The 284,449-nt window shown below is 43.2% G+C and overlaps 20 protein-coding genes across 44 annotated transcripts; 11 read left to right on the forward strand and 9 right to left on the reverse strand.

The window, feature by feature from the left end:
- Positions 1-7,730: 7,730 nt before the first annotated feature.
- Positions 7,731-23,669, forward strand: LOC143357935 (uncharacterized). Its single transcript, XM_076794661.1, has 3 exons — positions 7,731-7,768; positions 14,656-14,725; positions 22,443-23,669. Exons 2-3 carry the CDS (start codon positions 14,680-14,682, stop codon positions 22,994-22,996), a joined length of 600 nt encoding a protein of 199 aa, XP_076650776.1. The 5' UTR covers positions 7,731-7,768; positions 14,656-14,679; the 3' UTR covers positions 22,997-23,669.
- Positions 23,670-27,731: 4,062 nt separating this feature from the next.
- On the reverse strand, positions 27,732-34,345 carry LOC143358448 (catenin alpha-like). Of its 2 annotated transcripts, XM_076795614.1 has the most exons (8): positions 34,041-34,345; positions 33,150-33,485; positions 32,334-33,066; positions 31,854-31,880; positions 30,919-31,152; positions 30,201-30,803; positions 29,126-29,803; positions 27,732-28,836 (listed from the first exon to the last, which is right to left on the reverse strand). In XM_076795614.1, exons 2-8 carry the CDS (start codon positions 33,464-33,466, stop codon positions 28,672-28,674), a joined length of 2,757 nt encoding a protein of 918 aa, XP_076651729.1. In that variant the 5' UTR covers positions 33,467-33,485; positions 34,041-34,345; the 3' UTR covers positions 27,732-28,671. The 2 variants fall into 2 exon arrangements, with proteins under 2 accessions (XP_076651729.1, XP_076651730.1); XM_076795615.1 differs by lacking the exon at positions 31,854-31,880 and having other exon boundaries at positions 34,041-34,340.
- Positions 34,346-36,539: 2,194 nt separating this feature from the next.
- On the forward strand, positions 36,540-39,899 carry Rnrs (ribonucleoside-diphosphate reductase subunit M2). 3 transcript variants are annotated; one of them, XM_076794784.1, is made up of 7 exons: positions 36,540-36,784; positions 37,725-37,787; positions 37,858-38,046; positions 38,125-38,360; positions 38,424-38,652; positions 38,731-38,949; positions 39,118-39,899. In XM_076794784.1, the coding sequence occupies exons 1-7, from the start codon at positions 36,716-36,718 to the stop codon at positions 39,268-39,270; spliced, it is 1,158 nt and encodes a 385-aa protein (XP_076650899.1). In that variant the 5' UTR covers positions 36,540-36,715; the 3' UTR covers positions 39,271-39,899. The 3 variants fall into 3 exon arrangements, with proteins under 3 accessions (XP_076650899.1, XP_076650902.1, XP_076650901.1); XM_076794787.1 differs by lacking the exon at positions 36,540-36,784 and adding an exon at positions 37,083-37,105; XM_076794786.1 differs by lacking the exon at positions 36,540-36,784 and adding an exon at positions 37,159-37,555.
- A 137-nt stretch (positions 39,900-40,036) lies between these two features.
- Adi1 (acireductone dioxygenase 1) lies at positions 40,037-41,199 on the reverse strand. The gene is made up of 4 exons (XM_076794801.1): positions 40,941-41,199; positions 40,630-40,749; positions 40,379-40,558; positions 40,037-40,315 (listed from the first exon to the last, which is right to left on the reverse strand). Exons 1-4 carry the CDS (start codon positions 41,061-41,063, stop codon positions 40,175-40,177), a joined length of 564 nt encoding a protein of 187 aa, XP_076650916.1. The 5' UTR covers positions 41,064-41,199; the 3' UTR covers positions 40,037-40,174.
- LOC143357985 (uncharacterized) lies at positions 41,113-45,509 on the forward strand. Its single transcript, XM_076794759.1, has 2 exons — positions 41,113-41,222; positions 41,382-45,509. Exon 2 carries the CDS (start codon positions 41,486-41,488, stop codon positions 44,324-44,326), a length of 2,841 nt encoding a protein of 946 aa, XP_076650874.1. The 5' UTR covers positions 41,113-41,222; positions 41,382-41,485; the 3' UTR covers positions 44,327-45,509.
- A 1,348-nt stretch (positions 45,510-46,857) lies between these two features.
- On the reverse strand, positions 46,858-51,181 carry Rap2l (Ras-associated protein 2-like). Its single transcript, XM_076794802.1, has one exon. It carries the CDS (start codon positions 50,410-50,412, stop codon positions 49,867-49,869), a length of 546 nt encoding a protein of 181 aa, XP_076650917.1. The 5' UTR covers positions 50,413-51,181; the 3' UTR covers positions 46,858-49,866.
- Positions 51,182-51,350: 169 nt separating this feature from the next.
- On the forward strand, positions 51,351-64,195 carry LOC143357999 (phospholipid scramblase 2). Of its 5 annotated transcripts, none has more exons than XM_076794795.1 (7): positions 51,351-51,495; positions 54,084-54,273; positions 58,330-58,428; positions 59,032-59,249; positions 61,016-61,171; positions 61,528-61,689; positions 61,762-64,195. In XM_076794795.1, exons 2-7 carry the CDS (start codon positions 54,090-54,092, stop codon positions 61,795-61,797), a joined length of 855 nt encoding a protein of 284 aa, XP_076650910.1. In that variant the 5' UTR covers positions 51,351-51,495; positions 54,084-54,089; the 3' UTR covers positions 61,798-64,195. The 5 variants fall into 5 exon arrangements, with proteins under 5 accessions (XP_076650910.1, XP_076650911.1, XP_076650912.1 ...); XM_076794796.1 differs by lacking the exon at positions 51,351-51,495 and adding an exon at positions 53,677-53,728; XM_076794797.1 differs by lacking the exon at positions 51,351-51,495 and adding an exon at positions 53,709-53,741.
- Positions 64,196-65,788: 1,593 nt separating this feature from the next.
- Positions 65,789-92,690, forward strand: Scgalpha (sarcoglycan alpha). 3 transcript variants are annotated; one of them, XM_076794778.1, is made up of 9 exons: positions 65,789-66,317; positions 78,955-79,094; positions 79,535-79,710; positions 79,799-79,900; positions 86,704-86,878; positions 86,945-87,183; positions 91,120-91,263; positions 91,347-91,415; positions 91,490-92,690. In XM_076794778.1, the coding sequence occupies exons 1-9, from the start codon at positions 66,110-66,112 to the stop codon at positions 91,512-91,514; spliced, it is 1,278 nt and encodes a 425-aa protein (XP_076650893.1). In that variant the 5' UTR covers positions 65,789-66,109; the 3' UTR covers positions 91,515-92,690. The 3 variants fall into 3 exon arrangements, with proteins under 3 accessions (XP_076650893.1, XP_076650895.1, XP_076650894.1); XM_076794780.1 differs by lacking the exon at positions 65,789-66,317 and adding an exon at positions 73,970-73,994; XM_076794779.1 differs by lacking the exon at positions 65,789-66,317 and adding an exon at positions 76,677-78,110.
- 5ptasei (inositol polyphosphate-5-phosphatase A) lies at positions 66,250-84,160 on the reverse strand. Of its 3 annotated transcripts, XM_076794763.1 has the most exons (13): positions 81,912-84,160; positions 74,491-75,044; positions 73,207-73,248; positions 73,024-73,124; positions 72,467-72,554; positions 72,320-72,383; positions 71,901-72,121; positions 71,683-71,823; positions 71,439-71,600; positions 71,150-71,335; positions 70,994-71,059; positions 67,328-70,232; positions 66,250-67,283 (listed from the first exon to the last, which is right to left on the reverse strand). In XM_076794763.1, exons 2-12 carry the CDS (start codon positions 74,551-74,553, stop codon positions 68,889-68,891), a joined length of 2,478 nt encoding a protein of 825 aa, XP_076650878.1. In that variant the 5' UTR covers positions 74,554-75,044; positions 81,912-84,160; the 3' UTR covers positions 66,250-67,283; positions 67,328-68,888. The 3 variants fall into 3 exon arrangements, with proteins under 3 accessions (XP_076650878.1, XP_076650879.1, XP_076650877.1); XM_076794762.1 differs by lacking the exon at positions 81,912-84,160 and having other exon boundaries at positions 66,545-67,283; positions 74,491-75,102; XM_076794764.1 differs by lacking the exons at positions 73,024-73,124; positions 73,207-73,248; positions 74,491-75,044; positions 81,912-84,160 and having other exon boundaries at positions 71,901-72,135.
- Positions 92,691-92,761: 71 nt separating the features above from the next.
- On the forward strand, positions 92,762-97,846 carry Wfs1 (wolframin ER transmembrane glycoprotein wfs1). 2 transcript variants are annotated; one of them, XM_076794760.1, is made up of 6 exons: positions 92,762-93,209; positions 93,441-93,545; positions 93,619-93,835; positions 93,902-94,125; positions 94,196-95,400; positions 95,468-97,846. In XM_076794760.1, exons 1-6 carry the CDS (start codon positions 93,152-93,154, stop codon positions 96,251-96,253), a joined length of 2,595 nt encoding a protein of 864 aa, XP_076650875.1. In that variant the 5' UTR covers positions 92,762-93,151; the 3' UTR covers positions 96,254-97,846. The 2 variants fall into 2 exon arrangements, with proteins under 2 accessions (XP_076650875.1, XP_076650876.1); XM_076794761.1 differs by having other exon boundaries at positions 93,625-93,835.
- LOC143357998 (vesicular integral-membrane protein VIP36) lies at positions 97,726-100,856 on the reverse strand. The gene is made up of 7 exons (XM_076794793.1): positions 100,586-100,856; positions 100,159-100,274; positions 99,778-99,975; positions 99,314-99,476; positions 98,870-99,036; positions 98,733-98,796; positions 97,726-98,651 (listed from the first exon to the last, which is right to left on the reverse strand). The coding sequence occupies exons 1-7, from the start codon at positions 100,698-100,700 to the stop codon at positions 98,500-98,502; spliced, it is 975 nt and encodes a 324-aa protein (XP_076650908.1). The 5' UTR covers positions 100,701-100,856; the 3' UTR covers positions 97,726-98,499.
- Positions 100,857-103,225: 2,369 nt separating this feature from the next.
- On the forward strand, positions 103,226-104,224 carry Sld5 (DNA replication complex GINS protein SLD5). Its single transcript, XM_076794800.1, has one exon. The coding sequence runs from the start codon at positions 103,499-103,501 to the stop codon at positions 104,141-104,143; it is 645 nt and encodes a 214-aa protein (XP_076650915.1). The 5' UTR covers positions 103,226-103,498; the 3' UTR covers positions 104,144-104,224.
- Positions 104,225-104,248: 24 nt separating this feature from the next.
- On the reverse strand, positions 104,249-110,975 carry LOC143357983 (ATP-binding cassette sub-family C member 4). Of its 2 annotated transcripts, XM_076794752.1 has the most exons (18): positions 110,710-110,975; positions 110,533-110,643; positions 110,291-110,425; positions 110,010-110,214; positions 109,719-109,944; positions 109,493-109,649; positions 109,153-109,402; positions 108,878-109,069; positions 108,506-108,792; positions 108,245-108,428; positions 107,829-108,172; positions 107,538-107,745; positions 107,241-107,460; positions 106,927-107,157; positions 106,530-106,760; positions 106,165-106,466; positions 105,445-106,092; positions 104,249-104,997 (listed from the first exon to the last, which is right to left on the reverse strand). In XM_076794752.1, exons 1-18 carry the CDS (start codon positions 110,781-110,783, stop codon positions 104,911-104,913), a joined length of 4,092 nt encoding a protein of 1,363 aa, XP_076650867.1. In that variant the 5' UTR covers positions 110,784-110,975; the 3' UTR covers positions 104,249-104,910. The 2 variants fall into 2 exon arrangements, with proteins under 2 accessions (XP_076650867.1, XP_076650866.1); XM_076794751.1 differs by having other exon boundaries at positions 106,165-106,760.
- A 415-nt stretch (positions 110,976-111,390) lies between these two features.
- LOC143357989 (tubulin alpha chain) lies at positions 111,391-114,605 on the forward strand. 2 transcript variants are annotated; one of them, XM_076794768.1, is made up of 4 exons: positions 111,391-112,262; positions 112,345-112,646; positions 113,065-113,646; positions 114,187-114,605. In XM_076794768.1, the coding sequence occupies exons 1-4, from the start codon at positions 111,776-111,778 to the stop codon at positions 114,424-114,426; spliced, it is 1,611 nt and encodes a 536-aa protein (XP_076650883.1). In that variant the 5' UTR covers positions 111,391-111,775; the 3' UTR covers positions 114,427-114,605. The 2 variants fall into 2 exon arrangements, with proteins under 2 accessions (XP_076650883.1, XP_076650884.1); XM_076794769.1 differs by lacking the exon at positions 114,187-114,605 and adding an exon at positions 113,815-113,862 and having other exon boundaries at positions 113,065-113,777.
- Positions 114,606-115,085: 480 nt separating this feature from the next.
- On the reverse strand, positions 115,086-118,600 carry Nipp1 (nuclear inhibitor of protein phosphatase 1). Of its 3 annotated transcripts, none has more exons than XM_076794792.1 (7): positions 118,479-118,600; positions 116,932-117,171; positions 116,740-116,800; positions 116,501-116,654; positions 116,170-116,390; positions 115,905-116,108; positions 115,086-115,812 (listed from the first exon to the last, which is right to left on the reverse strand). In XM_076794792.1, exons 2-7 carry the CDS (start codon positions 116,958-116,960, stop codon positions 115,450-115,452), a joined length of 1,032 nt encoding a protein of 343 aa, XP_076650907.1. In that variant the 5' UTR covers positions 116,961-117,171; positions 118,479-118,600; the 3' UTR covers positions 115,086-115,449. The 3 variants fall into 3 exon arrangements, with proteins under 3 accessions (XP_076650907.1, XP_076650906.1, XP_076650905.1); XM_076794791.1 differs by lacking the exon at positions 118,479-118,600 and adding an exon at positions 117,271-117,414; XM_076794790.1 differs by lacking the exon at positions 118,479-118,600 and adding an exon at positions 117,238-117,414.
- On the forward strand, positions 117,948-125,566 carry Dctn1-p150 (dynactin subunit 1). Of its 5 annotated transcripts, XM_076794753.1 has the most exons (14): positions 117,948-118,419; positions 118,512-118,669; positions 118,816-118,842; positions 119,002-119,061; positions 119,598-119,742; positions 120,231-120,293; positions 121,284-121,421; positions 121,499-121,636; positions 121,710-121,949; positions 122,028-122,279; positions 122,359-122,475; positions 122,540-124,585; positions 124,661-124,822; positions 124,885-125,566. In XM_076794753.1, exons 1-14 carry the CDS (start codon positions 118,252-118,254, stop codon positions 125,098-125,100), a joined length of 3,930 nt encoding a protein of 1,309 aa, XP_076650868.1. In that variant the 5' UTR covers positions 117,948-118,251; the 3' UTR covers positions 125,101-125,566. The 5 variants fall into 5 exon arrangements, with proteins under 5 accessions (XP_076650868.1, XP_076650869.1, XP_076650870.1 ...); XM_076794754.1 differs by lacking the exon at positions 119,002-119,061 and having other exon boundaries at positions 117,949-118,419; XM_076794755.1 differs by lacking the exon at positions 120,231-120,293 and having other exon boundaries at positions 117,950-118,419.
- Positions 125,567-125,778: 212 nt separating this feature from the next.
- Positions 125,779-133,413, reverse strand: LOC143357996 (casein kinase I). 2 transcript variants are annotated; one of them, XM_076794789.1, is made up of 7 exons: positions 133,344-133,413; positions 131,256-131,375; positions 129,668-129,777; positions 129,353-129,575; positions 128,982-129,275; positions 128,605-128,881; positions 125,779-127,968 (listed from the first exon to the last, which is right to left on the reverse strand). In XM_076794789.1, the coding sequence occupies exons 2-7, from the start codon at positions 131,367-131,369 to the stop codon at positions 127,958-127,960; spliced, it is 1,029 nt and encodes a 342-aa protein (XP_076650904.1). In that variant the 5' UTR covers positions 131,370-131,375; positions 133,344-133,413; the 3' UTR covers positions 125,779-127,957. The 2 variants fall into 2 exon arrangements, with proteins under 2 accessions (XP_076650904.1, XP_076650903.1); XM_076794788.1 differs by lacking the exon at positions 133,344-133,413 and having other exon boundaries at positions 131,256-132,002.
- Positions 133,414-133,508: 95 nt separating this feature from the next.
- Metrs-m (Methionyl-tRNA synthetase, mitochondrial) lies at positions 133,509-138,486 on the forward strand. 3 transcript variants are annotated; one of them, XR_013082914.1, is made up of 8 exons: positions 133,509-133,776; positions 134,838-135,002; positions 135,087-135,361; positions 135,440-135,671; positions 135,759-135,988; positions 136,385-136,619; positions 136,842-137,471; positions 137,538-138,486. XR_013082914.1 is itself a non-coding variant. In XM_076794765.1 (7 exons), the coding sequence occupies exons 1-7, from the start codon at positions 133,518-133,520 to the stop codon at positions 137,405-137,407; spliced, it is 1,962 nt and encodes a 653-aa protein (XP_076650880.1). In that variant the 5' UTR covers positions 133,509-133,517; the 3' UTR covers positions 137,408-138,486. The 3 variants fall into 3 exon arrangements, 2 of the variants coding, with proteins under 2 accessions (XP_076650880.1, XP_076650882.1); XM_076794765.1 differs by having other exon boundaries at positions 136,842-138,486; XM_076794767.1 differs by lacking the exon at positions 133,509-133,776 and adding an exon at positions 134,518-134,667 and having other exon boundaries at positions 136,842-138,486.
- A 453-nt stretch (positions 138,487-138,939) lies between these two features.
- On the reverse strand, positions 138,940-211,436 carry Dop1 (dopamine receptor, D1). 2 transcript variants are annotated; one of them, XM_076794782.1, is made up of 8 exons: positions 211,410-211,436; positions 144,066-144,138; positions 142,956-143,265; positions 142,312-142,459; positions 142,085-142,188; positions 141,554-141,836; positions 140,986-141,219; positions 138,940-139,589 (listed from the first exon to the last, which is right to left on the reverse strand). In XM_076794782.1, the coding sequence occupies exons 1-8, from the start codon at positions 211,422-211,424 to the stop codon at positions 139,500-139,502; spliced, it is 1,257 nt and encodes a 418-aa protein (XP_076650897.1). In that variant the 5' UTR covers positions 211,425-211,436; the 3' UTR covers positions 138,940-139,499. The 2 variants fall into 2 exon arrangements, with proteins under 2 accessions (XP_076650897.1, XP_076650896.1); XM_076794781.1 differs by lacking the exon at positions 211,410-211,436 and having other exon boundaries at positions 144,066-144,193.
- A 57,108-nt stretch (positions 211,437-268,544) lies between these two features.
- LOC143357876 (uncharacterized) lies at positions 268,545-282,549 on the forward strand. The gene is made up of 5 exons (XM_076794519.1): positions 268,545-268,847; positions 269,879-270,423; positions 272,093-272,412; positions 276,195-276,509; positions 282,034-282,549. The coding sequence occupies exons 1-5, from the start codon at positions 268,675-268,677 to the stop codon at positions 282,496-282,498; spliced, it is 1,818 nt and encodes a 605-aa protein (XP_076650634.1). The 5' UTR covers positions 268,545-268,674; the 3' UTR covers positions 282,499-282,549.
- Positions 282,550-284,449: the final 1,900 nt, after the last annotated feature.

Genomic DNA, 284,449 nt, shown 5'->3' on the forward strand with positions numbered 1-284,449 from the left:
GTTGAGAACGATTACCTTTTAAAGCAGGCATGAGAACTCTGAAACCAAGACCTGTTAAATGAGATGTAACATCTCGAAAACCTGTGTCGACAATACAAAAGTCTCCCCTCTTCATGATGGTTTTCAATCAAGTAACTATAAACGGAAATACATCCTCATGTACGTTACAATAAAGAGGAATGGCTAAGGCTTATTTGTACCCGATACCTCACTTTAAAAATAGTGGTAGTATGTAGCTCTTTTCTTTCAATTTGACAAAAACCAATACTTTGCTGCGTGTTATTTATTCAGAGTTCTTCTCATTTCCTCCCTAATTTATGAAGACGCAAGGCTTAGAAACCAGATTAATGAATTTTAATATTAAGAATGTTAGAGAGGACCGTAATGAAGATCATATACAATTAGAGAATCGAGGAAGTGATAGATACTCTAAAACTATATTTACATATATTTTACTCAAAAATGTTTCTTAAATATTTTTAAAACATTTAAAAAATATTGTTAAAATCACATGAATAAACCATGTAATAAAAAATTGAAAAAATAAAGATGATGTATGGAAAAAAAAACTTAACCCTCGACGGGATTCGAACCGCACCGCAGCGTTTCCGCACTGTAGTCTGACACCTTGACTGCTCGGCCAACCGGCGATATTGTAAACGTTGCGAACATTCTGGTATATATCGCACGAAATAGAATTTATTTTTCTCTTAAAACATATTTCTGAGGTCAAACACTTACTTGTTTCAATGTAATAACGTTAAAAATGACTTAATATATACTTGCGATAAAATCAACAAGTGTAACTTTCCTCCTAATAGCAGAAACGTCGAAAAAATTCGGTTTTTCTTGTGTTTGACAAAGACTTCCCACAACAAAAAATCTAAAAAAAATTGAGGACACTGCCTGTTATGGTACTTTATTGGGGCACTAAACAGCTCAATAGCATGTTTCCATATTTTTGAGAAACCTGCATTTTTCCGATTTTTTTGAGGTTTTTCATTTTTTACGATCACAGTTTGCATCCAAAAAATCTGAAAAAATTCTCAAAAATCCGCCTTAGGGTCCAAAATATGTCACATTTTTTTCAGAATTTTGGGAAGCATCAGAGTGCGGAAAATGCACGGAAAAGCGCGAAATCTAATTTACCCTGTAACTACCCTCACGGGCAAGATAGAGGGTTGAAATTTTGCTCAGAGGGGTTTTTCTGGGTCAGCTTTCGAATGGTTCATTAATCATTGAAAAATCTCTAAGGGAAGTTTTGACCATCTTAATCCGCTAGGCCCTTTCATATGAGATACCTTAATTTGTAATTTAAAAATGTTTCATGAACAATCATTATTTCCTTACACTTTTTTTATAGATAATTATTCCAAGGATCGATCTGTGGGAACAGAAATATGTTGAAAACCAGAGTAGCGTTTATTTAACGTACTATTCCGAATAGTATAGAGTTTGAGAGAGAATCACATGAATGAATTAATATAATATACAATAATATAATTGTAGAAGCAAAGATGGGCAAATTTTTATTGAAATAGACATTTCAAACAGCGAATAAAAGATAAAAAATGATTTGTTACGCGTCAAATAAAAATAATTATGTTATCTCTATTCCACACGTAATGAATTTATTCGACGAATAAAGATAATTTTTCATTGGGTTGAGCGATTCATATTTAGCGTTGAATAAAGTGTTCATTTTCATCTGTGTCTTTATTCGGCGGTTTATTCGACTTCGAATAATTTTCGGAGCCGTGTAGGAATGCTATAACGAAGGACAGAGCAGTCATAGCCTAGCGCGCGCGTTACAATGTATGTAGAAATTCTCAAATATGAATATCAATAACCGCAATTCGTCAGGTTTTTTCAATTCAATTCAATGGTTTCTTCAATGCAATTAATTGGAAAAAGTTGACCAAAAATCGAATGGCGCAACGGCCATTCAAAAATGTTGAAGGGCATTTTTTACTACCTCGTCCGGCTGGGCTATTTAACGACGAAATATTCCAAATTGTAATATTCCCATATTTCAATATCATTTAAAATATTTCAAGTACTATTTTGACAAATTTTGACAAAAAGTATAAGATTATTGTAAGCTCGCTATTACAGTAAATTATCGTTGACCGACCAACAGCCTACAATGTAAGCAGATGGAGAATCGAGCATTATTGGCAATTTATGCTTTTATGTTTTTAATCAGAACAATATTTTTAATACGAATGAGTTGAAGAGCTTATCCCGATCAAAATGAGTCCAAACACGACATCATTTGGACTGTCTTTAATGAGATTGTAATTTTTATCGTAACATTACGTATCAGTGAAACTTGTTCGATTATACTCGAATTTCACCTCATTTTCATCAGAAAAATCCCCTCCATTCACTCGTCACAATTTTATGAGGATATATTGAAAAATCTAAAAGTTTAAACTTTCATTCGTGCGCGATTCTCCATCCGTTTACATTGTATGCTGTTTGGTAGTTGTTGGGTCTTCGACGTTCGGCGCTCGTCGGCCGTCGTCGCCGTTTATTCGTCGAGCTGGCAAAAGTTATCCGAAGATTTATTCGAAGCCTGTATCTACAATTAAAAATATTAAACACAGTCCAATTTGTACCGCGTTTAGTGTCATTTTAATCAGAAGAATGCCACGAATTAGTTGGCGCAAGTCCCATAAAAAAATAATGAAAAATAAAGAAGTTTTGCAATTGTTTGGTAGTTGTTTCACACCGATATCTCGCGACTCTACGAGCTCGGGACTTCAAAGACCAACGACCGACCAACAGCCTACAATGTAAGCAGATGGAGAATCGAGAATTATTGGCAATTTATGCTTTCATGTTTTTAATCAGAACAATATTGTTGATACGAATTGAAAAATGAGTCCAAACACGACATCATTTGGACTGTCTTTAATGAGATTATAATTTTTATGGTAACATTACGTATCAGTGAAACTTGTTCGATTACACTCGAATTTGACCTCATTTTCATCAGGAAAATCTCCCCCATTCGTTCGTCACAATTTTATGAGGATATATTGAAAAATCTAAAAGTTTAAACTTTCATACGTGCGCGATTCTCCATCCGCTTACATTGTATGCTGTTTGGTAGTTGTTGGGTCTTCGACGTTCGGCGCTCGGCAAAAGCTATTCGAAGATTTATTCGAAGCCTTCGAATAAAAGATACAGATGAAAGATGAAAAAATTTCTCGAAGTTTGAATAAATCCGCTTCGAATAAAAAAAAGTATCTGTATTCGTCGGATAAATTCTCGTCGAATAAAATTATTTATTCAATACTCGTCGAATAAAGATACCTTTTTTATTCGAACCTTCGAATAACGAATAAAGATGGAGTATCTTTTATTCGAATTGTTATTTCAATAATTTTTTATCTAAATAATGCCCAACTCTGGGCACACCAAAATGACTGGTATTCAAACGGAGAGAATATCCGTCTCCGATATAATGTTGCACGGAGAAGCGGACAGCGAAACTCGAGAACAGTTGGCGCCGCGGAGTGGGCCACACATTGTCGGCTATATCGGTGTGAGACCAGAAGACCACTACTAATCCAATTACAAAACTTCTTTATTTTTCGTTATTTTTTTTTAAACTTTTACCAACATATTCGTGACATTTTTCTGATTAAAATGAAACCAAATATGATATAATTCCGATGATAATTACTTGTGTAATGAACGATTGAAGTTTCGGACGCGAAGAAGGACAGCATATGAAAAGAAAGAGACGCGGCGAGTCCTTCCCGTCTCGAGTTCGACAACTTGGTTTTCGCCGCGGACAAATAGCCGAATTTCGGGCAAAAATCTAGATGTGGTTACTAATGCATATGTATTGACAATTACTCACAGAAAATGAAATTTAACAATACAATTAATGATTATACATAAAGTTTATTGCTTTTAAAATATAAGAAATATAAAATGTAAAGAAACAATTCTATAAGGTATAAAAAATAGCAAACAATACAATTATAATTAAAACTTAAAATGACTTGGACACTTTTCAAAACTTTTATCTCTACCTCTATGTTAGTGATACACAAACTGAAAATTTCATCGAAATCGACGGAGAAAAAAACAACGTGCATTGCAAGATATAAGAATCTGTGTATCTGTGTGTTTGTACAAATAGCAATAATACTACCACCAAATAGCTTTATATGGATAAGAGCCGTCGAAAGTTGGTTACTACGGATCACAATAAGAACGATTGAATTTTGTCATTACTTGTATATTGTATTTATTCTTTTTTTTAATTCTATAACTATTACAGAATATATTTTATTGAATAATCATTATTTTATAAATATCGCAATAATTTCCAAATTAATTAATTTCACCTATAAACTATCGATTATAAAATAATGATTACAATGGTGAACAATATGGAAAATAAGAAGGCAATCAGAGTGTAATGAAATTATACAATAAAAGATAATTATTTTCGTTTATTTATTGCCTATGTCACTGACGTTTCTTCCGTAATTCACGAGCAAATGTTCAAATTAGGTAGCGAGCGCGGCATGTTTAGCGATGTTGGTATTTGAGATCAGTGATAGTTCCACGTTGTTAGTTCCACAACCGACGAGAGTATCTCGACATTGGGGCCGTTACCGACCGATCCCAGTACCCACCTGGGACCCACTTTGAGACTCGCAGTTTAACACGGGGGCTGGCAGTCTTTATATATATCTCGTCGGTGACTGATCTCAAATACCAACATCGCTAAACATGCCGCGCTCGCTACCTAAATAGAACATTTGCTTGTGAATTACGGAAAAAACGTCAGTGACAGAGGCAATAAATAAACGTATAATGCGTAGAATGAAAATAATGATTTTGTATTGTATAATTTCATTACACTCTTATTGCCTTCTTATTTTCCATATTGTTCACCATTGTAATCATTATTTTATAATCGATAGTTTATAGGTGTAATTAATTAATTTGGAACTTATTGCAATATTTATAAAATAATGATTATTTAACAAAATATATTCTGTAATAGTTATAGAATAAAAAAAGAATAAATACAATATTCAAGTAATGACAAAATTCAATCGTTCTTATCCGTAGTAAAAAACCGAAAATTAATTTTTTTTCTTATTTAATCGATAATACCACTTCTAATGCTCGACTGCATTGACTGCAATTATTCAAGTAGAGGTAGTAACGAAATAAAATTGTTAAGTAATGAAACTATCTTTCGACGGCTCTTATCCATATAATGGTATTTGGAAGCAGTATTATTGCTATTTGTACAAACGCAAAGATACACAGATTCTTATATCTTGCAATGCACGTTGTTTTTTTCTCCATCAACCGATTTCGATGAAATTTTCAGTTTGTGTATCACTAATATAGAGGAAAAGACACATATTTTAAATTTTTATTGCGAATTTAAATAAAAAAGTTTTGAAAAGTGTCCAAGTCATTTTAAGTTTTAATTATAATTGTATTGTTTGCTATTTTTTATACCTTATAGTAGTGTTTCTTTACATTTTATATTTTTTATATTTTATAAGCAATAAACTTTATGTATAATCAATAATTGTATTGTTAAATTTCATTTTCTGTGAGTAATTGTCAATACATATACATTAGTAACCACATCTAGACTTTTGCCCGAAATTCGGCAATTTGTCCGCACTGTGCAAGGCGGCGAAAAGCGAGCAGTCGAACTCGAGGCGAGGACTCACCGCGTCTCTTTCTTTTCATACGCTGTCCTTCTTCGCGTCCGAAACTTCAATCGTTCATTACACAAGTAAATATCATCGGAATTTTGTCATATTTGGTACCGTTTTCCGTAGAAAAATGCCACGAGTATGTTGGTGAAAGTCCGATAGAAAAATAATTAATAATGAAAAAGTTAATTTTTTTATTGAAAGTCCTGAGCTCACGCAAGTCTTTCATCTTTTCCGAACGCTTCCACTCTCCGCGGCTCTTTCTTTCCCATACACTGTCCTTCTTCGCGTCCGAAACTTCAAACTGTTATATCTCATTATGGAAGTATCTGACAAAAAAATGTTTCAGACAAAATTGACTTGTTTTTTCCGGTAGAATCTAAATATGTAACATTTTATAGGGGGTTCCATTTAAAATTATAAAGGTACCTCCCCTCCCCCGTTAAAGGGGAAGGGAGGCCACTTCACGTTTATGTAGTCAGAAAGGCCCTTCAGTTCCATGCAATTTAAGACTAAGAACTTTAAAATCGATGGCATAGTTTTCGAGATATTGAGCTGTTCAGAGTTATGTGGGCCACCCTGTATATGTGATGTATATATGGCATATTTTCGTTGTTCGAAGTTTCAATAGCAAGCATTTAAATGCTTTCGTGAGCTACTGTACAGAGCAGGGCCCGCTTTAGGGGGGGGGGACAACCCGGGCATTTGCCCGGGGCGCCAAAATTTAGGGGCGCCATTTTGGCATTGACTGTAAGTGTGAGAAAAATATTGATGTTTTAAATATTCAATTAATAGAAAATTTCAGACTATCCTTGCCAGACAATTTTGCTACAAAAAAAAGGTCATTTTGTTCAGCGCGGTGCTTAGTGCTTAAAAAGGGGCGGCAATTTGTTTTTTTGCCCGGGGCGTCGTAACCGCTAGAGCGGGCCCTGTACAGAGATACGCTACTGCGAATGGCCATTTTGAGTGCGCATGCTCAAAAAGCCCGTCCCATATCTCACGTCACTGATAGCGTCAATTGGTTGACGATATTCGTATTATTGAAGTGTGATTCAACAGCGACACCGGTACTTTCCCAGCTGTGCGTATAAATATTTTCATTTCTTAGACTTCTAAGTTAGCCGACGTCGAAAAGTCCCATAAAAAGAAACAATCAACAAAAAAAAGTTTAATTTTTGATTTAGTGACTTGAGCTCACGCCAGTCTTTCATCTTTCCCGAACGTTTCGACTCTCCGCGTCTATTTCTTTCCCATACGCTGTCCTTCTTTGTGTTCGAAATTTTAATCGTTCTTTACACAAGTAACTATCATCGCAATCATACCATATTTGGTTTCATTTTAATCAGAAAAATGCCACGAATATGTTGGTGAAAGTCCCATAAAAAAATAATGAAAAATAACGAATTTTTGGAGCTTCGCTGTCCTTTTCTACATTTGAAACTTAATCAAAGAATAGTGCCCCGAGCACGACAAGACCCGAGCTTCTGACATATAAAGCGGATTCACTGTATTCACAAAAAAATTGCTCCACTTTAATGCGATGCCAGATGATCCTATGTAATGTTTCGCTTCGTTTTTTGTTTTCTTAAATTAAAGCATAGGTTTTTAAATTGAAGACGAGATAAAAAGTCATGTCTTTTATTAGTAATTAATGTAAATACTCTGCTTTAAAAATAATGACGAATGTAGTAAGAAGAATTTGCGAAATTCTTTATATTAAGAGATTATATCTTTTATGTTCCACCGAGTTTCGATTTACAAAAAATTAGAATATTTTCAGTTCATGTTATACATAATCATACAAGAACCATTTACCCCTGCGTTCTACTCTTTAAATTATTAATGTTTAAAGTTGTCAACGGTTAATCCGTCCGTATAGTTTTACATTCACCTACGGTTCGCATCCATCACCCCATTTCTGCGGATAGAAGAAAAGAAACTCTTCGGAGAAATTGTTGCTGATATGATATATAGATATCTCTCGAATAGGCCTTCGATATTCCGGCATTATTCAGTTGATACAGAACCGTTTGAACGTGCATAGTGAATCATCGAGAGTAAGTTTCATAACTTTTTTTATAGATTTTCTTATTAGCTATAGTTTTATATATATACTATTTTTAATTTCTGTTACATAATTTCATTATACTTTTTTCTTTAGTAAGCATGAAAACACTTAAAGGTTTATTTCATGAGTTGTTTACTATATTTAAAATTATCTTGGCTGCTATTCGGATTTCATTTATTTAATGAAAATGGCAGGTTTTCGTACGAATAAAAATTTATTCTTTATACTACGAAATGCTAAAAAAGGTATGAGTGACCACTTATATCTAGAGGAGAAAATATGCGATAGATTTTATATTTCTCCTGAAAAATTAGAAGCATTAAGAATTAGTTTAAAGAACTCTGCTGTAAAGTTAAAGTAAATAATGATTAGTTACAAAAAGGTTTACATAATAATCATAAAACAAAGCTTAGTGAATAAAGGAACTTTAATATCAACAACTTGGAACGATGAACTTGGTATATACTATACCATATGTATACAGGGTGGTTGGTAACTGGTGGTACAAGCGGAGAGGGGGTGATTCTACGCGAAAAAAGAAGTCGAAAATATAGAATAAAAATTTTTCGTTTGAGGCTTTGTTTTCGAGAACATTGAGTTTGAAAATGCAGCCAATGCGCGTGTTATTCGATAGGAATTGTCTGCTGTTTATTATATATATTGTTTAAATTCAATTTTCTTGAAAACAAAGCCTCAAACGAAAAATTTTTATTCTATATTTTCGACTTCTTTTTTCGCGTAGACTCACCCCCTTTCTGCTTGTGTCACCAGTTACCAACCACCCTGTATATGTGTGTGTGTATATACATATATACATTTGTATATATAATATATTATATATATACATATATATAGCATGAAAATAAAATCATGTACAAAATCAAATTAAAAATTTAGATCTCGTAGCTAAGGAGTTAATAATTAATAATTAATAGTGATAGACCCGTCTCTCCAAAACGGCGGAGCCTGGCCCCTCCGGCCATGTCAGTCGCGTTGCCGGCGAAAGAACAAAATCTTCGAATTTAACGACTCACTTCCTGGAAGATCATTCAACTCTCAATCAATTACCCCCTGAACCCAAGAGACAACGTAAGGACACCATGCTGAACTCCAATCCCAACTCCAACTCCAACTCCAACTCCAACCTCAACAACGCGTGGATAAACAGCGCACATATCCCAAACTCCACCAGATTTGACATTTTTTCTTCTGATGCCTTCCAAAACCTTGCCGAGTCCATGGTGATAAACTCCGGTAACGTGAGTAAAAAACCAAAACCTTTACCAAACAATCCCACTGCAAACACAAACAATCCAAACAACTCAACACCCTCATTTCGACCATCGCCGCGCCGATGTATATTCGTATACCTGAAAACGAAGTCTTGAACTTCAGCAATGAGCTTGAAACCCAAATAAGGAAAAATTTCCATCTAAAATATCTGGGTAATCAAGTTAGATTGCATTTCAACGACTCCAAAATCTTCTCTGAGGCCAAACTGGCGTTTCAAAAGGCCGGTTTAAATTTTCATACTTTTGCGCTCCCCACCGAAAAACCATTTACGGCTGTGCTTAAAGGACTCCCCTTTATCGACACTGACTCCTTAGCATCAGAACTCCAGCTCCTAAATTTGAACCCCACTAACATAGTCTCATTTAAAACTTCCCCTAACAACTCGCTCTATAAAGTTACCTTCCCCCCCGGCACAAAATTATCCCACGTAAAGACAGTTGGTTTTATATATCATTGTCGGGTCTACTGGGAACGATTCGTCAAATCCAAAAACTACACGCAATGCTTCAGATGCCAAGCTTTCGGCCATGCTTCTGCAAACTGCTTCAAGGTCCCTAGGTGTGTCAAGTGCGGACTTGATCACCTGACTAAAGATTGTCAAAAATCCCCAGATTCTCCAGCGGAATGCGCGAACTGTAATGGAATCCACACCGCCAATTTCTCCCAATGTCCCAGCTTACTAGCCTACATAAACAAAAAATCAACCCCGCGTCCTTCCCCACGCTCCGCTATAAACCATCGAGCTCCGCCTCTGGAACTTACTCCCTCTCGTCAAGCGTCTGTTCTGGTTGGTGACAGATCTTTTAGTGAAGTGGTAAAGGGGTATTCCCCTCCTCCCAACCAAAACCTGAATCCGGGACCTCTCGGCTCCTCGGAAACCAGCGAGTTATTCAAAGAAGCCATTCACTTCTTTAAAAGAGCTGTTCCCATTCTAAAGGCAATTCGCCCCAAGCTTGCTTCGTGTACAACCACGTTCGACAAGATCGAAATTCTCTTTGATGCTGCTCAGCAATTATTTTCATAACTGTTTTCACCCCATCTCTCCCTGGGACCCTCATGACTTGGAATGCATGTTCCCTGTTTCCAAAAATACCAGAACTAGAACTCTTCATGACCTCTAATAACGTTCTAATAGCCATGATCCAAGAAACCTGGCTTACTCCCTCCATGAATACTCTTCTTACCAACTACAACATAATTAGAGGCGACAGGGCAGATAGGAAGCCCCGTGGAGGGGTGGCTATCCTGGTTCACAAAAATCTTCGTTTTCAACCCTATAACCTTAAGCCAGTTAAAAACCTTGAAGCGATAGCCATAAAGCTCTCTAACCCTTCACTCATAATAATCTCAGCCTACTGCCCTGACCAAAAGCTAGATCCTGAAGCTCTAAATTCCATCACCAACTTCAGACTACCATTCATAGCCGGTGTCGACCTGAATGCAAAGCATACCTCCTGGAGTAGTAACGCGAGATCCAATGCAAATGGTAGGACCCTTGAAGGTCATATGATAAGCAGCCGCTACTCGCTGATGGTACCTCCTACTTGTACCTTTTTTTCGCCTAACTGTATGTATGCCAACAAAAATTGATTTCTTCCTGGCGGACACCTATACTAACCTCCGGTGCGAAGTTTCTGAGGACCTGTCCTCCGACCATCGCCCGCTCCTGCTACTGCCGGAACTCCAACATTCATTCGCCACCTCCTCCCCAGTTACCAACTGGAAAACTTACAAAGCACATGCAACCAAAACGATTATCACTCCGAACATCGCTTCAACCGACGATATTGACCGAAAAGTCTCCCAACTCCAAAGATTCCTCAAATCATGTTTTTACAAGTCTACGTCCTTCGTGAACACTCCTGACAAATTCATCCTTCCTGATGAGAAATTGAAATTTATGATCAGACTGCGTAATAAAGCCAGGAAGAAATGGCAAAGATACGGAAACTTGATCTTCCTCGGGTTCTACAAACAATTAAACGGAGCCATACGGAACAGAGTCAGATTGCTTAAGCACATGCGAGTACAGGAACAGGTTCAAGAAGCAAAGAACTCTCATACCTTCTGGCCAGTCTTCCGTAAAATAATGAAAAAACCAACTAACATCCCTCCCCTTTTGGATGACTCTGGTTCCTATCACGACCAAAATCCCATAAAAGCTCAACTATTAGCCGTACAATTCAGCCGGGTGTTTGAGGATGCTTACAACCAGAAATCCCCCCTCCAACTTCTGATCAACCAAAAGGTTGCAAACTTCCATCTGAAGGAATTCACCTCTCCTTCTCCTTGCGCAGACTTAATCTCTCGTCTCTCCCCGATGGATATCAGCATTCTGGCAGATAGGTTAAAACCCAGGAAAGCTTGCGGCCGGGATGGTTTCGCACCCAACCTAATTAAAAAAGCTCCCAGAAACACCTTCGTACAGCTATACTACATCTTCAAAGCTTGCATCCAACTAGCTTACTTCCCTCTAGCTTGGAAAATAGCCAAGGTCATACCTATCCCCAAGCCCGGAAAAGATCACAGGCTCCCCACAAGCTATAGACCCATTAGCCTTTTGCCCATATTAGGCAAACTCTTTGAGAAGGTGATCTACGGCCTGCTAAAGTCCCACATCGCCGAGAGAAACATTCTCATAGACTCACAGTTTGGATTTCGAAGCAGTGACTCTACGATCCACCAGTTGGTCCGTACAGCTCAATATCACACTCATCATATGAACATAAGACGTTACTCTGGAATGGTCCTACTGGATCTTAATAAAGCCTTTGATTCAGTCTGGCATAATGGTCTTATCGCAAAACTGATTAATCTGGAGTTCCACCCAAGACTGATCAAACTACTCCACTTCTACCTGGAGAAAAGATCTTTCTTCGTTCAGGTCGGCAATGCCAAATCAAGGTCCTTCCTGGCCAGGGCGGGTGTCCCTCAGGGGTCGGTCCTGGCTCCCCTACTTTTTCTGCTGTTCATAAACGACATACCACACTCAAAGGATACTTCTCTGGCCCTCTTCGCTGATGATACAGCTTTAATGGCTGCCTCTCTCTCCCACCTCCGCTTAGTGAAAATCCTTCAAGATCATCTCGACCTCATTGGCAAATTTTTTAACAACTGGAAGCTCACACTGAACAGCTCCAAAACTCAGGTCATACTTTTCACCAGAAGAAGAAAGTATCAAAAGAAAGATCTTCCTAGATTAAGGATCAATCAAGATGAGGTTGACTGGTCCGACAAGGTCAGATACCTGGGAATGGTTTTGGACTCTGAAATGAGGTGAGGACCAGCGGTTCTCGACAGAAAAACGAAAGCGGTGGCAGCCCTTGCTGCGACCAATGTACTAATTGGCAAGAGATCCAAGCTAAAAACTCATCTGAAAATATTAATCTACAAAACTTGTATTCGCACAGTCTTGACTTATGGTGTTCACCTCTGGCATATTGCGGCAAAAACACATCTCATCTCCTTACAGAGAGTTCAAAATAAAGCAATAAAGACTATCCTTAACTTGCCAATGGATCATCCCACTACAGAAATTCACATAAAATCAGACCTTCCCATGCTCGACAAGGTTTTTCATGCCCTGGTCAGTGGGTTTAAACCATATTATATATAATAGCACTGTTTGGGAGAGACCAACTGCCTTATTCTCCTAAGATTCGATTCCCCCTGGACCTATCATCGATACCTGCAGGTCCGTCCACCGTTCCGGCTCCTAGCCCAAATCCGACACCGTCGGTTCCTCCCCCACCCCTTAGACCGGGAGGTCTGCTTCAGCTGCTTGACCGGCTGAACGTTCCCTAAAGCCGTAGTGAGCATTAAGGGATAAACGGATGGGCAAGATGACTCGTCGACTCTCGAACCCGTGGACTCATCCTAGGACACTGTACCGGCTAGCAACCAGCTTCCTTCGGGGAGCGAATTGCTTACCCTGAAGCTGCAAACTCTTTGCAAGCTCTTTCTATAAGTTTTTTGTAAATTTTCTTATAATTCACCCTCACGTTAGCTCACGCTAAACACAACCTATCAATCGACTACCAGATATATCCTTCATGTTTAAAGGTTAGAGAGCCTCTGTTCTAGGTACCTTTAACACCCAAACCCTCAGATTAAATTTCCAGGTTAATCCTGTTAAAAAAAAAAAAAACGGAGCGAGCACTCTTGCTGCACCTGTGGGAGAGGACGAGGTAAGACCACGGCCGCCCACAGGATGGGAGAGTACGAAGCAATGCTATCGGACGCCCAGCAGCCCAGGAGAGGACAGGGGTTGCACCTGGACGCCTCTCTGGATACATGGGAGAGGACGGCCATGAAGGCCGGCCGCCCGCCGAGAGGAAAGAACAGGGTAGCTTCCTGGCCGCCTGAGACTATATATAGGGACGCCTGGTTCCTCTGTACGTTTCGGAGAGGACGGCCATGAAGGCCGGCCGCCGAACGGACGCGAGAAAACCGGCGATACCGCGTCGTCGTCGTATCACCAGAGGGAGAGTACGGTTGAAATAAACCGGACGCCCGATGGTGGTATCGCGTATTATATAAAATCTTTTCCTAAATTAATCGTTGCTAGCTTTGTCTCTCACTCTCTTGAAAGAATCTATTTTATAACAAAACCTATCTCCTCATCCTTTGTACTAACGTGTTTGGAAAATATATCCTATGTCTCGAGATATTCCGACTCCTGTCATTCCACAAACAACCACCGCTATCCTTTACGTTACAGTGTTAAATAAATTTCTTTTCATTTTTTCTTTAACATATTTGTAACTCAACATTAATATAAAAATTGATTCGAAGTTTCGTGTCAATATTACTTACGGTACGAAAGTTATATAAAAATGTCATTACATTTTCCGTCCCAGACCCCTACACCGTGCGGTCTAGTCACACGAGGCGTTTCGTCACTGTCGTGGATATGTCACAATGTAACGTGACTAATCCGGTACTAGCAGAGAGAGGGTAAATTTTTCTCTTCAATTCGAGTCAAGTCCCCTGATTTGGCGATACTGCCCCAAAATAACTGGCTGCCTACGTCTATACGCTACGGTATCCCGAAACTATCCAAATACACATATGTCAGTGTACAGTGTCTACAGGGACAATTATCGGCTACAAGATATTATTCTTTAATCCACTGCCGAACGTAGAAAAGAATAGTGAAGCTCGAGAGGCTCCTAACGGGGTATATGTACCCCGCGGTAGTGGCTAAAGTTCTGGGACAATTATAGGCTAGATATGTAGGACATCTATCGAGTAGAGACTGTATATATAAATTTCCAATTTGCTTTAAATTGGATGTTACTTTGTCTTGTATCAATGGCGTGCCGTTGACTGTCAATTCCTCGGACACATGATTCGTGACTCAAGAGTGCCGCTCTTCATTTTATCTGCTTTGAACATTCATTATTGACAATGACTCAGTCCTCAGTTGACATTGACTCACTTTTTCAGTTGATCTCGTGTGGATAAGGACAATTGCGTACACAATTGTACAATACAAACAGTTAATATTTGACTGATCCTCGTATATTTGTATTAAATATATTTAAAGTAACTGATGTGTCTTTATTATTTACATGGTTCCAGAAGCAGAAAATTGAAATCAATAATATGTCTTTCGAAAGGATGAGTCACGGCCGAAATGGCAGAGCATCTGGTAAGTTTAATACGATATCCTCGTTCAGCAGTGAAAACAAAATGTTTTGATAATGTGGGATTAGAATAACGGTTCACGTTGGAGGAAGATACTGAAAAGAACACTTTTAAAATAAACGTAATATTTATTTGATAAGTAGCAAATCAACTACACGTTGTCGCGATACTTGTCCCGCTCGGATTTTTTTTTTGAAGAATCGATCCCTTGCCGAAGAATCGGTCTGATTCTTACAAGGGAAATTACCAAACCCGCGAATTCAAAAAATTATGAAACTTTGCACGCAAGTACAGTAAGTTACGCCTACTACAAACCTATTTTTTCGTGCTACTTCTGGCATTAAAAGGATAAACTCAGCCCTTAAAAAAATTTCAATATTTTCTATTTGGTGAAATATCTGAAGAACAACAAATGATATTAAGAAAAGTTGAAACGAAAATTGCATGGTATTATTGTGTCTACCAAACTGTGCAAAAAATTGTTTAAAATGCAGTTCTTTTGAAAACCGCTTTCTCTTCCCCCTCACCTCTTAAAAAAGTGGTTAAACTATACGTGCTGAAATACCTCCGGGCACCCTCTTTCCATACCTGTTAACGATTTTTGTAATACAATTTTTTTTATGTATACAAGGTGTTCGACTACAAGTGGGAGAAAATTTAAGGAGTGGGTCTCCATGACAATATAAGACGAAAATGAAGAATAAAAAATCGCGATTGCGGCTTCATTTTTTAGTTATTAATAATTAAAAATCCGCCTAAAATGCGGCAACTCGGCCAACAGAGGTGTATGTTTTATACGTCATAGAAGCGTACGGCAGTCACGTATCAAATTACAGATACATTCTTACCTTGGTTCTCATTTGGGGCCCCAGCGAGGTGAAAATGCTTTGAAGATTGACCTTAGCTATACTTGGTGACATTTTTTTTGCGTGATTTTTTCACGTCTATCCCCAAAATTGTGCCATTGGGTAAGAAAAGAATTCCTGCAAAAGATGAAATTGATCGGATAAGGGGAAGACGTAGCACATTGACGTTGTAGTTACGATAAACATGAAGAATGGGAATATTTGAAGGAAAGACTTTTGATTATGACTAAACGTTCGTCTTGTGTAAAAATATAGATTATATAGTACCAAAATGTAATGTTTACAATATAACAATTAACTAATTATCATATTTTTGTCAATATATATATATTACTTTTAGTTGTATGCTTATACTAATTTAAAAAGTAGAGAAATTCACGTTTGACATAAATATGTTATATTTAATCACAGTAATATTAATAAAATTAATATTTAAACATTCGCTTCTTATTTTTTGTAATCGATGCATTTTTTTCTCCTCTACAAGAAAGCATTAAGGGACTTACGCCTTGAAACTATATATTAATATTATTAACAAATATTGTTGCAATGTTATAAATAAATTTGATATTGATCATTTTTATGTATATAAACTGAAAATAAATGTAAATTTCTTAAGTACTGCTGTCGAAATAGACTTTTGAGGTGCTTGTTTGGAATCTGGTTCAATGTACACGGATATTTGTTGTAGAGGATTTATTTTAGAATGGACAACTGACAGAGTGACGTCTAGACTGGTAGCTGAGGACTCACTGCCTAGGTTTCCATCGCCCTGTCTACTTATACTTTTCTCTGCCCTTTGTGGCAGGGAGAAATCTCTTCCAAATAGTGCTGGTGTCCTCCAGACCTTTCGCACGTGGGGCTCTTCCGGTCGCAGACGACCGCTGCCCTCTTGTCGAAGGTCCTTCGGCACTCCACGATTTATGGTACCCGTGTGCAGCTATTGAGACTGTGACTAACTCGAACTAAAATCATGCTAGGGTCTGAAACTAAACAGTTCTCTCAAAAATAGCATTGTCTAGTCACGTATACCATAAATCGTGTGTTCAGCAGTTTTCCAACTTTCTCTAGTCCCTACATTCACCCCCTTACCAGTGTAAACGTTATCTTATTTACATGCGTCGGTAGTGGTCTTAGAATGAATTTTTAAACTAACTTAATATTATTTAACCTACTATTTACATCTTAATCTATTTATTACTAAAGTTACTGCTAACTACCGATTTGTAGACGATCCGGAAACCTAACACACCTACCGGAACGCGTCCGCACCGGTGCTTGCTCTGATTCCGGCTCTACCGCAATTTCGTTTCTAACTGGTAAAAGCTGTGGTTTTAAGTTATCTTTAACTACATCGTTTACTATATAAGCTGGCTTAAGTCTATCGATTGATACAGTTGTATTTTTACCTTTAACAAAAATAACATAAGTCTTATCGCTACGAGAGACTACTGGGAACGGACCTTCATATGGGTTTTGTAATGCATTTTTTGCTGCATCGACACGCAAGAACACGTGTGATGCTGTTTTCAAATCTTTGAATACAAATATTTTTCTATTTCCATGACGTGACCCTGCTGCTGGTTGTAAATTTTCGAAATGCTTTTTAAGATCTCTAATTAATCTTATTGGTTCGCTGTGGTTTTCTGGAGTTTTAACAAAAAATTCCGCAGGTAAACGAAGGTTTCCGCCATAAACTAACTCTGCTACCGATGCGTCTAAATCCGGTCGAAACGCTGCTCGCAACCCTAATAAAACTATTGGTAATACGTCTGTCCAACGTTCATCACCGTGACACTTTATTGCAGCTTTCAATTGTCGATGCATTCGTTCGACTAAACCGTTCGCCGCAGGATGATAGGCCGTGGTTCTAAGATGTTTGGTTCCTAATAGATCGTTTAATTGTTTAAAAAGGTTGCTTTCGAATTGTCGACCTTGATCGGTAGTAATTCGAGCTGGCGTACCGAACCTTGCTACCCAACCCATCATAAATTCTCGCGCGACCGTTTCGGCCTCTATGTTTTCCAAAGGAAAAACCTCAGGCCAACGCGTAAAACGGTCTATACAGGTCAAACAATACCTATAATTTCGCGAAACTGGTAAGGGTCCTATCAGGTCGATATGCACGTGTTCGAACCTTTCCGCAGGTAACGCAAAATTTCCTATGGGACTAGTCACGTGCCTAGTCACTTTCGCACGTTGACATTTAATACAGCCGCGAGCCCACTCGCGACAGTCTTTGTCCATTGCTGGCCATACAAAACGCTCTTTTATTAACTTGACTGTGGTCTTAATGCCGGGATGGGCTAACCCGTGGATAGAGTCAAAGATTTGGCGTCGGTATGGTTTAGTAATAAAAGGTCTAATCCTACCTGTCGCGACGTCGCAATAAACCAAAGTCTCAGATGTCAGACTGAGGCGTTTCAATTGCAACGCGCTGCCTTCGGATTTTAAGAATTCTTTTAATTCCTCGTCGGTTTCCTGTGACTTTGCTAATTCTTGATAATCTACTGCTTCGGTAATTGATTCTATTCGCGACAATGCGTCTGCGACTTCGTTTTCTACCCCTTTAACATGTTTGATATCTGTTGTGAATTGTGCTATGAAATCTAAATAACGAAACTGACGAGGAGTACATTTGTCTAGCTTCTGTTTAAATGCGAAAATGATGGGTTTGTGGTCGGTAAATACTGTAAATGAACGGCCTTCTAACGCGTGGCGGAATCTTTTAATTGCGGAATAGATCGCAAGCAATTCGCGGTCATATGCGCTGTATTTTTGTTGTGCACTCGTCAAGGATTTTGTAAAGAAGGCCAAAGGTCTCCACAAATCTCCTTCACGTTGCTGTAACGTTGCGCCCAACGCGTAATCAGAGGCGTCGACCATGAGAGAAAGGCTTGAACCGTTTACAGGATGCGCTAAAAGAGTTGCGTTACTCAATGCAGTTTTTAGATTTTCAAAAGCCTCTTCAGCTTCTTTGGACCAATTTACGGGAGCATCTCCTTTTAATTTCGCTCCTTTTAATAATTGATTTATAGGTGACTGTAACTCGGCTGCGTTAGATATAAAACGGCGATAAAAATTAATCATTCCTAAAAATCTACGTAATTGTTTTATCTGCTGAGGCTTTGGAAAATCTAATATGGCCTGAACTTTTTCTCTCAATGGACTCGTACCTTGTCCATCTACGGTATATCCTAAAAATTTAACTTCGGTTTTCGCAAAAACGCATTTAGTTGGATTCGTTATTATCCCGTACTTATCCAGACGAGCAAATAACTGACGCAGGTGTTCTATATGTTCTTGTTCGTTAGTGGAGGCTACCAAAATGTCATCTAAATATGCGTAACAAAATTCTAAACCTCTTAAAACTGTATCGATAAACCTTTGGAAAGTTTGCGCTGCATTTCTTAATCCAAAAGGCATCGCAACATATTCAAATAATCCGAATGGCGTAGTTACTGCTGTCTTTGGGATATCGCTCGGGTTAACGGGAATTTGATGATAAGCTCTAATTAAATCTATAGTCGAAAATATTTTCTTTCCCGCTAACATTCGCGAAAAATCTTCTATATAAGGTATGGGATAACGATCCGGCACCGTACGGGCATTGAGAGCTCTATAATCTCCACAAGGTCGCCATTCGTTACCTTTCTTAGGCACCATATGCAGTGGTGTAGCCCATTGGCTCTTTGAAGGACGAATGTAACCTTGATTCAAGAGAATCTCAAATTCCGCTTTAGCTATTTTATATAATTCTGGCGATAATCTGCGCGGTCTACTAAAAGTTGGTTGTCCGAGAGTTGTATTTATGAAGTGAACGACATCGTGCTTTACCTCGCGCGTTGCGGTTGTGGGATTCGTGATACCTGGGAATTCCGCCAGTAGCTGTTCGTAAGGGGAAGTTCCCATTATGGTCTTCACTGATGCGATGGCATCCACTGCAACCCTTCCGCTGGAAGACATCGATGTCCTCTGGTCCCATAGCCTGTGATTTCTTATGTCCACTAGAAGACCGTAATGTCCGAGGAAATCGGCTCCAATTATCGGTTTCGCTACATCAGCGAGGACAAATTTCCACTGGAATGCACGACGTAACCCAAAATCTAAGTTGAACGTACGCACTCCATACGTCGCTATCGTGGACCCGTTGGCCGCAAATAGTTCATACGTTGTTTTTGAAACTCGGTCTTTCACTCGCGTACGCGGATATACGCACAGATCCGAGCCCGTGTCCACTAAAAATTCGTCTCTAGTTGCACGATCGACGATGAAAAGGCGGCTTGTTTTACTCCCGTCACCGATAGCCGCGTTCAGTGGCGTGTGTCGTCGTTTCCCGAATTGTAATTGCAAGGGGGCGTACATTTTTCCGGCCGGCACTTGCTCCCGAACCGCTGATGGTACCAGCAAACCCTTGCTCCGGAAAATGACCTTGCACGCCTTGCACTATTTCGCGATCGAGATCGCGGGCGATATTGTCTCTTGTGGGATCGTCCTCGCGATTTCGATAGCTCAGCTATGTTGAGCATAGCTTCGAGTCTCTTTAGCAACACGTCCATCGCACTTTCCGGCACAACACTTGCGACACTTGGTCGACTCGTCCCTTCGTGGATTTGATCGGCAATTTCTGCTAGTTTATTTAACTGGAGATCAGTCTGTGCCGTAACAATCGCGCGAGTCAAATTCGGAAGTCTACTCGCCCATAAAGTTCGCAAGAAGTCTTCGTTCACTGTCGCGCCCGCCAAATTACGCATATGCCGGAGGAACTGTGAAGGCGTCCTGTCGCCCATTTCTTCTTGCTCGAGGAGCTGTCGTATCCGCTGGCTCTGCGACGCTGACAGTCGAATTATTAATTCGCGTTTCAGCGTTCCATATTTGTCGGTCGTTGGTGGATTCTTGAGGATGTCCTGTACCTCAATCGCGTATTTTGGTTCCAATTGCGATGTGATATAATAGAATTTCGTTGAATCGGCCGTTATACTATTAAGGAGGAATTGTGCTTCCAGCTGGTTAAACCAAAGTTCTGGCTGTTCCGGCCAAAATTTCGGCACTCTGATTGCCACACGATTGACTTCCGGAGCCGGTGTTTGAGTTTCGAGTGTGTTTCCGTCCATTGTGAATGGTAGTGTTGTACTTCACGTTAACACGCTTTCCAAAAAAAAAGAATAATCACTCACAACAAAGCTCGTGATCACGTCGGGGTCACCAATTTGAGGTGCTTGTTTGGAATCTGGTTCAATGTACACGGATATTTGTTGTAGAGGATTTATTTTAGAATGGACAACTGACAGAGTGACGTCTAGACTGGTAGCTGAGGACTCACTGCCTAGGTTTCCATCGCCCTGTCTACTTATACTTTTCTCTGCCCTTTGTGGCAGGGAGAAATCTCTTCCAAATAGTGCTGGTGTCCTCCAGACCTTTCGCACGTGGGGCTCTTCCGGTCGCAGACGACCGCTGCCCTCTTGTCGAAGGTCCTTCGGCACTCCACGATTTATGGTACCCGTGTGCAGCTATTGAGACTGTGACTAACTCGAACTAAAATCATGCTAGGGTCTGAAACTAAACAGTTCTCTCAAAAATAGCATTGTCTAGTCACGTATACCATAAATCGTGTGTTCAGCAGTTTTCCAACTTTCTCTAGTCCCTACACTTTCAATCTGATAATTATAGTTATCTACATAAAAAAAAATTGTATTACAGATGTCTTGTATAGTCTTGTTACGTATGGAGAAGTTCTCTCCACGTTCATTTCGATTACAAGTTCTAATCTCTTTTCTGAGAACGGAAAGCGTCCGAACAGGCCCCCTTTTATTAATGGAAGATACTTAACTGACTTATTTATATGAAAAGTCTTGAGAACATTCCCTTCTGGCTCGTAACAGTCTTAGCGGCTCCCTGATTTTGTATCACATTTGACCGCGCACAAAACTAATGAAATCGAACCATATTATCAGGATAATAACTAGTTCCGGTACCCAACATTTCGGGTTCGGATCGGGTCGGGAAATTTGCTTGGAATCGGGTCGGGATCCCGAAAGTTTGTAATGTTCGAGTGGTAGTCGGGTCAGGTCGAGTCGAGTCGGGGTCCCAAGCGAACGATTATTTTCCGACGTTGGAAATATTGTTACAGCAACGAGGACAAGACTTGTATCGGAGAAAGTAGAGCAATTATGTTTCCTGCACGCAAATTTAAAATAGAACACTACAATTTCACACAATATATTAAAAAAATTTTTTCTTGTGGAGTTTGATAACTGATTATACTAAAGATATGAAAATCATTCTGAACCTGCCAGTTAAAATACAAAATTCGACTAAAAAATCATGAATCAATGTCATACTTATGTGAATACAAACTTTCGGGATTCAGACTTGTTGCAACTGTAGCTTCGGATACCCGAACATTACAAACTTTCAGGAGCCCGACTCGACCCGACTCCACCACTACTTCAGGTACCTACCCAAAATCGCAGGGAACCCGAACTTTGCAAACTTTCGAGATTCCGCCCCGACCCGACCCGTTGGCTGCCCGATCCGACCCGAGGCAAAATTTCGGGTACCCGCACACCTCTAGTAGTAACCCTTCCTCCGGCTTCTCACGTTGCTCACGGTCCTGGCTCGTAACCCAACCAAAATAGTAATAATAGGCTCTACTGTGTTTCATAAAATCGAGTTCCATCTTCGACGTGTTCTGGAATTTAAAAATATCCATTCGGGGATATGTTGTTTATATTTCTGATTATCAGAATATATTGGAAAAATATTTTATACACTTGCGAAACGAGGATACTTTTTTATGTAAGAATAAAATATATACTTTTAATATTACATACGTAATTAATAATCATTTTTCAGGTCTACGTGCAAGATTGCTTAACCCTACTGTTTCGAAGTACTTACGTACAGGAGGAAAAGTAGGCAGTCTAATTTACGATAGTTGGCTAATGATAAAAGCTGTGAAAGAGGATATGGACATAAACCCGAGTAATGCTGACGATATAATTGAAGAGTTGGAAGATGAAATTGAAGAGCTGGAAGAGAAACTTCGAAAGAGCAAGAGTTCAAAGAGGAGACAAGATATAAGAGAGCGTATAGAATTTGCGGAAGCTCTGATAATAGATGTGAAGCGAATAAAAAGGGGTGTGCCAGTGAAGACGATTAGAACATCTTCGAAGGTATTTGGTAAAGTTGTTGTTGGTGCAGCGTCAGGCTACGTAGGGGCATGGGCTGGAGCACAAACAGGCGCTGCAGTTGGCCTTTGCTTTGGTCCAGCTGGTGCAGCTGCGGGCGCTGTTATTGGTGGTGTAGTTGGCGGACTTGCAGGGGGAGCGGCCGGTGAAAAGATCGGAGATTGGGCTGGAGAAACAATTAGTGACGATATGATGAATCGTTGCTGTGATAGCGACTGAGAAATTTTCGACATACAGTGTCTACTCGATATATGTTCAAAACACGGGTCTGGCGAGGAACATATATCGGCTAAAAGATACTATTCTTTGATACACGTAGAAAAGGACAGCGAGGCTCGAGTGGTCTCGGTCGCCATGGAGTGGCGTATGGGTCCGGTGTATCGGCGTGAGACCACTACTAATCCAATAAGAAAACTTCTTTATTTTTCATTATTTTATGGAAATTTCACCAACGTGGCATTTTTCGAATGAAAATATGTAAGAAAGTACTAAGAAGATAGATAACGCGATATCGTTAAATTAAATAAATGTGGGGGTATTACAAAATACTATGAATCTTTATTCGCGACAACCGTACACGACGACAGTCAGAATAAGAATGTCCTGCTGTCCCAAAAATCCTCAGCCGTGAGAACGCCTTCGACAGTATGCCTCTTTGTTTATGACACCCCCAAGCTAAAGGACTTTCCCTTAGGGAGGGGCAACGCGCTGACAAAAACCATATGGCCTGCCTCGACCGTTTGCTTACTTCGATTTTTCTAACAGAAAATGATACCAAATATGATATAATTCCGATGATATTTACATATGTAATGAACGATGAAAGTTTCGGAAGCAAAGAAATTTTCTACCTATGCCGTCTATCTTTTAGACAGCATTTGTCGCTGCCAGACTGTGTTGTGACGTCGCCCTAATCGAAACAGGCGCCATCTCGGTAATAACTAGACATGATACCGCGCGTATTCGAACAGACACGTATTCTATAAGGATAATTTTTAAGAAAGCGCAGTTAGAAAATGTTATGTTAAGTTAAGAGGTCACTCGAGTAGGGAAAGCGAGACGCAAGGAATGCCAGCTGCAAGCGATAACGGAGCGGAACCACTTCTACTAGGACCAGGCCCGCTTAAGGCGGTGGGCACGGCTCAAGATTGTCGTGACGATCATTATTGTGTCGGGGCATTTGGAGCTTGCCCTGGTCAGGTTCGGTTCCCTCCCCTTAAGCGAAGGACAACGAGGAAAAACAGACCCGAGAGAAGACAGCTCTACAGCCTCCCTCAAGGACCTGGAAGACATAAATTAGTCACCCCCGAACAAGAGGCCACCTACGAAGACATCGAACGGCAATCGAAACGCACGTGGCATGCTACACGCGAGTAACCCCTCAGATTACGTCCCCTTGGGCCACTCCTTCGAGGCCTTACGCATTCTAGGCCCACGCAACTTAGGGGAGGAGACTACCCTTCTGATTGGACCTCACGACGCCCCACTATCAACGCATCCTGGAACCGGAGGTCCGATAAAAGGAACAGAGCAAAGGCCCGCGACACTCGTTTTTGATCTCGAAAATCACTTTGTCGACCCATCAACATTATTAGAAATACAGTAAAGTTTTCCGACCAAGTTACGTTTATAACATTTTATATCCATTTTCCCTTCCCAGATAAAGCCGCGTTCGGGAGTTTAGTACCTTAGTACTTTGAGGCGTTTGAACTCATGCCGCGAAATTGATAGATTAACCGGTTGTGCCATCTGCAGACAAGTATCGTAATTTCGGGTCCCTAATACGTACATAACAGTGTCTTTGACATGTAGGGTATAGGACGAATATGTTTACAATCCTCTGCGACGAAGGCCTCGGAGGCGAGCATCGCTGTCCTTTTCTACATTCGGCGCGAATTAAAGAGTAGTGTCCTTGAACGATAAACGACATCGAGACCAATTTTGCTGAGATATATCGAGAAATCACTATAGTTGTACAGTAGCGTAGTTGTAGTAACACTGTAGTTGTAGTCAACACTGTAGTAACACTGTAATAACTTGTAGTAACACTGTAGTAACTTGAAGTAACACTGTAGTCATCGCATACGTCTTGAAAAAAATGTAATTTCGTTTTTTTTTTCCTATTATTGTACACAGTGTTCAAAATTCGTTCATATATGTAAATCTAATAAAGATCGTACAAAATTGTGCCACATAAACTGCCAATATAAACATGTCTCATACAAAAAATAAAATCATGGTCCGTTTAACAAATTCGAGTAAATTAGAAATTCGAAATTATTTTCTAAAGGACGGGTTGCTATTTGTGTTCGGTCGTATGCTATATGTATATTGCAAAGTATTACTTCTATTACGTTAGATCGGCATGAAGAAATGTTTTCCCTGCCCTGTTTTTATAATTTACAATTGCTGGTCTTGAATCGTGCGGCAACTATAGTTGCATTGAAACTGTACAAACACTTGTAGTTATTTAAACATCACTTTCCTTCCTCGAAAGTTGGTTTCCTCTCGGCTACATCGAACATTATTGGCAATTTATGCTTGTATGTTTTTAATCAGAACAACATTGTTAATACGAATGAGTTGTAGAGCTCATCCCGATCAAAATGAGTCCAAACACGACATCATTTGGACTGTCTTTAATGAGATAGTAATTTTTATCGTAACATTAGGTATCAGTGAAACTTGGTCGATTACACTCGAATTTGACCACATTTTCATCAGAAAAATTCCCTCCATTCGCTCGTCACAATTTTATGAGGATATATTGATAAATCTAAAAGTTTAAACTTTCATTCGTGCGCGATTCTCCATCCGCTTACATTGTATGTCGTTTGTCGTCGCTGGGTCTTTGAATCTCGGCGCTCGGTAAAAGTAATTCGAAGATTTATTAGAAGCCTTCGAATAGAAAATACAGATAAAAGATGACAAAATTATTGGAAGTTCGAATAAATCCACTTCGAATAAAAAAAATTATCTTTTTTCGTCGAATAAAATTATTTATTCGATACTCGTCGAATAAAGATACTTTTTTTATTCGAACCTCCGAATAAGGAAATAAAAATTTTGTTATCTTTTATTCGTTATTCGAAATTTTTATTTAGATAAATATTTTGCCCAACTCTGGTCGGAGAATGTAACATTTGATAATCGATATGGGCCCGTGATGATTCACCTTCTCACTGATGAGAATTTCCTTAGTGGTCTTCTGCACCGACGAAATACCCTCTGTATTATCAGAGACGAAATGAGAGTGCTCACGCTCGGGGTTTTAGTGTCCCCACTTTTCTGCGTCATCTTTTTAGCCTGTATTAGAACCTGCATCATCTTTGAGGCTAAATCAGAGCCTACATAGAAGAGCCTCATAAAAGTAGCATCCACTCTGGCATTATTAGGAATTCGCTGCTAATGATGCAGGCAAATGATGCAGGTTCTGGTCCAGGCTAAAAAGATGATGCAGGTTCTGGTCCTGGCTAAAAATTAGACTAGAGGACAGCACTATACCGGGGACACTAAAATCCCGGGCGTGAGCACTCTCATTTCCTCTCTGATATTATTTTTAATTCGAGTATGAATGATTCTTGCCGTTTTTGCCATAAGATACAATGCAAATCCCGGCAAGATTATTTTATGCACGATAGTAGCGCTGTTTGCGGCTAATCCTGGAAGCTCCTTTCAGGGGTCCGTACCGATGTTGTTTCCATTTGTTGCCACTAGAGGGAGGCACAGTCTACTGCAGAAAACAATGTTATCGACAGTCACACGGTCTGGAATACCGACGTCGCAAAAATTAGTGTGTTTCTAGCGCCCTCTACCCAAATTACAGGCGATGCCTGCATCCGTAGCTTCGTGCTGTGTGTAACTACATACACAGAAGAAACCCATATATGTGTATGTATACGAAACTTACAAGGGTAAATTGGGGCTAAACTAACGCTTCGATATCGCAATGAGTAGATCAGAAGTGGTTAATTGTGTTTCCTAAAAGTCTAATCTAGGATTGTGCGGTCTCCAAAATGCCTATTTTTACGTTATCGTGGAGTATTTTGCAGCATACTGCCTGACGTCACACTTGTTTCGGATGCCTCGTGATAGGCAGTATGCTGTCGAATATTACAAACTACGATCACGTAAAAATAGACATTTTGGAGACCGTACAGTCCTAGATTGGATTTTGAAGAAATAAAATTGACCACTCCCGAATTGCTCATTACGATATTGAAGCGTCCGTTGCAGTTTGTAGTTTGCGTATTTTGCGGAGTTTGTGGTGTCTACTTTGATTGAATTACGACGTACTAATTAGTTTTTTTATTTATTATATATTGTTTTCAAATGTAACTTAAAATATGGGTTACTAAATTAGCATTTTATATGTAATCAAAATTTATGAAGCTGCTGAAACAGTATTTAAAGTATTATGTTGATAGTTTTCAGTGTTCTTAGATTATAATATACATTTTGGCTTGACTTTTCGTCATCGTAGAACCCAGGAAGAGAAAGTAACATGGACACTTGAGGGTGTCAAAAATTAGCTCTCCCTTGATACTGTCCCGTTGAAGACGAAAGACTGTCCTGCGACCTTAGTGCAGAACACGGGCATTCTATAAAATCTAAAATCTAAAACATTGTCGCTTCGGTTGTCATTACTTGAAGTAACAATCTTTATTCTCAAAGGTTTAGACATTTAAATACTTCAAAAGATAGTCACTTTGTCGCTAAGAAGTGTTAGTCTCTCGGATATGTATAATAAAGTGTATTAATGGTTAAATAGTTGAAAAAGACAACGAGAAAAAGTCAAATTTGTTTGCAACATTTCCGTTCGTGTATGCATAAGTATTCTTCAATATCGCAACATAAAAAACTATGAGGCCTTTGATAAGCTGTCGTGCACATATATTTAAATATACATACGTCACCCATCATTCAATATTATTTAATAAAAGTCCAATAAAAATTGATGTATATAATAAAAAATTTATATTTGTATATCAATTGTACACATGATAATGAAAAAATTGGCATCCCTTCGATACTTAATTGCTATTGTCGATTATTAATTAATATATTAGAGTCACATTTTGCATTGAAGTCTTCACTTGCAAAAAAATATATTCGTAATCATTATCGATATTTACGTGTAGTAAAACATTGTAAACGTCTTATTTAAGTAATGTATAATTTACTTAAATACCCATACGTACTTCATAGTGATTAAAACGCGTTCTAATCAATATGAATATTATCAAATATCATCAAATCATAAAACACTCTTATATCTTATGAAATATAGTTGACACTTATTAGTTTGTATGTATAATAATTCAAATCTAAATGTCATATATATTCTACAAAAAGAGATTAATTTTTTGAGATCTAATTAAGTTCCATCTGAAAATTGACATGATCATTATAGTGTTCTTCTTGCTTTTCCAAACGTTTATCGATCAATAATTACAAAGAATATTAACATTTACTTTACGCAAGATATTTTATTTTCAAATAGTTTCATTATATTTCTGTTCGGAATGTTTTCCATCTCTATCACAATTTCAAACGTGAAATGAATTTTTCTTTATATTTTACCATTTAAAATCTTTCTCAATTGCTCCTTTACTACCAGATATTACAAGTATATCAATACGCTATAATATGATTGTACACTGATGATATTTAAAATATGTTAGTAACATTTAATTCCGTATTTTAACTTTCTACGAGATATCATTTTGCAGAGAGTGTCTACATTTCGTGATACACAGGAAATCGTTAATAAATGCAGATTAAGTCTTTGAACGTTGTATTCAGTAGAAAATAAAACATCTTGCTCGAATCGCTCTCCAAAGGTGATGCTGTCTATAGATTTTACTTTTATTAAATTACTTACACATGAGCGTTCAAACGCTTTCCGTAGGACTCTGAAACTCTGAGAGTGCATGTATCGGATTCTGCACTTTTTTCTGCGAACCCTTACGTACTTTGGCTCTAACTTCTTCTGGTCTCTCAGGTCGTACCAGCGGTTTCTTCTCCGGTGCTTTCATTTTCCACACAACGATCGGTGACTAAACGAACAGAAAAACAATCAATACTTAGCGGAAAATGCAAACGATCGATGACCAGCATAGCTACATAAATACTCACATACTGTGTAATCCAATTGTTAGTTAGTAAACAGGTTTGAATATTAATGTTACTTGTATGCGAAAATATACCATGTATATTAATACAATGTTACTGATTGCAATATCTTTAGTGGACGAGCCAAAGAGTACTTAAGATTTACATTTTGATCACCAAAATTTGCGTTAGACTCTTTTGTCCGCCCATTACAGATATATCAACGATACTCACAGTTACTGTAGATTGTCGAGGATACTTTGTTGACGCAACATACGAAGCCTTAACAGTAAGAACCACCGCGTTCATCAAGTTCTTTGCCGCCTGGATGAGAGAAGTCGCGCTATCCAGCCCGGAAACGATCAATTCCCCGCTAATATTTTGTACATCCGCTTTAACTTTACTAGTTATATTCATTTGATGACAATACAATGCTATACGCTGCAAATACGCCAGGAGGTCCTTCTTGGTAGAACTCTCCGGGCATTGATCCGCAATTTGCCTAGTTAATTTATCTAATTTCGTTCCGGCTTCGGAAATCTTTTTAGCCGCGTTGATCACGTCCATAGTAGTCTTCAGAGGTCCACGACCTCTAGTAAAGTCTGTCATCTCCATCATGATCATGCACATGTGCTTCGCCAGAACGATGATATCGTTTCCAGCATCGTCCCATTTGGCAACTTCTTTATCGAACTTCAACTTCTCGCTCTTAAAGAACTCCACCTGTTGCAAGATTTTCTGCTTATCTTCCTCTGGCATCTTGCGCATGGCTTCGCGTGCAGTTGTTATGCCACTGATTTCTGGATACTCGTCGACGCCGTGCTCACCGGTTTGAGCGCTCGATTTGCTACGGGTTTCTAATGTATAGTGTTCGTCGAGCTCGACGTCCTCGGGATCTAAATCTTCGTCCGCCTGAAAAAAAATTATATCAGACCGACGCGACGAACGAGTCTCTGTTTAAAACTTAAAGCTAGGGTTACACGGGCGAGTGAAACTGCTGAACAGCTGCCTACCCTCCGATTTCAATGACTTTAGAAATTAAATAGAATGCAGACTTTATGCATTGATAGAAAAATTGAAGAAATAATATACAAAACTGAAAAGAGATTAGAAGAATTTGAGGACATTGTTCCATTACTATCGACTTTTTAATATGTTCGAAATGCGAAGGCGTATGGTCCAATATTAAATAATTTATCATCTTTTTAAGACCGTCCAAATATGATTGCCAGTATAGCTGTTCTGCAGCAGGATTTCACTCGCAGGCGTGTTAGTCCGAGCCTCGGTCTGAAACTTGAGGTGTTCTTACTCTATTCATCAATACAGCGCGTCTAATTTCACGGACTCCGTCGTAAACTAATCTTGAAGCGTCTATAAAGTCATTCTCATCCACCTCTTTAGCAGGATTACTACCCAAAGCATCTACCGCGACTTCTACTCGCTGCGCGAATTTCGGCATTACTTGTTCCCTCAGAACTTTCACAGCTTCTAAAACCCGTTTGGTATAGATACAGGGCTCGTAGTTATCCATCTCAGCCTGGACAACGTTACAGACCCTGGCCGATCGGCCGCGGATCGCGCCCGCAGTTCTATCTAAGGTGTCAGCATCGCCTTCTTGCAATGCCAGCACGCATTTGTTCACGTCCTCTAGGATATGATTCTCGGACACGGCCAAGAAATCGTCGATGGTGGTAATATCATCGACCGCTTCCGTTAATACTCTCACTTGATTCTCCCACGCCTGCCGGAATACTTCCATGTTGTCCAGAGCTACTTTTGACCTGTTACGAGCCGCCAATACCCTGGCCGCGTTAATTACTTGAGGGCACAAGTTACCAATTTGTGCTGCGGCATAGCGAACCATCTTTACGCCGTCCTCATTACCGGACATACTGCACACTAGATTGGCGACCTGATTGCATGAATGAAAAATTAATCAATTACATCAGAAGTTGATTATGCAGGTTCACATAATGTGTAATATTTAGAAATGCGCAAGAATATCGATTGCCGAACAAAACGTTTACCTCTACTAATTTATTCGCATGTTCTGTGAAGACAAGCGCGTATTCCTCGACTTCTTTGTCACGACCGTTCCTCGCAGCTTCGATCAGAACCAGCAAGGGCACGCTTGTTTCCAAAAAGCTGTCCGATACGTGGTCTACTACGGCCTTTCTTAATTGTCTACGAAGATCCCGTGTTTTCCTGCACATATGATCAATTGCCCTCTCCAAACCTTCGGATTGTTCCTTGACGCCCATCTGTTAAATTATAGTTGAATTATAATGAACGATGCACAGAGATTAGCGTAATGCGGGCATCCAAATAAAATCTATGCTATTGTTTTACTAGTAAATTATTAGAATGAACATATGGAAATATTTTAATTAATATGATTATCAGAGATTACATTATTTAGTATGTTTAATCGAAAGTAGTTCTCAATTCGTTTAATATCAAATCATTAAGAAAAAAAGCTATGTACACAAGCAAATCTAAAAAAGAATGCGTGAAATCATATAGTTGATGCAAACTCTCACACAATAAAATAATATCGTTATGTTAGAAAATAAGTAAATATATTTGGAATTTATGATCGACTTGAAATCAGTTCAAACTACATGTTTACTTCGATTGCAATGGCTAGCTACAGTCTGTCTAAATTCAATAAGTCTCAAGTTACATCTGCAATATGCACTATGTATCTACTCTATTATACTTCTTCATTTCTATCAACTGGAAGTATGTTATGTTTACAGTTGTGCAAACAAGAGGTCATTTATAAAATTTATAGACACTCCACTGTTAAGAACGATCAAATTAGTGCTTGTTGTAAGACATTGCAGGAGAGCAGGAGCATTATTGTATGTGAGAGCTAGTAGTGTTCAGCAATTAATGTATTTTACTTGATTTATAGATTGTACGCAAAGAGAGTGCCAGAACACAAAGTTTTTATATTTACCCGTTTCCCACCCCGAGCGAGCTGTAACTGTGGTCATCAAAATAAAAAACAAATGAGTAGAATGAACATATTAAAATACAAGTTTGTAAATACAACTGCGAAATGTAGACTATACAAGAATGTATCTTACGAATGACAAATCAAGACAAATCAAGAGAAATCATAGAGAAATTAAAATAAACGACCAGTCTGTTTTACGTGTGGATAGCTTGTACACGTATGGTCAGTAGAGCTGCGCCAGAACCCGAAAACGTGGGATCCGGTAATGAAGAAATTATTCAGGATCGGGATGGGTTCTCAAAAATTTCGGAATTCTCAAATATTTGAGTAGCAGTTCCAATCCTAAATAAAATTCTCGACCGAATTAATTATCCCAAATAATGTCTTCATTACCAGTCCCGATATTTTCGGGTTCTCGCACACCTCTAACAATCATTTTATTTTCGTATGAGTTATTAAAAGAATTCCCGGAATACTTACATTATTCATATATTCACTGAGCAAATCTTGCAAGGCTTGCCTAACCGCATTGCATTCGGCAACGATGCGTTCTCTACGTTCGTCTCTGGTACACGAGGAGTCTGCCATCAGTGCAGCACCGCTGATAATGCTCTCCAGTCTTTCCTCGAGACTAGGTCTTGTGCGTACTTCGTTGTACGCTAGCGGAGACATGACCATTCTCTCGTCAAAGTCATCTAACGCGGCAGCCAGTTCGCCGGGTCCTTCGTAAGGATGTTGACTATCAAGAGGAGTCTTGCCTTGTGCAACATCGTTGATGGTATTCACGGCTTCGCATACTTGTTTCAGAACGTAATCGCGATTCGCTTTCGCCGCGGCTAGCTCGGGATGTCGAACGTAAACTTTGGAGGCAGTAAGAAGCATAGTGGAGTGTTTCTTAAGCACAGCTCTGGCTGCAGCCAAGTCATCTCTCAACTGAGGATCTTTCAGCTCTTGCTGACGCTTAGCTGCTTGGTTCATTAGCTCCGATGCGTTTCTTCCGAATTGTTTGATGTTCTCTAACAATTCTCCTTGTGAAGACGCGTTCTTCAGCTTCTGTAAATCGTCCTCCACCACGTGCAAGGACTTCAGTAACAAATGCACGTCCACCATATCCGCTAGAATAAGTAAACGGGTCACTGCGGATAAAAGATTCCTCGCAGCACGGACCATGTTGCCTCTCTTCAACGAGGAGCAAGGATCTTCGGAGAATTCCCTGTTCAGATTTATAACAATATGAATATATATTTAAAAATGTGTACATGCTATAAGATTGAAAAGAAAAAATGAAAATGATACCTAGCAGCAATGCTCATTGCTGCACCAGTCTTCTTGACTTCTTCGACAGCACTTAACATCTCGGCAGTAATATCTGGATTCTCATAAGCGATTTGTTCACCTTTCTCGATAAAATTACTAGTCGCCTTCTCCACAGTTCCTACGAGAGCACTAGCTCTCTTTGACTTTCCTTTCTTCTTCTTGCTGGGGCCCTTTGTGTTCACAAGCGTGGTAACTTGTAGAACCAAGGGCTCTAACGTCTTCTCTACAGACATTGTACGAATTTCCAAATTCTTGGGATCCCATTTTAATGTGATTGGGCCAAAATGATCTGACATCTTTGTTGCTTTATCAACTCTGAAAACGCAATGAATTTACAGAATATGTAGATGCTTTCAACAGTTGTGAAATTACCTGTGCCTTTAAATGTAATACAGATAATTAAATTTATTTTTTCGATGCCTTTTTTATATACATTATTTCGTTAATAGTTGTTTGCCAAGACATAGAATACAGATTAGAATTTCGTAACTAGACGGGGGATTTATTCATTTATAGTGAATATTCTGATATAATAAAAAATGCAATGGGGCTGGACAAGACTCTTATCTAGTTCCAACTGTGATAAAAGCCTCGGTGCGGCGAGCTCGTTTCTGTTCGATTGGTTTCCGCGCTTGCATAAACAGCCGCAGTCCGCTAATAACATTACGATCATTTATTCTTTATGGAATTAAAAGTATTTATCGTTCGCTCGCGAAACTCACTAAAAAGGTGTGATCCCAAGATCGTCCGCAGTGCATGCGTTCAGGGAACATAAAATTTCGGGGAATGCTCCGTTGAGTTTCTTGAGTTTTGACTTTGACACTTGCATACGGGGAAACTTATCGGCAGAAGGAAACAACAGATTCTTACCTTCATAAGACCACGGCTTCGAACCTATAGATTCGCGACGAAAACCCAAGTGCAGCTATCTCTAGAATGCTTTCCCACGGAATCAGTCACATTGAAAAGCAAACACTTTAGCGTGTACACAATCCCGTATCATTTCGATGTATCATCCGTTTGTCATCGACACTTGATTCATGACGTCATGATTTCCGCCACAGTTGAAAAGTTAACGATAGCCAAGCGAAACCGGTCTACGCCCGAAACTCGGAGCACGAATGTTAGAGTGATGCTCGCTGAACGATTCCAGCACGGTGTACACCAGTGGTGGGCACGGTAGGGGCCCCTGAGCTGCCTGCTTCCCCCACCAACGTCTCTCTCGTGCAGCGCGCATCTTCGCTGCGCAGCGGTGCCTCGTGCCTTCCAGTGCCTTCGTCTCTCCTCTCGTACGTCCCGCCGTGGATGTGGCTGTCCTACATATCTGTGTGTAATCGAATTTTTTGAATTTCTATCACCCGATTTCATCAAATTTCTTCAACTTTGTTACACTGATAATAATGTTTTTGCAACATTGACATTAATAGGGATAAATTCGTTCCTTTATCTCCGGAATAAAAATCATTGTGTATGCGACATAAGGATTTGACTCTATAAATTCTATTCTCTATGCATTACAATTTCGAAGATGGATGCTTTTGATTCAAATAAGAATGTTTTGTTTACAATGTCTGGTCGGATGAATACGGCCAGTAACCTTAATGTGACTAAAGTATTTTCAAAAATCTGTTCTCTTTTACGTGAATGAGATTACTTCGAGCTATTGTCGTTCTATCACTTTCTTTTACTTTGCGAAATTAGTCAATTCTTCGACATGATTTCGATCTTTCTTTAAAACCTTCATGGTTCTATTTCCTAGTTAACAAATTTTATCGAGTCAATATTGTTTGAGATGACGACAGGATTCTATTGATTTTTCCATGTACTCTTATGTACCCATGTACCTAAGGCCTAAGCAGGCCTAAGTGCCTCTATGACAAAGAACCACCCTCTACCCTTAATTTGAGTCACAGACTACATAGTGTTGCATGCATAGTCTGTATGTTCTATTTGGGTAGAGGGCGCTAGAAAACCACTGATTTTTTGCTATGTCGGTATTTCAGCACAGACGAGGTATAGGCACAGAGGAAATGAGAGTGCTCACTAGGGCTGTGCGAGTACTCGAAAATGCAAGCCGAGCTTAGCTCGGCTCGATTGTGCGAGTCGAGTCGAGTACCCGCACGAAGCGAGCGGCTCGCATGAAGAGATCGACTCGAAATAAATTCAGGCGTAAAATGACATGATGCGAGTTACAGCGGGAAGATCAACACATCGATATTATCAAGCATTTTAGTATATTGAGAATGCTAAATGTTTGGGATGTTTTATTATAATAATTCTAGTTATAACTAGATGTGATCTGTAAAGAACGTTATTTTATATATTCTGAAGCCGCGACCTTCGGGTCACCGATTGTGTTGAAACTTCGCACACTTATAGATCTCGTTCTCGTGTTCACGAATATATACCATTATAGGGGCAGATACTCAATGGTTTTCGAGATATTGAAAATTAAAGTTTCATTATTTCCTATGTAACGCCGTATTTTTTTAGGCTACAAGAGTCGTTGTGCCGCGACGGTAGCGTGTCAAGTTTTTAGCCGGACAACCAGTGTTCAAATCTTGCCGACTAATGCGTTTTTTTTTAAATTTTATTATGTTTTATCATTGTACGTTTATATTATGAATTTCAATCGATTAAACTTCATGCACAAAAGTGCATTTTGAAATATAAATAACATGACGAGAACTCGGCTCGCATATGCGAGCTTGGCTGCAGGCCTACTCTAGAGCCCCCCGACCTTGGGACAGAAAAATACATTGGGTGATTGGTCTCTACTCCCACACCTCGTCTGTGGTGGTAGAGTATACAATGTGCGACTGTCGGTAACATTTGAGTAACTGTTTGAGCGATTTGCCACTCCGTTTAGTGGCGCTGTACGGGCCCCTTAACTGAGCTTCCAGCCGAAAACGGCGCCACTGTTGTGCACAAAATAATCTTACCGGCGTTTGCATTCTATCTCATGGCGAAAACGGGAAGAATCATTTACACCCAAATTAAAAATAATATTACAACGCTTTCCCGTTTAAATGTTTTAATTTTTTAGGGCCTTGATTAAAGCTAGAAGGGCGCACTTTGCAATAAGTTAAATTTATTTTATCTTCGCCGCTGGTATACTTTGAGACTAACTATTAATGTCGATTATGTTTAGTACGTGTGCGTGTCGCAGTGACTTTTCCATTGCAACGCGCAGGCTCTTTAAACGCGCGGGAAGGAAAATATTTTCATTTTATACTTTTTAGGTCTGAATTCAATTGCATAACAATGTAAATTATTCTAAAAGATTGTTGAATCACTTCTGTGTATGGATATTAGTTTGTTTTGTCGTCGCGAATTTTTGGCGCCAAAAGACGAACCAGCTGATTGGTCAATACCAATTTGGCGCGAACAGGAGAAAACTGACGTCGGGAGAGGGTATACGACTAGCTCTCTGGCACCGCTTTTTGGACATTCAAGCAACTGACTTGCAAGAGATCATTCTTTTGTAAAGAAGACTCTTTACTAGTATCAATTTATCATCATTTCAAGCAATCTAAAAATTTACCATGCCACTTCAAGTTTCAACGAAGGAAAATATTCTTAAACACTTCGAGGATGTTTCACTCAGAGAAAAGGTAAGTTTAGTTTTATTCCCTTGTTTCATATTGTTTCGATAAATGTCCCACCCTGATTACTAAATACCTGGAAAGACGCCGTTAATTGCATTTAATTATATAAATTTATTACATCGTTAAGAAGGTCGTGCATCCAGGAAAATAAATTAAAAATTTTGTTTTCTATTTTCATAATTACGTTCAGTAAAAAACATTTAATTCTAATCCAGGATTAGGAATCAACTTAGCGCTTGTTATTAATTGAACTTTCAGTAACTTTTCTTTTTTTTTCGTAGACAAATTTAAAATTCTCAATTTTTTCAATAAAATGGAAATGTAATGGTATATACATTATGATTCAAAGTAAATGTCGCGTTTTATATTGTTCACAATTGCTTGCTGTGCTCATGACTGTAAGAACAAATGTATATGCTGAAACATGTGCTTGCTGTATCATACGTGATCACAAAATTTTATCTTTATAATTATTCATAAAATGATTGTATACAGTTATGATAAGAAACGATTATATATTTACAAATTGAGTGAAAATAGAAACGTTTTTGGCTGATATGGTATGTTCTGTACAAGGTTAAGTTCAACAAAAATAGATGTGCATAACACTGATATTTAATTTCTATGTTTGTGAAATGAAAGGAAAATGAAGATGTTTTTAAATACGGCATGCTGTTAATTCATGTACTAGAATATTAGACTTAATCACTTGGGATGATATAGGATTTCATTGTTAGGTATTGAGTCTCCTTGTACACATCATAGATCTTGATAATGGTGTGATAATATTGCATGCAGTTGTGCAAGTATGATGCCTCTGTAATTATTATTATACTACATATTATTCTTTTTTTATAAACCCATGTAAACGTGTTGAGTGCTATAACTAAAAAAAGGAAAAATTTTAGCATTTTCAACTATGCAATTTTAATTCATTCTTTTTTAGACATCCCCTAAGAAGTTCTGTGTTTCACCAACTATCTCTCAGGATAATGGAGTAAAGAATGGGGTAACTAGTGTACTATATTATTAGTTAATCAACTATATCTTGTATTAATAGTACTTTTTTATTGTGTTAGGTGACTAAAACAAAAGCAGTCAGGAAAGTACAACTTAAAGATAGCGAGTTCAACAAAGAACTGGAACCACTGCTTAAAGAGAATCCTCGTAGATTTGTTGTGTTCCCCATCCAGTGGCCTGACATTTGGCACATGTACAAGAAAGCGGAAGCTTCTTTCTGGACTGCGGAGGAAGTGGATCTCTCTAAGGTATAGCGTTAATATATTTCTAAAATTCTAAAGAAATGTTTCAAGTATCTTCATTAACCGTATTCGCACTCTTTGCAGGATATGCTTGACTGGAACCTTTTAACTCCTAGCGAAAAGCATTTTATATCTCACGTGTTAGCATTCTTTGCTGCCTCTGATGGAATTGTCAATGAGAATCTTGTAGAAAGGTTCAGTCAAGAGGTGCAAGTTACAGAGGCACGCTGCTTTTATGGCTTCCAGGTTGCTATGGAAAATGTACACTCAGAAATGTATTCTTTGTTGATCGATACATATATCGCGGACGCTAAAGAAAGGTAAATTTCGTGTAATTATGTTCGTTAAGAAATCCTTTATGATTCACGCAATTTCTTTCGCAGGGACTTTTTATTTAACGCAATCGAAAATCTGCCGTGCATCGCTAAGAAAGCTAACTGGGCATTGAATTGGATAAACCACGAGTCTGCCACTTTTCCCGAACGTGTAGTAGCATTTGCTGCGGTAGAAGGCATCTTTTTCAGCGGTAGTTTCGCCGCTATCTTTTGGTTGAAGAAAAGAGGTCTCATGCCTGGCCTTACATTCAGCAACGAACTCATTTCTAGAGACGAGGTTGGCACAATAAAGAAATTTTTTGCACACACTATATTCCGTTAAAAGACATCGGTACAAATTTGTTCTATTTTTCAGGGCTTACATTGTGACTTTGCATGCCTAATGTTTAAACATGTGGTGCAGAAACCATCGAAGGAACGGGTCACATCAATTATCAAAGATGCTGTCGCAATTGAACAAGAATTCTTAACAGACGCGTTGCCTGTTGAAATGATAGGCATGAACTGTAAGCTCATGTGTCAGTACATCGAGTTTGTTGCGGACAGACTGCTTCTTGAGCTGGGTTGTGAAAAGGTGCGTGAAAATGTTGGTAATTAGTAGTAATTTTAAGTCTAGCTAGGCTCGTTCAAAAGGTACATTGGTGCTGATAATAATCGCTCTAGAATCGACTAATGCTCAATACGTTATTTTATGTACACTATGAGTTATCAATGTATTATTGTTTGATTATTTAATATGCAGGTTTATCTGTCCGAAAATCCATTTGACTTTATGGAACATATTTCCTTGGAGGGTAAAACGAACTTCTTCGAGAAAAAGGTTGGAGAATATCAGAAATGGGGAGTGATGCAGGACAAACTCGAAACCAATTTCACAGTGAACGCTGATTTTTAGTTTAGTAGAGAAAAATATTAGAGAAGACATTTTTTGTTCTAAAACGAACACGGCAGGGTATATACCCAATATCGTATTTATATATTTAGTAGAGACACTTCGTTTATGCGTGTATATTTGTGTGGACTAAGGCACTAGCTTTTCTTTTTATTAGCGATTGATTTACTATAATCCGTTTCTAATGAAAAATAATTGTAGTATTTATTTTATTTTTGATTTGATCTTTTTACATCTTGACGATGAAATTTATAATTGATTAACGTTTAGATGTATTTTTCACGTGTGCTTCTTTTGAAGTCACGTCAGGTTAATTATATGTACATATATATATATATTAATTGCGACACTCTCTCGCGTGACGTTACTCGCTAGACAGAGAAACGTCGAATGTAATTAGTATTCGAGTAATAACTAATGGACTTAGAATGAATGGAAGTTTAAAACTTCGAAACGCGAATATAGGTATAAATTGAATCTTGTATAAAAAGTCACAAGAATCCGTATGGAAAACTAGTGATCTACAATCAGAACTTTATATACAAAACACTCAGTATTCGCCTAAATAAGGCTTTTGTATGTATGTACATAATTTAATCAAAATAAACCGTAGGTGATTATCTGAATGAATACAAGTTTTTCTGATACTGGAGCAACTTTTATTCTAAAACTGTACATATAACAAATTCGAATTACAAAAATATATGTATCCCTATAATATTCATTTATGTACGCTATAAAAGCTGGATATGCAAAAGACGTCCGTCAGTTGGTTTCATTATACAATATATTAATTAAGCGTATGTATAAGTAATTGCTATTTTGCTGAATTTAATATGCAGTATTTTAATGTGTACAACACGTGATCCGTCATCATTAGATACTCTTATACCTATTGATCATTTTCTTAATAGAGAGCAGTTTGAGCTTTGAAACCTTCGTTCAAACGATTGATATAATTTTTTCGGCACTCCATATTATCAGCTGGTCTATTGTGTGGTAACCAGACGGGCTCTCCCACAAAGTAGCGCTTTGCTTTTATGTAATTCTGTAAAATGAACCAATGACACACAGAAAGTTGTTTGACTTACTATAGAAATAAAATACTTACGTTAATGTCCAAAGTGAATCTATGGTATATACCACTGGGAATAATTATTAAATCTCCAGCTACAACTTCGATACGTATCCATTCGTCATCCTTGTCTCTTACATCAAAATATCCCGATCCATCTAGAACCAATCTTATTTCTTCATCGGTATGAAGATGTTCAGTAAAGAAGTTCTTCAACTAAAAATTGAAACTGATTGTTAATCATTTATTTATGCTATTATACCGCGTGGTTTACCCGAATCTCTTACTTTCTCCTCATAATTTGGCAAACACTCTTTCGAACATGTAATTTCATCTTCATACGTGTACCTACGTTTCTCTCTCAATTCTGTCAGTGTGTTATCATTTTGGTAGTTCTCGTGATTGACCTATGTACATACGTTAATAATACATACGGAAGCATTTCTAAATAATTTGTTTTGAAATTTATTTGCAATAGCTACGTAGAAATATAATGATCAAGCATGAAACGTATCAGTTATCTATGAAATGATCGACGACTGTTACGCGAGAATAGTTACGAAATACATATTTAACAGATATTGAACTTTAACCTAACCTTGAAATATTCGACACCTGTCTTTTCAAACAGGTGATCAAGGGAGACGAATTCTGGTGGTACTTTATGGTGTTCTAGCCGTTGATCGGCGTCCCTCTTGTCCATGTACCACGCACGAACCATTTTCACTTTATGAAGAGATGTAATCGAATCGCACGTAATTTTTCTGACTGTTATTGGCCAGTGACGTAACCTCCATGATAAGGTTACCACGCAGTACCGGCATATTTTTTCCGTTGACCATAGAGACGCACGATAATAATAAAATTGCCGACATTCATGGTAACGATATTTCTCTCTAATGCGTGTTTACCGTATTTCACATAATGTACTTACTCATTTTTATAATGTGTAGCATTCTGGTTAGCAGCATGTAATTGTTAACACGGAATTTGTATACTTCGCTATATACGTGTATTAACGATCGCAATAAATTTTCAGAGATATAAAAACATAAATTTATATATACAAGAAAACTGACACATGCTCTGCACTAATACAAAGAGTTGTACAAATTTGATTGTAGTTTAATAATTGTAGTGACAATGGATGAACTAAATGTATTTTATAAGAAGGTTCAAACATACCTGATGAAGAAGAACCAAGAATGCGAAGGTCTACAATTTCTTACTGTACGGGCAACGTCCGAAAGTATCAGTCACATTGACGAAGTGTGTGAAACAATGTTGAACTTATTTGAATCTTATAGCATACCCACGAAAGAAAAGAGTCTGGTCAATAATGAGAAATGTGCTCTATCTTACTTGTATTTATTACTGAATACTAAGTTCAAGAACCAAGAGCGTTTGGCAGAAGACATTGTCAGTGGCCATCTAGTTGATATGTGCCCACCGATATCTCCGTATTTATTTATACAAATATTGTGGAAGCTAGAATACGAAAAAGTTTTAATACAGTCCTTTTATTATATGCCCTTCGATCTCTTCACAGAAGTACTGGCCGTAATGACAAAGTGTATAGAAGAATTACCTTTTCCAAAGTCGATGAACATCATATACGATACAATATCAATTGCATACACCAAACTTGTCAGACTGAACGAAGTCGGTGTACAGTCTCAGAATTTCGAAGAAAGTATAAAAGACTATGAAAATAATCTTCAGGAGTTCCTACTACTGTTAACAAATCCAGAGATTATACCTCTGGCAACATCGTCGAGTTTAAAAAAAAGCGAGCGGTATGGTATTATGCTGAAAAAATTGGTTTCCACAGTACACAATTGCCTAGAGCATAAGTTCCAAATAATTTCTACTTCTGGAGATTTAAAAAAATTATACAACGTAACGTTTGGAAATGAAACGTACGAAAAATGCGAAGAAAGTCGTATGAAAACCACAGTAGCAACGTTAAACGGACATTTGATAGAATTGTTGTTAATTAAATTTAAAGTAATTGATTGCAATATCTTTTTGAACTGGGCAGAGATAGATGACGAAGACAATAGCATGATCTCGTTGCAACGATCTATTGGAATTGAATGTTACTATTTTCTAGAATTTATAAAGAGCAACGAGGAGCTGTCGCAAAATACTCATCTCATAGAATGTTTACAGGTTTTCTCGTCGAAACCAGATTCCAACGAGTCGAGTTTCGTTTTAAGTTTGCAAGAACTTTGTTGTGCCATATCCGAAGGTAAAAAGGAGCTTATGAAGGAATTGTTATGTCGTCACAAAGAATGGGACAGATCGATACTTGATTTTGTTTTCATAAACAGATCTTTAGTAGGAAAGAAAGACTGCTTTAATCTATTACAATATTTAACTTTCGTTCTTGAACAGTCGACAGACGAAGAATTCAAGAATCTCAGCTATACTTTAGTCATGAAAATATTGTCGCTTCAGGTGATACCAGATATTTACGAAATCGTAATGATGTATCTGACAAAGCACGATGGCAAAAACTACTTAGAATCTCCACACACGGAGGAAGCATTTAACGATTTCATCACACGAAATTCCAATTTGCAGACATCAACGAATTTGAGAATTGTTTTGCTATTCCTATTGAAGAATCTTAGATTAATATTGACTATTATTTTAAAAATAACTATCGGTCACCAAGACTATGGTGGCACAATGATTCCTGCCAACGACACACTTCTTCTATCTCCGTTTATGGGGATTAGAGGGGACAATAATGAAATACTTTTAACTAGTATCCTAAGAACTATTTGCATAGGAGATGCACAATGGGACGGAAGAAAATTCATGAAATTTATAATAGTTCTATTGGAGCATTCTGTAATCGAGGAGGATAATCTGATGAACAATGTCTTCATACCATACTTGGAGAAGGATACTGTCAATCTAACAAACGTAAATTATGTTCTCTACAGTATTCGCAAATTGCAAGCTCAATTTACTAAAAACACAAACTTTAAGAATCTGATTATGGCTCTTGCTAAGAAAATGTCTTTTCTGAGAAAGGATAAGTATAACTCGAAATACGCGAGCAATGAAACTTTTAATCAAATAACAAAAGTATTGACGTATTTCTTGGAAACCAAGGGCCACAGAATTTCTGATTCTACGAAGAGGGAGATATTCGACCAGGTTCAAGCTGTGATCGAACCAATAGACAAATTACATTTCACGCCTCTTTGGCTCCTAATGCGGAGGAGCTCAAGCGCGATTTCTATAATAGAAGATTACGAAAGACGTTGTTTTAATGTGATAAACCGATTGAAAGAGGATCCTACAACCCCGGAGAAGCTGCGGGACTATTTGTCGAACTTGAGTTTGTTAAGGGAAGACATTTTGCGGTACTTAATTACTTGGTCGACCGATGAAGACTATTGCAGGCTAAGCAAAGAAGTTATCGATGTATACTATTATGGTTTTGGATGGAAGAATGACTTCGAAGGATACGATTACTTCTCTCGCTTGATGATAGAAGCCTGTTGTTTGTCTCTAGAGTATCCGATCATTGGTGGAACCGATCTATTTCCGTCTTTATTCAAGTCTTTCACAAACTTCGCGAAAAAGTTTCTAAGAGAATGTCCGCAAAATCGAAGAAAGGTATACGAATCGTTGATGAAAAAGCTTCGTCAACTCGAAAGGATCATATGCCAGACTCATTACGCGGATTTGTATAACAGTTGCTTTACAAACTTGGACAGAGTCACGCAGGACGATTATAATAATTCCATGGAGCTGGTGAACAACTGTAGCCGGTTTTCTGATCAGTGTCTCAACTTTGAGTGGGATTATAATGATATGTATAAAGAACTTCCTATGAGATCTCACGATCCAAAAATTTCTAATTTCTATGTAACTCATGAAATCATTTCTGCCTGTATGAAAGTACCTGCGACAGAAGCGTACGAGTGTATCAAACGAATGAATGAATTATTTGTTTCAAGTTAATCTATCTATGTTTTAAGAAACAGTTATGTTACTAAATGAATTCTGATTTTTTTTTAGTCTTAATTTATAAGTCATTTTTATGGGCCGTTGCGACTGATTTTATTTCTAGACATACGCGTCCGTTTTTGTAATGGTTAGTAGATCAACATTAAATCGAATTCTGGTTTTCATGTTTTGTTTATGAGGATTAATTGATACCACAAATGTTGTTCATTTTTGTTCTATATTATATTTGTGCGATATTGCCAAAATGCCAGTACAATGGTTAGTAATAAAAAAAATGTGAAAAAATTGCGTACAAAGAAAAAATGTGCACCAGTTTTTCAGACAAGATAAAATCATTTGGGTAGCTATCGCTGAACAAGCTCAATGCTTCCATGGAAAAATTGACTTCGCAGATAGAAAGCGGAAAAGTTCGGTTGCGTATTCACCTATCATTTCTGGAATCCAATCGTAGTCTCTCAATGCCGGTAACAATAAGAACGATGTACCGTACAAATATCTGATTTCATTCACTAAATTAAAAATAAAAAGAACCACTTTTCAAGGTATTATAATCGTTTAGAACAGAATTTATTTGACGATAGGGTAATACATTTGTAAAAACGTTCCTTTTTTAAGCTTTTTGGCTGGAACTTTCCTTTTTCCATGTCATTGAGTTACAAGAATTCTGTAGTGACTAGATTCTTATGCTGGTAATCGTAGCTAAATGCGCCAATACAATTATGCGACGTAAAACAAATGCACTATAAAGAAAAAGAAGAAACATTGCCACGCGTTGTTGTTGTTGAGTGTTCTATTCTTTCGCGCAAAGAAAATGCGTTTTCGTGATTTCTTATTCGTTTATTTTCACTCGCATTAAATAGAGAAATATACAAATAATACATTCTGGTATACCTTTCTACTTCTTCTCCATTCTTTTCATTTTTATTCTGTCATTACTACATGTAAAAAATAACGCGCGTTGCCTTCATATGTATTTCCCTTTTCGACGCAAGTCAGAATAAACGAACACACGAGAGAGATTAAAATTACCAGCGAACAAAAATTACTCTTCTTTTCGCAGATGGTGTCGTTTGTATAAATGTCTCGAGTATCCGTTCTCCGTCTACCCAAGTGATCATGCGAACGAGTCAACGAAAAAAACAGAAAAAAAAGAAATAATCAAAGAAAACGCTAAAAACTCAGAAAACGTACCGCGTCCCGCGAATATTAAACACAAACCATGGTTTTTTTCTTTCTTAACGGAAATGCACATTTTTTTTTACTGTTAGCCATTCTCATTGTTGTCTTTTCTCGGATGTCAGATAATCATTCATCGGTATATTCCTTCTCGTTATTATTATTAATATTATATATATAATTCGACGCTATAATATTTACAGATTCTTCACATTGTAAAAAATATAACGTATTTCGTACTCAATATCGATACGCAGGTAGTACTGAAAGGCCGATATACATCTAAATCGTGGTGTTTTTCGAATTAATGTGACCCAGTTGCGTAACAAATCTGCATGTATACACACACACATACACACACAATATATATATATATATATTTATTTATTTATATATATATATATTGTATACATATTTTATTTATTTATTCATTTATTTATATCTAATTATAAAATCGTATGCGAATCGTTCTTCTTTTTTTTAGGTGGTGAATTCTTGTGCTTTCTTTTCCTTAAATTATCGTTTTCCAAAATTTATTCTCTTTTTCTGTCTCTTGAAAAATTGGAAGGATTTGCTGGCCAAAAACGCGTAAGTAAGAAAAAAAAACGAACCTGGTCCTTGACACTGATATGCTGACTTGGACATATGTAGCTCGACTTTTCACGTGTTGAATAACCTTCCGAGTAATTGGACAAATTTCATTTCGTCTCGTACAAAAGTCTCAGAAAAACGCGTACCCTTTAGAAAAATATTCTTAAACACGATCTCGTGTCCGGTTTAAACACGCTTGTGTTCTCTGTGTGTATGTATGTGCGTATTCATGTCGACACGCGTATGCGTGTATGTACGCGCGCGTGTGTATTGCGTGTACAGAAGCGATACAAATATAGAAACCTTTTTTTTTATTCCTTATTCGTTTCCGTGGAGGGCTAGCTACTCGGAAGGCTATCCCCAGTCAGTTAATAAGCCCTTTTTCCTCTCCTCTTTTTCTCTCTCTCTCCCATTTTTTTAAAATCCTTTTGCCAATCCATGGTTTTCGCGAAGCACAAAAAACCCAGGAGGGCGGAAAAAACGTAACGATAATAGAGCGAGAGGCGATTACACGTTTCACAAAGAGGCCCTTTGATTCGCCGTTGAATGGCTTTTACACGCGACGGTTTATTATCGTCGGTCGTTTTTAATAGAAAAACTGCGGTTACATCTACGGGATCACAGCGAGACTATGAATTTTTTCCGAGTGATAAAATAGAGGATACGAATAATTATCTGTTGTCCCCCTATACCCTTCCCCCTCTTCCCATTCCCACCCCACCCCCGCCCTCTACCTATTCACTTTTCCTCCTGGCCTGTTTTCCATTTTTCTTTTTTTTTCTTCTTCAGTTGAGTACAGAGTAACGAAATTGGATGGCCGATTCGCTACGTGTCGGTATACATACGCATCGCCAATCTTAAACCGATGAGTGGCGTGTTAAGCACCCTTTGTCGGTCGAATACGCGTGGCTGTCTCCTATTTTCTAGTTTTTATCGATCCACGAACCGGTTATAATTAATAGACTGCGGATCTTTAGATTTTCCGAAGCGATTGCAAGTAATAGACACGTCGAACAGAAATTTTCAAATTCTTGTGAAGTTTCTACTGTTTTAGGTAAGTACATCAAGTCCGCAATCTAGTAATTAGCGTTCGGGCGGTGTTACAATCAAATCTGTTTCAAGTCGATTCTCACCTGGCTTTGGATGTTTTTGTTTTCGCAATAAATTATTAGTTTTGTGCGCTGCGTGGAATTATCTTTTGAAGTCCTATCTGTGTGTGTGTGTGTGTGTGTGTGTGTTTGTGCGTGGCTGCAGAGCCGCGCGTACTCGACACGAGACGACCGTTACGAAAAGTGCACCGACAATTGGAAAAGAAACGAATTAACGTACATCCGATGGCTATTCCCGCGCGGAACGGGTATCGTCGGACTCTCCTCTAACTACCCATGATAGAAATACTGTACATCAGTTCGTTTGAAGCTTTTTCAGTTCGACTTCGGGGTCCTCCGATACTGCGGTTTGCCGGGAAGTAGTATCGTTTAATTCAACATCGCAATGCGATCCGAAAGACAGGTAAAATCTAGACGAACGAGTAGATATTATACAAACTATAAATACACATTTTTTTTTGTTTTTGTTTCATCTCTCTTCAGAAGTCTGTATTAACCCTCGCTGAACGACACATGGATCTGCGCGCACGTGTGTGTGTGGGTGCGTGCGCACGCGTGTATATGTACGTGTATTATGTGCATATGCATGTAAAGCCATCTATACACAGAAGGCGGCTAGCATTTATCAATTTGTCATTCGACGACCATAGGAATTACCGCCTTCAACAGAACTACCGTCCAAGACAAGAGAAATTCGTAAAAAATTCATTGTTTCGACGGCAAAAATGTTTATACAAGTGATAAAGAATTTTACAGGTCCAGAGGTATACCCAGGCACAGTCGTCTGTGTTAATTGTCGAGTGTCTCTCGGTGTATTGGCGAGGGTTAACGTGCTCCGGTTAGACTCGATTTAAAAAAGAAAAAAAAAGATAGTCGAGCGAACAACCCTTATTTTGCTTAACGGTACGTCGTGCGACGATCACACTCACACACACATACACGCGGAGAAATTAATGAGCTCTTGATGGTGGCGTGTTAAATAATAACGTATCAAGCTAATGTAATGACTGTTATGGTATTATAAATATGATTTTTCGGCTGTTTTTTCTTTTTTCGCTTTTTTTCTTTTTTGATCACACGAGAAAAATTACACACGACCTACTGCTACTTATAAGGGAGTCCATTGCTTCTTTTTCTTTTTTTTTACATCCTTCGGTTTACGTTCGCGCTAAACTCAATGGCAATCGGCGTCGCTAAGAAGATTCGAGGAGATTGAAATGAAATCCTTTGTGTTTGGAATAAAGCAATGGATATATCGGATATTCTTACGAGAACCACGTGACGTGTCTTGCAGTTGAAGGGATCAATGTACCAGCAAGCCTTTGCGTAAAAACAGGTGTTTGCAGCCTTGCTTTCTCTTGCTGGCTCGAAAAATTCACTAAAAAACTTATTGGAATTGTACAAAGTCTTTGTATTATCTTTTTGTTACTATCGTACAGACTTTACCATATAAATCCTATAATTACGTTTACGATTGACATTATGTACTAATATTTTTACTGTTAGATTACCACGATTCTCCTTTCTGTCGGTGTTCACTTCTCTTTAGTTTACATCCAATACATTCCCCTCGAATAAAGCACCAGATACCGCGCTTCCAATTCCCAGTCCAATTGATGCGGCCAAAAAACAATATATCAGGTGTACAAAGGAATCGTATTAAAATCAAAACAATCATCCGGGTATAAAATTCGAGACGAGGAGACAATTTTTAGAGACTCTACGCTTTTTCCCTTCATAAAAACATGTATTTTTACTAATAAGAACTGTACACACTCGTTACCGGAAACATTAACAACATACCGTTTCAAAACTCTTTTATACGAAATATTCTTCACCGCAGCCTCTGACGTTTGAGCATAGATAATATATCTTTAATGGATATCATTGCACGACGCGTACACAAGACCGTTTGCCTTCTCTAATAGAGCTTCCGACTATACATACATGGTAATAAGAACGTTTACTCAGTCGTTAGAATTAATCCGCTATGTCGAATGGCTAACCACCACAGTGATTCCTTCAAATATCTGCAAAGTAGTATGCTGGATGCTGTGTTAGTTGACATCGAGCCTGCGAGAGAGCTGGTGCAGGTCTTTTTGTATGGATCAGAAGAAACACACAATGTACGCTTTTGTTGAAATTGAGCAGAAAGCTAGAATTGTATCGAGTTTGGTTTCGCTGTTGACAAGCCTAACAACTGTCGCAGGGCAGTCCTCGATGCCCATTCGAGAGTCCATTCCTAATCCCTTCCTGTCGAGTATTGGTCCTTTGCTGACGGAGTTACCTCGTTCGTTGCCCACTTATCGTCTATCATAATATATTACAATAATATTACATATAATACTATCCATGTATATTAAAATATTTAACAGCGAGCCCCGTGGCAGACTGCGTGATCTTCCGATAGAAAAAGAACCAAGAGACGGCGTTAGTCTTTGACGTAGTTGAATTCACAAGGATCCAAGGTAACACGTTAGTCTTACTGATTGGCGAATTCACAGCACATGCCCAAAAAACTGTTGAGCCGAATAGAAACAGCGAAATCGACTCCGGCGGACTGCGAGCGTGTCCGTCGGCCGGCTACGAAGATTCTATTATATCCTTTACCTAACGTGGCTCGGCTAGCCCGGTGTCAGCCAGGATTTTGATTAATCATTAGAGGACACTGCAACAGCAGTAGCTCTTCTTCTCTTTCTCGGGGCTGAAGTTCATTTCGCGTACGATTTCGGCGAACACGTCGTTGACGTTCGTGCGGTTCTTCGCGGACGCCTCGACGAACGGGCAACCCCAGGCCTGTGCCAGTGCAGTGCCCTCAGCCGTGTCCACCTCGCGCTGGTGCTCCAGGTCGAGTTTGTTCGCGACGAGCAACACCGGCACGCGTTCGGTACCTTTCACGCGGGTGATCAATTCCTTCATGGCTTTGATATCCTGGAAGGTCTGGTGGTTTGTCAAACTGTAAACGACGACGAAACCCTGACCGTTCTTTATGTAGAGGTCCCGCATGCTGGCGAACTGCTCGGTGCCGGCGGTGTCGAGGATCTCGAGCACGCACGGCGAGTTGTCCACCTCGATCTCCTTCCGGTAGAAATCCTCGATCGTTGGGTCGTACTTCTCCATGAAGCATCCCGAGACGAATTGCACGGTGAGCGCGCTCTTGCCTACCCCGCCCGAACCGAGGACGACTACCTTGAACTCGCGCATCTCTTTGCCAGTTCGCCTCCGTCTCTTCCTCCTCCTCCTTCTCCTCCTCAACGTGTCCAGGACCGAGAGGAAGGCTGGCTGCTGCTCTCAGTGCTCTCTGCTCTCTGTTCTCTCCCCCGTGTAGATCGGACCGATTGCACACTGCCACACCGCCGATGCCGATTCTTCTTTCTCGAACCGTATAGCTGTGCGGTCGAGAGCCAACCGTGGCTGCCCGCTACTAACTGCGTTCTCGTATGCTCGAAGCTAACGCGCTCCAACGAGAACAGCTCTTATTGCCGAACAAAGGCATCGATACGACCGTCTACGTACTAAACCACACGACACGATACAATGTGTATATCATCCACGCGTTACGTTTTCACTGCGGCGACGACCACGACGACGATATTAATCGAGACGCAACCGTTCCTCAAGCCCGAACAGGACATGACAGCACCGTAATTCGCACTCTCTGTCACACACCGCAGTCCCCTGGCGACGTTCGCGTTCGCAGTCGCCTGGCCTGCCTGCCTGCCTCTTTCTTCCTGTTCTGTCTTTCCTCTGCCCCTCACTTCTTCCCTGGCTCTGACGTGCGCGACGCCATCTTATCGCGCTTTGGATTTTCTTCGAACCTCTCCGACTGGCACTCGAGCATCGAGCACTATGCCTCTTCTATCTATCTCCTCCGCTTCCTCCTCGCTACTACCTACTGCTTCGTACGAGTACGAGTACAGCCTGGCCAATTGTGTACGATATATCGGGCCCACGACACTTATCTCAACCGAGCCGAAATTGTGGCCCTTAAGTCGCGTTTCCAACCTCGTCGCTCGGTCCTCGGGTTTTCTTTCGATACGGGAACACGATTGGCCGGTTACCGACCGGGACAGCGAACGCGGACGAATAGCGGCGCTGCGCCGACACACAGTCCGTTCTATCTCTATCTTTTCCTCTTTCTCTTTCTCTAGTTCTGCGTGCATATAAAACAGTGCCCGAGGAAAATAGTAAGAGAGGAATCACGGAAACTCCCTTTACCGGATGCAAGTGTCATTCTCTTATCTTCCAGACAGCATTATCCACGACCTCGACGCTCCCGAGCGTTCAGTGAGTTTTATTAATATTACCAAACGTTCCTTTCAGATGTACGAATCAATTTTACAGCTATTCTTCGCATTCGTGTGTACTTGGACACGTTTCCCGGTTATTCGCATCCGATGCTTTTATTAATAACGATGAGTCAATCGTTGTGGACTTATTATTATTATTATTTTTTTTTTTTATTTTTTTTTTATTAATAATTATTAATAGCTTTGCGTGCTACTGTCCCGTTGCCAGAGTAAAAAGACACTTGTAGCGTAAAGATGTGTACGAAATATTTGTAAACAGTTCGCCACGTACCGGATAATGTTAGGAACACGGACGTTCTCGCGAGAGAGTTAATTGAGTCATCGAGCATTGCACAAAACTAACGCGGCTCATCCGTGTTCGTGTCGATGATGTGCAGAAGATTGCTCATCACAAGAGAACACAGCATAAATCGCGTCGCTCCTTAAAATAGATTGGAAGAGAGATATACATATTGAGATGGGCAGAGACATGCGTGCAATAGGAAATTCGATTTTCAACTATATACATATACATACTCATTTTTCCCTCGAAGTGTTCCTTTTCTCTTTTTCGGTATCGCGTTCGCAAACCAAGAAAAGGAAGAAAAAGGATACGACGATAAATGTGACCGATAGGGGATCGTGTGTATAATGTATATGTAAGTAACATATATTCGATAGTGTTCTTTCGTAGGGCGTAACCCTGGTTTTCCGTAAAACAGGAAGCGTGAATCGCTACCGTATCTTGCGGTCTCTAACATTCCGATAATCCGTGTCCTTTCGGTGTCGATGTGTCGCATAGAAATATGTGATTTCAGCTCTCGCTGACGACCTTGTGGTATGCGAACGCAGACACATGTGAGACACGATGACATCATCCGATGAAAGTGTACATAACTGAACAATGCATCACTTTGGTGTTGTGTTCGGTGACGAATTGACGATAATTAGTCAGCTAGGGAGACAATTCTGAATGGACCATCGAACGAGCACGAAAATTCGTTGAAACGTTTACGGCTTCTCTGAACGAAACGAAAATCTAAAGTCCAATGGAATTCGTCACGGGCGAAAAGCTTGATTTTATTTAGCAATTCTAGTTTAGGAATACGCGCGTACATTGTTTTCTTTTAGCGTAGGATGTAGATAGTACATAGACATGTGGCACGTGTAGAGTTGTAGAGGGCAAACGAATCGATTTACACATTGCACTGTACTGAATCAGCTGTCACCGAGCACAATGCATCTGGCACTTGAGATGCACGTGCATTTATCGCTTCGCTTATCAATGATTTTCGATGTCGCTAATTAGAACGTCTCATTGATTAACGGCTAATTCAGACTGATTATCCCGATTGCTTGACGGTTCGTTCACCGTGCAGAGTAATCAGTGCGTGATCGACAGTACGAGGAAAAAAGAATCGCACGAACGAAAAGTTATCGAGGTTGTACACAATAAACGAGGAAACTGTCGATTAGGGTCCATGAAACCTAATTCAAGGCTGTTAAAAAGTAGTGCAACAGCCGTGGCGGAATCTAGTTTAAGGTGTCACCCTGGTCTTTTTCTCCTCTGACAGCTGTGATTCTTGATTTCGATCGATCCATTATCCTGTTCGCATGGACGTATCGATTTGTTTATATTCTATCTCAACGTTTATCCAACTAATTGGTTACTATAACTGCTAGAATAGAAATTTTTCAAGATATATTCACATGACATCACCGAAGGAATAATTCGTTGTATAATAATAGAAATAAACGATACAAGAGAGCAAGTTTTAATTACAGCATCGATAAAAAATACTGAAAATCTAAAAGTGTGTGTTTCTTTAATCTGTTCCGTAGCCCAATTAACGATTTTTAATTATACGTTATATAGTTTCCACGATGCTCAAATTAGTTGGTTTATTTAGCGAAAAAGTTATCGATCATGGACGTGCTCAGGGAGACAAAGGATTGTTATCAATAAAAAAAATGCCGAGTTATCGGGTATAGCTCTCGTGTCCTCATGTAAAGTTACAACGACCTTTACCAGAGGACAATGACCTGACTATACAATAACATTACACTGTCACGATTAGGAATTTCGTGTCATCGTGTGATCCTTCTTGTAACTAATTACTACCGCGACTACTCCGCCCGTAAGGATGCTGTCTGCACGAAGAATGTTACCGACCGAGCAGTTATATAAACATAACCTATATATCAAAACAACGCACAGACAAGGGCAAAGGGTAACAGTTCCAAGTAATCAACTGTCAAGTGTTATCAGGATATTTAACAATTATATCCTTCTACCGCAAGTTCAATTCTTATTCTCGACTGTCATTGTTTTATCCTAGTGTAATACACGCGTCTCAAACATTCGGGACAATTGAATCGTACAATGTCAAATATATCATTCTTGTCAGTAACATTTAGAATTTACCAATGAAGGTCAATTGGTAATTTCGACTGTCTGCTGTTTGAATAATGACAAAATAATCGAAACTATAAAGATAATGTAAAACTGATGTTCTGTATTGGTCGACAGGTAGGTGTTTAGGTATTTGAATGGTTTTTTGAAGTGAAATTTCTTTGAAATTCAAGTGAAATATGGCTTCCCCGTATGCGTCGCAACCACCCCCGCCGTATTCGCCGATGCAACCGATTGCAACTGCACCGGCGCCTGGCGGATTCCCGATGCCTCAACCAGGTATGCCGATGCAGCCACCCAGTATGCCGATGCAGCCACCCGGTATGCCGATACAGCAGCCTGGTATGCCGATGGTACCACCAGGTAAAACATTCATGCAAATTAGATTTCATTAACCTTTCAATGTACGGGATTGGACCTGTGTGATACACGAATTGAAATTGTACGGTTTTCATTTTCTTCAAATTATCTTGAATTTCATTGCTCGACGAATTCTTGCTTTAACAACAGTTTTATGCAATATACGTTAGGAGAATGTTATCTAAAGCACCACGTTTATCGTTTCGAATCACCGTCTCGTAGTTACAGCACGCAATAAAAATCATGTTTACGCCGCGCTTATCGCCTCGTATCAGATTTCGTTTGGATCGTATTTTTAAACAATCGCATCCTTGCCGACTAGACACTGTTTGCGCGCGTCGGACGTGTTAATTACTTAATTTGTTTAAAACAAAAAGGTAACCGCGCGACAAGAGACATAAGGCCGACCTACCCTCGATTCGATCCTTTATACTTTACTCGATGGCCGATGAACCGATTATTACCTGTTCAGTGAACAAGTGGAGGGAAGGGATAACGATACGAACCAATTTATCTCGCGGCGAACAACATTATAAAACAGTCTTTATGCGTATTAATAGATCCGAAGCTTCGAAATTGACATTCTCTCGACCACAAGAACAGCAAATCAAAATCGATTAAAAAGAGAAATAGACGTAGTTGCGCTAATCGAATTATACTGCGATTTAGTTGTGCGGGTATTATCAATTTATGAATGACATTGTATTTGTCACTGATAATTAGACTGCAGATTTTTAGGCAAAATAAAAATTGTCTGCAGTAATTGGAAGAGATGATGGTAGCCAGATACACATTTAATTCTTTCTCGAATAATTTTAATACGTCGACAATAGTAGTCTACTGATAATAATGTTTTGTCTTTGAAATCTTTACATGGCTTCTTCCTCCTCTTATCACCTGGAAAATTGGTTATCTTCCGATTCATTTGCATTGTATTTTGTATTAGGTGTATAAATTCATTTATAGCCCTCACAATGAATCATTGTATTAGATTGAAATTTGTTAGTAATTTTATCAGTTGTAAAATGAAGGAAATGTTTAGAAAATAATGGGAATTATTCCCAAGATTTCAACGTATCTTGCTTGTTTGTAAGCGAAGTGATTTGTACACCTACTAATTGCAATTTAATTGACGGAATTACAAATGAACACGCTGTAATTGGATTACCCTGAAATTATAATCCTTTGAGTAAATCAACTGTAATCCTAAATAGCAACTGTACATAGAAACAGGTAGCTACCGCAATAAATGCTCGAGTTGGCTGAAATGAGGGTTAGTAGGCTAAACGTTCCCGAATATTGGTGGATGTTCCGTACAGTTACCTCAAGTCCGTTTATCAGTCGACTGGCATTATCGAGGGTCCGCAGTTCAAGAGAAAAGAGGCCGTAAACGAGCTACGATACAGTCTCGCTGTTTGCCAAGTGACGATCAGTAAGTAGATAATAGTCGTCTTCGTTGATGGAAGCGTCACGTATGCGGGATAAGTGACATCCAGTTTCGTGTTCCCGTTGGCTCAGCTCGCCCTCTTATCGGCAGTAAATACATCCGCGCCATTCCGTGCGAACGGTGGGCCCCTTTAACCGAGGGCGCGCAGTCTTCTTTCCTTGGGGATTTTAGTGCAAGGAACAATTAGCATTAACCGATCGGCTAATTTATTTACCTTTCTCTGTGATCTCGATCCCACCGTGTCGATCACCGTGCCACGTGAACTTCTCGATCCATGGACCAATGAAAACGGATCGAATTCTTCTTCAACGATGCAGAATCGTCGTTGACATCGCGGTCGGGCTCGAAATTTTTTGGAACGTGGGAACTCCACCGGAAGAAATAAACTGAAGGGATGATTCGACTCTCCAGATGATGAACAGGACCAAATTAAAAAGAATCGACCCGCTGCACGAGGAGATGTGCGATTAGAGTGACCATTCAAATGTTTGAGGAGAAACAATTGTATGTTTTTCACAACCGAGTGCACACCTCTCGCGTTAGGAAATAAATGGTGAACCTATCGCAGCCCGTGAATTATGTCCCCAGATAGAGTCTGCCGCTGCATATAACGTGGTCAGGGTCAGAGTTGTTGGACGATTGTCCGGTAATGTTACGTTATTGTCCTGATAAATGAACCCTCCTATACGGAGGTAGATTCTCTTCAGACTTTCTTCTGTAGTTCAATTCCCTCTTGGATCGCTAGAAATCCCATTTCACCGAGGAGAGCAGTGTTGCGTGGATTATAAGCCATGGAACTCTACTTAAAAATAAATAGAAACTCTCTGATAGAATCGCGAATGTGATTAGTATAGTTCACTTTTAACCGATTGCACTTTAGAGGACAACTGAACCGCCCACCGTTAGCGTCGTCTAGTAACGTGGGGCTTAATTGCTCGCGGTGCAAAAGGTTAAATTTGCATGTTGCGTTTACACCTCGTTATCACATAATTTTTTACGTAATATCCTCGGTTGTTTTAAGGCACCGCGCGTCGTAGAAGGTCTAGGCGTTCTAGAGATCGCGTTAATTTCGAGAGAACGTTGGTATAACGGCGGACAGAGATCGAGGGGACGAGACCGGTTGCACGTTGAGGTGATTCATGGTTAATCAACGGTGTACGAAGATTAAATAATATCCCGGCCAATCTGCGAAACGACGCTGCGCGACGCGGTCAGCCGGACGTGCGTCGGCGGATTCGCAATTCGCTGCTGTCGAAGGGCTGCAATCATGTTGCACGACACGACAAACCTTCGTTTTTGCAAACGCACTGTCCACCGCGTATCGTACGTTTGCCACCGTGCTCGCGGCAATTAAAAATTACGCTTCGATCAGAACAACGGTTTCTTCGATCGAATCGGTAATTTTTGCGAGTCGCACATCTAAATTCGTCGGCGTAGATAAGATAATATTTTTATTCGTTCGCCTCGAACGTCGTCGGAGTGTATCTCGTGTGCGAATAATTGTAATTGAACGAACAGCGAATCGCTAATCGGAGGAAAGGTATTTATGTTCCGAAGATACCGCTCTTTTATCGATATCGGGTTTGCGATTGTTTTGATCGGCTAGTTGAACAGATAATCGAGTTCTCGTAGAAGAAAATAAATAATTTTCCATGAATCGTTGCGGCGTATGCACGGTACAGGCGTAACGCAAGAGGAAACGCGAGGACAGCGTGGGTTGCTCTAAATAGTACTCCCTACTGAACAGTTGGAAAATCTTCATCGCGTGGAGAAGTATTTATTGTTTTCTTTATCTACGAAGATAACGTCGTGAAGCGGAGCAGCCCGAGGAAGTAAATGTGTCCCAGGAAAAGTACACGAGTTTTATCGTTTTGCCGAGTCGGAGAATCGCTCGAAAAACAACTGTTTCTTAGTTTAGTGCATCGAGCGCTGTCGATACCAAAGGACACAATCCCGGCGATGCTAATAACTTCGCGAAATACTCGGCAATGCGACACACGCTCGAAAAAAATTTGATACAATATCGCCGATTAATTACAGACGGTCTCGTTAACGAATGAAATTCATAGTAAAATATATTACCTATGAGAAATTTAAGTACAAGAAGTTTGAAACCTCGTGATCGAGTATCGTTGAACGCGAACAGTTTTTTCACAGAAAGATCGCGTCGAAAATAACGAGAAGTCAAGAGTGAAATGATTTGTGCGTGATGGAGTCCGAATATTACGAGACTTCCTGGAAAGTAAAGGTGCAACAAGTACGGAGGCGGCTCCGCACTCTGTTTCGGAACACGCTGGACAGGTACCGCTCGAAACGGAAGAAAGGCTACACAAGGTTCCTCACGGATGAGGAAAAGAGGTGCCACGATAAGCTCCTTATACCCGAAATTTCGTCGATTTCCGATTTTCTCAATTGAAAACAAAACTTTGATCATCTTTACCACACCCTTGCATTCTACATTTTAATCCTTAATTCTCTTATTGAAACATACTTAACCCTTTGCATTGTTAAACATTTTGATAGCGCTCATTCACCGGAATTGTCTTTTTGATGAAAACTGCTCGACTAAGAAGATCATTTGTGTTGAGGAACCACTGTAAATTTGATTTCAGGTGGTTGGTTGCCACCGAATACGAACTGTCCACCCGGCTTGGAATACCTTATGGCCCTTGACCATCTTTTCGTCCACCAAAAAGTCGAGCTGTTGGAAGGTTAGTTGCTCGTGCGTGCCGCTAACGTTATCATCAATTTTCGCCTTCGTGTCGTTCATTCGAATCGAGTGTAACGGGGTCGCAAATGGATCGTTAGAGCACAGTAGCCGGCCGTCCATTAAACCTATAGTACGCAATTCGAAATAGCTTAGCGAGTTAAAAGAGCTTGCCTATCGATCCAAAGATCTAGGGTCTGAAACGCTAGTCGTTTCTCCACCTGTAGATCGTTTCGATTGTCAACATAGCTCTGCTACACATTCCGTAGACCGTTTCCATTTGGTCGAATTATTTCTCGAAAATAGTGCACTGTTTCGAAATAATATTGTCTAAGAAATGTTGACTTTGTTTTGCTCGAGACCCTTGATTCTTAAAATAGAAAAATAACGGTACGATAAAGTCATCGCGCTCTAATTGAAATGCACTGTTGTGTCCGAGAGGGTCTACAGAATCGTTCTGCACAAGTATCGGTTCGCATAGCTTCGACAGTTCAAGCGGGAAAAATTCTCGAAGCTGGCAAACGTGAAATTGACGTTGGAAAAGTATAGTTTTCGGTAGTGCGGGGGCAATGGAAATTGATCGAGCTTCCGTTTATTCGAAAAACAGCATTCGTCGGGTTCGAGACGAAAAACAAGTACAGCGTGGTGAACATCAGGGGCGAGCCGGTGTACTACGTTGCCGAGGAATCCGGGATATGTGCACGTTTATGTTTGGGCACGCATCGGAGCTGCGAATTTCAAGTGATCGACAGTGCCAGAAGGGAAGTCCTTCGAATGGTCCGACCCTACAGGTGTGACAGCTGTTGCTGTCCTTGCTGTTTGCAGGTATATGCATCATCTTTTTGCTCCGTCCGAAGAAACAAAGCCGGGTCCTTGACGCGAACCGATCGTGCCGGAAATGCTAACTACCGACACCAATAAATTCGTGCGTCGAAGTTAACGCCTTAATTGCCGCAATTTATCATCGGCTTTTATCACGGTAACAAAAGCTCTACCCGTTGTAACTAGCTCGCAGACATTTCGAATTTCAAGCTCTAATTCACTCATGCAAAATTACAGTTTACCGTTGCTTCTAATTGTAGAAGATAAGGACCCTTATTTCTTTTTAACGATCCGGTTTTCTCCGATGCTCGTTTTGAAACTGTGAATTTCTGCCTACATCATCTTGAGAAACGTGTGCGTCAGCTTTTCGTGAGTCACTGCATATCCTGCTCGATGCACGAATTTATCGGTTTAGTGGGATACATTCTTACATATCTTTCTATGAAGTATTGAAAGTTGAAAATATACGTTTAAATGTTATAAAAAAATTTATACTCGTACATATTTGGGAGGGTCTGTGGCACTCTTCGGAATCGTTCTACCTAAGAATCAATTATGTAGCTTTGACGGTTGAAGCAGAACAAATTTCGAAAATTGTCAATTGCTGTTTTCCGATTCTTCATAATTATCGAAAATGGCTAATACATTTGATTTCTTTGATGGGTTATCGATTAATCTACAGTAACGAGCAAAACTGAGTCTACACTATTTGAAGCAACATAACTTTTTAAAAATTAGATCAAATGACTTGAATGTTATTGAGAAGTTGGAAGGATTAGTTTATTAGACGAGGTGTAACAAATTTTTGAAAAAAGTTTGAATTGGTCGGAATCGCAAAAGAAATAGAAAAAGTTGCTTTTTTTAGCTTTTTTATCTGAGCCTGTATTGAAAATTTAAAAAATGTGTTTGATTCGCTTGAATAGATTATATCCATGCTGAAAATTTCACCGATATTGGTTAATTCGTTTACGAGTTATAAACGCTTAAAAGTGGAAAAATTGCCATTTTTCACGATTTTCGACTTAAAATCGCACTTTTAATCGTTTAAAATCGCACTTTTAATTTATTCGAGCGTATCAAATACATTCTTTAAATTTTCAATACAGGCTCGGATAAAAAAGTTGAAAAAACTAACTTTTACTATTTCTTTTGCGATTCCGACCAATTCAAAATGTTTTCAAAAATTTTTTACACCTCGTCTAATAAACTAATCCTTCTAACTTCTCAATAACATTCAAGTCAGTTGATCTAATTTTTAAAAAGTTATGTTGCTTCAAATAGTGTAGACTCAGTTTTGCTCGTTACTGTATATCAGAATTTGTTCAAGATACGACACTTGAAAAATTCGATTTTGACCACGAGAAATGGGTTTCCAGTCCACTGTGCATAGGTACGGTCGATCGGTTCACGAAGGACGCTTGGGTACCGTAATTGCCCCCTTATTTATGGCGACCAACGAATATTGCTCTCGCAAAACGCCTCCCGTTAGCGGCTTTGTCGAACATGCGGCGCGCATATGACGCGCGCGAACTTGGTTGCACACGTGCGCACCATCTGCGACGATCACCTTCGACGAAAATGTTAGTCGTCCCATCGGAAAGCCCGGTCACGATCGCTTATTCTTTGAACAGCACCGACCTGGTCACCGGCCACGATTACTTGCGGCCGTATTGTTCGAAACACGTCCAGCCCAGAAACTCGTCTATTTGGACAGTCTGCCTGCCTATTTTCGATTGTTTTCGTGAAATGATAGTGATTTGTTTGTTTAGGAACTGGAGGTCTATTCCGGTGACACATTTTTGGGCTCGGTGTCGCAAGATTGGAGTTTCTGGCGGCCATCGTTTTCGATTCGCAACGCGTCCGGGGACACCGTATTGACCATCAAAGGGCCGTGGTTTCGATGTTTCGTAGAAGTAACGTACAAGGTAATTTGCAAGCAACTTGGGAAACTCTGTTCCCATGGAAGGGATATTGAATGGTTTAACCATCGGTGACCCGCCCTATGTAATTACTTAATCCTCCATGAACACAGTGGTCGTTTATGTCTACAAGAAATTTTCACCTTTGAATCCTTCTAAAGGGAAAGAATGGGAGACTCTTATTCTTAAAGTAGAGTAATATTAAAGTAGAGATTCGAATATGTATCCTAGAATTTTTTCAAACTTTTTAAAAGCCGAAAACAGTAAAAAAGGCTCGTGACATAAACGACCCAATGTGCCTATGGAAAATGCGAAAAATAAGTGTGTCCAACACGAAACGAAACAACGAAATTTGTCTGTAGGTGAAGTCTGCCGATGGCCAACACACGGTTGGTGTCATAAAAAAAGAATGGAGCGGATTCGGCAGGGAATTTTTCACGGATGCCGACAATTTCGGCATCTCTTTCCCCATTGATTTGGATGTGAAGATTAAGGCCGTTTTACTTGGAGCTTGCCTGCTAATTGTAAGCTTCCTTTCATCGTTTCGTCTTTGGTAATCGATTTGTTGATTGGGTACTAATGCAGTTGTGTTTCAGGACTTCATGTACTTTGAGCATTCTCAACAAACGTAATCTGTAGAACGTTATGCGCTGGACAATGCGGGACGTTTGCTGTCAATGTACATACATATTCGAATGCAAAACGCATTGTGCTTTTCGATTCGCTATACTCGTCGACGTCTGCCATTTTATAGTTTCTCATAAGACGTAATACCTTTGTATGTTTGTGAGTAATTTTTTGAGTTCTCCAATGCTGGACAGTTCAAGGAACACTACTATATTAATTGTTAATGATCCCTGTAAAACTTTTAACTACAGGGAATCGCGCTCGAACGTGTATTTGAATCTGATAAATTATTTTTATAAGCGTTTAGAAAGAATCGTTCGTGGAACGATTTCTTATCAATCTGATGTGTAATCGTTGTTGATTATTATTCGGTGTGTTTGCATTTAATTGTCAGAATATGATTTCAGTAGAGGATACGATATACAGATGTATATGTATATTGCGCTGCGCGCCAACATTTAAACTGCATATTGCACAACAATTTCTATTTATGCGTACCGAAACGGGTTATTTTGTAATACTTCGCACAGAGACTGACGGGCCTCCAGTTTCAAGAAAGTATGAAGCAGATTTATACAACAAATTTGGCTATGCGTTGTAACTGAATGTAACTAAATACTTTAAACGCGACCTCTATAGTGATCGTATACATATTAGTTACTTTATATTATATTTACAAATTGCAAAAACACTTTACAACATTTTTATGAAGTCTTATAAATTATATTCGGAATTAAAGTGACAGTTGTTTTCATTGCTGTATCGGTAAGCCGTTGCAACGCATCAAGGTGGGGGTTAGTTAATATAGACCGTGTCTGCGATAGAACATTAACTTTATTTTCTCTTGTATATGCTGTTACATGAAATAAGTGCATCACAATTTATTTTAAATCCGGCCGGAGAAACTTAACGTGAAACACCCTTCAACACTTCCCGTGGACAAAAGTAACAACCCTACCGTAAAACGTTTATTCTTACAACACCGACACTATACATATACATACATATAATCTCATTTTGTCAACAGATCCTGGTCGTGTAAGGTACAGCCTGTACAAAATATAAGTACATCCATATTTATAAAAGTACAACGTTCAGCCGCCATCGGAAGACGGTAGAAATAATGTTTCATTTAAAACGTCGGAGCAAGCAAGGCTTTCGATAGCGGTATTACAATTTCGGAGAAATTAAACATAGAAATTCAGTTATCCGATCGATTTCGATCATGTATCTAATCCAGATAGCGCCCTGGATTGCCCACGTGGGCCAACAACGTCGGCGAAACTGCTCTCGAGGGTCAGGATGGTGGGCCGCGAGGCAATCCGTTGCCAAGACTGATCTAGCTAGCACCAAATTTCGACCTTGTTCGAACTGATTCGTCAATCGATACGAGCCGGGATCATCGTAACCTATAGAAATTCTGAAATTTTGAACAACCGCACGACGATCCCGCCGAGAAAGAAGTTCTTTGAAAAACTTGCCCGCGCGGAAGATATTGGAAACCAGTCTGTTGGGAGCATTAGATCCTTAATTCTACGAATATATCAATACCGTACATCGAGTTCAATTATTAGGTCACAGATAAAGCGTATAGCTCGGATTCTATCTCGATCTTTGCGGCGCCACGCGAAACAATCCACGATTTTCTTTTGTTAACGTCTCTCGTCTCTATCTCCAGGAATTGGCGAGCATTCTCGCGCGACAGTAACGAGGGAGAATCGTGAACTGGTGGCTTATACGAAACGTCTAGAACAAGTTCTGCAAAATAAAATCGATTGTGGCATAGCTCGGCGTTCTTCTCGTACTAATCAGGTACTCCGTCCAAACGTACTTCTAATCGTCGAAGTATACGCTTTAACTCTAACAAATTCTACGGCTACCTTTCAAGGAATGACTCACGATTATCGTCGACACACACGTCGATTGGCTATCTTTCAAGATAAAAACGGAGCGCGGGACGAGTCGTGTGTATGTCGCGAAATGAGCGGCAAGGCTTTCACTTAATTTAGCACTTCGAGAATCAGCGAAGACGTCTTTCTCATGAATTCTCGAACACGAACTTTCAAAAATTTGTGACGGGCAGTCGCGTTCGCTTCCGTCCCTATGGAACGGATCTCATAGCAGTCGTGGGCAAACTTGCCGAGTTTACCGAATTCATTCGAGTAACAGTAAACATTCTTAGAAGATAACGTCGTTCGTCGCACCGAAGATAGTGCTCGGTCGAGTCGTAAACAAATTCCGGCATTGGACATCGAGAATTCGGTAAATCAATTCGAAGGAGACGTGGACGGGATTCATTTCTGACTCGACTGAGAACAGTTGGAAGCATAAATTGCGAGCAAATAATGGTCCGGCGAGTCTTATCCGAATAAGATTACAGAAGCCCTTAAGTAACAGCGGCAAGCGTCCGCAAAGAACTTAACGAACATTCATTTTGGGACGTTGAGAAGAAATACAGATATGTCGTGTGCAAATATCAATGCACTCTCTACGCAAAATCCAGGCCAGGCACGAGCACCGAGCGCTCTTCGTTTCTGGAAGCGACGTCTCGGTGTCAAGTGGGCGTGGCCTCGTTGCCCACGACGGAGCGCCAGGCCGCTCGTACCTAACCAGACTCCGATCTAGATTCTAGAGTGTCTGTTTACTTGCTATAATTATATTGTAGTTTGTTTGATCGGTCTCGAGTTCACCCACCGGTTAGGTACTAATGGAATGTACCAGCGAATTTCGAGTCCACTTGGATCGGATTAAGATACTATCGTGGATCGAACGCCTCGGAGTAAATTGCGTTGAAGGCTGCCAACCGTCTCGTTTTTATTTTATTATGTTTCGAGCGAGAAATACGGCTAATTTTCGCGCAAGCGGAAGGATCGTGAAATATTCGTAAACGTGTCGAGTCGTCGTTGCAAACAAGTTGCATGGATCGGTTCTGGCAGCACGCATAGCGCAATACTCTTCTCACAATTTCAACAACAAAGACTGACAAAGTGAGGTGTGCCACGGTAATATCACATCGAACGATCTTTAATGGAAACATCGTCTACCGTAAAATCCTCTGTTTCGTCTTGGACTTGAAAAAATCTCTTCGAAAAAAATACAGCGTGTAGGAACACCGAACACTTAAAAAATAAGATTGTAGCGATCGCTCGCGGCGATTGTACCGACAGGGGGTACAGTACAATAACCCTTTTTCCGTTTCCTCTCGTCGTCAATAATCGCACCTCGATATAATTTACATCAAACGTTCTATGAAAAAACATTTACAACTTTCCTACTGTAACATTTAAGAGTAACGTGACCAGAGTTGCCGACCATCTTGCCAGATCGCAATTGTCATCCGTTAATCTTGATTCAGAGACCAGATGTATGGGGATTAGATCAATCGCCACGTGGGAATTTGCGTTTAACGATTTGACATACCGACATTGTTAACCGGGTTTCGAAGAATTTAACGACTTCATCAAAAATCGAGTCGTACGGTTAACGCGGAAAATAAACAGTTAACGAGGTATAATGCCGGCAACGTTATCAAATAAGCCGCCGTACAGCAGTCTCAATCGGTGCAGAAATGGGTGTAAAAAAATACATCGGGTGACTGCCCTATTCTAGCATATCATTTGAATCCATTAATTGTTAATTAGCTTCCAATTGTGCTGTCGATCTTACCAGAGGTAAAGTAACCTGGTTAATTACTCAATACGATTGAACATAAGTAGCGACAACCGCAGGTTTCACATTTACATGCGACTGACAGATAGGGGTACCGTTGGTGAATTGTGTTTTTTTTTCTCGTCGGAGGGGGACAAGCAGGTACATTTTAATGGCAGCAGGTACGTAGTTCCGTCAATCTGGTCACATTAATCAAAGTCATCCAGCCAACGATCCACCAACGGTGTATTATTGGATCCCGCGTACACATGTGTAACAATGACGTGAAGGAGGGGTTGTTCCTCGTGTATCGCGTAACAACGATTTGCATCGAAGGTACGATCGACGGTAGTCGATCGCCCGTTGATTCTAAACAGCTCTATCTTCTTCTCGCAATTCGACTCTACTTTGCGCGTATTTACGCAGGAAGAACTGAAAGTCTCCAAAATTGAAAGTCGGTGCGCGACCGACGGAACCGGATTGATAGGTTAGAATCGATAACGGTCGATTCGATTATCGAAGGAGCCGCGGCGACATTGCCGCCGTGCAACCGTGCACCGGCAGCAACCAGTAAATACGCGTTTCGAATCTAACTGGGACTGGTATTGACAGTATCAGACCGTCGTCTCCCGAAATATCTTCACCGACGAGTCCGCATGCTTGATGTGAATGTATCTGGTGATCGTAGACGCGGTGTTGTTGTTGTTGTTACTGCTGCCTCCACCGCCGCCGCTGTGGTTGTTGTTGTTATTGTTGAGCATCTCGCGACTAGTCAAGCCGGACATCACACCCGATTTGGACCCATCGTTCATCGTGTCTGCGGTCAGGAATCAATCATTCGGTGGATCGTCTCTCGACTACAGTAGAGCAGATCAAGGTAGGATCTTATTTCCTAAACGATTTCGACCGTGTTCCTTAAGCATAACGAGCTCCACTAACCCTGGACCTCCAAAATGGGCGTCGAGAATGCAACGTTTCGATCTATGCATTTGACATTGGTCGAATTCGTAAATGAAAATCAATTTTGTCCACCTAACGGCTAATAATGTTGATATGGACTGTGGATATTTATGCAAATTCCTATTTTTAGTCTAGCGTGATCACCGCTCAGTAGCAATAATTCTGTTTTTATTTTAAATGTTGAGGCTTTATATGTGCATAAAGATTCACAGTGCATCGATTATATGTCAGAAAATGATCTAATTTTGATTTTCTATGGATAGTAACGCTGTAAATGTTGATTTGGTTGCGTATTGCTATTCCCGCCAATCTGGATACGTTCGTAACGTGGAATTTTAAATTTGCTTTTACGTCGTGAAGGCATCCGCGCATGCGTGCTGGAACGCGAAGCGCGCACACAGGCCACGCGGGAAACCGTCGCATATTTGAACGTGGTATTAGAGTAGAACCGCGAATTTTCAAATTTACTTCAATCTGCTCTACCGTATGGTTTAGTGTTGACGGGTAAACACGTGTAACACCGAAAGTACACTGCGATGCAACGTGCAGAAAACAGCAACACGTAACATCGAACGGCATACACATCGAGGTTATAAATAAAAAAAAGTTGTATTAAATATAAACGTGTATTTACAAACGGGGGAGGAAACGTAATCGATAGCGTATGGGAGAGGAAAGGGGAACGTAATTGCAGCAGGACGTCGGGGATCAAGCGTAATAACTGAACAGCTCGAATCTGTGATCGTTTATTGGGTTCCGGTTCGGGGATCTTTTGAATCGGCTCGATCGAACGAAATTTACAAAATTAAGATTCGACTAAGTACCTATGGAAACGTGACGTTCTCGATCCTTTGACCGATTGTACCTCGAGTACAAAGTGACTCTTTTTGGCAAGACTCGAAAGTATAGGCTCGTCTACGTACTAACTTTACTTTAACGGCACTGACTATACCGCGAAGACTCGAATGGACACGAGGCCCATTGTTCGTTAAGGCACTGTCGTTGTTGTGGTCCTCGCGTTTGTTCGACGGTGTCTCGAGTTAATAAAAAAAAAAAAAAAAGAAAAAAAAGATAAACGAGGAAAGGCAAATAAGCTACGGAGGAAGCATCGAGAACTGAACGTAACGTCAAAGAAACTATCTCGTAAATAAAATTATTGTTTCTCTCTCAGACACACATATACGCATACATTCTCTCTTACCGCTAGAACGAAACTAACTTTGGCAGTCGAGTCCAAGTACCGGGCTACATGTGCATCACGCTAACATGCTACGGTAGACACAGTGAACTTGGCAAGGATACGATGCACACGGAAGTGCATCTCATTTTCGTGCGATGTCACTCGTGCCAAATCGTGTCGTTGTCAGAATCGCCGATCGATTATTGAATTTAAACTTTCGCGCGGTCAGCGGCTCCGACGACGTCACGACTGATCGAGCGGCCTCGTGCGCGCGGGTTATTTGAAAGTGCAAAGTAAACGAAGAGATACTTCCTAGAAGAATGAAGACGAAAGGGTGCGGAATCTGCGAGGTATGATGCGATCGAGTCTCGAGAAAAAGACTCGACGTGAAGTCTAGAAACAGATAATTGCACAATGTGGGGTCCGGTAAAACGTGAAATTAGGAAAAGTTCCTTACGAGTCCGTCAGATATATTGGTAACGCTAATATAACGTACGTAGTGGTCTGTACCAGGCATGCGCACGGATTGCCTCCGAGCCACGCCTACTCGGCACCCTACTATCTCTTTCTCTGACGTCACTGGCCCTTCGGGGCAATCCGTGTCGCTCCCGGGGCAAAGAGCGTTCGTTGCCCATGCCTGGCCTGTACTGGACACAGTCGTATTCGAGTACCCTGTTTCGTAAACTTTACACAACACAACACGGAAAGACTATGCAACAACGATATACTAATTATTATTCAACTGGTGTCCATGGAACAAGTACATATCTCACAAATGTTAATCTACATTCATTTAAAGTCGTTTGGTATAAAATAGAAAAAATTCTATCAAATTCGACAGAATTTATTCGTGGTTATTCAAAAGATACTGAACTCGAGAGTCTGCATTTGCTCCATCGATGATGCTTGTGTGGAGAGTCGGGCGATTAATCTTTAGACCACGGTGCTTGGGTTCATTCTAACCCGGCGAATGAAAAAACAAACAAACAAACGATCGTTTGCGAGTCTGGGCCAAAATGGACCCAAGTCCCGAGGTTCGGTGCACAACTCTGTCCAGCAAGAGTATCATGCGCATGCAGGGACGACACTGCGGTGGTGAAAACGTCTCGCGACATGCACTTATAACGGAACAAAGCGAAAAGGGGTGTGTCCGAACATGTTTGAATTGACTTCTTCGCCAATAAATTACACGTCCTCGGTCGAACGTCGAGGATGTTCGAAGAAAGTTCGGATGACTACGGCGTGTTAAATAAATAAGGAACATAAAACGCGGTGGAAAAGCGACGTTCACGATGTGGTTATGTCCTCTCACGACACTATGCAACAGCATTTCCGACATCTGCTCTTCTTTCCGACGATGTTGTGCTTACACCGCTCCGTCACTTTGTATGCCTTCGTCCTCAACTTCGCGTTCCCCGCATTATCGTCCTGACTCTGCGGGCGATTGCTCCTCGCGGAAGCGTTCGAGGCCACGATCTCGTGTTTGCTCTCGCACCCGTGGATCTCCGTTTCGTTGAACACCTCTATCTCGCTGCGCTTCACCTCCTCGGCCTCCTCTTTTCCCCTGTCTTCGGCTAATACTAGAATTCCACTTTTAATACTGGACGCACGGTGCTCGCCTCTCTTCTCATCGAAATTCCGCACCTCGTGATCGGGTGGTTCCCTCTCCTCGTTGTAAGCCTCTCGACTCGCTATCAGCTCGTCCAGGTTCTGCAAGAACAGATCCTCCTCGCTCCTCTTCCTCAGTCTGTTGCTCTCATCGTCTAGCTTCTCGCAAAGCTCGTCGGACTTGTCCGAGCTGATCGCCTCTCCGCTCAGACTCTTCGTTCGCCCGTCCGAGTAGGTGCTCAGCTTGTTGTCCGCGTAGCCAACATACTTGTCGTCGTGCAGGTACACGGAGCTCTCGTTCGACTCGAAGTTGCTCGCGTTTATGATGGATATCCTGGGTATGATCAAGTCAGGCGGTAGTCCTTCGACACCGTCGGGAGGAGTGGAGGTCAGGGACGCTCTGTCGACGAATCGGTCACCAAACGAGTGGTACGCCTGCTCTCCTTTGCCCTGGACCCAAGCGTGGGTCAGCAGATGGGATCTCTGCCAGGATACATCGCTGTTCGATCTGTTAGTCCTAGCTGTCCACTGGGGGTCTTCGTTGTTAGGCCAAGAACGGAGGCAACAATCGCTGGGACTCCTCTTGATGTCGATCCCCGGATCCTGATCCGTGTCCCCGACCTCTTGCTTCTTGTTTCGCACGATCAGCTCCAACTTGGACTTGAGCAGAGCCGGCGACACTGCTCTGTCGACGCGTCTCGACGAATTCGATGCCTGGACGGCGTGCAAAGAAGATTCCCGCTCGTTCTCCGCGTCTATGTCCAACGTTTCGGTCGTGGCGATGATAATCGCGTTCGGACTAGGACTGTCCATGCTATCCGGGGTGTAGGGATCATGCTTCAAGGGTGCCGCGTGCAACAAATTGGCCGACCGGTCCGTGTAACCGATCCGGCCCGCTCCGCAACTACTATTGTAATCAGGCAACATGGACAACAACTCCACGTAATCGTCTGGCACTCGAAAGCAAAGCTCAGGTGCGCGCGGCAAGCTGCAGCAGTTTATCATACCTTCGTCCAAGGCGAGATCAGCCCTCAAGTAGACTGGCTGCAAAAGGGGAAGAAAACACATGGACGATCCTTATGTATTATCGTGCATCGGTTTCGGTGAATAAGTGAAGAAGGGCGGCGGGGGCGAGGGCGGGGGCATGGGCAGTGGTAGGAGAGGGACGTTCCTCGTGTGGTAGTTCGGGCTCCAAGTCTCTAGCTAACGGTTTACGTGATTTCAAGGGAACTATGAGTAATACCAACGGATATACTGTTGAACAAGGTGAAACGTATGGTCACGCACGGTACCCGAACGTTAAATCGCCCTTTTCGGCCCCTTTTCTTTTCGGACGGCCTTCTTTTTCTGCTGATCGAAGGGATCAGCGAATGCTTTTGGGAGCTGGTGATCGTATGGAACACACATTATAGTCCGTGATTCCACATAGAATTCGTGAGATCGAGACTCGGCGAGGTCCGAGATGAATCGAAAAATGGTACTACATTGAACCAACTACACCGAGCAAGCCCCTATGTATAATGTAGTTATATGTAGAATAGAAACAAGAGATAGTGGAACGCTAGCAGAAATATAGGATATACGGGAAACCAAGATAAGAACAGGCAGACAGTTCATAGATAGGTACCTTAGTGCTTAAAGATTCATTCGAAACTCCAGAAAAACAGGCTGCACCATAATAATTAAAAGAATGAATCATCAGAATAAGAACTAGGAAGTGTGTAAGTATATGTACCCAGTATAATAAATAGAAAGGAAAGAGTTTCTATTTCGCTTTTTCAAATAGTAAAAAAATATTGTCGCACCTTATGGTCACCCATGCACGTAATCGGACCTACTATCCCGTATTCCACTGCGTCCGGCGACGATATCTGCGCAGACAAAAACAACAGAGTACACATAAGATCGACTGCTCGAAACATGTTCCATGGATTAGAATGTTAAACGATGGGATTTCATACATCTTGGACCAGCATTTTCGCTGTCGTGCTCAGTAAAATTCGGTCGCACCAGGCCGGAACCCGTGTTTGCATGTAATGCGAGCCCTCATTGATATCTTCCTCAAACGGGTAACTGGGCACAAATTTAATTGGAAATTCAAATAATCTTCCGTCAAAGTCTTCCAGCTCTCTGTCATATTCACGTAGCTACATAAATATATCGGTAATTTCATTATGGTCTTCCTAATTGTCGACGCACCACCATAAGCAACATTACAGAATCGATAAGAACCAACGACGAATCGCTTACCCACTCTCCGCTGTTCTGCATGAACACGTTCTGGTGCTCGCAGTGAGAAAACTCCTTTTTTCCTAACGTTAAAATGAGATCATCGTCTTTATTGTGAAACTGCAGCTTCGAAATGTTTCCCTTGTTCGACAGCCTTCTTTCTTGAGTATCTTCCGTCAATTTCTGCGAAAGTGAAACGAAATCTTAGCTTGTTTGAACAATAGGTTCGCACAGTAGATAAGAGCTGTATAATGTTTTTTCTTACTTTTATCACACCGGCTGTGTCTGTTCTAAAATTAAAGTCCCCGAATAAAAAGTATGGTACATTTGGATACTTGTCGTTATGAAACCTATCTAATGTATGCTCCAGCGCTCTTCTGCGCGTTTTACTGTATACGGATGGAAACTGTAAACGAATTATATCGAACGATCAACGAGTCTATCGTGAATTTCATTTTTTAGGTGATGGCTCTATGCTCTTACCGTTTCCATGGCGATGAAGTTACTGGCATCGTGAAACAAGTGTATATTTATGAGATCAAAAACTGTTCCACTGATGTTCCATCGTGTTCTCAGAAATCCTTTTCTGGACCATTTGCATTCTGGAAAGAACTCCTGCGGGAACTTTGCCTTCTCTTTGGTCGTGACTGCCTCTATGTTACCCGAGTGAACCTCCTTCCCACTTACCGGTACAAAAGTGCATTCTGTAAATGCAGTTCTAAATGAATGCATTTATGGATAGTGCGCAGAGGGTCCCACTTAACTTGAGCATTTTGAATACCTCGCTAAATTATCGCTAAAAGGAAAACATAATCAAATTGCAAGAGGCAAACATTAACAAGTAAATGCTCAAGTTAGGTAGGACAATCCAGTATACTTCGAAGAATGAGGGTGTACAGTACCTTGGAAGTCCCATAGTAAAACATCCTTTAAGGATTCGTGCACAAAGTAAAAGTTTCCAAGTGCCTGTGAAGATAATTAATGGTTGAAGAATTTATGTATACTTCTTGACAAGTACAATCATTCATATTTATTCTCTATTTACATACCGTAAAATGTTCAGCTGAGGAGTAATCCTCGTCTAAGAATACTCTGATTTTGTCGAACAGTCTTAATTCTTCGGACGACATAAGCAACCTGTAAAGTCACAGAATTAAACGGTGCTCTGCTGAGATCTTGAACTTTTCCTACTAGCTAGAAGACAAGCTATATTCTCATTCTTTTTTTACATTGCTCCCCCATGAATATCACTCAATAAACTTTTCTTTTGAAGCGGCTCGCTCAACTGTAGAGTCACGCGTGGCCATGCTATTTTTATCCCTTTCTGCCAGGTGTGCGTTAAACCACATTCAATATTGTGACCAAGGAAACCTGTTTGTCTTGGTGTGCAGTTTATAAAAACTTCTACAAAGCCTTCTAATGCATAGATTCTTTAAAATAAGATGTATCTTTTGTAACACAAAGCATTAGTTTCCACCCCATTAATTCAGTTAGGCTCTCAAATAGGTATGTCAATGGAAACCCTTCGACCGAGTCTCTAATAGGATTTCCTAGAGAATCTTTTCCACAGGTCCCAAAGAATGTGTGTTACTAAAGGTTTAATTACCTAACAAAGTCCTCAACGTGCCTCATGCTTTTCTCATAATTTTTCCCACCCACTTCTTGGCAGTGCAGAGCAATAAACTTTGGATCCAGCCTCAGTATAGTCTGTGGAAAGTGATCACACTGTCAATGTAAATATACGTTGTCTGTTTACGGGATGACAGTGCATCTTATCTGCAATACTTACAGATAAAAATTCCTCCGTCCAAATTTTCAACATCACGCTAGGCTGCGAAAATGAAAATAAAACGTTGCTCTTATCAGTCTGATTGCTAGTAGTTACCGACGTATCGACGGTCGGTAAAGGAAGTTTCGCGATTTCGATACCGATCGGGGAAAATCGGGGTTGATAACGACAGCCGATAAATATCGGATAATCAAAAATGCTTCTACCGCTTCTAGTGTCGATTAACAGTGATCGTATGCTTAAACCAAGTTTCATGTAACTAATACCTATTAATTTCTTCAACTAGGTAATCATTTACAAAATCGGCGAAATCGAACAGATTACGAAACGAATCATCACTATTTGGACACCGGAAGGAAATCATTTTATAGAAAATCATTGTTGGATCGTTGGTGATGGAAGCCAAAGGTAATTTTATTATTTATCTATAGTGATGAAGACGGCAAGAACTTTATTTCCACCTAATAATTTCCGTGTCCCGTGCAGAGATTCACGCGGGCCGTTAACCAAGGTGGGATCTGGATGAAGTCAGAGCGTTGCTTTCGTACGCGTAGCATCGTGTCGGACAATAAGGAAAAAGAAAAGGCAAAAGTTGAATGAAGAAGGAAGGAAGGAAGAAAAGAGGAGACTCGTGGTGTAAGTGTGGTTCGCGAGAATAGCATAACGATGTAACTCTCCTAATTTTTCATCATGCTCGACAGATTCCTTCGGACACGTTCCTTAGCAAAGACAGCCACCCCTTTAGGTAAGGTGAAAGTTTCGCGGAATAACTTCCCCAATGGATCACGGTAGAATAAAATAACATTGAAGAAGTGCTAAGTATCGTATAAATTCCCATAGAAGCCATTTAATATCCTGAGAGTCCACGGAAAAACGGAAGAATATCAATTTTAAAAATGGTTTGAAGTGTACAATTGTTGGTGGAATATCTGGTGTAAAACGATGTGTATAGATCAAGAAATAGATTTTCCCCGTGAACTTTCCGATCGCAAAAGTCAGAAATGTTTAGTGTTTCGATTCTTCGGTAGTTCTACCATCGAAATAGATGGATTCATGGGAGAAAAAAACCTAAAGAAAGCTTTTGCATCGTAGATACAAAACTCGCGCCAACCGCGATCATAAAAAGGAAGGTGCAAAGAAGGGGGAGAAAGGAAGAGAGAAAGAAGAAGTAGGTCGTGTCACGTAGGAACGTGTAAATCGTGAGGCGCGATCGATCGTTCAGGGTCGCGTGCAGTCGGCTCGGAAGAAAAACATCGGAAAAATCGCGTGTATTTCTGTACGTACCTCCTCGAAAACGCTGCCCACGTTCGCGGTGACCAGTAGTACCGGAACACTGTCACCCGCCATGCTCTCGGATCCCGTGGGTCTCGAACAGAGGAAGAAACGAAAGAAAGGAAGAGAGAAAGAAAAGAAAAGAAAAGTAAAGAGGGGAAGGTTCCGAGGAGGCTGAGAGAAGAGACGTTCAAACGCGTCCCACGACGACGTAGAAGAGGGACAGGGCGACGCGCGAGGCCTGTCACGAGCACACTGTCCACTGGCAACTGTGTCGAGAGTGGCAGCCAGCTAGCAAGCTAGCGAGCGAGCAAAGCAAAGCAAAGCTAGCGAACGAGCACCGTCACTCGGAGAATTAGGTTCCCGTGGGCGCACTGGCAGCACTCGGCACTCGGCACTCTCAGCACTCCGTTGTGCACGTTCCCAGTAGAGGTTTCCCGAGAAAGAGGCGAAGTCTTCTCACCCCTGGCCGAAGGAAGGTTCGCGCGTCCTTAGGGAGCGATCAAACCCTGTGGCGAGCTGCGGCCACGGTTCCGCGGCGTGCACCGGTCGCATCAAACCTCGCACTGTGAATACGACACATTATTAATCGAATAACGCGAGGCTCGTTCGCGCGCACCAGAGAGAAAAGTTGTGCGGTGCGGTAAATATATCCCTCTATCGGGCAGAGCGAAACCACGCCTACCGCAGACGTCAATAGGCAGTGCCGTGTGCCGCGTTCGAGAGAGGAGATCCCGGGGCCCCGACCTCCGCGCTCACCTCCGCCCAAACGAATCCGACCGCCGCCGCGCCAGATTCTCTCGAGCTTGCAATCTACCCGACAAGCTCCTCGACTATGCCACAATTTTTCGATTCGTCACACTCCTACGACGTACACGAGAAATAGCTATTTTTTTAGACACTTAACACAACATGTAACGATGTAAACAAACCACTTGTGCCACCGTTAAGCCGGTGTAATGTAAAGTAGATACTCGAGAAATGATTAGGACATTCATCCACTACTATCTACGAAAAGATAAAGACCGAACAACAGATTGTTTGGAAAATAGTATTTGGCTAACGGAATCTCTGGCAACAAATATAGTCGACCATTCTATAACGCGATTAAGTCGTACCGCGTTATTAAAAACTTAGAATTAGTACAAATCAGATCAAACTAAATTCAATTTCGTACAAACCAAATGGCAATTTTTGCTCCGGCGTATAGGAGGATACATATTCATATTCATATTTGACCATATAAATTTTTGTCGAATTTTTCATTGGTTTTCTGCCAAACGAATGTCCTAATTATTTAGACCATATCGTGTTACGTATAAGCAAATTTGATATCTCGAAAGCATTAACTTTGTCAGTAATATACAATGAGAATAGTATGAAACATTTTTGAAATACACTAGCGTCTAGGGTCTTTTATGTAGTCTAGCAAACCCAGGCTGAAATGTTTCCTTTTGAACAAACAATTTGAATGAACCGCCACGATACAAGCGCCGAAACAGGCCTTCGTGTCCACCAGGAAGCCACGATGAAAGATACATATCTTGCAGAAACTGTTTCTTGTCCCGAACCAAATGTAATTGTAATGCGATTGTCGATTCGATTACGTTCTATCACTGGCTCGATCATTTTTAATAAAAGTACAGAGAAGCTCGTAATCGAATCAACTTTTAATAACGCGTTTAATAACGTGTAATCGAATTACATTTTGGCCAACGCTGGTCTTTTCTGGGAAACCCCGGGGAACCTGTATTACCAGAGATTTACTGTTCGCCGGTTGGACTCTTTATTTCTGATCGTTCCTGAATCGTGTAATCACTGGAGTACTTCCCGAAGCATGCTGAGGAAAATGTTGAAGCATAACAAGTCCTATATCGACATCGCACACTTTGAAAGCGAAGCTGGTGTATTCCAAGAATGTTTCCCGCGGTACTATAATTATATGTAGTTTAATAGTATGCGACCAACAAAGTCAGCGTCGAGTAAAAAGAGATTGCGAATATCTAGCACGAACGAAATTGCAAAAATATGGGCCGCGGGCGTTGAGGGAATGCAGGACAAAATTCACGTCTCTGTTAATTATACATTATTAACACTAAACCCACCGTCACCGGTCGAATGACCGACTTTATACATTTTTTTTATTCAAGTACGCATTATAATAAAAAACAGTTTCATAAGGCAACGCGTGCTAGTTGCCGTTAGTAGGTTGTAAGTAGGTTTAATGTTAATTATAAACAGAACAGTTTTAGGGGCTTTTGGGGTCGTAGAATCGAATTCCGGTGTTACTCATTTGCTGGAATGACAAATTAATTCCACCTATTTTAGTGAAACGGGCCGCTGTGCATCGACTTGGTCGAATAGGATTTCGCGTTTCCCGCGGGCCCGTTGTTTCGCGATCCATGTAGCCCAGTTATCGGGTATTACTAAAAGCGTCACGATAATGAACAGAACGGAAGTGTTGCGCAGATAAGGGCACAAGCGCGGCTGCGACACGATGCTGCACAATACCCGTCGACAGAAACCTGTAACTCAATAGGTGGAAATCGCTCGAGACGCGCCATGCACAATAAAATTGTCACGGTACATCTCCAATTATCTACAGTTATAATATTTTCGGATATGAAAAACGGAGGAAATTAGGTTCGTCGTCCTCTCGACTGGTACGCTCCTGGGAAGCGTTGTCGGAAACGATGTTCCAGCTGCGCATGAGGAGGGCGAAACGCACGCGCTCTTCTGCTCCGTTTGCCATTACATACACCTTGCATTTGTTTTTTCGGCAAGCTCGAATCTGGTTCGACGGTCGAGCACGACGACGACGCCGACGCGACGGTGTGCGATCGTCGTCGCGACGTCGTAGACGTTCATGATAAACAGAGTCTCGGGAAGCGAGCCCTTTTCGCCGGTTTCTCTTGTGGTCGATCGTCTTCCGATCTAGCCAAAGGCATCGGGAGTGCACGAACCGGTGCGGCTGAGTTTTTCCGGCGTGCACTCGCGTGCATCGCGCGTCGTCTGCTCGCCGCAACCCGGGACCGGTTTGACTCTCTCGTAAACCGATATCGTAAGCTTGTCGGTTTCGCTCGCGGGTGTCGCAGTTGAAACGCGATAGACACCATAAAGCATCGTGCTCAGGCGAAACGCCGGAGCCTTGAGAACAGCGTTCAACTGTTTCCCTTTGTTCCGTTATCCGTGCGTTATCGAATCGATAAGCGTCACCGGTGATCCAGATCCGCGACACCCTCTACAGGGAAAAGCAAATCCGTGTCTCTCTAGCTCCGGATAGCCATCGGCCTAGACGCGCTTGTACCCTTATCTCGGGGAGTCTTGTGATCGAATCGAATTCGTTGAATCGCGTTCGACGTCCTAGAGCAACTTGGTAAATCCGTCAGCGGGGATCGATGACCAGGATTCGCGGTTGCGCGCGATCCTGCTCGGAAAACGCGAACGAAAACGCTCCGGTCGGCTGGTAACAGTCGCACGCGTTGTTTATTGACACGCGGCAACCATGCTCCCGGTCGTGATGCTGTCTCTGTTGGCGGCGATGGTCCTCGCCACCGCCGAGGACATCCTGACCACCGAGGTGTTCGTGATCCCCATCAAACCGGAGACTTTCGAGTGGAGCAGCGGCGACGGTAAGACGAGAAAACGAAGACCACGCCGGATACGAACAATGACCGTGTTGCATCGCGTGGGCGTCGCGTGCAACGGAAATAATCCGAGAACGGGGCGAGACCGTCGCCACGGTCGGACGTTTCTATAAATTAGATGGAATTAATTCGAAAATCTGCGTATCATCGAACAGGTTCAAACGAGGTCTTTCCTACTGCAAATCAGTCTCATAATCTATGTGACACACTTTGAATCAGTATCTAGCAGAGAGCAAGGAAGAAGAAAAAGGAGAAGAATGGAAAAACAATACGAGGATTAAAAAGACTGCAAAGAACCGGCTGAAAACCGTTTCGCAATGCAAATATGTAGTTAACGATGTAGAACAAGGGGCGTGCTTATGAATAATTTATAGTAATGTTATGAATGAAATGGATGGTATTCCGAAGAAATTCGCGATCGTATTTGTCGCGTCGAAATCGAGCAGCGTGGGCTCGCGTCGCGAATAGAAATCGCCCGGGACTGTCGAACGTCGTGTCGGCCTCTCACAGCTGACGATGTCACGTGTATCGATGCTTTCTAGCGCGACGTCATTCGAGAATCGTAAACGACGCGCCTCTTCTCGTTTTTCTCTTTCGGTCTGTCTCTCTTCGTCGCACGATACGATTTCCTCAAACCGTTCATGAATCGTCGTAGTCTCTTTCTCGGAAAGACGCGTGAAATCCTTCCGACTAAGCAAGCTAAGCGACACGCGCCCCTTGATTACGCGGAATTCGATTAATCAGAATTTATCGGTGGGACTTGGTCCTCTGATGGATGCGTCTCGATGATTAATCCCGAGAGTACGTGTCTCTTGGTTTCTTTTTTTAGGACGCGCCGATCAATTTTCCTATCAACCCTCTTTGTTGAACGCGCCCGATCTCCCACCATGGATTCACTACACGTACAGCAAGAGGGACCATCAGGGATTTTTGTACGGCGTTGCGCCTAAGGACCAGAAGTACTTCCAGGTTCGATCGTTTAGTCCCATAAGTGTGCCGAATCTTTTTAACGCCGGTCTCTCTTACCGCCGATTATTCCATAATTTTTAAAAGCCAACGATCCGTAGCTAAACAATTTTTAGTGGATCCGTCAACAGCAACAACAGTTTCAATTGTTAACCATCCAAGAATTTCGTTTCACTGTCAGGTTATAATTTAAAAGAAAACTTCTAAGCTTCCTTTAGGTACAATACAACTAACGAAAATCATATTATTCGGATCCCGGTCGATAAAGCGTTAATTAATCTTTTTCTTCCACCGATAGCTAAAGCGCTAAACCCAGAAAGGCTGAGCCTCGTCCTATAAGATTACTCTATCTATGATATGTCTATCTTAAATAATATCAGAAGGCTGCTTTAATTTTGTGTCGACTAGATGAAGAGTAGACGATTGAAGAAGTATGATTTCAGCTGGGGATCGTGGGCTTGAACAAGCACACGTACGAAACCAGGTACAAAGTTCTGGACATGAACGTGCTGCAGAAAGAGAACCTGACCAAGTACGAGGTCCATCTGAAAATCGATAATTTGAACGTGGAGGACATGTTCGACCGTAACAGAACCGTGGAGCTCCTCGATATATTTAGGTATGTAAGTATATCGATAAAAAAGCAACGTTATAGGTGTGCAACCTTGGGAGATACGAGCCCAACGGCTAATCCCTCGTATTTATAGGAAAAAGCTGTGGAAAGAAGCCACCGATTTGTATGTGACTTTCCTCGCCTCCGCGATCGAGTTGGGCGCCCGTCTACCCTTAAAACCCAGCGAAGGTGAAGGGTGAGTCTTCACGATTCTACAAACCTCACCATGTTCAGGTTTCTTCAAGTTTGCTGCTCGTAAAATACTTTCAGCCACCTTCGGAACGAAATGAAACGAACAAAAGAAAGTTATCGGCTAGGCAAGAAAGCTCGCGTCGCTTGTATGTACGCTCAAAAATGAGTGTGTTTAGTTAACAATTAGCAATCTATTTAACACTAGGTTTACAGAACACTGAAAGCGACTAAATTATCAGCCATTTTTAAATAATATATACTCAAAGAAATAAAAAAACTTGAATAATTCCTCGTGGATGCGTCTCTACAATCTCAACAATCGTAAAGTAAAAATTTTAGAAGCAGTCACGAGCTCGATAAATTCCAACCAATTGAGACCATAAGAGATCAGACTACGAAAAAGTAATGGAAGCCGAAGCGCGATTCCTGGTTAAGGTGTAGTCTAATCCAGTTTGCATATAATTGATCTCCAAGGGCGCAAACTTCCTTGGCTGGGCGATATAAAGGCAAATTAAGGGAGCGTGTTTGCTTTTCCAAGAGTAGCAAGTTCAGCCGATAGAAAAAAGAAAGTCGTTATCGCGGTTCCGTTAGCGTGGTTACGGCAATCGAACGGTTCAATGAGATTCAGTGTTTTCTTCGATATACCATTGACGCATTAGTCGTTCGATCAACGGAAAACAACGCGAGTGACGCGCGTCCCACGCATCCCTCTGTTTCTTTTTTTTTTTTTTTTTTTTCTAAACGAAGCTTCCTGCGCTGGATAGCGATAGTTCTCGCGGTGTCATGAAACCCGGAGCGATCCACGCGCGGTTATTGTAAAGCGTTCGATCCGAGAGATCTCTCGATCTGCTTTGAAGAACGCGCGCGCACGTCATCGGAGATAAATAGTCATCTTTGTTAGCGCTTGAGAGCTGGGCTCGAAGATTGTTGTAACATCGATTTCGGGTACGAAGAATCTTTTACTTTTACAAAGAATCGCTTCGCAACCGAACTGCAGATTGAATGGTGCATATTGCTTTCTGAAAATGACAAGATAAAATTTATTCCGACTCTGTGCCGTCTTTGTTGAGGTATATACTTCATGAAAGAAATCTCTTCAACAATTTCCCATGAAGGCGTCTTTGTAATTTCAGTGATTTTAACCTTTAGCACTCGAATGGCGACTGTAAGGCGCCACTAAAAATTGCTGTATCATTATTCAAAATATTTTTTACATTATTAAATTTGTTTGTATTCAATAAATTACTAAAAACTTCAGTATTGTACGAGTAAATTGCACCATTTTCGTATGTATGACATGAAAAAGATCTATAGAAGGGAAATATTCTAGGTCGGAAGAAATGTTTCGTTTTGGAGTTAAAATAGCTTCGTGTGCAAAGGGTTAAAATAAGGCACCGGTCATTTCACCGTGGCAGGTTTATTATATTTAAGGTTTATTTAACGCTATACCTTGTCCATCGAGACGAGGCAGTAAACGTAAACATAGCCGCTCGACTGCGACAGAGTCAATGTTAGCAAAGGACGCACGCTGGTACTTCACTGTCTCGTCTAGTTGGACAGACCATAGTTTACGGCAGAGTCGTCGCTGAGCGAGCCCCACCATTAGTTTGCCGGTGCTCCCACTCTTCAGTCACTACTTATAGCTTGACTTTATCTCCAGAGCCGGGGAACTGGGTCCTGTGGGTCGCACGCTATGTACCCAAAGAAATAAAGTTGAATAATTTCTCGCGGATGCATCTTTGCAATCTCAATAACCGTGAATTCAAAACATTAGAACGCGTTGTTCTGACGCGATCCCAGCGTTAAGAACTTGTTAACAGATGATATACGTTTCCACTTAACGTCTGCATTTCACAAATGACTCAGAACATTTTTGTTCGGAGAATAAAGGTTCCTCGTAGCTGCTTTAATCAGAGGCTTCAAGTTTCAAGCGTTACTGAAACTTTGTTCGTATTTTCAGTTTTATCGAGCGGTCAAGATCTATTGGATCCACGGTGGATCCACGAGAAACTTACCAACGTAATAGCGATCGGAACTGTCGGAAGCGTGACTGTCCGTCTCGGTTTCCCGCCAAGTCGAGGAGTCGTTCGATGCACTTATCAGTTGCACTCGTCACGAATGAGTAACGGTGTCAGCACTCGTCACGGTACCAAGCGACGGACACCTTCGTTTCCGACGAAATGACTCGTCAACGCGCGACCATCATCGGTTCGTCATTGTGAATAGTAGGCGTCTCGAGACCGTGGCTCGCTGGTTCTCGAGCATTGTCACGCGTCGCGATCGCTTAACGAGAATCGTCCCTCGAATTGTTTCCAGTTAAATCGAATCGTTAGCGAGTTCACTGACGAATCAGTGGTCGCCAGATCAAGCGGGAATGTCGAAATTTAGCCTTTCTCGGGAACACTATCCAATCCGGTACCCCGCGCCGTTTTACGCCGAGGACTTCCATTCAAAACACGTTAAACCCAAAATTTATTACTAGACTGCGGATTCTATGCATATATGGTAAACATGAGTAATTGCAATTCAAAGCAGGAGTTTCAATGTATTGGTCCCGGCTTAGCAAAATTATTAACACGTACGCCACCACCATTTATGCGTGTATATCGTTTCTTACCTGCGCTGTCAAAATATTTTATCAAATGCAACGCTTCTCCTTTATGAAATATTTATATGGAACCTCTGAACATTATGCTGTTCTTTTACGACTTTAACTAGCAAAGAGTGTACAACTAATTTGACTGCATATCTTTAAGTAAATCGCGAGATTGTGAACGTCGCATACGTGTGACGATAACAGCGAACGTGTTGAAGGGAGAACGAAACTCTTGTTTGGTTCCTGTTCGTTGTAATCTTTGTAAACAATGTTCTTTCCACGGATCATTCGGATGCAATCGAAGCAATTCATACGGTAAACGAAACTGTGTATAGTTCGCTTCTGTGACGCGTACCTAAGCGTTTAGATTCATTACAGTTCTGTCTTAAAATATACGAATGAAACATTGCGAATGGTTCGATTCCTCTTCGGATATATTCTAGTAAGAGCATATTCTTTGAGAGCTGGACACATTGATTGCTGAAAAAGCTGTAGAAACTTTTTCAACGTAACGTGTCTTCGCATTGGAAACGACCCGGCGCGAACGTGTTAATTACTGATTCAGCTCTGCGGCGCGGCGTTACGCGGATCTATAGAAAAATAGTTGCTCCACCAGCACAAGCATGACTGTACAAATCTGGACAACACGGCGGTGGACGTGTTAAATCGTAAGAACAACTGTATGTCGTTGGAACGAGCGGAAAATACGAGCTGGTGTTTCGTCGATCGGTATCGCAACGATAGCCGAGACTCGCGAAACAGTTAGCGTCGCGGCGAAACGACGCAGATTAGTCGCGCGCGTAGCCGAATGTTGTATAAGCTACACATACGTATAAGTAAGTTGCTAACGTAAGTGCGACATTGTCAGAGAGCTCTCGTACGAGTCGGCCGACTGAATGGCTTCCGGCTGGCTCGCTCGCACGCACGCACGCACGCACGCACGCACGCACGCACGCGTATCTCCAATATGTATACTCTCCGAAGACGTCACCGCTTCCCGCATTACGCGACGATGCACCGTCGGTGAAAGTTTGTCATTGACATCGTTAACTGTGAACGCGACGAGGAAGCGATCGTTTCGGCGCGCAACCAGACCGATACTGATACTGTTTCTGAGAACCAGACAGTCGCGTCGCGTCGCCGCCAGGCCAAAGCGATACGCAACTCCGATCCACGGTTCCCGAACCGATATAGCCGATCGACCGATAAGATCGTTTTATCTGGCCGCTTTATCTGGATCGCGTCGCAAACAATACTGGAAACCGAACGTTGGCCGGTTTCTATTTCACACAGCGACCAATCCGTTCGAGTGCCGCTCCGCGAAAATCTAGTCGAGAAAATGTTACAAATCAATCGATTCTCCAAATAAGTTACAAAGCCTGTGACAGCATGCATTTCAGTTCGGTGAACATTTTATAAACGGTAACGGAAAATCAGTTTGACTCTACAGACTGATTAGCCGGCACTTATGATGGATTAATTAAACACGAAGACATTTATTAATGTAGGAACCGTTTCGAATTATGGTAACCATTTTTAGCGGTGCTGCTCCTCGATTACACTGAAACAAAATGTTAGATACGTTCGGTTCTTTCTTCGATTTGAATGAAAGAACTGAAGATGCGTCTGATAAGATGAATAGCGCTTGAAACACAAGCATCGATCTAGCTCGCATCTATTAGTTTGGCAAGAAAGTCATTTCGGTTTTCACTAATAGATGGCTTTATGTTTTGTTTGATTGATTTCTGTTAACGTTGCGTTTGTTTTTCTTCTGACATTTTATAACCGGCATCTTTTAGGTTACTTTTGAAGCAAATTACGCGTAATTTTGATTAAAATTGTTAGTTCTGTGTCAATTTGAACATAGAGTGCAAAAACGAACATTATAGACACATGTTGCTTTTTTATTTCCGTAGAGGTAAAAAAGCTGCCGAGGCTTACAAAGATATATGTGAAGTTTATGGTGTGTATTGCTTAACAGAACGCACGTGCCAGAATTGGTTTAAAAAATTCCGTTCTGGAAATTTCTCACTTAAAGACGACCAACGTTCTGGTCGACCATCCGAAGTTGATGATGACCAAATGAAAGCCATTATTGAATCGGATCATCATATAACTGTCCGAGAGATTGCAGACAGGTTAAATGTCTCGCATACAACTATAGAATATCGTTTAAAAAGTCTCGGAATCGTTAAGAAGCTCGATATTTGGGTTCCACACGAATTGAAAGAAATTCATTTAACGCAACGCATCAACATATGCGATATGCATCTCAAACGAAATGAAATCGACCCTTTTCTGAAGCGAATCATCACTGGTGATGAGAAATGGGTTGTTTGCAATAACACAACTCGAAAACGATCATGGTCCAAGCGTGACGAATCAGCCCAAACCACACCGAAAGCTGAATTGCACCAAAAGAAGATCATGTTGTCAATTTGGTGGGATTACAAAGGTATTGTGTATGTTGAGCTGCTCCCAAGGAACCAAACCATCAATTCAGATGTTTATTATCGACAACTATCAAAACTGAACATAGCAATCAAAGAAAAACGGCCAGAATTGGCAAATCGCAAAGGAATCGTGTTCCACCATGATAACGCTAGGTTCCATAGGACTTTGGTTGGGGTGTGATGTCACATCCACCATATAGCCCTGACATTCCACCACCAGATTATCATTTATTCCGAAGTTGACAAAACTCTTTGAATGGTAAAACTTTCACTAATGAGGATGGTCTGAAATCGCACTTGGATCAGTTTTTCACCGAAAAGGATCAGAAGTTTTATGAGCGCGGAATTATGAAGCTACCAGAATCATGGCAAAAGATCGTAGAACAAAATGGAAAATATTTTATTGATTAAAATTCATTGCTTTGATAAAAAAAATTGGATTTTATTTCACCTAAAAATACCGAAATTACTTTCTTGCCAACCTAATAGAACAGCTGGACCATCGGCGGTAGGGAAAGATCGGTATGAAAACGAAGTACAGAACGAAAACGAAACGCTCCAGATGCTGCAGCTTCTGCTCGTTTCGCTAGACCGGAACAAGGCCCGTTATTGTCCCCCGATATCGCGAGGACTCTATAGATGTAGTCTGTCCAACGAGGCGAGGCAATGATGCGCCAGCATGCGTCCTGTGCTAACTATCCGAGTAGGGTAACTTCAGCTCTGTCGCACTCGAGCGACAATGTTTACTGCTTCGTCTCGTTGGTTTCTGGCTTCACCGAAACAGCGATCCTCCAACCAGGGCTAACATCTTCTCGCAGAATCGGTAATCGTTATCGGAACTGCGCGTCGGCGTTTCGCACATGCTACTTTTGACGGCGTCGGATGACGGAAACGAGCGTGGAGTCCCACGATGATTCTAACGAGCAATTATCGAGGCACCCGAGGAATCTCCAGCACCGACGAATCCGTATTGACGCATCTTAGGCTGGTCTGTTCATCATAGTTGCGAAGTGAATCAATGGAACGGCCCGTTGTCGCTGGGAAGAGATCCCTTCCCGATCGTGTTTTATAGTTGTCGTTCGGATGTTGTGCGTACGTTGAACGGATGGTATTCACCGCGGAAAGAGGAAAACGGAAAGCGCACCTCGCCGGGATTGTTCGTAACTTTCGACCGAGATAACGGGAAGCAATAGCACGCAAGCAGGAAAGCCGTGACGCACTTCGGGAACTGAGTCGTACGTGACGCGATCCACGTAGACGGCTCTCGTAGGTGTTTCCCCCGAAAACACCTGCGACATCCTGAAAGCAAACCGCCCCCGAAGCGTCTTGTCGCTCTCCGCGAGTGTTTTGTCTTCAAGCTAAATCACTTTGCGATGTCAGTGCTCTGCAAATGGTTCTCTCCTTCCTTCGTAGCGTCGCTCCGTTTGATTAATTGCTGCCGATAACGTTCCGCTTCGATGTTAATCGATCAATTTCGCTTGTGATGAATAGACTACAGATTTTATGCATTTGTGATAAATGGACTGCGGATCTTTATGCAAAATAAAAATTGTTTCCAATAATTACAGGACACGGGAACCAAACACAAGTTTATTTCTCTCTCTTGTAGTTTTATTAAGCTGCAAAGAATATGTTAATACTCTCAAATGCTTTTAATCCTCCTACTATCAGTAGGAGCAGCCTTTATCGCATGTCCAACGGAAACACACCCTAAAATGTATCCTTTCGAATAGTAAGCGTTCTTTTCTTTCGTATTAGGGTCGTGGTGAGGCTAGGCAGTTCGATGCCCTTCTCGCAGGAGCTGAACGAACTACAAGAGGAAGTAAAGCCTCTGTGGAAACTGCCTTCTTGTCCCCGGGACTTCAAACGCACCAGCGTCGAGAGATTGTTCAGGGAATCGCGATTCGCTCTGGATTGGTGTTCCTTCAGACTGGCACGTACTCTTCTTTCCTTAGCTATATGAAAATATCGTGACCTGACGTTGTTTTCTTTCCCTCAGGTGGAGCAAGAGCAGCAGAGTCTGCAGCACGAGAGCGCCAGGCGAGGACCTAGCATGAACATAATCGGAGCAGACGTGTTCGAACACTCCGAGTGGCGATGGGCCAGGTCAACAAAGGCCAGTATACCAACTAGGAGCTATTTCAAAGAGATCGCCACTACAATCTTCGTGCCCACCGTGCTGCTTCTCGTGCTGGCCGCGTTGCTCAGCACGGTACTGTGCCTGAACCACGAGAAAATGTGAGTGGCTGATCTTGGGGCCCGTTTCGACGATCTACCTCAACACTAGCGCGTTCCCCGCGAACCTAGCGCGCTTAGTTAGAAGGTAGCAGATTGCTGAAACCAATCAGAAGCTGCTAAATTGTGAGCTGAAAAGAAGTCGCTTGGAAGGGCTCGAGTCACACGTCTTTTCGGCTCTAAAGAAAAATTAGCTACAGCGGTCACACATACTACGTAGCGTGTGCCGTCAAAGCCTAAACATCGGGATTACGGGGTACTACATACATCCAGGGTGGAGACTCTTTTCAGCTCCCAATAATACCTCCGGGTTCGACGCGATAGAGTTCCGGGAGAGGGAATAATCTCAGTCCCACACTGACGCGGGTCTAGACTAATTCTAATCAAAGCTATCCGTTTCTTCTTTGCACTGTTCGCTCCCTTTCGTCGATACCCGCGAATGTAAACGGCCAACAGCGCGCGTGTAAATTGTGCTCGTTCAGATCACAGGGGAGACCACATCGTGAAAGACGTTCGGCTGCACAATGGGTCGCAACGTGAAATATTTGTCATTCTACCACGGACCACGTGAGCTCGGGGAGTGAATTCCGAGTGTGATTTCTAGTTGCGTGCAGGAACGAGCACAAGTGGTAGGGGCGCTAAGAACCAGATAGAGGGGGGCTACTACGACGACTGGTTTCATTCATAAACGGCCACGATATCTGGTCAAGCGGTGACGCAACGGCGCCAGCATACACGTATGCACGATTGCAGAATACGATCGTGAGCGCAAGTAGCGAGTCGCGAGCCGCGTTCCATGATAAACGTAATCGATGCGCCGCGTCGTAATTTGCAGGCACGGGCCCGGATCGATCGGAAGCCGGCTTTAGAACCTGTAATTTGCCGCGCGATCGATCACCTTCGCCGAGATCATGCTCTTCGAGACGAGCAGCTTTTTTGAAAAAGAAAAATGTTTAAAACATTCGCGCGAAACCGTCCCCGCTTTCGTGGAGCGAGCGTACAAGGATGTTTGCGCTCCGCTAGTATAATAAATACGATTTACGCAAGCGAACGTAATGATGTTTAGAAGCGGCAATAAATAAGCGATTTTTTCGTTGGACGTGCACGTGTACGTCCATCGCGGGTATTAATAGATGAGGGGTTCGGTATTTCGCGACCCGTGCGCCTCGACGTTGCTTACCGCACAGTGTACTTATCGGCGAAGCGTACCGTTCGCATGTATCGTGTACACGCGACACGGGACCATTCAATGTGACGCGAATAGTATGTAGAACCGGCGAGCCGGAACGTACGCGTGTGTCGTCACGTAATTAGCACTCCCCGATATACACGGACGATTCGAATTTTTATTCAACCCCTTGCACTATGATTTCTATTACAATTTTTTGAAAAATAGTATTAACCCTTTGCACTCAACGCTCTTTTAACTTCAATCCAGACATTTCATTCGATCTATAACATTTTCATTCTATGTCCATACGAAGCTCTGTGTATTTACTCATGTTACACAAAAGTTTTTAGCAATTGACTAAATACAAATAAGTTTAGCAACGTGAAAATTGTATGAAACCATGGTATGGTTATTTTTAGTGGCACCTGAGTCGCCGTTCGATTGCAAAGGGTTCAATATAATAGTTAGTCGATTCCGTTCGAGGTCTTCGCCGCGAGTCAGACTCGATGTTACAAGACGAGAGGTTAACAAACAACGACGCGCCAAAGAGTTGCGTGGGCGTCGAAAAATGTGCGAGAGGTCTGCACCAGTGTCACGCGACGCAGCGGATCAATTGAGCCTCGTCGCGACGGTTGAAGAGCAGATCGGAGTGCTCGTCGTCAGCTTAATCCCTGTTAATTACTCGCGCCGCGTTAACAGAGTGCAATAACGCCTCTGTATCGGCCTGACAGACAGAAGCTGGCGCTCCGAACACGCTGACATTGTCTATTTATAAGCAGACGAGCCTGACGATAGCGTCACCGATTATTCGCGCCTGTTGTCGCAATTGGTTCCGACCTTTTACCAGCTCCGTTTCGAATTTAAGAAATCGCGAGGCGTGGCCGTGACATTCGATGGAGCCGAACACGCGTTTACAGCGGCGCTTGTAGAGGCATAGAGCGGCTTAGAGGAACACGTTGAAGGCCATGGGAATGATAAATTTCCGGTGTTGTTCTTCACAATGTTAATCGACCGTGTATCCGTGCACGCCTCGATTCGTGCGCGAGTTTCATTTACAATTACCCGCATGGAAGCAGCGGAACGGATCGGAGAATAGTTCGTCAGTGACAGTGCTTCTATTTAAACCCTTGTGTAGGCAACCGGATATACGTTTGCAACATTCCGCTAAAAATTATCCATGTTCTTGTCAAGGTATTGCGGAATTGTGTTGCATTTGTTATCCCCTTTGTACTCTTAAGTCGATCCACGTTGTTCGAGCGAATCTTTTTGTAAGAAATTTTGAATAATGAAACTTATTACTTGGTCATACGTCTGGTTGCGTACTCGCAAGGGGTAGACTATAGCAGGACGGAGTGTTGTCGCAAAATTTGATTGTCAGAAATGATACTTTGTCACGCTATGTACGAGATTATACTACCAAAGCTTGTAGACCACAGTTATTTAGGATAAAGCTTGTCCAGACTGCGGATTTCATGAATTTATGGCAAAAATGGGTGGCTGTAACTTCAAAGGAATTTGAGAATAACAACACATTACTTGCAACTTGTTAGGACTATTAAAGAGGATAATAATTACTACTTGTCTTCTGTGAATTGCGATAGACAGAAACCGTGTTTATTTTGCAGACAAATCCGCAGTCTACTCATAACTGTTTGAAACAGAGTCTTTACATAACAGTTTCTAACAGTTATCTGCGGAAACGTTTCAAGCCTTGTCCGATACGAAGTTACCTTGCCGTTCAAGGGTGCCGCGGCTTATGATCTACACGCACGCGATCAAGGTAGTTGCCATCGCGTCGCAGATAATGCGGGTTACGCGAAATAAAAAAGCCATCGGGGATAGGACGTTACCGGATTATGATTCGCGGAAGAAAAAGCGTGAATGATAACGCGAGAGCGGAATCCATTTGAATGGTCTAGCACGGCTAGATCTAGTCCCGCCCTGTTCGATTCTTTAGACAAAAGCAACAATGCGCTTTGCAATTCCATAGGGACGATCCCGAGTCCGAGGATTACTTCGACGAGTTGTTTAACGTTTTCCTCGACGAAACGCGTGGAGCAGCCAGGTACACGCGACCCACACCCATTAACTCGTGTATACTAATTACTTTGACGATCCCTCTCTAACGCGTACGAGCTACTAATCATCCGCGTACGTAAGAATTTTAACGAGCGCGATTTAAAGAGACGATTCGCTTTCCGGTTGTTGCGGTTTCTAACTGTTTTCCTAAACTGAGTTTCTTTCCTGGACAAGAAAAACTTGCGCGGACCGCAAGCTTGGTATCAAATTAATAATAATTGGACAGCGGATTTTATGGATTTATAACAACATTGAATAAGAGAAAATTATAATGATAAAGCGAAAGAACTTTCTATTTGTTTTCTATTTCGTGAAATCGGTGGGAAATAAAAAATGTTGGCATTGATTGCAAAACACAGGAACTAAATCAAAATTTCTTTCTTCTTTTAATTATCTTATGAAACTGAAACTAACACACTGATGCCCTAAAATTTTTTTAATATTTTCACTGCTCTAAATTGTACATCATAAATCCATAAAATCCGCAGATTAATGATAAACAATCACCGCCTACAAGCAGTCGCCGGTTTCGCACGGTTGTCGCGTTGTTGTAAAGTGGTTCGCCTAACTTTTGCCACGCTTCAGCTAATCAGTCCCTAGATTAGCTCAGGATTGAGTAGCTGGAGCGTGTACACTGATTAGAGATTAATCAGCGGTTAGAAAAATCTTTCTTCCTTTTATTCTACTAGCGGAGAGGAGAGGCAGAGCAGATCAGAAGGAATTGGCAGCAACAACATACAAATGGTCCAGTACGCTGCCACCGAAAGGGGTACCTTGAAGTCTCTCGCAGCTCAGCCGCCCAGCCCCAATGATTCTTTAATGAGGAGTCCTAGGTAGACACATTGAAACACTCTACGATTCGTCCTAATTTTGGCTATTACAGGATCCTAAAAGAAATTATAAATTCCTTTTCCAGAATCTCCGACGAACGGTGCAACCCGTACATTCGACCAAACCCGCCGCCCTATACAGGTCCAGGCAATTTGTAAGTTCAGTGTCGTATGGATTTTTTCTGTTAGCTTTATCAGTTTTTGTTGATGCGGTTCGTTTGTTCTTCAGGACCGGAATTCGAGCAGATTTCTGACTACACGAGGAGCCAGCCAAGACGTGGTTCTGTTGAGCGAAAAATTAGCTCCGCTGTTTATCCGCTACGAATCGCAAAACCGTCGAAACTGGCTCCGCATCGTTTGTTCATCTCTTCAGGATTAGCCATCTTTGGTAATTAATTAGTTCTGGCCAGGGCTTGAAAACTGTTATCGTTAGACTGCAGATTTTATGCATTTATGACAAGAATGGGTAGGTTTGATCTGAAGTAGTAAACAAATTAAGATAATTTAGGGACATTGACATATTATTTTCAAGTTATTAAAGTAATTATGAAAAGAAGAACTTTTTACTTGGTTCCTTGTGCCTTGCAATCGACGCAGAAAATCCTTATTTTGCATAAAAATCCGCAGTCTAGTTATCATATCGATTTCTGTTACCGAAACGATTGTGAAGAACGTTCGTTCTGGCTTTATGCATTTATAAGAAAAACGAGTGGACGGAATTTAGAAGAAGTGCAGTAGAAACGTTCAAACAATTTAAGAATGTCAATATGTTGTCTTTGCATTATATTAAGATTGTTAGAGAAGAAAAGTGATATAGACAATTGATATAGACATTTTTTTATTTTGCACAAAGATCCGCAATCTAGTTATAATGAACCGAAATCTCCAACTATTATCTATTTCGTAACAGTTCTTCCGAACAGAGGTTCTTTGAAACTCTTTTAATGAGAATCTTTATATAACAGTTATATTTTTGGAACCGTTCTATACCCTGGTTCTAACAATCGTAAAAAACACGACGCTTAACATTACGTAGTCCTGGAAATAGTGTTTTATATACTACGTCCGGCGCCGGATTATCGCCGGATTAGCATTTAAATGCAACTTTATTCACAACGAATCCGCGTGTACATGTTGTTCAGTGGTTTCTCGATGATATCTCAGGATATAAACGTGACGTCTTCGTTTTTTCTTTCTTTCAGTAGTCATTACACTTAGTTGGAACATACTAAGGTACATACGAGTCGCAGAAATGACAAATGTACATTAATTATACGTAATGATAGTAAAAATAGTAACATTTATGCGCAATAATAAGCGATAAACGATGCATATGTATCTGCGAATTACATAATTGTATATAATTACTGAACGATTCCCAGAATTTTAATAAATGGAAACAAATTGAAAATTGTTTTCACTTTGCATCGTGTCACTCTCTTCATCTTTGGTAATCACCGTTATTATCTATTTTTATTTGCTACTTCTCTGAAAGTTTCTTTTTCTCATCCTGTTTTTCATTTAATTATCTTCGTTGTTATTACTAGACTGTAGATTATTATTTGCATACGCCGTGGGCGTTACACGATAGAACCTGTCGAAGAAAAATTTTGAAACGTGGGAGGGAAAATCATTCGTTTTCAACAAGTTTCTCGACGAACCACCTGGTACGCCTTGACGGTTCCTCAAGAACCTAACCTGTTTACAATCACGCGTGCGCTTTGAGCAAACCATGCTTGAACACGGCGAATTTTTAACGGTGGTACCGTCAAGCGGTCTTGAACTTGTCTTCGGCTAAGAGTTTTCTATGGTGAATGGTTAACTCGTGTGACAAGACTGATAAGAGACACATCGGTCTGGTTCGAAGGCTCTTGTCAAACTTTCCGAAATCATGGCTGGCATTGTACCATTGTCTGGCAGACCTGGTCGAAAACAATGGACACTTCATGGTAACATAATAACAATGTTCGGTGGTCAATGTTTTTCGTGATTCAATTTTCCCCGGTAGCTAATCGAATTGGCCGCGAGGAAATCGTAATATCGCGACGACTGGCGAACTTTCAAAAATTCGCTTGTCGCGGACGAAATGTCAGTCATCTGTTACGTTCTCCTCCCGAAACGGGCGCTCGACAGTTGACAGATCGTAGGCGTAGGAGATTTCAAAATATTGATCATTTCAGATGGACCGCGAGGATCTCTCAGAAGATTGCGATCGCAACTCGCCGAGGACGGTTGCCCGGAATCCCAAGTAGTTTTAGCCAAGCAACTATTAGAAGAAAGATGTGGTAATGTTAATACTTTCATTAAACTCCAAGCACACAGTTCCATTAGAGATTTATAAGTATGCAACATGTTTAGATCTAGACGTCGATAAAGAGGAGAATGCAAAGTTGGGCGTGTATTGGCTCACAAAAGCATCGGAGCAGGGTAATTTGGAAGCGACAGATATTCTCAGAAAATGCCTAGCATCCGGTCGTGGTATCACCGAACACAATTACTACGATGTAAAGAACTGTCTGGATATGACTCAAGATGAGAAACTGGCCAGGAGAGCAGCAAGAGAAATGTTTACTAGGTAAAAGAAAACAAATTTGTTAAAGAAATGACGCAAAATTCTTTTTAATGACTTGGTGTTGTGTAGTCTTTCGAACGGAGAAGATTTTATCACGACAGAGCAGTTGCAGAGACGAATGAGGGACCTATCAAACTTAACCAATAATGCCAGCTGCTCCCGTTCGAATAACATGTCACAGAATAACGCACAGAAGGATGTGACAGATGTTCCGACCGATGATTTCCCAAAAGATGGGTCTCCCGAGGAGTCAGCATCTAGAAAAGAAGAAGAAAAGGATAACGATGTTCATGGTAGGCAAACATTCACAGCCACAATGGTTCATATTCCCTGAAAACTGTTTAATTACTTGTTTCTCCACAGATTGGTTAAATTGTCAAGGAGAGAAGATCACAGAGGCAGCGTTAGTTGCTGCTGCTGCCAGTTATGCGAGAGGAATGCTTCCCATAGTTTCACATGCTCTTTGCATGGTAGACACATCGCAAATGGCTTTGGACACCATACCGCTGCTACAGAGACCTTTGATACATCCCCTCGCGTCTTTAAAGCGACTTTATATTTGGTTGATAGAAACGCTAGGTCAAAGAGGGATGTCGATCAAAAAGTTTCTCTTCACGTCGAACGTTCACGTGTTATTGTTACTTTTGTTATATTCGTTGGTCGGCACGGAGAGCTTGATACTCTTCGTACCGATGGCTCTCTACTATCTGTCTTTCATCGTGATGGTCATAGCCACTTTCCAAATGCTACAGCGGAAACGCGAGTTTAATCATTTCCGCGTTTGGTCGGGTCTGTTCCTCAGTTACTCGGGAGGCAACCTGAACCCCGAAGAGGCCGAGTATCAGCACTGCTGTAACAACTTGAAACCTTACGCTCATTTCTTTCTCGCGTTGCTTCTAAACTTGATGATTTATCCTATTATCGCCCACCAGTGGACGCCTCAGTCGGAATTCACTATCATAGCGGTCGCGTTGACATTGGTAACGCTGTTGAACTTCATGTGGAAGGACTCCTCGAAATTTCCAGACTTCTTAGCGCTGTTTAGCTTTAGCGTTCACGTTCTAGCTAAATATCCATACGAAACTGATATCGTGGTCGCTCAAGGTTGGAGATTCCTGGACATCAGAGTGCCCACATTTGCCTCATACGTTGTGGGCAACGGTATCGAGTTCTGTCTCAATTTCCGCGCAGTTTTCTACCTCTTGATTCCAGCGGTTTTCGCGAAAATGGCTGCTCAGGACAATTGGCGAGGCACGTATCAGACTTTGATACCTCATTGCGTGACACTAAGCTGGTGGCAAATAGCGATTTTCAGTTCTCAAGGTGCAACCTGGTACGGGTTGATTAGAGGTGCTCTTGCGTTAGTTGGTATGGTCCTCTTCCTGCCACTGGCAGGATTAGCGTCCATTGTCTTGCCAATAGTGGCCGCTGCTAAATACTTATCCGAGAGCGACATAGCCATGAGGATAGCGGTGACTACTTTACTCGGAGGCATGCCGTTTTTCGCCTCTTGGTATTTGAGGAAAACCAGAACCCCTAGATTCAACTGGATCATCACCGCTGTCCAAGTAAGTGCTGTAACATGTCGTCCATCAAACATGATTTTCCAAGTTCTGACCGATTTAATAATTATAGCTGTTTCTGGGCATTGGCGCCGGCATGTTTCTGTGCTGGCCGATGGTCATGGAGTACAAAGAGGAACCAGACCGATTCAAGGTGATATCGACGCTCTCTTGGGAACAGTATCAGAATCACTGTCATCAGCCTGCCTGGGAGGAATTATCGTCCAAGGCCCAGGTACAGATACAGTGCGCCGATCTGGAAGGAATAGTGGTCTCGTGGGAAGGCTATGTGACCAATATTAAATTAAGAACGTTGAAGAACAATGTGGCAACGGTCTTCGACAAGTTACCCGACAGTATTAGGAACACGATCGACTGTATGTACGGCGAGCCGTATTCGAACAATTGTAACTCGGTCGATCAGTCGCGACAAAAGAATTGCAGGCATATCGCCAGCATTCAGAAGCGGAAAAGCAAATGTCACTTTCCCGCTTGGAACCGATACGAGTTCGAGATCTCCGTGAAAATGAAAAGCGGCATGTGGGGGAACAACGCGGAGATCCTACTCATAGCCGACCATTCGTTTACGAATTTTAGCTTGAACATTTATCCAGGAGACAAGATCTGGTTCTCCGGTAGCCTGTTGAACTACGGTTTGGAGGAGGAATCGTTGTTAGGAGGCTCTGAACCGCACGTTCAACTGGAAGAGATCGGTTGTCTCGCGTGTCACTCCATCGATCTGAAGTCCTATAAACGCTATAAGTATCACATAACGTTGAGTTCGATTTTAAGCGACCTTTATCTAAGTATAAAGACTGTTTTAAACTTTTTGTTTAACCCCATCGTGATGTTCAAGTAACCGTGCGCCGTGCGATCGTGCAATCTTACGCACACGCAGGGCGTATCGGGTCGCAACGTTTCTAAGAACATTCATTATAATTAGAATCGTCTACCGGAGATCTTCGAACAGTGCATCTACAAACAAGGCAGAATTTAGATCCTAGTTATTCTTTACGGAGAGAGTGTATGTATCAAGGCGCGGAACTGTCGAATGCTCTTTGCTATAATGATTTTCCTGTATTACTGTTTTTTTTTTCTTTTGATAGTAAAGTTGTTATACAATTGATACTAGTTGAATTGGAAATTATTGTTGTTTAGATAACGAATATAGATTAAAGGAGGGAACTTTTTTTAACCGATATACCCCGAGTATATGTATAGAACGATACAAGCATATTTTGATGTTACCAACGCCTCAGGCAGTTAAAAGTCTCGGTCGAGAACTGGGAAAATATCTATGTCACAGAGTGTACACTTATATACATGCATACATGTATCGTATGTATGTATATTTGAAGATCGACATATTTTCGTAAGCATTACTGCCAGTTATAGAGACAAATGTGCTTAATATTTTTCTATTCCGTGTACGGAAATTCAAAGGGGTGGAACCTCTTCTAATCTTGTTTTAATGGGACGGTTACATAGGTTTTGTAATGACAAAATTTCGAAGAGAACATCGTTCGCATCCGAGAAGATTCGATTTGCGTTTTTAAACCGGTGTGTCTACAACGAATGTAATGTGAGTACCTATGCATTGATATTCAGTTTCTTAGAAGTTGACGTTGTATCTTCGAAACGTTCTTGTAGATCTGTGAAATTCAATGGAATTACGAGAAAAATTGTAACTTAGTTGTTGAACTATCTTTACTCATGTAAATGTCATAAATATTACATGTATTTGAAGACATAGGAAAGATATATGTACATGTATGTTGCGTAGGAGTTAAAAGTTACTGTTAAATCGATGTCAAATGTCTAGACTTTGAAAACATAAACAATTAAAGAAGTCTTGCGAACTGTCCAGAGTTACCGACGACGGTTATTTTCATGTCATATCAGGACAATAGTGACAAACAGATGAGTATAGTCAACACAGAAGACAAATATAGATGTGCCTTGATGTTTTCTGTTCGATTAAATGATTTTATTATTTATAATAAAATATATTTTGAAAAGTACGATCACTGTTAGATTGAATGACTCATCGAGATGAACTGTCTCACGATTTCGTGGGAAATGTGTTTTTTTTCGCATTCTTCGTTTCTTTTATTATTTTTTTTATTGCTGTTTGATTTTTTACATAAAATTGTTTATGTTTCTCCAAGAAATTTCGTTTTCTTTATACAATTCAATATATTTTTATTTCGTATTTGGCAACAGATGATGTACATTATTTCCACGGATTATAACATTACGTTCTTTTCTCTTTTTAACAAGACAATCGTTTATTCAGAGATTTTGGTTCCCTTTATTCTTGCTTTTTGTATAAAAAAAAAGGGTCGCACAGTACGAAATCACTCTGCAACCATTTCATACCGACGGTTTCGTTTGTTTTATGTACAAATATAAAATCTACATCAATAAAGTCTTTTCGATCATGTAAAGATAAGTCAGAGCGAGAAAGAGCGATCTCTCATAGAAATCGGCAATTATTCCTAAAAAAAGGAGCTCGTTTCTCCGATCGGATATCCTACCCACGTGTATGTATGTTTCGTTAAAAAATCTTGCAAGTTCCAGACTCACTGCGAATAAATTATCGTATCCCTTAATTTAAACTGATTACATAAAAAAAAACACACATCATTGATGCTTCGGTTTCTACGTGTGTTAGAGAATGTAACAATGTACATTGTACCGAAAACTTAGAGCTATGGGGATTGATTGCAGCAACTTAAGAGCATGAAAACTTTGGCAAAGGAACTGTGTGCAGTACACGCATTAACATTATTAGGACCAGAGTAGCGATAGCATAATTCGACACGCCTTACAACTGCTGCAACAATTTACACGTTATTTTAATTATTGTTTAATCGGTTGTCGCTATGTATAACTTCTCCTGTACGAATATCCATCGAGAGTGACGTGTTTCGGAAACGGGACTATTGGCTAATACAGTAACCGTCGTTCTCTTTACACTAAATATCCAAATAAACAGTCTTATGAACACTTTACAACGACACTTTATCTCATTAGAATGAACATCCGATATAAACGAGAAATTCGAAAATGGAATAGTTCGTGGGCTGTCGCCGTGCGGATGGCTTAATAAAACCGTTTCCTACTGTTCTCTTGATGCTTCTGATACCACATGATGCCTATCACGATGCAAGCGATTATCGCGAGCGCACTCACGAGCGTTAACAGGAAAAACATGACTCTACTTAACGTAGATTGCTTCGGATCGTCTATGTGCTCTGCAACGAGAAACAAATCATTTTCTTAGCGATTAAGAACGCCAATTAGACGTAATCGTTATCCGTTAATTATTACATTACCTCGTGGAGCTTCGTAAAACGCTGCCGAAGGCAATATATTGGACCTATCTTCCTGATCTTTTGGCTAAAAATCAATACACGTAACTGATAGTAATAATATACGAGGAGATTTTATGGTATTCGATGATAATACTTACATCATCTGGTAGATCCAACTCGAACAAACGAATCGATAATATGTCGTGATTGTCAGATAAATCTCCTGTCGTCGCGGAAAGTCCAAAGTAATAACCAGTGGGAAGTTTTATTTCCTTCACCGAGAAACATTCCTTCCACGCAGCTTTATTCGCGAAGTCCGTGGAAACTAAATAAAAGCAGGTCTGTCAGAGAACATCTTACACAGGTTTACATTAACGTGTGTAGTCTGTGTTCTTAATACGTTCTACATTTTTCATGCTACATTAAGTAAGTGAAATGTATACAAATGAATACACACATTTGTAAACACCCTTGCAATTACATAGAACAATGAACATGAACAGGATATTACAGCACTTTTCATTTATCCAATGATAGAACGTTGCAACAACATATTTCTCATGCTCTGAGACTTAGACTAACCCGAGATCGCGATTACTTACCCGTTAATGTATCTCTTTCGTATCTAATAGCGATATGTGTATCATGTTCTAAGTTTCTAAATTTTGCTTCACAGCCTGCAAGTTGCGTATGAGTTCCATCGCGATCGTGATCATAATGCAAGGAGCCATTGTTAACCATGGAAGAGATGTATGGATGTTGGTGCTGAAAAATTCAATAAATTTATCATATATTCTCATTGTTATTCCATATGTTTATCGATTCCTACTGTAATTTAATTACATTGTACGTCAATTGTATAATAATTCGTCCGTATGTGAGTTGCAATACAGTTGTACTTCAATTATTACCTTCTAATTGTGTTACATTTTCATTCAGTTCAATTGCTAATTACAGTGGTCATAAGTGCAATTAAATACAATTTGATGTAATTAAATTACTTTGTAATTATATTAGAAAGAGTAGTTCAATTGTAATTCTACATAACTGGGGTCATGATACATACATTGTGAGGGCCATTGTGGTTGCTGTATGTGTCTAAAATAATAGCCAATCCTTGGAAATAATCTTGATTTCCAAATACTGGACCATGCTGCATCCTTTCTTTGGCATACCAAATAACAAAACCATCTCCAAACAGATCCCTTCCTTTTCCATGAACCTTGAAGTGGACTTGTAATTCCCAATTCCTCGCATGACATGGCTGTGATAACAATACAAAGAACATTAGCTTTGAGCTTTCATAATCCCAACCTTTGTCTCTGAAAAACCTGACTAATCGTTCCTATTTGTGATAATCTCTGTTGCACCAACATGATATTGTAATCTCTGACACATGGTCCATGAATAATTAAACAAACATGGTCAGAAAAAATTAGAAACTTACAACAGAATTCCATATGGCACCTTGTTTACTTTGGAGATCTGGGGTTAATCTAATATAATTATTTGTTACCATTGTACTACCAGAGAAGTCCCAATAAGGTATTGTCATTCCAGCACCTAAACATAAATACATGAGTTTGTACATATTCGCGGGAGAATACGTATACATTTTCTATACGATTTAACAAGCTGATGAGATTGCTTTAACTTTGGTCTAAACAAGTCATTATTGAGTTATAATAAGAGCAATAAAAAAGCTTTTATTATCCATAAAATAACCTTAAAGTCGTATTTATCAGAGCGGAGTTTTTCATTGCAACCGTACGACGTATCATGCATCAATTGAATTTAAATTAGAGCGCATTACACGTCACGGAATTTTACGTTATCCAACGTAATTTCCGTAAACCGATCCAAAATTTACAAACCTTGATACGGCCTGGTCAAAGAATGCTCCCGTTTCATATAGTCTTTTGTGTTCCATTCTGCATTTGCTAACTGCAAAACACTTGCAACAAATAAAAAGCACGATATCACATTCATTTTATGTATCTTACGTCTACGCTAAGTAACTTTGAATATCAACTTTATTGTTCCAGTCACCAAGGGGATTAGAACTCGTAATCCACCAGTAATCCACTGAAGCCACTGCCGGAATTACAATTCTGTTATCCGTCGAGTCGAGCTAAGTTAGTCAGCGAACTAACAATCCGTCCAACATAAAAATGCAAATATTCCAACGTAACATGCTAGGAATTTTAATATTGTATTCCAATAATTATACTTTAATATTGTATCATACAACATTTCATTATTCTACATTAAATAAACATCATATACTATACTTCATTGTCTATTTCTTTTATTTTTGCCTTCAATTAACACATCTATTATTTTATATGTTCATTTAGAGTCATCTGTGATAAAGCGTCTGAACTAAAGTATACGAACGATGTCATCACGGCTGGTGCGATAATGGCGCGACGTTGGCGCCGTCTACGGCGGAGAGTTTACCAATTAATTCTCTCTATCTTCCCCGTGTGTAAGACAAGGACAGGGATAGTGTGCGACAAGGACACAGATCACGACACCCGTGTCACCCACTTTTCCACGACACTTCGAATTCCCTGATATGCATTAGGCAAACACGACGAGCAAGGAGGTATCCCAGAAGGTATCCAAGACGATACTCTCTCTAATCCATCGAATCGATAGAAGATTCATTAATAACTCGTTATCCAGTAATTGTTTATAAACATTTGCAATCGAATATTATTGAATTGACCTTCAGTTACTTTCACATTGCATTTTCGATGGGAGTTTGTGCGTCGTTAAACAATTATCAGCAATTATCGAAACCCTTGTCCTAAATAATTTACAAAAATTTAGCCCCATTCGGACAAAAAAATTAATTGCTAACTTTATAGACATAATTTATGAAGATTTATGATTGCAGAATCTAGAAGGGACCTTTAGTAGTGTTCCTGTAACATTTTTGTGCACAAGGTGGGTCTAATCAATTAGTTATTACCAATTTTTGAAGCACCTGTTCTTTTTCCTAATGCCCGTAACGAGTAAGACAAGGAGAGTCAACTGTGGAACAAGGATATAGAGATATTCAAATTGCGCCACCTACTCCAAATGTGATCTTATGTGTTCCTGATATCTATTCATGCGTGCTTTAGAAAATTTACGAATACAACCTTGTTACTGAACAATAATTTATCAAGATTTGCAGATGGAGAATATAGACTCAACCTTCAGCAACATTCACACATAGTTTTTGATCAGATTTTGTTCTTCGTGAAGTAGTTATGTGGCGCCTCAGCGATGCGTAGATTCTCCCGCGTGCCGTCCTGGCGCTTCGAACGCTCCGAGAAGGAGAAAACAAGTCTTGAAGCCGCGGCCGTTTTTTCTCATTGATCACTCCTGAAGACGCTTACCATTGTTTGCATTTGAGGATGCACCCTAATCGCGGCCTTCTTGCTTCCTCCTTCTCTTTTCTTGTTTAATGTTGTTTGTTTAATGTTGTCTAGGTAATTTAAAAATAGCAATTAATTTAACTTTCATTTTTATTACAATTTGTTTCTCGTTGTTCATTCCATCTGTACATGTCTCATGATTATTACGTACATTTCTCTCTCAAAGTCTTTATTTTACAAATAAACCATTTTTAACATAATTTTACTAGTTAATTAATTTAACTATTGTTACCGCTCAGTTAACGAACACGCGAACTCTAAAGTTATTAATAATTATTCAAAGCCATGTTTTAAGATAACATCAAGTAATTTGTCAGGTGTCCAGTGAATTATTAATTTTTTCTTCTTTGCCGATTTTTTCTTCTTTACTGAACTTTTGCATTTACAGAATTTAGAATGAAATCATAACTACATTCCTGTTACTGTTTTGTCGAGGTTACTAACAATTATCGAAGAGGCGGCACGACGTATATGTCTCTTCTTGTCTCGCAGTAGCACTCTCCTTGTCTTACGCATTACGGGCATTAGGAAAACGAACAGGTGCTTCAAAAATTGGTAATAACTAATTGATTAGACCCAAATTGTGCACAAAAATGTTACAGGAATGCTACTAAAGCTCCCTTCTAGATTCTGCAATCATAAATCTTCATAAATTATGTGTATAAAGTTAGCAATCAATTTTTTTGTCCGAATGGGGCTAAATTTTTGTAAATTATTTAGGACAAGGGTTCCGATAATCGTTAATAATTGTTTAACGATTCACAAACTCCGATCGAAAATGCAATGTGAAATTAGCTGAAGGTCAATTCTACAATATCCGATTACAAATGTTGATAAACAATTACTGGATAATGGGTTATTAATCAATCTTCCATCGATTCCACGGATTAGGGATAGTCCAGTCTTGGATACCTCCTTGCTCGTCATGTTTCCTAATACATATCAGGGAATTCGAAATGTTGCGGAAAGGTAGGTGACACGGGCGTCGCGTTCTCTGTCCTTGTCGCTCAATATCGCTGTCCTTGTCTTACACACGGGGAAGATGGGAAAAATTACTTCGCAAACTCGCCCCCGGTGGATGGCGCCACCGTCGCCACTGTTTGAACGTTTAGCCGCTATGAGTAAGGCCGCTAAATACTGATCTTGCGATGCAAATGATTCTTGCCGTTATTTGCATCACACGATATGGCCCTATGCGGAATGTTTTTATCAAGTTTTTAAAGGGCATTCTTTCCACGACTGTTTGTAATGTTCAAATGGATTACCGATTTACGTGACAATATATAGAAATTGCTAAGGATATTATCAAATACGCTACGAAAAGATTAATATTCAATTAGTTTAAAAGGAACGTGCAACATGGGCGATTCGGATGCGCGATTCGAAGTTGAGCACGAGGAAGAAGAATTAACTGCTCAAAGCGCTTTGATAGCGATCGAAGAAGCTTGGTTGAACGAAAAATTTGCTCCCGAGATACTTCCTCATCAAGCCGACTTGGTTGATTGTATGCTGCAACAGATCACTCACATGGAAGACAACATGAAGAGGTTAGACAAAGGGGATCTAAGGTTAATGGTTCACAGAATGGAGCTGGACAGAATTAAGTTCGTGATATCCAGCTACCTCAGGGCTCGATTAGAGAAAATCGAGAAGTACACTATTCACATACTTTCGCAGGAAGCAAACAGATCTCCAGAAGAGTGTTATCTGACCCCTGCAGAATTGCAATTCGCCAAGGAGTTTCTCGCTAGCATTGAAACTCTCTTCAGAGCAGTTGCTGTGCAGCACATGCCTGGAAATTTTCAGACATTTGAAGTCAATAAACTGGGCGTAAAGCCCAACATGCAGGCATACGTGTTTCTAAGGGCCAATCAAAAAATCGATGGAATCGTATTGCCTGGGTCCTTGGACGAAGAAATAGATTTCGAGCCAGGCTCGCAGCACATTATACAGTACAGCGCTGTCGCGAATTTAGTCAAAAACGGTGCTGTTCAATTAATTTAACATTTAGGATACACTTTATAGAATATCTAAATTTTTAGCTGTATTTTTAATAAAGTTCTGAGAACAATTTTGCGTAAGAAAGGTTTTTATTAGAAAAATTGCATATCTGTTTATACAATTTATTTAGAAAACTTGGAAAGATTTACAGAACAGTATAGATAATACTAATTAATCTCTTCACTACATTGTATAATGTAATTCACAAAAATATCTGTGTAGATATATTTTCTTTGAAGGAACGTATGTATAAATATATATATAGACTGTATATTTGAATTTAAATCTTTAAAAAAATATTCGGACATGTTTATAAAAGTACTGTGCTTGCTTCGTTCTAAATGGTTCATAAATACTTTCTACTAAATTCATAAAATGACAAACTATTTTCAGTTTTGCTTATGCATTTTCAACAAATAGATTTTAAGTACCTTTTAGTAACTGTTGCTAAATACATACTTGAAAAAGTATTTGTATATCGTAAAAGTATTTTGTTACTTGTTGCATACTTTGACAAAACATTACTGCACCACAATATAGAAAAACCCGTATTGTCTGAAGCGTACGAACAATATACGAAGTTATCAAAACAATATAAAAGATACGATTATCTATTGTCATAAGTTTTTCGTACTGTTATTTGTGCATTAGTATGCTGAAATTGTATACTCGTTCCAGCGAGTACTATAAGTACACTAACGAAGATTAACTATAAAAGTAGCTGTTATAGATGCTAAGTACTTTCTTGTATCAAGCGCACATTCATTCTCTCAAGCATCTTTTGCTGTGGCGTTGCCATTGAGAGACTTCGAATGTACTACGTTTGCCTCTGTATGCTCTGGATAGTCTTTGTATGCCTGAAAATGCAACACGAGTTTCTTAGAACATTAATATCTAAAGCTATGTCTACACTGAAGCTACATCGAACAACTTTTTGTCGCCTTTCGCAGGGCTCGCTCTAGCGGTTACGACGCCCCGGGCAAAAAAACAAATTGCCGCCCCTTTTTAAGCACTAAGCACCGCGCTGAACAAAATGACCTTTTTTTGGCAAAATTGTCTGGCAAGGGTAGTCAGAAATTTTCTATTAAGTGAATATTTAAAACATCAATATTTTTCTCACACTTACAGCCAAAGCCAAAATGGTGCCCCTAAATTTTGGCGCCCCGGGCAAATGCCCGGGTTGTCCCCCCCCCTAGAGCGGGCCCTGCCTCTCGTTGCCCTCTTCTTTTTTTTTACCGAATAAAAGAAGAAGGCGACAAAAAGTTAAACAAATCACTTCGTAAACGAATTGAGCAGGCGTCTACCTTTTCAGCCACTTTACTCAGTTGCTCGAACATTAGTTTCCCAGTTTCTTTTAACATACTAGTGAAATGTCCTCGTGCGTTTTGAAGCAGAATATGCGGGTGATCGAACTCGGCCACTTGTCCATGATCCATGACCAATACTTTGTCGCTGTCCATTATCGTGTTCAATCTATGCGCTATAGTTAAAACCGTGCAGTGTTTGAAATTTTGCCTGATGGTAGTCTGGATCAAAGCATCCGTTGTAGGATCTACATTGGCTGTAGCCTCGTCGAGCAGGAGAATCTTATTGTTTCGTAGAATAGCCCGCGCCAAACAAAGCAATTGTCTCTGGCCGACGCTGAAATTTGTTCCTCCTTGCTCGACAACGTAGTCGAGAGACTCGACGCTCGATTTTAATTCTACATCTTCCAGAGCAGCCCAAAGACTGGCGTCATCGTAATTGTGGAATGGGTCCAGATTATCCCGGAGAGTTGCCGAGAACAAGATTGGTTCTTGCGGAATAATAGAGATCTTCTTTCTCAAGTCGTGAAGGCCAATTTGATTAGTGTCCAAGTCGTCTATGCATATTCTACCCTCCAGCTGGGCCAGCCTGAACAGAGCTGAGATCAGAGAAGTTTTTCCAGCACCAGTGCGACCGACTATTCCTACCTAAAATAAGAATTAAATTAATTTTATTGTTCTCATTTCGTTTCTCAATATCTTCAGGCAACGAGAAACTACTTTTTCTCCGGACTTGATAAGAATGTTTAAGTCCTTGAGAACAGAAGGCGAAGATTTATCGTAGCGCAGATACAGGTGATCGAACTGAATCTCCCCCTTAGAAGGCCACTGTGCCGACGGCTTCTTGTTAGGCTCGCTGTCGAACGGTCCCTCCTTATCGAGCTGCGTGAATTGCAAAATTCGCTCCACGCTAGTCATTTGAGCTATCGTTTCCGCGGTTTGACGCATTCCGTGTTGGAGCATGCCGCATAAAATTAGAACTTGTGATATGGCCAAGCCGACGTTCCCAGCGAACGTGTTTCCTGATAAGATTAACGCAAATTGAATTATCAGTAATAACATGAAATTATCAAGCAACAACTTACCATCGTCCAGTATAATGAAGCTATATGTGACGAAGGTGATGAAAAAGATAGACACTATGTCCAATGAGAATCCAAAAGCGGTACTTGCTGCGATAGTCAAGTAATAAGCACTAGTGTGGAGATCTTGATGAACATCGAATTCCTTGCGAACCATATCTTGGGCAGAAGATGATCGAATCGTAGTTAATCCTAATAACGAAGAGCTGACGTGGGAGAAAACGGGGCTTTTCGCTGAAAATTGTCATTGTTAGAATGCTATGTGATAAAATAAAATAATATATTAGGTCAGTGCAAAAGTTCGAACCCGATTTCGTATTAAAATGCAACAAGGAATCGAGCTCGAACTTTCGGACTGACCTAATATATACATATTATTTAAGAGATATATTGCTCTTACTGATTCCTTCGAAACGTTTCATGTCCTGTGCGGTTTTTAGATAAATATTTCGTATTTGCCAGTACAAGAAGCCCACGAGGAGCATTGGAAACACTGTCCACCAATTAATAATAAGTACTTGGGCCAGAATCCCAACCATCACCGCGAATATCTGTATAGATTCTATCATTGTTTTCGGCAACATTTCATCGACTGCTCCAACGTCTTTCGAGAAACGATTTAGAATACGACCTGAAATATTATACTATTTTGTTAATACGGTCTTTACGAATTCGTTAGCAACTGGCAGTCTACAATATTGCAACGATACCTACCGGATGGATGAGTATCAAAAAATAGCATTGGCGCTTTAAGCAGTGACGAGAACATGAGATTGTGAAGATTCTTGCTAGAGTTCATACATATCTTGTAAAATATAATGTTTCTGATAGTAGTCATGACTATACTCGCGATGATGAGAATTCCATAAATCCATAAGGCAGTGTCGCGGTCAAGGAAATATTCCATACGCGGTCCGGTGTTAACGGTCCATATCTGCGATAAGCATAATTATGGTAATTGCTGCTTGTCGAGCAATGTTCGCTGTTAAACAAGCGAAGAATAATACCAACATTATTGTTATCTAAAGTGCTGTTGTCCAAGGTCGTTGGGAATTCCGGGATCGTCTCATTGAAGCTGTCTACGACCGAAGCAACAGTTTCATTTATCATTTCGCTTGCATTTGCCACAAACGAAGAAGGTGTGGTAGGAGCGGATTCTTTCCATATATGTAACGTATGATTAATATTGTTTTTCACGCGCATTTCTTCTTGTTTGGTCCTGAAAAAAAACATGGAAAGTAAAACAAATAACCTCCACAAACGATCCGTGTTACCATCGAAAAAATTTGTCCAAACGCTAACCAGAAAGCAACAAAATAATCGCTACCACTACTTCCTAGTTGTCCTAGAATTAAAGAGAGTATGAAACCTAGAATCATTAGAATCGATCCTCCGGCTCGGAAGTATCTCCAGTATAGCGATTTCGAAATGCTTCCTTTGCCCATTAATTCCTCAGTTTCTTGAGGTTCTGATTCGTCTTCGTCTTTGCTGTTATTGACAGAACTGACAGATATCTCGAGCGTTTGATTTTCATCGATTTTCACGCTCTCTGCATCGGTTTCTTGCTCTTCCGTTGAGAGCATACTTAGAAAATCTAAGTTCTTCACTTGTAACTCTGTAAACGTGCCTTCGAATTCAACTCTACCCTGAAAGAATCATGAACCCTTTTGTATTGACTCAACAGGGTCTAATCAGATTGTTCAATCGCAGTTACTCACGTTATTCAATACAATAATGTAGTCACAATTTTTCAAAAATTGTACTTGATGCGTCACAAGAATTCTTGTTTTATTGTGGAGGTAGTCTTTGATGCATTCTTTGAACAAGTGTTTCCCTACGTGTGTATCCACTGCAGACAACGGATCATCTAGCAAATAAATATCCGTATCTCTGTACACAGCCCTGTTCCAACAAGCGTCCGTGTTAAGTTTTAAATCAATTGTGTATCATTGTAAAATAAAATTCTCGATGTAGAGTACCTAGCCAGATTAATTCTTGCACGCTGTCCTCCGCTAAGCGACGCGCCCCTGTCGCCGACCAAAGTTTTATCGCTATGATTGAACTGTTGGAAATCTTTTTGCAGTGCGCACACTTTAACAACTTCGTTATACTTCTTTTGATCATAAGACTGTCCGAAAAGTATGTTGTTGCGCACTGTGCCGGAAAACAACCATGCTTCCTGACTAGCGTACGATACACTACCGTTTACCTGAATATCGCCACGCGACTGTTCGAGTTCTCTTAAAATTAGTTGCAGGAACGAGCTCTGAACAAAGCGTATAGGAGACATAAGAATAATATTACTTTGATTAATTGTTAAAGCGTTTTCTCTGTTTTTTTTTTGACAATACCTTTCCAGCGCCAACCGAACCAACTATAGCATACAGTTTTCCAGGCTTTATATGAATACTGATATCGTGTAACGTACTTGTAATCGCATTTTCCGCCCAAGATGCTGTAATGCATTTCAATGAGATACTGCCAGATCCGGAAATTGGCTTAACATTGACCGCGGTATTGTTCTCTTTTAACAACAAGAAGTGCTAAAAATAAAACGTTCAAAGCTGAAAATTAAGTAATTGGAGCTAATTATCTATCTGGTAAATACTTGTAAATACTAGTTCACCTCGAGTCTTTTAATGGATACAGAGGCTTCCGCGGCAGACGAAACGGCCATTGGATACAATATGGCCATGGTCAATTGCAGTATATTGAAATATTGAGCCATAGAGAATACTTTGTCAGCAGATATACTATTTCCGAGAAGTGCATATGCCATAATCGTGAAGTACAATGTTGTTCGTTCGGTGAACACAAAGGTAGCTAGTGTGAAGCCTCTTAAGTACGATGAAATAGTAAGTACGTCCACTTCGCGACTGCAAAGATCATTCGATGCATACACACATGCGATAATAGGTACTTTACGTAGTTTCTACAGAAAAAAATAAAAAAAAAGATAGACAAACCTTCTAACAACACTAACAAGTTTTTCAAATGGTATTTCCCAAGTGTACATTTTAATCACTTGGATTCCATTGATGATCTCCGACATTAAACGCACTCTTTCGTCCGTTTTGACCGCAATTTTTAACCGTAGCTTCGAAATCCATTTCCCCATGTATCCTAAACAGAAGAAAATTACATTAGTGATGTTACTAATGTCTTAAAAAGTAAAAGAAAACGGTACTACACCTTGCAATGGTATAGTTTGAACACTTATTAGAAAGACACCAGCTAAAGAAGCGATTTGCACGCTTCCCCACAACATGTAGGTGATTAGAACAGCCTGAATCGGTAGAATCCAAATGTAATGCAATGCTGAGAACAGCTGTTCGAATCTGGCTACATCGTTTGACATTAAGTTTACAATCTGTCCCGGGGTTGTGACATTAGTGGACGACTTTGATAAACGCAAAATCTGAAAATAAACACAGAGTGTATCAAATATTGGTAGTCGTTAATCGTATAAATATAACTGGATACCTTTCTGTACATAACAGAGGAACACGCTATTCTCATTCTCATTCCAACTTCCAACAAGCCTAAGTTTGAATGGTGCACTATTACAGCACCGACTAAAGTTAAAAGTATAACAACAAAGGCATAAATATATGCTTCTGTGACTGTGGATATTGATCTTGGATCGAAATGCCAAATAAGTAGACCCAGCATGAATGGTTGCACAACTCTACAAGATCACAATAGTGTTACACACAAATGAAACTTCTGTTAGCTTTAACATAATAATGCGGCAGCATGTTTACTTTATGACAATAGCTAAGAAGAATTGCCATCCTCCAAAGTAGACAAAAGACCATAAAAATGTTTTCTTTAAAGCTCTAAAGAACTTAGGCTTTCTTCCAGATTGCTCTGCTTCTTTAACTTCCCTCAGCCAATTCCTGAAGAAACAGACAGTACACAATAAATTTGAAATCTGATTACTGTTTGTGCAGCTTGATTGTTTAAATTTAACTTGAGTCCACAACATTGTTTAATATTTACTCACCTCTCGAGTTTATCTCCCAGGCGTTGACTGACATCCTCCGGCAGTACATTGTATATATCTTTGAGTTCAAGATCATGGCTCTTTCCATACAGGAAAAGTGGTTTCAACCACCTTGAATCAAACGCGTGTAAAACTCAGTTAAATCGGTCACAGCAATGGAGAACGTTTGCTACTCACCAGAATATTAATTTACTAAAACAGTTCGCCGATAACTTAGGGTTGGGATTCTCGTACTTTTTACTTGCGTCCATTATCGATTTTATTAAACATACTAAAACCCGACCGTTCTAGAACACAGCACCGCTCGGAAGGAATTCGTAATATGCGACTGGCGAGTGGAACGTGGAACCGAAGCGTCCCGAGTCTCTGGATCGTGTTAACAACTCGGAATCTTTCGAGTCATCATCGAAGTGTCACGAGTAATAACTCGGACTTACTTGGTCGAGAACGAATTGCAAAGCACTTATCAAGCAACGGACGAACTTATCGGAACACCGAGAAACACGTGCACAATCCCGCACATGATCGATTCGAAATGTAATTACATAATACTGTAGGTCCTAAATATGTCACGATGGTCTCAATGAAACAGAACCGTCAGAAAATGTCAAGGTTACTGCCCTACGTCGATCTATTAATAGTAATCCACTTTGCTTTGTCAATAAAGAAATATGAATTTACTCTTACACGCGACAACGTCGACGTAGATAACGGTTTATTTTTATTTGTTCTTTTAATTGAATAAAAAGCGTAATTTTTGCTGTCATTCATGTTTGCTATCGTTTCAGCGCGTTTTTGCAACGTAATGCCCATAGGAACTGCTTTTACCGCACAGTCGGCAATTAAAAGATAACGGGCCATGGTTATCGTTCACGATACAAATCGATAACTCACCATAAAGATTAAAAGCAGGAATTGCATGCTATTGCATCATAAAGGGGCGAGGAAGATACTCATCATTCGCACGCGCGATATTCGACATGGCGCGTGTTCAATTTTTCTTACGTTCAACTTCATTTTACTGACAAACATGTTGTCCAGGCAACTGTTATAAATCGTGACAATTCATTTTTCCCTGGGTAGCGAAGGAAAGCCGTCCAAAATTTTCCGTGATTCAATGAAATATCATTAAATTTCCTTTTGACCCAACAACCTAAGCAAATTCAAAATAATATATTTATCACGAGACGCGTTCTTCGAAAATCTTTAAAAATGGTAAGACATATCTTCCATCTAAAATTCAATGTATGTCGACGCGCAGCGCCTAATAATTAAATTGTTCATCATCATCATTCTCGCCTTGATTGCTTTTAAACTATGCTCTACGAATTGCTATGCTGCGTACAGCGTTGCCTTGGGCGATGCAAGGAAATTCACGTTTTCTGCGGTTAACAATAGTAATAAGACACAGGATGTTTCCACAAAGTCTCGTTGTGGGGACACATGGAAAACGAAACGAAATGAAATGCATAAGATCGGACAACTAATGGTAAGGTATGTTACGCCACAGCGTGAATGTATCTCGATGCACGTGGGCCAAGCTGGCGTCCAAATGGGCAACGCTTGTTGGGAGCTGTATTGTTTGGAGCATGGGATTCAACCGGATGGGACGATGCCATCAGACAAAATGTGCGGAACTAACGATTGCTTCAACACGTTTTTCAACGAAACGAGCTCCGGCAAAATGGTACCTCGCGCGGTAATGGTCGACCTCGAGCCCACGGTCGTCGGTTAGTTTAATTACAACAATACCGAAATCTCTGCATCGTGTGCTGCTTGCGAAACTCTAACAACTTCCGAAACTCTCTTTAGACGAGGTACGGATGGGATTGTACAAGCAACTGTATCACCCGGAGCAACTGATCACCGGGAAAGAGGACGCCGCGAACAATTATGCCCGCGGTCACTATTCCATCGGCAGGGAGGTGATCGACTCCGTGATGGACAGGGTACGAAGACTGACCGATCAGTGCACCGGTCTTCAGGGATTCTTCGTCTTTCACTCGTTCGGAGGCGGCACCGGCTCGGGTTTCACCTCTCTGCTAATGCAGAAATTGTCCGAAGACTATGGAAAGAAGAGCAAACTAGAGTTTGCCGTTTATCCTGCTCCACAAGTACGAAAACACGCATAAAGGGAGCAAAATCGATGATCTTCTATCTCTTTCTCTGACTTCATTAGCCCCCTAGCGTTGAGGACCCTGCCTGATCTAGACTTTAGCTGAAATAAATGAATCCTTATTATTAGACTACGGATTTTCATGCAAAATAAAAATTGTCTGGATTAATGCATGATACAGGATCTAGATAGACATTTATTTCTTTCCTTAATCATTTTGATGAGTCGACAGCATCTTTAAATTTTTTAAATAATTTTAGTTTTGCAGAAAATCCGAAGTCTACTAGTAATAGAAAAGTTCACTATTGTCGTTACGGCCTTCGGCAGCGAAGACCTAGGTTTTTAGAGGGTACAGAGTCTAGGCCGGGCATGGTATCGTAAGAATCGGCCTTGGTTAAAAGCAAACAAACATGTAGGTGTCGACGGCGGTCGTAGAGCCGTACAATGCGATCTTGACGACGCATACAACGATCGAGCATTCGGACTGCGCGTTTATGGTTGACAACGAAGCGATTTACGATATCTGTCGGCGGAAACTCGGCATCGAACGACCTTCTTATGCGAATCTCAATCGCCTTATCAGTCAAGTGGTATCCTCGATAACGGCATCGTTGAGGTTCGACGGCGCCCTGAACGTGGATCTCACCGAGTTCCAGACGAACTTGGTCCCGTACCCTAGAATCCATTTTCCGCTGGCCACCTACGCCCCGGTGGTATCCGCTGATAAAGCATTCCACGAGGGGATGTCCGTCGCGGAGATAACTTCCGAATGCTTCGAGGCGTCCAACCAGATGGTGAAATGCGACCCTCGCGAAGGGAAATACATGGCCTGTTGCTTGCTGTATCGCGGCGACGTCGTCCCGAAGGATGTGAACGCGGCCATCGCGGCCATGAAGGGCAAAAGTTGCATCCGCTTCGTCGACTGGTGCCCGACCGGCTTCAAAGTCGGTATTAATTATCGGCCGCCAACCGTCGTTCCCGGTGGAGACCTCGCCAAGGTATCAATTAGCGCGTGGACATTCCACTGTAACTATGCAACAATCAAGGAACAAAGTGGTCCCATCCTTTGTTCGTTGATCAACTTTCTAGCCTGGCGTAAGAGGTTCTAGTTTTTAACTTCGCTTTTCTAGTTACTTAACCCTTTGCAGTTCAAAATAGTTCCCTAGTAAATATTTGCTACAACTAAAGGACGGTATGTCCTATACTGCCTATTATATAAAGTTGTATTGTATAAAGGGACCTGAGCTGTGGTTGCGCTATCTTATCGGCGGAGATATACTAACCTTCATCTTGAAGCCCAAAGTCAAGTTTCTTTTTAATCAAAAATGATGAAATATACGGTCCGTGTTACCCGTAGACACGGAAAGATCGAGACGGATATTGTTTTTCGGTATTTTTCTTTGATGTCATTTGTCCCGTGGTGTGACTTCGTTTTTCGATAAACGATTGAAAAATGGTTTCATCTCGGGTATTAAGATGAAGGTCGTGATTTCTTTGGAATCCACGAGCCAAAGGGTACAGAGTCGACGATCGTTTAGGTGCAAAGAGCAGTGTCGATGCTGTCGAACACTACAGCTATAGAAGAGGCGTGGGCCAAGTTGAATTACAAATTCGACCTGATGTACAATAAACGAGCGTTTGTCCATTGGTACGTCGGCGAAGGAATGGAGGAAGGCGAATTCGCGGAAGCTCGCGATGATCTAGCTGCTCTCGAGCGTGATTACGAAGAGGTGGCCCTCGAGTCATCGAGTACCCCAGACGCCTCGCTAGAATATTAAAAGAAAACCGCACCCGTACCCTGTTTCTTCGAGCACAGCGGCTATTTCTAGCTACCCGACCAAGGAAAAGAAGTTGAGATGATAAATTGTACCGTGAGAAACAAATATTTTTGATACTTCTTGTTTACATGTTTTATGACGTTTTTATTTTTGTAATAAAATTATTTATTTTCAATACAGCCGTGTATATATATATATATATATTGTAGAAATAAAAAATATGTACCCTCGATCACGCGTCTTTCATAAACATTATGTCGTTAAAACGCTGCGTATTGTGTAACGCTGTTTTCGCAATCAACGTTTATTGACAAATTCAAGAATCTCTTGACGTAGTAAATATTGATGTAGTAAATTCATCAGATCATTACACGACATACACAAATAACAATTATTATCTAAGTTCTTGAAACCGAAATCTTTCAACTCAACCGAGAAATAACTGCATCACGGTACCTTGAATTCCAGCGAATACACCGTGTTTGAGGACATTGTCACTGCGATTTATATGTTCCGATTAAGCCTAACGAAACTCTCTCAAACTATAAAAGCTCCACGTGATCGGCAAAATTAAATAATTGAGAGCAAAAATATATGCATTTTATCACAAAAGAAAGTTCTTGTTATTACCTTCCGTACGAACGTACATAACGCTACAGTAAGATAAAACCTTGTTTATTCGTGTTCATTTATCTTACAAGAATTTTTTACTTACAATTTTTGATCTTTGCGGGAAGATTATGCGCGTAAACGATAACGGTCAGATTCAAACAATCGAATTCGAATCAGATAAAAGAAAAGTTAATTCAATACCTTCTGAAGAACCAATTTTAATATGATTATGATTAAAACCGATTTAGCTGAAAGCTTCAAGGTACGAATATATACTTATGCAACGTTAACTAAACGTGTTTCTCGAAACTTCCATTTCCGGGTGAATTTATACAGAAATTCCTTATACAACTTAATATCTAGAATCTGCGTCATAGAGAAATGTAAGAAAAATATAATCTCCTGAGACTGTTACACCAAAAGCGTAGGTATGGGCTTCTTCCCAGGCCACGCTTCTTTGGCATATTTTTTCTTTTTTGGCTCCAAAGTTCGCGTCTCGGTAGGCCCAGACATTTCCGGTACGTGCGGCGCTTCCGTTTGTATTTGCGTAGGTGTCATCTCCACCTCGGGCGCTGGATTTGGTAAAGCTATACCAAGCCGAGACGTTAGCGAAGACAACGCGCTCGAGAATGGATTCAGTGACAACGACGAGGGAGTAAACTGTTCCGGTGGCAAATCCTGATAGAGCTGGGGCGCGGTCGACGTAGGTTGAAGGTGCTTCAACGGATTGTGGTCTTCCGATAAAGAAATTAATCCTCCTTCCATACGCATTCTCTAAAATATGCAACAACGGAGAATGCATTAAAACGACGCAAATCCATAGAATTAGAATTTGTATTGTATCAGAAATGATTGCAAGTTCGTACTTTACTGGGAACGACGGTTGTCTGTACAAGATTACGAAATCTACCGACAGACGGGTCCACATCTTCTGGATTGATTACTTCTTCATCATCGTTGAAAGTAATCCCCTTCTTCTTTCGTTTCCTCGTTGGTTTATGAATTTCATCATCCGTTATACCCAACATCGATATACGTCTATTATGTGCAGTGTTAAATTCTGTTAAATTCTGTAAGACGTACCACTGTTACTGAATGTCTGATTCGAAGAGCAGATTGCATGATACGTACATCAAGTTCTGTCTCTGTTTCAGGCAAACCCAATAAACCACCAGAGTCTATGTCTTCCGACAGCTTCTCCAACTCCTCTATAATTGGTCTTGTACCTGTTTGAGGTCTTTCTCTGATTATGTAGTATCGAGTCGAAGCTCCAAAATGAAATGTACTATCAATTGGTAACTGTGTGGGTTTGTGAGGCTCTAGTCTTAAATTGCCAATGAACGTTCCATGTGCTGAAGAATTAATTGCATCGAATTAATTGTCTATCGTTTACAGAATGCCCTGTATAAGCATTAATAACTTAATAATCATGTATGCTTAAAAAAAATTGTAAAACACTTACTGCTACCCAAATCAACAAGAAACACACGATTCAGGTGTTTATGATAAACAAGAGCTGCATGTACACGGGAACAAGAGGCATGGTCTATACAAAAATCATTCAATTGTTGATTACGGCCAAACAGGTAACATTTCTTTTCATCAACCATTAGTTTCTGTAACAGAACAACAGTTCTTACATCGCAATCTCCCAAAGGTTACGCTTTATTTATTTTTCAGTGCAATTCAAGGGTGTTGTACCTGGATCAATTTGTCATTTTTTAATACATCTAGATGCAACCCAACTGGTGGTTTTCCTGCCCTAAAAAACATAACCTGTGTTATGCTATTTGATAAACACAAACTTAAAATTTCAATGCATACTATTACGATGTCACAAGCGTGTCGAAACGTTCGTCGAAGAATAAAAAAGGTTTTATTTCTCAAACGTACCAATTAGGCACCTCATAATGATTAGCCATCACCACTTTGTTAGAATTTACTATATCGAGTGGGTATACAGTGTTAAGTAGAAACAAAACACATTTGATGTCAGCGTTTCCAGAGTGTCATCTTAACCAAACGATGACAATGTTTCGCAGCGATCTTTTATAAATGTACAATTATTAATGATCCATTTGCTAATCAGCGTTTACCATTTCAACGGCGCATCCGACGAATGCATATATGCACCTAAAAATGAAATTGTTTCATGAAAAGTGTAACGCAGAATGTTATTTTGATGCCGTGTGCATATACACTCGTCAAAATTATAGATGAATAGCGTTCTACTTCTTTCTTAATTACGAGCCCTAAAAATCGAGACCCTCAAGAATCCAATGATTGCTAATAATTCGATTAAAAACTACTTTTTCCGAGAAAACGAATCAAACATGTTTCTAGTATCGTATAAAATTTAATGTATTTATATTTGATTGAATTGGACAATAAAAATATAGAACCATGCTTTACTACGGCCCTGGCAAAGTATTCCCTCCGTAGCATCGCATTTTTGAGACTTTTCAAACGTAGCATTTACACCCCTACTTTTTCAAGGCGTTACCAATTATGAGGCTACAACGAATCGCCAGCCAATCAGGACGAAGATAAAATCACTTTATTAGCTTTTAAATATTTTGCTACATCTCTCGAGTTGCGGGACGTTATAGAGGAAAAACTATACTGACCATGTTCTTATTTTACATTTTATGTTATACGAATTTTTCTCTTCTTTCTTTATGTATAAACTATCTGGTATGTCTTAGAATAAAGACAAAAGTAATGCGATGAAATACATTAATCATTATGTTCTTACTGTAAATACGAAGAATTTTATGTAAATGTTCACGCTACAGAGAGCAGCGTTCGTTCATTTCAAAATAGTACATATATGACATCTTCAGTAGCGGTCGGAAATATATATATAAAAAATAAAATTATAATTCTGGATAATCTATACTCTAAGAGACTACAAAATATATATAACAGAAATTATTTGACTAAAATATAAGAGTAGTGTTAGTATTGTTATTGTATTTTATATTGAAACGAGATTATGAACCACTGGTTTAGTAATTGTAGATGACGGCACTTTCAGCAAGTCGGTGCTGTAGCGTATGCCGTCAGTGAATTTCGTTGCATTGTATAGAACGTTTTCATAAAAGGAAAGAGATGTGTAACATTTGAGAAAAATTTCATGAAAATTTCCTTAGGATAAACAAGCTGATGGGCGTGTTTGTAAAAAATCGCACATAGTACGCTGTAGCTGGTAAAATGTCGTACAAAATCGGACAACGGGTTGAGGTCCCTGGCAAGGACTGTCAAGGAGTGATTGCTTATATTGGTCATCCAAGTTTCGCTTCGGGAAAATGGATCGGAGTTATACTGGATGAACCGAAAGGGAAAAACAACGGTACTATTAGAGGTCAATCATACTTCAAAGTACGTTTCACACTATTACTTTTAACTGACATTCTACATACAGTTGAAATGTAACTTACAATTTTCCTTTTGCAATATTTATTACACACCAGTGTCCTGAAAACCATGGAATGTTTGTACGGCAATCTCAGCTGGTTCTACTGGATGAAACAGGTAATAGGACAGAACCTGTTAGTCCATCTTCGGCGGGCAGCAGTGCCACAACTCCGGACGAGACCAGTGTTGCAAGAGCTAGAAGCCGGTTGAATAGGTATGCTTTATATTTATAGTTTCTAATCGATATATACACCAAAGTTAAACTGTATCGTGTACAGTACTTTTGTTAAAAAAAGAATTCCTATATTTTCTGTAACCGTTATTAATTTTTCATTGTCATAAATTTCATGCCCTCCTTAGTACACCTCGAAGGAATGAACCCACTGCGTAAGTGTCTACTTTATACGAATATTTTCTTAATGTTATGATTATAACAATGTAATGCTTAATGTTACTATATCCACAATAATCAATTGAAAGAAAGAATAGGTTTAATTAGGCGAGTGAATTAATAGACTGTTAAAATTCATACGCTGGTCATAAAAGAGTACGGAGAAAAACATCTCTTGCGCATGTTACCCGGCAGCAATCTGACAAGCTCTCTGGGTAAGATTTTATGTAAATCGATCGTTGAAAGATGCGTGTCTCGGCATTTTGTTTAAATGCTTCTGTGTATGCAAACAGCAACAATTGTGATCGCTTCTCTGAACTTTAATGGTTTTGTGCAACATCACAACCACGAGCTTTCTTTATTGTAGATTTACAAATAATTAACATAAGAAAAGTGTAAACGTGTACTCGTCATAATATCAAGTAATGTACAAGAAATTTTTTTATTTATGAGATGGTTACAATAAATACAGTTGAAAGTATATACATACACGTCAATGTGTTTTTGTTTATAGACAAATAACGTTAAGTATTAAGAAAAGTACAGTTAATGCATTTAGTGGTAATGTCTAAGTTGTATCATAATTTATTATTATTCTTCTAGCTTTTAAAATTTATGTAATTTAGATGCAACAAGGTGTAACTCTATAACGGCACTGATACAAAATTTTATGCTGTATCGTGTTAATGATTGTTAATGGAAATTGACGATTGCTTCTAGAAATAATTTATAGAGAGTATAATCTTTGCAGCTCACGATTATCACTGGCCGGCAGTAGAACACTTTTAAGCGCTCCGAGTACAGAAAGTTTGTCCGGATCGCAACACGAACGCAAAGATGGTGGGGAGTCACTCATACCGGCACCAACCTCCACTAAAAGAGCATCATTCATCGAGGTATTGTCTTTCTGTTCCAAAAACAATGATTTTCACGTTTGTGATTATAATAAGTTGATGTACGATTTATTTCTGTAAACACAGTCAGTGAATTATTTTGAGGATTCGACAAGGCATGAATATATGGTATAATGTTCTTAATCAAACAAAGAAATATATATACATGTGGAAAATGATTACAGTCGTTTAACAGGAAATCATTGATATATATTTTGTTATCTTCGAATCTCCAGACTGTTGGAAAGTAACTCGTAAAATTGTTATTACTTATATGTGTTCGAAGAATCTTTGATCTGTGACACATGGTAATCGTGTATAACAAGTACCTCCCAGTGCATGTGTTTCATTGCCAGAGAGATTCTTGGAACTTTTCAGCGAGATAACGAAAAAGAAAAAAATAAACTAAACTGTTAAATTTGAGAAGAAGTTAGAGAGAGATCCTTTGGCACAGAATGATTCATATGGGAATATGCACGTACGTGTTTCAGAAGTCCCCTAGCACGAGCTCGCCTCCCGGCAAAAAGCCAAAGGCCCAAGATGATCACAATAATGTAATTAATACTCATTAATTGTAATATCTAAATTTTCTCATCTGACCTTAAAACTCTCTCATACTAGTTGTTTGTCGATCATAAGCATTGTAACACATGACTTCATAACAACTAGCAGCATCATTGCACTTTGATGGGTTTTACCTGTTCTTAATGGATTATCTAATTAATTTATCCTCCACCGTATTCACCGTTGCGTTAAGCATCTGCTTTATTCATTCAGTTCTGTGATGCTTGATAGCCTGAAACTTTTTAAGAGAAAGGGGCATTCAGATACACAGTTCTTTCTCTCTCTTTCTCTCTCTCTTTTTTTTCTTTCCGTTAACAATTAGATGCTGAATTCCCCTTGCAGTTGTACTACCGAGGTGACAATAACAACTTCCACAAGAATAAGCACTTAACAGCATTGTGGTATAAAGGTGTACTACTACTTGAATCTTTTCTTTTTGTTTTTCATCACTGACCAAATATTAGATAGCCCTGGTATAAACGCAGTTAATACTTATATAAACTGTTAGGATACAATAGTTCACTTAGTTGATATTACATGCATACTGCAAATTCCAATATCATATAACACAATTCAACTCATCGACTGAATTTCCTACACTTATTAGAACTAATAGAGTATTCGGTGTAGCTTGTTGGTGTCGTTTATTACAATTAATCTCATTAATCATTTTTGAAATAGACTAATTCTACTGAATGTACATACAAAAACAACATTCTTCTAAAAACATAATATACTTTTTGTACAGGAAACACAGGGTGTTTTTTTCATTACCGCAGATACAAAATTTTGTCTTTTGGTTGCATCATTCATAAAACGTTCTGTTGGAAATACGAAATATTTTAGGATATACCTGGCTATATGCGGAAGGATTTGAAGAAGCTCTTCAACCAAATATGTTTTCTTTCAATGCGATAATTAAAAAAACACCCGGCCCTCGTTCGGCCAGATACTCATGTCTCATATGTTTTGCGATTCAGACAGGTTTTGTGGAGACTTTGAAGCCACAATTCGTACCTGGTCAGGTAATGGCAGGCTCCGCGGCAGCTGCAAATGTGGTAGAAGAGAAACTGACACATTTGCAGCTACAACAAGAGAATGAAAATCTGAAATCTCAAGTAAGATGGTTTTTATAAACGACCAGTCTCATGTTTTAAATAGAGTGGTCTGTTCAACGAATAATGTGTTGTTGAAGGTTCGTGACCTCACCGAGAAAGTGGAAACTTTGCGGGTGAAGAGAATGCAAGATAAGGAGCGAATGAAAGACTTTGAGAAAACGAAGCTCCAACTCGATCAGCTGGTGGAGTTCAAAACGAAAGTTATGGAGAGTCAAGTAGGCGGATCTAAGTATCTATTTTTAATAGATTTTTGTATACGCTTTATTAATTTTTAAAACATGACCTAAGGCCAGTCTTCAAAGAGAACTTCAGCGAGCACGCCAAGAAACGAGGGAAGCGCATGCAGCTCGAGAACAATTCCAAGAAGAAATGGCAGATCTCGCGGAAACCGTAGAAATGGCTACATTGGACAAAGAGATGGCCGAAGAAAAGGCTGAGACGTTGCAAATCGAATTGGAGCAGCTCAAGGAGAAGTTGGAAGAACAAACATTAGACTTGGAAATACTGCGGACAGAAATGTCCGAGAGAGTAAAGTATCTGACATGTATATATGTTCTTTGAAACATAGAGAGGAATATTTTTATTGGTTTGCAATAATAATTATAGGCTGCAGGAGGTGGCGCGACCACAGGAAGTACGAGCTATGAGATCAAACAATTGGAACAACAAAATAATAGATTGCGCGAAACTCTGGTTAGAATGCGTGATCTGTCTGCCCATGAGAAGCACGAGTTCCAGAAACTCCAGAAGGACTTGGATCAGAAAAAGTCCGAGATACTGGAGCTGGGACGCACAAAGGAGAAGTTATCTGCTCGAGTAGAAGAAATGGAACATCAGATAGCGGACTTGCAGGAACAGGTAGGGAATATTCTCTTCGTAATTACTTGCAAAAGATTGTACCGATGATGCAAAACACGAAACCTTTATTATCCATCAGGTGGACGCGGCGTTGGGTGCCGAAGAAATGGTTGAAGTGCTCGGTGAAAAGAAGATGGCGTTGGAAGAGAAAGTTGCGGAATTGGAAGAAGCTGTGGCGGACTTAGAAGCTCTACAGGTATCTGGAGCAACGATATTTCAAAGATCGGTAACAAACAGATTTTTACATAGATTCTTTTCAGGACATGTCCGACCAACTAGCCGAATCGTCGAAAGAATTAGAGTTGGAGCTACGAGAGGAATTGGACATGGCACTTGGATCTGCTCGGGATGCTTACCATCATCGCGACGCAGCTCTGGAGACGCTGGCAGATCGTGAGTTGACAATCACGAAATTCCGCGAGCTGACGCACCAGCTGCAAGAGCAGTGTCTGCAACTGCAACAACGAATGCAATCGACGGAGACCTCGAAGCTCGGAATGGGCGGTGCGGAACAACAATTGGCAGAGATCTTAGATTTCCAAAAGACGTTCGCCGAGACTCGTGCACAAACGAAAGCCGTCGACCTCGAGTTACGAAGACTGGAAGCTGAAGAGGCTAGAAACCACGTCGCCTATCTCTTATCTTTCATGCCACCGGCATTCTTGGCACGCGGGGGAGATCACGACGCTATCCTGACACTTCTGCTGATACCAAGAATAATCTACAAGACGGAAATAATTATATCTCAAGTCCGGGATAAATATCGATCATTGGACAAGATCGACAGAACGGCCGTAGTCAAGGGCCACTCGGTAGCACAATACACGTTCAGATCGCACCTTTGCTCGTACATGTACGCCTTGCAGACGTTCCTCGGCTGTTTCGAGTCGGCGTTGAGCGTTTGTACTCCGGACATGTTGCTCAAGGCCGGAGTAGCTTATCCGGAAATGGCCGCGCAAGAGAAGTCTTTGGACTCGTTGATAGAACTGGCAAAGAGGGATCAGCTGGACGAGAATCTGCCGATGGAGGCGATTGAGAAGTGTTGTGGATACTTCTGCACCATGTTCTCCGTTTTATTCGGCGAGACCATCAATCAAGGTCGCATGGTGGTCAACGGCACAAGAATGCTGGATAGTTGTTGTGAGGCGATCACTACTAACGCGGCAGCCATCAAGACGTTGATCCACGGAGACGGCGGCGACATAGGGCTCCTTTGCCAGCACGCGGAGACAACTTGCGAGGTGATACAGCAGCATCTGAAGTCTGCTAGGAGACGCGTGCTGACCGACCATGCTTCCGCCCTTAATTCTGCTGGGTTCAACTTGGGATTGGATAAGGATGCTAGCGAGCAGATGTTCGGTTGCTATCAGCATGCCGTGAAGATTGTGAAAACGTTCCAAACGTTGTTGAAGAACGCTGTGCAGGCGATTATATCGAACACAGATCTGGACGCAGGGCTCACCGCGGATAAATTGAAGGAGATGGCAGCGTTAGCGTGCGAGAAAGTTTACGATACAGAGGATATAGGACCTGTGGCTACTGTTAAGGCGAGCTTGACGGCAATTCAACAATTGGCGGCGAACCTAGCGCAGAAGATGGCCGAATGCGAGAACGAGTTGGCTATAAGCGGACACCTGCGACAAGCGCAAGACACCGAGAAGGAGCCTCTTATGCCTATAACCATAAGGGCGCACACAGCGCGAAAAGAGGCTGAAGAGACCAAGGTGCTTAGTAGAAAACTAGAAGCCAGAGATAGCGATATTCGCGAAGCGAAATTAGCTTTAAGGGAGAAACAAAATGAACTGTGCGAGATGATTTTGAGAAAGGACGTTGTGGAGAAGAAGCTTGCGACGCAGCAGCACGAACACGAGCTGAACGTGGAGAAGCTGAAGAGGAAGTTGGAGGAAGCTCAAAATCAATTGAAACGGAAAGAGAAAGAGTTCGAGGAGACGATGGATCATCTCCAGACGGATATCGACAGTCTAGAGACCGAGAGAGGTCAGCTTAAAGAAAAATTGAAATCTATCGGAAAGAAATCCATAATGTCTTCGTCTGGTCCCGATAATATCTCTGGAACCGGTGCAGTGACGTCAGGAATCCAATCGATGGATAATAAATTCCTAATACAAGAAATAAGCGCCCTCAAAGAAGCGCTGAACAACGAGAACCGACAGAAGAAGAAGTTCATGTCTGATGCTTTGCGCGAGAAGTTAGAACGTCTGGATCCGATAACGCCTGCACCAAAACCGGGACCTGCGGACACAAAGATACAGGAGCTGAAGAAAAAGACTAACGATCTTACCAAAGTCAGTTTCAAGATCTATAATTTCGCGATTATCTATCATCCGTGTGATTAACTTTCTCCTTTGCTTGATTAACAGGATATTAAGCAAGCTATGACGTTCCCCACTGTTCCGGATTTGAGACGCAAGAAAACGCAGGATCTGGAAGGTCCGACGTTGGAGAAGGCAATGCCAATTTATCAGTTGATGCAGCGTCAGATGATCATGAGAGAACTGAAGCAACGAGTAGATAAACTAGTTGTAAGTAATCGTTGTCCAAATATTCTGGTAGAATCGTCGATAATGTAAATAATTGTTTCCAGGGCGAGATCCGCGAGGAAATGGTAAAAAGGACAACCGGCGGAATGGCTGAAGCGAATTTCGCAGTGTTCCCAAATCGCGAGATGGCTGCGGCGATGCAAGAAAATCAGTTGTTCGCTGCGGAGATATCGATTCCTCACGATGGTCCCGAACAAATTTTCACCGTCAACGTAGGAACACAAGAACTTAGAAAAATTCATTCTTTGTTATGTTATTAATTTTCGTATTTGTATATCGCCGGCGTGTGGCGGAATATACTACCGCAGAGATGATGCTAAGTGTTCATGCGACTGTAGAATATATTGATTTGATAGACACTTTTGTTTTTGATGCTCGTTTGCACACGGACTGTGGCAGAGCAACGTATTCTGATGCACTCGCGTACACTCGGTCTATTTTATATATACGAGAAACAAACGATTGAGAGTCTATTTGTATCCGAAGAAAGGAACAAATTAAATTCTAGCGAAAACGTAACTTTGGAACGTGCAAATTTATTTATTTCCGATTGACTACAGCACGATGACTGGCGCATCGCGGCTGGTAGATTGCAGCGTTTTTTGTGGTATTATAAATTCGAATAGTTTCGTTATTACTAACAATTTGAACAGTAACCGTTAGTCGCCTTTACGGGCTTTTGTATAATATCTTTTACGAATTTGTCAAATACACGGCTTAAAAATATTTACATAAATATCCTTTACATGTACTCCCTCTTCTCGCGTGTCGAGAATACTCGTGTAGCATAGAAACTATATCATCTCTCTGGGAATTGTTATATATATAAATCATTTTGTTCATTTACTTTGAACAATTGTATTACCATCGTGTTGTAGGAAAAATGGTAATAACTTTGCGTATTGCCATTAAAAATCGACACTTAATGAAATAGAGGATATAATACAATGTTTCATTTTTATTTACAGCGATAAAAGGAGCAATAAACTGTTGACGTATTTTTCATTATTTATGAAATAACGTATGCCTTAATTACTGTCACAATTTTATTATAAATACACACATGTATATATGTATATATACACACAGACACATATACATACATGTACATATATATATATAGTATTATCTGTATATATATACATATACACATACCAGATAGTAAGTGCATATATCATTAATTATTCATTAACTTACTCGTTCACTCATTCTCGCTGCATGGTAATACACATTTTTACTCATTCGTTTTTGTGTTTCTTCGTTTCTCTCTTTTGCAATAATATTAATAATAATAATAATAATAATAAAAATAATAATAATTAACCATACATTCACTCGTTAATGATTATATCTCCTTGTTTCGATCACTGTCCAAAAACCTTCATCAAAACGATGTGTTGTCCATTCGAAATACAATATAGTAGTAAACATAAAATCCAGTCGTGCTCATCATCCTTGTATCAATAAATTCCACTAAGGCTGACCGGACGTTTCCTTTAGAATGTCTCCACGAAACAGGACAAGAGATGAGTTAACAATGACTGTGATTATACAACATTTTGGAAGTAGTGCGTGGAACATGGACGCGTGAATCTTGACGTAACTACTAGTAGTATGGTTAATGTGAACGAAAACTTTCAATGACAGAAGCGAGTTTTCATGAACTCCTCCCTAATCGGCGTACGTCACATGTGACTTTCGCATTAGACGATTCATTATACATATTTAACAATCGACCGACCGATCGATTAAGATTTTATCTTTCTTTTTTCTTTAAGTCACGCCTTATTTAACTTAACATCGAAGCAATAGCACTGGAAATACCATTGCACAGTCTCTGCCATTAAAACTATACGGAAGAAGTCTTTTGGCTGGATCCGGTTACAGTATTATTTTTCAATCGAGACACACAACCTCTTCTTATTCTCGTATTTTCTTTTTCATTTTTCACGACGACTCGGTTAGTCGTTTACGAGATAATCCTGCAATCCATCTCCAGTACAAAAAAAGTCTGTTCAATTATTATTATTATTTTGTTTTCACCATAATCGACTAAATACAGCCACAGAAAGAAAGAGAGTGAAGTAATTTATACCAGGACGAAATCATTTCGAAATTTGTTCATTTCCGTGATTGATACAGCGTATCTAAAAGTGAAGTTGCTGCCTTAAATATTAACATAGTTTAATATTAATTGTCAGTATTTATTTCCATGATACTGTAGCTTACTCACATGTACGCATGCATGCGTCTATGTATACGTTATGTATATATATTTATATAAAAAAAAAAGGTTGTTATCAGAGTCAATAATATCAAAGGGAGATCTTTGATAGTGTTGACACGGGTAGCTTATGTAAGAAAAATATTAACATTTCTCTCTCATAGATGCACACACATTCTATTTATACTATCATTGTACTGAGATTGAAACGAAAAATCGGGAAGCAACAAACTATACTTATCACTCTCAGTACAATTATTTATATAATCTCTTTCACACACGCGCATCGTCTCACTCACTCACACGTTCACGCATACTTTCCTTTCTATTTGCAGAATAGATATAAAATTTTATATAATGTACTCAATTGATTACCCCGAATATTGTTGTAGGACCGGTCAGAACAACGTTGTCTCTCTTTCTTTCTATGAAAATTATATATGTCGAATTCTCGATTAAATCACACGTTACACTGTTTATGTGTACTCCTTTACAGAGGTCTTCGGGGCATCAAAACCTTTATTTCGAATATTTTTTCAACGGTGAATTAAATAGATAATAACAAAATAAGAACAAGCCACCTCTGGCTGATCTCACTTGGATTTTTACGCCCAAAGAGGTGGATCAACCAAAACTCTAAGCACTGAGAATTGAGTACACACAAGTTTAGTTTTTCACAGTTCGGAAGTGAATTCAGAAACGTGTATATCCGTGGCATTGTTCTTTATTGTGTACGACACGCTAGTCATCGCAAAACTCCTCCTTTATTATGTATAAACTTAGAGGGTTGATTGATTTAACTCTTTGCATGGCATTTCGTACAAAGTCGTGTACCTGATCTTGGACACTATCGACTGAAAATAGGATTGATGCAACGACATATGATTATAGTCTTAACGTGCTCCTGCAACAAAATATAAATTCCATGTTAACAGAACTCATTGAGCAGATAGATTGCTATTAATATCGGCTGCATTAACTATTAATAATCCGTTAGACTTCAATGGGAACTTGTGATAATCCGTTATGAAATCATTACATAATGTGTATGTAATTTTTTTTTTAATGAGATATAATACGACGATAACTCGACTGCAGATTTTTATGCATTTACAGCACTTATGTATTTGTATCACAAGCAATTCTTTAGTCAGTGAATTAAATTTTCCCATTATTTTAGACTTGCATAAAAATCGAGTATAGCAATGGAAATTCGCATAAAGATCCGCAATCTATTGGTAACACTGTCCAACAAATTTTCACTTTCTTTTACATTTCGATGATCAATAATCGTTATTTACAATCGTTTTTCAAGCTTAAGAATTTTCTTTCCTTTAACAGTAAGGAAATATACCACACTATTTTTACATTTTTTTTTAAATTGAGGCAAAATTTAATCGGATAAAGATTAACAGAGAAAAACAACTTTTGGAATCGTGTTTGATGTATCAGAATCTCCAAGAATGACCAAACGAAACACAAAATTGTAGTTGGAGAGCATAACCAAGATTTAGTAAGCATCAAATGTATGAATAAGCACCTGGTGGATCGTTGGCCTTGGCGGGTGTCTGGCCAAGGGCTTGTCCTTGTCCTTGAGCAACCTGAGGAGCTGCAGCTGCACTTGGTCCAGTAGTGAGACTACTACTAGTTGTTGCTTTTTGTTTCAACATCGTCCAATCAAACGTGTAGTCATATTGATGGTTTAACGTACGGAAAAGTATACGGAAAAGTTGGCGAAGGTACATGTAATCTGGACTTTCTTCGAAGCGCAGACCTCGAGTGTAATTTAAATACATGGCGAACTCGGCAGGGAATCCCTACAAACGAGACATTTGAAAGAGACGATCGACCTCTCGATAGTTCATCTGATTCCAGGACGAAAACGTAAGGCGAGAAGAACGTGGAATAAAAACATACCTTACATAAAACTTCTACAGGCGTGGACATCTTTTTTTCACTGATCTTCTCGTACTTCTGCTTTTTAGTAGCAGCTTTCAGCCCTTGCCACGGCAAAGATCCACGATTGAAATACATAAGAACATAGCCAAGGGATTCCATATCGTCGCGACGGCTCTGCTCTATTCCAAGGTGTGCATTGATCGAAGCATACCTTGCAGTGCCTGTTAAATTTTTGTCTTCCCGATATATTATATGCATTCTTGTGCGACTATCTCTATATTTTTTAGCTAATCCGAAATCGATAAGAAACAGCTGAAACATTGGAATTCCTTGGTATTAGTCCTTCAGAAAGATAGAGGCTGCGACTACTAGCGTATCTTGAACAATACCTTATTACAGTGACGACCGATACCCATTAAAAAATTGTCTGGTTTGATATCTCTGTGGATAAAATGTTTGCAGTGGACATATTCAATCCTACCAATCATCTGGTCTGCCAACATTAAAACCGTTTTAATTGTGAACCTTCTCGAACAGAATGTGAAAAGGTCTTCCAAGGAGGGGCCAAGGAGGTCCATAACAAGTACATTGTATTCACGTTCTTGTCCATACCTACGTTCAACAAAAAAAAACAGCTTTTTAGGAGATCTGTACATGGTAAACGTGTAAGACTAGTCAAAAACAAATATGAAATGGAAGCCTACCAACGTATATGAGGTATTCCTACACCCCCATGTAAAATTTTGTATAACTTCGATTCGTACAGGAGCTGCGGATGTCGAGCACGCATGTTCTCCAACTTAACAGCAACTTCCTAAGAGAACATATAACGAATGTAACTCGATATGTTACAGAAGAAACAAATCATAAGGTTATTTCCATGTATTCAAAGAATTCGAGTTATTTTATTTGCAGTAATATAATATACGGATGAAGATTATATTTTTCTGCCACACATATTTTAAAAAAATGTTAAAATACTTGAATAAAAGTTATGCACACATAACTTACCTACACATAGGCATTGTCCGATATAAATAGTATAAGGAAACTACAATGTTAGCATTTCAAACATTTTTTCATTTATTACTAATCTAGTTACATACTATTATAATGGCTTTAATACTATTTTACTGCAATAAAAACTAACATGTATATGTGTACAGGGTGTTGCATTTAAGCGCGAACGATAGAATACTTCATGAAGGATTAAAGCTATTGAAAAAGTGTTTGTAATGAAGTTGCTTCGTATTAAAAGCCACATTGTATGATGTAAACGATTTTTGTGTGGGTGAACTAGTGCAGGAGATTTGGAGATCAAAATAATTTCATTTAATAGTAATAACCTGCTGTAAGATATTTGATTTGGTGATTTACAAATTAATGCTAATTAACACTTTTTACGAACAACATTCATAAACAAAGATTAACTTTCTTATGTTCATTTATTTCATACTCTTGTAGATACTTTTTCTTGATAACTCCAATTTCTCACAAGCTATCCCACCATTCACGTTTAAATGTAACACCCTGTATATAGGAGCACAAACAATGACATTTAAACAAATAATTATCTCACATCACGGAATTAGTACAATATTGTCCACACAAATCTCAACGAGAAACTTATGAAACCACGCATAAGGTAGCACAATCTCATTGTATGAATTTTTCATGCAAACAATGTCTATATATAACTGTTGCTTACAATAGAAAAATTTTAACTGTATAGACACGAATTTCGATCGCTATATAAAGATCGTTATAAACATTTCGATCGAAATATCACGGAACACGATCCGCTAACGTCTGCTATCTCGCGCGCGCATTAATGTTTAAAACAGTACATTATTTTTTTTCTGCGCAGAGGTTAACAGTATCGCGTAGAGCTCGACAAATACGATTGCACAAAGGAACCATAAAAATAATCGAACGAAATGACCGGGCGAATATTTGCAAGATTATCGGAAAATAAAGGATCTTCGGTATTTGTCGTGCGCTTTTGAACGGAAAGACAACGGATAATCTTTTGCAGGAGAACATCGTGGAAAACATATTTCGGGGGAAAGTTGAATATCATTGTCGGGGAAAAAGAACTTGTTCGTGTCACAGAGACGAACTCGGGTGAGGTGCTGGTTAAAAAGTCCGTTTCAAAGGAGAGAGAGAGAGAGAGAGAGAGAGAGAGAGAGAGAGAGAGAGAGAGAGAGAGAGAGAGAAAACGGGTAAAAACGGGAAGAGGAGGACGTGTGCTGGGACAGCTCGTCTCGGTACGCACGAAACGGTACACCTTACCTCGCCATTAGAGATGTTGATACCGAGGTATATGTCGCCGAAGGATCCCGAGCCGATCTTCCTCACCAGCCTGTACTTGCTGCCCACGATAAAGTCATTCTTTACCACTGACATCGCCAACTGCAACGACATATTACTCTTGGCTTCCTAATATCCGTCCTCCCTGGAACCGACGGCGGACCTCTGCGACTTTGGCTCACGTCGGACTCAAACCTGATTTAAAGTACTGAGCGTACCCGGTGGGACATACACGCCATTTACTGGCAAACACGAGGACGGTGTGCCTTCTCGGAGCCGTACCGATGGCCGGATCGACTTCCCGTTAGAAAATATGCATACGAAACTCCGTAGCCAAAAAGTAGCACTCTCTGGCTGGCACAACAAAACCCCACTAACACGCCGACATTTTCCCTTTCGCTAGAAACACGAGAGCGACTGACGTTGCGGAAACGATGCGTCACGGCGGGCCGCGTTCAAATCAGAGTCTTTATCCAACGATTGCCAATGATTCGCCGAGACAGATTATCGACCGAGCCACCCGGAAATCTACCACTTTAATAATCAGCAAAATTTTTTTCGGTCACGGCGGGGGTTTTTAACGTCATCGCGATATTTCGTACGAATTTAAGTGACTCGCTTGGGTTCACGGTACTAGGTTTTCCTCAGGGCCGTATCAATACTCGTTCGGGTCCGTCTCGGACAAACGATGTTTCACACGACGACGTTCGTGAGGTTCTGTCTCCGCAACGTCTCGCGACTCGGTGAGCACAGCGCCACGCTGCGGAGGGCACGGGGAAAATTGTCTTTGTTCCTGATTGGCTGACTGTTTGCTGTTAAGATGGTACTGCCGTTGCGGACAGACACGAAGACAAATGGCGTCGGGCGAGCAAGAGGACACGAGCTTCGATGGGATCGAATGTATTATAAGTGAATTTTAATCTAATCGGATAGTTTGAAATAATGGCCAAATAATTCGGAAAAGATGAGCGATACTTCACGTTCGAACTCTTTATACATATTTTGAAGTAAATGCGGTACTTTCAAGTATAATTCGTACTTACGTTCGAGCCCTTTTTAAGGATGTACTTCTGTCAGAAGTTTTCTATTCTCTGCAATTGTGTGATTTATATTTATATTACACATCGACCAATTAGCTTACCCATTTATATTTACGACTATTAAGAAATAATATTTGGTCGACAACCGTTGTCTTTAATCTATTTTCTATCTAGGGTTCGAAACCAATTTGTATGAAATGAATACATTGCAAATATAATAATTCAAAACCTACAGTTTTTGAGTGAATGGAATGAATTTGAATTTGATTCTGTTTCCCTCGCTAATCGCTTTCCTCTCTTTCTCTTGCAGGCCTGCGCACAATTGGCTGCGCAGTAAAATGGCGGGAATTAAAAATGTGACGCCAAAGAGTATGCCAAACATGACGTTGGAGAGACAGTGTAATGAAGTTTGTTGTTTCAACCTCATAATTATATAAAAAACAATTTTTGACATCGATGACTGGAATTATTCTTTTTGGAAATTAATGTCGAAGACACGGAAGTATTATTCAGATTACAGGTAAGAATTTGAATTGTTTCTTGGTTAGTTTGCGTAACATTATTATAACAGTTACTGGAAGTGTGAACTCAAATATTTGAAAAATTTAAATTCTTTCTGTGTTTGGTACTATGTAGAGCGTTCACAAATGATTCAAATAGAATATATATTTGAGTTATTCGTGGTTTGTTAGGTTATCTGAATTCGCGATTCTCGGGAGAACGAAATTTAAGTGTACATGCATGCAATGTTTGGGATATTGAAAGAAAATGAATAGAATTTCCATTTTACGCGTATGTAAGTAATTTACACTTAAAAGATATGTATATAGGTCAAACATGTCACCGCGTTTTAAGCCGTTCGTCCTTTTCTATAGATACGGCACTGCTGTACCGGAACCTTGTTCCACTTACATACTAGAAATTGATATGAAATATCTTCTGTGTATGCACGACGATTTTTGATGTTTCAAACGTTCGTTGTTCGAAATAGAGAAGTAAATTCGAATGAGAAGTAGTTTAAATTACTCACCGTTTAGGAGCGACAAGAAAAATTCGTGTATGGCAGTTTACAATTTTCTACAGTCTGCAGCGACATCTGCAATAGTTGTGTATGGCCACTGTGGTGTGGCGAAAAATACACGTTAGTTACCTTTTTTTACGATCATTTTGTAGTCAGTTCGTTCCATTTAATTGTAAATAATCGATGGCAATTCCTTTAAGAAACTTAGTATGGTTATCGTCGCTGTCAACATTTAGAAAACGTATTTGTGTGAATATAAGTAGTGGTAATAAACGATTCATCATGACGAGCTCCAGAAGACTCGAAAAGGTTTTGGAAGATCTTCAAAAGAATCCTTATTTCGACAAGTATGCGGAAAAGATAGCAAAATTTCAGAAGACCAGTCCCGATGAGTTTTTGCAACGAATCGAGAACGAGGAGAAGAAACTGCAAGAGAAGAAAGGTACATAACCTATACTCGTGCATTCAGCGATTAAACAATGATAAATGTTGAATGAAAGTTGAGTCAATTGTTTAATTTTATGGTTGTAAAATGACTACTGTTTTCTTTTATGTAACTGTCACGATGTAGCATGTATTTATTTTTTTCGTTACACATGTGTAGATCATACGTAGGCGTTAGCATTTGATCTCAAACGAAAAAGTATATTAGAATTAAGTTCAAATTAATCATATGCGTTGAATTATTCCATTGAAGCTAAACAAGAACAACAGTATAAGTTTTATCAGAGCCAAGCGAAACCACAATTGGGTCAAAAGAACCAGCCTAAGCAAGTGCAATTGAACAGTATAATGAAGTTGGATATGATTCAGGACAAATCCAAGGAAGAGATCATGGACATATGGAAAGATTATCATAAACAAAAGGATTGTATATCTGGTGTGCTAACGCCAGAGCAATTTGATAAAATGTTTGAACTTGGAAAACAGTATCCCACATTTTTACTACCACTGCCCAGAGAACACGGATATGAATTTATCGTTATGCAGTTTTATGGAACTGAGATCCATATGACGCCGCTGTTATGGTACCAGGCACACAAGGAAAATGCGCCAGAGTGTTTATCCATGGTATATTACACAGAGCTCAAAGAGACTAAAGGCATTGTGCTGATGAGGGGTGAATTCGATACAAAATGTATTGGTGTACAGGAAGCTCAATGCTTGGCGAACGAATTGCAATTGTATTACAGCACAGATAATCCTGACAGACTACGCTTGTTAGATGCATTCACCCGTAAACCTGATGAGTTTAAGCACATGGATCTCATTGCACAGTTGGAGACTATACAATTAGAACTGAAGGCTAACTGAACATTTATGTGTACAAATTGTAATTATGTTTCATTTGGTATAGACACTAAATGGAATCTGTATATAGATAAAAATAAATGACTAAAAAATGAAAAATCTTACTTATTTAAAACTGTGTCTTTCATGCTTCTCGCGCATTATGTACTCGTATTTGAAATAATTCTAATGATAGGTCGATTTGAATTACAGTTTCAGTCCGCTGGGCAAGGTCTCCTAGTCGCCAATATTTAAGGACGTTTTCTCTTTTCGAAACGAAAGCGCAACCATTGTGGATTCATATCAGAAAGAATCATTTTTGCAATGATGCGGCTAGAAACGTGTATATTACTACGCCCATATTTTACGTTAACGCTGGTAGGCAATTTTTAGAATGCAGAGTTAAATGATTTCACGCCGAACTTCTTGTTGATCATACTTTTTTTGTTTCTATATCTTTAGGGCCACACGTCGGACACCTTTACACGGCAGTTTTGGCAGACAGTATAGCTAGATTTAACTCTATGCTAGGACACTCTGTAGTTCTGTGCACAGGTACTGACGAACATGGCACTAAAGTTGAGAAAGCTGCAAACAAGGCAGCCACGCCGACGTCTCTATATTGTACTGACATTTCACAGCAATTCCAAAGAATGTGCGACACGTTCGATGTGAAATATTCACGGTTTATTAGGACAACCGAGCAGCAACACGTGGCAGCCGTTCATCACTTCTGGGTTGTTAAATTAATAGATTCAAACTACTCTTAGGTTTATTGTAAACGCACGTATGGAAACAGCAACAAAAACTTTCAGAATCGTTTAGACGAGAAGGGATACGTTTACATGGATAAATATTCCGGCTGGTACAGCGTGTCGGATGAAGCATTTATCTCGGACACGGATTTGATAGAACAAAAGGATAAAGTTGGAAATGTCGTTCGTTTAACCGCGGACTCGGGGAACTCCGTGGAGTGGACGGAAGAATGCACATATAAATTTCGTCTGACCAGTTTCCAAGACGATTTGCGATATTGGCTGAAAAATGGTATATCCACGTACAACTTGATTGAGTTACTGAATCTGCTTTTTATTGAAGAATACTCGTCGTTTTAATATACAAAACTGTATTCAGAAAATACAGTACAACCGGCGATATACCATAAGATTTTGCTTAACTGGATCGATGAAGGTCTACAAGACTTAAGTATTTCTAGACCTATCGGCAGAGTGCCGTGGGCCATTCCCACGCCTTCGGACAAGACCCACACGGTGTACGTGTGGCTGGACGCGTTGGTCAATTATTTGACTTCGATAGGATACCCGGACAGCTCTTTCCAACAATTTTGGCCGGCGACTGTTCAAGTAAATATTCCGTGCGAGGCAGTACAGTGTTCGTTCCGAGTATGCGAAAGACATATGCACTGGAAATGCTAAGATATACATAATACTAGGTTTTAATAATTCCTCGTGGATATGCATCTTTACAGTGCGATTGTAAAGATGCCTTCGTGAGGAATTATTCAAGAAATTTATTTCTTTGGGTATATATTATAAGAAAAATGGCTAAAAATTTGGATCGACACATCCTCGTTATTTTTATAAAGTAATGTAAAATAGTCACTTTCAGTATTTCGTAAACCCGATGTTAATCATGGTAGCGGGGCATGTTAGAAGAAAACATATTTTTTACAGTCCCGGAGCGAATACTGTCTTCGTATTTGAAATGCCGATGAGATGATAGAACGTCTATGAACGTAGGTTGTAGGAAAGGACATATTGAAGTTTCACGGCGTGTATTGGCCAGCGTTTCTGATGGCTGTCGGTCTCGAGCCGCCGAAGAGACTGCTGTGTCACGGGCATTGGACCGTCGACGATCAGAAAATGTCAAAGTCTAAGGGGAACGTGATTTCGCCATTCGACGCGATGCTCAAATTCACGGCGGAAGGTCTGCGGTACTTCCTGTTGCGGCAGGCAGTTCCGCATTCGGATGCAAGTAAGGCAGAGAACACGTATGATACAGCGCATTATGTACATACCACACTGTCCTACAAATTTTACCTTGCTTTCCAGTAGACGATTCGTGTAGACTTTGTGGCAGTCTGTAAGATTCGTCTACCGGTTATCGAAACGGAAAATTGGCGTTGGACAGCGTTGCTCGAGACATATTGACTGAAAGATGCCATCGTTCAGCTCTACTTGATTCTCGTTTTTACAGACTACAACGCACGGAAAATTCAGAACATAGTAAACGCTGAGCTTGCCAATACGTTCGGAAATCTATTGAACCGATGTCTGGGCAAGCAGATCAACCCTCGCAGAGTGATACCCAACCCGTCGAGCTACGTGGAGACTCTGAGGAGTGACGTGGCCCTCGAGAACATAAAGCTTTTGGAGGAGATAGGCTCGAGTGCCAAGCAGTATTACGAGGAACACCATTTGCACCACGTGGTGGACGCCGTGATGAGTATGTTGCACGCTTCCAATAGGATGTTCGACGAGCACCAGCCGTGGCGGTTGTGCAAGGACTCGTCCGAGAACTCTGTCAAGGAGCTGGAGGCCGTGCTGTCTCTCTCGTTGGAGAGCGTGCGGGTCGCCGCACTGATACTGTACCCGATCATACCGACGTCGTCCTCGAATCTGTTGGACTCGCTCGAGGTCCCCGTTGCGAGACGTACGTGGCAAGACACGAAACCGCTTCATCTGACCAATTGCTTTGACAGTGGGCAACGACGCACCGTGCCGCAGGACGTGTTCTTGTTCAAGAGAATATTAAAAAATTAACCACACGCACTCGCCGGACTGAAACGCTGGATAATCGTGAGATCGGTGCAGGATGATTTTGAAGGTAGCAGTAATAAAACGTTTCAAATGTAACACTCGCGTGGAAGTCCTTATGCTAATATATTTACAGAGAACGGTCATTCAAATGTATCATCAGTGTACATCAACATCGTGCACGTGTCACTCCGACAAGGGAGACTTTGTCCAATCTTCTTGCCTTTTCTAATTTATTACAGATACAAGAGACGTCACAGGGTGCGGTATTGAAAGTGTAAGCACCCATTTATATTCGTTATTTTTGCTTCTATGGAAAAATGTTCGGGATAAGGGTATGCTATTCTGAGTGGCATGGCCATTTTTTAAGAGAATTCAAGGTTACCAATATTTAAAAAAATAGAAACTAGTAGATTTCTAAATGTAGTAGAAATTCGTTTTAAGCGTTTTGTTCCCGAAAGCAAAAATAACGGGGATATGCAGGATGTGCCAAATAAAGTGTTACGAGCTGTTTTCTTAGCTTTCTTACACGATCAAGAAATGGTTTAATTATATGTTATTCAGTTGTCACTTCTATCTAGTTAGAAAAAATGGTGGGTCTCCTTGCCTCTACAGTAGTTAAAGGTTAGCTACTTGCGCCATTTATTCAAAGAAAATGAAGTCGATATTTTCATTATATTTGAAGAAGAGAACCTGTGTCGCTTTGTTTGGCACATCCTGTACGTGTTTCGATATAAACGCCGCAGCCTGAATATTCTTTGCTCGTTCATCTCGCTCTCTCTAGTCGGAATACAGTGCACCTCGCTTCGCTGATATAAGTTAGATGCGTGGAAGAGGCTCGCCGCGATTTTCTTCGCGAGGATTACCTTGTTCGTTCGGATACGCGAGACGCAGATTCGAGTTTAGATTCGACGGGTCCGTTTTTGTTTCGCGACAATTATTCGCGACGCGTTAGCACCTAAACGAAGCATCGCTTGGAACGCATAAAATTACACGCGAGACGGATCTCGTCTCTACCCCTCGTCTTGGTGTCGCCCCCGTCAAATATAGAAAAATAAATAAATGACTATTTACAAGATGGAAAATGAATCTGTGCGGGTTCCACCGCGATCCTACCACTAATAAGCTACGATTTTTTTTATCGACAGACGTCACTATTTTTTTTTTAGTGCTTCGCGTAACATCCAGCTTTTTTTTTGTTTACGATCGTAGATACACGCTCTATATCAACATGATTTTTGTTTAATTACAATTGCTTTACGAGAACGTACGTTTCTAAAGATACCACGCTCGAATTTCCTCCCTACCAAACGAGCCCCCGTGTTTTTGTTTTTCTTTTATCGGAATTTCAACGTCCTCTCCAGTCCGCGCTTATATCCATTTATATTTTGTTTTCTTATATCGTGGGTGGATTATGTCTCGTGGATATGTTTTGAACTACCTTTTGGTGATTGTCTTTCATTGTTCTCTTTCTTTTTTTCTTTCTTCTCTCTCTCTCTCTCTCTCTCTCTCTCTCTCTCTCTTTCTCTCTCTTTTTCTCTTCTTCTGTTCTGTTTTTCTCTCCCCCCAATAATCTACCACCGTCCAGTGTCGTCGTGTTCCGCTTCCGTTCGCCGTTTCCGCTTAAAAAATACCCAGTAAAAAAATCGAGAATTCTTTGCGCCGTGGCCGTCGTCCTCGCGTTCTGTGTCATGACTCGCGCCAGTTCGTTTTCGCTGCCGAAACGGAGAGATCGATCGCGTCGAACTTTTCCTAATTGGTTCAGAAACAGAAAGAGAGAAAAATGTCGAGTAAATCGATTCTACGACACGACAGCTCTACCCACACGATCAACCGTAAACGAGAACACGTTGGTCGCGCTATTGTTGCATCGGAGCAGGCACGGGGCCGCTGCGAGTTACCACGTGGGCCACTGCTCCGGCTCCGGGGCTCCTCCGGGAGCAAACAGCTCATGCCTACTACACTCTCTACGCACAGCGTGAGCAAGATCGCATTATCCTAGCCTCTTCTTCCCCCGACGCCGGTTTTTTGTCCGGGTTTCTAAGAGCTCGTTCGAGTATTCGGAAAAGTTCAACAACGTTCCCCGCGTTTCGACGAATCATAGCAAATCTTCGAATGTCTCGTTCGATCGATTAAAACGACAAACGTTGTTCGTTTGTTGGCGTGTCCGGTGTCTCTTAGATTTGACCTGTTAACAGGAAGACGAGTTCACTCGTTATTACTATGGCGTTTCCCAAGAACCATTTCGCGCGAGTGTCTTCTTAAGGAAGATTAGAATTCTAGCTAAGATCTAATTCTACCGGAGTTATATTCTGTAGCACTGTGAAGACTTGAACTAGCTTCTTTCCACGGTGGCTGTGTGTACATGCGGGTTGGGGACAGGGAGATATGTTCGCGGTCGAGAAACCATCCGGTTAACAGATCAAGCACGAACGAATCACGTTCACGCGTTCCAGGAATTTATGAGATCACGGGAGGATGGCGTTTGCCATTGTTACACGATTTGTTCAATGCCATTCCACCAGTCGAATCGATCACTTCTCGCCGTAAATGCCGGAGTGGATTTTGTGCAAAATGCAACACCGTGTTCGTTTGTAAAACACGGACCTCCGACAATTCCAATGCTTGCCCGGTCTCGCAAAAATAGGGGATTCTATTCGCGAATTTTTATCACAGAAACCATTTAACGGATCGCGTTGATCTTTTTTCTATTTCAATCGGGAATGTTCAGTCCACTTTTAAACAATTTTGGAAAAAGATACAGAACGTCAATGTTCATTGAGCAATTAAATCATCTATGGTTCTTTTTAAGGGTTGGAAACCCTAAATGCGTCCTCTATTCACGAGTGTTATAGTTACACGAATGATTCCATTTTACACAACATCGTCGACAGTGTTTGAGGCGAAAAGTGATCGATTCGAATTGTAACGCCTAGACTGCGGATTTTATGCATTTATCCGACAAATGAGTAACTGCAGTTTGAGAGAGAAAGATTAGAAAAATGTAAATCACAGAAAAATTCTTCAGAATGTTGACCTTAAGAACGTATTCTCAAGATCATTGAAATATGCGAGGGGTCTGTTTTTGTGTATATAATAACTATAAAAAATTTTGATTTTCCATAAGGACCCGCAGTCCAGCACTGACGGTTAATTTGATTTGCTTTGTCGGTGAATGTTTCAGTTGATGGTGGCGCGTGTGCGTCCATGATCGGAATGTCGTGGGTCGCTTAGGGTAGCGTGATAGTGATCCGACGTGTACAATCACGGATTTGAAGAAACACACGATCACCTGTCGAGTGGACAAACAGCCCGGTGATGATAAAACCGTTTTGACCGCGAAATTTCGGAGGGGGCAAGAGAGAAACAAGTGAACCGAGAAGATGTATGCGTGTTCTGTTTGTGTGTGTATGCGTATGCGTCCTTTCGTCGTCGAAGAAGCGCGACCAGCGTCCGATAGGAAGATCTATGTCAATTTGATCCGGAAGAGAGAGACTTCTTTGAACCGCGAGTCACAAAGTCTCGAGCAGTATTTATATCGCGCTGACGATAGTGTCGCGGTGCTTTTGCGCCATGATCCCGACCTGACAGCTGTCCGCGCTCGATCTCGGACTAATGTTACACTCGATCATGGATCCGTTCCGTTTCTGCACCACCACCGATCGAAACTCGCCGCACTCGCTGGTCGACGGTTGGTTCCCTCGGGCGCGAGCACCTTTCGTCAGGATCCTCTTGAACGCTTCCCGGAACTCTGTGTTGAATATGCTGTAGATGATCGGGTTGAAGGCCGAGTTGCTGTAGCCGAGCCAAGTGAGTACCTAAAACAAATTTTTACGTAACCCTTTGCAGTTTACTTCATTCTTGATCGCGCGCGCGGGTTATTGCAGGCGCCATTTTCACAAGTTTAGAATCAATTTTCCAATTAGAGGAAATTATCTTGTGATGGATCAATCCTTCCCGATTCAAGTAGTTTCCGAAATAAAAATTCACAAGTGCTACTCGTGTTTTCGCCAAGTTGGACAAGCGTGACAAAATTCAACGCTCTGTGCTCTGAGGACGAGTTGGAAATTGGAGAAGAACATTTCATTTGGAATGAGATCCCTGCGATGACCCTATAGGGATCGGGGAAGTTTGCGGAAGAACGAGTCGTACCTGGAACGCCCGGACTGATATGCAAGTCTTGCAATACGCGGCGACGATGTTGACGCAGAAAAAGGGTACCCAGCATATTAAGAAAACACCCATAATGACGCCGACGGTGATGGCGGCCTTATGATCGGACACGTGATAAGGGCTCGTCGGCTTCGTTTTTGTCGGCGGTTTCGGCGGCTTGTTTCGAGCGCTCTTCCCGCGAAAGCTCTTGGCCATTGATGTGTCCGACAGCTTCGTCACTGCCCGGATGCTTTTCACGTGTTTCTGCGCGTAACAATAGAGCCTGCGAACAATACGATCGATTAATTTCTCACCGAAAAACCACGCGAAACGGCGACAGTCTCCTTCTTTTGACTAGTCGCGTCGTTTCTTTCGAAGAGCACGGTTTCTCCTCGTTAGCGTCGCGTATTTACTCTAGCGCTTTGTTCGCAGCCTTGGCGACCTCGGTTAGGCAAATGTGCGGACAACGTGAGCGAGGGAAAACCGTGTAGCTCTCGGTTTTTATTCGAAATATGATTCGGCAACGCTCACCTGCAATAAATTCCCAGCATTACGATGCAGGGCACGTAAAAAGATATGGAAGAGGAGACGACCGCGTAGGTGGGTGTAAGGTCTAAGGCGCACGTAGGGTTTTCCTAAAAGACAAAACGATGGAGGAGTGTGGACGCATTGTCGTGTCTCGTCGTCGATTCTCGTTTCCACCCAATCATTTTTTTTTTATTTCACGATCTTTAAAAGTCAGGGATTACGACGCGTACCTCAGGGCCGTCGTCGTAAACTATGGCTTGTTCTTCTCCTGCCCGGTGAAGGCCTAGGCTAATCGGTACAAAGGATATAAGTGCTGCGAGCAGCCACACGACTACGATCCCAGCGACCGCCACTCTCCTCGTTACCCAACGACCGTATCTGTTCAACAGAAACACCATCATTTTATCGTACGTGCCTCGTGTTTAACATAGTCGCTGCGCATATCAACTATACGAAATTACAAGTGCATCGCGAATCTTGAAAGAAAATGTTCATTTCGGCCAAGAGCGTTGACACTTTTAACCAGTTAGCTGTTGCGACCTCTTTGAAAAATGTGTACCTAAGTTGCGTCGCAAAAATTAACCGCTGTTTGAATTATAGCTGTTTTGACGAGTATATTCGTCACGACACAAAATATTGCCATTTCTTCATGACGAGTATACTCGTCAAGCACAGTTAACTGGTTAATTTACTCAGTCTTCAGAATAATTTTAAGACTTCGCCCCTTGCACTACGATTGTTTACCCCTTGACGACAACAATCGCATTTCATTTCGGTTGGAACGTTTAAAAAATATCTGGAAATCTTCGTCTCGACATAGTCTGTGCCCTGATTTGGTGGCTTTTAACTTTGGCTGGGAGAGAAAGAAACTCACCTGAGAGGATCCTTGATATGGATGTAACGGTCGAGGGATATCGCGCATAGATTCAAAATGGAGGCAGTGCTGCACATTACATCGAACGCGATCCAAGTGTCGCAGAACCGCGGGCCGAACATCCAATATCCGAGGAGATCGTTGACCCCGGCGAACGTCATGACCAGACAGCCGACGAACAGATCGGCGATCGCGAGGGACGCCAGGAACAGATTCCCTATCCTCCGTAGCCCACGGTCCGTGTAAATTGCCACGCAGACGAGGATGTTGCCCGCGACGGATAAAAATATCAATATCAGGAAGAGGAAACCTGAAAGACACACCCGGAACCAACTCGGATAGAATCGACAGGATTTCGCGCGAATGGCTCGCTCGCCCCTCGAACAACCGCGAAAATAACGTTTCTCCGTAAACCGGGCCTTCCTGATTAAAACCCTTAACACGTTAAACGCCTCGCCGGTCCTTATGGACCTAACTATGGCCTGAACGGAACGGCAAGTAAAATCGGGCTGGGCACTTAACGTGTTAACAATCCGCTAGTAGTGTCCGATAGATAGCCTTCCAAACTGGGTCATACGATTATACGGAAAACTTTCGAATCTCCTTAGAACCAGCGAGAGAAGAATCCTTTTACCACGAGCAACAATTCGATTAGTATAAAATCTCATATACCGAATTAAGGGTTAAAACAAGAAAAGAATCAAGTACAACCTGCGTCTAGCAAAAAGATAGGACATTGGAACATTTAGAGCGTCGTATTTCATAAACAAAGCCGAAATAATCGAAACGATGACGGAAACCCCTAAAAATTTCGCGTGTACTACACGATATCGCCGCTCAGTATCATTGTTCGATTCAAAAGAAAGCTTGAAAACGCTCGGTTCAGGGGAAAGCTTTCGAGCTTTCGGTTGAAAAGAGAGTGAAGCAACCGGTTGCACGCGGACCGGAGGAGTGACAGAAAGAAAAGAAGAGCGCAGAATGTACGGAACGTGCAAGGCCCACGGAGATTGTACGAGGTCGGATCAAAGTTTTCGTGACCACCTCGGCCTCTCGCGAAGGGTTGTCTTTGAGGGGCGAGTCGCGATCGATCAAATGGGAGGTTTAGCGAACCAACTAGAAGCACCGACAACAGCGAGAAAGCGTCTTCAGGCAGATCTTCTTCTTCCCCTTCTGTAACATTATTCTGCGAACAGAGAAAAACGTCGCGTCGGTGTGTCATCGATACGCTGCTTCTTTTCGTGCGGACAATGGGTCTCACGGTGTACTGTAGTCTAAGCGTATCTAAACCAACGTGTAAACATGCTCCGGTGGATCTGTTCGAACGTACGTATGCTTAGATGCATCTCGAGGGACAAAGGTATAGGTGCGTAGGAGTGGGAGTACTAAACATATAACAAAGCTGCCGAAAACGAATATTTTGTTCGCTCATCTTTCAAAGAGAGCTCGCTGATATCAACAGAGAAGCGTCTCTAGGTAAAGCATAAATTGCCGAGCAAAAATTGCAAACTGACTTGTGTCAAATTGAATTGAATTCGATCTGGTTGGTACTAATTCTGAGTTTCTTGTAACGCAGTACGAATTAATCGCGTTATAGGAGGTAGTTCACTGTAGTTTTATATTTCCAGCGGTTTTGTGTTTCCTGTCGAAAATATATTCGACGCGGCAGAGGTTTCTGACTGCGAGGACAGAGTGCATATAGCGTGTGGCGGGATGCCCGCGTTCCACGTTCGGATACTTCTATTTTCTCCTGTTATTTTCCCGATATTTCACGGCAAAGCTGCAGATACACCCAGGAATACTCTCGAGATTCGTATTCACGGAAAATCGATAGTACAGACGGACCAAGATGACGTTGGGTTTACAGGCTCTTTACTTCCGCTTGAACGCGTTGTCTGTCAAGCCGTGTCCTATCTCGCCTCGAAGACACGTAAAAATATCGAGGCGAAGGGTGCCAGGGGGAACACCTATGAATAGAGTCGGTCAGGCATCGTTTCTCGAATTTCGCTTTCTCCTCTCATTATCATACGCTAATGAGATTCGAGACGGTGACACGCGCTCCAAGCACCTGTCGGACGCGTGTACCGCCCGTTCGAGCAATCCATTCCAGCGTTACACCTGTTTCCCACATCGATTTCGCGCCTATCCTATCGAAAGCTTTCGAAAACATTCGCAGGAACTCTCTTGGGCGTCGACAAATCTTCTATCGATCGAGATCCACCGATTTCATCACCAGATCTTTAACGCTTTCTCCGTCAGCGATTATTTAATAGTTCTCAATAATTTGTGATTCACAGCTAAGAATTTCTCAGCAAATCTTTCAATGGCAATTTTAACGTAGAGCCAACAGTCAAATAACTTGGATCGGAGATTGTTGCGTGAAGGGAAAGTTTTCTGTTGCTTTTGGAGAATTTCATTAATAAGTTTCATTGAAGAGATCCCACCGCGGTATTCGCGAATAGGTAAACTTTGGACGAATTTCGTTCACAGGTAATTAGTAAATGGAAAGTACAGTTTCTATGAAACGAATACACGTAACTCTCGGTTTCGCGTTTCAAGTTTCAATTCGTCGAGAGGCAAAAATGTCGCAAAACGACGGAGTGATTCGCTGCTATTCCACGTTAGTTTTGCAAGTAAAAGAAATTCTAGTTTTTTTCGTGGGGTTTGTCCGACTCGCAAATCCTCGCAGATAGAAATCGACGAACAATTTCCAATTTTCTCCGGTTCGCTTTCTTCCCATCACCTAAACCCGCTTCCGTTGTTCGCGTGTACACGAGACAGAGAAAGAGAGAGAGAGAGAGAGGGGATTCCGGCTATTCAGGAGTGCAGGAAATTTATGGTCGTGTTTAGCTCGAATAATCGGGACCCCGGAGCGTCCGTAGAAATCGAAACTTGTCTCCGATCGTCTCGTTAATCTCCGGGGGGAAAGCGAAATTTGCGTTTCGGAGGATCGTTTGGGAAACCCATAGATCGATCTGTCATCTTCCAAACGTTTTCTCCTTTGCCTGGTGTTTCCCTCGATGACATGGGAACTTTCCATTTTTACGGAGGAAAGCAACCTCTCGCAAAAATCGCGATCGCGCAGCGTCTCCGTATAATGGCTTTTGTGTTTTCTTCGACGAGACAAAACGAATTAAAGAAACAATAGTCTACCGCGAACAGGATGAGCTATCCACGTTCGAGAGTTCTCTTCGCGGTTGTACCCGCTTCCCGGCTACGAATTTCTTTCTTCGTTAATCTCCATTTCTGTTCCCGGCGCGATCTTTCATTTGCTCTCTTGCAGCTTGTTCCTATCCCGTTCCCGTTCGTTCGCGTGCGCTGTTGCTGCACCGTTGCGAGCTGCATTTCCAACGTTGCGTCGCGTCGCGCGGCCCCCAGTTGAAAAACGGAATCTTTCCGTAAACGAATGAATAACTAAACAAACAATTGCCTACGCGATTCTCTTTTCTCTAGGGCTCCGAGAAGCAACGGACGCTGCATCGGAGTCGAACGCGTCCGTCTCTGTCCACGGTGCAGAGTATACCTCGCAGCGAATCACGGGAGGAGAACAACCATAATCCTCGAGAGACCTAATTTGTCCCATTTTTTGACAAAATCTGAGCAGAGGTTTGATACTTCACAGTGCACGCCACATCAATCGGAAGGAACTGGTACCAAGCTTCCTTCAATAACTTCAAAAAGCTGAAAACAGTACATCCATACTTAAATTTTTGCAATCTTTGTACTCTTTTGAATCGCCCCTACCCATTTTTGGCATAAACCAATATAATGGGGGATGAACCGTGATGAATAAAATTAGAAATTGTGTAATAACATGATCTGACGTTTTAAGAATCGAATATTTCGCTCGTTATTATTACGGAAGCTTAGTTGTCCGTGGTTAATTGCTCCCACGATTTTTGTGCTGATTGAATCAATTCCCAGTTTCTTGTTTCTCATTATCGGAATCGTCTATCCCGGACACTCGATTCCTTTGCCTCGACGTTTGCCCCCCCCCCTCTCTCTTCTCCCCTGATTTGCCCGTGTTGCGGAGAACGGAGCGTCGAGTTTCGGTATACATAAATGGAAATCGAACTCCGCTTTCCTCCGTAGCAATTATCGAGTCCACGTTCCGCCCTTCGCTGTCGAGAGCCACGGAATCGGTTCCGAGGCGATCTTTGTGGTTTTCGTATGGACTTTTTAACGAATAACGAAAAGTTCCGAGCAAATTGCGCGGCGGGTTCCCGCGAAAGGGCGAGGGAAACTTTTTCGAGGGAACTTCTTCTCCGCCGGGGGAACAATAGGAACGGGGGAAACGGGAAAAGGGAGAGGGGAAACACGGGAAACGGGACGCGTCGCGTCGGTTCCCGAATCGAGTTACCGCGCGGCGCGTGAAAAATGAACGTCGAGCGGCGACGAATCGCGCACGGCCGCCGAATAAATATTTGATTCTCCATTATCACCGTCGCTGCCCCGATTTGGACAGGGCAGTCGCGAAACGGCGAACAATGGTCGGCGCCCCCGGTTCTCGGACAACGGAAAAATTATTGTCCTAACGCCGCGCGTTTTCACGCTGTCCGGCCCGTTTCCCCGGTTGTTTCTACAGTTATTCATTTATTTACGGGACGTGCCGCTCGCGCGAACACCCCCAGCATATTTGTTCGACGATAATAGCGATAGTTCCGCCGGCAGTGGATTTAATGCAGTTTTAATCGACCAATATATTTGTACATGCAGATATATTTACTGTGCCGGTGTATTTGTCCGTTCTGGACCTTCCCCGTGCGAACAGCGTCCCGGGGTTTTCTCTGCCGGGGAGCATTTCCGAGAAATTTTCCCACTGGGAGCATTTCCATCAGATTTTCTCGCTGGGACATTAACTTTTAATTCCGCGGCTGCACTCGGACGCGGTACATGGCTGCGGAACGCTCCGTCGACGGATGGAACGTCCGGCAAAAGTCCCGTGTTCCCCAAGAACAGCCGGGCTTCGAATGGACGGAGCACGCATAATTGTGCCATTAAACGAACGCGAAACGCGCCAACGTTTCCAATCGACTGTTTCGATCGATGGGGCTCGCGATATCGTCGAACGCGCGATGTCCGGATAATGGAAGCATCGAGATTTAACCAAACAACGGCAGAGTGTTTCGAGTGCTGCGATGTTTTCGATGCGATTCGAAACGGCGCGGCAGCGGCCACCGTCATTACGCGAATTCCGAATTTGGATACGATTATCAAGGATGCGCCATCGAGGAGAATTCGCTTTCCAATCATTTCGGTGAATAACGACGGAAAATCGAGTTAACTTCTATGATACGTGTCACAGATTCAAAAATATCAAATAAACACGGGACTCGAGAACCACGCCCCTTTCCGGGGAATTTTAAGCAGAGGGGCAACGAGGCCACGCCCATTTAGGACATTCTGGACGAAGGAAAATAAAGCTACGTCGGCCCATTCAGAGCACTCTGAACAAGAGAAAACTACGTCTACTTAGAACACTCTAGACAGTGACTGTAACAAAACCACGCCTTTTCGGAACAGTTTACGGAGAGGGGCAGTGAGACCACGCCCATTTAGAGCACTCTGCGCGAAGAGCAACGAAGCTACGCCGATTCGGAGCATTGCCATACTCAGTAACAAAGTTACGTTTATTCAGGCACTTTAGACACAAAAAGCAACGAAACCAGATCTAATCAAGGTATTCTATGTCGGCAAAGGAACAAAACCACGCCGGATTGTAGTGCTCGAGCAATTATAGTTTCGCTGAACTTTGGATTAGGAATTTAAATCTTCAGTAACCACCGAAAACGCGAGTTCTGGAGTGCATATTCGCCGGGGCGACACGCTCGAGTTTCAGAAGTATTTGCGAACAGTTTGCAAACTGTTTCCCGGCGAGTGCGGAGCCCTTGACATGCCGGAAAGTGGAATCCAACGGGACGACGTTCCCTTGTCTGTCTCGGACGCGTTTGCTAGCAAAAGCAGTCCGCCGAGCCGCGCCGCGGTCCCTGTAAAATAAACGAGCGCAGCCGCGAATCTAATTTCGCCGGATAACTTCAAAAAACTCCGTCTATCCGAGGGAAATGGTTTCTTTATTCGACGCTCGTATTCACGGGAAGACGGTTTTGTGCGAAGCCCCGTCGTCGTTGTTCCGCGAGAACTTTCCCGTTTTCGTTCTCCGGGAGGCTGGGGCCTTTTTCTCCCGTTCGTAACTTGTAATTCGAGATTACGGGCACGAACTCCGACCAATCCGCCCGCGATTCGATAAGGAAAGTTCGCAGCGAAGAGATTCCGTCGGATTTCCGTCCCGCCTTCCCGATTGCGTCGGCAAATATTAGACTTTCGCAAGAGTGTCACGCAGTCGAGCACCTTTGCCAGTCTCGCAGACAACGAAATCCGAAAGACAATTCTCGGCCCGTTTACGCCAAGTCCTCGAAAACAGTCTCTCGTCCCCGTGATTCCAGCAAATGTCAGCATCCGCGGGGTTTACCGAGGACGCGACGAAAATGAGTCAGAGTTCCGAGCGAGGATCCTCAAAAGCCGTCCGTGAGTCAAAGGATTCGGTGTGCAGTTTTTTCGGTAAAAATTACTTTCTTGCGGCCGTTCTTTCGAGCGAAACGGGACGAGATCACTTCGCGGGCTTGTTATAACAGCAACAATACTGTTTCCGTTGTCGGGGCATTTTGTGGTTCGAACACTTGACAGAGAACGCGATGCTATAGTGCATTATTATACTCCGACGAGAACCTATGCGCAAGACACGAACAGAGTGCCCCGTGGGGCACTGGAGCGACGAAGCTCCGCCCACTCGGGGCACTTTGGACTCGAGACGCAACGGAACCGAGTTGGTTGAAGTTTCGCAAACAAATAAAACTGTTTTTGATTTCCAGTTTCTTCTTTGATCTTCGATTTATTGAATTTCCTTAAATAAGATGAAAGGATGAAATTTCGTAGGCTAGAATAGCAAAGAAGGAATTATTGAATGCAAAATCGCTGATATATGTATAATATGTATTAGTGTTTGAGCCTTGTTGAACTTACCAAGTATAGATGAAATGAAATGTAGGTAATATATTAAAAAACACTTAATTAAATGCACTAAATATAACTTAATTATACGTAGAATAAATATATACCACACATAAAGACATAAATGCAACAAAACGAAAAAATAGAATATAAGGTTTAAGTAATAGAAAAAATGTTTTGAATCTTTCAGAACGAGTCTCTCTGAATGATATTCTTTCAACTGAATGCCAATAGCAACTGCCTGCTTCCTACGGGACATAAACTTTTTCTGAATGTCGTTTCAAACAATGTTATACTCAACGTATACTCTATAATCTAAACAGTTCGTTAGGAGTGTTTAGAATCAGTTTCACGTTTCACAAGCCTTCGACGATAGATATGTATAAATGTAGCAATAGTATTAAAAAACTGTTATTGTTCATTATTTTTCTTAAATAAGTTAATCAAAAAAAAATATTTCTTAAAATGGCTATATATGTTACTTCAGGTATAAACATAAAATTATTGTAAAAATGTACATATTTAAAAAACTTTAAATCAAATATACGAATGTATACATATACTGTAAGACGCGTCGCCAAGTGAGATTCCTGAGACATTTGAACAACAATAATTTGTAAAGTGATTTGAGGTGGTTTACGATTCTTGCATAATTATATAGGGAAAAATATACCGAAAATGTTCCGATTTGTCCGGATGGTTAACTTTTTGCAACTTAGAAGATATGTCTTTCTGAACCTAAAAAATTTTGCAAATGTACCCTTCTGTATTCAGTATTATCTTTCAACTAGATTATTTACAGTAATAATTATTAAATGATATCGTTTTCATCGCAAAAGTCTGCTCTTCAATTAAAAAAAAAAAAGAACGAGAGAAGATACTAAATAGGATCGTCAGGATATCGCATTAAAGAGAAGAAATGTTTGTGGCAAAAAATACTGTTCTTAAAACGTCCTAGTTTCAATGTTTATTACAACTATAATATTTAGTAAATTGTACTAATCTCTTCATTTTCGAGGTCCATGGACATTTAAGAAATAATGTTCATTGATTAGATATCGTTACGAGAAAGTTCGTTTTGGACTAGATGTCACTTAACTTTCCGATCCGGACTATTGTGCGCCGTTAGAAATCATGTTTAATTAAAGCGTCCCGTGCAGCAGTATCGCCGAAACAATGGCGCGGCGCGGCGGCTGCACAGATCATTTCGAAGACAGCAGTAAAGCCCCGTCTTTTCGGAGCAATCTCCTGCGCCAGCTGAAAATCCGTGAACTCATCGCGCCGTCACGACGGAGGAAATCTAAGAAAACTGATTCACTTTTACATCATTCTTTTATTTCCCGTCCGTGTTTTTATGCCCCGTCGTCGTAGGGAACTTTATGCTCGACGCAGAGATTCTGCTTTTCCTCGTGCCTTGTAGACGATCGATCGTCGGGATCCAAGATCGAAGGATGTTCTCGGAGTAATGGGGACCTCGGAGGTTGCCAAACAGGAGGAGGAGGAGGAGCTTTAATTAGTCGAAATTCGAGCCGGGAGCTTCGTTTGCGTTTTTCATTCGTTCTTTCGGTCTTAAGGACCGGGCTGAATTTTTTTCCGAAGCCTCCGCGAAAAGGGCGACGAGGAAGACGTGTCCGTTTCTCTCGTTTTTCCCCATTGGTCCCGGTGTCTTTTCGCCGTCAGGAATTTGTCACGGAGATCTAGCTACGGTCTTCTCTTCGAGGCCGAGGTCGCCGGATTCTCTGGAACGTGACCCGCGAGCGTAAACGTTGCCGACGTCGACGTCGTCTCAGAGATTCGTCGAATTTGGTCGTTGGATAGCAGAGCACGATAGCTTCTTGGCCGATGCGGTCGCGAGCGCTGTGGAAAAATTGATTTTCCTTAAAGCCGCGCACACACGGCACACGATTACGTTTATCGATCACGCGTCCGACCACCGGTTCGTTTTATTTTCAGCGTGGTCGCCGCCGCTGGTTCGACGGATTCCGATACACGCGATTATAGCGAGCGGATTCGCAAAACCAACGGGAGACACTCCGAACTGACGCCTATGGGTCTTAATGTAACTCTGAGAGGACATAATCCTTGCACAAAAAATATTAAACCCATATGTCTTGTTATCGGTCATATCGAAGGGGTGAAAGCAGCCCCAACGTATGGGGTGAAATCATATTCGGTCGTATATCTCGGAAACTGTGAAAGCCAGAGGGGGATGGTTTACAAAGAAGATTTGTGATTCTTTCAATAAAGAATTCAGCTACGTAAACCAATTTCAACTGTCTCCATTCGTTCAGTAAGTATAGTGCACACATTTCAAGATAGCGCAGTACGAATACACCGAAATATTTCGACATTTTCGGAAAAATAGTGTAGGAATATATTTGAATGAAATTCCTACGTCTTAGGTGTGACGCGTATCGGGTAGAGTGATCTCATACCGATTTCACTATAGTCCTTTATACTCTTTCGACAAGTCGATACTTAATGACAACTCGATACTAAATACTTTAATAACGCTCGCGACTCTCGCTTCTCTAACTCTCGCTCTACTGACTCTTTACCGACTGACACTCTCTCGACTGACTCTCTACCGACTGACTGACATAACATCCCTCGCATTCGTCCCTTTTATACAAGGCCCACTTTTATTCTTCCTCTCTTGCACTGTCATTCTCTCTCTATCAGTTTCACTTCCATTCGGAAAACCCAAACAGTCACGTACGCCCAGCGCTTGGCGCCCCTAAACACTTTACTCTTGTCACCGAGACCCAAACACTCTTCTTTCACACTTCGGCCCAAACAGACTCCCTTTCACGTCGGACCCAATCACGTTGGCGCCACGATGCACAGTGGTGCCAACGCGGCAAAAATCCATTCTATAAATTTTCGATTTTTATAAAAAAAAAAATTATTTTTGTATAGCCTAATAGTGCGTGCATGATGTGCCAAAGTCAGATTTTTGAAAAAAAATTTTTGTTACGGAGATATACGCATGGTAAATAACCATTTCTACGCTCCTGGGAATTCATCAGTTTTCAGTGCGATAGTTATGTAATTACTCCGCCTATAATTGAATACTTAGGGGTCTACAAATCATATGGGTTATTGCAAATGGCTTCAACTATTAACTGGCAAAAAAATTTTCCAAAAAAAGTTGTTTAACATTCAGTAATATGTACTAACCTTAAGGCCCTTTGCATTACGCTCATTTTTTATTTATGGAGGAATACAAAAAATCCTTTGAATAGCTTCGATCTGGAAGTAATCGTTTTGGCAAGTTATAATATTGATCTAGCTTTGTGCAAAATTTCATGAGATACTTCGAGATGCTTCCGCCGCAATTTAAGTTTAAATATCAACTTTCGGAATTTCCAAGAATGAATCGCGCGGAAATCACGATTATTTGATGTTTCAGGTGAAATTTTTAAGGGATATATATCAGATAATAAAAAAATGTGACATTCATACATATAAAAAAATATTTAATAACAATTTTTTATGTTAAATAAACAAAGTTTTCGTTCACTGGACCACTGTCGCAAAAATGCAACAGGTATTTTTTGGTAGTGCTCCAATGAACGCTATAAAAATAATTTATGTAAGATAAAAAAAATTGTTATTAAATATTTTTTTATACATAAAAAATTAATAAATCATATGCACTTCACATTTTTCTTTATTATTTAGAAATATTCCTAAAAAATTTCACCTGGAACATCAAATTATCGTAACTTCCGCACGATTCACTCTTGGAAATTCTGAAAGTTGATATTTAAACTTAAATTTTTGCACAAAGTTAGATCAATATTACACCTTGCCAAAACGATTAGTTCCAGACCAAAATCTATTAAAGGATTTATTGTATGCTTCCATAAATAAAAAATGGGCAGAAAACAGAGATTTTCGATTAGCCCATTTTACTTAATGTTAACAACTTTTTACAAAAATTTTTTTGCCAAATAAGCGTTGTACCTGTGGCAATCTCTCCACAAATTTTCAAACAAATTCGTTGGATAGTTTCGTTTTTACAGATTTCTTGTCGCTTTTTGGCCATTTGGCACCACTGTGCGATGTCGCGTCCACAGTCACTCTAAACAATCATTCTAATACAGTGTCTCATTCGTAACCCTACAATAGTGCAGCTTTAGAGAACAGCTATAAGATCCTGAATATATTTAGTATTGCCTGAAGCTGCTCAAAAAGGACGAATACAAGTAGAAAACCGACGCAATCGATTAGAACAGTGAATATGAAGTTGAAGATCTACGTCTCTGGCCGCATTTGAAATTCCATTATTACGCTCGGTACACCGGAATTACGTTCGCCAGCCTATCGGAGACCATTGGAAACGGAGCTTGGAGTCCACGAGTGGCTTCTAGCCTGCCTGCAACGCGCGGCGCGGCGACTTTGCGCGTGCGATATCCGACTGGTCCCGCGGGACAAAAGCATTCATGAATAAAGATAACCAGCTGGAAATCCCTTCGTCGATGCCGCATTGCGATATTCCCACTCGCAGGACACCTTTCTTGCATTTCTATACGCGGCTCCGTCGTCCTGGAGGTGTCTGATGCCGTTGTCAGTCCCCGTGGAAATCAGAGCAGAGACGCTTCTTGAGTCGATAGGCGTGTGCATCTTTGAGACCCTTTACCGCGGAATTCGGACGATCATGCGGTTCGAAAGGGCTGTGCAAGTTTGCTGGTGAAGCGCGTCAGACGAGGGAATCCGTCGGGAAACGCGAAAGATGGATTCGAACCTCGTCAGAAGTCTGGAGAAGCGAGAAATAAGTTCTCGATGCGAGCGATGGGTCGCTCTTTGGGAAAGTTGGATGCGAGGGAGTCTGCTGCTTCGTAAAAATAATAAGATTTCAAGATCGGATTTATTTGTGTCTTCTACTATTTTGAATGCTACAGTCATTTCTCTCTATACAGTGAATTCTCGTTACGAGTCAGTGCCAACCTTACAATTTGGAGTCACTGGAAGTACCCACACCACCGCGGCGAGGGGCCGAAGCTCGAGGGCCGTCGTCGCCGAGGATCACTACTAATTCAATTGCAAAACTTCTTTATTTTTCATTATTTTTTCATGGGACTTTCACTAACGCGATATAATTCGGTTCAAATTTACACTAATTTTCCGTTAAGATAATTGTAATGGGAAGTAACTTTCATCGCCCATTACACAAGTAAATATCATCGGAATTGTATCATATTTGGTTTCATTTTAATCAGAAAAATTCCACCAATATGTTGGTAAAAGTTTCATAAAAAATTAACGAAAAATAAAGAAGTTTTGTAATTGGATTAGTAGTGGTCTTCTGGTCTCACACAGATATACCCGACAATGTTGTGGCACACTCCTCGGCGGTGATGGCTCTCGAGCTTCGCTGTTCGTTTCTACGTGCAACATTGCATCGGAGAAAGACATTTTCTCAGTTTACTTGTCACTATCGCTTAGTAGTCATAGGCTTTTATGACTTGTAGACGGATATGACTTTTAGGTTCCCAGCGTGCCCTGTGTATTTCAAATGCGACGCTCGGCGAGAACCTCAGATTTCGTCTAAGAGTCAGTCACCAGAACCGCGCAACTGACTCTTAACGAGAATTCACTGTATGTCGCCAAGGCCTCCATAATAAACGTCGCGGAATTATCTCCACTACTGCAGGGTATACCCCGTGAGGGGGCGCGAAGCTAGAGGCCTCGGACGCCGAGGAGTGTAAACTAGTGATCCCCATTTCACGTGTATTGAAAATACACGTGTACACGTGTAATTAATATATCCGTGCAGAAGTCCGGATACTATTTAATACACGTATAACTGTGAACTTCAATATACGGGTACACGTGTATTATCCATGTATTTTGATACACGTGAACACGTGTATTCAAGTACACGGATACACGGATAGTACATTGAAATATACAAGAGTTAACATGATAGGTTTCGAAAATTAACAAACAGCATAATTTCTGTTGATAAACCTTAATCAATTAATTGTTTATTTTGATGAAGAAAAACCAAAGTCTTTACATTTTCCGACAAAAGACGGTTCCTTTTTGATGTAACAATATTTCCAGTAGACGAGAAGCACCGTTCAGACATGACTGACGTTGCTGGCATAGTTAAATATTTTTTAGCGATTTCGGATATTCTTGGATACTTGTGTGTCCTTGCCTTCCACCATTCATATGGATCCAAATCAAACCGTAGTTGTCGCTCAGAGATGTACATTTCAAATTCGGCATCTACACGATTAACATCATTTATTTCATCGTAATGAAATTGAAGGGCACTTTTATTTTTTGAGTTTTCTGTCCTCGCTTCTCGAACAGGAGAGTCTTCAAGCAAACATTTCACTTTTTCACGAATTACATTTCTAATATTAAACGTTTCATGTTCAAGATTTTTATACCGTGGATCTAAAAAGGCAGCTATATGGAACAGTGAAATAGTATCACCGTCATTCCATTCGAATTTAAAACGTTTTGTAATTTCGAAAGTTAATGTTTCCTTCATTGTAGCCAATATATCATTATCACGTATGTTCAAATGTTTTTCGACGACTTTTTTCATTATAGGTCTCAATCTACAACATCAAACCTTATATCGACGCACGTGTACCCTTGAACTTCAATACACAGATGATACACGTGTATTGAAAATAACAGATACCCGTGTATTATCCGTGTAGCTCGATACACGTGTACCCGCTTATTATTTGTGTATTTCGATACACGTGTAGGCACGTATACTTCAGTACCGGTGTATCCGTGTATAAAGAAGTACACGGATTAAAATACGGATATACAGGGTGATCCACGCAATTGTTTTAAGTCATAACCCCGTTATTATTGCATTTACGAAAAAATGATAAAGGAGAAAGATAAATGGTTCGAAGAGCACTACATCTGTAGGCCTTTAAATCTTTTTTAGATGCAGCAGTGCATGTGCAATTAACAATTGCATCATTTCTTTAAATAGAAATGCATATTTTTTTTGCACATATCGATTCTTCCGTTCATTCTACGTAAAAAATGATTAGGGTACCAGGGCAAAAAAATTATTAGATCTCGAGATATTTTCAAAAAATGTCTTTATTGAAGAAGATGCTCAAACGCTTCTCCATTACATTCTAAACATTTCTGATAACGTAAGAAACGTTACGACACGTTTTACGTGTTAGTAAAATACATTTTCTTGTATTTAGTGAAATACAGCTACACTTTTTCAAAATCTTAGTTTTCGTACTCGAGTTACGATACGTGAATTGCTACTGAATGATGAAATGCTTACTCGTACAAATCGGTTTCTGTTATGATAATAATGTCGAAAGGGCGTTTACGTTTACAACATAGTCATGAAGTGTTTGAGTATCTCTTTTAATAAAGACATTTTTTGAAAATATCTCGAGATCTAATAATTTTTTTGCCATGGTACCCTAATCATTTTTTACGTAGAATGAACGGAAGAATCGATATGTGCAAAAAAAATATGCATTTCTATTTAAAGAAATGATGCAATTGTTAATTGCACATGCACTGCTGCATCTAAAAAGAATTTAAAGGCCTACAGATGTAGTGCTCTTCGAACCATTTATCTTTCTCCTTTATCATTTTTTCGTAAATGCAATAATAACGGAGTTATATGACTTAAAACAATTGCGTGGATCACCCTGTATATTAGTACACGTGAACACGTGAATAAGTGTATCCTCAATACACGTCCAAAACCGTGATCTCTAGTGTAAACATAACACGGCTCGGGTATGTCACCTGGACGATACACGACGCTGGCAAGACGCGTGTCGTTGACATATATCGAGAATTCACTGTATTTCGAATAAAGAAGTCATCACTGTTAGCTTCGGAGAGGCTAGAGTCGATAGGTGCGAGCTATTCGATCGCGGAAGGCGAACGAGAAGCGGCTGTCCGGGCGTGGGTGGGTTTTCGATACGTCACCGGCTGAACCGGCGGAGAATGAAAGTGCAACGGGCCGGAAAATTAGCCGGGGGTGAGGCGAGGAGGTAGAGGGGATGGTAGATGCACGGAGTATCGGGGAAACCCTTTTGACGGTTCGCATTTTTCGTCGCGTTTCGAGCGTTTAGCCCGAGTATCGATTAACCATCGGCTACGCGACGCGTTGGGACGCGATGGTTTTGCCCTGTTGGTACACCTGGGGTCGATGGTTCGAAGCCACAGGAGCCCTCGAGTTTGCCGCGGCTTTCCATTTACGGGCCGGAGCTTTTAAGCAGCGCTGCTAAAAATTACACGACGAAAGTGTCCTCTCGAAAGCGGCTTAAACCGGCTTAAAGTGGCTCCGCACGGTGAACTCGCGTTTCTGGCGGCTGCTGCGGCCCGTCTAGTACAGGTACGAGCTACCAAGTGCCATGGGCCACGAGCCACGAACAATCCGAATGCCACGAGCCGCAGACAAAATTAATATCAACCGGGCCGGGCCTCCGACGCGACGCGCGACGCGACAAATACTCTTGGAGCGTGTCCCGACGTTCGCTTTGCCTAACCGTCTTCGGCTGGGCCAATCGTTACCCCCAGGACCCAGCTTTGGTTTCCTCGTAAATCCCGGTGGCCGGCCACCGTAGCTCCGCAATGAAAAGCCTTAATTAGAAAGAAATCGCTCGGCTCCCGCGCTGATATCTTCCCAAGCAGAACCCTGCGCGAGATTTCGCCGCCGCAATATATTTATTAATTAATCTCGGGATACGTTCGAGGTCCCGGTAAGCAAGAGAACGACCGGCGACCTGCTCGGATATATCTCTGGTTAACGAGGTCGACGCCGACCGACTAAACGTCAATGAAATTTCCATTAACGCTCCGAAACTAATCGGTTCACGATCAAGTTTTCCATTACGCGAGCCTCGCGATTCGATTCCCCTCGCGGCAGACGAGCTCCGGCCCGGTTTTCGTTTCACTTATGCTAATTTCGGCACACGGGTTACCTCGATCTAAGACGCCCAGTGAAACACTTGGTGCGAGAGGATGGCTCAAAAGTGGTTTCTACAGCGAAGTCGGTTGCGGACGATCGTTCTCGATGTGTCTACGGCTTTGGAAGCGCTTCCAGGCGCGTCAGACATTCGCACGCGATGTTCAGGACGCAGGAAAGCTTGGTGATTAATTATATTTGTGTTAGAGAATCCATTCTTTCGCTAGACATTAGCTTTTTCTACGCCGACGCACAATGCGGGCAAATGGCCTATTTTTGAGCACTTCTCTAAATTTGGTTATTAATATACAGGGTGGCCCACATAACTCAGAACAGCTCAATATCTCGAAAACTATGCCATCGATTTTAAAGTTCTTAGTCTTAAATTGCATGGAACTGAAGGGCCTTTCTGACTACGTAAACGTGAAGTGGCCTCCCTTCCCCTTTAACGGGGGAGGGGAGGTACCTTTGTAATTTTAAATGGAACACCCTATAAAATGTTACATATTTAGATTCTACCGGAAAAAACAAGTCAATTTTGTCTGAAACATTTTTTTGTGAGATACTTCCATGATGAGATATAACAGTTTGAAGTTTCGAGTTGTAGGTACTTGAAGCGCTCGGAAATAGCGTTATGGAATTATACGCGCTTGAGTCCTTTGCTTATTCATGAAGAAACACAAACAATAATATTTACAATTCTTGAGTTTGACTCACTTATCTATGACAACGTTTTCAGTTTAGAGCTGTTATTCAAGCAGTAACATTGTGATTATGGCTACTTTTGACACAGAAGTGAATATGTTATTAACGTTAGGTGAATGCCAAAAAAATTATCGGCGTGCAGCAGTGATGTTTTTTGAACGTTATGGGATCAAAAATGTCATGCAACATTTCATAATTTAGAAAAGCGGCTTAGTAAAGCTGTCACTAATGAAAATAATAGTGCCAGTATTCTTGCTGCAATCACATTAAATCCTCATATTAGTCAACGTACACTTGCACAAACATCACATATTAGTCGTTCATCAATTCAACGAATTTTGAAACGGCAAAAGTATCATTCATATCACATGGTTTTATCACAAGAGCTTTCGATAGCAGATTACGATCATCGCGTGAGATTTTGTGAGTGGCTGCAGGGTGCTGTGGAAAACGACTTTTTGTGCAAAATACTTTTTTCCGATGAGGCCACTTTTATGAATTCAGGGCATGTAAATAGACATAATCTGCATTATTGGACCGTGGAAAACCCAAATTGGATGCGATGTGTTCTCTTTCAACATCGATGGTCTTTAAATGTTTGGTGTGGCCTAATAGGAGATTTTGTGATGGGACCTTATTTTTTTCAAGAAACTGTAACATCTGCAAGTTATTGTGATTTCTTAAAAAATCATTTGTCTGCGCTTTTGGAAGATGTGCCACTGCACGTTAGAAGAGAAATGTGGTTCCAACAAGACGGCGCTCCTCCACATTTGGCAATCATCACCAGGCAATTTTTGAACGAAAAATTTGGGAACAAATGAATAAGTCGTGGGGGACCTCGTCAATGGCCTCCTCGATCCCCCGATCTAACACCATTAGATTTTTTCTTATGGGGATATGTAAAGGACAAAGTTATGTTTGAACCACCGACGACAAAAGAGGATATGAAACAAAGAATACGTGACGCTTGCGCTTCGGTGACTCCCGAAATGTTCAAAAATGTTAGAACAACTTTGATGTTTCGAGTAAATAAATGTTTACAAGCCCGTGGTGGACATTTTGAACATTTAATGTAAAGTACGTTTTATTTCTTGACGAATAAGCAAAGGACTCAAGCGCGTATAATTCCATAACGCTATTTCCGAGCGCTTCAAATACCCACAACTCGAAACTTCAAACTGTTATATCTCATCATGGAAGCATCTGACAAAAAAATGTTTCAGACAAAATTGAGTTGTTTTTGCGGTAGAATCTAAATATGTAACATTTTATAGGGGGTTCCATTTAAAATTATAAAGGTCCCCTCCCCCGTTAAAGGGGAAGGGAGGCTACTTTACGTTTACGTAGTCAGAAAGGCCCTTCAGTTCCATGCAATTTAAGGCTAAGAACTTTAAAATCGATGGCATAGTTTTCGAGATATTGAGCTGTTCAGAGTTATGTGGGCCACCCTGTATATATGTATAGGTAATTCTTCACAGAAAACGATATTTACCAATATGATTAATAAATTTACAAAAAACATTTATTTTTACAAACTAACAAATTTAAAACGAAATTAATAATAAAAATGAACCCTACGCAAAATTAATAATAAGAAACAAACAAACTATAATAGTAGTCAACAAAATTAACAAACTTAACAAATCGCTACTCGCTATCCGACTCACTCTCAGTACTTTGAATGTGATCCCCATTCACGTTCTTCCAAACAATCTCGATCTATCCTTACATTCTTATTACTTTTCCAATAGGTATAAAACATGTATTAAAAACAAGTTAAGAATACATAAAAGTGATTAATATACAGGGTCTCCCCGTTAAGTTATGTGCGACGGGTGTCCTGCCCACAATGCTATTATAATTAGAGGATATCTTAATAATAAGTTTGGAAATCGTTGGATAGGAACGTATGGTCCAATTCGTTGGCCACCACTTTCTCTGGATCTGTCTCCGTTGGATTTTTATCTTTGGGGATATATGCAATCCATTGTGTACGACACAAAAGTCAATAATGTTGAAGAACTTCGGAATCGCATAACAACTGCATGTAATAACATAAACCGAGATGCCCTAATTATGGCGGCAACGAAAAGTCTAATACAAAGAGCGGAGCTCTGTATCGTAGAAGGTGGATCGCAGTTCGAACATCTAATGTAACTTGCTTTGTTTTGTAAGAAATAATTTTTCATTAATGTTACGTTTGCACAAAATTTTCGAGTTTGAGGTCATTTCAAGGTCATAGTATAATACACTGCTGAATTCGTCTCGACGCCAGCAACAATCCTATGATGTTCAAAACATGTGGTGCCATTTAAAAAAGTCAAGGTGACCTTTACTTTTTTACGTAAAAAGCACTTTTTTAGGTTTAATAATATGCGAACATGTAGCTCGCCAAGTACTGACAAACTGTTGTCTAAAACATTTTTGAATTGCACCATCGAAAATGCCTAAAAAATGGTGACATAACTTAACGGAGGGACCCTGTATAATTATTGCAAAATTGTATTATGCATAGAAATGATTATTATATAATCATTAATAACAATTTTCATCCTAACACGCATTTTTTGCAAAAGAAATGTATTTCATATCGTGATATACACGAATATTGGATTTTTCTAGTAAATTCCACACTGTGACTGTGGCGGGCAAATGGCAAAATTTTCGACAAAAATCCAAAGTACACGAATGTGTATGTATTGTTAATTATTCACAGAAAATGAAATTTAACAATACAACTAATAAATTTAAAAAGAAATTAACAAATTCTCCACGATAGATCCTAAAGGAAAGGTGGTGGGCACTTGTTAAAAAGCTTATAAAATTAAGAGTAGCAGTTAGTTGCGAACAAAACTATAAAATTCTTAAACTATAACAAGCAATATATCCGAATATGTACGAATCTCAGGACATATTTTTCCGTTTTTGTTGTATGTTAATTTGAAGTTTTTTATGAAAGTAATAAATAAGACCACCGTTGAAAATTTGTACAAAAAATCTACTTTATTAAATGTAAAAAGAATGCATATAGCTTGGTGAGCACATTACATTATACAGAATTATTATTGCAACACTCATCTATAATTAACGTAATATTTTTCGATTTTTGGCATTCTAGAGGCCATGGCAAAATTTTTTACAAAAAACTGGTTACTAATGTACATGTAATGGTAATTCACAATAAATGAAATTTAGCAATACAATTAATAAATAAAAAAAAATGAACAATATTTATGCATAAAAATGATTCTTAAATGATTAATAATATCAATTTACTCCTAATATGCAGTTTTGCCAATGGAATTTATCGTACATCGTGATATACGCCTGTAGTGTCCGCACTGTGCGACGTTCCAAAATGGGAACGATGCTTCGATCAATTTTCTCACCACCCATGTTAATTTTTATCGAAAATTGTTCACACGACACTTTTAATATCGAGCTACATGCGCACACATTTTCAATGACATCGTTGCACCGATAATGCTTCTAAAGATTATCCAATTCGTTCGTGTTTCACATTGGTCGCGATTTGGATAGTTCTCGCTTCGAAAGTGAGAAAGTAATTAAACATTTCATTGGATCCGCAGTCGACCCGTAAGAAGGTTAAGAACGCGGCGTTGTTCCGAGGCTAGCGGACCGCGTAAAACGCGACGATTTATTCGCGAAACCGCGTTACCGTGACACAGGCGTGTACACTTAACGCGTTTGGTTTGGCAACAAAGGACTTTCGACCGCGCAGTCGTCGGTCCGATTGTTCATCGTTTAATTAAACGGCAGAAAGTTGGCGCGAGTTAAACAACGCGGTTTGGAGACTCGGTTTACGGGAGAACGCGTAACTGTAACCGGCCACGATCCGCCTCGGATCATACACAGTTTCTCGAACGTAATTAATGGCTACGTAAGTGAAGATTAGTTTTGCCAGAGCTCACCCCCCCCCCCCCCCACCCCTGTGCTTCCAAGTAGGCGTGGTTCTCGTCATTGAAGCTATTGGACATCGCACAGCAATTTTTATCTGTGGAAAGCTCCGGACTCTATATTCATTAAACACGTGGTTCTGAGGAGGATAATCCTTGATCTTTCTAAGCAGAATGTTTCGAGTAGGCGTGGCTTCATTGATGTCTTTGTGCCTCAAGGGGGTGTGGTTACTTAGCTCTTGCTCTGTACAGCGCACGTTCCATTTAAATTCACGATTGGCTAAGGATTTAGCTCCTTGACTTTGTAATACTTGCTTCTTTAAATTGTCTCCGAGTGGGCGTGGTTTGGAAGGTGCGGAAGGGGCCACAGACTGTGCCCCGGAGGGCAACCTCTGTCTACGGCAGAATTACAGGATGAAGGATCGTGGTCGACGAACAGATCGCACGATTGCAAACGATGGGAACGTTGGACGGATGATTGTCATCGAAGCGTTCCTCGTCGAGCCTGATTGTCGGCTATCGGACGCGCACGGTAATCGCCGACGTTTCCGGGAGCATCGAGCGGACGCGATGCGAGCCGATATCACAAGATCCACGGCATCCACGTCCATGCTGTGTCACGAGTTTCGGGCTGGACGGGGCGCTACACCGCCGTCCCAGACACTGATTAATTAATGGTCGTCGATGGACGACCTAACCTGGATCCCCGCAAAACACCGAGGCTTTTCAACGGGCTTGTCGTGCCCGGAACATATTACGTACAAATCGATCGGAGGCAAGCCGTGCGACTCGTGTCGCTCGTCTCCGAAGGAGGGAACACGCGTTTCCAGTTTCGCGTTTCCCGTTCCACAGCTGTTGGATTCCACCGAATCCGCCGTCCGCCATTGTCGCGAGAGACCAGCACAGATTTCTACGGCCGTGGTAATTACTTAAGCCGTTCGCCAAAGCAAATAAAACGAATCTCCGCGTCTCGTAATCCGCTTTAACCGCGGTGTCGGCCCACGCTTCTCGCGAGCTCTTTAACCGGCGCGACGCGTTCGCGGCTCGAGAGAGAGAGAGAGAGAGAGAGAGAGAGGGGGGCAGGGAGGAAGAGAGATAGAGGGAAAGGGAACCGCATTCTGCCGGTCGCTTTGCGAGCGGAATTGAGTTTTACGGTAATCGGCTCTCCCTGGACGATTAAAGCGATCATCGTGTGAATTTTATTCACATTTATTTCCCGTCTATTCCACGTTTACATCCCCCCCCCCTAGCCATTTCGCCAACGCTGCCGCTTTTCAATAAACCACGCGAAACGTTTTTTCCACAACGATCATATTATACCGCGAGTGGGCTAGGATTTCGAGCAGCGTATTCGCTCGCTCCTCCCCTTTTTCCCCGCCGAGCTCATCAAGTTTGTTTTCGTGTGCGATTAAGCCGTTTATAGAAAATAAATTAATACGTTCAACTAGACTTTCTCGGCCCGATGAATTTTATCCGTCACTTCCGCATTTCGATCAGCGTAATGTAAAAAATTGATTGCCTTTCCCGGCGTATCGATAAGCCGCGTGATTTTAATCTGTTCCCGTTCGAAACACTCGTGCGACCGAAGTGGTTTCGCAACCGATCCACCATTTTCCTCGACGAAACTCGCGATTATTATCTCGCTCCAACATCTCGAGAAAAGCGTCTTCGCTTCTTTTTTTTTCGCCCCCAGGAGACTCCCTCCGGGCTTTCTTCCGTGTCTCTGCTCAATTTCGCCCGATAGTCGCCGCGTAATTAAAGCCGGAAGTTTTCCTTCAGAAGTTCATTCGATTAAATTCGTTCGAGCGACCGATCCCTCGACCTGCCTTCTTCCAGATTGCTGGAAAATCTCGAGGACCGACCTGCGTTCAATTTTTTACGGATGTTCTCCAGGCCGTAATCCGACACCCCGGATCAGCTTTTTCTCGATCTGCAGCTTGGTTTTATCCACAAAAAAATTCATCTGCTCTCCGAGAAAACTCCTCTTTGGTAGCTCAATCTGCTACAGCTCGCTGTCGTTTAACGAGGAATCGATATGTTCCAATTTAACTGTGCCAAGTACTCGGTTCGTCCATCTAGTTTAACAGAAAATTTCCATTTTTCGATTCGTATAAGCAGAGTCGCCGGTATTTCTAATTCCGCGAGCGTCGATTTTTAAGGACCCTCGTCCAGGGAAGTGGCTGCTTCGAGCTGATCGATTCCAACATTTACGTTCAAATTTCGGGGAGACGTTCTCTGTAAATCCCATGGCAAAACGGGACGTTGACTTTCCGGTGAAGCACGATTTTAACCGCGTAAAAAATTAGTTAAGCCCGCCCGAGCACGTGTAGCTCTTTGAAGTCGAGAGTGGATTAATTCGAGGCTGGGTCGGAAGAGCTGTCCCTTTTCCTCGATGCGGTCAAGAGGATCGTCTGCGTGGTGCAGGGAGTCGTGATCGTTTGTCGTGGATCCTCCAACGGGAATACATTAATATCCGAGCGGTGGTTGGCGAGAGGAGTTTCGGCAAGTTGGCCGCGGCGGTTGTAATTAAACCGTTTGCCGCGGGACCGAGCAAGAAGCGGTTGTTAACGAATTCAACAGGATCGAATCGTCCGGGAGAGTAATATTCTCCGAGGAGATCGGAGAGGCTCGCCAAAAGTATTCGAAGCGGGTCGCTTTACGAGATAGTCGATAAATTCGCGGGGCGAGACGATCGCAGGCTTCGCAACGCTCTCGCGATTCAGAGCCTTTCAATTTCGCTCGAGGGGTCACGCCTGCTTTGGAATCTTCGATTTCCGAGCACCAAGAATTCCCCACGGTACAATAGATCTTAAAAATATTCCCCGCTTTCGAGTTATTCCTGGAATTGCGAGCCTCTTTAACCGGGAAAGTAGCCATCGGAGACTTTTTCTTTCGTACGGCTCAGTTTTCATTTCACGCGCGAAAAACGGACGACATTTTCGGGCAAAATAGATTCGCAAGCTTTTAACCGTGCCTCTGTATCGCGAATTAAATTTTCATAGCCGCTGGAATTTTTTATTTCCAATAATCCGCGGCGCCGCGCCGTGCGACAGCGATCAGAGAGAATCACTCTGTGAATGTAGCGCGTACCTCTAACAAATTTGATTATTCCCGAAAAGAAAGATTACCAGAGTTTGCCGAATACGCGTTCGACAGAACGCCGTAAATTTTATTTAAAAAGGAATACCCCTTGTAAGAAATTCTCAAAAAGGCTCGTGTCTCCGAGGCTCGCGGTAGTCGTGACCCTTCCTGACACGTCGCCGATGGACACGCGCAGCGTCGCATTATCTCTAACGCGGTGCTTAGTTTTTTCCGACCGCCTCGGAACGCAAGATGTAAAAGGATCGTTGAAATCGGAGACAATGCAACACGTCCGAGTAGATATTTTTCAGTCGGAGCTTTCGACGTCACTCGAATTTTCCGCCGACACTCTCGACGTCGATTATTAAACGACCGCCGCCGGCTGCCGCTTGGAAAAGGTATAAAGCCGATGAACGTTTTAATGGAGGTTTCCGATCCGAGAACGGCTTTCCCAATAAGCTGTCGGGATTTTACGGGCCGCCTGTAAATCAGTCCGTATTAGTCGAAGAAGCAGGCGAGTTCGGCGGAGCATCGTTCTCCTTTGCGCGTCTTCCTTCTTCATTTTCCCCTGGGAATTGCTCGTTACGGATCCCCCGAACGTGTTCCACCCTTATGATTTCTGCTTGCGGACTCCTTAACGAGATTTCCACCTGGAGTTCTAGCCTTCGCTTCCTTATCCCCTTACTCCCTCGATCAATCATCAATATTTTGCTGATCGAAATTCCATAAACTGTCTGAAAGGATGAGGCTGTGCACTCGAAACATTTGAAATTTCAAATCGTGAAATTCCGAGGAGAATTTAAGCGCTGTTTTATTTTCGACTTAGTCAAATTCCGCGGAGTCGAACTGTGTTTTGTAACGGTAATCCCTGGCGCTTGGAATTGATTGAATTTTGATGTGAAGATTCGTAAAACGGGTACAGTGTTTTTCGAATTGTTGGTTCACGGTCGACATAGTTTTACGGCGGAACGTAATACCGAAGAATAATCGAAGGAAGAGGGAGCAGAGGGTCTCGAACGGACCTCTTTAACGGGCGAGTTTTCTTTTACGGCTCGTCGGAGAGGAGGGCCGTATTTCGTGGCGTTTATGGCACGTGCGCGCGCGGGTGCAGATGACATCGCGGGTACAGGGACCTGGGAACGCGCTCGCCGGCAAATCGAATGGTAATTAGATCGAAATGCAAATGGCACGCGCGTTTCCCTGAAATATCGGGACGATTAACCGTTAGCGTAATGTATCGTAATGTGAAGGGCCGTATAGAAACGTCGCGAAATGCACGCGGTGTCCCGTTCAATATCATTCGAAAACTGAAAAACTTCCCGAATAATTAATGTCTTGCTTGCTTCGAAATTCGTTCGCACGCATTTAATACGTTCACTGCCACCGCCGTACATACGTGCCGTCCATAATTTTGCAATTTAATTGAAGACAGCCTGATTAATTTCACAGACTTTGTTGTTTCAAGTACACAGCATAATACTCGGAGATTTCGCGATTTTCTTTTACGAAATTGTTTTGGCGATTTTAATACTGAAGATAATGCTGCGCAAAATTAATGTTTAATAATTAATCGCAAATCTTACGATTTCTCCAGTCCTCTTCCCATCTTTACGAGCAGGGAAGTGACGTCGCAAGTTTTGCAACAATAAAATGGGGGCAACAAAAAGTTGCTCCAGCTTAAAGTTCCATATCGTCTAAACAATCCCCTAATGCAGTGTAGAAACACATATTCGAATACCGCGTTCGCATTACGTTCTGCTCGAAAATTACCACAGCAATCTTCTGATGTCCCTACAGAGGGTCCGTTCGAGTTGCCAGCTAGCTTTAGGACATCCCATAGGACGGACAGGCGAGTGCAAAGGGTCAAACTGTCAAGAATCGTAGACAGTTTTCCCAGGGACGTCTTAATCGCGGAAGATAACGTTTCTCGCGGCGTTATTTCCGCTGCCATGGATCGTCCGTGTTTCCAACGGCGTCCCATTCCTTCGTTATCCTCGCTGTGTGTCAGGCTAGGTCTCGTCAGCCTCCCCTCAACGGCAGAAGCTAATGGATTTGGTCGACGCATCATTTTAAAAAGGTCCGCGAACGGTTCGAAGCGACGCGACGCGACACGACGCGACTTCTTGCGCGAAGGTTGAACGGAGGAGACGAGTTCACGGGACATTAACGAGAAACTCGCCGCGCTGCGTCCCGGCGTGTTTTTTATGGAGACACCTGGAGACTCTCGTTTACGACGGTGTTCGTGTTTCCTGAATGCCGTCGACGATCCATTAATGCAACTACGAGTCGCGTGCCAGCGAAAGACGGACGCTTTTACTGTATTACGCTGTCCGGCACCCATTTCGCGACACTGATCTCGAGTAGAGTACCACACTTTTCACTTTGAGAATTTTTGTCTGTCTGATCCGAGAACCATCCGCGAACGATTCTATAATCTCTTCCGAACACGATGGTATATTTTCTAATAACATTACTAGACTGCGGATCTTGTTGCAAAATGAAAATTGTCTATATCGATTACAAGAAGAAGTTTTGTTCCTTCTTCAATGACTCTAATAAGCTGGAAACAATGCATCGATATTTTAAAATTCTTTCAATCCTTCTGTTTGTTATGAAACCCGCAGTTTATCACGTTCGCCATCACCGTCGCACATATGTGATAATATTCAGAAGGTTCGGGACTTTCACCTGCTAACTTGCTTTGCTATTTCATAACGGTGGTACTTTGCATGTAATGAAACATTTTAACACCGAGTTAAGCATTACTCGCGTTTAACACTTTGACTGCCAAACTAGAAACCCCAAAAATTCCGTAAAATCAAAGTAAGTTATTTGATGAAATAAAAATTGAAAGAAATTAAATGTATGATATCGAGTAGTCCTCCAACTTTCTTGCATTTTACAGATCCCAATCAAATTTGGTAGAATTAATATACAGGGTGGCCCACATAACTCTGAACAGCTCAATATCTCGAAAACTATGCCATCGATTTTAAAGTTCTTAGCCTTAAATTGCATGGAACTGAAGGGCCTTTCTGACTACGTAAACGTGAAGTGGCCTACCTTCCCCTTTAACGGGGGAGGGGATGTACCTTTATAATTTTAAATGGAACCCCCTATAAAATGTTACATATTTAGATTCTACCGGAAGAAACAAGTCAATTTTGTCTGAAACATTTTTTTGTCAGATACTTCCATGATGAGATATAACAGTTTGAAGTTTCGAGTTGTACCCACAACCCACTTGAAGCGCTCGGAAATAGCGTTATGGAATTATACGCGCTTGAGACCTTTGCTTATTCGTGAAGAAATAAAATGTACTTTAAATTAAATGTTCAAAATGTCCACCACGGGCTTGTAAACATTTATTTACTCGAAACATCAAAGTTGTTCTAACATTTTTTAACATTTCGGGAGTCACTGAAGCGCAAGCGTCACGTATTCTTTGTTTCATATCCTCTTTTGTCGTCGGTGGTTCAAACATAACTTTGTCCTTTACATATTCCAATAAGAAAAAATCTAATGGTGTTAGATCGGGGAATCAAGGAGGCCATTGACGAGGTCCCCCACGATCTATCCATTTGTTCCCAAATTTTTCGTTCAAAAATTGCCTGGTGATGATTGCCAAATGTGGAGGAGCGCCGTCTTGTTGGAACCAAATTTCTCTTCTAACGTGCAGTGGCACATCTTCCAAAAGCGCAGGCAAATGATTTTTTAAGAAATCACAATAACTTGCAGATGTTACAGTTTCTTGAAAAAAATAAGGTCCAATCACAAAATCTCCTATTAGGCCACACCAAACATTTAAAGACCATCGATGTTGAAAGGGAACACATCGCATCCAATTTGGGTTTTCCACGGCCCAATAATGCAGATTATGTCTATTTACATGCCCTGAATTCATAAAAGTGGCCTCATCGGAAAAAAGTATTTTGCACAAAAAGTCGTTTTCCACAGCACCCTGCAGCCACTCACAAAATCTTACGCGATGATCGTAATCTGCTATCGAAAGCTCTTGTGATAAAACCATGTGATATGAATGATACTTTTGCCGTTTCAAAATTCGTTGAATTGATGAACGACTAATATGTGATGTTTGTGCAAGTGTACGTTGACTAATATGAGGATTTAATGTGATTGCAGCAAGAATACTGGCACTATTATTTTCATTAGTGACAGCTTTACTAAGCCGCTTTTCTAAATTATGAAATGTTGCATGGCATTTTTGATCCCATAACGTTCAAAAAACATCACTGCTGCACGCCGATAATTTTTTTGGCATTCACCTAACGTTAATAACATATTCACTATTGTGTCAAAAGTAGCCATAATCACAATGTTACTGCTTGAATAACAGCTCTAAACTGAAAACGTTGTCATAGATAAGTGAGTCAAACTCAAGAATTGTAAATATTATTGTTTGTGTTTCTTCATGAATAAGCAAAGGACTCAAGCGCGTATAATTCCATAACGCTATTTCCGAGCGCTTCAAGTACCTACAACTCGAAACTTCAAACTGTTATATCTCATCATGGAAGTATCTCACAAAAAAATGTTCCCGACAAAATTGACTTGTTTTTTCCGGTAGAATCTAAATATGTAACATTTTATAGGGGGTTCCATTTAAAATTACAAAGGTACCTCCCCTCCCCCGTTAAAGGGGAAGGGAGGCTACTTCACGTTTATTTAGTCAGAAAGGCCCTTCAGTTCCATGCAATTTAAGGCTACGAACTTTAAAATCGATGGCATAGTTTTCGAGATATTGAGCTGTTCAGAGTTATGTGGGCCACCCTGTATTAACGTAAACATTTATTTCAAAACCTGGACAAATAATTCCGTCACACACATATGGGTGACATGGCATTCAACGTGTTAAAAAGCAATTGAAACGACCGCGGCGCGGGTTTTCGATATTCCTTGATACTTTCCGATTCATTTGTGCAACGAAGAGTCCGAGGAAAAGAATGAATAAAATGTTGTTTTAAAGCGTGGAAAATGACCTCGGAAAAAGCATGAGACGACAATAAATCGTGGGAAGGGTCGTTTCGCTTTTCACGCGACCGGCGAGTGCAAGACGCGCGATAGGTGCGCATGCATAATGCATGGCAGAGGTACATATGCAGGTTTATTGTCTATCTGCGGGCACGGGGCGGCGTCGGTCAATGGTCGGCTGACATTGGTCGATATACTAATCCCGCATACAGCTGGTCAAACCCGATACGTTTGCGTACTCGTTCTCATCGGTGCACCGTGCAGTGCGGAGCAGCGCTCTCCGATGCATCCGATATACGCGATCCACCGCATCGGGAATCGAACCACGAATCGCTGGTCGTACCAGCGATCCAAGAATCCCGGGGGGGGGGGGGTGGAGGGAAAAAATAGATAACGAAGAATATCAGAGAAGCATCGAGCGTTGATGCGCACATGTGCAACGTGCAATTGTATCTCGAGTACGCGTGCGTCGCTGCAACGGCGTTTCTAACGGACCGTGCTATGTGTATTGCCGGTAAAAAATGTTGATATGCTCTACGAATCGCCGGGACGCCACTGGTACATCGCTGGACCATGGCTGGGGTCCTACATGTGGAATTTTCTTGTTCAATTACTAAGCGATTGATATGCGAGCAGCTCATTTACCAAAGCTATTCATTCCAGAAAGTAAGAAGAGAAAAAAATTGGTGAAACAGCTGGTATCAAGCCTGATTGTATTCGGGGCATTTATAGTCTAAATGGAGAAAATTAAGCATTCATTAAAGTGCTCTATCTCGTTGCATTCGAAGCTACTTTAATTTAAAAATCCAGACATTTGACCGACAACATATTCATTCTATATGATCTTGTTTACATTATGCAAATAAGTCTGTTTTCCTGCACAACACATGCATTTTTACAGTTCATTGGATACAGACGAATTAAATAATATAATAACTGTGTTGAGTAATGGTACGGTAACATTTAGTGTGTATACAGAAATTATTAAGCAGTTAGTTGACACACTGCAACAGCCACAAATAAAATAATTGTATCGACGGCGCACCAAATTTCAGGTAGCAAATTTCCTCTACTTTTCCGGCGATAGAAAGGCAGTTTGTTCGGAGATCGATGTGGCATAATTATCCCGAGGATCGACAAGTGGTTCGAAGCTTTTGGACGGTAGTGTACGCGCAGGCCGAGACGCGCGACGTGCGTGCCACGATGAAATTCCGCGTTGGCCGCCGGATTGCATCTACCGTTGCACCTAGCCGCTGCATCTAGCGTAGCATCTAGCCGTCGCGTCGCGTCGGGTCGCGTCTACCGCTAGGTCGATCCGCTTGCACACACATTCGCACTCGCAACGGCCGGATTATACAGCACGTTACGAAACGCGGCGGATTAATACGACGGCAGGCATTCGATGCACCCTGGCGTGCATCGTGCATCGTGCAGTCAGGTAGGCGTGTAGGCGAACAGGCGACCCGCCTTAGATATTTAAGTGGCCCCGTCGGCCCACGACATTGTGCCGCGCCGACACAATATATGTATGCCGCTACGCGTCGACTAATTAATTCGGGGATACCGGAAATCCCTCTGCCACCCATTATTGTTACCCGTTCGATCGAGGATGACGCGCGACGCCAACGCTCGACGATGCAAACGATCGGGGAGCCGTGTACACGCGGCGAACCATCATCAACTTCTTCCCCATGGCACCGTCTTCGCTTCTCATCGATCAATCTGTCAGTCGTTTATTCATCTCACGGGGAAAAAGATAAAAAATGTAACCGGCAGTTGGATACTCTTCATCTTCCGAAGACAATCTTGTTTTGCCTCTGAATAGAAGTATTTTGTCTGCCTGCCTACGTGTAGAGTGCCCCAAGTAGGCGTGGCTTCTTTGCTTTCTATACAGAGATCTGTATGTAGGTGGGGCTGAAAGAGTTAGAAGGAGCCGAGTTTCTTTGAATCCTGTTACAATCCTGGCAATAGATTTCCTCCTTCTACTTGGAGAACCCTCAATGGGCGTGGATTCCGTGTAGATCTTATATGGAATGTCCCGAGTAGGCGTGCATTCCTTTTCTTTCATCAGAATGCCACGAACAGGCGTGGCTGCATCACTCTCAACGTACAGACCCCCAAGAGGCGTGGCGTTGTTGCCCTCGCTTGTCGACCGATCCAAATCAGTGCTCTACAGGACAATCCATGCTGATAAGCAATTCTCAGTCACAGGATCTGTTAGATCCGATGGCAGTGGACACTGCCCGTATAATTGTAAGGGACAATAAACCCCTGTACAATTTTTTTTTCACATATGAACGCGAGAAGTCATCCGTTCCGACGGATAAACCTGTCTCTCGCGATACAAAAGGTTCGCGGATATCGAGCGGCGCTGATAAACGGTGTAGCGAGGGTGTTTCTTTGAAAAGCAGACGCACGGAGGGCAGAAATCGCGGGGGCGGACGAAAACGAGGCGCGATATACGGGCACGGCCGCTCGACGAATCCGGGACACGAGTTTGCACGGCGGGAATTCGGAAATTCGTCGGAGCGGACGCGATCTCCCGGTTTGCGAACTCCTTTGGAATTTTTTACGAGCTCCAAGCTTTGACGTGACGTATAGAGCGTGGAAGAAAGCCCGAGGGGTAGCAACGGCAGGCCACGGCATACGTACATTCGTCACGAGGAAAACGTAATACCCCGGGCAGACAAGGGTGAATTTCAACTTCGAATATAATTCTTTCCCGGCGCGTGAGCGGCCAAAGAAATATTTCGGGTGCCACGGCGAGCCACGAAATTGCCTAGTTTCCCGTTCTTGCCGAGAGCCTCGCGCGTTTCTTCTCGTTACGGTAGCGGTTCCGATACGACGCGACGCGATGCCTCGAACAACACCCGTTTACGAACACGGTCACCGTGCAAAAAGAATTAGCTGGCAACGATCGCGCTCGATCGACCATGACAAGATCCCGTGGTGGGGGGAGGAGGAGGAGGAGGAGGTCGACGTTCGAGACCGCCTTCCGTCACGCGGAAGCGATGAATTTTGTTTGCCGCTACGAAAGAGACTCTTCGATCGTCCAACTTACGCGAACAAAGCAATCCACGGTCTCCTATCTATGCCGGAACGCTTCTACGACGCCTCGACACGATAAGAGTAGATCTACGCGGCGAGCCGCTCGAGTAGGCGTGGCTTCGCGGCCCTCGATTTTTAAGCGCAATCGGAGCAATGCCCCATCGAACACGATTCGTGTTTATGTCTGCTCCGGGGCGATCAAGGCGAAGCTGAATCGTTTTAAAGTATGTCTGAGCCCTGTAAAAGAATGATCTGCCTTGTTCCACGTGTCGAGAAAGTCCTGAGTAGGCGTGGCTTCGTAGCTCTTAACAATTTCCGTCTAGCATAGATTAATTTCGAAGCAGTCAAACTTCTTGGAATCGAGTCTCGGTCTTTACCAAAGCGTATTCGACTCGTTCACAGCGTCTAAAACGCTCTAAATGGGCGTGGATTCAACGTAGAGTAATATAAGTAGGCGTGATTTAGTAGCTCTCGATTGAAACGACGCAACGCCAGAGCAACGCTCCACAGGTCGTTCTCGCATTTCCACAGTTCGTTCGTGGCACGGGGCGCGTTAAATATCTTCGTGATTCTCCTTCGCAGCCTCGTCGGCGAATTTGCAATCGGATTCAAAGCGCAGTGGCGCGCGCTCGCGCGAACCCTTATTTATCATGTAGAAATGGAAATCCGATGCAGCTACAGCAGCTGGCGGTGTTTATTTGCTAGACGCGGGATGGCTCGAGGCTCGGCCTTGTTCGATTTACTGCGAGCAAATCCGTCGCGAGTAATGCCTCGCTCGCGGTTCCCTTAGTCCCTTTGCCCTTTTACCACGCTACACCGAAATCTGGTTCCGCCTAAGCCATAGTTTGCCAGAAACGGCTTACTTTCAATCCTTAATAATCTATACCATTCAACGATTCCGCGAATGATCGAACAGCTCGGTGCAAAACCCGAACACAAGCTTTATTGTATGGAGAAATAGGAATTGAGGAGCTGCTAAGCGAATCAGGAGAAGGGATAGAAGAGGAAAACATAGAAATAGAAAGAAAAAGAAGAAAAGTCTCGGGAGAAAACTAGATCAAAGAGGAAGTGCAGTAGGACAAGAAAGAAAGTTCGGCGGACATAAATAAATATACAGGGTGATCCACGCAATTGTTTTAAGTCATAACTCCGTTATTATTGCATTTACGAAAAAATGATAAAGGAGAAAGATAAATGGTTCGAAGAGCACTACATCTGTAGGCCTTTAAATTTCTTTTAGATGCAGCAGTGCATGTGCAATTAACAATTGCATCATTTCTTTAAATAGAAATGCATATTTTTTTGCACATATCGATTCTTCCGTTCATTCTACGTAAAAAATGATTAGGGTACCATGGCAAAAAAATTATTAGATCTCGAGATATTTTCAAAAAATGTCTTTATTAAAGGAGATACTCAAACACTTCATGACTATGTTGTAAACGTAAACGCCCTTTCGACATTATTATCATAACAGAAACCGATTTGTACGAGTAAGCATTTCATCATTCAATAGCAATTCACGTATCGTAACTCGAGTACGAAAACTAAGATTTTGAAAAAGTGTAGCTGTATTTCACTAAATACAAGAAAATGTATTTTACTAACACGTAAAACGTGTCGTAACGTTTCTTACGTTATCAGAAATGTTTAGAATGTAATGGAGAAGCGTTTGAGCATCGTCTTCAATAAAGACATTTTTCGAAAATATCTCGAGATCTAATAATTTTTTTGCCATGGTACCCTAATCATTTTTTACGTAGAATGAACGGAAGAATCGATCTGTGCAAAAAAATATGCATTTCTATTTAAAGAAATGATGCAATTGTTAATTGCACATGCACTGCTGCATCTGAAAAAAATTTAAAGGCCTACAGATGTAGTGCTCTTCGAACCATTTATCTTTCTCCTGTATCATTTTTTCGTAAATTCAATAATAACGGAGTTATGACTTAAAACAATTGCGTGGATCACCCTGTATAAAATAAACTTTGTCATTTAAGACTGATAAATAGTTATAGAAGCAAAGAATACAGTGAATTCTCGATATATGTCAACAACACAGGTCTTGCCAGTGTCGTGTATTATGTATCGTCCAGGAAACATACCCGACTCGTGTTATGTTTACACTCCTCGGAGTCCGAGGCCTCTCGGTATACCCCGCGGTAGTGGGGATAATTCCGCGACGTTTATCATCCAGGCCTTGGCGACATATATAGAGAAATCACTGTAATAGGTTAAGTTGGCTGCAAGATAATGTAACGTTATCCTACGCTGAAAGCCGAGGATTATAATAAATAATAAATAATAATACTAATACGAAGGTCTTCGATTGTGCTTGGAGATTTCGAGGATAGAACAGCGTACCGAATGGGTTGCAAAAGTTGGAATAGGGAGATGACGAGCCCCGAAATGATTGAGAAACCGTGCTGTCGGGTTGTCCGCGACAGTGCAAGTGGTCGGACGTTGTTTTACGTCAACGTCAGGATGATTAGACACGAGATAACGTGGAATCTGGGAGAATTGGAGGGATTCGAGTGCGCGAGGGCGCATGTCCGCGCTAATTAGAGCATTAACGGGCTCGTTTGTCACGGGTGTGGTACGGGTGTGCACAAGTACAGCCCCAGCCACAGCTACACCGTAACGGAGCATCGGTGAGGCGATAGTGTACGATGTGTAGGACCTGTACGACGTGTACGACTACTACGAGACGTATACGACCGGGGCTGAATTTCTGCCTTACTCTTATCCATCTACTAGAATCTAATTACATAAAATGCCTCGTCTCTGTTGCCGACGCCACAACTCGCCAGAAGAAAGCGAACGTCGTCGATCGACCGAACAGGACTTGATCCTGATCTCTCTCTCTCTCTCTCTCTCTCTCTCTCTCTCTCTCTCTCTCTCTCTCTCTCTCTCTCTAGCCAGAGGCTACTTTCGCTGAAAGACGAGACCGGATCGTGTCGCCGATAAAACGAAAAGATCGCAGTCTCAATCGCACGATTACTCGTCCGCAGTGATTCGGAATCGAGAAAGTTTTACACCTGTTTCGGTTAACAGAAATTTCCAACCCATTTTAACTGAATCCTCTATATCTTCCTAAGCAATTGTTAGACGAAAGATCTTGAGATCTTCGCAGATTTAATCGTACGGCGTTCCTTCAGTCTTTCGCGACTCGTTTTGACTTGCTTACATTTTTGTAATATTGTCCGTTGGCACAGCCAAGCCCCTCGTTTTATTACAGATTATACCAACCCACAAGTCCAAAGTGTCTTTCTATGATAGATCTAGAATGTTTAAATTAGCACTCGTAAATCTAAAAGAATTTGTTCTACCTCAGTCTCTGATCAGCGAATAGCTCCTCCATTCGCTAACAATTTTTCTGTTAGAAGATCGGAATGCAAAGCCATTGACCACTCGAATGTCACTTCGGCGCTTCTGTAAAAAGCAGAAATTTTTCCTGACGATTATGAAAAGATTCCTGCGGCGAACCTTTCTTCAAACACCTCGGCGGCGTGCTGATTATCGGAATCGATATCCGCCGGATGGGGAGGTGGATATTCTCGCGCCGAATCTCGAGCAGACATTCCAGAATCCGCTCCAATTAACGTCGCTTCTCTTATTCTTCGCGATCATGTCCCAGCCGTGTGAAATAATAATCGTTCGGAGCTGTTCGAATCGATACGCAACGACCCCGTTAACATTATTGTTCGGCCGTTGCCGGAAGTCCAGGTAGTCGGCCGTTTCGGTGACTATTTTACGCGAGTCGATTTTAATTCGATTCATTCGGCGTCGACTGCTTTTGTTCCGGACGAACGTCTCCCGAGACGAGGATACAGATCTCGAGCCGTTTCAGATGGTCACGAAAGTCGAGCCGGATTTACGCAACGGTATCACCGATCGTAATCAAATATTCATTAACCCGCACAATCTCGCAAATGAACGACGCGTGGACCGATGGATCGTGAAACGCAAATTTCAATCCATCCCGGTGATACGTGAATGGCTGCTTTTATTTTCGTTGCTTCAATTAACAATCCCAGACACCTTTTCCAACGTTCCGGGTATCTCGTGGCTGCTGTTAACGATTGCAGTTCCCGCCCGTTGTAATTAATGCTCGTGTTTCCCTTGGAAGCCCGATAAACATTTTTCTGTATGATTTTTTGGAAAGAAGTTAGAGAAAGGGTTTCCCGGGTTTGAAACTGCACACCTCGGGGCAGTTGTTATTCATTTTTGCAACGTGAAAGGTCAATAGATAGACGAGCTATTAGCGATTTCCAGAGGATTAAAACTTTCGTCATTATTCGAAATAGAACCGCCAACGCACCTTCCCAGCAATTCAATCTCGCTCGGAAACCTATAGAATCTCGATCGTACAGTTACAACCGAAATAGCTTCGTTAATCTTGGTCGGACCAAGTCGGAGCTTTCGCAGGGAATTTTTAGCATTGTTCGAAGAAAACGCAGAGATCGACCTTCTCAAAATTTCCAGGTAGGCGTGACCTCTGCGACGCTCGGGTAGTTCATTGTGGTATTCTCGTGGCGACGACGCGATCGCTTAATTCCAGCGGTTTTTAGATCTTCGCGTGCTTCGATTCGTCATTTGCCTGAACTTCAACGATTCGGACGGGTTCGAAACGCATTCGGACAAATCAGATTGTCTTGTACGCGTCCTGTGCGGTATGATGGCACGCTGAGAGTCGTGCATCGTTCCAGAAGGCGTTGAAGCTGTCCGCTCTCCGTCAATCAGAGGAGTCGTGACCGCTGTTAATTGCATTTCCGTTTCTATTACGGGCAAAGGCAGTTCCGGCCGAAAATACGCGAAACAAATGACTATGGGCATCGGCGCGGGTCGGATGGAGGTCAGAGAGAGCGAGCGGGGCATTGGTCGATATGCCAACGTCTCCTGCCTGCAAGGTGCACCTCGGGTCATACGCGAGCTGGCGCAACCTGCATCCACCGTTTACCGTTGCATGCGATCGTTTCTTTTCCCTGCTCCTCCTCTGCTCTCTACTCCACTCCACTCCACTCCACTCTACTCTCCCCTGTGCACTCCGACGCCTTTTCTCTTTACTCCGAGCGTTCCCTCGCGCGACACCGGATCGCTGTCTCCGCGGTCCCATCGATCCAGCCATTAATAACGGCATCAACGTCTTTATCGTCGCCGAAGAAAATGTTCTTACTCCCGACGAACAGCTCGAAAAACACACGGAACGCGCGACTGCAATGGAGCCGTCGCAAATACCCGAGAGGCAAATTAACCCTGCCTGCTTCATTCCCCCCCCCCTCCCCTTCCACTCATGATTCCCTTTCGTTTCCTTCTGCCGCTCCGGTGAACGAAAGCGTGACGTTTCAGCTCTGTTATTATTGTTTGCTATATGTTAGCTTGAACCAATTTGCATTCTCCACGGTTCCACGTCGCGGCGCAGAATATTTAGTAATTAACGTGTTCGCTGCTACTAAAACGTTGCAGCTCTACTGTTTAAATGTTCTTCTTGTTGTTGTCTGCCCTTATCAAGTATCGAGTATGCGCTTTTTAACGACTGCCAGGCTGTCGATTTTTGTGCGAGTTCTCTTTTTATTCTCTCCTGAGGGTTTCGTTTGAAGGCGATTTCAGAATACACTTCGAGCCAACACGATAGATTAAGGTTTGTTCGCCAAGTGTACGACGTTAAGAATATAACCATCAAAATTATGAAGAGAGTATGAAAGGGTTGGAAGGCATTCTTTCGAAGCGCGATATGATCTTGCAACTTCAGCAGCACTTCCAGCCGCTCCTCGAGGAATCTCTCGGGGATTATAATGGCCTATAGAAACGTGATCTTGATTCCGGGTGTTACGGACGCGAGGAGAAGGGTTAATTGGCAAACGAACAAGGTAAACGAAACGCGATAGGGTGTTTGCTCGGTAGGATAGATTTAGCGACGTTTCGGGGGAGGGGGCGAACCGCGAGAGACAGTGAGAGAGAGAGAGAGAAAAAGTTTCTTCCGTTCGAGGGAGAAATTACGATCACGGTAGAGCAGAGATAGAGAGATAGAGAGACGGAGAGAGACGTCAGCCGTCCGGGACGTGTTTTATCGGTGCCGTTTCCATCTGGTCCGCGCGAAAAATGTAATTCCTACATTTGATTCTCGGGGGAGGAGCCCGGGCTGTAGGCGGGCTGCTTCCCATTCACTTCGAGTTCCTCTTATCTGCCTTATCGCGTCGCTTCAAAGTCTTTGCGAGAGTTCTCGAAAGGCGGACCGAACGACGTCGTTCTATATCTCGGCGTCGCGACGCCTCGACGATTTTATCACCGTCCACCGAGACCCCGGTGTCGCGTGTAACTTAGCTTCAACAAGTTTTCGGAGACTCTGTCGTGGACCGAGAACGAGCAACGTTGCGCTGGTAAAATAAGAACCGGATCGATGGATCGTCCGTTTTCAAATAATTCGGGATCGTTGCACCGTTCCGGTAAAAATATCGCCGACCGGCGTGTCCCGCGACGGAATCTAGGACGCTCGGACGTTGATGTTCCACCGACCCGGCGCCGGCCACAAACGACGACCACTCTTTGCCCTGGGAGCGTCTGAATCGCCCTCGGGGCCAAAACCCTTGGTCAAATTGCCTCGACAAGAACAAGAACTCTGTTTAAATTAGACTGTGCTGTTTAGGGTAGTTCGAGAGGACGAGGATTCGTTATTTCTGCGAGTGAGATGTTCCGAGTAGGCGTGGCTTCGTGGCTCTGGGTTCCACTGGAGGACAGGACAGTGCCCCACGGGGCTGTTAGCTTCTGAGATTGCTCTAGAGTGATTTAAAAGAAGCTCAACTGTTTTAAATTTATTTAGAGTCCACTTATGTGGTTTTTTACCTTTCTTATTCAGTCTAGAGCGTTTCAAATGGGCGTGGCTTCGTTGCACTTTATCTTGACAGGATCAAGTCAGTGGCACATAGAGCAGTCCGAGCCAAGCCTGGCCCACAGCAATCTAGACAAAGTTACACTTTATGAGAGTTTCGTCCGAAAATTTTTTATCTTACTCTCTTCACCTCGAATGTTTTAAGTGGGCGTTGTTTCGGAGATCCTTCTATATGTAAATCCTTACGTAGGCGTAGTTTCAAAGACCTCTCTGTATAAAATGTTTTGAAGGGGCGTGGTTTTGTTGCTCTTTACGTCTAGAACTGCCCAAAGTAGTCGTTTAGTTTCTCCCACTAAACAGACAACTCCGAGTAGGCGTGGTTCCCATCCAAGTCCTTAAAAATCTCCTCCAGAGAAATCTCCTCCTTAGAAATCTCGACTGGAAAGGGCGAGAATTCCCACAAAACATCGAATCGACTCCCCGTCTGGATTTTTTCCTCGGTTCCCTCTCGGTTCTTTCGTTGTAATTTCTTCGCCGTGAATAATTTCGGTCACGACGCTCTCCTCGGAGAGTCCCATCCGAGGGACGATATTGTTCTCTCGAAACGAGAAAACTAAGTGGATCGTTTCCTGCTCGGATCGGAGAGGAGAGCGGCTCATTGTAATTGATGTGTAGAGCGCGTCGCGTCGTCGTTTCGTCGTTTCGTCGGATCAGAACGATCTCGGTGGTAGTCGGGAGGATTCGATACACACACCGAGTAACGCTTCGAAGGTGTTCGCTCCTCCCAGCATCCGGAACGAGTCTCGGCTCGGCAAAATCGTTTACTTTCGGATCGTCCCACTTTGCACGGGTCGCTCTCCTTTCCCATCAGTTTCTTCGTCTTATTGGAAATAAATTTACCGTCGGAGCGAAACAGACTCTTTTTCTTTTCGTCTCGCTCTCGTCGAATACGATTGAATATCGACGCGTCGACAGGCTTAAGCCGAGGCTTCGTTAATTTTCCGTTCGGATGCGCGTTTCCAGGTTCCCGGCTCCAGGCTCCAGCTCCAGGCCTCGAGCTCCGGGGCAAACTGCCAGAGGCACCGACTGAATAAATAAACGCGGCCCGACGCGGTCTCGCCCAAATATCGGAAGTTTCGATGGGCCCTTTCGGCAAGTGCACTATGTTCTTGCTGCGTCAACGTAATATCAATTTGTCGAGCGAGGACCTCCATTAACGGAAACTTCCCAGCGTCCGGCTAGCTTGTATTTTCGTTCCACGGAATTCACGTGCGTCCCCAATGCGGACGCTCGCGTGACCCGCCGGTTATTTATTTACACAACTCGGCAAACCCATGTGGCACAACCGAAATAAAGAAACAGATACTGGGAGACATGAATGCTGTAAAAATGATAGATACGCGGATCTCTGCGCGGACAGAATTTGTTCTCTGCGATCTTCCAAACTAGGAAATCACCCAGAAACTTGTTCCCTCTGTTAACCCTTTGCTCTCGAAGCTATTTCAACTCCAAAACGAAACATTTCTTCCGACCTAGAATATTTCCCTTCTATATATATATTTTTTCTCATGTTATACATACGAAAATGGTGCAATATACTCGTATAACACTGAAGTGTTTAGTAATTTTTTAAATACAAACAAATTTAATAATGTCAAAAATAACACAGTCGCCGTTCGAGTGCTAAGGGTTAACAATGTTGATCGTCGATTTCTCGTGGTATTACATACTATCTAAAATATTCCTTTTAGAATTTGAAGCTTGAATTAAAAGTTCGAAGTTTCTTCTCTTTGACGTCGCACGATCATTCGGAGCAACCAAATGTTAAAAGTCAAACAACAATCACATCGAAGCCCGCTGTTTTCCGTGAACAGACCGAGAAGCGAGACGGTAACAAAGCCGTGCAGTCAGGATTGCTCGCGATCGAAATCACCGGAACGCATTAGGAGCGATTAAATCTTGCCGGCGCAGCGATGAGTGCGGTTTTAAACAGTCCGGGCAAATATTATTATTATTATAATGATTGCTGTAATGCCACTCGGCGTTCGACGGAGCAAGCCAGCCGCAAATCGCCGGCTGATCGTAATCGGATTTCGCTTTCACAGCGAATTTAACCGGGCAGAGATCCAAGATCATTCCACCCGACAATTAGAATCCACGGTTTGTCGGGATTAATTGTACGCGAAATCGATCGACCGACTCCCGCACTCTCCCTGTTTCTCTCAGAGCTTTTTATCGCCGCAGGGGGGGGGGGGGGGGGGGACAACGATCAGAGGAGTTCCAATGCTGATCGAATCGCTTCGAGGTGTTCCGGCGCGTGCCCGACAACTATGTATTGCGGTTTCCTCTTGTTATCGCGCGGGCAGCAACTTCTGGGAGATTGTTGTCTGTTAATGACGTGCTCCGTCCTCCGCGGAACGCGCCTGCGAGCCATTATAGATATGTCCGTCGATTTAATGGGAATACGAGCCACATTCTGAAATTTACTGCTTTCGAAAGTTGCGATTTTTCAGTTTACAAAAATCCCAGATAGTCCCGCTCTTAAACCGACGAGCTATTTCGGTCTTCGATGTGGCACAGTCGCCATTGATTTCCTCTAGGGAATTACTTTGTCAGACTTACAAAACTAATATTCTTTTCAGCGAAACGCGGTTTCTTGGTCATCATTTTTTCAGCAGTCCTCTGATAGAGATGTGTAAGGATTTTCTTCAAAATTGTTGGAGGATCTCTGGCAGCTTCTGACGAAGCTATTTTCGCGTTTGACGTCTTACAAGTTCTCAAGTTTCAGTAGAGTGCGATGAAAACCTAGAACAATCTCAATTTTCTTCTATAAACTCGACCAGTACACGGCGTTTGTTTCGTTGCTCTTCTGAATTGTCAAAATGTTTTGTCGTGAAATCTCCGAATATTATCCGGTGTACTTAGGCAATCAAGTGTACAGTATTAATTTGACTGTCTTCGAATAGACTGCGAGATTGTGGGCGTCACGTATCTGTGACGGCGGTAGCGACTACTCTCTATGAATTGATGAGATTTTCCTTCGAGAGTGATTTTTCACGGAGAACCTAGTGTGGACCGCTTCCTCAAACAATGAGAGATCCGTGTCGTCGAGTCGCTCGTTCGATTTCGAGAGATCCATGGTGGGACGTATGTCCGATCGATCTCGTGGATCGTTGCGGCCGCGAGTTCCGGATCGAAAAGTTTCGCTCGTGCCCGGGTATATTAAAACAGTAAAGTTCACGGGGGAATATCCGTGGGCCGTGGAAGTAGCCGTGCTCGACGAGTTGCCCGTTCGCAATTCAATTTTCATTGCGTCATCTCGGTGTAATGAGAGTTCGATGGAACTTCGATCGGAAGCTTTCTCCGGGGGTAATGGTATTAATTGTTCAGCGGCTGCATCGAGCCTCGCGAAACTTTCTCCCTTCCCGTGCGAAACCCGTCGCCCTTTTTCACCCTTTTGCCTCTCGTTTTCCGGTTTTTCCTCGCCGTCGACGCCGACGTCGCTTTCCAACGAGATTTCAGTAATTTTCGGGGCTTGTTAATTAAAGAATTTTCATTATCAGAATTCCAGGCGACCGTATCGCTCTTTATCCGATAAATCCGACAGTCCTCCGGAAGCTTAATTAAACGAGCCGTTCTTTGCGCGTTACTAGGCCCGATAGGAGTCGCTCGGTTTGTCTTTGAGAGTCGTCTTAACGGGGCGAAACGAGAACGATTAATGGTTGCCGAGATTTCGAGTATCGGGCTCTCGAGCACGAGTTATTGGGTCGAGTTCGTCGTCTGTCGGTTTTGTTCTCGCTTCGGTTCAGTTTCGATCCGATTCGATTCGAGGACCGAGCGAAACAAGCCTCGAGGATTCTACTTTCGCCGGTCGCCGATTTTCGACGGGTAACAGGAAACCACTTGCGGAATGGTAAACTGGATCGCGATTCGATAATAGCATTAATGTTATACATACAGTAATAATTCGCTGTCGTTCGAGTTCTTTGTTTGATCGTATATATTTGTTCGACGACGATGCACCCAGCGTTTCTCGATTTTCATGAGCATCCTTCATTCTGTTCAAAATCATGACCATGAACAATCGGATTTACTCGAAGTGAAACTCATTTCACCTCTAATTACTTTCCGACCGATGTGTGCGCGCGCGTGTGTTTCCATTAACTCGTCGTTCTCGTTCGCTATAACTTTCCAATGTCTTCTTAATTCCAGCAATAGCTCTTTCACTTTACCGTGTCGATAATAAATCCACATCGTATCCATGTCGATAAAATTGTCGTCGCATCAACTTTATTTGTCTCATCTCACTCGATTAACAGGTCAATGGCGTTCGTGACTCGAGCATCGCTTTCTTTTCTTTTTTGGTGTAGAATTTCACTATTCTTTACCTAACGGTTACGGTCCCGGGAAATAAAAGGATGGAATTAGAGTGGATGGTGGAAAATGCCGGGTTTAAAAGAGCACCAATTCCCTCGGGAAAATCGTTGACTTTTGTCGTCGCTAGACCCACTCGATCCGTGAAATCGGTGCAGGTTAACGAGATATCGGGGCAAGAGCCGCTATTCGTCTCCGGTCTGCGAGAGAACTTCTGGAAATTGATTTCCTGCTAGGCTAGGGGCCAACAGGTGCGATTATCGCCCGAGCAGCTCGTAACTTGTCCCGGAAACTTTCGAGTCCAAAAATCCCCGGAGTCGTTGCCAGGTGTTCGCCCAGGTTCGCGTGCGATTTTTCGCGAACGATCCCCGCCGTGGGTCGAACGCTGCGCTTCCCGTTCCGCGCATATTTAATTGCATTTCGTGCTCGGCCTCGCGGAACTCGTTTGCTCGTATTCACGGCATGGCAGCCCCGCTTTGCCGGCGTCCACAGAGACGAATCGAGCTCGAATTCGAAAGCGAACCGAGTCCAATTGCCGGAACAACGCCCCATCGCGTCGATTCTATTCGAAAAAACCGCTCCTGTTGCCGCGACTTTTCCGCGCGCACCTTACGGTGCAGACACATTGCTATCGCGTCGCGTGAAATCAGCTGCTACCACGATACATACCGAGCAAATTATAATGTCACATGAAAGTACTTGTTGTTCCTTAACTACGATCGTGAATCGCATCAGCTAAAATAAAAGTTTGAGCCTCTCTAACGGAGCATTCGCGGAACGGTGAATGCGTATACCGTTAACGATCGAACTCGGCTAAATCCGCGGGAGTTCTTCGCTGAACTTCGCCTGGTAACAACTTCGCGAACTCGAAGTATCGGCCATTGATGGGATAAAAGTAGAATGTACAGACTCCGAGGAAGAGAAGTATAGTCGTTCAGTTGCATTTATCCCAGGAGCATGAACCGCTTTGAAGGCTGGTGGACTGGGTTCTTCAGCGTTGGGAGCAACGAAGCCGCGCCTACTCGGGGCGCTCCGAACAGAGAGAGCTACGAAACCACGCCTATTGACGGCACTCTGCGCGGATGGGATAATGAAATATTCTTCTCGGGGTACTCTAGACGAAAATCAACAACATTACACTAAATAGGGGCTCTTTAGACAAAAAGATGACACCACCCCCACGCGAGGAACTCTACGCGGAGAGCACGACGAAACACGCCTATTCAAGGCACTCTAAGCGACAACAGCGAAGAAGTCACGCCCACTTGAGACATTGTGTGCAGGAACACAGGCATAATCCAAGGCCCATTAGAATACCCTGGGAGGCGAGCACTCTGGGTTTATAACATTAACGAAACCACGCCTACTTGACGCACTTTAGACAGCGAGATCAAGGGAACCACGCCTCCATAGGGCACTCTACATGTTGAAATCCGCCTACCGAGGGCACTACAAACGGCAGCGGCCAGGAAGTCACGCCTGCTCGAAGCAGTTTAAGATTACTAGCCCGAAGCGCGAGTCAGGGATGTTGGAAATTTCGCCAGGAGATCAATTAGTCCCGAGAGAGGCGAACGAAGGGTGAATCGTAAATCTCGAACGATCGGGTCCTCGGAACGTGTTTTACATTTGCTCGGAGACCGTTTCGTTATTCCGCATAATTAAATAGTCGCAGCGGAGGGACGCTCGTAAGAGCTTCCTCGTTCCATTTAATTAGAAAAAGAGGGATCGAAGTTGATCTCGCGTGGTGTCGGAGTAAACTGCTGGTAGCTGTTTCTATGGGTCGGTGTGCGCGTGTGCGTACGTGTGCGTGTACGAGCAACAGAGAGGAATAATAATATGATAATGCAATGGTTTCCGTGGAATTGCGGGCAGCAAGAGTTTTCCCCTTCGCTCTCCCTTGGTCCTCGAGAAAAGGTCGCGTGTCTGTCAGGGACATTCGTGGGCGGAACGAGAGGCGCGTTCACACGCCTCGTCTCGAAACGAAACGAATCGAGTCGAGTCGAATCGTATGGGAATCGCACGGAATCGATTTCTTATTTCGGACTAAAGCGGGACCAAGAGGGACGACGATCGTTGCGCGCAGCCCTCCTCAACGACGGGATCTCAGGGAGAAGAATCGAGGAAAAGGATCGCGAGGCAGAAGACCTTCCGGCGCGAGCCTCCCCTTACACCTTATCGAAGAAGAAATAAAACCGAGCGCGATGGAATTGGTATTTATGGGACCGACTTTTCCCGCTCTCCGGCCGTGCGCTGCAATCTTTCCGAGATTTCTACAACGCCGGAATTTCAATGTTCCACGCTCCGGATATCCTCGGATTTATTTAAACGCGTGAACCATAAGTCCGCGTCGGAACGGCTTGCGCACGCGATCGAGAAGGGGGCCAAGATCTGCCTCGATCCGCCTCGCGGAGAAGACCGAGACTGAGATGGAGAAAGAGAGAAGAGAGAGGGAGAGGGAGAGAGAGAGAGAGCCCGATAATTGCGACCGAGTGCGCGCGGACCTAACACAATTAACCAGAACGAAATAAGCGGTTTAATTAAGTGTATGGTCTGCTGTTGCGCGTTACGTGGTCACAGTTCACCGTAATCGCTTGGCCTAACGACGAAGCGTTACCGATTCCACCGGCTCGCCCGAACCTTAACCTCGAACAGACTATCTGCGAGGTCGGGTCGATCGAACTGCTTCCTTGATCTTGAATCTATAAAGCCACGCCGTGTTCATGGACTGATAAGTATATCCCTGGTCACGTTAGGGTTCTTCGAGTTTGATCAAACTTTTTTACGTTTCCGACTGCGCGGGAAATACTCTAATTTGTAGCGATACTTCACAGTGTATACGAGGGTGGTCTGAAAAGTTTCCGACCTAATAAAGATATAAGTCAAGATTTCTCTACATAGTCTCCTTGTAAGTCTATACACTTCTCCCAGCGATGCTCCCATCTCTCCAGCCCGTCCAAATAGTACTTGCCGTCTTTCTCTGCAAAATAGGTATTTACAAAGGTGATGGCTTCCTCATTTGATGAAAATCTCTGTCCTCCGAGTGCAACTTTTAACTTGGGGAACAAAAAGAAGTCGCTTGGAGCTAGATCTGGTGAGTAAGGTGGGTGATCAAGCAGTTCAAACCGTAATTCGTGGATTTTTGCCATGGCAATCGTTGAGGTGTGAGACGACGCATTGTCTTGGTGGAACAAGATTTTTTTTTTGCAAATGTGGCCGTTTTCCGCAATTTATGCCTTCAGCCTGTCAAGTAATGATGCGTAGTATGCTCCTGTAATGGTTTTCCCTTTTTGAAGATAATCAATAAAGATAACTCCACGACTGTCCCAGAAAACAGTCGCCATCACTTTCCCAGCCGAGGGAACAGCCTTTGCCTTTTTTGGCACTGATCCCCCATAAGCAGTCCACTGTTTTGACTGCATTTTTGATTCGGGAGTGTAATGGTGTATCCAAGTTTCGGCAACAGTAATTAGTCGGCGCCAAAACTCTGATTTATTGCACCTAAATTGCACCAAAAGAGCGATCGAAATGTTGATTCGAACACGTTTCTGATCCAACGTGTGCAAACGCGGCACTCAACGCGCAGACAGCTTTCTCATGCCTAAATCTTCATTCAATATGTGACAAACACGTACTTTGGATATATTCATGGCCTCTTCTATCTCTCTAACTTTAATTCGACGGTTGTCTAGCACCATTTGCTGAATTTTAGCGATGTTATCGTCATTGGTTGCAGTTTTTGGGCATCCCGAACGTCCATCGCCACCCAAGCTGGTACGGCCACGTTTAAATTCAGCTGCCCAATATTTCACGGTGGTAAATGATGGCGCAGAGTTCCCGTATACAACGTCTAACTCTTCTTTGATTTGCGTAGGCGTATTGCCTTTCAAAAATAAATATTTCATCACAGCTCGATACTCGAGTTTTTCCATTTTCACAAAAACACTCACAGCAACTTACTCCAACGACTGTTCAACAATAACTGAGCGTCCGAAATGGCTGAAATTTTGGTGAGTACCTGTCAAAGCATGCACAAACACGCTCCAGTATTTTTGTCGACGAATACTGCCATCTTCATGTTGAGGACGGAAACTTTTCAGACCATCTTCGTAGTTTGAGCTCGTCATATTAAAAAGCTTTAGCTATGCCCGTATGCGTTCAGTTTAGGGCCGACTCTTAATCGAGTTTAATCCGTCTATCGCGTGGATTTTACATTACGAAAGTGAATAGACGGATTCGGAAATAATTGTATCAGATGACAGGAAAAATAAGGGAATGAAGTGTTCCCATTCGCAGAGAAAAATGTTTCCAGCGGTGCTTTTGAAACGGTTCATTTTCCCCCCGGGGCGAAATAAAGCACGTTGCGAGCAACGTAACAAATGTGGACACAGCTTTAGATTAGCAATTCTTGGAACTAATTGACTCGCGGTGCAGATGCGGGTTAATTCTTCGGTCGAACTCGATGACTCTTGGGAGGGGAGAGAAACGGAGAACAGAGAGCAGTCTGACGGCAATAAAATGTTTCCCCGCTGCATATGCATGCGTTACGCTCGAGGAAAATCAATGCACCACTGGCCGCTCGCGTTGCACCGTGGCGGTTCTTTTTTTTCCCCGCAGACGCGACGGGACGCTCGGAGAAAAATACGATCGCCTTAAATGTAAAGGCGGGCCGCGGGGATTTCATCAGCCTTTAAATACTCCTCGCGCTCGAGAACCTCGGGAAATATGGAAAAGCGGATCCGGAGTTAATCGCTTTTGCAATAACGATACAAATTTCTCGTTTATAAAAAGACCGGAGGGAATTCATACTTTCTGCTTCGAGGTGCGTTCGAGTTCGCATAGACCAATTTAGCAACGATCCCATTAAAAGCTTCCGCCCAATCTGCTGGTACACACAGGTACTTTTATTTTTCGCTCGTATTGGTATCTGTTATCCAAACTCGGGGAAGGCTCCATTAATGAAAGTACGGCGCAAAACTGATTTAAATTACGTATATACATGCACGCATATGTATATAAACTTTATACCGTAAAAACTGTCTGAAAATTGAAACGGAAAATTCAATGGAGCCCGAGTATCGTTTCATCTCATTTTCAACTTATTCAATCCCTCTGAATTTGCTATTCGATTCGTTCGTGCGCGTTCAATGGTCGGAAACAAGCGGGAGAGATGAGCAGAGTGTTATTATTACCTATTCGATCCGAGGTCCGAGATTGCGAGGAGGGAACAATGGCAAGGATGTTGCCGTGAGTCGCATATTCCTCGCGCATTGCAGCTCGTCGAGCGACAAAAAAGTGGTACGCTCGGACACGGGCACCGTTCCCGGTAGAAGCATTCAATGAAATAATCAGCAGAAGAATAATCCTATTAGGTCGAGGAGAATAATCCTGCTCTGCGGCGCGAATAAATTCGAGCGGAACGATTCTTCGCGCACAAGAGAGATAGGAAAATTGCGAGGCGAACACGGTGCGTCGTTTTTAATTGGTCGACGCGCGAGGCGAGCTAATTCGCGAACGGTACCGCATACACTATGTATACTACGTATGTACACACGGCTAAACCTCGGTTGTCCGACCATAGACCGGAGACTCTCCTGACACGTTGACAGTCAGTGACGTGGCCAAACGTACGCCGAGGCAACGAAACCGTCCGCTTTGCGATAGGATGCTCGAAACGTTCGTTGCACGCGGGAAAACTGCATACACGTTGCGCTCATCCGCGAAGAAAAACGTGCACTCGCAGAGCTTCAATATTTAATTTCAAATGATTCTTGAAGCTACAGATAACGTAAGCTACATTTACGTGAACCTGGAAACCGTTTTCCGGTACTCTTGTGCCCACCGTCTGCAGTTCCCATTAGCTCGATCGAAGGAGATAACGAATTCAAAACATTGCGCGCCCCGTGCCTGTTTCAACCGACGATAAACATCCCTCCGCTGGCCCTTGTGGACCGATAGCGAAAAAGCGCATTGTCGATCGGTAACCGATGCAATTAGCGTTGTCGACATCGTCGTGCTCTCTGCATCGCTTCGCGAGAGACAGATACAGGTACAAATTGCTCTGAGATGCGCTATTCTGGCTCCGGCGAAATCAAGGGCCACGAGGCCACGCCTACCGAAGGCGTTCTAACGATGGAAGAGCAGCGGTACCACGCCTACTCGCTGCGGTCTCCCTATAGAGAGCAAAACGGACGTCTATACGATGCTGTTAGCGGGAGAATGACTCTAACTTCGGGAATGACCGCCGTGGTCAAGAGGATACGCGCTCCCCGACGACTCCTTTACCGTTTCGAAGTGCGGTTAAGCCGTAATCCGGGGGACGCGCGCGTTTGCTATTAATGCTGCGACGCCTGCGGTCTTGTCACGAAAGTCTCTAGCAATTATACGACCGTCATGATACGCGAACTTTCAACCTTATCGCTGTGGGATCGACGAAACGGCAGCCTGCGAATCCACCGGTTTATTAGGATCACGATAAACCAATTAGGGCAATATTACTTTCCGTCGACCCTCTGCTCTTCGACGCACTCGGTGCAAAAGTTGCTCTCGGAGAAAAGGGTTTCTCTAGGAACCGCCTCCTTTAACTTTTGCTCCGTGTCAACGAGTATGAGTCTTTGTACAGAATCCTTCAAATATGGGCGTGGCTTTTTGGACCGTTTAGAATAGGCTGCCTTAAATGGGCGTGGTTTCGTTGCAGTTTCAGTGGACGCAGTTAAGAGTAGGCGTGGTCTTGTTGCTGGTAGATTGTCCTCAGATGCAGTCTTGTTGTCTTTCTAACGCAAACTGCCTTCGGTATACGTGCTTCAGTCGTCTCTTAATACAGACTTCTTAAAGTAGACGTGGCCTTTACGCCTTTCGATGCAGACTGTCTCAAGTGGGCGTGGTTTCGTTGCTCCTCCAATGTACGCAATCCCAAGTAGGCGTAGTCTCGTCACTATTTCGCTGCAGATTGCCCTAAGCAAACGTATTCTCGTTCTTCGAGTACAGGATCTCCATGTGTCCTTCCTCCCAGTGTTCCAAGCTGTACTTTAAGCGTTCTTTCAGTGCCGATTGCTGAAAGTAGGCGTGGTCTCCTGGCCCTTCGAGGGCAGCATTCGCAGGAGCAGGCGTTGCTTTGCTGCTCTTGCTCTTGTAACTTGTATCACCTTTCGCTGTAGCTGATACTCTGAATTCGGTGAAAGATCGCTGGCCATTTTTCGGGGAATCCTCCGTGATCCGAAAGACAATTGGACGGACAGCCGTTGGCACTTTTTCTCGTTTCTCTCGGCCGTGTCCCTGGCCATTGTCGAGCGTTGTGTGCGCTCTTCTCCCCCGACTCTCTCTCTCTCTCTCTCCCTCTCTCTCTTTGTTGGTGGCCGGCACTGTTTATCTTCTGGGCTGTCGCTTTTCTTCTCGGTGTCGGCTCCCTTATCTGTCCCTCCGGGAGGGATAGCACACACGTTATCGATCTCCCGCGCACTTGTCTTCCGACGTGTAAGCCGCCGGGGTCGGCAGGCAGCCGTGACAATCTTCTCAACGAGATCCGACGACTCGGGACACCGAGGTTTCCTCCGCAACGTCGGCCATCCATTCGGAAAGTTCGGCTCCGAAACCGCGGGCGCAACTTTCGACCGCATCTGCCACGATTCGTCTACGTTTCGCGCGCGTCGCCTCTTGGCCTAACTCGCTACGCGAGTTCGCCGGCTCGATCGGATTTATGGTTACAGTTGTAAGCCCGAATCATGTTCAACCCTGTCTCTAACAGAGTTACCACCACCCGCGAAAATCCACCAGCTTTCATCTCCGAAAGAACTTATCGCAGTACCCGGATTTTCATAAAGCGCCTCGTCCTTCCCCTCACCCCCCTGCGATCCCACGAAAATGGGAATTTGCGTTTAAAGTTGATCGAAAACGCCGAGATAGCATTCAGCCCGCGTTTCTGTTCCCGAATCGGTCTTTATAACTCGCGGGAACACCTCGGGATCAATCAGCCGGTTACAGCAGCTGCTTTCAATCAATCGCGTTCCCGTTTAGCCGCGAGCTGCGAGCCGCGATCAATCTTTTCTTTGGGCGCGACGCGACGCGGCCTTTGAAACGCGGATTCGCAGATCAAAGCGGAACACGCGAATTTCCGATATCCGGGAATTCTGAAGGCTCGATCGGAACAGGGGCGGTTCGTAACGAAATAACTTACGTCGAAACCGGTTACGGACCGGAATTGACGTTTGTACGGCAAACACGGAAGCCGTGCCCCGGCCTAGACGCGTTCGTCGCGAATCAGTACGGACGAGAGATGAAACTAAAGAGACTGAGTAGTAATAAAAACATAACGAGACCTCCGCATTGAAAATTCCCTGGGAAATTACAATTTCCAGGCTCGGGAGAGCGCTCGGCGTTTCCACCTGTGAACGATAAAACCAGGGAAACGTTTCATTCCGCGGCGTTTTTCATATAGCCGGATAAAGCGGAAGATGCTAGGCTTTGCGACGACTCTTTCGAGATAAAACGCGCTTCCGACCCCGTTTCGCGCTGTTCGGAATTACGCGAACGATCTGCTCGGCGAAAAAAAGTCAAACACGCCTCTCTCTCTCTCTCTCTCTCTCTCTCTCTGTGCAGAGAAAATGTTTCCGACGCTCGCCAATTATAATTATACTTGATCCGTTTAACGGACCATCGGCGTAACTCACGGCTCGGGAACGGTGTTTCCCGCAATATCGGTTAGAACAGCCACCGCGTTGTTCCACGCCGTTCGCATAATGTATACCGACGCGAATTGCGGCTGCGCATTCGTAAATTTGCTCGACGCATCTACAAATATTAATTACACGGACGAAACGTGTTCGTTCGGTGCTTTTCACGTTACAATTTTGCGGCCGGTAAATTCGGCAAAATTAATCACTGGATCGGACCATTCTGTAAATAACAGCCTCCGTCGAAACATCACGAGCTATCGTTCTGGAAGCCGGGTATGTTAGGTTGCTGGGAAAAATGATGTCCCGTTTTATTCAATATTATTATTCGAAATGAAAAAGCTGACCGAACAATGGAATGGAATTATAGAAGATAATGGGGGTTATACAAATCCCCGCGTTAAATTGATTTTTGCGTGCTGGACGATTACTCTTCACCAATGTCGATCTCGGGAAATATTTGAGTGTATTAATAAATGTTTTATAAACCCGTACATCCTTCTTCTCTGGACTTCTAAGTCTACTTCTGTATCATTCCGTCTTTCGTTTGTTAATCTCTTGTTGTTTTATTGGACTGTTCTGTTGATAATAATTCCATTCGGTTTTTACTTGATTACTGCTAGTCAATATTCAAATAAGAAATACAACCAAAGCAATAGATTGTTCAAGAAGTTTTCTCATTCTTCTCTTCAGCATGACGACGATATTACGCGCAAGAATGAATATTACAAGGTAAAAGTTGCCTTCAGACAATAAATATGTGAGAACGCTTCCCGAGTAACATAATGCACGTACCGAGATATAACTAGCAAGCGAAATAATGGCGGAGAGCGTACGATAAATCAAGCATAAGTTAGGTATTCCCCTAAATCAAACGTTCTACGATATTGCAGAAGAAAAATGGAGTGAATTTCCACGTTGGTCGGCGAGCGAGGGGTTAAAAACGACTGGCCGCTTTTTCACCGTTCCGAAATCGTTAATCCGATCGATTTACTTTCGCGAGAAACGCAAAAAGGACTATCGGCAGGAGATAGTCGGCGAGTTAACTTGTCCTCGATGGATCGATCGATCCTCGAGAGCGAGAAGGAACTGCGGCTCGCGACACAACGTGTTCGGTCGTAATGTTTGCGAGTCTGTGTATTATCGGAGTATCGATTTTAAGCTCGCCGAGATGGAGAGAGATAGAGATAGAGAGAAAGAGAGAGAGAGAGAGAGAGAGAGAGAGAGAGAGAGAGAGAGAGAGAGAGAGCAGCTTCGATAAAAATATCGAGAATTCAGGCTGAAGCAAGGGACTGGAAGAACCGAAAATAGGCAGAGCGCGCAACGGCGATCGTGACGACGCCCGTTCACGATCCACGCGAAACACCCTCTCGAGCACACGGACGACCAGCTGGAAACCTGAAAACCTGCAAAACCTATGCGCACACAACCTAGCACACGTTGCCCTCTATTACATCGCATCGGGCCGGGAGCACCTTGTTGCTGCGACCGAAATAGCGCTAATCGTTACAACCTGTTACCGACGATTCTACCTCTGAGAAAATTCGTTCTTGTCTCTCCGCCCGTAGAGATCCAAACACTCTCTGTAGAACAAGCACCTTCAAGATTATGTGCAAACCAAATTGGCAAACGAAGCTGCAAATGTCTTCGAGCATCGTTAATTGTCTACTCGGCGAGATGTTTCGCTGCTCGAGCGTCGGTGTGCAGAATACCGTACTTTACCAGCACCTTCGCCAGTACCTTCGCGAATATGTCGAAACGAAATTTACACAGGAAGCCTAATCGTCCACAAGTACTCAGAACTTGGAAGCTTAATTATTAGGCCACGGATCTTCCTGCAAAATAGGAATTCACTTCTCCCTTTGGTGGTTTCATTAAATTCAGAGAAATATATTAATATGCTTAAACCACTTTAGTCTTTCTACCGTTTAAAATTGCCACCGCTCACTTTGCCACAAATGCATAAAATCCGAAGAACGAAAAACAATTTTCATTGCCTTCTTCATATTGAATCTTCTCGTCTCTGATGAAGCTAGCTGCAATGCTTGCACCTAAAAGAAAAAAATTGCATAGAATTGCACCATAGAAGGTTCGAATGTCTAGTGGAGAATAATTTCGGAGACTTGAGCGACCACTGTACCTAAACTGTAGCCGACCACAGTGTAATTCCACAGACCGCGCACATATGCCAAAGACATTCGACCATTCGAGTAAAAGCCTGAAATGTCTAATGAAGAATAATTTCGGAGACACGAACGACCACTGTACCCAAACTGTGCCCAACCATAGCAGAATCATCCCGCAGACCGCACGCGTATCTCGAAAAGAGCGAATCCCACTATTTCAGTAGAATATCCCAGGCCATTTGCACGCGTCAGACATAATTTTCGGCAGAATGAGTTGGCAACGTCGACGACATTCGTCAGCCGAGGGGGTTCAACGAGGAAACTGTAGGAGAGGAGAACATCCATTGTCCCGGATGGCTGGCATTTCACCGGTACGGCAACGGAAACACCTGTCGAGTGCCGGAATGCGTGGCCACGCCCCCGCAACAGCGTCGACGGGACTGTAATTCGTAAAACGGAGAGTCAGCGACGCGTTCGATTGACTTTCGATGCCGACGCCGATAAAAGCCAGGATGAGGAAGGTCGCGCGCGCGCGTTGGGAACGATAAAGGCGGGTAATTTCGGAAATTCCGCTTCCAGGACGGTCTCTGGTAATCCTGGACCGTCGTTCGAAGAACGGAAGGGGTCTTGACTCGCGTGGTAGAGCCTGCAGGAAGGACCCCTTTCGACGATCAATTCCCTCGGACCTTTGCCTCGCCACCTAATAACCCGGCCCTCGGCGTTATGGTCGGACCGATCGAATGAATATCGAACGCGGAAAGATGGACCCGGTCGAAGAAATATCTGATTAAAAATTGCTTCGGTAGAAAGAAAATACAGCGAGTGCGAGTAGTCGTAGTGAGAAGAAATTGAACGTTGAGACTTGATTTCACAAGTCTTTCATTCCATTTTCTAGCAGCAAGCTCAAATTACTGGTGCTAGGTCCAACAAAAGATCAACGTTGACCTCGAAGAAGTAGGTTCGAAAATATATAAGGATTGATGCGTCTGTATTTGAATGAGTTTGATCTGTATTTGAGATCGTTAATAATTTTGACAGACAGGCATTTAACTTGACAAGAAGAGTTCCGGTCTTTGGGAATCGCGGTTCTTCCGTTCAACGCTGATTTAGCAGTATCAAAAGACCGAGGCGAGGAAGATTGCTCCAATTGTCATTCCCCTGCGAAGTATTGCAGTACAAAGGCGCCACTCAATTCTTCTTGGTTCCAAGAAAGAAAGGCTCGCTCTTCCAGGGAGTATCAATTACACAGGTCACAAACTTTACTTTTATCGAAACTTTCTATCCGCTCTCGTCTTGATACCGTTATTCAAGGAGCTGCTAACATTTCACTTTAATTACCGTACGGAACGGAGTCTACGCCGGCGTAATAAATTTGATAACTAATTGAAATTACGCTTTGACAAAGGCTCTAACTCGAAGAAGCTGTAAGAAATATGGGAGAAAGTTCTACGACTTTCTGTAGACTTCGGACGGTGCGGAATACGGAAGTCGGTATTTTTCAGTTTGAAATTCACAAAGCCCTCGGTCGTCTTGCCACGGGAAAAATCGTTCCCCCCGGGACGAAACAAATTTCCGTCGAGTGAGCTCGGGAATGTCGACGAGAAACGACGCGAAGAACCGGGCAAAAATTCGAGTTCCGGGGCCAGCAGTCAGCGGTCATAATTAAATCCCGTTTATCCTGATTGCGATCCCGAGGACTGCGAATCGTCCTCGAGGAGATTCGCGATTCGATTCGAACGAGCTCCGGCGCCGATTTACCGGCTGATTGGATCCAGATTCGCGCGATACCGACAAATATCCACGCCTGCGAGTATCTCGCGCGAAAATTCGGCAAAACCGTGCCAGCCTGAAATATCGCTTCCGCTCCACCGCGGAAGAATAATTCTTCCGGCGAAAATTTACTTAGGATTCCCCTGTCGCGTTACTCTTCCGGACCCTTGCTCCTTTTCGAGGCTGAAATTCCTGCGAGAAGAAGAACCGTTTCCCTCGAAAGTCACTGCTTAATTTCGCAACGCTCTTCTAATGTCCGCCTTAAATTCTTTGAGGATCTCTGGCACAACCGGACGAATGGTTCAGTTTACATTTCCGAAATCTTTCGTGTGTTTAGACGGTGGTTCGGAGAAGGTTCAGAAAGTTTGTTCACTGAAACAATTGATTTATAAACCACTTGAGTGGTGAACAATGATGCATCGTCGTTGGCTGCACCAAAAGCGATTGTTTTATTCTAGTTTATAAATTCCTATCAGCATCGATATCGTGTTCTAATTTATAAATGCTTCTATTCAGTATCATAAATTTGGATAGTCGATACAAAAAGGACTAATAAGAATTCTTTTGGATGTGCTGTATGAACAATGTTCTACAATATTTCTCAGATGTTTACCATTTGGAATAACATAATGTTCTGTTTATATGCCATGTAATGTAACGGAGTGCAACACTTGTGTACGTTATTGCGCGTCCCAGACTACATCAGAACAATGTGAGCCCTCGAAGATGCATTTTACGAGCAGCTATTCTACCTTGCATAAACGCAGCTACAATATCAAACTGGTTCTACGCACACGATATTCTAAAGGATTACTCTACGGCAATAAGGGATTTTTTTCCGCGGGCTATCGTATCGGAATCCTTTTTTCCGTTTCCATTTGCGATCGAGCGACGCTTCGAGAGCCGAGGCTGGTCCAGGGTCCGATTTATCGTTGACATTTGTGTCCTCGCAGGGTAAACGGTGTCTCAGGCTCCGCCCACGCAAAAGGGACACCAAGCTTCACGTTACGAGCATCGAGAGAGCCAGAGGCCGGCGATTTAAACCGTTTTCGTTTACGGGGAAGAATCGCCGCGCCGCGCGCCGGTCCCCCGAAGGGGATCATCGTCGAGACGAGAAATCATTTTAGACGTAGAACGGGGATTGTCGTTTCGAGTTGTCCCTATCGGGAAAGCTGGAGCGTGTAACGAAACAGTGAAGTCGACGTGCACGCGTGCACGTTAAATTGATCATTGTCGATGACCGCGATAACGAGCGGTGACGATAATTACAGACGAGCCGCTAATTCTATCGACGTCGAGGTGATCCCACGAATCTGGATACACGATTCGGTGCCAGTGGCAGCGTGAATTACAACGTATAGAAGTAACAGAAATTGTTTCGTTGGCAGTGCCAAGAGGATCACGGAGACTGTTCTGTTGGCGGGAAAAGAGGGAAAAAACGACGCCGGGGAGCGCCGCCAACTTGGAAGAGAGTTCCGAGGCGAGCGGAAAAACGGCTGGAAAACACTACTGCGAAACAGCGAGCCGAGTTTGCACCCTCGAATCTCGAGGTCTCGATCTGCCGCCCCTGTGATTAATTATATTTAACCCTGGATAACTACACTTTTGTGAAAATGGCGATCGGGAGGTTTTGCATTAATACAGCGTGATCACGATAAATGTCAACAACACGTCGTCCGGGAGGCATGCCCGAGCCGCGTTATGTCTACACTCCTCGGCGTCCGAGGCCTGTCGAGCTTCGTGGTCCCTCACGGGGTATACTCCGCGGTAGCGGGGATAATTCCGCGACGTTTATCATCCAAGTCTCGGCGACATATATAGAGAAACCACTGAACAACTTCCGCGCCATTTCCACACTTTTATTTGGAAGACCCCTCGATCAATTATTCAGACACTACAGCGCCTTAAAGGGTCATTGGTGGCTACGGTAGTATTCAAGCATGCTTGACTCCGTGCCAGAGAAAGTATGTCAGTTTCCAGAGGATAAACCGACGGAATGTTCGCATCGGTAAATTCACTGGCCGGAAGCACAGAATTTGAGTCGCTTCGCGCGTCATTCTGAGTTCTGGCGGTTAAAGGAAAACAGCTGTCAAATACGCTCACGAAAATTGCATCACGACAGGATTTCGCGAAAAACCGTCGACTGTCGCTTCGATATTTCCTCTTGGCAAAGAGAGTTTCGAAGTATAGAGGAAAGCACGGTGAAAAATGGTGGATCCGAAGGTGAAAAGTGTGGCTGAGAGTGGCGCGAGGAAACGTGCTGGGCGGCGCGGCGAAACGCGCAGCACGGCTCCATGAGAAAAGACACAGGTTTGGCAGGAAGTGGTGGAAGAGTTTGGGGAAAGACGGAGGGGGCCAGGAGAAGAGAGTTGAACAGAGCAGAGGTGTAGAAGCGGTGGGGGCAGTTGAATCGAACAACTGGCCGATTGGTGGCGAACGTTAGGTCAATTTAATCGTGGTGGCAATGAACGAGCGAGCTCTCGCGCTTTGAGGCGCGCGTTTCACGAATAATCGTGTTCCGGCTCGGTAAACATGGCGTTAAAAAGATTCTCGATCGGAGAATGGTCGCCAGCCAACACAAAGAGCTGCCTTGCAAAGAGGATCGAGCTCTCTCTCTCTCTCTCTCTCTCTCTCTCTCTCTCTCTCTCTCTCACACACACACACACACACAACACACATTCTCTCTCTTTCTTTCTTTCTCTCCCTCCCTCTCTCTCTCTCTCTCTCTCTCTCTCTCTCTCTCTATCTCGATTGACGCGAGTCCTCAATGGTATCAATGACGAAGGTGTACGATCCGATCCAACATAACGGCTTTACAGCCGGTATTAGGGGCACGCGGGAACAACGCGGTGTGTAACCAGCGGCTTTAGTTAGCGGGCTGAATGGCTATCTCGCCGCTCCAAGATCCATCGATTCTACCGCACCACTGTCCACGATCGGAGAATGTCCTCTGAAACTCGAATTCCGTTGTACCAGCGACACTCCCCGCATCGATTAAAACCTTCGTTTCGAGGACCCCGTTTGCCGAGGGAATTAAAGCGATTTATCAAAATCGTGATCCAAACGACCAGAATTCGTTTCAGCGTCCCTGCCCACGGAAAAGATAAACGATCCCGTTGAAACCCCTCGGAGAATGGACGCTAGCCACTGCGTGCTACTGTCGGTAATGCTCTGGTCCATTTAGACCCTCATTTATTCATTTCTTTTCAGCCCGTCTTTTTACTGTCTCGTTCAACCGGTATTTATTTAAATTTCCCGCCAGAAGCCGAGTGGCCGGATGATGAATTGCTAGTTCGAACGAGCTAAGACAATGAACGATTCTGGGTAGTGCAGGATTAACGATGCTTAGATCTGTTTAGATCCTCATTTATTTCATTCTTTCCACCGTATTGTTTTAGTCTGTCTCGTTCAACCGGTATTTGTTTAAACTGGCCGTCAGAAACTGAGCGCGTAGATGATGGATCGTACATTTTCGTTGGTGAACAAGGCAAGACAATGCACGATTCTCAGCACTATACGATTGACGATCCATTGAAATCCTCTCTTGTTCAATTCTTTTTAGTGTAACTTTTTATTCTATCTGATTTAATTGGTATACCCCTGAAATTGTAATAGAACAATCCAATGTTCTTAAACCCTTTCGCACAGTGTAACAATTTTTTTTGTACCATTCGTCTGTATTATCATGCTTATTAGCAAATTAATCGTAAAGCAGATGCACGAGATATTTTAGGGTCATTAGCAAAGAGCATAATACAATAAATATATTCAGCCTCGTGTTTTAATGCCTTTCAGCGAATTAGATTTTTGAAAAACGTATGAACTCCGGGACACCATTAAGAAGATCATTTAATTTTCATCGATCAGCTAAAATTAAATTAAATTTCTACAAACGAATTACGCCATTTACAAATTAATGAAGACTACAGTTTCTGGATGTCGATCCGGATTGTAATATCTGCAAATCAATCCGGGTTATAATATCTACAAATCAATGTGGATTATGTCTGTCCATTGACGAGGATTACAGCATCTATAAACCGATATTATCATTCCATCAATTTCCAGCTCGGAAAATCCAACAGCAAAGAAAAGCTTTCACGAATACTCTGGAAAAATTCGTCAAATGGTGCCCCTTTACCATTAAATTCTTCTAACGTTCTTACTGTCTTAAGTTACAGCATAAAATCCGCTGTCTAGATACGGGAATGTAATTGAATGATATGATGTTGAAGCAAGTTCTGAAATAAAAGAGGGGTGAAAGGAATCGCTCGATGAATTCAAGCGAATAAATAGCCGAGTTGTAGTCTCGTTAGCGCCTGGCCTGTCGGCACGAAGGGTTAAATAGTGAAACTTTTTGTTCGAAGAGAGAGAGAGAGAGAGAGAGAGAGAGAGAGAGAGAGAGAGAGAGAGAGCACGACACGCGATAATCGAAGGCGACGACGAAGTTCGTCGCAAATAACACGCGACAAATTTAGAGCGAGAGAAGGATCGCGCGTCACTGTTTTCAACGGGATAATATACGAGAGAGCGGGCCCGGACGGAGAGACACACACGCGCCGACTTTATTGACGTAATTTCGTAGGCATGCGTTGCGTATCTATGAACCGGTGTGCTCGAGACATTCGGCTAGAATCGAACTCTCCTAACGGCGAAGTGAATTCGCGAAATTTTTCATCGAACGGATGGAACAAACTGGAACTCGTCGCATGGAAACAGCGTTTGCCCGCACTTCGTCCGGCGGAAACGAAACTTTAGATCGAATTAATATCGTTGCTTTGGTAATCCGAGACTCGCGCGAGAACACCGCGAACATCATTGTAGCGTCAACGAGAACACCGAGCTCCCGCTATTCGTTCCGCGATTTATCCAGGAATTTTGTTGCGCCGCGCGAGAACGTGTGTTTTATCTCGGTAGAGCAGCTATGGAATCCTTCCTCGACGCACCGAGCACCTGCGCATAATTAAATGTACCTCCGCGCCGAGAAGCTTTATGGTTCAATCTGTTACGGGCACAATTAATTTACTTTGCGATCAATTTTCGAAGTATTCCATTTTCGATGCTTGGTATCGGCGGTTTATGAACAGCTGTGCTTGAGAAACGATGCAGATGTGCCTGCAGGCCCGCGAAGTGTTGACGCAAGGGTTTAAAAAAGTGGCGAAAGGGTTCGAGGGTTAATGAGGATCAACCATGACGGCGATTCGAGAGTTCGAAGTGTTGCGGCTTACTCCGGCTTATACTTATACACTCCGGCGAGAGTTTGCCGGTCTAAACGCTGTGTATACTACTGGTAATCCGGGATTGATCGGACGCGCCGCGTAGATTGTTTATTAACTCAGTCTCTCAGACGAGCATTAACTTGCCAACGGAGACTTAGACTGTTCGCAGACTGTTGTAGACTGACTGCAGTGCTCAGGGTTTCAATCGAGACTCTCGAAATTCGTGCAAACACATCGCGAACACGGCGACATCTAATTACAGAATATACGGAAGTGCCCCGGGAAAACTTTACAAATATGTCATATTAGAAAATAAAGAAACCTCGACTCGACTCGACCCAGATCTCGAAAAGAAGGATTTCGTATCGATATTGGCGGACTCGGTCTCCTCGAATCCCTTTCCAGAGTTTAAAGTGGAAGATCAAATTTTCGATTTGATTCGCATTTGGTTCCCGAGAGTTTCCCTTTTCTGCCTCGCAGCTTTTCGAAGTGTCTTTGCTCGATGCAAAGTTAGAGTAAACTGTGCAAATTTTGCCACAGCAATTTTTTGGCGTAGGTATTTTTGTTGGTTCTCATCCCTTGTCCTGTCCCACGTTTCAACAATTTAATTTATCATTTGGCACATGTTACGGACAAATATTAATACAGTCCAAGGGCAAATGGCTGATTGTATACGATGGATGTTTGTTTGATTACCATCTAGCAATTCGAACGCGTTCATTTAGGTACTTATTATGTGCGGGAGTAATTCCTTTGGGAACGATTTCCAGTATACTAATATTTGCAATGAATCAAATGTATCAATTTACTTTGTGCATTCGAGATCTAAATTTTACGATTAAGCGAATGAAAAACAGGCGTGTTTTACGAAAATATGTGTGGTATTTCTCGAGAACGAAGCTTTTTAAAACTAACACAGAGGTACCATTGTTCCGCGAAGGATTAAATGGGATTTTATTAAAAAAACAAAACGCTTTGAATCTCGCGTGTACCATAATTACCATGAGCTTGACGAGATTTACAACGTTCCTTTATGGAAGATAGACCAGCGCAAAGTAAATTTGCGGATTTGTTGGTTGAAAGTAAACGGAAATGATCGGAGTCTCCAAATTTTTCGGAAATTATCATTCAACGTCTAGAGATTGTTCGCGGGCAGAATAGTTAACGAACCTAATCGGTTTCTCGGGTTTATCATTCTTGGTAATTGATAGGAAAGTTGCAGCGTTGACGCGCAACAGGCGCAGCGCTCCGCGAGCTAACCGGAAGTAGCTCGCGTGCGATCGCTATAATCCCCAGACAGATAGTCGTCTATCGGATCGTGGGGCATGAGTGGCCAGTTGCTGGCGAGTTTTCGGACCGTTTCGCAATCTCTAGAATCCTTCCGCGTTTCTCCTTTTTGCGCAAGAAAAAAAAAATAGAAAAAAGGTGAAATACGCGATAGCGCTTATCTGGAAAGCGGAATAAGAAATGGAGAGGGAGATAAGCCGAAGAATAGCGAAACGAGTGGAACGAGTGGAATACCGGGACCAATTCGAGCCCACAGGGAGCACAATTAATAAACGGCTATTATCACGGGACGACCCAACGATCCCTGGAAGCTGTATGAATTCGAGATAAGCTCGACTTCCGGTTTCACCGGCGGGGAAACAGCGTCGAGAATTCGCACGACGGAAGGGACACGAACAGGGCGCGAAAATGCTCGGATCCCTCCGAGTATAAAGGGACCGGGAGGACAACGATAAATGGAATCGGCCGGACATTGCGATTGGCTCTCACAGTGAAGGGTAGTCCCTTCCATACTATGCGAATAGTATCGCCGCGAGAGGAAGCTGTTTTGTAATTATAAAGAGATTGTTTTTCTACCCTCGAATAGAGGCAGAGTCATGCCTATCTCAGACCCTCCAACCTACAGGTTTAAGAAGCGGCAGAGTTTGCTCGGTAGTCCAGGCCCTAGGAGCCGTTTCGATTGGAATTAGATGGGGCGAGGTTGCCTGCCTCCTTCTCTCTCTCTCTCTCTCTCTCTCTCTCTCTCTCTCTCTCTCTCACTCTCTCTGACGAATCATCTCGCAAACACACACACACACACAGCCAAGCCTCCTCCAAATTCTGTTCTTAATTACCGGCATCGATCGCCGTTCATTTCGGAAGGATTAAACGCCCGTGGTTTCGGATCGATAGGCGAACGACCCGTCGCTCGAGATCCCACGAAAACAATTTCCTTCGATTCCGCGTTTAATCCACAGCCGCACTATTCTGGAAAGCGAATTTTTTCTGGCCGATCCTCGATTCTTCAATTTTAATCCTTCACTCTGCCATTGATTCTGGACAAAAATTCCCACATACAGAATTTACTCTAACATAGGAATTAGATTTGATGCTCAAACAATTGGTTATTACCAGACTGCAGATTTTCTGACGACAAAAATGAGTGGCGGCTGTTAAAACAATAGATTAAAAGAATTGCAGAGCATTGATATACTACAATACCTTGGATCCGGTAAGATTATTAAAGGAAGAGAGAAATCGCCAAGTGGCTCTCGTGTCTTAGAGCAGAGTTATTATTAAACGTTTAATAAGATGACTGCAGTCATCTATCGCTTGCAGACAACTCGACGTTCTTTACACTCGCCGTTTAGGTAGAAAGCATTGGTATATTTCTCTATGAAATAACGATCCTTTAAACCTTCGAAGTCTGGTCACATATAACCTCCTGCAGACAAGATCACAAACTTCAAAATGGAATTAGATGTTTTAAATACCTACTCAACGTCAGACTTTATGATTACCGACTGGCTGAAATTATTTTGGCGTGAACTGATTAGTAGACTGCGAATTTTATACATTTCTTATAAAAATGGACAGATCAAACGTAACACAGAAAATATTGAAAACGTTTAGAGATACTATTGTATTATTTCCAACCTGTTAAAATAGTTTAAAAATGAGATGGACGATTATATAGTCCCTGTATCTTGCAATTGATTCAGGCAATTTTTATTTGGCATAAAAATCCGCAGTCTATTTATTAGGAATCTCAGGGGGCAGTCGACCGCCAATTTTCGCAACCTCCCAATGAAATCTCGAGTCTCGGTCACAAAACGTCCCTTTCCGGACCATCGTGGTTCGTTTCCGTTCTCTCTGGTTTTTCTATCAAGCCACAGAGAAAATTCGTGCGATATCCTCGATAGAATCGTCGGATTTTCTCGAATACCATTTCCCCGTCGGGTCCTCGCGATTTTCAGGACCTCGCGACTTAAACCAAAGTTCGTGGGTTCGTTCTTTCGGTATCGAAATTCTACAGAAGAGAAGCGCGCGTCCAGTAGAAATTGGAATTTGTCGGCAAGATTACTACCGGATAGAAAAACAAACTGGCCTGCTGGTAGGAGCTGTCGTTCTTCTATTCCGACATTAATCCTCTTTTTCTTCCTTTTGTCGAGTTGGGGTAGCGTGAAATTAACGATGAATCGATAGACGCCGCGGCAACGTGCAGAAAGACTATTTTTGTTCGAAGAAACAAACCAGCGAGAATATCGTTTGATTTCTAATACGGCAATCGACGATTTAAATCGAGACGAAGTTCCTCTTGTTTCACGGCCCGCGTTTCATCCTGGGACTGCAGAAAAATTGCACTGTATCTAGTTTACGTTGGCAGTCGCAAGAATTGAAGTTTCCCGAGAGTTGATCGCGAAACTTGGAGCATTTACAAAAGTCGGAGGTTTCGAGGACTGTAACCAACGGAAGCAGAAATTACACCGACTCGGAGACAACCTCGTTTACTTCTCTGAATCACGTTCAAGTTAACAACAATATATTCCGGGCAAACGTCGGGACAAGACGACAGAGACGAAGGAACAAGCGCGTCGCACGGCAATTTTTAAACTCGGCGAATGCATCGCGGAGTATTACTGAAACGGGACACAATGGAAACAGAGAATCGAGTTGCAATATTCCCTTTAACAAATTACATTCTACAAAACGACCAGTTGGGAAAAATGCTCTTAACACATTAATTAATTCAACGTTCCAAAACGAATCAGAGTCGAGAAAAATGCATTACGGGGAATTGAAAACTCCGGAGACAACAGAAACAAGGATTCGCAACGATATTTTTCCTAACAAATTAAACGCGATGCTCCGAAACGATGAAAAATGTATTACGGAGAATTGTTGAAGAGAAACGAAGAGGCGGGCGCAACAAATTTTGCACGCAACGGTTTCCGGTTCGTAATCGAGATGGAGTGGGCCAAAGTAAAATTCCTTTATTATCCGGGAGGGCTGCTACACCCTCGATCCGGCTATTTTCTTCTCGTAGGCTGATACGTTTCTCTGGCACGGGCCCTCGGGATCGAGAATCGAGTCGATACGGTCCTCGATTCCGAAACACAACAGACACGGAAGGCCCTAGGGAAGAAGGAATGAAGTCGCCAGCGTGAAAAGTTCTCTGAAAATGCTCTCGTTCCCTGTTCCCTGGTAGCCTGTGTCCGTCAAGAGCACTCGGAACGAGCAAACTTTCCCTCGGCCCTCGAAACCCAGCCGAGAACAATTTCCGGGAGTTCCAGAGCCGAAACTATACCAGTGGTATGGACCTGCATCGGGAACAGCCAGCAAGATTCAAAATTTGCGCTCTTGGATCGTGTGCTGACGCTTTTCCCCACTGATCATACAACTATCGGATAAACCATGCTACTCGCGCGTTCGTTCGCCGACACTTTGACTGCTGGCAGCCGTTGAGACTATGCGGAAATCGAGATTCATTATCGGTAACTTTTATTTTCTCGGGAAACCGTGAAAATATCACGGAGTTGAAGATCGTTTGGCGGAACGAGTGTCGAAGAGTTAGGACCTATCGTTGGACCGCGGGTCTTGATGCAAAATACAAATTTTCTTAATCAGTTGCAATAAGTAGAAGCCAGATAATAATTTCTTTCTTTCTTTAATCATTTTTGTGAGTTCTTCTAATTTTTCTACCAATTTGAATTGCACCTATTCAATTTGACTCTGGTATTTTAAATGTTCTTTCGTTCTGTAAATACTGATTACTAGTCTGCGGATTTTAATGCAAAATAAAGCTTTTCTGCATTGATCGTGAGAAGCAGGAGTGAAGTAAACGTTGTGATTTCGTCCCTGAATGATATTGTTACATTCAAAATAATATTATAATATTCTTCAAGTTTTCGAATCGTTTACTGTTTTACGTTTCACAATTTCTTCGTAAATACATGGAGATCTTGTTAATTCAATTTTGCACACTCGTTACACTGAAGTAATGAGCATTTTTCAACCAGGAGGGGGTCGATATCGGAGTGGTACTCTTAATTTGTCTTTAAAATTTATGCTCGTTCTTCGCGAATAGCAAAATTGTTACAGGTTTCTACTTTCGTGGACGATTACGAATTAATTTACATTTGAAAATTTACACTCCGATTCGTCGTTCCGATGTACATTTCTCTGAGCTTTCGGAATAATTTTACTGCACAGCGGATATCCTTCTTCGCACTAGCGACCGCGTGAACGATGGAGCAAAATTAACTACCCTATTGGAAGATGTCATTTTTTTTATTTTGACATTAACCCTCGTCTTTTTTTCAGTTGTTAAGTGGTACAGCGTGAAATTAACGATGAATCGATGCACACCGCAATAACGCGCGGAGATAGCGACTATTTTTATTCGGAAAACTAACTCGTCGAGAATATCGATTAATTTCTCGCGTTGGCCTAAAAGATCGCTCTACGAGCTGCGGATTTCTTTCTTTCTTTAAGCCTTCAAGGATAGGGTAGAATATAGTACGAATACTATTATCTGGGAAGCCATTTTGAATCTAAAGAGAGGACACTGTACGCTCCTCGAAGAAAGACTGTTCGCCATCGACTGTCTCGCAAATTTAACATGTCGACACTTTATGGATGTTTTTGGTGTGCTGATCAAAGATCGCTACTGCTATCAACATAATTCATGCCACAGATGCGATAGTGCCTAAACACCTGAGATATCGCGTTAAACCAAACATTGACTTGTACCACTTTTGCATTGCACGGCTCGTATAAAGATTGCTACCAGCATAATTTATACTGTGCGGTAACTTTCCCATGAACAATAACGCGAATCACTGCGAAACGTTTGGAAAACAGCGTCGCTGAATATCGCGAGCTGTTTTATACGTATTCATCCCCAACAAGCCTTAGCAATTCGATCGTCAGCAGGCTTTGGGTTGACCGATGATGGCCGGCTTCGATTCCGAAGGTGTCTACAGCCGGAGATCCACGCACAGAGCAGAATCTGCGCTCGACCGGCGAAATAATCCAAGGTCGTGTCCTCGGGCCCGTGAAAACCAAACGACTTGGAAATGCGAGTGCGCCACGGCCGATTAAATTCCATCGAGCGGCGTTCACCTTTCGGAGCCTGTTGACGCCTGTTCCTCGAAGACGATTCCTCTCTCGATACTTGCCACGAATCCTGTCTCTCGCTGCGCACGGGACTCGGTCCCGTCAGAAGAACGTCCCTCGGTCGTCGCGTCTTTTCGACGGACACTAGCATCGCAGATCGCATCGAAAAGGATCGTCGAGTGGCATCCTCGGCGCAGCAGGCCTCTTCTTCTGACAAATTAGCGGCGTTACCTGTTGATCGGATTGTTCACCGGCTTCGCACCACCATTCGGATTCGAGTAAAAGCGAGTTCACACGCGCACACGACGCGAGCTTTCCTGTCGAAATCCGTCGAGAATTTTCGCCGAAATCCACGATAAACCGGGAGATCACTTTGCGCCGGAACAGGCGTGTCAGAATCGACAAATTCCGGATTCGCGCGCGCCCGCGCGATCCAGCCGATCGATCGGTTTCGTTCGAAGCTGTTGAGATCGACCACTGTCTCGACGAGGGATCCAGCGTCCCGAGATGCACTTGGACAACCTTTTGGCCGCCCGACGGATGGTTGGCGCGCGACGGGCCAAGCCAACGAACAGACACAGGCAGACAGCGAGAAACAAGAAATGATCATGCTTGAATTCGTGCTGGTGGATGGATGGTCGAAAGAAATGGAGCAACGAGTGACGGATACTGTCTCATGCACGAATAGGATCCGCCTGGGCGTACGCGTTTGTACATACACCTCTGCACGTATGCACGGACGCGCGTAAGTGGCCCGCGGAGGAAGTTCGCTCGATTCGGTTTCATCGGGCAGAGGTGATCGAGTTTATCCGAGAAAAAATCTGGTTCGATCTATAATCGACGGATTAATAGAACAATCTTGAGGCGGAGTTTCAAAGAACAACAAACGATCGAATCGAACGGAACGTTAACCGGACGAATCTTGGCGATTGAAAAATTGAAACGGTATTAAGAGACCATCGAGAATTCAACGGAACGCGATCGACCACTGATCGAATAATAAAAGCCGATGAAACTCGCCGATTAATAGTCCTGAAACGCTATTGAAAGACCATCGGAATTCGCTCGACCGCGATCGGCCAACAAAGAGTAATAAAATAGTGAGAGCCGATGGGACTCGACAAATAACTTGAGGCGATATTAAAAGACCTATGAGATCGAACGGGACCGGATAATCGTGGCGGTTGATCGTAAAATTTAGCGGACCAAGTACTACTTTCTGTCGGCTTCGAAGCGGCGTGTGGAATTTTGAAGGAACACTTTTACGCGGGCCACTGTGTACAGTGTGCGTGTACAGCACGGGTACGCGTGTGTGGGTGGAATATATCACGAGTAATTTCGGCGGTCCGGTTTCGAGACGAGAGAGCGTGCTGGTGTTTCTGGGTAACTTCGTAGCTCACCTGGGGTAGAATCATGACGTGCGGCAGCTGGCGCGCCTCGCCGCGCACTGACTCTTCCGCACCCCGAGCACGGCCGCCTCGCTCACCCCCTCCCCGAACCAGGCCTCCTCTCCTCGTCACCCTCTTCTGCCCTCTTGCTACCCTCTTCGAGACCCTACCAACCTGCAGCGACCCGCCAACCCTCCGGAGCAACCCTCTCCGGCTCCCTTTCGACTCGGCACGACTCGACTCGACTCGACTCGACTCGCTCGACTCGCTCGCTCTCGTGGCAGCATCCACCCTCTTCTCTCTCCTACCCTCTCTCCTCGTTTTAGCACCGTGCCCCGTGTCTCCCACGAAAAACGACGCCGATTCGTTGCCGACTCACTGCCCGACGATCGCCCTCTGTCCGGCGCGCCGCGGCGCGGGGCGGTGTCCCGACGCCTGCTTCTTACTCGCGATACCTGCTCGCGTTGTCTCTCGGTTTGCGCTGTTCGCTGCTTCGGCACGGATTTTATGGAGGTGTTGGGTCCAAAGGTTGGAACCCTGCGGTGTATATAGATAGAGATGGGTCTAGAGATTGTACTCTGGTAACGTTAGAAAATGATCTAACCATGGGAATTCTCTCTACGATAGATTCATTGGGAACTTGTGCCACGGGTACCTGTCCCCGGTGCTTCGCCTAATCAATCTTCCGGAGGTGTACGTTGTTGGATTGATTTACAATTTCATTGACATCCCCCCTTGATGTAGATACCTCACTGTGTTTCAGTAGTTCAGGTCAACGTTATACACCGCCACGCTGAAGAAAGGGTTCTAATGTTTCCCTTTTTTACGACTTTCAAGACTGAAGTAGCTTCGTGAGCTTTAACGAGAGAAATGGGGATGTTGGATCGAGGGGGTTGAAACCGAGTGGTGCCTATAGCTAGAGGATGGCTTAGAGGCTGTACTGATCAAGTCAGAAAACGACTTACCCTTCCAGGAGTAGCTCGCCACAGCACTCTTTCCAATCAATCTTCTATAGTCACTACATTGTAGGACTGCTTTTAAATTTTACCAAGATCATCTTGCCGTAACTGCCACACCGTGTTAACCATCCGAGGTTAACATGGTTGACACCACCTCGCAAAACGTTCTCCTTTACCGAAATGCCTGTTCGAGTGGCTCGGGGAGCTTTAATGAGAGAAACAGGGGTGTCGGGTCAAAGGGCTTGAAACAATGTGGTAGCCATAACTAGGGGAGGGTCTACAGATCGTGTTGGTAAAGTTGGAAATCGATTTAACAATGTAAATAATATTCGCACAGCACATTTATTGCGGACGCGAACGTATGCGTGTCTGCCTGCGGCACTACTTCTAACAAATCCACTGTAAACAATGTACATATTGTTCGTTTGTTTTCCAATTGTATCGTTGTAATCCTAAAACCTCTGCCTCGCTGTCGAGACTGTATTGTTTGAAGCGGCACGGTTCAAGCCCTTCGGCGCTCTCGCTGCACCGCACCGCCGCTAAAATGTAATCCATATTGCTCGAGCTGATATTATATTGCACTTACGCATCGTAAACAACATCGGGGGACCAATGAAATTTCTTCGCGAACACCACAAATTCCGTGGTGGAAATGCCGAAAGAGGTAAACACGGATCGTCTTGGTCGGAAATAGCGACCGCCACGGGAGTTTCCTGACGGTGCAACATCGTGCAACGACGAACGTCCGAGAAAACGCATGGTTCAACAGAAAAGAATCAACGATGCGTTCCATTTTGTCGGCCGGAGAAAATAAAAAACGAAACGTTATAGAGACAGAGACAGACAGAGAGGGGGGGAGGGAGAGAGAGCCAGCGAGCATGAGAGGGAGGGAGGGTCAAAGTAAAAATACCAACAACCGTAATCGATAGCGGGGGCACGCCGGAGAGCACGAAACTGAAACTGAAACTCAAAGGGTCGATTCATAATTGAGGTTCTCGATGCGTCGCATTGTTTTCGCGAACCGAGCGGAAAGGGAGGGGGCGGAAAAGCGGCGAAAAGGGGGACGCAAACAATCCTCGTTAGCGTCCTCGGGATGCGTCGTCAAAAGTAACGAGCGGCACCGGCACCGGTGTCCCGCCGCTACAAATAAATACATATCCCGGACAAAATAATGCGAAACAAGCGCGGAAAAAACGAAGTTCTGTGCTCTCGTGAAAGTGTTCGTACGCTTGCCAGACACGATGTACATCCCGCGCTCGCTACGGTGTAATTAAGAGTGCTTTATTACCGTGCACCGGCCCCCTCCTTCCCCGATCGGCTACAGTCATTTATTCTCCACTAATTTACTCGCGCAAACTTTTAACTTCCCTTCGGGCCGTCGTTTAAGTACCCTCGAGAGGACGTTAAGGAACAGGACTGTGCGTATTAATAACAATTAGACTGCGGATCTTATGAAGTACACAGTTTAAAACAATTTGAGGATAACAATGTGGTACCAGCTCAGTGCTAATCACTCGACTGATTAAAATTATTAAGGGCAGAATGAAATTTCTCTCTGGCTCCTGTTTCATGTTTACCTATGCTTCTCCCAAGTATGGAACAATCTCTGCGAAAATTCGAGCACGACTATTTTCGACTCGGTCAAAAATAATTGCACAAGCATAATTTACCTCTATGCAAATTCCTGTTTGCTCCTAGCGGAAGATTTATAGTTTTAAAGATGAGATAAAATTGCCATTTTGCGAACATACTATTCCTTCATAAATTTGTCGTTTCTATAGGAAATAATATTTCTGTCAAGCCCTGCAATTATAAGGATATGGATCGAGATTAGCCGTACGGAGATTATGGGCGCACGGTAGCCGGGGCTCCATGATTCCCGATTGACTCGCCTAAATGGCCCTTTGCAGGGCAGATCGAAACGGACTCTCCTCGGAGCGGATTTCACGCACGACTCGGTGAAAGTCGAAAGCGCAAACACGGCCGCTCGCGATTCCGTTATCTCGTCCCATCGAGCCCTCTAATTCGTCGCAATCTCATTACCGGCCGCGTCATCGGACCGATATCGATTTTGCAAAACCGTGTTTCGCCCCGTCGATTCCGACCTCCGGCGAACAACCTATCGACAGTGAGAGAATGAAAGAGAGAGAGAGAGAGAGAGAGAGAGAACACGAAGCTAGTTTTGTCCAGGCTCCTTTCTTTCCACTCCGGACTTTATCATCCGCGATTGCGTTGGCGGAGAAACGGAAGTCAATAAACTAACGAGTTTACGATTCCACCCTGAATCCGAGAGAGAAAAACGATTGGGGCGCTCTATAATCCTGCTCTGTGCCTCTAAAGTATTAGCATTTGCGTCATTCGCCCACAAAAGCGCATATACATTGTACCTTGTAATCTGTTTTCTGGACGACGAAGCTTCAGATGCTTAAATAGTCATAATTGAAGAGCTTAGTGGATCAACATGTTCAGTAACAATTTAGTGAATTTCAGACAATCAGCTTTAAATTTAATAGGATGCATAACATGTTCCGCCACCCGGAGATCTCCATTTTTTCAAAAATTTCAGCACTTTGAATAATCCTTGCCCAGAAAAGATGAAAGGGTAATACTCGACGAAAATTAATTCTTCACACAGTCCCTCTTAAAACAAAATAAAAAACATCCAGTTAAGAGAAGTAAAAAAAAAGGGAATACATGCCTTTCAACACAGAAAATACTCTATAAAATACCCTTACTCGCACAAAACAAAAAATGGAACAGACGGAGGCGGATACTGGATATAATAAAAATATCACGTTCAGGGATAGTCAGAAAGGGACATTTTTGCGGGCAACTGTAAATTATCGGACAAATCCCGAAAATGCGAGGCAGAGGGTGAAAGAAGGGGTGCGAGGTAGTAAAGTACGTGACGGGCAGGGTTCTCGTGCCGAATGTTGTTTACCTCCGCGAGCCTAAGCGAGCCTAAACGACCCATGCCCGAACGATTTTACTTTTCGACCTTTGGGGAGGGGATGGCTTTGACTTATCGCGTGCGACGAACCGCAGTCGTGTCTCGCCTCTCTTATCAACACGGTGTTCGCGACGTACCATGGTTTTTGCTCTCCCGTGTCGCATGATCGAATCGTGAACGTGCGTTCCGCAATGTTGTGCTTCTCCTGGCAATTGACCCCGGCGAATCATAAATCTGCGGCGACTGTCTCCGAATTTTCGTTTTGTTTCATCTCGTTCGAGTCGACAATTTGGTCCACCAGACGACCGCAGCATCGTTTATGAAGTATCTTGGACACCTGCGGCTCGACCTGGTCTCTCTCTCTCTCTCTCTCTCTCTCTCTCTCTCTCCCTCTCTCTGAAAACTCTCTGCGCCTCAAGCTAATGTTATTTTAATCCTTATTGCTTGGAGAATATTATGGTACGTTTACAAACCGGAACCAATTTTGCAAGTTTCACAGCGGTCTGAAATTGAACTCTTCCGCGTAAATTGGGTTAATTTTCCCGAAAATTGAGCAAAGCCTTTTTCCTTCGTTACCGGTTAATTATCTTTCTGGTCTGAAACTTTTCCCCGTTCTGAAACACGGTATTAAAATTACATTGCACAAGTTTAACCAATAACTAAGCTGTTATAATTGGATAACGTAAATGTTGTCCCTCTGTCTATTCGTCTTGCAAATATATGCATACCGAGCCGGTAACCGTACAAATTTGGTGCAAAAGTTTCGCGAATATTGCATGTTCATCGAGTTATAATATTCGTGTTCTCGTGAATGAAGTAATTTGTTGAGATTATACAATTAACAGCAAATTTCAATGTAAATATGGTTTGCAGAAGCAAAAGAGGATCATTAATTTGTTGTCAAACCCGATATTGAAACGCGCGTTTCATTGCAAAGATTGTAATTACCGTGATGAAATCGCGCAAATTTCAATAGTGTTGTTGGTTAGAATACACCCCTGGCTGGCTCTCGGTTCGCATTGTTGCGGTACCCAGTGCCAGCAACAAATTTCAATAAGGCAAGCGTTGCTTTTCCAAAGTTATACGTCTCTTATTATTTTTCCTGAGCACAGGTTCTCTCCCACAATTAGCCTTTAACTTTTAAAACAACCTCTGTAGCCCGCGTTTGCGGTACACCGAGCAATCTTTTACATCCAATTACTGCGCCGTAGGGTTCACGTAATAACAGCAATAATGATGATCATTATTACGACAGAAATAATAATAATAATTCCTTTCCGCGAACTCTCGGAGTTACGGGACGGGTGTACGCGCGGTGATTACACGCGATCGATGATTGTAAATTAAATTGCGACAGTAAATTAATATGCAGAACGCCGATGCTAACGAGACGCGAACGTTGAATGCGCCAGCGAATCTTGGCGTAAGAATTTTGGAAATTGCGATGAGAGTGCCGATCCTAGGAAAATCGAAGGAATCGTGTTCGCGAATCGAGACCGGAAAGGGTGGGAGATACTTTCGGCGTGATTTCAACATATTCCTCGGACCGTGTCACCGATCGTTTTTATCGAAATACTCGAAGCTCGCTCCACGAACCGTTTAGGGAACAATGCACGGAAGAGCGGGGGCATGGACCCGAAATTGCAGGCGAAAAACGCGGAGCTCGCCACAATACGCGTCAACGTGTCTTTATTCAAACCACGGGCTATTTCGCACGGTGACGGCGGCACCATTCTGCCCTGACACGTCCGATGAATCGCGTGGTAACGCTGTTATCATATAAATATTTCCTAGAACCTCTGACCGGCGATGGCGCGTCTCCTTTTGTCATTCGAGGTCCAACCTCCGGAATCTTTTCATTTTCTCAATTTAAAACGGTGAAAAGATTCAAAGAATTCATGAGAAGATATCATGATATCTATGAGAAGATTAATGGGGGAAATAAAAGTTTACTTAGATCCTAGTAATCGACGCACAAAAATTTCCCAATTCGTACAAAATAAGAATGTTCTTCAGTTGTAACAAACAGGAGCCAGGTAGAAATTTGTTTCCTCCTTGATAGTCTCAGCTAGTGATCCCTATTTCACGTGTATTGAAAATACACGTGTACACGTGTAATTAATATATCCGTGCAGAAGTCCGGATACTATTTAATACACAGTTAAATATTTCCACCATTCATATGGATCCAAATCAAACCGTAGTTGTGGCTCAGAGATGTACATTTCAAATTCGGCATCTAAATGATTAAGATCATTTATTTTGTTCCGTCGTAAAAACCCTCTGCAAAGGGACGTCGGTACAACCGTGAAGGTCAGTTAGACTAACCACCCGCGGCATAATGACCATGACCGCCATAAATAACCCACCGTAGTTTGGCGTAGTCAAAAATCCGAATAACCTCTGCTGACGACCACATGTTGACCTGCGAACCGTTAGCGTACCGAAATTTATAGTTTTATAGCCGTAGCCGCCTGTAACCAAATGTACCTTCCACTCCCACTCTTCCTAATTTTCCACCACTTCTAACACCTTCCAAACACATCCATCAACCAATCATAGACAACTTCCTAAGACCACACCCACATCCGAGCCTACCTTATTCCAAAATATTGTAACAACAACAGAACTGTCTGATACACCGAACTGTCTAGTACACCGAGCTGTCTAGAACTATCGAGAACCGAATTCCTTCAAACACCGAGCTGTTTAGAAGTTACCGAAGGCAAGCCGAGTCTTGCATTTAGAAATAAAGACTAGTTCTCCGAAGTTTGAAATTACACTCATTCGCCGTTAACCCTTACCCAGTCGCGAGCCGATTCTCCCCAATTCCGGGATCGACGCGACACCACATATTTCATCGTAAAGAAATTGAAGGGCAGTTTTATTTTTTGAGTTTTCTGTCCTCACTTTTCGAACGGGAGAGTCTTCGAGCAAACATTTCACTGTTTGTTTCATGTTCAAGATTTTTATACCGTGGACCTAAAAAGGGAGCTATATGGAACAGTGAAATAGTATCACCGTCATTCCATTCGAATTTCAAACGTTTTGTAATTTCGGAAATTAATGTTTCCTTTATTGTAGCCAAAATATCATTATCACGTATGTGTAAACGTTTTTCGACGATTTTTTTTATTATAGGTGTCAACATTGTGGCACAAGATTGGCTTTCGCCTCAAAAAAGTGTTGTTACTATACGAAACGGTTTCAAAATCTGTATAAGGGATTCTATTATTGTCCATTCGTATTCAGAAATTTCGAGACTTTTTGCCATGGTTGCAGTGATGACGGTCCGGTCTGCTAACACATTTAACAGTGGGCATCTATTTCTGCATAAGCTGTCCAGCACGCTTTTCCAATAAGTCATAAACACGAGTTGAAGATCATGCAACTATAACATCAAATCTTATATCGACGCACGTGTACCCTTGAACCTCAATACACAGATAATACACGTGTATTGAAAATAACGGATACCCGTGTATTATCCGTGTAGCTCGATACACGTGTACCCGCTTATTATCTGTGTATTTCGATACACGTGTACACGTTTACTTCAGTACCCGTGTATCCGTGTATAAAGAAGTACACGGATTAAAATACGGATATACCGGGTGGTTGGTAACTGGTGGTACCAGCGGAAAGGAGGTGATTCTACGCGAAAAAAGAAGTCGAAAATATATGATAGAATAAAATGTTTTCATCCGAAGCTTCGTTTTCGAGAACATTGAGTTTGAAAATGCAGCCAATGCGCGTGTTATTCGATAGGAATTGTCTGCTGCGTCTGATCATGACCTACCAATTCTACTTCCTGCGCATACTAAAGCACGCGAACCCGACGGATCTTTAAATTCGATTTTCTCGAAAGCAAAACCTCAAACGAAAAATTTTTATTCTATATTTTCGACTTCTTTTTTCGCGTAGAATCACCCCCTTTCCGTTTGAACCACCAGTTACCAACCACCCTGTATAATAGTACACGTGAACACGTGAATACGTGTATCCTCAATACACGTCCAAAACAGTGATCTCTAGTCTCAGCACAGTGAATTCTCGTTACTAGTCAGTTGCGCCGTTCTGGTGACTGACTCTTAGACGAAATCTGAGGTTGTCGCCGAGCGTCGCATTTGAAATACACAGGGCACGCTGGAAATTCATAAAAGAGTCTATGACTACTAAACGATAGTGACAAGAAGACTGAGAAAATGTCTTTGTCCGATACAATGTTGCACGTAGCTCAGGAGACGGCTCTCGAGCTTCGGCCCTTCACTGCGGTGGTGTGGGTAGCTGCACTGACTCTAAATTGTAAGGTTGGCACTGACTCGTAACGAGAATTCACTGTATAAATATTTTTAAATTCTTTTAGTCTGCCTACTGGCTTAAATTTGACGTGTAAAAATGATTTGATCGTAATGCGTCAAACCTGCAGTCCAGTGACTCGCAAGATAAATCGTCTTGAACCACGTCTTTCCGTAAGTAGATTTGTCGCTCGAATTTTGCCAGCCCCGTCCATTAGCCAGGATAAAGGCAATTTGCGTGCGTGGGAGAGATGAGTTGGCGGATTAGAAGGGTGCGAAAAATTGAAAGTAGGGTCGGCAGAACGAGTTTCGAGGGGTCGATTAATAGATCGAGACTCGGCGATCGAGCCGGGACGCGAGGACTTCTTCCGTTCGATTAGACGACAAATCGCGGAGTAAATCAAGATTAAAGGGAACCGGAGGCTGTCGATATCGAGCCCTGTTAACGAATCCTGGCGCGAGACGCAACGCTGTGGACCCCTGTCAGCTGGGATTATTTGTTCCGAGTTTTCTTGGCCGGAAATTGACGGCAAATCTCGACCGCCTGAACTCGAAATTGGATCGGCTACGATGCGACTCGAGGATCGCATGCGACAGGAGCTCTCGAGACCGCAAAGATAAAATCAAAAGAAATCTCGCGTCGCTTCCTCGCCGCGACGGAAAAGCGTTCTCCTCCGAAGCGTTTCGACGATTTTCTTTGCGATCCTAACACACGTTGTTCCTCCTACAATTTGTTTCCGGACGAGGAAAAGTGGACAGAGACTATTGCCTCGCTTTAGGCGAGAGCAAACTGCGGAATATTCCTCGGGAAAAATTAGCAGCCGAATAATCGATTGTCTCTTCTTTATTCATGAATGGGCGGCGGATCTTTATGGAAATTCGCCGTTTTATAGACAGATTCAGGACGACAGGCGTTACACAGAAATTTATTCTTACTCGCTCGCGGGCTGAAACTTTCATCGCTAAACATTGCCGAAGTTGTCGGTTTATCGGCGCCGCACAACTTGCGCCATAAATGCATAAAATCCGCGGCCTAGTCCTCGACCACCCGTTCCGATTCCGGGCTTTCTACCAGTCCGCCAATTTGTCAATCAGAACGTTTAACGAACGTTAAGAAATTAATCAGTGTTCGGTCCCACACAGACCGAACGTGAGTTATGATAAACACGGTCGTCTGCGATAGCCAAAACACTTTAGGCGAAGCGACGGTCCCAAGATTTGGAGTGTCATCGGACACCACTTGGAGACCTCCGTGAACGAGCCCATTGAAAGGGCAATACACAAACATTTAATTTTCCAGACCATCTTTCCCATATCTCTCACACTTAATCCATTCGGATCATCTAAACACAATTCCACCAAATCGCATCCCCACTCCGACGACCAAATGCACCACCCATTAACCAATAGTAGAAGAGCCCGAGTTGACTTTATAGACGACACGACACCGAACCGAAGAAAGCTAAGATACGTCGAAGAGAACACAAATCGATCGCGTCGAGAAACTCGTTGTACGCGTCATACCTCGCCAACTGACTTGTGAATGTTAAGTTAAAATATATTGAAGTGTTGTTCCAAAACGTCGAATTTCATTTCAACTAGACGTAGCTACCCCGTAACTCCGTCAAGGCCCGAATATTTTCCGCGAGCAAGCGAAACGGGATTTACGACCCCGCGAAGTCCGACAGGCGGACTGACGACACTTTCGGACGCCTCAATCAGAAATAGGGTTCACGCTTTAAGAGGGGGTTAAATCTTGACATAAGGGATAGAGAGAGAGATAGAGAGTAGGAGGATTCAAAGGTTTTTCGTTTGGATTCGTTTGAAGGGCGCAGACAACTCCGCGATGGTTGCGCGAAAGGGCTGGATTCGCAGTCTGGTCACAATTTCTCGGGAGCGTTACAGGATTCGAGAATTTCCGATGCGACGACATCGTGCTTTTGATTGTCGTTCTGCGAACGTTCCATGGAAACGGACTTTCTCGGCAGTCTCGACTCGAGATCGAGGGCTATAGGACTCGAGTTAACCGCCCGGTTGGGAAAGGGTGTCGCTTTTTAAATGAAATCCATCGGCGTCGGACGCGGAACCGGGAAAAAGAGAATTGCGCGCGCGGGCGCGGACGAGGGTACGTTCCGAACCTGTTGCACCGGCTCGAAAAGAACCGAGAATCGAGGCGAGGCAGGGCGAGGCAAGGCGGGGCTCTTTCGGCCTTTTGTGCTCGCGGAGACAGTCAGAAATTCCGTGGTTTTGTGCTCTCGCGTTGTCTGCGCGCTCGCATCCGCGTGCTCGCCGCGAGATGCGTCGACTCGCGATAAATAGCTCGTTCCTTTAAGGTCGATGCACATCTCACCGGCCGGCCGACCGGCCGTTTTTTCCCCGTTTATAAGCATTTTGGGGTCCGGGACAGCTATTAGAGAGGGTTCGAGAGGCTCGGAACAAAGGCACAGCGTGTCCTCTGCTACCAGAACCCCAGGGGTTCGCTGCCCAATGCTAGAGCCGGCCGGCTAGCCGGCTAGCATTCTCGACGAGAATGTTCGCAGGCTAGCCGGCCGGCTCGTAGCGTGGCAGTACGAAGACAGAATGAACATGCTGTATTTATTTAAAAAACTATCAACCAGAACTTTTCTGAGTTCCTCGTGGTAATAGATCTTGTTAAGGAATTTGAACGTTGTAACAAACGAAATAACAATTTATTACCACGCTAACGAAAAAGAAAGAATATCATCTGACAATCTGTGCGGTGAAACAATTCGTCATTATTTATTTCAAAAGCTGTTAACTAGAACATTTCAGAGTCCCTCGTGGTAATAGATGGGGAATACTTTGTTAAGGAATTTGAGCGTTATTAGGAAAAAGCTACCAGAATAATTAATAATACGGTACTCCCTTTCGGAGCTATAGGTTCGAGCTACCATTTGTTGGGTTTGAGGGGAACATCTGTCGTATTTTAAATAGGCAGGTAATTTTTCTTGTGAATCAAAAACACATGTTGAATGTGAAAAATTATTAGATCTCGAGATATTTTCAAAAAATGTCATACATTTTCTTGTATTTAGTGAAATACAGCTACACTTTTTCAAAATCTTAGTTTTCGTACTCGAGTTACGATACGTGACTTGCTACTGAATTATAAAATGCTCACTCGTACAAATCGGTTTCTGTTATGATAACAATGTCGAAAGGGTGTTTACCTTTACAACATAGTTATGAAGTGTTTGAGTATCTTCTTCAATAAAGACATTTTTTGAAAATATCTCGAGATCTAATAATTTTTTTGCCATGGTACCCTAATCATTTTTTACGTAGAATGAAAGGAAGAATCTATTCTATTTAAAGAAATGATGCAATTGTTAATTGCACATGCACTGCAGCATCTAAAAAAAATTTAAAGGCCTACAGATGTAGTGCTCTTCGAACCATTTATCTTTCTCCTTTATCATTTTTTCGTAAATGCAATAATAACGGAGTTATGACTTGAAACAATTGTGTGGATCACCCTGTATAAGGATGTGCGATGCTGTTTCACTAATTGTAAGTGCCAGGAACGTTTCCTATTTCCATGGTGTTGTAAAGGAGAGGTACGGATAGATTACCTAAGGAGCTGTGGAGCCCCTAAAAACATTTTTTTTTGTGCCACGCACAGCAGGGAACTGTCAACGCGCTCTCGAAAGGCCATCTGGAAAGGGTCGAGAGGCCAGAGAAGAAATTCGGTTCCAAAGCCTGACACGGTTGCCGCCAGTAAACGCTAGGGCCAAAACCAGGGTTATAATTTTGAGCCGGCCGGCCGGGCCGGTGAGATGTGCATCGACCTTTACGAGACGCGCGCCGCGGATAACGAAAAGCTTTTCCCGTGCCCGACGGCACCGTAAATCGCGCGCTTCCACCGCGCCAGCCAGAATTTCCATTTAGTTGAATACAGTCCATTCAGAGGTGCATCTCGTCAGGGAAGCTTGATAAAAATTCCAATTTTACCGCGGCGCATTCGCGGGATTCCAGGCCGAGTTTCCGTATGCTCTTGACCCTCCCACTTTTTTGCAATTTTCGCCCCGAAGCAATTTCTGCGCGGCTTGAAAAACCTGGAAACAGCTCCTCAGAGATTCTTCTCGATGATCGCGAAATTAACATTTGCACAAGCTGATGGGATGCAACAAGAACCGTTCCAGTTCTCTGTCTCTGTTGCCGATCTGGTAAAGCCGACCCCCTTTGTGCGGAATTATCCAATAAATTCATTTGTTCGTAAAAGTCTCTCATTGCATTTTTCCAATTTCCGTGGAGGATTAAAAATGAATCCCTTAAGCTCCCAGCTGCCTTCGAACGTCTGTCGAACTCGCGACGCATAAATCTGCCTCGTAGTTAAAGGATTCGAACGATTACTCTCATCTTTCCAGCTATTGTTCAACCTCGTTGTAACGAGGAGAAACGGAGCACTTCCGAGCTTCTCCAACATTTTCCATCGACGATCGCCGAGGAAAAAATTTGTAAAAATTTTCCGTAGTGAAATTCCATGACTACCATAAATCAAAGTTTTCTGTCGACAAATTTGTTCTCGATGAATGAAGAGAATGGATCGAAAACCGATTATACAACGATCATTATCGTTGGGCGGACTGCTGGATTTTATGCACTTACAGCACTTCCGATGCTTTAAACTACAATATTTTACAAAGTTTCGCACGACACCCACAGTTATCGCATTGTAAAAATCTATATTTGCATAAAGGTCTGTTGGCGAGTTTATCGGGCAGCCGATCAGCAATTTACCCAGCGGACTACGGCGCGCTTCAGATATCCGCGGTGTTTGCAAACGGATAAATACGGACCGCGTTCTTAATTAGTTTCTGAAGCAGGATCCCGAAGTTTCGCCGGTGAAATTCCGCTCGCGGAATCGTTTTTCGAGGCCTTGTAACTTTCTCGAGTTACGTCGCCAGAGATAAGAGGGCACGGGGATGATAGGACGCGGGGCCGCGTGTTTTTCGAGTTCCACAGACAAAAGATGGCGACCGAGCGGCCAGATAATCAGTTTATCTGGGGCATACCTGCCCTATTTCGCATATTATGGCCCTATATACAGGCTACATGCCCGTCAGGTTTTCCCCTTATCTGCGAACCCGTCACCCGGTGAATTTCTCCGCGACTAATTCAACCCCTTCGCCTGGGCCGCTTTGATAGCTCAACCTATCTGGCTTTAATCCCGTCCTCTCGCCTCCTCCGATTCGATGGCAAGCGAATGGACTTTCTTCCTACCCTTTCCAACCATCCCCTTGCCCCCAACCCTCTCGATTTAACTCTTTGCATTCCGGAGACTTTTCTCGGATCAACTCGAAACAATGGCGCGACGAAAAGCACGAAGCACGTTCTCGGAAATAGGTGCATCTTCGGGAATTATTTCCGGGGAACGCGTATTTTGTTCGAAACCTTCACCTAGCTGGTTCGAATCTGTATACGTTGGATCATGTTTGAGAATTTTTGAACGCGGCATATCCACGTTTAGCTTTGTTACACAAAGAATTCCGTATCAATGTTTTAGGAGTATTTTCTTGAACTCGACATCGACTGTTGCGTCAATATTTAATTATTCTGCTGATTTACATCGATAATGTCGCAATTAACTGATACGTAGAAACCTATTATAGTACTTCCCAGATATGCTAAATAGGTTTGTTAAGTTACAGATGGTGTTGCGAGCAACATAATCACTTTAGTCCGCGAAGGGTTAAAAACCGGCTTTGTTTTCTACAGACTGAAATGAGCACTGTTGAACGGAAATAAAAATTAATCTGTAATGCTGCAACACACTAAAATACATTGCAAGATGTTTCGTAGCTGTACGTTGTTCCGTGAACAAATTCATAAAGATGACCTAGAGGTGACGACTCTTAAAAACCTCAATGAAAAGTCAATAGAAAACGAGTAGAAGTTCCGACGGAGATTGATTGCAGTGATCAGAACATCAATTCCAGGTAATTTCGGGCTGGAACAAAAGGGAAACATGTTAAGCTCCGGTATCTCTAGCCGATTCGAGCGACGATTTCCTCGATTAATAAACACTCTCCTCCTGGCCGGTGATTACACCGATGTGTACATTCTGCGATCATAATTTCCGTTAGTTTGGACAACGTGCCGTGAACTCGTTCGAATATTGAATCTAAACGGGATAGATAGAGGTCGGGGATGAGCGCGGAACGAAGATAAACGCGATTCGGGTTCGGAACAGCGGTCGTGTGAAACTTTTGGCAAATAGATTCGTCGCGCCGTGCCACCGGATAGAATGGAGGAAAGAGAAAGAGAGAGAGAGAGAGAGAGAGAGAGAGAGAGAGAGAGAGGACTTTGAAACTCGGGAATGAATGGGTGCATGAAGCATCGATGTAGAAACATTACCGCGGTCGACTGTGTTACCCGGCATGCAATCGTTTTGCGGGCAAATCGAATTTTTTCGCGCCACCTACGCTCTCACCTTCGCCGAACGGATAAATAAGTTTCTGTTCCGGGGAGTCGGAGCGGTAAACTCCGACAATGGACGTCAACAGGTCCCTGGGCGATATATTTTATACCAGTCCTCGAAATATATAGTTATCTGTCGTTTTTAACTTGCATATTTCGCGTCCCAAGGAATATCTGTTCCTGCGACATTTTTACGGAAAGAGACGTGGCTCCCTGGAACGTTCTAACAAAGCATTTCCATGGAGCAGGTATTTCAGAATCTTTGGAATAAAAATTTCATGGAAACAAGATATTTTAGAATGTCCATTGAAGAAGCTTCTATAAGAGAAACAGCAGCTGTTGCAATTAAATGCACAGTATCAAAGTGTTCATCGAATAATATTCAGCGTTTGTTACAATGCTCGAGAACATTTCCAATATCGATGAACTGTCTGCCTTTGTTACAGATGAATTCTCATTTTTTCTATTACTTTTTAAGCAATCCAAATTGTGAATCTTGCTTAACACTTTATCGACCGCCTAGCCTATTAATCGGCTTTTCGATTGCCAATGCTTATCGACCGTTAGCCTATTAATCGGCTTTACACTCTAAAGAATCATTCAAGATTGAATTACTATTACCTTGAATATATTCTATGTATATTAGTTTATAAGGCCGTTTATTATATAAAATAAATGCAAAATAAAGTATAAATATCAATAAAATTACATTCCTTTGAAACAAAAGCAATAAGCACAACACAATGAATAGCGAAAATTTAGCCGGTACTGGGAGCCGGTCCTTACCGAGTGGCAGCCTTAACCACGGCCGGTCGATAAAGTGTTAATTCTCGAAATCTAATAATCATCGATATAGAAAAATGTATGAGGCTTCAACGAGTGCAATTTTACTGAAAAATTAACTTGCCCCTTTTTTGCGAGTACTGTTCATAAAAGGATTTTTACGAGCGGTTGCAAATTGTAGCAAAGTATCCACTACTGGCAGTAGTGTATAGGTAGCCGCGCACGGTCAGCCGAGCGTGGCTCTCCGTTACGAGCACGGAGGGATTAATTGTTTCGAGTGAATTATCCGGTGCAGCGGCTTTTTTCGATCGACGGACGATGCACGACAACGCGTGCGACAGAAGCGCAGGGAATCCCATTAAGCCGGCCAAGAAACGGGTAAACGAGTTTTATCGTGTTCGAGGACCGATCTCGAAAGGGAAAAAAATCCCTCGAGGATCTTAATCGGGTTATCTCAAAGGACTTTGGGCGTAGAACTGATCGACGGGAGTCGCTTAAACCCGGTACGTATCGAGAAAACGGCATTGCCTTCGTTACCAGCAATACGATAAAAGTGCCGATAAGGACGAGCGAATCAAATTGAAATTCATCATTTTTATTTTAAATACTGACGAACATTTAATCATTTTTGTTAAGTATTCTTGGTTCTCGGAAGATCGTCGACAATTATATTTTCCAAACTATTTTTATTCGTAATCGTAGACGATTGAAGAACAATCTTGTACAGTTTAAGAATCGTTTTGTAATTTCAGACAATTTGACGAGAAGTCACGCTACTCGCTCTTTTTATCGGCCAGTCCATCAACAGTGTCTGACACGAACACCACTGAAAACAGCCCGCTGGAAAAATTTATGAACAATGTTAAATCGTGTACGAACGCATGGCCATAAGTTTTTTTTAAACTGCAAGACATTTGATTTTCCACTAACAAATTCTTGAAGCGATATATTTTCTGATTTAACGGGAAGATAACCTTGAGGATTTCTATTTGAAATAATAACGAGACGATATATCGGGAACTCGGCTCTGGACAAATCGATTCGGTAAAACGATATCGGTGAAACCGGCGTCCATCCCCATTGGACAGACAAACTTTCCGCGCGTTTTCCTCCGATTGTCCCTGCGGGCACGCGAGCCGGACTTTTATTTCGCGCGAACCCCGAAGAATTTAATATCGGTGCCGCGAAAACACGACCGCAACCGAGCGCAAAATTTCGGCGATCCGATTGCGCGCGCAATCCGAGCCTTCCGTTTTAATAACGACACGTTTCCCGTTTATTTCCAGCGGTACTTCTTTCGTGGATTTCGAGAGTTGTCTCTCGGGGAGTTTGACGGGGGGAGAAAAAAAAATAGCTCGTGCGAAACACACACACGCGAATTTCGATAGTCATTTCTATGGTAATCGCGGCAGCCGGTTCTCGCGGCCCTAGAAGGGAAATTCTTCTCTCTCGTCGACGGGAATCTCGTTCACGCCGAATTTTAAAAGCGCGTCCCAACGACGACGTTCCGGCGAATGCACTTCGATTATTAAATGCCCCTCGATCGCGAGCCCTACCGGCAACGTGTTCGATCATCCCGTTCGCGAGTACGGCCGCGATTCGATTTCCATTCGCGAATCCCGCTGGAATTTCGCCTCGTAATTATCGAAACAAGAACCGGAACGCTTCGAACAAAGAGTTATATTCCCGCTTACTTCGTTAGCTCTACTCCAAAAATATTGCCCACCGTTCCGCATGAATAAAAGCTACTTTCGCAGCATTTTTAGCCGTCGATGCGCCGAGCAGTTTTTTTCGCGTGCCGCTAACAATCCCAACTTTTACGGCTACCTCTTGAAAATTTTGTTACCGGAAGCGAAAAATTGAAATTCGTTTCGCGAACGAATGGATATTAATCCCTTAGTGTAGAAATGTGGTATTCCAAGCGGAGCGCAGGGGGTTAAGACAAATAAATGGACACGACTTTATTCGGGAAAGCAAGAATGTTTCCGTCGCAATCGGACGGGTTTTTTCCAATTAATTCTTTACTCGATCTCGTCCGGACAAATAGAATGTTAGAGGATACAGTTTTATAAAGTATACTAGAGGTTGTTTCCGATACTGTTTTCCTTTCAAACATTTCGTCGTAGATGCGTTCCCGGACATAAAATAAAATTGGAAATACCGTATGCCGATGGCCAAAGACAACATATCGGGGCGAAATAAAGTACCGTCGCTGATCGATCTCGATATCGAATATTTAATTCCAGTAGCGTCGGTGTGTGCGTGCGCGGCGGCCGTATATCGAAATCGCAGCTCTCGAACGAGTTTGCCAACCGAATTAATTCGCTCGCTGACGAACGGGTATGATATAAAATGTGCTGTCGACGGTTTCGCTGGAAATTATGAACTAGTAATTTCGGTTGTTCCGCACTTCTGGTGTTAATTGGAGTACGCGCGCGCATGGTCCGTGAAAAGCACGGGATTGCAACTGACGAGACAAGTTTTTAATGACCGTAACAAGAGACTCGTCGCGCGCATTAATGCTAGAAATGAAACGACAATCTCTATGTCGCGAACGCACCCTGCCTTTTCACGTGCAAAGCCGCCCACGCGACTCGTTCCGCTTCCCCTCGATCATTCGGTGCACTCGAACAACAAAAAATTGTTGAATGACGCAAAATTTGTTCTTTTAATCATTCAAACCTCCTAGTCACGAATTACGGATCTAGGAATATTTTGGAAGATTTTTTGCAGCAGAACACCATGCACTCGAACGCTGGAAAAAATTAATAAATGCACCGAAATTCATTCTTTCGGAGATTGGGACCTTCTAGCTTTGACCTGTGAAGTTTAAAAGTATTTTAGGACATTTTTAGAGGCAGAGTACCTACCTTTGTAGGGTTAATCGGAACGCGTAATTATAGCTAGCGCCTCGCCTCGTTGCTTATGGCACGTCTTCTCCAGAAATTGTAAACAGCTCGCGAACCATTCTTCGCGGAAGCATGATTGCGAACGGCTCGTTCGCAGCTGGCAATTAGGAGCAATACACTTCTGCGAACGAAACTTTAGGAAATTGAATTCCACGGTGTGCAGAAGCGTTTTTACCAGCAGAAGCTAGCATTCAGTTATTAATTAATCGATCTTCTGTGTATTTCTAATAAAATCTGCCAAGATGGAATATCACCGAAAGCTCTCTTTCATTTACTTTTCAGGAACATACGAGAATCAACTGCGTCAGAGGCTTGGTCAAAGGATCATCTTGAAGTTACAACAGAAACCGACAAACCTAAACGAGCTGAAAATCTGACGACGACTTCCAAAAAGGTAGAGTTCAAAACGCAAAAACCTAGAAATTTTTCAAGACGTTAGCACTTGATTAAAAATGTACATTATTTTATCAATTTTCTCTGCTTCGTTGGAGAACGATTCATGCAATATGAGGCTAAATCGAGTCCCGTTTTACTCGGCACAATCGCGACAGAGAAATGAATTTCGAGCAACAGTTACAGCAGAACGAAACGATTTAAGACGAGAGGACACTGAGCGCTTACATTCAACGCTTTCAAGGTACACGAGTGCAGCTGCACTTCCGGCACACTCCGCGAAAGCAATCAGTATTTCGAGAGATGGGGGTCACCGTCGGCGAAATGGATACGCGAGGTCAGCGTGACAAGGGGCGGACGGCTCCGCGGATTTCGACGAATCGCGCTCGCTCTGTTGCTGCCTCGAACAACGCCGATCCGATGAATCGCACTTCTCGCTGGGCAAACCAAAGCGCTAATTAAAGCTCGGCGCTTGTTAGTCGGTTGAAACGTTTTTATTCGATTTGCTGGAGGCCGGTATTTATGGATCGCGTTCGCTGTTGCTCGCCCAGGAATAATAGGATCCTCGGTGAATTCCCAGGAGCGACTCGATTATAGTTCGATCGACGAGAGAACAGATTGTGTGTCCACGCGTATGTATCCGCTCGTGTGCGTTTCACAGTGTACATATATCCGTCGTGGGTATGTGCAACGTGGTTCGTGCGGAGACTACCGACAGAGGGCAGAGAGAGAGAGAGAGAGAGAGAGAGAGAGAGAGAGAGAGAGAGAGAGAGAGAGAGAGGGGCATGCTGGACAAGCGGCGTTTTAATTTGACGTCGATTAGTCAAGACCGAGGTTGTGGATCGTGGTCCGATAGGAGAGAGGCTCGGCGGTTACATCGGCCCAACAACGAGCCTCTGTGCATTCTACGGATGCACTCGTGTTGCGAGCCACCGCCGACGCCGACCGACGCCGACCGACGCCGCCGCCGCCGCGCGTGTTTGCTTTGCTCCGCGTTCTTGCTAATTGCGATCATCCCTTGGTACCGCGATCACCGACAGCGATACACGCTCACGATAAAACGATCTCATTCTACTCAACTACAGAACCAAACACAGCTCGCCGACCAATTTCAAGGACTGGCCAGCTCTCGCTAAACCCTTCAAACCAGTCCTCCTGGTAATCGAAACCCTTCAAATGAGAATCCACTTTCTTGTTGCCGATATACTCCGGCTATCGACAATTTCCCGTTTCGATAGCCGATACAGAATTCTCATATGCATTTTTATGAATCTTTGAAATATCTTGCGGGATAAGTGTTTGAATACGCGATTACAGTGTTATCGATATTAAGAAATTGGGAATCGGGAGTAATGGAAAAACACCCTCGTCGCAACTCGTCCGACTCGGAGTTAACGATGAAAAAGAAATAATCTGATTTTATAAAGCCCCCGTAGTTTAATCGCGGGGTTGAAAAAGACGGGAGCGAGTAGGTGCGGGAGATTGATTGACGGGGTGATTACCGTTGGATGAAATGGACTCTGCCAGCGGTACGGTGCGGCGCAATGAATGATTTACGATACTAAATAACGGAGAGACGTTCGCCGAAAGGATCTATTAACCGGTGCAGCGGGGCGCATTCTCGCCGCCGCGCGCGCCGCGCCAATACCCGGGGTAAGCAGCGGTAAAAACAATTGCAATCGCGTTCACCGCGGACAATTGAACGGATGCCGGGGCAGTGTGTATAACGTACATCCGCCGCCACCGCCGCCGCCGCCGCCTGTCGAGGGAACTGCATGAAAGATTAACTCATCGATCGGTCGCACAACCGCTTCGCATCAAACGCGCGAATCGCGAATAATCTCGTTAAATTCGCCGCTCGTTTCGCTGTCGCGCTTATTTCGCAAGCGGACCGCCGGACAAAAGTTCCGCGTGTTTGTACGGCAAACACGTTGCTCGAGGAAATTCGCAAAAACATAGAGACACCTCCCACGCTCCTCCCTGTACGCGGAACTTTTGCGCCGCGCCGCGCCGCGCCGGTTACGCGCTCGCGGAAAATAGTTACTTTTCTCTGCGAAACTCTGGCGGTCCGTTGATTTTACGTTTCAGAAAGAGGTTAATTGAAACGAATCGGATCTCCTCGCGGTGGATGGATAATCATATCTCCCGGCTTATGAGATTTCTAGCTCACGCTCTCGCGAAACTGATTCGCCGCGGCGCGCCGAGCCGCGCCGGGTGTCCGAGCGAGAACTTGCTGGTTTTTCAACGGCTGATTTGATAACGACGCTGATTAAAACGCGATCCATCTCGCCCGCGGTACTTTTATATGCTACCTTGTTCCTTTCGTTCTCTCCTTCCGCAGTTCCACCGGGGACGCGAAAGAATTACAACCTGTCCGAGACAGCTTCCTTTAAGACCATCGCGTTGACTCAAGTCCGTAGACGATCTTATTTTCCGGAAAAAATGTAGCAGCTCAATTTTTCCATATTCTTCTCCTGCCACCGAGAAGATCGTACGGCTTCTCTTCGCTCCGATTTTAACAATCTCTTCTTGTTAGACGCGTTCAAACGGTCTATTCCTATGGCGAGCACCGAGAACACCCCCCTCCCCTTTCGTCGTCTCGTAACGAGCAGACACCGCGAAGCGAGCTCCCGTGTATGAAGGTGGTGGGGCGTCTATCAAGCATGTAAATAGGCCTCCCGAAAAATTCGAATAAGTTCCGTTGTAACATCCTCTGCGAGTACACGCGAATATTTTTCTAACGTTCCAGTAGCTTTGTAATCGGTCGGCTTTGTCTCCCCTGCGAGATAACCACGGGTTCTGTAAAGCATCTCTCCTCTGCGAGAATAATTATAGATCAAGTTAGTGCAATAAAGACAGTTTGTGAACCGCAGAAACCCGGTTGACGCCAGTGCAGCTTCCTAGTTGTACTTCGACTCCGTACGTCTCCTTTCCACTCTCTGCACGCGATCCAGTGCATTGTCCTTTTCGCGGACTCTTAATTCAAACCAGGGTCGGTGAAACACTTCTCTTCGTCCCAGCTGTTTCTTCGCGAGGTTCGGGCTCGAAAAGAAAGCCCTACCAGCTACATATTTCAAGGAAATTTTTATTCCTTCATCGAGGTTTTTTTTTAGTGAGAATAATACACACTTGAATCGTCGTGTACCGCCATTTTGCTGGTACTTCCATGCCCACGAAAAATTGTGCGTACAGCACGATACACCGGTGAACACTCTGCAAAAGGAAAAGCGCCTGCGTTCTCTCGTTTCCGCAGAATTAATTCTAAAGCTCGCCATTCTTCATCCGACCAGCCGCTCGAAGTTTTCCGCGTCTCGCTCCGAAAACTTGGCGAGAACAATGGAATCGACGTAATCGTCTTTGGGAAAGTAATCTCGATAGGGCGACGCGAGAGCCGGCTGCCTCGATAATTACGATTCAGGGCTTAATAACATCGAACGCAAGCGCGCGGGAGCGTTATTAAGCTCCGCGAGCCCGTGCTTGGAATAACGTTCAAGAAATATCAAGTCCGACAGTTAATTTCAACCTGTAATCTCGTTCTATCGATTTACCGGGTCTCCGCTGGCAGCCACGGAGTTCACACGGGGACGACGACGCGGTGCAAACATGTGCTCGAAGGGGTAACAAGGTTCGAAGAGGCGTTGAAGGGCCCGCCAATTAAAATTGCCAGGTCTTTTCAATTTTTTTTCCGCCACGCCGAGGTCTCTGTAGAATTGGATCGCATGGTCGTCGAAGTTGGTCGAGGTTGAAGAAGTTCGGGACGCGTTCTACGATCAAAGTTTCCGCTCGTTCCCGGCAGGACGCGCGCCGCCTACGAACCGCAAACATTTTCGCCCCGATTCCGATACGAGGGAATCGCTGGGACCAGACGAGCTTTTTATTTTCGTTCGGCCGGGCCAATTCAACTCGGATCGCCTGGCCAACTTTCGAGCCAAGAGAGAGAGCAAATTGGTCTCGTCGCTCGAGAACTTTTCAATTGCGACTTTTGTCGTCCGGCGACGCGTGCTCGCCCAAACGACCCCCTCCCTTCGTTTTCACCCGCTCCACGGTTTTCTGTTTCTTTCTTTTTTTTATCGTACAAATACCGCCGTTACAAAGCCACCCTCGCTCGAAATAATTCAATCTGCTCGCTCCCGTTCGCGCAAACAGCGCAATGAAACCACTCCCGGGGAAGAACTCTCGGCGAACAAGACGCTCGAAGAGAAATGTGTATCTTTGGGAATTATTTCCGCGGAACGCGAACGTTGTTAGAAAGTTTGCGACCGTGGGTTCGAATCTGTGTACATTGGACCACGTTCGAGAATTTTTTCATCGCGGATTATGCACTTTCCAGTTTGTTGCGCGGAGAATTTCGGATCGATGCTTTACGAGCATTTCCTCGAAAGATCGTACAGTGTAGCTGAAACTGTCATCGAAAAACGAGATCCAGAATTTTTATTTTGCGTTCGCCCAGATTGTCACCTCTTTAACTCCCAGCGATTAGAACTTCGTTGTCGAGCGTAATTGCCTAAATGGGAAAGAAAATTCACAGCAGCGGGATCCGTAAAATGCTTTAGCCTGTGCACGGACCGAAAAGTCCGAACAAGCGAACGCAATAAAAGCGAACCTCGTCGTGCTTCTGGTCTTTCTTTCTTTCCCGCTTGTTCGATTGTCGATTGACCGTTGCGCGCAGATGTAGCGCACAGAGCGCAAAGAGCGCAGCTCGCAATCAAGCGTAATCGAATCAGTAATCACAGCGCGCCGCGTCGGTCGAATTTTGTTATTTTCGATGGCTGATTCTTTTAGGGACGAGCCTCGCTGTTTTCGCGTGTTTCTGCTATTTCTGCCATTTCTTTCGGGCAGTTTTTTTTTCTCGTGTCGCCGGACGAGGACACGAGGATGAAAGCTTCAAAGGGGCACCCCGTTGCTCGAGCAATCTTACCGTTTTACGGCGCCGTAGTGACATTTAATTTACACCGGGCCCTTATTTACCGAGCGACGGCGCAACTTTGACCGAGCCACCAAGAAAACCTTCCTTGGAAATGTGGGAGCCGCAATTCGAGCAACTTTCACTTGGACGAGCCCTGCAAAGGATGGACATAAATTCATAAATCCGAGGGATTAAGCCATATTTTCAGCAAACACACTCTTTCAGCCAGATATATTAACTCTTTGAGGGCAGACGTCGCCATATTGGCACCGCGAAGATCGTCCGCCCTTTAAATTCCAGTCCCTTGCAAACGAATAATTTAACCCTTAGCACTCGAATGGTGCCTGTAAGGCACCACTAAAATTTGCTGTATCATTATTCAAAATATTTTTTACATTAGTAAATTTGTTTGTATTTAATAAATTACCAAACATTTCGGTATTGTACGAGTAAGTTGCACCATTTTCGTATGTATAACATGAAAAAAATATATAGAAGGGCAATATTCTAGGTCGGAAGAAATGTTTCATTTTGGAGTTAAAATAGCTTCGAGTGCAAAGGTTTAATACCTTGTACTATGATTTATTTTACTTTTATTTCGACGTTCGAAACTTTCTACAAAGAAAATAAAATTTATACATATGTATCGCGTGTCTATTATATTCTGTAATGGCTAAAATCGAATTTTACTTCGGTTTAAAAGAAATTACTTGCATATATATTTAATGATAAACTCGAATTCTTCATCGCGAGTCTGACTCGATATTACAGTGCGAGGAGTTTTAATTAAAATAATCTTTCTGTTTCTCCGAGTACATGGACCTCTGATATACGATCCAGTTGTAATAGTTGAAAAAATCCACACCCGCGAACGGTCACAACAAAATCGAAGGAACGTACTGTGAAAAGCCGCAGAATACACAGTCCGTTCCATGTTTCACGGGAGAATCGGGCAACGGTCGATTCTGTGTGAAAAACCACGTCGAAAACATAGAACAACATTTTTCCATACGTGGCTGCGTTTTCGAACCAAAAAAAAAAAAAAAAACAAAAAAGGCCGAGTTCGATGGTTCCACTGCCGCGAACGTATTCCCACGTGTCTGGCCATGATTTACAGTTTCTACTTCAGCGCACGGGGCATTGAACAGGTATCGCCGAAGTGTCTGATCACCGCTCACCGTTTCTACTTGTCGTAAATTCTGCAGGCGCACGCAACCAACTTTCGAACTCCCTCTCTTAAAAACGAAACCATATTTGAACAACTTTTACTCTACATTTAAAAACCAACCTTTGGCCTTTATTTGGCAAACGTAGAACCGCACGAGCCAGCGAGTCTGCGGATTTTACGCGTTTATGGTGAAGGAACAGGGTTATATAAGGCGGGTGCCTTAGAATGAGTGTTCAAATCAGGTGTACGTGACTGAGTTGTTTATTTACAATAAAGAGTGATGTCGCGAGAGCGTCCGGGGTGTTCGACTAAAACCGGCGATTCGCTTCGACTCGCGGTTGAACTGTTATTGCAACTTAGCAACGACCGGGCTAGACTCTCAGTTACTCGGCGGATACGCGGCTGTGTCTCGACTTCGTGACTTCCTTCTCTCGTCGGTAGTCTCTGCCTTATATTCTCAAAAATGCTTGTCGGCTGATTGGTGGAAGTCCTTGCGGGGAACTTCACCAATCCGTGCATTTTGCATAACACGCCCACGTTCCACGCCTCTCGTGCGTGAGAAGGGTGAGCGTGTCGTTCTGTTAAAAATCTAATTTTGGTGATGCAGCGGGGTGTCTTCCGGGCCCCGTGCTAAGTGCGGTACGTGACTGCTGGCTTACGTCAACGGGCCCAGCTTTCCCGGGTGATAGAAACCAGGCACGCGTCGCTGGGACACTCTAGGCTGGAGACCCTTAGACTACCCAAAATTTATGGCGTCCACTTGCGCTATTGAGTTCGTCGCTAGGAACTACAAGGACACATCTGTCCGCTAAGTGGCCAAAAACGTTAAAGACGTTTTCTCACAAATAGCGTCTTATGCTGTGCAAACCATAAATCTTTCTTGGTGCTGGTGCGCTGAAGATTTCTCTTCCGGCGCCCCGCTAGCCGCTACAATGGAAAAAAGTGAGTAGGTGTTCGGGATTCGAATTGTGGATTTGCCGGCCGTTACGACCACCGTCGAGCGTTCGTTCCAGTTTCCTTTTTTTCGACCCTGTTTAGAGTCGCGTCGGATAATATTTGTCAGCGCTCATTACCGGTAAACGTTTACTTTAAAAAGACGTTTACCAGTATTATGCGATCGATCCTGAATAAATCGACCACGCCTGATGGTCGAAGAACATTTAAAAGGCTCCCCTTTTGCGGAGCAGCTCTCTTCTCAATTCTCGCTCGAGTAAATTTCAGATTCAATTCGCGTTCTATTAGCGTTCGTTCCGCCATTCTACTGCTACTTTGTTCCGTCGAACTGTCCAACGCCTTTCCGTTCTTCGACCAGCCGATATTTCCGCGTCGCGTTGCGTGACTCTGCTCGCGACAAGATTTCCGATGCTCGCGTTGAAGATTTTCCGATCGCAGCGGCCCTCCTCAAGGTGCCGCTCAAGATTTCCGTGCGTTTCGGCGACTAGCGGGGCTAATACCTAAACCCGGAAATAAAGTGCATTCAAAGCAAAGGACAATAATCTGAGTCTCCCGTCTTCTACTTGCCTCCTCGCTCGCTCAATTCTGAGTGGTCCCGGCCATCAGGCGACTCCGACCGTCGTACAGTGTGACGAATGGCCTTTTTAGCTGCACAAAATTAACTTTGAAATAGACAAAAACTAACTGTGCTAATATAATCTAAAATAACCATGTATTACAAACCCTTGAATAATAAAACTTAAAATTCTTTTGTTGTATGTTTACAGAGCGTGTAAACTTCACCTAAAAGACGAACGCCTAACCTATAAATGAATGGGCACATTTCCATACGCGCTAGAAATATGTTAAAATGTACTAAGGAGAATTTAAATTTCCTATATATGATGGATATAACATCTCAAAACATGTATTTTCACTTTAGTAGTTCCAAATTATCGATAACATTCCTCTATTTTTGCAAATTAAGTGTCAAAGACGGTACTTATTTTTCCACAAAAACGCCCATGTTACTACTCTTCGTTAATGAATTAGTATATGCCCCACGTCGCCCCACGCGATGATTTTTACATATAATAAAGTAGAGATTCTCTACTTTATTTTAATACCAAAATTGGCTTGCAGAACGTTGCAGAACTATACTAATTTTTACAATGAAGTTACATCGTTTTACGTACACACTCGTGACAATCATAGCCCGGGCCGGGCATTTAGCGGTCGCCACTTAGCGGTTTGTTTAGTCTACTCGTTGAAACCTATGGGTTGGTCCCATTCATTGTATATTGAAGGAATAAACAATGATAAGATCCCCGAATTTTCCTCTGAACTTTCTTCGTATGAAAATTCGTTTCTTCAGGCGTAAACCCAAATATTTGTCGTAACACAAATACGTTTAGATATATTCTATTTACATTTGTTCATAAGTTATTAGTTTTAGTTATTAGTTTATAAGTCAATTTGTTTTTAGCAACCGAACGTTTTTTGATTTTGATCTCTGTTATTTCTTTTGTTTTATTTATATTTTCATGTTATTATATTTTTATTAAAATAATAAACAATAATATGCAGTAGAGTTGTTATTTATAAATTGAAACCTTATACTAAACCAAAGAAAAATTCTTTCCCGTTAGAATATGTCTGAATCTCCAAAAAGTAACATTTACAATAATTTTTCCAAAATTACATTCTTTTTGTCCATACTTAAAAATGACGTCTTCTTTGACAATACCTACTACTTGTTAAATCATTTTGTGTTACATAGATCCATTACTAACTTTGTTGTATTTTATATTCAATTATAAATCACTTAAAATATATTGTTTAATTAACAAAAACCAACTAAATGTTGTAAAAAATTAATAATTATTCATATTTTATGCAACTGTAAACATAGAAAAATGATAAATATAGAAAAATAGGCGATTTAGAATTTTGTCCAGCTAAAAAGGCCATTCGCCACACTGTGCGTCGGTCGACGCCGAAACCGCGAAAGGATTACAAAATTTTAACGATGTCGACATATTATTTTCATCTGCATAAAATTTTTTGAAAATAGTATTCGTGTTTGGCTCCCGTTTCGCACAGGACGGACGCAATCGATGAACGCAATTTTAATTTTTCACGGGCACGGGAGAAACGAGGACAAAGCGAGGGAATAACAAACACCTGTTCTTCCGGTTCAGGTCCTCCTGGACTCGTACTCGGAGGATCGTAAACCGGCGCTCGTAAAACCTGCAGGTGTGCCACGTGTTTGTTTGTTATTCATTAATATCAGAATTCCGTCGCGCCGCACCGACAACATCCGCGACACAAGAACAATTGCATCGTGTCCGCCGGGGGCACCAGCTTCTCCCGTTTCCGCGATCGATCGCCCCTCTCTGCAGTATTAGAAGCCGACGACTTTGTCGCAGCTTATCGATATTTGTGCCCCGCGTTCCTCGGCCTCGAATTCTCCGTTAATATTTACAAGGAAGCCGCAGGATCCGAGAATTCGGTGGTTTTCCGGAGATGCGGCGTTTCGAGGCGAACTCGACGCATCAGAAGTCACATAACTCCTGCCACGGGACGCGAGCATTCCATGCATCTCCGACGAGATGTCCGGAGACCAGAATTTTTCGACTCTCGAGTCTCGCGTACACGAATCAGTTGTCGCTAAACTTATCAGCGCCGGTCGAATTAAATCAGATTATTTCTTTTACAAGATCGTGTTTCACTGGGATTTTATTCGAACGAGGCGAAGCAAAAATCTCGCGGAAAGCGTTGACGAGGGCCGTAAAAGTGCAACAGGCCGAATCATCGCAGCCCCGCGATAATCTGCGAGTGTGAACGGAGCTTCTGCCGTCGCCGTTATCGCGTCGAATTCAAAGCCGAAGACACAAAGCTGTAACACAAGGTTTCCAGGGGGATTGCAGGGGGTTGTGGGGAGGATGAGGAGAGGACAAGGGAAGCGCAGTAACGATAAGGAGCCGTTGGCGGGTCTTGGAACCTCGGAAGCAAGCCCGAGCACAAAGGTTCTGTGCTCTCGCGCCGACACTGATCGTTCGGTAAACTTGAAAGCTCCCCGAACTCGATGTCATTAAGCAGCGAGCGCGAAGCGGCGTCTTTTAATATACATGGTTGCACTTAACGGGAGCTGCGGCAAAGCCAACTGCAGCCGATTCGCCGTAAGAAACCCTGCGCGGTTCCTTTGAACCGTTACTCTTTCCTGAATCCTGCTTCTCGTCCTCCGCCTCCGAGAAAAATAGAGTTAAAGAGGAAGCCGATTGGTCTTTGTTGTATCGCGAAACGTTGCGTCTCCGTTAATTGGAAGAATGTTTACATTGAGACACACCAGTGTCATCTGTGAGCCTTGAAAAACTCCTCTCGCGTGCCTTCGTTTCTTACGAAAGGGCTTCTCCTTAGACAACTCGTCTGATCTTTTAGCAATTCTTCTAGTTCCCTCGAACTCGCTGTCAGCTCTCGTAAAAGTAAATCATTAGGTTGTTCTAAGAGCTCGGCAAACTCACGAGCAACATGAGCCTGTACAAATAACGTAATCATGTCGATATTTCAACACTGGGAAATCTTTCAACAAGTTTGCGGAACCGTATCGAAATAAATAGATGACACGAGCGAGCTAATATTTTTCCCTTTTGCCGTCATTTTGCGAAATATTTCACCAAACAGATAGAGTCCACTATCTAATCTATGATATATCATATTTACAAAAGGCTCCGTGTCGAGTCCCCTTCCAGTCCCATAGCAATCGGCAATTTCAGTGCTCTGGGGACATGATTTCTCGGGGCTTTGTTGGCGGTTTCTCGAAAAGCTCGCGGTCATCGGAAGCTTCGATTCACGGATCGATCGGTGCATTTGCTCGATTAAATTGCGCGGAAGGCTACATTCGGAGCTGCTCCTCGACCCGTTTACCTTTCCGGAGGTTGCATTTAGAGGTGTACGAAAGGGTTCGAGAGGTCGCGTGGGAGTCTTCGAGGGGGCTGGCAGTGGTGACGCACTGTGCATCTCGCCATCGCGCCGGTGGCATTCATCGGCGTGTCTTTAATCTTTCGTCCAAACTCCGGACGAAGTTCGCTAACGGTCTCTCCGCTTAAGACCCCTTAACTTTTCCGACGTCGTTAAAGTCCCCGGTCTGTTTGTGTTTCGCGAGACGGGCTCTTATCTGCGAGGAAAACTCCACGGCGGCCTCGAAACCGGAGACCTTCCACCGTCAACCACTCCTGCGCCCGCCTTTTCACCTTTAATCCGTTTACCTTGGAATTATCAGCCACCCCCACCCCCACCCTGTCTGGATTTCGAGTCGCGCGACTCGGCGACGCGACGCACAGTGGTGCCAAGGCGGCAAAAATTCCATTTTATAAATTTTCGATTTTTATTAAAAAAAAAACAATTATTTTTGTATAGCCTAATAGTGCGCGCATGATGTGTCAAAGTAAGATTTTTGAAAAAACATTTTTGTTACGGAGATATACGCATGGTAAATAACCACTTCCTCGCTCCTGGGAATTCATCAGTTTTCAGTGCGATAGTTATGTAATTACTCCGCCTATAATTGCATACTTAGGGGTCTACAAATGATATGGGTTATTGCAAATGGCTTCAACTATTAACTGGCAAAAAAATTTTCCGAAAAAAGTTGGTTAACATTAAGTAATATGGATTAACCTGAAGCCCCTTTGCGTAACGCTCATTTGTTATTTATGGAGGAATACAAAAAATCCTTTGAATAGCTTCGATCTGGAAGTAATCGTTTTAGCAAGTTATAATATTGATCTAGCTTTGTGCAAAATTTCATGAGATACTTCGAGATGCTTTCGCCGCAATTTAAGTTTAAATATTCCAAGTTTTAAGTTTAAATTTCCAAGAATGAATCTCACGGTAGTCACGATTATTTGATGTTTCAGGTGAAATTTTTAAGGGATACATATCAGATAATAAAAAAAATGTGACATTCATACATATAAAAAAATGTTTAATAACAATTTTTATGTTAAATAAACAAAGTTTTCGTTCACTGGACCACTGTCGCAAAAATGCAACAGGTATTTTTTGGTAGTGCTCCAATGAACGCTATAAAAATAATTTATGTAAGATAAAAAAAATTGTTATTAAATATTTTTTTATACATAAAAAATTAATAAATCATATGCACTTCACATTTTTCTTTATTAATTAGAAATATTCCTAAAAAATGTCACCTGGAACATCAAATAATCGTAACTTCCGCACGATTCACTCTTGAAAATTCTGAAAGTTGATATTTAAACTTAAATTGTGACGAAAGGGTCTCGAAGGGTCTCATGATGTTTTGCACAAAGTTAGATCAATATTACACCTTGCCAAAACGATTAGTTCCAGACCAAAATCTATTAAAGGATTTGTTGTATGCCTCCATAAATAAAAAATGGGCAGAAAACAGAGATTTTCGATTAGCCCATGTTACTTAATGTTAACAACTTTTTACAACATTTTTTTTTGCCAAATAAGCGTTGTACCTGTGGCAATCTCTCCACAAATTTTCAAACAAATACGTTGGATAGTTTCGTTTTTACAGATTTTTTACCGCTTTTTGGCCATTTGGCACCACTGTGCGACGCGACGCTCCAGACGAAAAGACAATCTTGAACGTCCTAGTCCCTCGGATCGAATCGTGTCCTCGAAATTATCCGGCTCGCTGAAACCCGTCTTCTCTCCGACTCGTGTTTATCTATTCGCTCATCCCTGGATAACCGAGCAGTCGTGCGTGAAAATAAACGGCGCCAATTAACACGTTCGCCGTCGAATTTCGTGTTTCAACAACGAACAATTTCGATCAGTTGCTCAACGATGAAGTTTGCACCTTGCATCATAATTTAGTTCATTTCAGTCAATTGATATATTCAATGTCTAAGCGTGCTCGAACACTAATGCAATCGAAAGCGAGAACGATATTGGACCCTACACAATTGTGCGCATTGCACACGAATTACCCCGTTCTCCACAACCGTCACAGGATGTGCGACGTCTACGATTTCATAGTTCACTCGAAACTAGTCGAATCGATTGTATACACACTGTTATTTATATTTGTAGAGCATACCACGGTGTTTGGAGAGTCCGTGACACGTTTACCGAATTATTTTGACATTTCGTGAAGGAGGTGCATAGTATTTGATAAATCAATTTAACGATGAAGATGGGCAGCCATGAAAATGAGAATCAGATTTTTCTAGAATTGATTTTCGAATGCGTCGATTTTCCGAACAATGCGCAACGATTAATTCTATTTCAGTGCCGCCCGTTACTACGGTTGAACAATTGTGTTTTATAATCGCGAACAAGATTCGGGAAGATATCGATCAGACGAGTATCGTCGAGGAATTGTCGGTGATTACGGTAAGAAATTTGGATTTCTGGAGCGGCGATCGAGAAAGAGCGTCGAAAGTCGATCGATCGAAAGCCATGCGATAAAAAGCCAAGGGACAGGAGACCGGAAGTGGGATCGCCCGGGGGGATCGTTGCGCTCGATCGAAGATCCACGAGGTATTTAAGCGATCACGCGAGATTGTGCATCTCGTCGAAGACACCGACGGGAACCTGATTCTGCAGATAGTCCGGGAATGCGCGCCGGCCATTTACGAAAATTACATTCGCCTCTCTGTCCTCCATTACGCGTCGGTCGCTCTCCTCTCATCTTTTTTTCTTTCGCTCTCTTCCTTTATCGGTCTTCACTGTGGCAACGTTACTTTTTTATCACCAACACCGACTCTGTTGTCTACGGAGCTTCTTCTTCTCCTCCATTGAAAACCCGATGGAAATTACGTTAGCCCGAGCCCGGATAAACGTCTTGTCTCTGCTTCCACGTCGCTCGGCTCGCATCCTTCGATGATCGATCGCTGGGACACTCTTATCGAGCGTCGCGACGATCACTTTGCCCCCCTTTATTTAACACTGCGACTGCTTAACAAACTTGAAATCGTGCATCCTAGATTTTCTGTTCGCTGGCGAAGAGCATCGGAAAATCCTCGCCAACTAAAAATTCTGCTAGTTCTCAGTTCTTAGTATTCCATTCAAGCGAGAAGAACTTTATTTTATTTGTCTGGCCAATTTTCTGATCATGCTCTTCTATTTTCACCAATACTTCGTCGTTCTTTCCGGAAATAATTCGAAGTTTAGTAGACGCGCATACTGCCATCTTTTGTAAGAGGTTGAAGAAAAGACACTGACGGTTCAGCGGCCTGATATTAAGGACATTCTTCGCCAACCGTGTCGTGTCTTTCCTCGCACACGCTGGGAACTTCCCACGTGTGCGTTGCTGCAACTCCGCGGTGCATTCCTCGCGGTCCGCTTATTGTGTCGAGCGCGTTTATTCGCCTCGATTACCGTCGAGATTTCGCGATCTCGCGATTTCGCGAAATCGGACCGTTTCGAAATCGGTGTCTACAGTGTACGCGCCTCTGAGAAGCTGTCTGTGTTGCATCGCTCTCGATGCAGCTGGCGAGGAGCGCGCGAGGCGATGCATTATAGTAGATCCATCTGCGATGGATAGGGTCGCCGAGATAAACACCTGGCGAGAGTCTGTGGTGGCTTGAGAGCTTGGAAACAGCGAGTTCGCCGCAGCGGCGTCTCGATCCAAGTTTAGGCTGTCGATAGTGTCCGGGAACGTACCTATATCTGGGCTATAACACTGACATCGAGCAAACATTTCCGCAGGAAATTGAGTCCTCCGGAGACAACGACGGCTCCGGACGGTGATGGAACCTTTCCTGGGTCGAAATACAAAGTGTAGAATTTTTTGGAAAAAATAATATGAACTGGCAGACGTGCCAGAATTTATAAAATATAGAGAAACATTTATATTAATAGTTTCCCTACGGGAAATGTATTTACTGCATTAAACGGAAACTTTCATTCGGGTCGTCTCTTGAATAAAAATACCCGGAACAAATAGTTAATATTACTCGAGGCAATTTATAGCTTGAAGCCTAAAATTTCTATTTGTTTGCAAGATTTACGTCGAAGTATATCTGCTGACAGCTTGCCCAAGCAATTTGACCGTTCTGCGACTGCGGATTATTTTTAATGAAATTATTACTCTCAAGAAATATGAAACAAATTTTTACTAAACACCTACAGATTTCTCTTCATCTGATTCCTACAATTTCGTTTCACCGAGAAAATAGAAATAATTCCCATCCGCAGAGGGTATGCGTATTCGTAATTTATTCTTTGCACGAGGAATTTTTTACCGGGTGAAAGGAACCGTTCTACCGTTCTGATTTTGTTGGACCAACCGGCAAACCCATGGAATATACGGGCCGTCGAGCATGCAAGCTGAACGACTCGGTGGTTCGGCCAGAGTCGTTCGCAAACAGAAACCGCGGGAGGAGCGGTCAAGTTCGCAGCGAAGAAATCTAATTGACGAGGTACGATGCTCTGGAATATTATTGACGAACCGGTTAACGGTTGCCTGAGCGTATCCGAGCGAGAAATTGCCTCGAGCCACGCTTCGTTATACGTATATCCGGTGTTTATGATATTTACTCCCTGGCCGCACGCGCAGCACAGTTCGGAATTAACTTTTCCACGGGGTGGCACGACGCGGCGAGTCGCCTGCCTCCCAGAAGTTGCATAAATATTTGCGCTGTGACCGGATAGGACTCTTCGCGAGTCGACGAAGCGTGATTTCATGTGCTGAAGGAGCAGTGAAGGGAGAGGGAGAGAGAGAGCACCTTATCGCTTCGTGAGCACCGAAATCGTTGGGACTCGGCACGAGCTATAATTGGTCACAAATATTAACATTTCAGCTACGCGAAGTAACTGTTAATAAGTTTTTTAAGGACTCTGCCATGTCAAGAAAGAGCTTAATAGTCCTCTTCTGAGCAGACATTCCAAAAGAAACTGTTTCGTCGGCTGAAATTGCTATCGCTGCTCAAATAGCTATTAGAAAATTAGTAAATATGTATCTAACATGTTGAATGCCACATATTAGGGGGACCCATAAGTAATCAATTATTTTGAAATCTAAAACAAACTTTGTAGTAAATTCAAATTTTTATTTCTTAATTTATTATACAGGGTGGCCCACATAACTCTGAACAGCTCAATATCTCGAAAACTATGCCATCGATTTAAAGGGTTCTTAGTCTTAAATTGCATGGAACTGAAGGGCCTTTCTGACTACGTAAACGTGAAGTGGCCTCCCTTCCCCTTTAACGGGGGAGGGGAGGTACCTTTGTAATTTTAAATGGAACCCCCTATAAAATGTTACATATTTAGATTCTACCGGAAAAACAAGTCAATTTTGTCTGAAACATTTTTATGTCAGATACTTCCATGATGAGATATAACAGTTTGAAGTTTCGAGTTGTAGGTACTTGAAGCACTCGGAAATAGCGTTATGGAATTATACGCGCTTGAGTCCTTTGCTTATTCATGAAGAAACACAAACAATAATATTTACAATTCTTGAGTTTGACTCACTTATCTATGCAAACGTTTTCAGCTTAGAGCTGTTATTCAAGCAGTAACATTGTGATTATGGCTACTTTTGACACAGAACTGAATATGTTATTAACGTTAGGTGAATGTCAAAAAAATTATCGGCGTGCAGCAGTGATGTTTTTTGAACGTTATGGGATCAAAAAATGTCATGCAACATTTCATAATTTTGAAAAGCGGCTTCGCGAGCACAGTGAATTGTGTAAAAAAACTCGCAATAAACCTAAAGCTGTCACTAATGAAAATAATAGTGCCAGTATTCTTGCTGCAATTACATTAAATCCTCATATTAGTCAACGTACACTTGCACAAACATCACATATTAGTCGTTCATCAATTCAACGAATTTTGAAACGGCAAAAGTATCATCCATATCACATGGTTTTATCACAAGAGCTCTCGTTAGCAGATTACGATCACCGCGTAAGATTTTGTGAGTGGCTGCAGGGTGTTGTGGAAAATGACTTTTTGTGCAAAATACATTTTTCCGATGAGGCCACTTTCATGAATTCAGGGCATGTAAATAGACATAATCTGCATTATTGGGTCGTGGAAAACCCAAATTGGATGCGATGGGTTCCCTTTCAACATCGATGGTCTTTAAATGTTTGGTGTGGCCTAATAGGAGATTTTGTGATTGGACCTTATTTTTTTCAAGAAACTGTAACATCTGCAAGTTATTGTGAATTCTTAAAAAATCATTTGCCTGCGCTTTTGGAAGATGTGCCACTGCACGTTAGAAGAGAAATGTGGTTCCAACAAGACGGCGCTCCTCCACATTTTGCAATCATCACCAGGCAATTTTTGAACGAAAAATTTGGGAACAAATGGATAGATCGTGGGGGACCTCGTCAATGGCCTCCTCGATCCCCCGATCTAACACCATTAGATTTTTTCTTATGGGGATATGTAAAGGACAAAATTATGTTTGAACCACCGACGACAAAAGAGGATATGAAACAAAGAATACGTGACGCTTGCGCTTCAGTGACTCCCGAAATGTTAAAAAATGTTAGAACAACTTTGATGTTTCGAGTAAATAAATGTTTACAAGCCCGTGGTGGACATTTTGAACATTTAATTTAAAGTACATTTTATTTCTTCACGAATAAGCAAAGGACTCAAGCGCGTATAATTCCATAACGCTATTTCCGAGCGCTTCAAGTACCTATAACTCGAAACTTCAAACTGTTATATCTCATCATGGAAGTATCTGACAAAAAATGTTTCAGACAAAATTGGCTTGTTTTTTCCTGTAGAATCTAAATATGTAACATTTTATAGGGGGTTCCATTTAAAATTATAAAGGTACCTCCCCTCCCCCGTTAAAAGGGAAGGGAGGCCACTTCACGTTGATGTAGTCAGAAAGACCCTTCAGTTCCATGCAATTTAAGACTAAGAACTTTAAAATCGATGGCATAGTTTTCGAGATATCGAGCTGTTCAGAGTTATGTGGGCCACCCTGTATAATCTCCATCATTATCAAGACATCTTTCCTGCAAATTTTCAATCCCCCTCTTATAGAAATCCAGGATTCGTGAAGCAAAATATGACTCAAGGTGTCTCCTGACATCTTCTACAGAAGTGAACGTTTTATTTCTTAAATAATACTCCAGAGATCTGAAAAGATGATAGTCAGAGGCAGCAATATCCGGTGAGTACGGGGGTGCGGTAAAACTTTCCGTTTGATTTTTTCCTGAGTGAGTTTCGCTGTATGGGGCCGGGCATTTTCAATTTACAGTATTATACCTTTTCTGTGGATTCAAAATGCCCTCTTTTTCAATAGTTCTGAATACAGCCGTTGTAATTACTGACAATACAACTCAGCAGTAACTGTTCCTCCAGGTTTCAACAACACAAAGTGAATTACAGTGGCTCACGAAAGTATTCGAACGCTTACGTTTACAAATTGTAATGAATAAAATAATATGTACTAAACTAATCTGTATAGAACAATTTGGTATCTGTAGTAAGGGGAAAGCCTCAAGATTATGTCAGTAAAATTTGAAAAGGATTCAACAGCGTAGGCAGAAGGTGTGATGTATTTATTAGAAACACGCGTAATAAGTGACTCACAAAAGTATTCGAACGCTGTAACGCTGTTGATATGTTTTCATCTTTCTTAGAAAGGAATGTACACATTACTACTAAATGAAAACATTGGTACGTTCAGTTGATGTTAAGGCATCGTTTCCGTAACAGCAACGTAGAACTGTGCACAGTAGTAGTTAAAATGAAGACTAAAAAGTCAGAAACACAAAAGTGTGAAAGAGAAATGATACTTCGATGGCATAAGGATGGAAAATCGTATAACGAGATTGCAGAAATTATAAACAGAAGTAAGTCTACAATACATTATATTATTAAAAAATCAAAAAATGAAGGAACAATTGCGAACAACGCTCGATCAGGTCGACGAAAGAAATTAACTGAACGAGAACAGAAAATTATCATTCGCGAAATAAAAAAAGATTTCGTGTACCACGAAAGAAGCCATATATTAATGCGGTAAATCGAAAAAAGACTGGCTTTTGTAAAAGCATATCTCAATAAAGATCATTTTTACTGGGATAAAGTCATCTTTTCGGATGAGTCTAAATTTAACATCTTTGCCTCAGATGGTCAAAATTATGTTTGGAGAAAACCAAATACGGAATTGGAAATTAAAAATTTACACCAAAAAGTGAAACACGGAGATGGATCGGTTATGGTGTGGGGGTGCATGGCAGCAAGTGGCACCGAAAATTTGGTATTCATTGATGGAATACTCGATAAATACAAGTATTTAAATATTTTAAGGAACAACCTTAAAGAAAGTGCCCGTAAATTAGGATTATTGGAAGACTTCCACTTCCAACAAGATAACGATCCCAAGCATACTGCAGGAATTGTGAAAGAATGGATCATATATAACACACCACATATGTTAACTACTCCACCGCAAAGTCCAGACATAAATTCAATTTAAAATTTATGAGCTGAAATCGGAAAAAGATTAAATAAATATCAAATAACTTCAAAGGAGGTTTTGAAACAAAAAATCATAGAAGTATGGAATTCCATTGAGTGTACTTTTACAAAATCATTGGTTTGTAGTATGGAACGTCGATTGAGACACATCGTTACTGGTAAAGGAGGTCCAACAAAATATTAACATTAAATAATGTAATAATATATGTAGCGTTCGAATACTTTTGTGAGTCACTTATTATGCGTGTTTCTAATAAATATATCATAACTTCTGCCTACGTTGTTGAATCCTTTTCAAATTTTACTGACATAATCTTGAGACTTCCCCCTTACTATAGATACCACATTGTTCTATACAGATTAGTTTAGTACATCTTATTTTATTCATTAAAATTTGTAAACGTAAGCGTTCGAATACTTTCGTGAGCCACTGTATGTCACAACAGTCCCACCAAATGCACATTAACACCTTTCTAAGTGATAAGCTAGGTTTAGGGGTTGATATTGCGGTTTGATTTGCAGAAAGCCATTGCTTGGAACGCTTTATATTATCATTAAGAATCCATTTTTCATCTCTGGTAACGATTCTGCTCTACGAAATCTAGATAGCAATGAAATGCAAATTGATCGACAAATATTCTTGTTGGTCTCAGATAATTGATGCGGTACCCATATTCCTTGCCTATATGCCTTTCCCATTTCGTGTAGGTGCCTTTGTATAGATGACCATGTGGACCCAAGGCTTCTCGATAATTCTTGTATACTTAATTTTGGATCAGCTTCCACTAGAGAGATTTTAGGGTGTCATTATCAAATTCAACTGGTCGTCCACTTCGAGGCCTGTCAGAGAGATCATCATCACCAGAAGCAAACCTTCTGAACCAACGATGACACTTGTTGACCTTCAATTCATCTCCATAAACATCGCAAATTTTCTTTGTTGTTACCGTTGCATTAAATCCCGCATGAAAATGAAAAAGTATGCAATGACGAATATGATCCTCGGAAGGTACGGACGCCGCCATTTTATTACAGGATTGTAAAAAAAATGATCTTTTAGAATATTTTGAAGACAGGCTGCTTTACCGAAAACTGTAAAAGAACAAACAAATTCTTTGCAAATAAGTGATTACTTATGGGTACCCCAAATATATGGCTGACACTATTCTTTGACAGAGTCTGATAAATTAATTTTTGTTCCGGTATAGTAGAGCTCAGATTAACTTGGACTATCGGTAGAATAAATTTTGTCGTTCCAGTTTTACTGTCAAGGTGAAAAGTGCTAAGCACAGTATTGGCCCTGAAAACCGAAGAAATGCCTCGGGACCGAGTTTCAGGGACCAGTGGCACAATTCGGGACGTAAGACTATATTCTACGTCTATCTATAACCTCTGTGTCAGCTCCCGTGGTCCCAAAGATGCTAGAAATTGCGTGTAACTGCATCCGGAACGGCCGGTCGATGAATCCTTAACGGGGGACGCGTCCCAACGGTGCGATTCCATGAAAAATTCGAGACAGGTCGTCGATGGGCTTGGACACCGGATAAAAAAGTCGCGAAGACAACGGCGCGCGGCAGTAATTCCCAATTAGTGGTAACGCCGGACGGCGTTATAAAGCATAATCAACCCGTAGAGCGAGTAATTAAGCCGCAGGGTGGGGCGAAACCTCGGCCCCGGAAGTATGGAAAATTCATGTCTTCCTTGTTAACCTGCTCGAACTTTTCCTATCCTCTCGGTCCACTTTTTTCCGCTACGACGAGGATAATGGCTGCGACTATCAATCATCCGAAATAGGCAGCGAAAGTTTCGTCGCCGGGTTTACGGCTCGTCATTCGGACGTTTCTGCTCATCAATTTTTCCAGTATGCTTCTTTTCGGTCGTACGAACTTTTGGATCATTCTGAATTGAACATAGACACAGATGATCTTACTGGTGCACACTCAGAGCCGGAGCCACGAAGCCACGCATACGAGCTTTACACAGAGGAAACAAAAAGGATAGTCGTCGGTTAGGACTCGAACGAAATTTTTAGAGGTTCAAGACTTATTGTAGATCTCTTTGGGACTGTGATTAGATTTCTCTGCGAAGCACTGATCCGACTCTGTCGGAGTCCGGGGCCAAGAAGCCACGCCTCCTTGAGGCTCATTACATACGGGGAACAACTTCTTCCAAGTCATTCTCTCCGAGGCAACAGCTCTATGAGACGGTGATCTGGGTCTGTTTGTCGAAAAGCACAAGACACGCCAGACCACTTAGGGCACTCTATACAAAAGAGTCAAGATAGTGTTCGATTAAGATTCTAACCGAGCTTTCAAGAGGTCTTAGGCTTCTCAAGATCAATTTAAGAAAACGAAAGCTACGAACTGTCCCGGGGGGAAAGCGAGAGCACCGAAGCCACGTCTCCTCGGGCCACATCCACGGTTCGCGATCGATCGTTCTGCTCGTCATTGGTAACTAAGAGATTCTTTTCGCTCGCCGTTCGCAAATTGGGTCGCGAAGACTTTGATAAGCGTTATCGCGGCTCGTGGCACGCGGTTTCGGGGACACGAGCGCCTATCGCGCTCCCGGAACGAATCGTTCTCGTCCGTTCCGCCGGAGTCAGTTCCGAATCGTTCCTACCGGTTTTTCACCGACGAACCAATAAAATTCCCGGCATACCGATAAAGCTGCCGGTGTTCGATATTCCCTGGCAAGGTTCCCGTAACTCGGCGAGAGTCGGTCGACGGTGTTTTTTCGCGAATGGCGCAGAAGTGCGACAGAAAAACGAAAATTCGACGATCGATGCTCTCGTTCCTGGTCGGACGGTTTTCCATCGTACATGCCCACGTCCACGGCGGTTCGTGGTTTCACGGTTCCGTGATGATTGAAGAGCAAGGGTTGGAGCGCGCGGTCGCTACTGAAACCGACACTGATAAGTTCCCCCTCCGTGTTAAGAACCTCTGGCCGGTTTTAAAAGGCTTCCACTCGCGTTCAAATGGTTCAACGTGTCCGCGAACCTTTGCTCTTTTCAACCCTTCGCCGCTTCTTCCGCATTTTCTACCCCAGAAATTGCATACCGGGTCCCTGAGTCTGCTCCTCGGAACCGACATTCTTTGAAACGGTTCCCCCGGAGCCGTCGAGCGAACGGATAGGTCAAAATAAATTGGTAAAAGGCAAACTGGAAAGTGACTGAGCTGTTTCGTCACCTCATCGTAAGCAACGAATTGCCACCGAAATGTGTCGGTGAACTAGGGCCGGACAACCTGTAGACCTGTTTTCATGGAGGATTATTAAACAAATTTCTATGTTGGAGCAGATATTATAAGAAACTCAGCCTCGACATTTTTCGAGGGAAGTGTACACCACTGACTTTTAGTGCCCGGTACATTCAGCGTTCAGATAAGAAATGTTTACGCCTGCCCTAAATAATAAAGCGACGCATGGAGCATGCTTCTCGGCGAGAAGCATTTTGAATTTCCGTGAAATTCAATACTCGAGGGACGCATGAGGATTATAAAGCAGCGGCAACGACGATACGCGAACGGTAACGGCGAAGAACGTTGTTCGTCGGAGTCGTGAATGTTTCGACGATGAAAAAGGAACGGCGAGAAAGTAGAGTCGGACGGAAAGGACGAGTTAACTCGTCTTCCCTGGTTAACAGGTTAAAGCTGGCAGAAATAGGTTGCGCCGACGAGGAGGCTCGTAGGCAGGGGCTTGTGTGTCGTGGACGAGGTCTCGTGATCGATAGGGTCTAACCCGCTACCACCACCGACGCCATTCTGCCACCATAACCCGCACGTACACGCGCGTTCTCCACTGTTTACCAACACACCTTCCCGAGCGCATAACACGATACAGGTAAATACAAGAGTTAGAGAGAGAGAGAGAGAGAGAGAGAGAGAGAGGAGAGGAGAGGAGAGGAGAGAAGGCTCGGTCATCCCCTCCGCAACTGGTGCAGCCGAGCTTTCTTCGTGTTTACCGACACCCGACTCGTTGAATAATCCCTGGTGCATCTGCGACGACGATTCTCCTGTGCGTCGACTCTGAAACACTCGAAAAATTCCCGATCGCATAATCCGTCGAATGCCCAACCTGATTAAATTGTTAGACTATCTATATTTAGCTGAACGTCGTTGCACCGAACTGCAAACTTTGACAAGCCGGTAAGGCACTTGCCAGAAATGAACACTTTATCTGCCGAAAGCCTATTAACCCTTTGCGGTCGTATTAAATTTATGGGGATAGTATAAGATCGGTATGGTTGTTTGATGTGGTGGCTGAGAGCAAACGTACGACTAGAACGGTAAAAACGCTTTGGTGGCTGAGAGTAGACATACGACCGCAAAGGGTTAATAATAATTGGCTTCTCAATAATTGTGCTGTGCCATAAGGAAACTTGAAAAACTTGTACGCAATAATCGCAAACGAAATGATTAGATTACGTTATTGGGGTGAGCTGTTGGCTCACAATTGAAATGGCTGTTGAGGGATCTATTAAAAGGTCTCTTTAGCCACAGGCCGTAGACTTTGAAAAATATATGGATAGCAGGAGAATAATCGCTGGTAGATATAGGTTAACACCTGAAAACCTATCGACAATTCTTACCTTCTGAATGACTGCGTTGCACCGAAAGATGCGTCTCGGGATGGGCAGACGTTCACAATGGGTGGGCGTCCTCCTGAATCTCGAACTGCTCGATGGATTTCAGCGAAGACGACCATTCCACAAGAACGCGCTCGATAATTTAACGGAGTTCTCGAGTTAAAATAATATTAACCCTGGGCGCCACCCATTAGCAGTTTTTTTGCCAGGAAATCCCCTTTTTAACGAGGAAGGATATTGAATGTAATCCAACTTACAACTCATTAAAATATTAAGCGCCCTAAAACGTGAAATCCCTCGTCGCAGTAATTTAGCAGGATGTCACATAATTTTCTCGAGCGTCGTACTTCCGGGAGTGTACGCGTTCAGGAAGAAGTTGGTAGCATGTGCCCGGGTATTCGGCGAAAATTTGCATGCGTTAGGGGAGAATTCGAAATGAGACTTCTCATCGAGAAAACCGCTACAGGGAGGTTGCAGAGCCAACCCGGACCTGAGCCAAACTAATTAGACTACCATAAATTACCGGGGGTCGGAGAGCCGGACCGGTGTCCTGGTATATTTCCTATAAACCAGAGAGAGAGAGAGAGAGAGAGCGAGAGAGAGGGAGAGGGCAGCATAGTCGAGCGAGCAGAAGGTTGTTTCGTTTGGTATCGTGTAGCATGTCGTTGTAGTATCGTTCTGTCGTGTTTACGATGTTCTGGGACACCACGGTCGCTCACGATCGAGATGATGCTCGGTCACCGGGACGTCGCATCGTTGCGACGTTAAAGTTTAACGCTGCGGAGACTTCGGCGGAGGTACCGGTTCGCGAGGAGTTCGTTTCGAGAGATCGAGCCCGTGATCGTAAAAATCGAGGAACGGAGAAAGCAAGCCGCGGACATCCTGCAGAGTGCACGCTCCGGATGTCGACAAGGTGCCCGACAGCGTTTATTTTACGGCGCGGCAGCCGTTTCCCGCGTTTATCCAGTCCCCCGGCTGTTCGTCGCGAGAGTATAGAGACTCGTTCCAATTTACTTGTTTCCTTTTTCTTCTTCTTCTTCTCCTCCGACTTCGTCGCTCTCTGTAAGTCGAGTTCCGAAGCAACCGCAACGCGCTCTTACAACTTGCAACGCGCGTACAGGACTCGTGACGTAACGGAGCCGGTCGCGCGTGCACCGCTCAATCGCGGCTATTTTAACGCGACAACAATAGCTCGGCTCCTTTTTTTCTGGAACGTGCTGCCTCGCGCCGCGGCAGAAATTGCCTCGCCTGGAATTCCTAGGCGTTGTTCTCGCCACCGTGTCGGCAACGGTTCCGCCGATTCCCAGCGTGTTTCCCGACGCGGAAACGAGCGCGTTCCTCCTACTGACGCGCCCGTGTAACAGGTGCCAGTCGACCGAAACGGATCCTGGAAACGCATCCGGAGATACGTGCCGCGAATCCTGATCTGCGACCTCTTCGAAGACGAACCTTCCGAGAATCGCGACTGACAAACATTCTTAGCATCTGTTCACTTTTCCAATCTTAGGGACGATCTTGAAAGTCTTAAAAATTTCATCTTCCCTAGAGCGCAAAGGGAACATTTTCGAACCCGTGCAGTAGACTATTTCACAAGAGTTAAAACGATGCTAGATTTCCGTTCCTCGAAGAAAAGGTCTCTGCAGTTCGACAAAAATTCTATCAAGTTCAGAACCCGGTCTACCAATTACCGGGCTCCGTGAAGAGAATTTTTCCGGTATGCCGGTGGTGATCGGCGCCTAATCGCGTTCCTGGCGGGATTGAGTCGTCGGAAAATGCCGGCTGGCAATTCGCTCCATTCACGTGCATCTCGTTGGCCGTCGATCTATCTTGGTCGAAGAAGCACGGAGGTGGAGATCGCAAGGCGAGAGGAGAAGCAAGGGAAACGAGACGACACAGCCCGGGGAGCATGCGTGATTACGAGGCCAGCCAATGCATTCAAGATTTAGCCGGTGGTGTCGTTGAAGCGGCGTGGCTAACCTCGTTCTGAATCAAGTTGTTCGGTCGGCGAGCACGGCCAATCGAGAACGTTTGCGGTCGGTGAATGACTGGTTCGAGAGCATCGTGTGCCTGCTCGTCAAAGCGCACATCCGATACACGCTACACCAACAGCGTCACACACGTATACCACCTGGAGCTACTCTACAGGCCGATCTTAGGCTCGAGCTTTTCCACCTCCACCTTCCGCTTTTGTTTTCCGGTTGGGGAGAGCCTCGGACACTCTGTACTTCCGATCCGACAAAACCGATCGAGACAATGACCGATGAACAGAGAGAAGATCGACTGTTATACACTGTGGCTATGGGCAAGCGAGTTCTAACGAAATTTCTCTTAAAGCAGCAAGAACCTCGAAATTTAAGATTCCGAAAGTTCCCAACGGCAAAAGTTCTGCTTGGCAAGCCGTCATCTTGAAAACTATCATGCCCAAACGAGAATTTCAAAGCCCTCTTTATGCATTTTTCAACGGCGAATTTCTCTGTAGACGTAGACCACCGGGGCTTCGCGTTTCGAAAAGAGGGAAGCCGAATAATTACCTGACCGAGTAATTAGATGACCGGTTTGTAGATCACCCTGTATACGTAGATGCACACAGGTGAATATCTGTGTGTACGGATAGAGGCTCGGGGAAAAAAGATAGAGAGACCGTGCGAGGGAGTACAGGTGAGAACGGTCCGATGCAGAGAGAGCCCTCGTTGACTAGAGCAGCTAGGGTGTGACGGATTTCACGGGACGACGAGCTAACGAAAAACTAGTCGGCTGTGAGGTGAGAGGGCAGAGACTACAGCCCCTTTCCTCCCCTCTCAGCCCCTATGCTGTCCACCGACCGGTCGCTTTTGCACAACCATACGATCGCTATCCTCGCGGCCAACCCCTTCACGAATATCCTCGATCGTTTTCGGAACGAAGTCGCGCTCGGCTCGCTTCGAATCAATCGCGTTTTCCCGCCGATTTCACCGGAGGATTCTCTCCAAAATAATACACAGTACAACTCACGCATAATTACGAGCAGTTTAAGTCATCGTTTTGTCCGTCGAAAAATAATTTGCAAAATACACACCTTTATATCCTATATCCTCTCCTATTTTCAAAAACCTGTGTAGGTTGCATTCAGCAATTTTTTCTCGAGACTCGCTCAACGGATCGGCTCGAATCTTTTTTTATTGCGTGTGTGAAGGACTGTAGTATCTTAGAGTATTTTTTTTTTTTTTTTTATCGAATCGAATGTAGACCGTAACGAGGCGAACTGGTTCCTTTTGTTCAACGCGAGAATTTCTCGCGGCTCGTGCAGAGTTCACGATGTAATTAAAGCAGTCTCACGGAGTTCGCTGCTCTTTCCGCGGCTTCGTTTCGTTTTCTTTCCGCGACAGAGTCTCTCCCACGAGCGATTGTATCCGCGTCGGAACGGTATTGTAAAATATTGCCGCGTGCTTTGCAATTCCATCCGCCATCGAGCCGGAGCGGAAATCGCGGCGCGCGGCGAAAAATATAATTTCTCGAGCATTATATTCGCGACACGATCGTTGGCCTCTTTACGACGAGAATGTTCCTCGATGCTCGAGAGAGTTTGATCCTCGACCTTTCTGCCCGCTAAGTACAAATTAAAACGATCTCTTTCGGGCGCCATTATCCGATCGTTGCACCATTTTGCAACGAGCAGTTTGCAGAAACGGTTCCACGATCTTTCCGCCCGTTTCATCCGACAGGCTTAACAGGGACAGACATAGAGGATTCGTTTTCTTTCGAGCGGCCCTTTAGGTCGCAACGAATCTTCTGTTTCTCGTTTTATTCTCTCGGCACGCTTCCTCGCAGGGCGATTACTGGACGATCGAGCAACGTAACTGCAGCAGGTCCACTTACGATGTTTCGCAATTCTATTTTGCCCGAGCGCCGGCGGGAATCCGAGTAAGATTAATTTATCGGGAAGCGAACGGCTCTGTCCTGTTTCGCTCCGCGACAACACGCTGCGCGCGCTGCCAAGGAATAAACGATCGTTCGGAGATTTTCGCTCCGTAGGAAGTGCTCGCTGTGTTATGCTAATACAGCTAGACTTTAATAAAACTGATGCTCCTGCAAACAGTGCTCGATCAAACGGACCGAACGTCCTAGGACCAGCAGGTGTCGTGGAAAATGTTTCCGTTGGCGATAAAGACAAACGATGAAGCTCGTCGAGTACAACGAAAATTTAACTAACGTACACATGGATGTGATTGCTTCTACGAGTGATCGGTTTCCTTAGCTTGAGGAAAGGGTTCAGTCATTCGTTGAACCTCGAGAAAATTTTCTTTGTAATTTCTGTTGGCGTCTTTGTGACTCGAAGCATTAACAAGTATCACGTTGCCACGGAATCAGCCACGGAATTCGTTAAAAATTATTGCCATCAAATTAATGCCGGTGTAAATGAATTAATGCAGAAATTAGCTAGATATTACAGTATAAGGTGAGAACTTCACTAGCAATTAACTAACCATAGAAACCGGTGTGAAACGCATAAAATATGCGCGGCGGTTAACGTGTTTTTCGCAGCTCTTCATTTTCGGTGTACACCGACATGATTCTATAGCAACCACATTCGTGACTTCGTTTCAACATTTTCTGCCGGGGGTGGTCCGTTTCGAATCTTCATCAGAGTGGAAAGACGAAAAAGGAGAATGTTCGGCGGACGCGTCAGAAACATTGGTCCCGTTAAGTAAATAATAGGGTAATAAAAGCCATCTCGCAGCAATACGATTCGATTCGATTCGATGATAGGCAGAGCAGTGCCGTTCGTCGAACGGATTCGGGCATGCGAGACGGGTCGCCGCGGCGACCGCGTGCGAATAATGCAATCCGAAAGATTGATGCGTTCGCGCGCGGCACGCCGAGCAGAAAATGCTCGATTGATTCGATCGGCGCGACGCTCGTTCGGCCACACCACACTTCACGACCCCTTTTGTCTTGCTTTCACAAAGTTATTTTTTGTCCAAGTGGCCCGTCCTTTCAGCAAACTATTGTCGAAAGTTCGAAGCGTAGCGGTGCCTTGCGATTCTTTCTCGAGAAGATTAAAACAACTGGAAACTACGGGACCGGAGAGAGCGATACAAGGATCGATCGGGCTACATAGGACTACGCCGGGGATTTCGAGTTTCGCAACTTCCGCACCGCGCGTTACCGACTTTTAACCGACTTTGGTGTGCGGAACCGTATAAAACGTCTACGGCGAAGAGACCGAGACAACCGACGCGACGGGAAGCTTGTTTGCTCCTGTCGGACCGAGTTGGCAACTTATTTCCGAAACTCTCGATCAAGATCGATGACGAGACCGGGGAACGGAAGCGACACTACCAGCTTGCAATTCGAGAGCGGATCGATGCGCTGCGCATGGTCGTTAATCGACGCGTAGCGAATAATTAAATGAAAATGATGGGGCCCATCAAGTCGCGATAATGAGGTGCGAGCCGTTCAACCGACGCCTCGTTGCGTCTCCGTTTTCCTATCGCACGCAACAGTTACTATTTTTTATTAAAAAGTATTTTACACTGGTATTTTATAGTTAAAATGCATTACAACATTTCGGACCACGAAAGGTTAACCCCTTCACGTACTTTGACGAGTCTGACTCGTCATGAAGATTTTGGCACAAACGTAAACATCACGAGTACGAGTCGTGGACTGAAAAACCGCCAAATGTAAACATCACGAGTCAGAGTCGTGGACTGACTTACAAAGGACTGTATCACAGGTATTTAACCCGTTGACATACAATGACGTCTCGGAGATGTCATTCGTTTCATGTGCCATTGTAGACTTTGACGTCTTCGAGACGTCAAGAACTGTCTTCGGCGAACACAAGCCAAATTAAATGGTATCCTACGGACGCGTCGACGCGCATTTTATTTGTATGTGAAGGGGTTAAGCAACGGTGTCTGTCACCGATGACCACGTCCAACGCGTTAAACGTCGCAGAATCTTACGGAACCGGGATTGCAAAGCCAGCAAACCCTGGTGTCTTTTCCGCTCGCGTTAATCTTCGCGAGGATGGCTCGCGAGCTCTAGGATGCGCCGTTCGTTCCACTCGCCGAAAAAGTTGTTCTGCCGTGTAATCGAATCTGGCGTTCGTTAGCCGTGCTACTCATTAAGCGTTCCGGAGCTTATTAAGCGCCGTGCCGAAAATCATTTCCATCTCGTTCGCGAAATCAAGTGCTCTCGAACGAAGTTAGGCTCTACACCGCTCCGCTCGGCTCCGGAATCGGCGACGAGTCGCGAGCTCGCGCATCCCATCGATCCGAGCTGGCTATTTTCTCTGTTTCTGGTGCCTAGCCGTCTCGCTCTCCCTCTCTTCCTTCTCTCGCTCCCTCTCTCCACCCCTCCCTCCCTCCGTCACTCTAATCGCCTTTGACTAGGAAATTAATTTCGTGTCAGCGAACGGACACTAGTTATTGCGTTAGACACGGCCAAGACGTTATATTCTAATCGCGAATTAATTAAACGATGAACCGGCGCGGCTCGTGTCGCATGTTCGAATCGACGACGACGCGACGTCATAATTACCGCGCACTTAGGCCACCGGAGGAGTGGGCTACGCGTAATTGCGCGCGGATTCCCGGCTTCGAATCCGATGAACGCACACCCGATTTACCCCCGTGCGATACCTTGCCCTCGTAGCACTCGGAAACAACCAACGTTTCGTTAGCGACCTTCGGGAACGCGGCGGCGCACGGTTAATCCTGTTACACCTCGCCCGATTCGATTACCGGATCAACAAATTAGCAGGCCGGTCAGCGTGCGTGTAATTCCGAACGATTAACGGGACAATTACCGGACCGACTCCTCCGGCCTTTTATTTATTCGCGTCGTTGCGACGCTCGATTACCTTGCCTCCAGTCCTGCGATAATTGCACAGCCTCGTTAAACTGTCCGCTCTCTTCTTTTTTTTTTCACATCCGATTTTTCATCCGATCGATACTGCGACTCCGCGGTCGTAGAAAATCGAGATTGTTCTGCTTCGCGGACAAATTGCGTGCCGGTGGATTATCATAAGTGAAAATCGCGAGGAAAGTTTCTTTGCTACGCTGACTGGTGAAAATTTTGAAAGGTATACGCAATTATTCTTCTACGTGGTACCTACCTGACAACAGAGTACGCGGTGAACACTAGATTTACCAGACCAGTCAAAATGACTGGTTTTGCAATTTCAATTCAAAATTCCTACTGCATGTAACATTTTCTTTCCGAAATGATGTCATGACTTTTGTAGCCATAACTAAAGAATCAGTTTTATGAACTTTATATTATTTTATATGTATTCGTAACAAATATATTTTTTGTTATTCACACCAGTCAAAGGTGCATGTTTCTATGTGATGAAATGACATTGGGGCAGCTACAACAATTGATAAGTACTGCAACGTTTTTTCGGGACAGAATATATGATTCCGGGAAAATCACGATTCTGTTGCAGTACGCTAGCGGCCCTTGGAATTGTATATTTACGCAGGGTTTTGTGCCGCACATAAGGGTCTCCTTGGGTCCCGGACACTTGGCTATCTTTAAGTGCGAACTCGATATTCGGGGTTTCTGATTGTCTTGGCCGTGCTCGGTCTACTCGCTTTTGGCCGAGTTGATTGAGTTGTGGTCCGCAAATTTCTAGCACTGGCCCTATCAAGTGTTCGTCAGACCCTGGGAACATCTCTGCTGATTCTTCGGAAAATCCGCCCTTGCCAGTGGAAGGTGTCGTTCGGGTGACTTCACCCCCACTTCTTTAGTGGGACCCTGACGTAGAACAATAACAACGGACAATTTCTTCACCAGTTTTTCTCCGGCGTTAAAATTACTATCCAAAAATACTTCGTTGCTTGGAACAATACGTGCAAACAAGAGGGAACTCCCGAAATCTTGCAAACAGAAGAAAGGTAGCATGGCCCGTTTCTCAACGTTGCTGTACGAATCAAATGGATGTACACTTACAGTTTACAAGAGCAAACCGAATAAGAAGGTACTTGTACTAAGTACGAAACACAAACACGTAATAATTGATAAAACTAACAAGAGATTACCCGAAACTATGTCTTTTTATAACAACGCCAAATTTGGCGTCGATATCACTGACCAAATGGCACGAAAGTATACTGTCAAATCAGGTTCCAGAAGGTGGCCACTTCAAGTTTTTTTCAACGTTTTAGATTTAGGTGGAATAAATTGCTGGATATTGTATGAAAACACGACAGGTGAAAATATATCAAGGAAAGACTTTTTGTTTCGTCTAGCTGAAAAACTTGCTTCTGAACATCAGACTTCAAGGGGAAAACCACAAGAAGCTAATATACCAAGTTCAAGTGGCACCGTTCCTGTACGTAAATGGTGTCAAATAGGATATTGCAATAATAATAAGACCACAACTATTTGCAAAATATGTAAAAAAAAGTGTATGCGAAAAGTGTACACCGAGCAAAATCTACATATGTAAAAATTGTGATCGATGAACTATACACAATTAAGCTTTTGATTAATTGATAATGTCTATAAATCTATTTTTGTATTACAATTAATATTATTCAACTTTTTTTCCATTTTTTAAAAGTAATTAAAGAATGGAAACACCGCTAAGCACCTTTTCTAAAGACCAGTCATTCTGACTGGTCTTGGTAGAAATAGATGTACTTAAATAGCCGGTAAATCTAGTATTAACCCTTTGCACTCGGCGCTATTTTCATTCTAAAACTAAATTTTTCTTCCGCCTTAGAATATTCTCATTTTATTCATACGAAACTGATTCGATTTCCACATATAATATTTAAATGTTTAGTAATCTATTGAATACAAATTTTGTAATGTAACAAATATTTTGTAATATTTTTTGTAATTTCCTTGAAATATTGCCACAACAATTTCTAGTGGTGCTTCAGAGTCACCACTCGAGTGCTAAGGGTTAATGATTTCAGGAGCTGGTATTATAGGTTCCTTTTTAATACTGACGGAACCCACCGTAGAAACTGTTGCAAAAATAAAATGTTACAACAAGCCGATGACCTACCATACCCACCCACAAAATGTAGAATTGATCGCCCGTACGGCTTCGTTAATAAAAATTGCAAAGTTTCAAACCGGAGCTCGTAGAACACCGTCCGGGATCGTAATCGAATTATATTACGAACGGACTTTTTCATAGACTTCTTCATATAAAAATCCTGTAAATAGCCAATGGTACATCTCTTTCTCGTGTAAAATTTGAGATCGATAGCTGTGACGGTTTCCTCGGGAACAAATGTTGCAGATCAATTTTGCCGGAAGAGGGGAACCTGCCCGGATCGAAGGGAAACAGGTTCGGGTTTCGTTTTCCGCGGAGCGGGTTTTCTGGGTTCAGAGCCGGAGCACGCGGGTTCTCCTCGTGGCAGGTAGTCAGCCCATCGCGGTATGCAGGACAGTAGGTCGACGTACGCTCGTTTCTTCTCTCTTTTGTCGGCGCGATACTCCGCGCGCGGCTCTTACAATATTTTAAGGATGCGAGCCGATCGCACGGGAACAACGGCAATTAAAGGAGGTGGCTCGCAAGCGACTCGGAATCCGGATGATCAAAGAATCCTCGGATCAAACAGCTAGGGGGCGGCGGTACGCAGCGAAGAATTTTCCTTTGGCTCGGGAAAGTCGCGACAGGTGGCTGATTCCTTGTCCGTTTGCTATTGTCGTGCTGTACAGTCACGCTCCCCCGGAACCGTTTACTTTCTTCGTTTTACTCGCCGCATCTCGCTCTCCTCCCGCCTCTTCGCCGATGAGATCTTGCCTCTTAGCCTCGTTTCCCTAAGTGTCCGTTATTTTCATTTTCCGAATCAGCGACTCGAGAAGCTCCCCTTCTGCATCTCTTTCTTTCTCCCTCTCTCTCTCTCTCTCTCTCTCTGCTCTGCTCTGGCGTGTTTCGTATTTTTCTTTGCTGTTCCGCTCCGGCGTTTAATTCCTTTTCTCCCACGAATCGTAGCGTCCCAGTGTTTCGTTAAACTTTTCGACCGTCTCGGCTCCTGACTTTCGCTTTTCTTTCGACCACGACTCCTCCAAAACTTCCCGGGGAAATGAGAGCGATCTCGCCGGGAATAATGGCAATTAGTCTGCGAATCTTCCTGCGAAATAAAAACGATAGCCTTCAATTTGCGTTCTCCTCTGACGGTTTTCCGCGTGGTCAAAAGCGAACTAGACGCTCGAACGAGGTACGCCCGGTTCACACCGCGCATATCCTGCTGGCGCGCCAGTTTTGGCCACGAATTTAACGATTGTAATTAACCTAGATTTATTAATACATCGTTGATAGCTTGTACTTCACGTTGTTCATAGCGGGATAAATGGTACGAACTGCGCGTTCTGTAAAATGTTCAATTTCCAGCTGATTGCGTCCAACAAATAATTTCACGCGTTTCACGCAAAGTTCCGAGCACGAAGTGTTCAATTCAACGACCTAACAGAGAAAAATGATCGTTTTAAACGAACGATGTTGCATTTGTCACGTCCGGTGGTTCGACCGTCAACGAATAAAACCTCGGATAAAGAATTATTATGAACTATTGTGCAAACCCAATGATGTCACGCGAGGAGGAGAAACAAATAGGATTAAGATACGCGTTAAAAATTCTACGAAGTTAGGTAGCGCGCAAATCGACTCCAACTTATCTTCCTGCAAGACGCGCAGCGAAGAGTGGTTAACCCTGAGAACAAACAGAAAGGGTGTCCAATTATGCCAAGTTGCAAGAAGGAACGCCAACTTCAGGGTAAGAGTGACGACCCACTAGCCAGAAAACATCGAGAAGATTAAGAGATGCAAGGTAGAGACTCCTGAGCCAGCATCTTCGAGAAACAAAGAACTGTCCATCTTATAAAAGGGAACCAACTCCCCAAAGTCAATTCATTCCGTTATAGAGTTTTGTTCAGCTCGGTTAAGTTACAAAGTTCAGTCAGTAAAGGTTCGTGCATTAAACACGTCGCGCCATCGGAACTATATTTTTCGTAAATCCAGTTTCGGTGCATAAGTTCCGCGAAGTGGTATATTGACGGACTTAGCGAACGATCACGACTTGTAGCGATCACGACCTGCCGCGACCACAACTCGCGGCGATTACGACTTGCGAGCGATTTTCCAGAAACCAGCGACTCGGTAAAACTAATATTATTGTTATAAAGCGAAATACTTGTAAGCCCTCTAGTATATGCGCTATATAATCCCTATTTGTAAAATCAAACTTTAGAAATCTGCTTCAGAACCCAATTTTGAATAAATCAATAATTTTGTTGCTTTGAAAATAAGAGTACAAGCTTATTTAAACAATCCTCAATTTCCCGAACTGTAGCCGGTGTATGCAGGTAGGTTCAAAACTGCGTCCTGTCCCCTAAAAATCATAATACGTCCCACTCGGGACGTAACACATTCTTTGAAGGTGTTTCGCGAAGCATACTATGGTCGGTGCTTAAACCAATGCGTTAGGCCAGTGTTAACAGATTCCGTGTTAAAATACAAAACAAAAGGAATCGGACACGAAGAAAAGTTCGCGTGGACAACCACTGCATTTCGAGGGAGATATCCACCGCAGGTCGCAACTTAAATTAACGATTGATTCTGGGATCAGTACGAGGGATATCGCGGCAGCATTCGCCGGAGGGAGACTGCCTCTCGTGGATTTTCTAATCGCAGGATGTCCGCGCTTATAAATCGCGATCGCGCTTGTCGACTTTACGGGCCGATCTCTCGTGAGAGTCATCCGCGCGACTCCTTCTGTTCCACCTCCATCCGGACGCGGCTCAGAGGGGTCTGCCTCGCGTTCCCGTTGGCCGAGAGAGCCAGGAGAGCCGAGAGAGCAAGGATTTCGTTGTTCGCGCGTCTCGCAGACATGTCGGATCAGCCGGGATTCACGGCCGCCGAAAAATCTCTCTCGTATCCGCATCCACGGGTATTCGCCGCGTGTCTCCACGGGCCAGCTTAGCCGCGATATTCTCGTGGAAATTCGAGTGCTGCTTTTCTTCGGCCCTTTCGTGCCTTATCGGAAAGCCGAGGGCTGAAACGGGATCCAGGAATTGTGACCGTGGCTGGTGCACCGGTGATCGATACCTCCGCGAACACTACTTTCGATTGTTATCCTCGATCCACGATCTTCGTCTGGTGCGTCGACAGTACGTTTCAGTGGACTCCGATCTGAATTTTCGCTTCAAAAAGGACAACGAACGCGTTCCGAGACGCGGGAGCAATTTAAAGATTAGAATATCATACCGTGCTCTATTCGAATGTCCCACAGTGATGGAATCATAATGATCCAGGACCATCTGCTTTGTGTGTTCCTTGTCGTTGTTAATCGATCGGCCGGATAACAATGATTTTGTCTTATAGTTTGCGACATTGAGAAAGAACGTTTGACTTGGACTTCGATTTCGATGCAGTTTTAACACGACACGGTACCTCAAAAAATGTTTGACAAGTGTTTCGTCACTCCTCGAAACGGTCATCTTGAGTCCGTAAAATCAGCCCTCGATGTTTCAACGACTCTGATCAATCGAATCTGTTTTAACAAATATCTCGAGCGCATAGGCAAGACTTCCAGGTTGTAGTTTGTAGGTACATCACTGAACTACGTAACTTCCAGTGTGAATAGCTTTTGGGAGAAATTGTTTCTATTAGAAAGGATATTAGAAATTAACTCCGCAGCCAGGCTCGTTCGGACGCATCGAAATCGATTGTATCGGTCAGTCGAAAAAGTTACAGTCATTAACCCCTTAACGCACAGTTTTTTTTTTTTAAACCGGCCAAAAAAAATCAATTTTTAGTGGAGAATTTTGATATACTGCGCTTTTGTTCCATGGAAAAAAGGCTATATTTTATTCTTGAATAAATAAGTTTTATAGCTTATAATCCTATGTAAATGATAAATATCAATAAATTGATTATTTTTTCTTTGCTTTGTGTTGAGTGTGAAAAATTATAGCAGCATAAAATACAACGCCGCTCGAATTATCTCGAGTGTGCACAGTTTTGGCCTGTTTAAAATCAAATATCGTGCCATGCCAGAGATAAATTTCGTCACGAAATAATAAGTCGGCACTTAATCTCGATCGTCCCGCGTTCCGCGACTGGATCGGCGTTCCGAGGCGGGCGAACCGAGTGACGCGGATTTTCCACGGTACATTGTGCTCGTCGATGCGTTTTCCGGTCGATAAATTGAATTTAATGTTGCGCTGCGATCGCGTCCGGCACGGGGACGCGTCGAAACGTTATCGGGGAATCCAGGTCGTGATTAGTTGCATCTGCCAGCTCCCGGGAGCGACGGAAGTTCCTCGACCCGGTGTTTATTTTACGCGTCTCTCCGAGTCGAGACTGAACCCGTGGAAATCCCGACGCGTCGGAGCCTCGCCACGCGGAAAATCCTCCGCATTTGCGTCGGAAAGCCGCCGAGCGCCGAACTGTGATCCGAAGCGTTCCGACGGGACCGAGCGTTGTTGCTATTAGTATCAAAATTTATTCGAGCAACGAAAGTTTCGTTCGTTGCAAGTTTTCAGTATTCGATAACTTTTCGCCTGGCTGTCTTCTTACTTGACTTTTGGATTCCGATGTTTAGTGATTTTAGAATTCAGATTTCTAAACTTTGTAGAAGTCGCACAACTGACGAGCTGATCGAACAGATTCGTTGTCCTTTGGTTTAATTTTGTGTAATAATTTGCGTCCCTCGCAGGACCACCGTGCGAGGCGAGAGAAAGAAGGAAGCGGCTCACCCGAATTTCGTTCTGTTCGCAGGTCCATATCGCAGAGAAGGAGGAGAAGTGGGCCGGTCGGGCCCGGGGCCCGAGGCTATAGGCCAGCCCGAGTTTCGTCGCGAGAGGATCGACCTCTCCTACAGCTGGAGAGAAAAAGACGGAGGAAGAGACAGGAAGAGAATTCACCCGGAGAGAGAGAGCCGAGGTTGTTTTTCGGAGATGATTCATCGGTTGGCTCGTTGAGCGAGCGGTTCGCGCTTCGATCGGAAGCGAGCTTAGAAGACAAGGAGGAAAAGAAGAATTCGAAAGCAGATCGAATCGAGCATGTGAGACGGTTCGCGACTCCAACGACCCGAACAGACCAAGAAGCTCTGCGGAGGTAAGAGAAGACCGTCTTCATAGTGGGCCAGAAACTTCATTTTGCATCTAACTCTGGTATTACTTGTTTGCTAGAATGTGGTGCGGTCTTTATAAAACTACCTTTGTACGGGGTGCTCCAAGAAATTGACGCTTTGCTAGTTGATCGCGAATATGATTTTATGCAATTCTTGTCTTAGAAGAGACCTAGTTTCAACCAAATTCACGACACGAACATCTTTTAACAAATTTCAGTTATTTTGTAGGAACGGCCCACTGCGTGGATCGGCTCGCGCGGATGAATTGAATAGTCGGTGCCAGAGCCGAGGGAGAGATATCATCCTGCTAGGGTGATTCCGGTATCCCGGTGTCGTCCCGGAGTCGTCCCCGAAGTCTCAGGCGGAGATAGGAACAGATACGGGAATAAGTGGAAGAGCCAAGATGAGCAGACGAACCGTGCCTCCAGCTGGGCTGAACTCCTGCGAGAGGATCAGACCTGAACGACCGAGGAACCCTATCCAGAGGCTCGTCTGGGGTCCCGGCTCCCAATTCCAGGTCGGGCAAATCGGCTTGCCCGAAGACGAGGGCTCCAACCCACGGATGGCGCTCAGAAGGTACGTCTCTCTCATCGTCTTCTTCTTCTTCTCTTGTCCTCTCTCTGTAGACTCGCGATCAGTCGCGACGAATCACTTCGAATCGCTTCGAATCACTTGATCGATCCACTTCCCGTTCTCGCAAACCGTTCGCCGCTCCGGTCGAACGGATGAATTACGAGACACGTAATCGGCTATTCAATACCTGCTCGGGTATGCGCATAATCGACAGGTTGTTTCACGTTTGTGATATTGCGGCTGATAGTGCTCGTCGGACCGAGGTTAACCGGACGAACGATGTTCCAATCGTGAAATTTGTCTGGCCGAGGCAGCCGGGTTGAGAAACTGAGGATAATTTGCTCCCTGACCAGAGAACCGATCCATCTCGCTTCCACTGTACAGAGTTCCCCGATGGGCGTGGCTTTGTAGTTCCCTATGCTCGGGCTGTCCCGAGTAGGCGTGGTTTCCTAGCTCTCTGTCTAGAGTTTCCTCGGGAGGCGTGGCTTCGTAGCTCCTCGAGCTTAGAACACCGTAAGTAGGCGTGGTTTCGTTGCTCCGCGTGTCTCGAATTCCTCGAACGGAGACTTTCGTTGTCCTTCCGCTCTAGAATTCTTTCAAGATACACAGTTTCACGACCCTCCGTCTACAGTTCCTTCAGAAGGCGTGACTTCGTAGTTCTCGACTCTGAAACGATCTAGAAGAAGCTGAACCTTGTAACGATCCTCTGGCCAAAAGCAACCTATTTCGCTACTGCTCTGAGAAGATAATTCCAAGTAGGCGTGGTCACGTTACACCCGTTGTCGTGTACAAGCAGGTGTGGTTTCGTGGCTCAGAGCACAAACATGACCCACAGAGCTTAGGAAGTGCCGCGCGGGGCAATCGCTGCGTAGTCTCCCTCGGATGAACCAATCGGATTCCATTCAAACGCGAATTAACTATTACACAGCTGTAACGATTGTACGGGGAGCGGACGGTGTCGAGGTCGGGTCGAGTAGACAGTGAATTCTCGGAGAACAGAGCCGGCTTAACACGATCGCGTTTCCTTTGAACAGTCTGCTGCGATTGTACGAGGGAAGACAATACCGAGAGGCGGCCAGTTTCCTCGTGAAGTTGCCGCACTACACCCTGAAAGCGACCCTGCCGGACATTCCTGTGGACCTGTTGATCGAAACGTTGCCGCACAGCCTGGCCCTGCTGGAAGCACTGTACGCGAGGCTTGCCGAGCTGAATATCAGCGACGCGAAGATCCTGCGAGTCGAGCAGGTGCTGTGGAAGATCGTGCATCTGATCTCCACCAGCCAGGATCACTTTCGCCTGAGGATCTGGTGCAAGCTGCTGGTGGCGGTCGGTAGACTAGCGCCTAACGCGAGGAACACGCTGATCGCCAGGAAAAGGGCGTTGGAGAGGGCCGTCGAGGGCCTGGGAAGACACGGGCTCGTGCCCTCGGCGCAACTATGCAATCCCGAGACCGGTGCCGCGTCGCATCTGCTTCCGTTGCCAGTGGTGCTGAAGGAGGTCCTCGAGACCAGGATCGACGCCTACAAGCTGGCCGTGCACAAGATCGAGAGCTTCGGAAAGCACGCCAGGACGCACAAAGGTGAGTAAAAGTGCTTGATTAGGACCTTTCAACGCTTTGCGGTCCGACGTGTTGTCTCTCTTTTGTTTCGGAACTTGCTAAAACATAATATAACTCAATTGTATTCTCGTACGTAGCTTTGTCAGCCTCTGTGGAACAGGTGAGAGATACAGGAATTGTTGTTACGTGCCACGCAACGATGGCATTATTAATGAACGTAATGTAAATCGTTTCTCCAAAGAACAGTTGACCTTTCAAGCGTCGCGCAGCCTCGTTCGACCGAATTTCCGAAAGGTGCCCAGCCTAATAAGGATTTCACGAATTTCCCTCGCGTATCTCCGCGGGGCGATTTCCATGGGAAGCGAAAACGTCGCGGACGATCACGCGAGAGAAAGTCGCGGGACATTCGATCGGATGTGCCGTTCCCGATCCGATTACCATCGTCCGCCTGTCTGGAATGACACGCGATCGCGCGTCTCGTTCCGTCTCGTCACGTCTCGTCGAATTTCCTCGCGTCTCTTCGTGTCGTCTACAAGAAGCAGTGCCACTTACCGAGATCGCTGGAATCCGCTCTCAAACCACGAGAAACGTGGCCCGCCGCGGAAAAACAAACGGATCGAACGTCAAGCGTCAAGCTTGAAATCGAATCGCGCGCGGCTCCGTTCATTCCGGTGAACTTTTGACGATTACAACAGCACCGCGCGCCATTAACGGACTTTAACGCGGCTGCAGCGGACAAGTTACATTTCTGGCAACGAATCTCGCCGCGCGCGTTGCGGCAGATTTACGCGGAAAACACGCCTCGACTGACCCGCTTTCGGACCACTGCCGTGCGCTCAACAGGCGTCATACATTTTCGCTCTGATCTCTAGAGCCAGACTAATAGGAAAATGAAACTATCCGAGTTGTGAACCCGTTAAAAGATGAAACCTTGTGAAAAGATTCCTGCCCATGTCTAATGCTCGCATTCTCCTTTCGTAACATCTGTGTCGGCGGAGCTTCAAATTTACATAGACTAATTGCCAGATTACTGCGGATTTTATGCACGTGTGACAAAAACGAGTAGATGCAATTAAAAGCAGTACACAGATCAAGAGAACTTATTCAAACCAATGAAGCAGGGAATAATTTAATGCGCAGAATGTTGATTTCGCACGAAGATCCGCAGTCTAGCAATTACTTCCGTACATAGCAAATAAATTAACGAGTTCCATTAAAGTCTGCTAGAGCAGAGAGCTGAAAGTTCGTAGATTTGGTTCGACGCGCCCGCCGAACGGCAATCCTCGAGCATAGCTGTCTATCCAATGGCGTAGCGAGGGCTAGGATTAGCGAGAAGCTCGCGCGTGGGCGGCCGGTTGCTCGCAGAAACGAATCTCAACGAGGCTCGCGTTTATTCGAGTTGATTGCTGAATGATTACCGGCTAGGAATTTGTCGCGATTCGCGATTGATTTGCTCGGCGAATTGCGGGATAATTGGAAGAGGCTCTGTCGGCGTTCGCCCTTCGGCGTATTAAAAGAGGAGAGAGATAGAGAGAGAGATAGATAGATAGATAGAAGAGCGGCCGCTCCCGCTTCGGGTGGCCGAAATGATCGTGAATCAATCGGACAAGCGGAAATTGCCGATTTCTACGGCGCGGCGCGTGTCCACGTACGAAAGCGAAGTAACCTTCGCTTCTGCTTTGTTTCGCAGCGGATCACGGCGTGCAGGCGGCCTCCCATCAGCGGCAACTTTCGCTCAAGTACAGCGAGATCCAGCAACGGCTGATCGATAATCAGAGCCTGCTGAACACGCTGGAGAAAGTCGGCGACCCGAGCTGCTTAGAAAGTCTCCTGTCGGAGCTGAAGCGCAGGGTCGAGCAGGACAAGGAGGCTCTCAGACAATGGACGGCCTTGAGGAATTCGACGCTCGCCGGGGACACCAAGAACCCGCCGCTGGCCGCCAGGCTGTTGCAGTTCTCCAGGGGTTGCGAGCTGGCAGTGCAGCTAATGACGCAGGACACCAACTCGCAGGTAACACGTTCGACGCAGGATATCGATCCATCGCGTCGCTTCGTCGTCTCACGCCAAAACCAGCCAATGCAATCGAGAATCCGTGGCATCTGGAACAACAGTCGAAACGTGAAATTGATTAAGCGACCGAGAACCGTCGTCCCTTTAACCCTTGGATCACTGACCCGCGTTCATCCTCTGCCTGCTGCAACCACGATACTCGACCACGCATTCGAGTTTAATTTCGGGTTTAATTTAACGCGACGCATATGGAAAATTTCGGTCGTATAAAATTGAAATAACAATATGACTGTCCAATTTTACGGAACAATTATTGAATACGTATACCTCCCGTGGATGGGTAAAAGTGGAAAAAGGTTAATGTAAACCAAACAGAAAGCAGACCGTTTATAAATTGAACACGATGCAAGTGGACCAGTATCTAGGTTGACTCTAATTTACGATTTATTATCGATAAACTGCTGATTCTATGCGCTTATAGCAACAATAGGTGAGCGTCATTTCGTACAGTGGACAAATTGAATGAATTTAAAAATATCGATACATTTCTTGCGACTTAATAAAACCACTGAAGAGAGAAATAAATTGTTACCTTGTGCCTACGTCTTGAAATTCATGCTAACAATTTTTATTTGTCTAATAACTAGACAGCGGATCTTCATGTAAAATATTCTAGCTGAATTGGAACAAACTGGAGCGAAATAGAAATTGATTATCTTTCTTAATATGTTTAATAGGTTGAAAATAATACGTTAGTATTTTTAAATTCTTCAAATGTTTTTACTGTTTCAAGCGTAATTACACACCTACTCATTTCTCTCATAAATGCGTAAAATCCGCCGTCCATTAATAATCAATTAATCTTCCGGCAGCAGCGCTGTTGTATTGCCGAATGAAGAATCGTGTCAGCCGCGTACGACCGACGGTCGGTGAACGGTTTAAGGGCTGTGCCTTTTTTTCTAGACAGTTTACGTCTTAAATAAGTAAGTAATCAATTAAAAATGCATACCACCTCGTTTGTACATGTCTTTGCTACGTCTGCCTAAACCTCCCGAAATTAAAAGAATTATGAAATTAAAAGAATTAGAAAATATGAACTTGCAAGGGTCAAAATCTTGACAAATTGACGCTTCAATATTGCAATGAGCAGTTTAAAAGTGGTCACTAAAACTGTTCACAGCCCAAATTGCGAATTTCTACCTCATCGTGGAGTAATTTGTAATATTCGGCAGAAAACTCGCGTTCTGAAGCAAGCATGACGTCACAAGATGGCTGCCGCAGAGAGATTATCTTAATTTCGAGAGATTTAGTGTTCGTATCGAAAAAAAGGCTCTGGAAAGACGTAGCAAAGACACGTAGAAACACGGTGGTATACACTTTTAATTGATTACTTACTTATTTAAGACGTAAAATGTGTAGAAAAAAAGGCTCAGCGTAACATAGCGTGACAGTCAAGGCCAAATGACTGCCGGCCCCCTTAAATCGGTGTCAACGGGGAACCTTAGAATGGGGTCCGCGGTGTCTCGCCAGTTGGTAATCAGAGGGCTATCGATCGCGCGAGGGCTTTTGGTTTCGGCTCGGTGCTCGCGCCCGTGCAAATTGTACGAAATTGTTGCGCTCGACCACGCGGTTTTGTCGGAGGATCCGACGCCCGTTTAAAATTTTGATAGAACAATTTGCGGCCGGGTTCTGTCCGGCTCGGCGATCGAAATGACCGCACGCGCGTAATCGCTGGCCTGCGCCCGACGCGCGGCGTTTCCAATTAATAAATATTCCGACGGAAATTCGAACGGACGTTCCCGAAGCCATCGATGCTGTATGAAATTGCGCGCGAGTGGTCCGCCCTGATTCGCCCCGTCGATTAATTATCCCGCAGATGTCCGGTCGGGAAGCGAGCGAAATGTTTTCTTTTCCGTTTGTTCGTTCGTTCGTTCGTTCGTTCTCGGACGTTTTTCAATCGCGACTGTCGTTTCCATTCTGCACGGCGCTGAGCGGTACAGAGCGGTGCAAAACGGTGCAGCGAATTCCATCGTCTTTCGTTCCCGAAGCGGAAAATCCTCGAGGGACAAGCACGTCGCGAGAAATTCCGAGAAGTTTGTTCCAGTCGATTCCGGGCCGAACGAGCGGAAGATTCGATTCCTGTATCCGGCGGCCGAGAGCCACGAAACTTTCCCTCCCTGACCGTGGAAACGCTTTAATACCGCTCCCCGAGAACAGAAAAAGGAAACCAGGGAAGAAACGAGGTCGGCCCCGACGATTGTTGATTAAACGCGGCGTCGATTCGACAGCGCCGCGGGCCCGGCGCGTTTTCGTGATTAATCAAATTTTACGGGGAAACCACTTTTACTCCTCGGAACCAGCGGAGAACGAACCCGTCGATCGATGACGGGCCCCGCTCTCTTTCTCTCGCTCTCCTTTCTTCCTCGACTCGTAAATCGTCGGATCCGAGGAAGACATTAACGACTGCCGCTTCCCCGATCCACGAATTTCGAAAGCCGTGAGAACGGATTTAAGCCGCTCCCACCGAATCTATTCGACGTACTCGCGACGCGATACGGTTTCCAGGTGATTTAAACGTTCGTTCTGTCGCCCATAACCGTGCCGCTGCACTCCTCCTCCGCTTCCGAAGGAGAAACGGCGTTATCTCTGACGGAAAACGTCCAGTCGAACACACCGAACGATCCGTGTAAAGATTATTCGCGCATCGAGCCGAACAGAGCAAACTCTTTTCCTCTCGTAAATTGTTCTAATGTCTCATCGTATCTTTCGCGCGAACTTTTATGATCCCTACAATTTAGAGAACAGAGCATCATTGTACCAGAATCCTTAGCGGGATGACTTTGCTTATGATTTTCAATACGAAAAAATTAATTTCACATTGGGAAGAAAAACTCTCACAACAGTGTAGGAATATTTTAAAAGAACTCCCACGTCTTAGGTGTGACGTATCGGGTGAAATGATTTGACACCGATTTCGCTAAAGTACTTTTATTTTTTCCCGACAACTCGATTCTCAATGACAATTCGATATTCAATATTTCGTCAACTCACTCGCTCGCGACTCTCGCTCTATTGAAACAACATCCCTTGCATTCGTCCCTTTTATCTAAGGCCCACTTTCATTTTTCCTCTCTCGCACTCCCATTCTCTCTCTATCAGTTTCGCATCCATTCGGAAAACTCAGTCAGTCACGTACGCTCTGCCTTTGGCGCCCCTAAATACTTCACTCCTGTCACCGAGACCCAAACACTCTTCATTCGCACTTCGGCCCAAACAGACTCCCTTTCACGCCGGACCCAAACACGTTGGCGCCACGACGTCGCGTCCACAGTCACTCTGAACAATCACTCTAACACAGTGTCACATTCATACGCCTACAATAGGACGAACCTTCCCGATGAAAATAAAAAAAATTCAACTGAATCCGGCGAGTAGTTGTCGAGAAATTTTCCAGTAGAAATTGGAGAATAAAATTGCAAATCTCAAAGTATGTCTCAAAGAAACTCGAAATCTGCAATGCGTTGATTAGTACTACCCTCGATGTCGTGTGCACGTAGCACACAGTGCTTCATTCCGAACAAAATCACGCTCCGTTGCCTTCGAAAAGTAATCGATTCGACAGGTAGCCTGAAATCAGAAGCACGTAGCCGGTTGTAACTATTTGCGAATCAAACTCGGTACCGCAAAAATTGTTTTCAATATACGCTATCTTTTAATCGCATCTCCGCGAAAAACAGAATTTGAGGAAAATTGCTTCAACCATCCGGAATGTTTGCGCCCAGGTATTCCAGCTGGACGAGAACCTGGCGGACGACTACGAGGAAGAATCCAGCAGCAGTGCTGGCTATCACACGGACGAGAGCTGCAGTCCTACTCCGGAACCGGTAGTTAGGATCAGCTGCGAGATTCTCAGGGCCGAGAAGAATTTTTCCAACGCTGCAACTTCCGGCAACGACGTGACCGTCGAAAGGCTGGCCGAGAGGTACGCTGCCCTCTACGGTCAGGCTCATCTGCATACTTTGGATGCGCTGGACGCGCTGGAACCCCTCAAGGACGCGCCCGACTTGAAAGCCAAGATCCTCTACTCGGTGGTCGTGGTAAGTAACGTTTCGCGCGAGCCTGGAATAATCCGCCCTTAACCCTTAGCCGGATCGTTTCCGACGTGTTCCACTTCTTTACTTCGAGTAGCCAACCTATTAACATACTTTTACAACCTCTGCAACGTAATGCGACGAACATAAACCTCATTAACGAGCATCTCGATGGCTATGCCACGGCGGCAAAAAAAAGTTCAATCGTTCCTTTTTAAACAGCAATCCCGATAGAATCGATTTAAACGCGATACCGCGGCTGATTAGGCGTTTAGCGATCGTAATTGCTATCGATATAGACGGATTAATTCGGTGAACATTGTCTCGCTGAACTCTCAAAGGCTATCGGAGCCGAAATTGTATCTGTTAATTAAATTTCGAGGAGACTGTTGTCATCAACCGCGCCGCGGTAGATACGGCGTTAGTACAGATAACCCTAGATAACTTTCGTAAAAATAACGGTGGGAACATCTGAACCTTGTGTTATTTTCTCTTTCTGTGTGAAGAATTTATACACAGATTATTTTCTTGTTAGTGAGCCGGACGGCAGCTTAGCCGTCTAAGGTTAAATGGTTGCTGGTTTCAAAATTATCGTAACGTTCCAGAGACCCCATCCTCCTGGTTGAGGGTTAACGGGACCCCGGAGTATTCTTCGGACAGCAAAAATCGAATCGCAGATCTCCACCGAGACTTTCTCCCGAATTAACGCGCGAAGATTTGGTCGTGCGAGAGTGAATCGAATTTCCGGGCAGAATTTCGCTCGTAAAAATAGTCGAGGGACGAACGACAAACTTTTTTTTCCCGTTTGCGCTCTTTTTCCCGGTGTCCACGAGGCGCGGAAGAGTCGCCCGGTGGAAATTGGAAAGCGAAAAAGACAACGCGCGACCGAAGGCCGGCCATTAAACTGATTTTACCGGAATTGATTGCAGGCGCGTGTGGCGGGGCCCGCTGTCACTCGTCGCGGCGACGTCGACGACGACGACAACGACAACGTCGAGGCGTGTCGTCGTCGATCCCGCTTTCTCTATTTTTCCCGGCAATTCATCGAGTTTACGCGGACCGTTAGCGAAACGCGCGTCCCACTCCGTGGTTCTACCCCGCGACGAATCTCTGCGTAAAAGAGAAACGATATACCGAAACATTGGAGCGAAGGACACAGGGAAACGCGGTGCGGTGTCGCGTTCTGTCCGAGAAAGCTCGCGTTTTTTGTCACCTGCGCCCGGCGAAAATCGACGGTGAAATTCCCAGAAATTTCCCGGGAAAATCCGTCCGGAAGAAAATCCTCGCTTAGCCATTCGAATTACTCGTGGATCCGCGGTATTTCCGGAGAGGATCCCGTTTCCGGATAAGCCGTTCACGGTTCAAATATTCCGCTGAAAGATGACACGGGGAGAATCCCCCGGTGATAGCCGGCCAAAGCTAACGAACGGACGGCCACCCCTTCTCTCTTCGAACGTGCCAAAAACGTCCCGGCCCCGCATAACGAATTCTCGTGGTACACGCTTCACATTTTACTCGTTCGAGTACGCCACAAAAGCCCGTCCACGCGTTACATCTTCGAATCGATATGAAACGCGAACCCTTTGAGACCGTTCCAGATTTTGCCGAAGACCGTGGAATTGATCGTGGAACACCATATCCGAGTTGTTTTTCCGCGAGCTCTGTTTTACCCAATTTTTCATTTTACGTAATCGGAGCTTTGGATTTCAAAAAATGGCCACCGCGGCATTGTTTTTCGGTGAAATTTCAATGGTCCCCGTTCAACATTGAACAGCTTGACGGCCACTTCTCCCGGAAATAGGGGACGCGATCGTGTGTCCAGATTTAAAAATGAAATTCCACGCAAGAGAGAAAGAAAAACGCAAAGAAGATTCTGCGTGGACTAGAAATTTCCCAAGGTAATCTAATCGAGGCATTTCGACTAACCGAGTGTGCAGCGAGAAGAATTCGAGTGGATAGCAAGGAAAAGGACACATAATTTCGGCGGCGGATAGCGGGCGAATTCCCGGCGGACAGCAGGCATTTTCGCGGACCGAAATTGAGCGAGCGAAGTCCGTCGGCGCGGACAAAAGCGACGAATTCGGCAAAGTGAAAATTACCCGGCGGACTAACTCGCCAGCATTGTTCGTGCACCGGTCCCCGTTCCCGTCCCCCGGCGAGCATGGAAACGCGACCAGACCGGGGCTTCGTTCGACCGAAAACGATCCCAGCGTTCGATACAAAGACGCCCGGCAGAATCGAGCAGCGTCTTTCGCCGTCTAATTAATTCGCGAGTTAATCGCGAGAGACCGAGCACAATGGAGTCGAGGCGGCGGCACAGGGAATCGCAAGTTCACGAACCCGTGTGCTCCTCGACTCGCTAATACATCTAACTGTTGTCGGTCTATACCGTTGCCGGTCTGTCAGCTCGTTTCACGCTCTGCTCGCTCCATTATCGTCCTTGTATCCTGTCGCGATTAGGGTTGTAGATTTAAAAATTCGTTTTGCTTGCCGACACAGCGCGTCGACTTCGATCTATCCCTCTGAGACGCAGAACGATCAAGTAGCAATGACCTGTATGCAAATTTCCAGTCTCGCTCTATTACGTAAAGATGCGATAGACTTGTCGAGTAACCGCAAACAGCCGAAAACGATACATTGACTATATTCCTTCGATCTTTGTACTCTTTCGAATTGCCACAAACTCCGCTGTCTAGTGATTTTCGTTCTGTTAGGAGAGTGCTGGAGAAAAACGGGAATGGGTGCTTTTGGTTAATATACGCAGTTTCTTGCGAACGGCCGATAACAGCAAGAATATAGACACACTTAACCCTGTGCGGTCGAAGCCCGGACTATGCCCAGCAACGCTTGCGTGATAATGTAACATTATAAAAATGTAGAAAAATACTGCCGCGATCAACTGAGATACACGTACTTGAATAATATTCACGGGTTTCTTCGGTAACGATCATTGACCAACGGAATGCTTTCGAGTAATCCGACCACGAAGAGTTAATCCCTCGATCAAACGTCGCTTCCTCTTCTCGCGTGGTTGCACTTAAAAAAAAAAAAGAAGAAGAAGAAGAAGAAAAACAACGCACTGCACGCGCAATTAGCTCAATGTTTTCTTGAACCGAAGGGAACCGCGCACGAGAGGTTCCAGTTGGTTGATAGAAAGGAAAGAAAAATGCGACTGGTAGGGCATAGGGAGCCAGCGGCCCGTAAAAAAGATTCGATTGTTCGGTGGTTGTAACAGGCCGCGGATAAACGGAACGGAACGAAACGGAACGGGACGGAACGGACGAGGAAAGACGGAGAGACGACGGAGTCGCTTTCGTCGTCGTGTGTATTTATTTTAGTTCATCGATTTCCCGGGCAGGCCGATGTGTGGAAAGCCAACAGCTAGTATAGCCTGTATGTATGCAAAGTAATAGCCTCAGGCTGACGGACTAGCGCCTCTGCCACTTGCCGCTTGCCGGGTACACTCGATCGCAAAAGTGTCCCCTCGACACCCCTCTCGCGACGGCTTTGACGTTAATGGTCGATCGATCGGACGGGAGACAAGGTGCGTGCGGTGGTAGTGGTGGCAAAAATAATCTTCGCCTGTACGCGTGCACCGACGACCAACCACGGGATCAACCGTTGTACCACCAGCGAATCTACGGGCAAAATTCTCTCGGGCACTGGCACATACGACCACGGATTGCCCCACGGGGCACTGCTCTGGCCCCGGCGAATTCAACGAACGGACGAAGGGCGTTGGAAGCCAGATTCTTAGGGGATGTACAATCTAGACCACGTTCGGACTGTATATATTTCGAGAGGATGTTGCGGTACTCTAGCATCGCGCTATTTCGCCTCGAAAACCGCAAAGTCTCGCTCTCTAATTTACCGGGAGCCTTTCGATAGCGATCGCGATTTATCGAGTCCCTTGTCTGAAAGCCTTGGCCGATCCGGTGCGGCGCGCAGGAAATAGAAAGTCTTATCGGCCGCGCGAAAAGACATTGAAATCTCTCGCGGTTTCGAATTTCGAGAACGAGTCGACTCGCCGCGCCGCTTGGAACGTCTTTAAGCTTTGCTTTCCGGATAACGGGAACGCGCGGAAATCGCGCGATGGTTTCCAAACAGGATTTTCAGCGTAGCTCGGCCGCTTTGTTCGCAAATGTAATTTCACTGGCGCAGGGATGTTGCGGTTAACAGGACGTGTCTGCGCGAGCGACGCGCGACGCACGACGCGTCCTGGCGCCGAGTATAATCGCATTCCAGCGGAACATCGTGTAAAAAACCGCCTGTGGGCTGGCATTCGCCCGTTAATCGAGCGCCGGGCTCTCCGAAAAAACCTTGGCGAGGGGCGATTTTATAGGGGGATTGTTTTAATCCGCGGGAAAATCGCGCGATCGAACAAGCCGCGCTCTCGCAACTGGCTCGGATTCGTCGGAAAGTCCTCGAGATTCGCTCTGGTCGGCGTTATCGCGCTTCAAAGAACGGGATCCGAGCGAGGCGTTGCCGTAAAAACCGTGCGTCAAAGCGAAATCCATTTTCCGTTCGTGAATAAATCATAGGATTATGAAAGCGGATCCTGGGCGCCGAGTCGCTCTCGCGCCCTCTTCTCTTCGGGGTTGACTTTTCGTTCGTTCCCGCGAACCAAGAGGAAGGAAAAAGATATCCCCCGCGTCTCGAATAACCCGGCCGGCCCCTTGCCTTCGTCCCACGAGCCTGTCTCCGGTGGCCTAAATCCTAAATTTGAAGTTGATCGGCGGCGAAGTCTCGCGGGAGAACGGCGAAGAAGAAATTTCTGATCGATCGGCGCTCGCGGTGCACGATCCTCCCTTCGGCTGACCCCGTTCTCCAAGGGGGGACCTGTTCGCCTAAATTTCTCCCCTCGTGGATACAGAGATCTTAATCTTCCGTCTTCTTAGTACAGCAGGTACTCTGGCTCGTTGCACGAGAACGGGACTGGAATTTCAGGCAAGATCCGAGGTCGCGATCAACGCGTGTATACGACAATATATTGTGGGATAAAATATGACTGACTACGTGCGGGAAAATGAATAAAACAGTATATATATATTTGGAATAAAAAAAAAGACAAAACAATTATACACGACGCGATTGACCGCACCTCGCAGGTCAAAATTCAACGCAATACTTTGTTCTCTCAACTCCGACCGCAACTCGCAGGCCGAAGCTCTCTCACGTGCGCTTTTCTCTCGACTGCCTCGTGTTCGTTAAAAGAAAACGCGTCAAGCTCGCACTCTACGCACACACGAACATACACACAAACACACGCATACAGTTCCTTAAAGCTAAACAGTCTAATGCGCTATCTTAACCTAAACAGTCCAATGCTGTATCTTAATCTAAACGGTCGAAGAGTATCGGTCCTCGACGGCGCCCAAATCACTCGACAGGGTGTCGTTTTCGTCTCGACGTTTCGACACGATCCCCATGCCCGACATCCGACACCACAATATTATACAGGAACACTCGGCCCCCACCTTGCGCAAGCAAAATGCAACGAACGAGGTAGCAATTTTTCTTTGTTTTCCAGCTCTCCTGGCGGCTGGCGGGCATGATCCAGACCTCGAGATACGCGGAGACGGTGAAGATCCTGAACGGCAGCGGGACCGCGGCGCAAACGGTGACGCCGGGCCTCGAGGAATGCGTGAAACGACAGCTGGCTACTTCCGGCGCGAGAACCGGTTCCCGGGAGGTCGCGGAACAGGTGGTCAGCCAGCTGGAGAGGACGCTGTACGACTTTCCGTGTCTGCGGGGATGCGACGAGGTCAAGAGATACGCCACGGCGTGCTCCAGTTTGGCCTGGGCCTGTCTAGCGCGCGCCACGCCTTTGGTTCTCGACGTGGCGCAGGCTCTAGAGTTCAGGCGAGAGGTTCACGTCAGGCATCACGCCTCCCCGAACCCCAACGGTACCAGGATCAAGACGGTCCTGTGGCCTGGACTCCGGGAAGGCTGCCAAGGACCTTGTCTCCATCGCGCGATCGTCCTCACGTCTTAACCTTAGACACACCGAGCCTCCGGTCCGTTACGTTAAAGACTAAAGGCTGTCGCCCACTTAACAACACCGCACATTAACGACGCCAGACCAACGTCAGCGTATTCATTCTTATCCAAAGGAGCAAGTAGGAAGAAAGACGATGTTGTGCTGTTACGGATAGATGAACGCATCCACATTTGAACTACACATAATAATGTGAACGCGCGATTACGCTGATCTGGAATCGTTCGTGTGCGTCGCTGTTAAGTGGGCGACAACCTTAAGGCTCTTAGAACTCGCCGAATGCAAAACATCGCAGAAACATAGGTGTTTTTCCATCGTTTCCGTCCGATGACCAAGACGTCGTTTAGATGCCGCGCCTGTTCAACGGCAATCTGCTGTACAGGCGCGCACAGGCGTAACAATGGGCCTCAGCCATCCGCGATACTGTCCGCAGCCTAAGCACCACTGTACACCAGGAGCTCGACTAACAGGCGGGGCCTAGAATCAATCCAGCACCTCTCGCTGCTCTATAGTCTGTTGAACGAGGCGAGGAAGTAAACGTAAACATAGCCGCTCGATTGCGATAGAGTTGAAGTTACTCATCTGAGATAGTAAAGGACGCACGTCGTTCGTTGGACTGTCTACAATAACTTCGTGACGTTCGCAGAAACCCGATTAGGTCTCCATCGCGTCACCCTGATAACGATACTTGTAATCGCTCCGGAAGTTCGCAAGAACCTTGAGTCCACGAAACATGTTGGCAACCATATGCTGAATATGGTCTGTTCGAATCGTTAGGGTTAATTTAACTAGCTTTTCTGGATTTTTACGATAAACGGAGCCGGCACGAATCGACGATCGACGGTAACAATAACGTGCGGAACGATCGTGTATGGAGGACACGCAATCTACACACGACGTCTACGCCAATGGCTGGTCCGATTTCCACGCGTGCCTCGTCGCTGTCTTGAATTTCCCAAGGGGAACCGGAATTACATTTATACTCCGGCTTATGTAACAGAAACGCGTCGCACTCTTTACCGTCACGAGATAGGGTTTTAGCGTCGGGCTGTCGTGATGAGATTCTTTAAAACCGCCCCGACGAGCTATTCGAGCTATCCGAGCTATCCGAGCTATCCGAGGTGTTCGAGGACACCGAGGATCCTTACAGAGCGAGATTAGAGCCACGCGAACGAAATAAGAAATCGCGGAGAGCGGGAGAGGAGGTCTTGTCCAGTTCAATTCGCTTCGATTTCCAGTTCGAAACCGATCATTAAACTGAATTGCGGTTCAAGGAGACGCTCTCCCGCGACGACGATTTATAAAACGTTTGCGTAATACCGTCGAATCGCGCCTCTGTCCCAGATTCGCCGGTCCCAGGAAGCCAAGTCGGTCCGAGCGAACCGAAAACTTCCGCGGAAACTTTTACTCGGCGAACTTTTTCCGCAACAGATGCCTCCCGACGGCCACCAGCCAACTTTTCCGCGACATCGCGGACGAATCGCGGAACTTTTGTATTCGACGTGTGGGCGCAGATGCCTCGAGAATATCGATACGTCGCCTCGCGTCGCGTCGCGTCGCGTCGCATCGGGAGCACCAGATAAAACTCGTCTCGGATTCCCGGCACGTGCCTGGCCCAATCCCCTTTTCGCGGGGGCTGAAACCTGTGAAATCCACTCTTCCCCGGTCGCCAGAGTCCCTCCAGATCCACTTCATTGTTTTTCACGAGCGCGGCCAAAGCGTTCGCACTCCTTAAATTGAACGATCCGCGAACCCTTCACGAGGCAAACTGCCTCGCAACCTATATCCCCTCGGTTCGAACCGGGTGCTCCATCCTCGCCTGGTACCTATTCGTTGTTGTATAATATGCTTGAACGGTTGCTTGGACTCCACGGCGAACGATCAGGGTCAATCTTACCTAATTGGCCTCTCGTTGTCGTCTCTCGTGACGTCTTCGCTCGAATAGTTA

This window comes from Halictus rubicundus, chromosome 10 (genome assembly GCF_050948215.1).
Source record: "Halictus rubicundus isolate RS-2024b chromosome 10, iyHalRubi1_principal, whole genome shotgun sequence".
Taxonomy (NCBI): Eukaryota; Metazoa; Arthropoda; class Insecta; order Hymenoptera; family Halictidae; genus Halictus; species Halictus rubicundus.

Excerpts from the sequence above, each read along its gene's own strand:
- LOC143357935 (XM_076794661.1), top strand. The coding sequence starts at position 14,680 with ATGTCTTTCGAAAGGATGAGTCACGGCCGAAATGGCAGAGCATCTG. Across the intron at positions 14,726-22,442 it reads CCGAAATGGCAGAGCATCTG|GTCTACGTGCAAGATTGCTT; the intron begins GTAAGTTTAATA and ends ATCATTTTTCAG.
- LOC143358448 (XM_076795614.1), bottom strand. The coding sequence starts at position 33,466 with ATGTCAGATCATTTTGGCCCAATCACATTAAAATGGGATCCCAAGAAT. Across the intron at positions 31,881-32,333 it reads TCAGTGAATATATGAATAAT|TTACAGCTCGCTCGGGGTGG; the intron begins GTAAGTATTCCG and ends TGATGACCACAG. Across the intron at positions 31,153-31,853 it reads TCGCTCGGGGTGGGAAACGG|ATGGGCGTCAAGGAACAATC; the intron begins GTAAATATAAAA and ends ATAATTTAACAG.
- Rnrs (XM_076794784.1), top strand. The coding sequence starts at position 36,716 with ATGCCACTTCAAGTTTCAACGAAGGAAAATATTCTTAAACACTTCGAG. Across the intron at positions 37,788-37,857 it reads ATAATGGAGTAAAGAATGGG|GTGACTAAAACAAAAGCAGT; the intron begins GTAACTAGTGTA and ends TTATTGTGTTAG. Across the intron at positions 38,047-38,124 it reads AGGAAGTGGATCTCTCTAAG|GATATGCTTGACTGGAACCT; the intron begins GTATAGCGTTAA and ends CACTCTTTGCAG.
- Adi1 (XM_076794801.1), bottom strand. The coding sequence starts at position 41,063 with ATGGTTCGTGCGTGGTACATGGACAAGAGGGACGCCGATCAACGGCTA. Across the intron at positions 40,750-40,940 it reads CAGGTGTCGAATATTTCAAG|GTCAATCACGAGAACTACCA; the intron begins GTTAGGTTAAAG and ends GTATGTACATAG. Across the intron at positions 40,316-40,378 it reads GATTCACTTTGGACATTAAC|AATTACATAAAAGCAAAGCG; the intron begins GTAAGTATTTTA and ends TTCATTTTACAG.
- LOC143357985 (XM_076794759.1), top strand. The coding sequence starts at position 41,486 with ATGGATGAACTAAATGTATTTTATAAGAAGGTTCAAACATACCTGATG.
- Rap2l (XM_076794802.1), bottom strand. The coding sequence starts at position 50,412 with ATGCGCGAGTTCAAGGTAGTCGTCCTCGGTTCGGGCGGGGTAGGCAAG.
- LOC143357999 (XM_076794795.1), top strand. The coding sequence starts at position 54,090 with ATGGCTTCCCCGTATGCGTCGCAACCACCCCCGCCGTATTCGCCGATG. Across the intron at positions 59,250-61,015 it reads GCTGTCCTTGCTGTTTGCAG|GAACTGGAGGTCTATTCCGG; the intron begins GTATATGCATCA and ends TTGTTTGTTTAG. Across the intron at positions 61,690-61,761 it reads TTGGAGCTTGCCTGCTAATT|GACTTCATGTACTTTGAGCA; the intron begins GTAAGCTTCCTT and ends GTTGTGTTTCAG.
- Scgalpha (XM_076794778.1), top strand. The coding sequence starts at position 66,110 with ATGTATCTGGTGATCGTAGACGCGGTGTTGTTGTTGTTGTTACTGCTG. Across the intron at positions 79,901-86,703 it reads AAACCCAGCGAAGGTGAAGG|GGTCGTGGTGAGGCTAGGCA; the intron begins GTGAGTCTTCAC and ends CTTTCGTATTAG. Across the intron at positions 91,416-91,489 it reads TATACAGGTCCAGGCAATTT|GACCGGAATTCGAGCAGATT; the intron begins GTAAGTTCAGTG and ends TTTGTTCTTCAG.
- 5ptasei (XM_076794763.1), bottom strand. The coding sequence starts at position 74,553 with ATGGCGGGTGACAGTGTTCCGGTACTACTGGTCACCGCGAACGTGGGC. Across the intron at positions 72,122-72,319 it reads TTTACTATGGGACTTCCAAG|AATGCACTTTTGTACCGGTA; the intron begins GTACTGTACACC and ends CTGCATTTACAG. Across the intron at positions 70,233-70,993 it reads CGTGCATGGGTGACCATAAG|CCAGTCTACTTGAGGGCTGA; the intron begins GTGCGACAATAT and ends CCCCTTTTGCAG.
- Wfs1 (XM_076794760.1), top strand. The coding sequence starts at position 93,152 with ATGGCTGGCATTGTACCATTGTCTGGCAGACCTGGTCGAAAACAATGG. Across the intron at positions 93,210-93,440 it reads AAAACAATGGACACTTCATG|ATGGACCGCGAGGATCTCTC; the intron begins GTAACATAATAA and ends TGATCATTTCAG. Across the intron at positions 93,836-93,901 it reads GCAAGAGAAATGTTTACTAG|TCTTTCGAACGGAGAAGATT; the intron begins GTAAAAGAAAAC and ends GGTGTTGTGTAG.
- LOC143357998 (XM_076794793.1), bottom strand. The coding sequence starts at position 100,700 with ATGAATGTGATATCGTGCTTTTTATTTGTTGCAAGTGTTTTGCAGTTA. Across the intron at positions 99,037-99,313 it reads CGAAAGAGATACATTAACGG|TTTCCACGGACTTCGCGAAT; the intron begins GTAAGTAATCGC and ends GCTTTTATTTAG. Across the intron at positions 98,797-98,869 it reads AGTTGGATCTACCAGATGAT|CCAAAAGATCAGGAAGATAG; the intron begins GTAAGTATTATC and ends ATTGATTTTTAG.
- Sld5 (XM_076794800.1), top strand. The coding sequence starts at position 103,499 with ATGGGCGATTCGGATGCGCGATTCGAAGTTGAGCACGAGGAAGAAGAA.
- LOC143357983 (XM_076794751.1), bottom strand. The coding sequence starts at position 110,783 with ATGGACGCAAGTAAAAAGTACGAGAATCCCAACCCTAAGTTATCGGCG. Across the intron at positions 109,650-109,718 it reads TCAAACTATACCATTGCAAG|GATACATGGGGAAATGGATT; the intron begins GTGTAGTACCGT and ends TCTTCTGTTTAG. Across the intron at positions 108,173-108,244 it reads ACATTATTGTATTGAATAAC|GGTAGAGTTGAATTCGAAGG; the intron begins GTGAGTAACTGC and ends TGATTCTTTCAG.
- LOC143357989 (XM_076794768.1), top strand. The coding sequence starts at position 111,776 with ATGTATGTCGACGCGCAGCGCCTAATAATTAAATTGTTCATCATCATC. Across the intron at positions 112,263-112,344 it reads CCTCGAGCCCACGGTCGTCG|ACGAGGTACGGATGGGATTG; the intron begins GTTAGTTTAATT and ends AACTCTCTTTAG. Across the intron at positions 112,647-113,064 it reads CCGTTTATCCTGCTCCACAA|GTGTCGACGGCGGTCGTAGA; the intron begins GTACGAAAACAC and ends ACAAACATGTAG.
- Nipp1 (XM_076794792.1), bottom strand. The coding sequence starts at position 116,960 with ATGGCTAATCATTATGAGGTGCCTAATTG. Across the intron at positions 116,655-116,739 it reads AAAATGACAAATTGATCCAG|AAACTAATGGTTGATGAAAA; the intron begins GTACAACACCCT and ends GTTCTGTTACAG. Across the intron at positions 115,813-115,904 it reads CAACCGTCGTTCCCAGTAAA|AGAATGCGTATGGAAGGAGG; the intron begins GTACGAACTTGC and ends TGCATATTTTAG.
- Dctn1-p150 (XM_076794753.1), top strand. The coding sequence starts at position 118,252 with ATGTCGTACAAAATCGGACAACGGGTTGAGGTCCCTGGCAAGGACTGT. Across the intron at positions 120,294-121,283 it reads CCCAAGATGATCACAATAAT|ACAGGTTTTGTGGAGACTTT; the intron begins GTAATTAATACT and ends TTTGCGATTCAG. Across the intron at positions 124,586-124,660 it reads AGACTAACGATCTTACCAAA|GATATTAAGCAAGCTATGAC; the intron begins GTCAGTTTCAAG and ends CTTGATTAACAG.
- LOC143357996 (XM_076794788.1), bottom strand. The coding sequence starts at position 131,387 with ATGTCGTTGCAGTTGGCGATGTCAGTGGTAAAGAATGACTTTATCGTG. Across the intron at positions 129,576-129,667 it reads GGAATACCTCATATACGTTG|GTATGGACAAGAACGTGAAT; the intron begins GTAGGCTTCCAT and ends TGTTGAACGTAG. Across the intron at positions 129,276-129,352 it reads TCGGTCGTCACTGTAATAAG|CTGTTTCTTATCGATTTCGG; the intron begins GTATTGTTCAAG and ends CCAATGTTTCAG.
- Metrs-m (XM_076794765.1), top strand. The coding sequence starts at position 133,518 with ATGGCAATTCCTTTAAGAAACTTAGTATGGTTATCGTCGCTGTCAACA. Across the intron at positions 135,672-135,758 it reads GCGATATTGGCTGAAAAATG|AAAATACAGTACAACCGGCG; the intron begins GTATATCCACGT and ends AACTGTATTCAG. Across the intron at positions 136,620-136,841 it reads AGTTCCGCATTCGGATGCAA|ACTACAACGCACGGAAAATT; the intron begins GTAAGGCAGAGA and ends TCGTTTTTACAG.
- Dop1 (XM_076794781.1), bottom strand. The coding sequence starts at position 144,174 with ATGACACACCGACGCGACGTTTTTCTCTGTTCGCAGAATAATGTTACA. Across the intron at positions 143,266-144,065 it reads GTTGTCGGTGCTTCTAGTTG|GTTTCCTCTTCCTGATATTG; the intron begins GTTCGCTAAACC and ends TGTGTCTTTCAG. Across the intron at positions 141,837-142,084 it reads ATGCTGGGAATTTATTGCAG|GCTCTATTGTTACGCGCAGA; the intron begins GTGAGCGTTGCC and ends TATTGTTCGCAG.
- LOC143357876 (XM_076794519.1), top strand. The coding sequence starts at position 268,675 with ATGAGCAGACGAACCGTGCCTCCAGCTGGGCTGAACTCCTGCGAGAGG. Across the intron at positions 270,424-272,092 it reads GCACGCCAGGACGCACAAAG|CGGATCACGGCGTGCAGGCG; the intron begins GTGAGTAAAAGT and ends TTTGTTTCGCAG. Across the intron at positions 276,510-282,033 it reads TCCTCTACTCGGTGGTCGTG|CTCTCCTGGCGGCTGGCGGG; the intron begins GTAAGTAACGTT and ends TTTGTTTTCCAG.